A 288,358-nucleotide genomic window follows, 5' to 3' on the forward strand; every position below is an offset into this window, starting at 1 on the left:
TAGCATAGGGGACTTCTACCACTTATCGAGTACAAAGCCAAAGTCACTCCTTGAGCTTGCATGACGGCCAATCAAGGAGCTGAGATTACAAATAATAGAAAAAAATGCACATGCTTGAAGACTCCATCGTTCCTTCAAGCTCTCCCACCTTAATATCACAGTAAGTAATTTTATTCTTTACAAGAAAAAAATATGGGAGCAAGCACATAAAAATGACACACTTAAACATAAAAAATCATAAGAGTGATGAAAATAGAGGAGTGATGGCAAGAATAGGTACATATGTGATCAGGCAATAACCTTCTAAGGAATTTACTGGAATTCCTGAGAGGTCATAGAGCATTACACAAGGAAGGAAATGAAACACTGACGACACCTCTTTATCGAAAGGTGGATGGCAGGCACAGCACTTCTAGCCTCTCAAAAAAAAAGTTAAATAATTCCCTACCACATGTCCTCACATGCAATCATAAAGCATTGGTTTTATAGGAATATAACTACAATGTATTTAGGAAGCAGCCCAGTAGCATGAAAGTCACACATTTACCCAAGCAAAAACTGTTAAGAGGAAATAATTTGAAGAATGAAATTATCAGTTATTTAAAAAAAAAAGCCAATTATAAAAGTTCAATTTGTGCCATAGGCAAAAATAAATTCATAATAATTTAGGTTGGGTCAGTTCTACTTTTTTGTCAGTTCAGATTCTTGGCATAGGTTCTCTTTTAGTTCCAGTTCTCAATCAAGGGTTAATTTTCCATTAATTTATGTATTTTCAAAATTTATACATACAGTGCACTCCCGATTATCGTAATGGGCAAATGATGGGCAGAGACGGCACGAATAATGGGAAAACACGGATAACCCAAACTTTCACTTAAATGTCTTGCAATGTTCTTAATTTACTTAAACAATATATTATTATTTATGCTGTTATTCTGTTATTTTAGAGTGCTTCCCGGATTCAATGAGAGCCTTCTTTGCCAGTTCGCGATCTTTTTAGCGGCGATATCATGCTTGTACTCGTATTACTAACGCTCCATGTAAGGCATGGTTTCGAAAACCACACATCCGTGGCTACGTGATAACGGATACAGAAAAGTGGTTTGCACGAATACCTGTAAACCACTGCTCGACGTCAGGAACTACAGTCAGGCCCCACTCCACGTAATCGTGTCTCGCACAAGTTGCCCAGGTTGCAGCAACTGCTGCGCGATGTGTATCCGTGATCAAGGAGCTCAGATGCACGCTGCAAGGCTTGGAAAACAGGAACATAGCGTTACCATGGATGCAGCTAGCATGCGATCGCTTCCATTTTACGAAGGGGATTCTAACGGAAATAATAAACCTGGTGTATCCTCGCGTTAATGCATCAATTCCGATGATTTTGCGTCCGCTTTTATTTTTTTAAAGAAAGCGGAAAAAATTGAGCGAGAGTGAAAATGATGCACGGATAATCCATAGCCTGGATAAACCGCAGCCGGATAATTGGGAGTCCGCTGTGACTTCACATGTTTTATTATTATTGATCACTTTTCATTCATCTACCTTTTGCGCAGTTTTTGAGGTTTTGGCCAAAATAAAATAAAAAAAAACTTGCAAGGCCAACATCCACTTGAATTTTAAAGAATCATCAAGGTATAAGGTCAATATTAACAACATAAATGGTAAAACCACATTTTTTCATTATTTCCATAATCCTTTCATTAAAACAGAATATACTTGTTCCATAAATTGAATTCATAATGAGTTTATGAAACTTAAAGAAATTTTTTTTTCAAATATGACCAAAACCTCCATAAACAACAGAAAAAGAAGATGATTTTCTTTAGGTTATTATGAAACCTACCCGAAATAATAAACCAAGTTACTTCACGAGTGACTGGTTACACATGGCCACTCCATTCATGTAACATCAATTATGATCAAAAACACTTTTCAAATAAGGATCGCAAAAATGGGGTCGTTCCCTCAAGACCCAAAATTACAGTTCATAAAAAGAAATAGGTAGATGAAGGGAAAAATAAGTTACAACAAAAGAAATCTCTTTCCAATTCAGTCATTCGCTTGCGAGTGTAAAATAAGAAGAAGCAAAAGTTGCTGCCCACTCTATTTGAGTTGATGATGTCATTAAGAGTTCCGTCCCATTTGCTCTTTCAGGGAGAACTTTTGATTGAGGGAGAGAATCACTCACAAGTGTGGAAACAACAATGAACCATACCAGTCCCATGGACAAGACTGAGGCGTGGCCAAGACGCTCTGACAAAATTGACGTGCGTGCCAGATATTATAACCGTGTTTGCAAAAGGCCACAAGTTTTTACGGCAAAAAGTTCTACAAGTGAGCGATGGATTGAAGAGAGGTAAATTACCTTCAAACTTATTCACAATCCACAATTAAAGAAAATGGTTGAAAGAGCCCATTCGCTTGGAAATATTTTTGGATACAGTTCTAAATCCATTTCATAGTTCAAGAACAACTGGAATGGAGAACCAAAGAGCTGAACTGACACATTCCGTAATAACAATGAAAAATGTAGAGAAATACAAGATTCTTGTAATAGAAATCATATAATTTAAAAAGGAAAATAGAATGAAATACAGGATGCCAATCCTGGATATCATTCCTTTGAACTTCAGTCAATAACAACAAATAAGATCATTTCATGACATGAAACCAAAGTTCATTTCGAGCAAATAAGTAAAGTAATATCTTCTGGTGAGCACGCAGCTTTTGTAAAGCATGATACATATAATAAAAATCATTCAAAAGAACAAACAAACATTTCAACACCAACACACACACTTTCTTACGAACAAAATCAAACACACCACACTAGGAGATACTCTCATTCACGCAATCTGGAGGGGCTACTATGGCTGACGCAACAGGGGTAAGAAGAAATATAACAAGGTTAGGGATGAGAGATCCTTAAGGCAAGAAAAGAGCCAAGTGCTTCATAACCCAGATGGTCTAGGACTTTGGCCAGAAGGTGAAGGAAACACAGTGATTGAGAGTCAGAGGGGGATAGGTAGGCAGTAATATCACCAGCCGAGGGAAGTCTACACGAGCCAATCCTGCAAGAAATCAGTCAAAACGACTTACAACCATTGACCCAACTACAGTTTAAACTTTCCAAGTACCAGCTTAGGCACACCTTCTGCTCTTAATCACTAGGTGATCAGGCCTGAAATAACATCACCCGAGTGGCTGGCTTGGTGCCAACCAGCACTATCATCACAGACGTCTCTTTTCCATTTCAGCACATTAGAATTGCACCAGTTACATTCTCCCTTTCTTTTCCACCTTTCAAAGAAAAAGAGCTTTTAATCTGGGGACTCCCAAACGAGGGACGGGCAAGACTGGTATAATTAACTCGTTATTTCAAATGAGACATAAAGAGCACCCTCAGAAGCTGGACATATCACTATGGCACCCAGGCTGGATTGTCGGTTCGCCGGGACAGTGGCCGGGATTGGCTAGCGGCACGGCCACACCGTTCCCCGTCACATTGGTACCGCTCCAGCCGCTCTCCTCCCCACATTTCTTCCCTAACCCCTCCCCATCTCGGTTTGTCGACGGCTGAGTCCACTTCCCAGGCCCCCACGTGCTGCCCTTCGACCTCAGAACGGCCACAACCGCCGACGAGGATGCAGAGTTCATCCCCGTGGGCACCGACACCCACAAAGGACCACCATCCCCACACTCGGCCACAAACACTTCCTCATCCTCCTCCTCGTCCTCCACTTCGTCCGCAGCGTTCACCCTCGTCCCATTCTTCCCAGCCATCATCATGCGGTCGTCGTAGAGAGAGAAGCGACCCCGCTTCGAGTCGCCCGGGGTCTTCACCCTCATGCTTGGGTCCTTGAGGTCATCGTCTGACTCCCCAAACACCCTCCGCAGCTGCTCCAAGCTTCGTCGCTGAAGGCTGCCCTTGTCCCGCTTCTTCTCCTCCCTCTTGGTGACATCTTCCGACTCGTCCGAGAGGGCTAACGTTGATGGCCTCCTTGAATTGCATCGAAATTTTTCAATTGAATTAGAAATATTATCCTGGAGCCGTAGCTCCTTCGGAACATAAGGGCAATTTGACGGTAAAACAACTCTCAATTCGATAGTAAAATTGAAATTTTTATAACTTATTTGAGGAAAAAAGCTAATGAAGAAGAGGTGGGCTACAATCAATGGCACACTGAAATTGGTTTGAATTCTTTAAACCATAATAGATTCACTGTCCCGTAGCAACAGCTTGGTAATAACGAAACACAATCTCTATGTAAATGAGCTCTCAATGTGATTATAAGAATAAAATTTCTAGAATTGAGGATGAAGAAAAAGTAAATATGTAAAACAGAGAAAGCAAACAATATGTAAGTATAAAAATAAATAATAGGCAATGAAACACAACAATAATCATTTAACCATCAAATAGCTCCCAAAATGATGGAAAATGCAGAGAGATAAACTGCATAATACAGTAAAACCTCTATGTAGTGAACCTCTTTACGTCGTAAACGTCTGTACTTCGTACCACCCCAACAGTCCTGTCAGATAATACATGTAAATTTATAGGCAACCTCTCATGGTTCGTACCTCTTTATCTCATAAACCTCCTTTTATCATAGGAAGGTGACACCCCTGAGACAGTCAAACTATCTCCGCAAATTGCCAAGAAACCATTAATGCAGCTGTGATTATGTACATGGAATAACATTTTCAGTGATAAATGTTTCATGCTTATTTTTTTTGATACACCTTTAATTTGCTGGTATTTTCACATTAACCATTAATTATTGCTTGAGAGCATACCAAACAGTAAATAAGGAAAAGGTATCCAACTATCCCTATCATTTAAAGTGACTTTAGAATTAAGAGAGAACACATCACTTTCCTTGGGATCATGGTAAAAATTGCGCGACAGCACACACCTTCAGTTATATATAGTTCTATTTACCTATAAGTTCTCACATACTACGTTCAATAAATAAAAGAGGTGACAAGAGCATCCTATAATCCCTTGCCGGCGGAAATATTTCAACTAATTTCACTCCCATCCATGGAGACAAAAATATGTACTCTACCGCATTGCTACTTGTGCTTCCAAATGAAAGAAAAATCATGAAATTACCATGACTCAAAATAAAACATCCAGTTTTGCAATTATTATATTCCCATACATATTTCCATTTATTGTCCTCAGCAATAGTCTCGCGTCCTGTGTATTATTGCCGTGAAATCTGACTCTTCTGTCAGGGGCCCAGGACGTCAATTTGTAGCAATCCTGAACATCACTCCACGCACAACCAAGTTAGGTGTGGGAGACAACTCATTAGCCAATATGCGGTAGAGGAATGAAATTTTTTACTGTCGTGCAGTTCGCCAAGCATTCTCAATGGCATGTCACTTTGTTTAGCAGACCCAACAATTCTGTGTGCCCTCTACAAAGTTTTTCTTAGGATCCATACATGCATTGTAGTTTGGAGTGAGGGAATTTGACGAAATTGTCAAAAACACGCTCAATTTATTATCTAATTCTTGCAGAAATTACAGTGTTTATTTATTTTTTGTAATCTTTAACATGTCATATGTTATAAAAATGATAAATCAATTTTCTAAAGGAGAATTTTCAATAATTTGTCATAAATTTTGAAAACATACGAAAATTACATTATTAATTACAGGCCGATGATCGATTCTATAAATAAAAGAAGGTGGCTGCTTGACATTACCACAAAATGAGCAATTTCCTAGCCATAAACGAGGCAGCCAGAAGAAAGATGTAGCAGTGACCTTTGGAATACCACCATCCACCCTGACATCTATTATAAAGAACCGCAGAAAAACATAAGAAACTGTATATCGAGGCTACACAAGTAAAAAAAACTCAGACAGTGAAATACATGGATCTTGACTAGGTTAATTTTGATTGGTTGACGGAAGGCAGAGCCAGAAACATACCAATATCTGGACCGATTTTACAGCAGAAGGCTAGGGAAATTGCATTGAAGATGGGAATTAATAATTTTCAGGCTTCCAATGGTTGGTTGCAAAAGTTTAAAAACTGGTGTATTCTTACGACTTTGAAGATGTGTGGAGAAGATGTGTGTGGGTCAGTGATGTAATATTATAATCAGGTACAAACAATCAGTTATCTTTAATGCTGATGAGGCTGGATTTTTTTTAAAACCAGCAACCAGATAGATGATTTTTGAACCAGAAATTGGAACCACTTGTCATTGGTGAATTTAAAAAACCAAAATGCTTAAAAAAGAAACTTCCTTGCTAAAACAGGAATTCTGTAAACTCATGGATGACAGCATCTATATTCCAGGAGTGGTTGTGTGTGATTGACTCTAAAATGGGTATGAGCAATAGAAAAACCGTCCTAACTCTTGACAAATGCAGAGCCCATAAAACTGAAGGAATTGTGGTAAGAAATATAAAACTATTGTACCTCCCTCCAAACACTACCAGCTAATTACAACCGCTAGATCAGGGAATCTTCTCTTTGGTCAAAAGGCATTATCGAAAACAGCTAGTGATTCTATTAAGGAGATTTGTATTTGTTTAGGAGAGTGGATAGTGAAAATGACATTAAAAAGTGTTTATGGAACATCCTTCAGGCCATGCACAGGCTGTGCCTTTCATGGAAGGAATTAGAACCTTTAGCTATTCAGAAATGCTTCATCAAGGGCAAGTTTATGGGTGGTAGCAGAGAGGAGGAAAGTGAGATGTTTGAGAACATTCGAATCTACAGAGTGGGATAAAATGAACAAAATAGTAGACACAAATATAACATTTGAAGACTTTGTAAATATCAATAATGATTTGCCAGTGACTGAAGCACTCTTTGGAAAATCGGGGGATCCAGGTTCAAATCCCGGTCAAGGTGAATTATTTTTTCTCAGTGGATTTTTTGGACAATTTGTGCATTACGGGTGACTCCGTAAAGATATCTCTGTGGCTAGTCCCAGGAATCTTAAATTAGTCAGAGCGACCGCCTCTATGTGGTCAAAGTTCAGGCTTTGCTCTCCAGCTGTGGCGCTGTGCGCACGGTTTGCACTGTTCGTGGCATCATATGCTCAGCAGTCCATACCACCTTGTTTGGTAGACCTCAAATTCCCACATTCTGGTAATAGATTCAACTCAAACTTTTTTAAAGCTCAATATTATTTTTCCATTAATAAAGGATGTGAATGACCAGTAAGAAATCTACACCGGATGAGTAGTTTTGTAACTACAAGATCAAGAGGCTATAACTCAGAAAAAAGACAATGCAAGCAGAAGAAACAAATAGGAGACATACCTTGTGCCTCCCCCATCCGACGACTGTCTCCCCCACCCGGCCGCCTTCCCACTCAGGTTTGACGACAAAACTTTGGCTTTTGCGTCGAGCTGGTAGTCCGGCTCCACCCCCACGACCTTGACGAGGGTCGAGGAGCCGTCCAGACAGCTGCCGGACCCGACACCCCCGTTCCCGACCAGGCACACTTTGGTTTGAAGCAAGTTCGACTTGGCTTCCTCCTCCTCCTCTTCCTTCCCCCTCCCCCCACTCTCCACCCCCTCCCTCTCTGCTCCCCCTCCCACCTCGCCCATCAACATCGCACCCAAGCTGCGCCTGCTCCTCCGACTGCCCTCCAGAAGCTTACCCAGGCCCCCCCAACCCCTCTTGCCCCCTCCCAGCCAACCACCCCACCTCCTACCGCTCCCGTTCTCCGCACCGACCTTCTTCCCCCCCTTGTTGCTAATCCCATTCCCTGGAACGTTTGGCTGCTTTGGCATGGTCGGGTAGCCCGATTCGTACACTGCATTCTGCACGTAGGGGATGGGAGTGGCGGGGCGTGGGGTGGTCGTCGACGTGTTCTGCCCCTGGCCCAGGTAGTCGTGCATGAGGAGCGAGTGTGTCTCCGCCTCCGAGGATGACGCAGAGGACGACGAGACCACGGCACCCGACTCCGTTCCCCTCCTGTGCTTCATGGAGCGCTCGATGAGCGTGTTCCCGTTGCACGAGAAGTCCTCGGCCGGTTCGAGCATGAGGTTGCGTTCCATGCAAGGGTTGCGCCCCTGGTGGGGTTGAATCGCAGGGGGAGGGGCAGGGGATGGGCACATCACGGCGGCAGACCTCTGAACTGCATTATTGGCATTCTTGTCTGAAAAATAGCAGAACAAATTTATGTGAAACTTCTACTATGATGGCAAAATATTTTTAAATCAACTATTAGTGCCGTCAGTGTCTACATAAGTAGGCTTAATCAAACACAACAGCCTGTAAAATTTCCACTTGAACGGTGAAATATTTTGTTATAACAAATTAGTACATAGCAAAGCATTAGTACATAGTCATTGTAGTTATAGCTAAGGTTTCTGTCTAATATCACATTCTCTATCATGTCATCTATTGCCACTATGTTGACTGGTATCATTAACTTCAGACATGAGCAAAGGCTTTTTTTTTTTTTTAAATCTTGTAAAGTGCAAAGAGTATAAAAATATTAAGTTTTTATTGCCTTTCCATTTACTCAACACTAATTACACTAGAAGTCTAATCTATGCATTCCAGCACTGGTATGAGATCAAGACCATGTTGATAGACATGATCCCCAGTCAATGTATTACTCCAATCTTTTTAACCCTTCCATGCTGGCGCCTAAAATAGGAAAATGTTTTCTATGCTATGAGTAGCATGAGAATATTTGAAACCTCTCGGTGCGGAGCTCTTTCACGGGTTGGAGTTACCCTGGTATTTTAATCCCTCAAATTTGGGGCCCAACTCAACGCCCGTCCCTCACCCCAGCCACTGGTCTACACCCTCTAGCCCTATCTTAGCACAAATCCACGATCAACTTATTGCGTTACCAGTGTTTTTTTTTCAACCAAATATTGCATTTGATTTTCAATAATTTTATCTTCTAAAAGAATTACGAACATTTTTTATGCATTGTGGAATTTTCTACAGATTTTTAGCGTTAATAATGACAAAGTTAGTGAACATAAGGTACTAAGACTATAAATCCAGTTGTCCATTATTTTTAATGCTTTTATTTCATTTAAAAATTGCTTACCCACATAACAAAACGATGAATTCATTTCAAAGTATTAACAAATTGTAGAATGCAACAAAATGTATCACTGAAAGAACGATTAAAAATAAAACCAATTCGCAACGGATTCCTTCAGTGAGGATGATCATAAATGAGTGGGAGGGTTGGGCTTAATTGCTGGAGAGTGGCCCTAAGGTCTCGGGCTGGGCCTGAATGCGTTCGACAATTGCTACCTCAGCGGTCACTACCCTTCCCTCGCATTGGCTGGAGCTGACGTTCGGTTGTCTGCGTTGAAAAATCCATGACAGCTATACCCCTTGGTAGGTCTTCTGCATAAGAAAATGCCCGTAGGCTCCACCCGACATTCGGAGCAAAAGGGTTAAGAGATTATACTGTAACTACGGGATTAAAGACAAATTGGTACATTCTAGCAACATTCATTGAATATCATTCTAAAATTAGGTTCTACTATCAAAAACTTTGAAAAATCTCATTTGAATTAATCTAAGAAAATTACAAATTGGTTCCTAGATTTTAATCCCATTACATTATGATATTTTAATGCATTGAATGAGAAATTTGAAACCTAAAATTATGACTTAAAATAATTTTAGGCTATAGCAATTATAAGACAATAGCACAAATAAAATTAAACTAGGAAAAATAACATCAGATTAATCAATATTTAAAAGAAATATTTTCTACTCTGTGAATGAATTGTGTGAGTATGAAATGAATGCGGAAATGTATTCATTGAACATCAGCTAGTAATAGCCTTGTCACCCGAATAATTAAAGTATTCTATCACAACTGCACGATGCTCTAAAAATTCCCGAGCCCCCGAGTGGCAGTTACGTATGGCAAAAACATCCCAGCTTCAAAGGATGGATGAAACTTACATGATGGGTTTTGTGGCAAAGGATCAGGGTATGGCAGTACGACAGGTGAAGGTGATGGACCTGAAGGAGTTATTGCCACCATTGTCTCCCCTGTGACTTCAGACACAGTCGACTCCCTTGTCTCCTTGCCAGAAATACTGGAACAGCCTGAGGAAAAGAATCAAATGCTTAATAATACCACTTGCTCCATCAATTAATACTGTTTTTCTAATTTTTGAGGCTGGATATTTGAAACAATATTCTTTAGTTGAAAGCAAGTATTAAAGCTTAAGATGCTTAACATGTTAGGTGCTCATGGAGTAAAAATGAAATTTATCATTATTAGGTCAACAAATATTGAGCCCAATTGGTTAACACACTCAATGCTGAGAAAATTTATCATAACACACCGCCACGCGGAAAAAATATTTTGCAATAATATCATATATTATGTCTTCCTTAATCGTATACAATCATACATAATTCAAAATTATTAAAATTTTCGCTATTAATAAAGAAAATAATAAATATCATAATAAAATTATAATAAATATATTATAATAAAAAGAAGGCAAAAAATCTGCTGCAAGCAAACGACTTGTATCCAGTCACAGGAGAAGACACACTGAGACGCTGGGCACAATTGCAGGGTCTAGTAGAAGACACGGAGGCAGATGGCGGGCCGAAAAACCTAACGGGACCGATGCCTTGTATTCAAGGCATCCGCGTCCTAGGCTAGCGCGGGATGCCTTGAATTCAAGGCATCCGCATTGAGTGTGTTAATTGATCTCATGGACCACAATGAGGACTTGAGAAACTAACACTTTCAGAAATCTCAGTCTGGCATTCACTGTGGTGGAAAATGGCATGGTGGCGCAACAGGTATCATAGCTGACTGGGCAACAAGGAGAGGTGCGTTCCAATACATGGTAAGGTCTTCAACAAGAGGAGATCATCACATCACAAATTTTAAATTAAGGAGGATAGGAAATTTATGCAAACTGACACTGTGGTGCTGAAGATAAATGGCTCACACAAATTGATTCATTAATTTAAGAAGACACCAACGACATTTGCAAATCTATATTTGGCCTGAATAAAAAGCATCAAGTAAGTATGTTAATGAGAGAGCAACTTAGGCAAACTGGAACCACAGGACAAAAATTACATGGGTGAAACTAATTGCAACTGTAATTTAGGATGAAAACAGTGGCGCAATCAAATCTACCGTATTTCTCCAAATATAGTCCCCATCTGAATATAGTCCCCCCCTTAATTTTGAGGCTTCAGTTTCAGGAAAAGTTTAAAAAAAATGCATTCGAATATAGTCCCCCCCTTTTACTTTTACCACAGGCATTTTTGGAAAAAAGGGGGGACTATATTCATAAATATACAGTAATTTAGGTCCTACCAAGGGTGATCACGTAATGGCTGCATACTCACCATCTGTCGTGTCATCACCCGAGTCCACACTCCCAATATTTCCGGAGTGATGCTGCATCACAGATGATGATGAGATCCCACAGCAACGGGGAGGCTGCTGATGGAGGACTGCAGCATTGCTCACATATCCCGTCTGACTAGACCCCTGAGCCCATCCCCCGGCCACAGCCGACGTAGAGGAAATAGCTGGCGTGGTTGACGTGAACGATGACGACGTGGGATTCACTGTGGGACTCACACCAGAAGCATAAATAGTTGCTACAAAGAAAAACAAGCAAGTCATAACCTTGCATTACAAAAGTCGTAAGGCATTGTATGAGGACAGCAGTCCCTTTTTTTCCAATATTAATGTAATCCAGAGGACTGATCAAAAAGAGAAGTCCATCGTACGTACGTTGAATCAGCATTATTTCTGGACAATGAATCAGAGTTTAAGAGCATCAGTCCATGTAAGTTTTACTAAGTTAAAATTTTTTCAAAAGCAAATAACATACATAATACAGTAAACTCTTGATTTTACGAAGCAGGATTTTACGAAGTTTTCGATTATACGAAGTGATATTGCGGTCCCGGTGAAAAGCCTATGCTAAATACATGGCGCTATTCGATTATACGAAGTTTCGATTATACGAAATTTTTTGAATTTACGAACCTCGGCTCGGTCCCTAGGAGCAAATGGCATTCGTTTATACGAACTACGGCAAAAATTTGTCAACAAAACTAGTTACGCCGGCGTAAGTAGCTAAAAAATCAGCGCTTCCAACTGTGGTCCATCAAAAGTGCGAAATCGTAAATGATAATGCAACTTTGGAGAGAAATGGGTCGCCAAAAACCTCACTGTGGGAATTTAGGGGGAGTAGGAGTTCAGTTAAAATATCGCGGCTGACATTATGCCCCTATTTACGTGCCTGTTCGTAAACATAGCATCGACAATAATTCGTAGTTTAACATGTCAGGAAGGTCGCGCGGAGTATTTCGTACACCCCTAATTAACCCTTTGCACTGCTGTGAACGTACTTCGAAGACTACTTGACTACTTTTCGCCGAAGCACTTCGAAGGGTCCCTAATCCGGGACCCTTTCCTCGACGAGCTCACCCTCGCTGGCCCCTGAAACTGGGCTATTTTTTAATGCATTACCTGACGCAACCCTGGGTTTCAAAGGGCAAAGGTGCCATGGGGGGAAAAAGAGTAAAGTGCGTGTTACTGGGGGGCTGTGCGCCAACCAAACGGGCACGGACAAAATAAGCCCGTTGTCATTGGGAAATTTGAAAGGCCACGGTGCTTAAAACATGTAAAATTGGAAGCCCTCCCCGTTGTTTACCATGCAAATAAAAACAGCTGGATGACCCGAGAAATTTTCCAGCAAACGGTTATACGTCTACAGAGAAAAATTGCTGGAGAGAACAGCAAAATTGTTTTAATAATGGATAATGCCACCGTACATAAATACGTGGAAGATCTAAAATTGGCTAATGTTCGAGTCCTCTTTTTACCCCCGAACTCGACTAGCAAGTCCCAGCCCTTGGACCAAGGCATTATCCAGGATTTTAAAGTCCTATACCGGAAGAAGCTTGAGCGGTATTACTTGCGATGGATCGGTATGTATACATTCATCTATTTTGCTCATGTGCGTTTGGATATCGATTTAGATATTTTTATTCATGATTATCATTCTTTCAAATCTATTTGCTAATTTTATAAATGGGAACAGAAATTAATAACATACCGAAATGGACGTTGATACATGCAATCCGCGCCATAATATCTTTTCGTGTATATATTGGCCTTTGTGAATGAACAACTTAAATATCTTAAGTACTGGGCTCTATTTACCGCCAATTTATATTTCAAGCTTCTCGTAATGAAGACGCACTTCCAAGTCTAACCATGAACTTTCTTCTCACGCGCTTCCCCGTTCTCCCATGCTGGGGTTCTGTCTTTCCAAAGCCGTCCCTTCCCTCCTGCCGCCTTTGGCTGATCTTGCTGACACCCACCTTACCCATCCCAAACCCCTCCTTCCCCAGCATTTCCCATTCACTCCCTCCCTAAGGAGACTGAGCTTGTGTGCGTCGCAAAAAAATACGGCCCCCAAAAGTAGACTGAGGCAGAGCTGAAGGCCATTTCCCCACCCTTCTTTGTCCTGCCCCCTTCACCAGTCATTGTGCTGACCACACTTCTTCCCTCAGGCAATCCCCATCCCACTCTTATTCACCCCACCCACTGGGAACGTTCCCCGATTGTGGAGAAGGGCATGGTTCATCTTTACCTGCAAATTAACCGGAGAGAGGCGGAAGAAGTATCTTCCACTATCGGGAAAATGGTGCCGCGCTTATAATTGTCTCTCTTCTTCTCAGCTGACTTTTCAATTGAAATTAATTTCTTTGCTCTTTCCATACTATATTTATTTACGATTATGGCGCGACTATTTTTTAGTGCTAAAACTAAGAAAATCTTTTCTCTATGTCAATGATCCTTTGCCTAACTTTCAATACGGCGGAGAAAGGAACACGAAAACTAAATGAGGTGACGGTACAGGTTTTTGCGTGTCATTTTTTGGGAATTCACGCTAGCGAACCAATACTTAACCACGTTGAGAAATGATAAAACGTCTCTTGTAGGAAAACAAACAATGTGGATAATAACGTTTCTATCTATATTTCTCCGATACTGTAAGATGTTTCTCCTGTCGTTTTCTGGTTGGAACCTTGCTCCTGTCGGCATAAAAGGAGAGAAACATACTATATGAACAGGTCATCTCACACCCGGTATGAAGAATACAGTCCTGATGAAGAATTAAGTCTTTTATGGCAACGTCTGCGAAGATGATGGAACACAGTAGTCGGACGGAGAACTCAAACAGAATTTACTTCAAATATTCGCCAGAAGATAATCACATCCTACGTTATTTATGATCGTAATTGAATCTCAGTGAAAATAGAGCACATTCTGCTAAAAATACGAAGTAACTCGAAATATTAACTTACGAAGGTTATTTTGGAAACGGGCTAAGACCCTTGTTTTTCTTTTTTTCTCGTCACTGAGCGATAGAGGGCGACATAAATGGCGGTTAGGCCGGCTGCCGCTAAAATTCCGTGGGTGTCAGAAACAAATATCTATCTTTTGCATACTTAATAGTAGCTATTGGCTCCTAACCACAAATTTATTACTGTTAATTCTTATAATAAACATTGCAATCCATTATTTGATTACGTTTTCTAAACTGGTCGGGAATTTCTTTAGCGATCGTTGATGTTGAAGTATGAACAAGAAATGGGAATTTTATGGTGGTATAATTATTTAACGATTTTTCACATCATAAATTGATAGCAAAAAGCCTTTTCTATGAATTATACCGAGAATAACCACCGAAAACATTTAAATAAGACCACTAAAGACAAAAAACGGCGGAAGAAACAAAAGCGAACATTTTTTTCGTGACTTATGAAAAAGGTTTGAATTTACGAAACTCGATTTTACGAAGTGCCAATTTTCCGGTCCCACTGACTTCGTAAAATCAAGAGTTTACTGTAATTACATAATTAATATCATACTGTAGAAAAAGAGAAAAAATGGGTAAACTTTGAAATTTTGAAAGAGTCAAAATCAGCTCAGATTGAATGTCGAATCCATTGTAAGTGGAATCCATTGTTAAGCGGGGCTAGACTGTACTTAAAATTTTATTCTTGATAAGAAATTGAAACAATTGTAACTTAAAATAGATAATATATTATTCATTCTAGGCTGATTTCAGCCTTTTTTAACTACACAAAAACTTCAAAATCAATTAATTGGCACACATTCAATCATGACCAATGCTTAAAATAGTAGGCTTATCGCCTAAGACTGTCTTATAATGAAATAAATCACTAATGATGAATTTCAGAGACAGGGATTGCCACTTGTGAGAGAGAGGTTAATTAAGTTTCATTAAAAAGAGACTATTACCTATGACAACGTTAATTTAATGTAAACATTTTTCATTAAAAATAAAGCTCCCTCTTGCTACAGCCACCGAGAAAATTAATTCAATAATGCAATAATAAGAAGTGACACCCTCCACTGGAAAGGAAAGTGGCAAGGATTGAGCCAACCACATTTTCACTGGAATACATACAGGGAAAAGGGCGAAGGAGTGAGGTACCATTTACTGAAGTATGAACCAGTCAGAATGCACAGGAACCTGGACATTAAAATACAGAAGGGCGTGCATTATAAGAGCCAGTGAGATGAGAAAAAAAGAATGCATCAACAGGTATGTTGAAGGGTATTTTACTCCTGATCTTTGCTTTTTCACACATCTATTTTCTCTAAAAATTTTCAACCATGAGAACATTGAATTTTGACCAGGAACCCTACATACAGTGCAACCTCGATATAACGACACCCCACGGTGCACTGATAAACACTCGCTATAGCGAATTTTCGCTTTACCGGAAGTGGAGCAAATAATAGCCACTATACCTGTTGCGAACAGATATACAGGAACAGGAGTTGTGCGGCGACAGATAAACATCTATCCGATAAACGTAAGCATAAATCCAGACGAAAGGCGATGTTTTTTTGCATCACTAAATTTCCTTACTCAAATAACGACTAACTATTCAAACAATTTATAAGCGCCGCACTGAATAAAAATCATGCAAAGCATTGTTTCGTCAATCATTATATTTATCGAACGAGAGTTTACCACATAAATTTGAGACTGAGCACTCCATTAACTTCATTTCTAACAAATCGCTAGCAGTTACAGAGGTTAAGGAGTCTTGATGAAAGTCTTCCGGCGGTGAAACCCTCGCTATAGCGAGAGCCAACACCGAAAGGGTCTCGTAAAAACGAATTTTTTTAACACGCTTATTATAGGGTCAATTGACGGTGCATCGGCTATCTCTCGTAATAGCGGGGGTGTGGCTATAGCCTGTACTCGCTTTAACGAGGTTCCACTGTAGTACATTATTATCACCAGATGGTCACATGGAATGCCTAAAGAAATTGTAAGAAAAATGAACCTTTCAGACAAAATGAAAACATTTTCCTTTTTCAAAATGCATTCAGCACTAAAATTTAAGGAAAACACTTCCACTTCCACCCATCTGAATGAAATAATCCCTAACGTCCAGTGGCCTGATTACTGGTGCATCATTCAAATCGGCAAATATGCACATAATACTGTTTCACCCTGTGCAACTAGGGAAAGGATTCCATAGCTATTATAATGAGGGAATGTCATGATTTATGGTAATTATTCCAATATTTGGAGGGCCCTAAAAATATTAATTCATACAACAACTCATTTGCATTTAAAAAAATGCCATGGGTTAGGGAGACTTTAAGTTTGATAAAAGGAGATACTGTTTGGAGGTTTAAAATAGATGAGAAAAATCACTTGAGCACCAAAATGGGCATTTTTTGCATTCAGCAATTTCTTTTAAGTTTCTGAGTGTCAGGCAAGATTATTCACCTCTTCGATGCCTGTCCCAAAGAGAGGAAAGCTCTGAGAGACGCTCCTCCACACACAGAGCTGTCAGTCTTGCTTCTGCGTCGTGGTCCCAACAGTCTTCCACTGTTTCCCGAAGCAGCCTTGCAGCGGGGCAAGAGGGCTCCCTCCACGCGTCTGGGAACAAAGGTCTCGCCTTGCGCTTCGAAACCAGGACCTGCATCTGCTCCAAAGATGGGTGGATTCCTGGAGGGAAGAGAATGAATGCACTGATCACAAATTTTACTTTTTTTTGTTGAATGTTGTGGAGTTTGAAAATTAAAGAGAAAGTATTTGCCTATTTTTAGATTTGTTTTCTACTTTTTGAGTTATTCTCCACAAAAAATGGATGTCCTTATCCCTCATTCAAAGAAGAATTTGATGAACTCATGACAAGTGGGCGGTTGCCTCTCCGTTAATCATCTGCCTGGTGCATGGGCATCTAGTGGTCCTTTCTTGTACACAGTGAGAGTGATTCCTTTCCTTAAGGAAAATCTTAACTTAAACGAGCAAATCAGTGGCTCCCAAAGTAGGTGCTAACGCTCCCTGGGGGGTGGCACCCTAGACTATGGGGATTAGTTTTTCTCTTGCCTTAATCTAAATTCCCCGGCATTTCCATCAGTTCTAGGCCTCATTTTGAATTCCCTGACTGGTACAAACCCAGGGAACATTTACACACATACGCTTTCCTCACAATGGAAAGTTTTCTGGCTGACAGATAAGACACAAGAGAGACTCCTTACCTATCTCGGCCTCAAAGGGCATCTTGTACGGTGGCGGCTGGGGCACTTGCATTGACGGAGGTGGGGTTGAGTGCGGGGTGACCGTGGGCTGCGACGCTGGTGATGTGGAGCTCCTCCAGGCCCTCGCCTGCGCTGGGGCGCCCTCGACGGGTGAGCCCTGGGTTGGGGGCACTGGGGAGATGGGCACGAGGGGGGACGGGGGACCACTGGTCGGTGGCGCTACCGGAACATTCACCGAGGGAGGACGAGTCTGTATCGGGACGAGGGGGCTCTGGAGGGGGGTGGGGGGGCCTGTTCTGTTGGGCACGGCCGTCACTGTCGTCGAGCAGTGGTTGGGGATGATGGGAATTGGGGCCACGACCGTGTGAGAGGGAGGGTGGTACTGGTTGAGGATCTGGTTGTGGTGCATGGACTGGTGGTAGGGGAAGGAGAGGGGCCGGTGGTGGGCATAGTGGTGGGAGTATAGGTCCGTGCAGCGCATGGCCGTCTCCCAGAGGACGAGGCCCAGGGCGTACACGTCTATTTGCTTCAGGGACGACTCACAATCCCTGAGGTTCACTGCACCCTCAAGGACTTCAGGTGCCATGTAGCGCAAAGTACCAACCTGGAAAATAAGAGTAGACAATCTTGAAGCAGCACGGCAGTTTACTAGGCAAAGACAGGTTTACTTAATGAATAAGACTACTACAGCAGTGGCTCAAGAATGACATCTTGCCACTGATATCCACACAGTCCCTTGTGAGTCAATGCACTTCGTAATGGCATAGGTAGAAAAACAAAGAAAGTGGCAGTAGTGAAAGAGAAATGATTTCATATCCTCTTCTTTATGAGAAAATTAAATCAATTTGTGTCTTACAATTGATCCCTTATGTTGAGGGCAAACTATAAAGTAAGCTCTCCAATTTTTTTTTGTCATTGAATATGGCATTTATTTTAATTGTTGGAAAGATATTGGCTTCAGCTATTTTTCGATGTAGTTACCCTGGTGCGAGATGACTTTTCTCATCTGCTTGATGAACTTTTGAATACCATTATCATACTAGCTTCCATCTGCATTGCGAAGGTAGGCATTGACCTCCTCTTGCTTCTCGCTGTCCGTCGCGAACTCCATCCCTTCTAAGTGTTTCTTTATGGAACATGTGGAAATCACTGGGTGATAGAGTCCAAAAACTCATCTACTTCCTCTACCAAATGGTGCAAAATGTCTTCCGCACATTCCACGAGCGGCCTCTGGTTATCTTCGGTGAGCCGTTTGGGCATCCACCTGGATGTGAATGTGTGCACGGCCGAAAGGGAACTTAAGGCACTCCTTATGAATGTTTTTAACATACATACATTTTTCACCATAAATTTCAACCAATAGGCCATTAATGTTGATAATTGTCACCTTTTTCCTGATCAAAAATCGCATAACAGATTTCACACTTAGAAGGAGATGTAAGGGAAAGCCCCATGGAAACGGCTGGTTGATAACTTCTTTGTGGCCGTTGAGAGTGGTAGTGTAGGAACCACGGAACACAGTGGTGTTGACGGATTGCTCCTAGTGCTTCATGCGGCAACGCAACGACTTAGGAGACCTTATTTTTAAGTTTACCCTTGTAAGTAACTATTGTAAAGCCAACTGACCATTTAATGCTTCAGCATACATATAATTAAGTTGAAATAAAAGCTCATTACTTACGTCATTGATACTTTTGGTGCTTGTGTGTTGCTCTTCTCCATTGTAGTAATACTTAGAGCCAGATATTTTCATAGCAAATCCAAAATCACTTAAACAGCATGACAGGTCAGACTTCACAAGTATATTCCTTGAGTTAAGATCTCGATGGCTAACACATGGCTTGGCTTTATCTAAAAGTAAAGGAAATAATTGAGAATCAATTATAAGGAGTATTAAATACATGAAGTGCAACTAAATCTTTCCCAAATACTTAAATAACGGCAGAATTGTGAGGTAAGTACAATCTACATAACAGAAAGAATAATCCATTTTAGTATACTGATCAGGTTTTGATAATTTTACAGACATTAAAATGATAGAGCTAAGTGATATTCCATTCAAACAAATTTTTCTTACAATATAGTAATATTAAAGCAATCAACTAAATCAGTTAAATGTATCATAATGACAAACGCACATACATATCAGTGTTGTAACTTAAATGTAACATGATATCCCAGATAATTTAAAAAAATCGAATTGTTCAATTCAAAACTCCATGCAGTACTCCCATATCAATAATTCCAATTAGAAGAGACATAGATACAGAAAATAGTCTCTTGCCGTGAATTAAACACCCAACATACCGATTAGTACGCCATTTCATGAAAGATTCAGAACTTAGAGAACTATAAATGACGACATGGTACATACCACCTTTGCGTATGTCTGTATGCAAATGAGCAAGGCCATGTGCTATGGAGAGAGCCATTTTGCAGAAAGTACGCCAGTCCAACGTATTGGCCCTCAAGTAGTCTTGCAAACAACCCAAGGGAGTATACGACAGCACCAAGAGATGTTCTACACAGCCATCACTACCAACACACTCATCAGATCCTGGAGAAAAGAAAATGACAGTCGTAAAATGGCCATACCGGATCGATTGTCCAGGGTAATGGTGGGTAGAGGAAGCAAAGAAAATGATCAGAAAACGACAATAATCCAAAATTTCACTATTATTTCTAACAAATTTCATAATTCATCTACATCTACATAATACCCCACAAGCCACCTAAAAGGCTGTGGAAGGGGGTGTCAGGACACCAGCCATATAACCATAAAAAATGAAGTGCTCTAACGAAGTTGGGACTAGCGTTTATTAATGTCCTTTATGGTTCGGGGGAAAAATAAATTCCCACATCTATCCGTTCCGCAAAACATCTCTCTTAATTTATTGCTTCTATCGGACCTAGGAATATAGGGTGGCTCTAATATCATGTTCTCCGAGTCGCTCTTAAAGATATCCATTCTCAATTGTTCAAGCAATCTAAGCCTAGTGCGCAGCCTCCGAGGAATTCATGTGAATCAAACAATATGTAACTATTTATGCACAATGTCTGTTATTTTTTAGAGCTTCAAGGGCTCATTGAGATCTTTCTTTGCTGCATATCTTTTTAGCAGTGATAATGCTGTTGTACTCATTTTCCCACCACTCCATATACTATGAGACAAACTGACTGCACAGCCAAGTGCATGGCTGTGACTCATGCAATCTCTACTCCCTTCATCTCTGCTTCCACTTCTCCCATTGTCTTCACTTCCACCCTCCTTCCTTCCCTTCCCTTTGACCCTGACTGGTAGCAGCATAAACATGCCTGGGTGTGATGAAATCTGTGGCCCCATTAGCAGCAGCAGCCAGCCGCAAGTGGGGCCACAGCAATCACCGTCTATTTACAATATGAAAAATAGATTTAAAGATCGTAGATAAAATTTTCTTAATTTATGATTGGTAGTTCATTGAAGAAATCTTCTACAATTAATCAAGAGCTTTTTCACCCCTGCCCATCATCTTCTGCAATACAAGAAGAGTATTATAAGAAAACTCGAAAACTTCGTTGTCAGCAAGTAAAGAAAATAATGAGGTTTCACGACAGGAATTTTAGTGGGAATAGTAACGCTTGATTATCTTTCCATTAAAATACAATAATCTTGGCGTTTTTGCATTCAATTTTATAAATAAATCACGAAACTTCCAATTATGCGTGTTGTGCATTATCCATGCACAACACCGATTATTGGGAGTTTAATTAATCACAAGCAAGTTAAATAACTACATCTTAAAAATACATAAAATCAAATATTCCATAGAGCAAAAATCATTTGCCTTTACCAGGATTCGAACCTGGAACTCCCAAATTTGTGGCAGGTCTTCTACCTCTCGAACTACCCACACACCTTTCTCCCCTGAAGAGTTTTGTTGCCTATCTACACATCCATTTTAATATACGAATTTGCGATGAATTTTTGGTGAAGGCGTACTCAAAAATTGGTATTCTTGAATCTTAAAAATATATTTATATGCTTTTCTAGATTTGATAATCATACAACCATAACTTACCAAAGTAAGACAATAGGGCAGGATTATCCATGAAGGGCAAGCAGTATATATCCCTTTCATTGCAAAAATAATGATGGTGATTACAAGGGAAAACTTTCACAGCCACCACTTGCTCCTGCAAAGTACCCCTCCACACACAGCCATAGCGACCTTGGCCTAAAAACAAAGGGAGTTCACATCAACGAATGTTCACAGTGTTTTCCTTCATAAACAAACACATCCAGGCAAGAGCTTTGAGTCGATCACAATTTGTAGCTGATTACTTAACAAAGAAATTAGAGTGACTGGTAACATTAGAAAGTGGATAAATATGTAATAACTAACTTTAAATAAATATGTAAAGGAAAAAGGCAAAAGATGTTTCGCCTTTATATGAAAAAAGGGGTATCACAGAAAGGTCACTGATTATAAGGATTAAAGACAAACAAATGCATTGTATTAGCTATAATGCACTTGATCCTAATACTGCATACCTTTTAACAAACCTAAGTTAGCACAGAATGGTAATTAATACATCTTACCATGTGATTCTGACTGAAAGAATTACTTACAGTTAAAGAGAGTAACTGAGCCAGAGGCAAAGTGATCAAGTAGAATGAATGACTTGATTATCCCAGTGGTACAGAAATAATACCACATTGTGACAGAAGGAAAAATAGCTTCACTTTCTCAACTTGAGAACAACAGTTTTAATTATTATTGTAAAATTAAGTCAACACTTAAAACTGATTTTCAAAAGTTTTGATGTTAGCATCCTCTTTTAATTGTCATATCACATAATTTATATTAATTAGGGATGGACAGATCCCGAATTTTTATCGGATCCGGATTGGATCCTTGATTTTCGGAGCCGGATCTTTCGGATCGGATATTTTCAGATCCAAATGCATTTTCAAATTCCTGTCGCTGAGATTCCCCCAATGATTGTTCAATCTCTTGGGAAGAGTCACACTATGTGCCAGTCGTATTTTGCTATTTTTGTTTTCCAAGGCTGAAATTCTCCTATGTAACCTCTGCGAGAGCTTTCAAACAAAACGGTTCATGAGTAGGACAAGACTCGCATGCGACGGCGCATTCGAAGATAGAATCGGAACTCTTTCCACCCTTATTGTGTGTTGCATTCACTGAAGCTACTATTCAAAATTTCGGATCCAGATCCGATGTCTTCCGCGACTTTGGATCCGATGAAGGAATATTCGCGGATATTTGGATCCGAGGTATCCGATCCGACCATTCCTAATATTAATTCATGTCATAAAATAACATGATGAACCACCAGTAAAAAATCATCAAATTGAAGCATTGATATAATCACACACAAAATGAAATCATATTATCTGAGTCTTAAACCAACAAATAATAATAATATTTTATAGCTCATAATAGCTCGTTTACACAGCAATAGAACTCGTCATTTACAGGCACAAAATGTTACCATGACTAGCTTGCAATAAATGTTAATCAGTTTGGTATTTCACCAACAAGATATTCTTTCACAGAGTAAAAACTACGTTTTAGTAAAAAAAAATCTGAGATGCTCTTTTAAAGTCATTAATGGTTTTAATTACTGAAGGCAGAGCATTATAATATATTTTACTATACTATAATCTTGGCCTTTCTGATTGAGTCCTAACTCGTGACAATTGACAGGAATGTCATTCTTCCTTCTAGTGACTTGAGGATGCATGGAATTATTTTAATGTATTTTTTTTTTACAAATATGTATCACAGTGACATTGATAAGGGTGTACTGTAATTTCTATATCTTATGCTGTATAAAATAAGGTCAACATGAAGTAAGCTTTCTTAGGTTAATAATAATTTTTAGTGTGCACTTTTGAGAAATGAATAACTATGGTAGTTGGTGGAAATAAACCTCAAAAGTATATACCAAAGTTTAGGTGAATGTGTTTTAGTAAAAAAAATCTGAGATGCTCTTTTAAAGTCATTAATGTTAGTAATGGTTTTAATTATTGAAGGCAGAGCATTATAATATATTTTACTATACTATAATCTTGGCCTTTCTGATTGAGTCCTAACTCGTGACAATTGACAGGAATGTCATTCTTCCTTCTAGTGACTTGAGGATGCATGGAATTATTTTAATGTATATTTTTTTTACAAATATGTATCACAGTGACATTGATAAAGGTGTACTGTAATTTCTATATCTTATGCTGTATAAAATAAGGTCAACATGAAGTAAGCTTTCTTAGGTTAATAATAATTTTTGGTGTGCACTTTTGAGAAATGAATAACCATGGTAGTTGGTGGAAATAAACCTCAAAAGTATATACCAAAGTTTAGGTGTATGTGAGCATAATAAAGAGATAAGAATGTCTGGTGATTTGCATTAATCTTATGGGACCACAGAATAAAAATTGCACAATTTAGCTGTTTTCAATAAGTGGTCAAAATGGTGACTCCCACAAAGAGTTTTTCATTTTCCTGCAGATCAAGAAATTTGAAACAGGATGATTGGGGTATAGGGCGGTTACTCATTGGAACTAATGGTTGTAGCTGGATAGATTGGTGTGGGTGAATATGGATGAATGTTGTTCTTTGGAGATTGAAAGAAGGTTTGATTTAAACCAGCTACATGCTTCATTAGTGGCCTGAGCTATAGTGGATGCTAGTTGTGGGCAGTTTGAGGAAATAATTAATTGAGATACGTCATTAGGAAAGAGGGTTTCTGAGATATTTGCAATGTTGTCCATGGGATTACAGATATACATTAGGAACATAAATGGGCCAATGACCATTCCTTGAAGAGTACCATGATGAGTAGTGAGCGGAGCTGATTGAATGGCATGCCTCCAGTTATTCAAATGAAAGTCAAGTTAAACTAATTGTCATCTATTTGTGATAAAACTTTTCCACCAACTTAGCACTGGTCTTCTACTGCCATATAGCTGGAGTTTGTGGAAGAGGATTTTCTGATTTAAGATATCGAAGGCTTTACTTCACCAGTTAAAGAACACCATAATTTTTCAAAGTACTTCTACAAAGAGAAGATTTTAATTGATAATTATGAATGTTTAGATTGTTCTGTCTCATGTGATTTTAGCAATGTTCCATAGTACACATTTTATATGGTCCATGTTTGTTATGGATCATTTCAAGAAGTTCAGTTTTTTTGACTAAGACACTGGATTTTTAAATGAATAATGCCAAATGTATTAGGCCAATTGATTTTCATTGTATAAACAGGCATTAACATTTTTTACAGTCCACTAAGCTTAACAGGTTTCTCTCTTTCAGTCTCTTGGCACGACAAAGAACAAAGAAGACACAGCATTCTCAATCATCAGGAAGTTGTCCATTTTATGAAGATTTTTCATCCACCGTAACAAGTACTTAAATTTTCTCTACAATCATTAAGGTTGCCACAGGTATTTTTCTTTCTAAATTAATGATAACATGAGGGAATCTTAGAGTAAAAGGAAGACTGGCTCGAAATCAACCAACTTACCAACTACTTCTATGAGCTTCAAGCTTTCAAGGCCACTGGATGAGAGTAATCGATGATTATGATTGTGACCTTGGCCCCCAGACGTTGACAAGGTGGTGGAAGAATTATCTGGGGATGACTTCTGTGAGCCTTTCCACAGTTTACATAGGATTAATGAAATACCAAATGCCAAGGATACCACAAACACTATTACTCCAGCTATTACTATCGTTTGTCCCTCACTTAAACTCTGTTCCAGGAACTCAGTTGCTGCAACAAAAATAAAAAACAAAAAAGAATAAATATTATTTATCTTATCACTTCAGAAACATTGGATAACATGACAGGTTTAAAAATTAAGCGACTACAAAAAGCTAAAAAAAAAGTGATGCAAAAAGGTATGGTGGAATGACCAGAAAACGATGGGTCAAGTGATCACTTTTTTGGTCCCTGAAAAGCTATCGCTGGAGCTCAGAATTCAGAGGGAAAGAAAAAAAACTGATTCTATGATTCAGGCTATACAGCCGTTCATATGCCAATGGTACCCTTGTAGTTAATTGAATATTTGGATCACTAGAAAGCTCCATCAGGATTACAAAGTAGCTTTCACGGCCAATTAATGCAGTGAAAAAGGAATTGTTCATTAAAATATCATAGTGAATGTTTCACAGGGAGTTACAGGATATTTAAAAGGAATAGAATGGGATTGAGAACGTACCGGGTGGGGCGATATTTGCAGGCAGGGTCTCATCTGTCATATTACGGTTGCAAAGGTTGCCCCTGCAACAGCAGAAATAGCTGTGGTTGAACGCTTTCATAGGCTTCCCATGTGCCACACAAGTTGGCTTATCACAGTTGTGACTCCCTGATGCCTCCCAGCAGCCTGAAATGAATAAAAAAATAGAAACAAGAGTTATTAATCAAGTTTCCACTCAAGGAATCACATATATGTGCATAAAAAAGAGATTGATATTATAAGAGGTAAAAGTATTCCTTGAGCACAAATTTCCGAATGATAAAATATACGATTTACAAAGATGATTACCATGGAGATGTAAAGTAATAAATTCCATGATGCTAATCGCTAGGAAATAATTATAGATTAAAAAATATTAAATTTGAAGCCGAACATTGGATTCAAGAGCAGAAATATAAGTTATAAAATGATTAGAGACATTTTTCTGGAAAAGCCTACAAACAATTAAAATGCAAATTGATGCAAAAACAATTTCTGAATACGATTTAAGGGGTTCGGTTTGACATTAGTATGCACCCATACATCTAAAAATGCTTTCGCCTGCTTGTTCGGATGAGCATAGCGATGAATTAGACACTTCCTAGTGGCTGGTAATTTAATAATACAATTTACAACAAGCTGAATGAATGTAACGTACGTGGACCCAGCCTGTATTAAAATTTGTTCAAAGTTACTGCCGTGGAAGGGGAGCAACCAGCGCGTAGCAACCCATTTTACGACCACGTCCCGCGGGTTGCGTAGAGTACAGGATACCACAACATAATCTTTTTTCTCAATGGCTGTTCACCTTTTTCGAATGAGTTTCGCACTTAGGGTGACCGGTAATCGTAATGGGCGATTAGAGATCAATCCTGTAAGCGTATATAGTTTCAAAAATCAAGTAAACGTAATTCAATGCACTTTGATCAACTAGGAAGGCTTTAACTTTCGGAAATGTGACAGGAGTTACTACTCAATTGCATTTCCCTTATAGATGCTTCCCTTGATTTTACTCGTGACCAAAGATTGCCCCAATACTAAAAAAGTAATGTGGGTCGTGAACAAGAGAGATAATGGAAAATAATGAGAAAAAGATAAATGGAAAAGAATAAATATATGCTTCGAAATTTAGAAAACATCATCTAAATTCACAAAGAAAGCCATCAAACTTCAAGTAACCAACTTCAGTAGAGAAATGGTAGATTTAGTAAATTATATACGATTAGGCCCCCCGCTCACTGGCAACTTTTACAAAGCAAGTATTCCGTTGCTTTGTGGAAGTCCCGATGAAACATACGGCATTGACTGTGGCCCCACGCACGGGCGACTTTTTAGTTGCCGCAACTGCCGTGTGTTTCATTGGGACTTCCTAAAAGCAACTGAATAGTTGCTTTGTAAAAGTTGCTAGTGCGCGGGGGGCCTTTTACTACAACTTTTTTCGTAGTAAAATTAATGATAATTATATACAAGTCTCTCATTCCTTCTCTCGAATTCTCAATGCTCGGATTCTTTGGCAATAAGTACGTCCGTTCGCAAGAAAGCTTTGGAAACAACACGAGCAGCATCAAGTAACAACAATGTGCAACAATTTCAGTTTTGAGTCCGTTGTGATCGTTTTTAAAATAAAGAGACCTCTATTTTTCCGTTTCTCGATCCGCCGCCTACTTCTCGAGCAAGCGATTCGTGACGAACAATCATCGGCCTCGACCATTTCGCAGACAAGTTGATGACGTCACGAACTCAGGACGAGCGTGCTTTTCCTTGCGCATGCGCTTCACGGATTTTCTTGTGGTTGCACGCTCTCGTGAGCAAATTCATTCCCTTGAATCATAGGTTCTCTCTCTGGACGAATGAATGAGCCGGATATCTTATGACGTCATCAATTAGAGAAAATTGGGCGGCAACTCTATAGAGCTTTCTTTTTCACATTTAGGGGCGAATTCTGGAGAGTGGAAGATCGCTTCATCGCTGTAATTTATCTTTCCCTTCCATACACCGAATTCAATCGACTAACTGCTGACGAGGGCGTGAGTGATCGACCTCTTTACACAAGTACCCGCCCTCATGTCTTCGAGAGGCCGAAGTCACTGTGTTTATAAAACTCTAGCGGTAACTCTTCTTAGCCTACCTTTTGTATTGATATCTTGTACTGGTTGGAGCCAATCCATCCCCTTAAAAAATATTACAATCATCTCGTTTACCTGATTCGCAAATATTGCATTTCAATTCGACTTGGTCGGCATTAATAATACGCGAAAAAAGCTAATACTCATTTAAAAGTCAATGAAAAATAAAAAAAAGATTGGCATTTAAACGATAAAGTTTCTAATAAGTAGCAATAGTGTTATAGGAAGATTGAATTATTTTTCCTCGTGAGTTCCGCCACCTTTTTTCAGAATAAAATGTTGGTTTTCAGCAAACGTAACGGATAATAAACAACCATTTATGGCGGAGGCAATGGAGGAAAACCAGAGGGAGGAGCCCTCTTCGGATTTGGTTAAATATAAGAATTGAGTTGAAAACTTTCTCGAGGCTCTGGAAATGCCGACAATTAAGGAGGAAACGTAGGCTGCAAATAAATACAGGGGTGGAATGGGGCAATTAACTATCGATCAAATTTAGAGGCATTTATTAGGGAACAATAAACTTGGTATTGGTAATAATATTTTATATTGAGGTTTATTAATGGAGTGAAGTGAAGGAAAAACAAGAAAATTCTACTTGTTATTTCAATTATAAGTCCTTTTCAACAAAATGGTACACACCCCGTTCTGCCCCGCATGTTGGGCGGAATGGGGATAAAAGAAAAATTCAATCATTTATTTACAGTAGTCACCAACAAATGAGTTCTGTTTCGTCATTATCATCACCGTATATCACAGTATATGAGTTGTGTGCCCATTGCATTGCATTGTGTGGACTGACTTCGAATATAAGTCCTCACAGTAAAGACAAGCAGTATCATCATCTTCACTTTCACTGGAACTAGATCTTCCTGCGTTGTCAGCTTGCATTTTTTTCTATTGTATGGTGTAAATTCTTCATTTGTCTTCTCACTTTATCATGTAAGTCTACTTGTGAAGTGAAAAAAAATTTGGGCTCCTTTTCTTATTAATAATTATTAATTTAAAAAATTAAAATAAATGCACGAAAAAACAATCATGCAAAGTGTGACTAACAGGAGATATAAAACATTTTTTTACGATTACTGCCGACCTATTTTTTCATAAAAAAATATCAACTGCGACAGTCGATGAACACAGAAAATCGTCCATTCTACAATCGGTTTTCGATTCTGATCATCAAAATAATGGTCCACCCAAGTGTATAAGGGGTCACCCCCCTCCCCTGTGATTCACGCGGGTCAGACTGTAGAAGCAATCGTCGGGCAAGATCGACTTTGCGCTTAGAACACGACACACTTTTTCCCATTCAAGCATTTTTCTAACTCTTTTAACAATCGATATTTCGGCACCTCGTGAGCACTAGTGATACACTATCGATCCTTCGCATCGGATTTCACCTCCCCTCCCTCCTTCACGCCGACAATCCGCCACTTGATTCGACCACGGCCGCACCAATGGTGTGACACCAGTGTTACGCGCGCCAGTCGTCATGCCAACGCTCGCTGCGCGCGCGCTTCATACGGAACTCGCGAGCGTGGAAATGAGCCGGGCTGCGTCGTTCGCGAATCATTCGTTCACAGTTTTCACTCGTTTCATTGGCGTGAACTGATTAGGTCCGCCCAAAATCCGCGTTTGCCCGGAAGATCCGCGATCGCTTATTACGTGTTATCGGGGCGGCCCGGGTTCAACCCTCAGGTACGAAGAAAAGTTTTCAGAACCCGCTGAAATCAAGCGGCTACGGTCGTCGACATATAGGGACGGGGGATTCGGATTCGATTCTCTCCTGCACCACTTTTAGTCGCCCACGATGGGGTAATGTCCTCGTTCGCCAACCCAGCGGTCGCGGATTCGAATCCCGCCCGAGTGGTTACGTCCATCACCCAGGAAACGGACGTGACTGTTCGTGTAAAAAAGGATTTAATGGTGCAAAATGCATTTGAATTGAAGACAAAATCATTAATTATGAATTCGATCAAGGTTTTACAATAAAAGATTTCCTTGAAAAAGGTAACAATTTAACTTGAGAAAGGTAGTATTCCTCAGTAACATTAAAAAATAGCCTCATTTTATCAACAGAATATTTATTCATTTTCACAAATAACAAGAAGAGATGCACAAGTTAGAAATTATTTAGTACATTGCCAAATATATTCGACAATAATCCATTGATAAGTCGCTGTATTATTCCACAATATTCACATAATTTTTCCATTAAAACTGGAAAAAAATACGTTAACAGTGAAACTTAATAGTCATTATAACATATTATTTTTATTATAAGATATCAAGAAATTGTTATATGTAGGTTAAAAATGCAAGTGAAAGGGTAAAAGTGTAACATTCACACGTTTGAATTTTCCATCATCTACAAAAACCATCATTTTGATCATTGAGCCAATATAGGTTATAAATTGAGTTTAAAAAAAGAAATTGCCTTTCTGACCATTGGCCATTTTCTGACTGTCGTTACTTTATTCCAGGGTCTGATGAGATGAAAGAAAAAAAAATCTCATCCATCACCCTAACGCTTTTTTTGTTAGGTATCACGTAAATTAAACTTTAGGCTTTAATATTCCAACATATCTTGTGATTCAAACGAGAAAATTTTGGAACCATACACGACACAATTACCTCTCAAAGGGAACGAAAAAAAAACACCCAAAACGAGAATTTTGATAGGAAAATCTAACGAGTTTACATTCATTTGAGTTCAGAATACGAGAATGATTATTAATTCAAGTAAAAAAATAGTTAAATCTGTTTCCTAAAGAAAATGAAACATTAAAAAACAGCACCGCTTATAATTTATGTTGAATTGAAGCGCAACAATTACCCGATTGAGAAAATTGCACCATAAACATTAAACATAACAAAGAGGACACATTTGTCAATTAAGATTTTCCATTATCTTCCCGCCACGCAAGAAAACATCAATTAAAAGTCCCAGCCCGTAATCTTAAGAAAAAATACAGAAAAAAACTTTTCAATTCGAAATATTTTAGGACACTGGAGAGGCATTGCGTTATGAAAATAATGGATTAAAAAATTCATCGCACGTAAAAATAATATCTTTCGGCGAAATAGCAGAAGTAACACTGGACGTTAAGTAGGTCAAAGGAAATAAAATCACCCAACGAACCACGATGCACTTTTGCGAATTGGTCCGGAAAGACCGATTTGGTTCAATGGACTGAATGATAATCATCCTTGGAATATCCTTCACTGGAAATTGCAATCGGAGAATCACATCACACCCATTTGAGTTCAGCATAGGAAAATGATTAAATAAATTTAAACAAAAACTACAATTTGTAATTAAAATGAACTAATCACCGACCGCTACCCGCCGAATTTCACAAATTACGACACGAATCATTACCATGATCCGAATCAATGAAATGAACCGAAACTTGCACTTCACCAGGTGATGAGGGAGTTGGACGGTAGATGGCAGGAGCGACGGCATTACGGCAGGGAGGGAGCGAGGAGCAGGAGACGAACGGAGGGGAGGTGAGATAGCGATACTGGGAGGAGGTGGGGGAGAGGAGGGGAGGGGAAGCGGCGGAGACACCTCCCAGACGGTCCCCCTACCCCGGCCACCGCTCACATTACTCAACGGCCCTTCCCGGCCTAGTAGGAAAACCCCTTTCGTGTGGGGGGGGGGGGGCAGGGGAAGAGGGGGAGTAGGGGGATAGGTGGAGTAGGGAGTCGATTTCAGAGAGAGACGCGTGTCGGATCCAGCCACTAACACAAAGACACACGGACCAGCGCACTCGACACGCGCTAACGGAACTCGTCGCGACACACGAGACCAGCCAGCCCGCTGGGATCCGGAATTTCGGAAGAAGAAGCGCTTTGCGGGCTGATTGGTCGAGCTTCCTTCCATCATCCGCCGAATCGTCTTTATCACCATCGGTCGAGGATTTACTTCACGCAGATTGTCCCGCATTTAGTCATCGACAGAATCGTCGAAGAGCAAGTTGATGGGAAGAAAGGCATAGCAGGGCCAAGAATGAGTCACATCGCAAGGGCGTACCCAGGATCATAACTAGGGGGAGGGGGAGGGGGCAAGCCAGGGGATTTATGAGATTATCTCCTTGAAAAAATAGTTTTATTTTACTTGCATACCTTATACTCATATATATCATTTTTCGTGGGTTTAAAGAAAATTTGTTGAATACTTTCGTTTCAATTCAATACTGATTTTGCTTAAAAATTTTCGCGATTTTTGCTGCCCCCCCCCCCCCCCCTGCCCCTCGCTGGGTACGCCCATGTTGCATCGGATTGGTTATTAAGGAAGTTGAAGCGAAGAATAGCGTGGGGAGTTATGTCAAATCAATCTCCGGATAGTAACTAAAGCTTGAATAATCACTCCATAATTTTTTCTGTCCCTCAAGAGTAAATCTCGTGCGATAGCTTATAGATAGACCGAAATAGTGATCGCTTGACCCATCATTATCTGAATCACGCGGCCATTCCGCCGCTACTTTTCCCATCGCTTTCTGTATTTACACCAATCATTATTTCATTATAAGCCAAACGCTGTAAGCCGTGGCGTTGCAAACGCTGTTGGCGACCTTGCGTTCTGATTGGCTGAAAGATTGGCGGTGCCTGCGTTGGTATCAGCGACTGAAAAAGGGACGTGTCGAGTGATGGAAAAAGGGATGGGATATCCATCTGTGGAGCCACTTCGGAAAAAGATGGAGAGAAGCGGTCCTTCATTCCGCCGTCATTGGAGCTATCGCTCTGAAAGGACGAAAAAATGATCATGTGAATCAGGTTTGGTTACGATCATCGACTACCGTCAGCAATCCCAAGATTACGGTTAGTTGCAGCTCACCATTCGACTCCCCACCCTTCTTTCCTTTTGCCATTTAAATCATGACATTCACCAATGTTTTACTATAGGGTGGTTTCCTATTATTTTTTTATTGCCTAAATCGAAAGATTATAGTGACGTTAAACGGGCTTTTCCCAGCATTCATACTTAGCCGTCGCGTTTTCGCGCGCTTGAAAATTTTCACTTTTCATTTAATCGCGAAAAATAGATATCTAGAATAAATAGATATTTCCTCGGTAGTTAATGTGGATTTCACCGTTGTTCACGCGGCAGGCTTGATCAATACCAAAATGGGAGAAGAAATAAAATGAAATATTTAAAAGGTGATGAAAATTATAAAAATTACATCGAGGAACTTAAAAGATGTTGTTTCACTTTAATTCTGAAGTGTTTTACGCTGGAAAGTGCTAATGTAATATTTAAGCATCACTGTCAGCTTCTTATTTTTACAGTAACCTCTTCTATAATCCTGAAACTTTCGAAGCCATACTTACGAAAATATGAAAAGATATGTTAACGAAAATAGATTTCGATTCGCCATTCCAAATATTAACTTTCATGTAATTGAGATTTGCCGAATTTGATAGGCAGTTGATAAAGTGCAGTTAAAAGATTATATTTGTGTATTTCGTAAAAATGTCACTTCGCTTCTCCGTAGAAAATCCTTAACCGCAGACAACACAAATCGTAACTGCAAAAGAGGGGCCCGAGTTGATAACGTCACACGCACAATATTTCCAACTAGTTCGCACAAAAATAAACACGAATTTCAGCAGGACATCTCGCTGCTATCTGGCGTCTGAGCGGTTCATGCAGACATCCGAAGTCGATGAACCGCTGAGCAGATAAGGCCGTCAAAAAGTCGGAGATAAGGGCGAGACACCCAGACAGGGCAATGCACCACCACCCGGCGTATTAATAGTCAAGTGATTTACCACAGTCCGTCCCCATGATCATGGATCATGTTCCCACGCCTAGCTACCAAGACAATAACTGCAGAATAAAACTTCGTTTACATTGAAATTGACATATAATACTCGTTCGAGCACACGCCCAACCTTGGATACCTAAGTTAACTCTATGCTGAAGTACCAAATTTAACATTTCCTAGAAGTATTATCTAGGACAGAGACGATTACCAAAGTAGTGCCACAAACCAAAAGCCATTAGAGACGTAACTGAAAACTATCCGTAAAAAAATCACGGTCATTCTCATAGGTATCAGAGTTTACATGACGACGTCAAAAAGATATCAAGTCAGCCGTCGGACATTTGTTAAAAGTCGAAAATTCAGCGCCGGAGTAGAGCGCAGCAGCGGATCAACAACTGAAAAGGCCCCAAGTTGAATTCTTCTCAAAGAGGAGGAAACACCACCCCTTGTGTCTCTTCGAAAATTGAAACGAAACTCTCCGAAAAAAAAGGATCCAAGGCATGATTTCGACAAAAGCAGACGTGCAAGAAACGAACACCAATTTCCAATGATTAGAAAGTCTTTTGAATTATAATTGGTCGAAATGTAAATAAGGTCCACTCCCAGCGCAAATGGCTAAATTCTTCGGTCACTTTTAAGAAAACAAAAATAATTATTTCCTAACAACAACATTTAATACAAATGGCAATTTTTTTTGGATTGAGAATGAGGTTCATGGAAAATGAGATATGGCGAAAACTTTAAGGGATCCGAGGCCTAAGGCAATGTGGAAAATCAAGGGAAAGATTGGGATTCTCTTTGAAAATATTCTTTCAATTCTTTTCTTCGCAAAATATCTGGAATTCAGTAGGCATTTTACACTTGCAATATTTTCCTATGAAAATGGAATGTTTTACCACGATCTCATGAATTCTTTTTTACAAAAAATGAATATGTTTCTATAATATAATAATACTCGGATGTAATCCTGGAAAACTTACATAAATAGTACACGGAAAGACAGTGATATTTTTATAAATTTGAATCAACTCAAAATAATGCACATAATCCTCGTTACTGTCATCAAACTGTTTTAATACTATTCATTCAGCCGTTTACCTTACTTTGGGCAATATTTTTAATTGCCGATTAGAGGGGGAATCATTTTCTAAGATACTTTATGCAAGAAAAAATTATTCCCCGTAAATCTCCACCTATAACTTTATTGCCTATGGAATATGGAGAGTGAATTATCAACGCAACATCTTGCAGTTTTTACGAAAAATATATACCCTAATACATGCAGGAAGTTTCCAATAATTTCTCCCTTAAAAAAATAAATGCTCCGATAGATTAAAATATCACTGGCCTCTAGGAGAGTAACACGGAAATAACGCACTCTAAATACACTCACCTGTTGCTGTCAATATTTGGGAATGCAGGCCACTCCATCAGATTCATCATAAAGAATACGTCGAATGAATCACATTTATGCACTACTAAAACGTCTCAGAGACTGAAATATATCGATATTAAAATATGTCTAGTTCTAATTTCAAGCTACATTCGCCAGGTGTTGCATACGGAAATTCATTAATGACGTGGTTGCCATTTGAATATAGATGTAACATATTTCCGGTCAATAAACCACATTTACTTCAATCGATATTGCCTCCTAGATTCCAGGAGTATGCCACATAGAGTCATGAAGGAGAATATGACCAGTGGTTACCTTTACGGGAAGCGAAGGGATTGTTCATTTCGAGGGAATGGGTTCAAACACGGACAGGAGGACAATTTGAGTATAGGCGGGTTTCATAAAAAAATATACTATGCAATGAAATTCAGCACTTTCCGAAAAATTAGTTTCAAAGTTTATAGGAAAAACTAATGCGAGCTCGACGGCAACCATTTTTCTTCTGCGCATCTAACAGCACACTGCTGCACACAAAGCATTGAATTTGAAATGAGTTTTTCCCTAGCAGCATCGCTATCTTTTCCGGAGTTGACTTCTCAATTCCATGTCACTGTTCATCCCAAGATGTTTTCTTCCATGACTCATGGTTTGAATTAACCAAAAACGGGTAGTAAGCGCATCAAAAAACTTGAACAGATGGCTACGACACTGCACATTCCAAAAATTTATCGCTAATTTAATGTTTAATTCAAATCTACCACACCTCATGGTACTTTCAGCTGGTTCCACGTTTTATTTTTCAGGGCACGTCGTATTTGATTAAGGGTTACTGGTATCCAACGCTACGGGCTCCCAACCGATAAATTACTGCCAGTGTTTTCCGTAAACTGGCCTTAAGCTATATTCGGTGGAATTCGAGGGTCACTGATGATATTAAGAGCCTCAACCACCATAGGCAGTGTGAGGCACCATCTGACAATTCGATTGAAAAGTGTCACATTTTTAAACATAACCGTCTTGGGAACATTTTGCCTCGCGAGCTTCATAATTTTTACTTGCAGGGACTCGAAAATTGTCCTGACGAAGCAATGGGAATCACTCGAAAAACTTTCGAAACGGATTACTTCTATTTCTAAGACCTTCGACGAATTGATAAACTAGCGCGGTCAGATTTTTCTAAATCGAAGGCAATTTCAGTTACTAAAAATCTCATAAAAAACCGACGATTTAGCTGTACTATAAATATCGAATTAATAAGCCGTCAGCAACAGATTTGAATTGTCATCCAATTACATTTCTTCCTTCCAGAGCATTTGAGCATTTGTTGAGTGAACAACGATTTCCGTCCACGGAAAAGGCTGTCGTGACGTTCAAAAACCATACTTTGGAGGTTTTTCAAATGGAAAAAAATGAAGCACAATACACTAATCACGGCCCAAACTATAAGTAGAGCCCCTCGTATTTCAATTTTTGGCCAAAATCAGAAAAATAATAAGATTTTTTATTACTTTAAAAATATTTTCATAAAATAATTTACATACTTTCCGTGTAAATCGATGGCAAGCTTTACTTATTGTTATCCTCAAAGAAAAAATCTATGGTGAGGCCACCTTCCCAGAATTCAAAGCTGCATGTTTTTCAGCAGAACAATTCAATAATTATAACTTAAAAAGTAATTTTACAACACAGTTTTACAAAGAATCAAATAAGAACACTATAAAACTTCATATAATAATCTTAAATGAATATTTTAACTTGGCTCAGTAATTAGACATTCCGCTGTCAATTTTCGATACTCATTTATAATTCATTTTTTAGGATTTAAATTCTCTGGTAACAAGTCATATACCTTGGGTCCCATGTACAGGAATTATCATTGAAAGAGCGATATTTTCGTTGAATCCGGAGAAGACAAAATGAAATAACCCTCTCACAACCGGTTAAGACGTTGAAAATGAAGCAATTTTAAGGCGAAGAGAAACAATTAAAGCAAAAGAGAATTTCTGGCTATCGCAAATGGACTTCAAATTTTCATACTTGGTCTATTGGTTCGCCATCGCTGAATTAAGAAGAGAACAAGCTTGGCAAATGAAATTCACCGCATACTTCTCAGTTCGTTGCGCGACTTAATGGACGAGAAAAAGAAACTGAAAGACTAAACAACGACCCCTGCAGAACAAAGGCGACGATGGCTTCACAAGAGAGTTTGAGCAAATAAAATAATCCCATTAAATCCTCGAGACATCCTCATTAATAAGTCACTAATTAATTTCGCATTTCAGTCTGTTCGCCGGGAGAATTCCAATCCAAAATTCCACGATTTAATTTATTGGACATAAAAGAAATCGATGAAAAATCTTTTTCACGCTACACTTGTTCAATGTCGTCTCCGGACACTTTTTGAGAGGGAAGAAAGAGCATTTTTGAGGTTGGTTGGACTTCGGGGAGGCGGTAAATTAAGAAATTAAGGCGTTAGTGGGCGTTACTTATTCACGGCGAATGTTGAAGAAACTGCTAAACTTCGAAAAGGTTGTACTCATTAACACAAAGTTATATAAAATGCTCTGCCATCTGACATTTAATGCCTTCAGCTGAGAAAATTCAAACATATTGTAACAGGATTTGAAAAAAATCTTCTATAGCATAAAAGAATTGATGGAATGCCATTTGTAATATTTAGTGCATAATATTTAGTATTCTTCAAGAATTGACCCCTTATTTATACCATATTAGTCTTTATTTTCTATGTATTGAAATGAAATTCGAGCATTCCATGCAAATTCACTTTTTCCAACGGAAATTAAAAAAAATATCAGTAATATACCAGGAAAAAAATGTAAAACTCTGAGTTTAATTCGTGTAATTCTTAATGATCTACACCCCAAGATAATCATCAACGTTAAAAATGAGGCCAAGAGAAAGGGAAAAAACTCAATTTGTAAAAAGAATGTCAATCCTCTCGTATTTGGCTGATAAATCAATAAATAAATTTGCTAATCCTTTCGCTTCCAATTGAAGGCAGGTAGGTATGGATAGGTGAACGGAGGGCGCTGATCCAAACCCGATGATTTTAGAATTGGACACGTTTAGGGAAAGGCGGGCTGTTCATGCTTCTCAAAATAAGTTCACGCACAAACTAAACCGAGTTATCCACAACGAGAAATCTTGACCGGGTTCGAACTCAGATCTTTCGCGAAATATGGAATTGAGCATTTTATTCAATGGTGTGGTCGCGATGACACCTCCTTCGATTAAGCTTAAAACATTTTTGTACCCTTTTACGGCATTTTCAATTAGAATATGCGGTCAAAAATCCACAAAGAAAGTTCGTTTTTGGCGTAAAATTTCACGTCGTGGTACTCGATAGTTGCGAGATTCGGCGTCTTTCAGGATGTTTTTTTTTCACTTACAGGGACATCAGTTTCGAAAGCCTCAACGCTTTCGTTTTCAATTCGAGGCTAGTACAGTATCACACATCTGCACCGCTGGCTTCGTCATGCTAACTAGTTTCAGGTTACCAGGTAGTCCTATGAAGCCAGCAGCACATCAATGTGATCTGCAGCTCTTTCTGCAGTATAGCGGTGTGAGCTACCTCTCTTTCTACAGTACAACGGTGAGAACTGCATCTCTTCTGGCAGTTTGACGATGGGAAATGGTTTTCTTTGAAACCATATATGAATCCTGCAGTATAGAGGGGTGAACTGTCGCTTTTTAAAATTGATAACGTGAGAATCTAAGTTTTTTTTAGATGCCCTGATAAAACCTAAGCTGAAAATCGGTTAAACTAGCCTTGCAGTTGAATTATTTGGAAGGGGAAAAGTCTTCATAGTTTGGTGTTGTCCCTAATTAGACACGAGTCGCTTTCCGCTGTGTGGAGGAGGGAGGGGGTGATGGAGGAGTCCGCAAAGGGGATGGAAGATGGAAGTCGTGGTGGAGTGGTGTGGGCGAGGCGTCGCAGATCTTCGCTGCTGCACTGGGGAATCGATGGACGTGTTCTGGGGGAGGGGGAGGGCGGGCAGGGGAGAGGGGGGAACGAGAGGCTTGACCGGGAGGGGAGGCAGCGCCATTCACCGCTGCCCCCCCCCCCCTTGAGCCCCACGAGGAGGGTGGGGGGGGGGGGCAGCGGGGGAGTAGTATCTTCCGTCCACCCACGCACCCTCCCTCAAACCCCCCCCCCGTGAGACGCTAGTAGATACAGGCACAGGCGGCAAGTTAGCCCCGCTTAACTATTTATGCTATATGGACCTTTAATAAAAGGCTCGTCCACAACCTTTTTTTATCACTATAAGATACAGTGTCCGGCGTGATACGGTTGAAATCTTTGATATTCAGCTTATTAAAACCACTTGTCTGTTTCCACACACTTTTATTTACATCGACAATGGCTTCGGCAACTTGTGCCATTGTCACTGTGCCTTTGTGCCTTGATAATGGCACAAGTTGCCGAAACCATTGTCGGTGTAAATAAAAGTGTGTGGAAACAGACAAGTGGTTTTAATAAGCTTTTTTATCACTGTCCATTTACATTGTGCTCGCAAAATGAAGAGAGACGTAATTTCCCTCTTTTTCAATCCGCCGCCAACTTCTCAAAACCATTCCATGCGAAATCTCGACGGGCTTAACCCTTTCGCTGATGAGCTGATGACGTCACTGACTCTTGCCGTGCGCCTCACCGATTACTTTTACACCACTTCTCGGCCTCGCGCACCCCTCTCACGTGGTTCGCTGTCACCAACACTCTGATTGAGCGATGCTTTCCGCCAAGGATCGGATCTCTCTGAACGACTTTATCCAGAAATTTAATGACGTCACTACCTCATGAAAAATGGGCGTCAAGTTTTGCTGTTTTTCATTTAAAATTTATGAGGAGATGGATGAATGAAGAAGACTTTGCTTCGTAACGACTATTCTTGCCCAATAATCCACAGAATCATCTTAATGATAAGCTCTGAGTCAACGACCACATTCGAAAATTAAGATTGAGAAAGTAGGGCTGGTATAGGGTTTCAGGTAAAAGATTAAAATAAGACAGATTACTGGCTAAATATTAGTTTCGAAATCGAGGAAACTGCTAATTTTATGAAGAGCGGAGTTTGTCCTGATCTCGACATAAGTCAGTTCACACCTCTGCCGAACAAGGTGAACATTTGAATAGATTGTGCATACACAAATATATTTGAAATGACAAAATAATTATTTATAAAATTAAGTATGAGTTATGGTTGTAGCGCATTAAGATAACAGAATAACAATATTTCAAGTAAGGCGGCACATCATTTTTGATGCAGACAATAAGGGAAGAGAAAATGGCTACTGAGCGAAAATTCTCGCGTTCAAATCCCGGTTGAAACTTTCCCCGAGTCAAGAATTTTAGGAGGCAAAGGGGAAAGAAAGGTAGAGCCCTCCTAGCCTGAGCGTGTGAAGTTCACACCCCCATGGCTTAGTCCAGGACGAGCTCTACACTTACCCATTCAAACCAACCTTCTGGTTGCATCACTGACTCAGTGAGTGGAGGTATCACTGGGAGGGTGTCAATGGTTTTTTCTTCACGTAGTACTTGCGACTTAAGCCATCACGTTGAAAATTTCAGCGCATATGAAGTACACCCAATACATTACTTGATACTATTTGAAAGTATAGTAGTTTGAGGAATTCAAGTACCCTAATAAATGGGCATTTGTTACGAACCCACCAGCAAAAATGTCACAAACCTTCCCAAAAAGATAATTAGTTTTAAGGACGAAGGTGGGGGAACTTTAACCTAGCCTTCCTAGAAATGAGGTGCGGTGCCGAAGAATTGGAGAAGAAAGGGAGCTGCGTTGAGAAGCATAGACCAGATAAGGAACCATGGATGGATGGGTCATGCCACGAGGCACAGAAATTACGAGAAGAATTTAATAGAGGGAAAGGCAGAAGGACAAGCCGGGTGAGACCTAGAGATACGCACTTGGGACAGGTAAAGAAGGATAAATGAATAGAGAAGAGAGAACAGAAAGAACATACTTGGGAGAGATGGGGAAAAATGTGAGGACTGCAGTACCTACACACCAATCTTAGGGCTGCATTAGTAAGTGTCGATTTCTAAACCATCCCACTAGGAAAGAAAAAGCAATTACGTGAGATAAGTACTTAGGATAGATTACGAAAGATACTCTTGAAATCGGATCGAAGTTTTTCCCGGCGAACAAGTTGAAGGAATTCTTCTCGGGTTTTCCACCGGTTGAGGCTTTCCATGGCCGACGTTTCGAGGCTCGACTCGAGCATCGTCATCAGGGCAGTTGAGTGAACATTCAGCTGCCCTGATGACGATGCTCGAGTCGAGCCTCGAAACGTCGGCCATGGAAAGCCTCAACCGGTGGAAAACCCGAGAAGAATTCCTTCAACTCTTGAAATCGTTTCAGGCTTGACGCGGTGGAGATGCTATATATATCCAGTGACGTCATGGCAAAGTTAGAAGTGCCGGAACGTACTTTACTTAACTTTTTTTAGAAGTTTTACTCTGTGTTTTATATTACAAGTTATTATTAAGATTTTTTGAAAAATTGTTTGTTTTGGTTACGAATGTATTTATTAGAAATTTTGAGGCAACAAAATTGATATTAGCGTTCTTTGACTATTATGTCTTTTTTTTAACCAGTGCATTTCCCTGCTGGATATATCTACGATAAAATATGGTGTGAAAAGTTACCATACTGTGGAAAGAATAATTTAAGAGCGGAAATTACCACTTGTTGTTTGTTTTTTTTATTCCATTCCATCAAAAAGAACGACAGAGAACACAATGGGCGCGCTTTGGAGAAATGTTGTGCAGCAGTACACACGGATCTCTAAGTTGCAATACTTGGTGCGAACAGCCAAATCCTCGGTGGAGCTTGCGAGTGCCCCCACCACTGCTTGGGAGGCGGTGGGAAGACGTGCAATGAATGCTCCATGACTTTCTCCGCCCCCGACGTCTCAAGGGGCGGACTCTCTGGCGGCGGCGGCGGCCACGGAGGAGGGGGCAGGTGGGAAGAGAGATCCCGACATGCACTGCGCGCGACTTTCCCGCGCGCGGACGCCACGGATTCGGCGACCGCCCTTGCACTTCCCGCCCTGGACGTCTGACCCCTCTCGCCCCCCACTAAAACGACGCCTCTCTCACTCTCTTTTATGGGTCAGCGCTACCTCCGATTGCGACCTCCTGTCTCACTGCGACAGGACACACCAGCGCTCCAGAACAGAAGCTAACGGCGAATCGAATAATTTGACGAGATGACCGATTTTACACACACGAAACGATCATCAGTAAATCTTTCATCATGAAGAACACAAGGAGACAATCGTGAAGGGACAAAGATGTGGTAAGAACGGCAAGAAAAGACTTCGAATTAAAATATATGAAACAGTTAGAAGGATAAAGAAAAGAAATACATAGGCGTGAAAAGATCAGCTGATTGGAGAATTGAGCGGAGAGCTCCGTCAAACCAATCTTAGGATTGCTGACCAGTGATGAGGATGAGTCATGACTTCAACAACCAGGGAAAATGGGGCACTATAGTGCCTCACGCGACTTGACGAAAAATTCAAGGTAGCAGTGGCGTAACTATGGGGGAATGAGAGGGATAGATCCCCCCCCCCAAAACCTCAGAGAAACAAAAAAAAATTTAAAGATATTGTCTTGTTTTGACGTATAATAACTGTATCTGCTTTAAGTTAAATTTTAAGAGACTAAATGATGTAAAATGTATTTTCAGGCAAGTCATTTTTCAAACATTTTCCCGGAAATTGTGTTGCTTGGGGAGGGGGGGGGGGGGGTCGCCACCTTAGGCCATCTCATTCCCCCTTAAGTATATTCCTATTTACGCCACTGCGAGGTAGGACAGCATAAATAAAAAATATAGAAGATTCTGAGAGACGATTCAAGCAACTCTGAAAAAGCAAGCATAAATTTCAACAACTTAGCTCGAAAATAACACGGATGAAAAATGCTATCATAGACAGCGAATTGATACTCTCGATCGGTGATTCAACCCGCAGGATGTGTGATGGTGAAGCTAACCGCAACCTTGGCCACACGCAGCGTTTGTATATCAGCATAGGAGGGTCTTTTTCCTGGGTTAAGAATAAGTTACACATAATAAAAATTAACGGTTGAACACACATCTAGCCACGTCCTCGGGAGCAGTCCGAGCTGAGGACGACTTCGAATCCCTAACACTTCCCACCCAAAACTCTCTTCTTCCTCTTTAATTGGTCAGCGCTGGACTTCCGATGTGACCGCCACTGCGACAAGACACGCTCCCAAAACATCTTTCCTCCCGACGGATCAAATAATTCCACTGACTTTGAAATATCACTCATAGTACTAAAATCAAGTTTGAGAGATTTTTTAAGGCTTAATGACGAAATTCACGGCTTATTCAGGTTGAGTGGGAACCCTGATCGGGATGAAAGGGTGGAGAAAAAACCGGAGTTGACATCAGCCTACTCTCAACGAAAGGCAGCATGAGGACCCACACTTACCGTGCCATCTGACAGACGGAGAGCTGTGCTTGAAGTATGCCCCGCAGATCAGTAAAGCATGGATTGGGAAGTCTGTTCCATTCCCGCCACCACCAGGTTTTGAACTCGGACCCTCAGGATAGTAATCCCGTGCTCTCGTCACTGCATCAATGCCATCCCCAGATTATTGGTGGACTTTTAATAACGCGATAATCATAACTTTTACACGCTGAAGCTGCATTATTGTGTAACCCTGCCTACATGCTAGTGCTATCGTTAACTGAAATAATTTCATTGGAATATTACTTTATGGATCCCGGCTCGAATCCAGATATAGCCGTGAGAATGGACATAATAATATGGTTTATCTTTCTGCCACAAGGACATCTTCCATTTATTTGCTCAAACTTATCATTGAATTAATTATGACGTCTTTTTTACATGCGTAAGAAATGAGTGCCAAGTAAAAAATACTACGAGAAACACTCACAAATGCTGGAATGGGGCAAAATTAAGATAGAAAACTGCTATAGATTGAATGAATTTCTCCTTTTTAAAGTCAGGAGGTAATGTGAATTTTTTACCGTAGTAAATACGTTTGATGGGATCTCATTCTTCCTGGCAATTACTCTTTATTCCTCTTCTTTTTCGCCGATTAAATTTCGAAGGCCATCGAATGGTTTGTAAATAGAACTGAAAATTTGTGCAATTAATAGTAGGTCTTTTCAGTTTGGGATTGTTCGACTTTACTTTTAAGTCTGAGAAACGCCTTTTCTATTGCCAAAGAGGTAATCGCCATGAAATGACCATTTTCGCGAGATCTTTTGATTATAGCTGCTTCAGGTTTAATACAGAGTAATTCTGACTTAATATTAAAATAATCTTACAGGCAATTTTCCACATGTAATTTCATGGTTCTTACCAGACAAAAATAGAAAATGTATTCAAACCGGGCGTACATGGAAAATTTAAGTATATATTCGTGAAAAAAATTACAACTAAGATTGAAGATACATACTTGCTAAGATCTTTCGAGGTTTCGTTAAAAAAAGGCGGCAAAAAATGAATGCGTGATTCATGCTCAAGGGTGTAAAATAGAGGGCACAGGAAAAGAAATGAATTTTAAGTGTCGCGAGTGGGACACATCAAATTGCGCCCTTAAAAATGACGCTCGGATCGGGTCATAAAATATTCCGAGGCTAATAATAAAGACGGGGGGAGATGAGTGGGGGTGGAGGGGGTGCGTCTGTCAGGGGATGGAAGAGAAAGAGGCGCCACAGCCTCGTTTTCCCACGTTCCCCTGTCCTCGCCATTCATTCCCGGAACCTCCGATCGCTTCGGAGGAGGGGCGATGTGCGGCTTCGAAATAGATGCGCGCCATTCAATTTTTTCCCTTTCTTTTTATTGCTCCTCGTCTTCGATTAATTAAGTGGAAGTACCACCACGGAGTCCATTAGTGAGTCGGCGCCACTTGCGCGGCGGGGACAAGACGAAGGAATTCTATTCGCGCCATTGAAAGCGCCACCGCGCGCTGGGCATTCAGCGTAAACATGTCTCCCGCGGAGACGATGCGCTCAAGTGCGTCGTCGAATGTTTTTTTTCTTCCTTCCGAACCGGACAGGCATCTGACGGACAAGGGATCGCTTTGTGTCGGCGAAGCGGGGATAGCCCCATGAGAGGCACATGCACGCGGCACGCCATATCGGCCGCGTCTCACCGGAATGCGCTCCTTTTTTGTTTTTTCTTCCCCATCAGTCCCCGCGGCTCTTTCGCGCCCTTTTTTCCCGCCGCTCAGAACAAAAAAAAAAAGGAGAGGCGCGCTACGCGCGGGTGACGTGTACGTAAATGGGAGAAGTGAGTGATGTGGAAGATGTTATATGGCGAGTGACGAACGCGGTCTATATTTTCCGAACTCGTGTACCACTTGCGAGAAGGGCAGCAGTCCTGTCACCTCGGTTCTCAGCGATCACGTCGGCCTTTTTAATTCTACGGCTGCGCAGCGACTGTTCGTCGCCCTCAAGTGGGTGTCGGCAGCGCAATAATGGATCGCGATGGTAGCGGCGTAGCTTCACGGCCTGCGTGGTGTGTCACCTCTCCTCGAGATTTCGATCTTCGGAACATGGTCCTCATTTCTTTTTATTCATTCGGTGGTGGAAGTGCTTCGAAGTAGGTCGGCTGAGTCACGGTTGGCGTCCAACTTTTTCTTCCTGCACTTCCGCATCTGGTGCCGAAATTGTCTTACTGCGCGCAAAAGCTAATCGCGAATGCGACGCCGGGATGTCGGGGGCCATCTTCCAGGATGCATCGCATAGCGATTCGCGGAACTCAAAGAATGATTGCGCCTGAGTGGATGCTTAATATAATTAGTTCGGAGATGCCTCCTACGCCACAATAATGCGGGTAAAAATAATCCAATTTGTCCCCTCAAAATCGAGATTTGACGGTATCAAATGGACTTGCACACTCGACTTCATCATCCTTTGGAAAAGATTTACACGAACTAAGATTTTATGCATTATTTTCGCACATTTTCCCAGAAATCAAGACTTCTATGCTGGAAGGTGTTACATTATGGCCTGCTATAACGAAACACTTTTTGTTTTCATTTGTGTTTCGAGCCTAGAATGCTGTCATGGAAGTTCCAGTGGCTCTGGAGTTTGCTATTCCCGCACAGTTTAATTTTTATTCTTTATAATCTGGATTTCCATAAATAAAGTTTCAACCAATGATTTCCGAGCTTAATTCTTGTAACCAATAGCTGCGTGTTTTATGACATAAAATACTCGATTGTATACAGCTAAAAGCCTCCGTTTTTTCCGTTAACGTGCGTATTTTTTCAACCATTTAGAGAAACGGTTATCTTCAGTAATTTTAGATTGCATCTTCGACTTTCAAAATCAACGCGGAAAGAATTTGTTTGATCATGTTTAGAGTACGTGCACCTATGACTCAGAAAGTCCGACTCTGTGGAAATGTAGTTCTGGAGAAGTCTATAAACAATATCTTTGACAGAAAGGATTAAGAACGTGGACGTACAAGGTAAAATTGGGGAGGGGCAAACACTACAAAATTTAATTATAAAAAATAACACAATGATTGGCCACCGTCTAGGTCTCTTCGCAGCCTTCAAGGAAGGATTGGTTGAAAACCGTGCTGGAAGGGGTAGACCTAGTAAAGAATACCTGGAGAACCTTTTAGCAGGAAGAAGGGAAAAAGATGTAAAGAGATTGAACATGGAAAAAAGTAATTTAGATAACCAACAAATTTATAAGGTTGAAAAGAAAAATATTAAGACTTAAAATTTGTTAAATGGTCTCTTTAGTTTCTGAAGTGTCTTAAGTTTCTTGCATGGAAAATTGACGACTAGACTCACGGTTGAAGCCCACTATGATGGTCATAGTGTTCGTTTCGCGAGTCAAATTGGCCAATTTTGAGTAGTTATTCGATGCGCCAGATGGAAAGATGCTCTGAAGCGAAGCTGTACCTTGTCGCCGTGACACAGGACGTCACATCGAGAGACAGAGCCGAGAGCTGACCCATTTAAGGCATGCAGAGGTTTCGGTGAGAAGTGTTAAAAATTCAATATCGTCTTCAACTCGAACCGTTTGCAAAGACGTAGGATATTGTATTAAAAATGCTCAGCAGATGAGTTTTATTCCGCGTCATTTATTCATAGTCAATGAATAATAGCCATGACATAGATATTCGTGAACTTTTATCGCTAGCTTTTTACATATCCCCGATGTAAAATGTAAATATGGTGCTGTTTACGACGGCATGGAAATTTATAAATATAAATGCATTTTTCATGACTTATTTTCAAGCCAGTGTGTGAGAAGTAATGTAGGCTTATGTCGCATGGGATGCGTAGGTATATGTTTAACCATTTCAAGGAACTAATATAATACGGATTTTTGGATCATACCTTGATTTTTTATTTAGTCCCTTCAGTTTCAAATTTTCTATTTGTAAAAGTTATTAAACGACCGACTTGGACCCTTCACTACTCATAGCAGCGCGGAGGATATTTTTGAAAACCGATTAAAATCCCCCCAAAACGGCATCATTAATCAAGCATCTAGGAAGAGAACTGTAGCCTCCTCTATGAAGTCCACTTGGTGACCATCCGAATTTTCAGCATTGGGCAATAAATGAGAACAATGCGAAGCTGAGCTTCCTGATCGCATAGGAACGCCGGGAGGAACGTCAGCGGACATTTAGCGAATGCGACGTCCGGTCGCGAGGATCACGGAGGCGGTGCACAAAGCCCGATGTCCTCGTCAATCAATATTCAAGCGGCCGCCGACTGAAGAAAGAGCAAAGCCTTTGGCGGGCAGGCTCCGAGGGGACGTGCCGTATCTTCGATTGTTTTATTTCCCTCCTCCTTTTTGTAAGTTTTATCGGAATGAGGAAACGTTTAAAAAGGAAGCCGACGAGGAGAACACATGGCTAGCCGAAGAAAAAAAAGACGATATCAAACGAGTAGGGAGAGGAGAGCTTGAGGAATGAATGCAACTAAAGCAGCCCTCGATAGGAAAAGCTGGCTAGGATTCGGTACAATTCACAAGAGGGTTCGAAATTATCACGTTTATAAATTTACTGACTTTTCAATGATAATTTCAGAACTTCTACTTACTTTTCACGAGTATTAAATCTAAGGTTCCAGTTGAAAATGACTTTATTTTGCTATTTTCAAGAGAAATAGCGTTTTACCCACATAGGAAGGTAAGGATAGTAAATGCATACTTTTTTCTAATACTAGACTTGAAAGTTTAGAGGAGGTATTTGTAATCACACGGATGCTATATTCGGAAACTCACGATAAACGTAAAAGTGTATAAAATCAGATTTAATAATCTTAACTCAAACAGAAGTACGTCAAGATTCCGCCAACTCCTCGTGGATATAGTGTGTAGCAATTTCATCGCATTTATTTCGAAAAGGATGTGGAATTAATGAAAATGAATCAATTTAAGAAGATGATGAGAATTAATGAAGCACGAATTACTTCGTATTCGTATCGAAATTATTTCAGTTCTAATACAAATTTAGACTTACCTCTGCTTCGGGAATTGTATGAAAATTATGTAAAAATAGTAACCCTTTTCTCAGAACTCTTAATGAGTTAGGTTAATTGGTTTTCCTCATGATCCTGTATGTTAATAGTTTCCGAAATTCATCTAACTCGGCATCTGTTTTCTTTTGATTGACGGATCAAGTCTTACATCATACGCCATAAGAGGGTAAAAGTTTTCATTGATTTGAAAATCTATCAACAGAGTCGGTGAGTTGCATTATTTCCACTCTCTCTTCCAGAATTACAAACTAAATCACGAGTGCACCCCAAGGATGAAGATACGCTTTTTCGACGAAAGGAAAGGAGTGGGGGAATTAAGTGTTAGTGCTGATTGACGCAAGGGGCCATCGAGCTGGGAGAGGGGCGTGGGAAAAGGCACAGTCACAGTTTGATAGAGTCGGGCACCCAGAGGAGAGGGGGCCATCAATTCCAAAGGAGTGCATCCACTTACAAGAGACACACCAGTCCACTCTTAAAAGAGTCGGAAAGAGAGCGAGGCGGGACGGAAGAGACGACTGCTGCTCCGCGTGAGGAGGAAAAAAAAGACTAGTGAAGACGGAATCGGTCGAAGGATACCCAAGGCGACAGTCGAGAAAAATTCACTTCACTTAGGCAAGTCCAACCTCCATATGACAAAAAGGAATCTTCTAGTGGGTTAAGCCTAAATCACACGATCATTTTTTTCGTCGCGAAAAATGATCACTATCGCGATCACTAGGGTTATCACTCGCAAAATGATCGTCGCCGGCAATAGGGTGGTTTCCTATTATTTTTTATTGCCTAAATCGAAAGATTATTACTCCTGGAGTGCGCATTTCACGCTCTTAGATTTTCGAATGACGATTTCTATTTTTCGCGATTAAATGAAAAGTGAAAAATTTCAAGCGCGCGAAAACGCGACGGCTAAGTAGGAATGATGGGAAAAGTCCGTGTGACGTATTTCTTGTTCCAGCTGTCGGCGTGTAAGGTGACCTTGGAGCGAGACTTGAGCGCTGATACGACGCAGGCTGCTAGCAGGTAGCAGAGTACCCTGCTAGCTGGTAGCGCTTGGCTTAAATAATGATTATTAATACCTTGTCAAACGAAGAAAACTTTCCGACCTTAGCCAGTTTTAATAGGTGATTATTAAGACATGTTTCTCTGAGCTCTGTGCCTCATGCATGCATTGGTAATCTCAAACGATGTAAAACTCCTATCTACTCGTATAGAAACTAGGTCCAGGTGACGTCACGTGGAGTGGCATCGCATGGGCGCCAATCTGGCCTTTTTCAAATGAGGTTATAATTGACCGTGGCCATTCGTCTAAACTGGGATTTCTAAAACCAAATAATTTGTATATTATGAATTCACTAATGGTGGGATGAATCGCAATCAATGCATTTCGTTTTCTTTGATGAAGGTAACTTCCCTATTGTTTTTCGCGATCGCGATGAGGATTCCCACCGCTATTTTTTATCACTCGTCCGGTCGCTTTTTCCGTCGCTAAAACCGTCCCTAAAACCCTATATCAACCAATCACAACGTACGACCGTATGGTGTGATTGTAGCGCAGCGTTTGACAATTGTGGGAACGACATATATAAACAAACACGCTGTATATTTTCGTTATGCGGGTCCCATGACAACGAGCTGTGATATCGGAAATGATGCGAAAAGCGACGGTGGGAGTGACCGTGTGATTCAGGCTTTACTCTGTATTTGGGCTCGCATTCGGATGTCACAGATATAAGTTGAATAAGTGACCGCCCACGACGCAAGAGTTACGGCTCACTTCCACGGGAACGGTTCATTTCCAACGCGTCATCGTTGTTTCCTCGAGTGCCTCATTGAATAGTTCATATCAAGATCTAAAAGCTCTCCGAATGTGGTCAATTTCATTGGGGATAATCCCTTGGATCCATAACAGACAACCTAGCGAAACTATGATAGGCGAAATAAAAAAAGGTTCACTGGAGCCTTCAAAATTGTGCAAGGTATGAGCATTTGATTTTCAGAGAAAATTATCACTAAAAACTTCGCTTCGCGCAATTCCTTCGCTTTCACTAGGGAAGAGGTGTAAGTGTTTAAAGTTCAGTGACCGCTGTCCTGCACCACGAACAGTCCATACCATTGATCAATTTTCCAACTAGGGTCGTCATTCTGGTTCATGGGAACAGCTTAAGGGCAACAAGTTCCTCTGATTTCCCTGCCTTCACTCATACATGGGAATTCACATCGATTAATGAAATCCTCGATAATTCTTTCGATCAATGGAATTATTAAGTAACTGCTCACTCAATTTAGTTACTATAGTTCCAAGAAGTTACACAACAAATGCACTGGCGCCAAAAATGCTTTAGTGGATAATATAGCTTCTACTCTTTTTGCATATTAAGCATTTCGTGGTCTAGCCGCGACGACAGAAAGTAAACCGCTTAAATGTTACGCGATAAGCACACATAACATAGTTAATATAAATAAATTTAATGAAAGAGTGAAAAATTTGCTTTGTACCAAAATTTTATCTCCTGCTTCCTATTGAAAACTCCACGGTGGTTTTCCCAAAGGGTTTTCCATTAGCCAGTTTAAGTAATAGAAATATTGAGACAGGTGTATTTTTTCTACTTTTCACTCCGAGATTAGAGATGAATTGAGCAAGGCGGGTGTGCTTTTCCATTAAAATTTGTGGCTACACCACACAATAGATATAATAAGGAACTTTAATTAAACTTGCTTTTCCTTGCGCTGTGGGAGTCACGATTCTCGACAGTGAGCATTCTAGGTACATTGAGGTGAGCGAATTTGTTTCGACATTAGCGTGAGCATGGAATAGCATCCAATAATAGATACAGGCAAATATCGAAAAATAGCGTGCGCGGCGCAACTTCATTTCTGGCGCAACTATTTCACCAAAAGAACACATGTTGAGAAAGTTACGGTGAAGGAGCAACGCGAATCGATAAAAGACATTAAATTAGATTTAGGAAGATATTTATTGTTCCAGGACTCTTTTCCTCTGAGAACAAATACAATTTACTCATACAAATTCATAGAGTAGATAAAAGCATGGAATTAATTAAACATAAAATTATGAAATCAACTCAACTTACTCATTGTGAGCGATAAACTAACAGGAAAATGTAACAAAATAGTTACATTTTACAAAGAAATCATATCGTCACTGCACTACACAACAACATTATACAAAGGAAACGAAAAGATACGCAATGTTCCAGCGATAAATCACAGAACCAACAAGGAATAAGTTTTAGGAATAGCAATAATTAACAAGATGAAATGAACACACAAACAAATAAATATAAGAGATACACATTTTTATTCAATTAACCAGTAAGTTATTATGGGGCAGTAAGTAATAAGCTGGAAACTTTTGCCTTGAACGATTTAAAAAACAGAGTATTTTTAACATCATCTGGTAGATTATTCCAGAGATTGGATGCTACAACCTGGAATGACTTCTGGAAAGAAGTTTAGCGATGAGAGGGATAATAGATGAAGTTAGCATCAGATCTTGTAGTCACTGTAGTGTTTTTAGGCTTAGTTTTAAATAGGTAATGTAAATATTCTGGATTTTTATAAAGGAACAACTTAAAAAGGAAAAGGAAATTACACATTATTATATTGAAATCTGAGATGATTATTACCCTGCGAAAATTTTATCTACTCGCACATAGATGCTCTGTTTCTATTCCGAGGAATGTGTACTTCGCTCTAGTTAATTGAAGGATATAATGTAGAATATCAGGTTGGGGGAGGCACCTATTATACTAAAGTCAAACCAATTAAAGTTGGACAAAACAAAATCTTAAGGGTGTTTTTACGAACTTCCGGGACCGAATCTTACCTCCAGAACTTCTCAAGGCTAAAAATCCTCCCAAAAAGGCATCAGTTTGTTAATTAAGTCTCGAAAATTCTATTAATCGCAGTGGATACAAAATAATCCGTTTCTCTGCACAAAAACATTACGATGCCACCGAATTACTTTTGTTTCGAAACCTAATATCGAAGCTCATAAACATTTTTACACTTATTTGTCCTCATAACTGTATGATAAATAATGGTGAAATTTACATCGTTGTAATAGTTTATTTGTCTTTAAGTATAAATTGAGAGGCTGGTCATTTCTTAATGAGGACATTGAACTTATATTTAACACAATTACTTTAATTTTTTCGAGAACTCTACGCATTGCGTCAAATGTTTATACAACTTTGTTTACATACATTTTTCTTCAACTTTATTTGAATGCATTCTTTCTCATAAATATTTTATATTAAAGCATTCTCATTGTACTTTGCATTGATTAGCGAAGGTTGCTCACAAACTTCAGTCTTACTTTACGGACACTTATTAAATAAGTCATATCTGTAAAAGATCTATTTTTATTAAACGCTTACGTCATGAAATGTACTGCCAAGCACTCCTTACATTCATGAAGTCACAACCCCGCCATAATATCATTTCTTCCGAGAAGCCTAATTTCACTGCTACATTATGTATGAGTAAACTGCTTTGTAGTGAAATAAATATCTTCATTGTATTTGTATTTCGATAGTGGTTTCGATAGATCGATCAGTATCGAATCGCGACCCCTCACGTAGTGCAGCGAGAGAGAGGTCGGAATGGGCAGGGCCGAGGGGGTGGGGAGGCAAATCGAGTTTATTTCTGCGACGACCTTTACATATCCGACAGGTACCCGCCTAAAATGCAAAAATACCCTCCATCCCCACTTTCCCCTCCAACTCTCTCTCACTCTCACTCACTCACTCACTCTCTCTCTCTCTCTCTCCGGGGACGGGCGTTATTTTCGTGGCGGCAAACAAACGCACTCGCGGCATAAAAAGAGTGGAGGGGAGGGGGGGAAGAAGAAGAAGAAGAGAGAGAGAGAATATAAGAGCAATAAATGGCGGCTCTCCTCTCGTGGCGAGTGGTCTTCAAGGATGGGGGGAGGGGATGGAGAGGGTGTGTAGTGCGGGAGACTTTTTTAAAAATAGCGAAAGAAGAAGGGCTGCGCTCTATGACGCTTATTATCGAGACGAGGGAAATTAGTCGACGAGGAGGCAAACGCACTCTTCTCAAAGTCGAAGCAAAGAGCAGAGCGAGGGATTGTCCGGACAAAACGTTTGCACCGGGTCTGACTGACGTGGTCTCACGATATAAGGTCCAGAGCGATAAGGGCATTATATGTTGAACCAGCAAGAAAAACTGTGTACGATTCCACAGGATTATTTAATTCACGACCATTGTCTCGTCCACGTATCCTTCAGCGACAGCTCCCGAAAGAATTTGTTGTCATCACTCTCCTAGTTTTTGCTCTGATTGTGAGTGTATCTCGCAGTCCCGTGCGCTTGGCCTGTGTCCGGCAAGCGAGCGCATGTCTAATTGGTGGCTAGGATGAGTGATGCATGCCTGGTGTGGAATTACCGCGTGCCTCAAACCCTGGTGTAGGCTTACGCGGTACCTCGTAGATGTAGATGAAATCTCCGATACACGTTTAAAAAAATGTCCATCACGCCATAAAATTGGTGTTTGGGGATTCAAGATATTTTACATTCTGATCACTACTGGCCTGTAACTTCTTTTGATTTTCATTCGGGAGGTAATCTAGAAACAAGCAATGACCTAAAAATATTACCAACAACTACTACAGATTACCAAATCCGAATTTGCTGTAGCTAATATATAACTATTAAAAAAAAATATTTTTGGATGAAATACATGCAACCCAGCATAATCCACGAGAAGGCTAAAAAAATCTCAACTATATATTGTGATAAAAAATTCAACTACCTAAATGGGCACTTCTCGTAACAGTAGGAGTAACACCCCAGGAATGACTTGGACTCGAACCCAGTACCTTCAGATTGCCGGTCGGACGCTCTATCATTAACGCTAGTTGGAAGCTTTATGCTCGTTAGGTGATAGGATTTCGCGAATTATTTCAAAATAGACCAAAATGCTCATCGTTATTTAAAAAAAGCCTTCCATAAATTAAATGAAATGGAGGGCATATGGTCAAAGTTTCTCCACAATTCCTTGGACTTACTGCGCACAGTCCAGTTTTGAGGCACTGCTAAAAAATGATAGGTGTATTGAATGCGGCATTTGTCATTTGAAGGAAAAAAAGTGTCCCTGAAATCTTGAGAAGAAAACGGAGTAATTAAATGGATCGCGTCATGGGACATGATAGTGGGATGAAGTTAATCGCTGTAAGGACCTTTGGAAGGGAAATAAAGCAGAGGTATGTCCCAGATGATATATATAGAGTGTGTAATGAAGGAGTTTACCAATAATGAAAGATTAATAAAAGGGTATCTATTGATAGGGGCTTGTTCAACAGAAAGTGGTTGCAGAGTATACATAATATAAAAACACTTGGGTGGAGGTCGGTGCGACGGAGGTAGGTGACGAGGTTCGTAGGAATTTTACACCCCGGCCAACCAACCATCTCAAGTATAGATAGCTTACACCTGAATATTTTAAATTCGTGTTAACTATTTTGTACGTTCTTTTTGATTTATATATTTTTTAATACAAGTTGTGACCCTGAATATTTTGAATTTATAATTTTTTAACGTTCCTTTGCCTAAAAATACTTTGTAGCTGGGTACGATTTTGGGAGAGAATTGTGGGAATTAGTATTTTCTATTATACGTACTAAAGTTCTGATCCTAGAGTCAAATGGACTTGGTTCGTTTAGCGAAATCTTAAATGTTTTGCCTCAGCAACTGGGGATGAGAGTGGAGAGGCAGACGAGAGCAGTATAGCGAGGGCGGCAAGGCGGCGCGTGTTGCGCCACAGCTGAAGGGAGCGGCGGTGCAATTGGTAAAGGGGCATCATTCTCGATTGCTGGAGATGGAGTCGGCTCTTCTCTCAACTCACTTAACCTTTCGCTCCCAATGGCCTCCGCATCGCCCTCCAACTTCACGGAGCCAACCTCGTCAAACATCACGAGCAAGGGCACGATAAAGCCCCAAAGTTCACAACTACTTAAATCGGCGTAACTTGAGTAAATATCCCTCTGATCTATGAGTAAAATATCCACCAATCAAAGTGCAGACCGTGCATCAATCGTGGAATAGGCCTAAGAGAACTTCTTAGAGTTCATATTACCTTCTATGGATACTATTATTTTCCTAGCTACAGGCTAATCCCGAGAGATACAGAGATTCAGTTTACGGGTGATGCCTGTTCCAAGTAAATGAACGCCACGTAAAGTTGTCGTGAACACGAAAACGCTCCCATATAAGTTTTCAGCTTAATAGTTACGCCAAGTTAATTCGTTGAGAACGAGGCCTCACGGAGGTATGCTATGTATGTATTACGGGGAAAGGATTCAGAAAAGTTTGTGCCGCAACCAAGGAGTAGAAGGAGGAGCGGAAAACGGCGACCCGCACGGCATGAGTTCAAAAAGTCATCAACTCATCTACGCAAGGGCTAAGGCCGTCGATTTTTCGTTGTAAATAACTCCAGATGTATGAGATGGATGGAAAAACGAGAAAAAAAACGGGTGTCTTTACTTTTTGGACATTAACGTCGGGGTATACTATACTGGGTAAGCCATTCAAGAAGGAAAATGGTGCGAATCCAACGCTGTGACTCACGGCGGAGTAGATCAGCGGGGGGGTATTAAAAATGGAGCTAGGATAGATGCCTTTCTTGGTCTATTATGGGTAGAACATTCGACCTGAAGAATAAATCGGTGTAAAAAAAGCAAAACTAACCTCAGTGAACCAATGATTTTGTGTGAAGTAGTAGGTTGATCGTCATAAAACTAAAAAAACGGCAGCCATACCTTGAAGAAAATTGAATACTAGTCTGATACCGACGGATGTCTTTTGGGGTTCAATACTAACATGTCTGAGCTTTTGGTTAAGAACATCTCTCCAGTATAGAAATGGATATAATTTACCCATTACTCCATCTACCCTTGGTATCAAAATAACGTACTCGATAGAAGAAATTAAATTAAAACACGTAGGACGTTTGAAATTAATAATGCAAGGCAATTAAAGGTTATCCTGCGATGACAAAAAAAAAACTAAAAAATTCTCTAAATGTTAAGCCCGGCGATAAAGTAGGTGCAAAAATGCGAGATATTTACATTAAAATTTCCTAATGATCTACACGATACAAAAGAAAATATTTCCATTCATAAACATATGTACCTATATTCATATTTATTTTAACCTATATTTAGATATTAACGATAATATAATTTAATTAATGATGAAATTTGATGATGATAACAAAAACGATCACAGAAAAAATGAAGGCCCCACAAGTTAGATGAAAATTTTTCCCTCTAAATGAGCGGTATAAATGATACGTGAAGATACTACGCAGCTGCCTTAATCATTTTTCAGAAAACGCGATTAGGACTACTTCATCTCTACCTTAAACAGCCGAACAAAAAAAAGTAACCGTCAGCAATAAGATCGATTTCTGATTAAAAAAATAATTTACAGATTAATATACAAAATGCGAGAGGCGTAAATGGCGGGATTAGATTTCTTTGAACTAAAAACTTAGGTTAATAAGATCTTTTTTAATTTTTATTAACCTAGCAATATAAAGACTTCAAATTTTCAAGGTATTTTTAATTCACAATTTTTCAAATGTGTACAATAATGTCTTTGAAAGAGACTGCATTAGTCGAAACTTAAACGGTGCCATAAATTACAAATTATCATACTCACTCATTTCTATTCACCACCACAGCTGATAAATTCTAACCAGATCCACTTTACTGCTCTTCTCCGTATGCATCCAATGCAATCCGATTGCACCGCTACAGCGAGCGCAATTGAGTCTACAATCATCACCGAAAACTGCACGCGAATTATGCATCGATTTCCGGGGTGAAACCCACCCTAGAAAACACCTGCATGCGGTGTGACCCTCGAAGAGCCCAAAACACAGCGCGCGTCAAACAAAAAAAAAAGAACAAGAAAAAAAACTTGGCAAAGTGGCGCGTGATGACGCCATCCACAAGCAGCTCATCCACGGCACGATGCGATGGTGCAATTTTCCGAAAACAAAAAAAAGGAGGAGGCATAGCGCACAAGACGACCCCGCAACTGGCTTATTAGAGGGAATGCGGAATTGCGAATGGGAATGAGAAGATTGACGTGTGGCGTGGAAGCCGCTCGGAGAAGAGCTCAGCACGAAGACGGCTCGAGGAATGGGAGGAGTGACGGATGACGCGAAGTGTAGGGAAAGAGGAGGAGGAAGAACACTTGCATCCAGGCCACTCTTCCCACGAACATTGCAACAGTCGGCCTCTTGATGCGTTGACGCCCGTAGCGCATTGAAATGTGTTTACAAAAGTCGCCACTCGCGTCGCTGACGGACAGAGCGATCCGAACTCTACGCTGAGATATAATAATATCTATGGATTTTCAATTTCATCTTGAATGCACCCAGCTACTCACCGCAAGCTGCAGATGAACATGCATCCAAATATTATGCTGACCTAAATTGGTTACCTCTCGGTTCCCCAAGGAAAAATTACCTTCTGACCCCTTACCTTAACACACTCTTTCATGTTCGGAATCCTGCATGCCTCTATGATACTATTTACTCCCAAAGAAAGACTTTCCCACACATAAACCCGATCTCACCCTACCTTCCTTCACATTCCCCAAACCAGTGCCATCTACTACATTTCTTTTCTAACCACTTCTTCTAAGTGGACGTTCCCCGAAAAAGCTGTTTGCCATTTTGCCGAAAATTCAGTGGATATAATTTATTCCGGTCAAAATTCCTGTATGAAAGCATACGACTTGGAAGCCATCTCATAAAATATGGATCACATGAAAGGCAATCTTCACGGAAGCCGCCAAACAATCACGAAAACAACACGCTCTCGTCCAGCTTCATTCATGCGAACACCTTTCCAAGAGTTCGACGTTTGCTCACCGGGTGTCAAACACTTCGTTTGGATTCGCGAATACATACATTCCTGGACGTATGCGCAGAAGCTGAGAAGGCTCTTTTCCTGACGCTGAGGACGCGAGGCAGGGAGTGAGGGGCGGGTGACGAGGGAAGGGGGGAAGGGGGGTGGGCGGGTCACGGCGGCGCAGGTGGATGCCGAGACAACAATACATCGCCAAAATTCGCCCCTCGCGCAATTGAATGCACGCCAGCCGAGCAATTGGAGGGTGGGAAAAAGAGACGGCTGAGGTCACTTGCACCAATCAGGACACATACTTATGGGTGTTTTGATGGCATAAACTTACACGTGGATTCGATAGCCCGTAATTCGAGATACCTCATTACGGTGATGATAAAGTGTAGTTTTTATTTGTCCACTCTAAGTGATTCAAATTAGTAATATACTTGCATAACTGACAAATTCTAACAGTTTTCTTTAATTCATACCCTCAATACAAATCAACATGTTGGGTTTTAATACCCGCAGTGATGTGCTATTCAATCTGATCCATCCTCCCTCCCACTAAAGCCAATTCCTCGTCACGCCAGTGGTAGTAATGTCACGATAGTTAATCCACACTCAAGTAACTAATCAGTATTTCGTTTTTATGGCAGAGTCTAAGAAAATGCGATATATTTTTAAATGATCCAACCAACCGACACCCTAGAAGAAAAACATATGGAGGCCCACTTGCTTAGCCAATGAAAGAAAAACCACATGAAAAAATGGCCCACACTTGGGCAGTTTCAGCCCTCAATAAAATGGACCAAGATTGGGACCTGAAATAAATCTATTCCAATCCACGACTTTCCACGCCAATCACTGAGATTAGATTCCGTCGCAATGAAATACCGACAACGCAACATTATAAACGCGACGAAGTCTGGAGTCGCCACCAAAACAAATTACCTACTGGTTCTAATAATCATTGGAGCAAGTGACGGAAAATCATTACGCAAGACATCAGGAGAGTTAATCGGTCGGAGAGCAATCAGAGAGAAATAGAGAGGAAAAGGAGATGGAATTTAGATTTCCCACCCCCTAGAGCACAAGAAAGAAAAAGAAACGAATTCATAAACGCGCTCTCGTGAAAGCAATTTCCAGGCCACTGGAGCGAGGAGGACGTGAAAAAGCGGAAAGTGTCGTCTCCTGCGGTAAAATACGCAGTCGAGGGAAGGAACACAACAAGTACACAGGTCGAATTCAAACCGCCGAAAAAGAAAGAGGGAACTAGAATTGGGATTACATATCGATGCATCGAATCATTCTATATCTATTTCGATGCATGGAAACCCATGAGTTGTTCAAAAACGTACGGAATAAAGACTCAATTAATTTCGATACACGAACCATAGCACAGAAGTTCAGTAAGTTCAATATTAGTTCAGATGCGGGTTACTGACTCGATGCAAGACGGGTTTCTACATCGAAAAGACAGCTATGAAATACTTCACATCTTTTCGCAACATGTCCGTAAAGTAGTTCTCAAGCATCTACCGATTTATTTACAAAGTCTGGTGAACGCGTCGAAGTTGACCGATGAAGCAGTCAAGTATGAACAAATTTTACGTTCGAATCGCATGTGTAAAATCGATAGAGGATGTGGTCGCTCTTCATTCGAACTCTTAGCGTAGTCGAGTCAGTTCAACTTCGAACGCAGTAGAAATCGATGTAATTAAACACGTTGATTCGACTACGCAGGTAAAAAGAGTGTCGCTACAGCTAGCTATTTATTATTATTCAATTTCTTGCTTCTGACGGAGTAATCATTCGCCAAATTTAATAACCAACATATTCTCAAAAACCCAATGAGAACAGTGGAGAGGAATATTTCCCCTTGGGCACCGGAATTACTGTTGTCATTCCACTAATAATATCACGCATCGTACCGGCGCACTGAAAACACAGGGACGCTGTTATTAGTAGCGAGATTTGTTTGGAGTTACTATTCATAGCGGCCAACTTCGACGAGCAATCCCAGCTTCAGTCTCGAATGGTGCATTATATTTGAAACGAAAAGATATAACATTTGGCATCCGATGGAAAAAAACGAGAATCGACTTCGGATCCATCATTAGAGAAGCGCTCAGTTCCTCAACTGAATTGTTACAGCACTTTACCTCGCAGACCCCTGGAATTTAAGAGCCCACCAGAGGAGATTATCGGAGAGTACAACGGCCGTGTAGGGCCAGGGGTGGACGGAAGGAGACGACGAAAGAACCTAACGCTACGAGAGGAGAAAAAAGACTGGACGTTGCGGAAGAAGATAAGAAGGAACCGCAAGCCGGGTTGTGGCACTCCTGATAGGGCGGGAAATCATTGTAAATACTTTTGAAATCCGAATTGAGCAACACTAATTCAATAACTCTAAATAAAATAGTAATTTCTTTGACATAAAAGGGGACTTAGTTTATACATGTGCCCTCAACATTTAATCTTAACTCAAGTACAGCAAATAAAACTCGAGAAAGGGGGAAGTTGGACGCAGTAGCATTTGGGTGGGGTGACTTAGGGGCGGACCCAACCCTTCGATTCCCTCTTTTTTTATTCGCCTCAGCCCGGTTGACAACTATAACACTCGATCAATTAGTTAGACTAGTGCGCGTGTATGTTGCAATGATCTCGAAACAATGGCATGCTATTCGTTATCCATCGCATCGTCCCTGCGAGCATCCCCCAATTCCTATTACATCATTTAATTGGGAAAATGGGCGAGACTCGATTGAAATATTAGAGCATTTGAAAGTGCGAAAACTGTTGCATGAGATCCTAGTAGTTTACCTTGCAAGTTGGAATCTCATCAAAATTACACGAGGCGAGGGGAAAAAATTCACGCTGCGCGATTCCCCAATTATTAAACTCGGGAGGTCTTCCTCAAGATGGCCACACGCGCAGGGATGCCGACTTACAAAAAATATTGGGGGTGCCCAAACCGGGGATCTTTCCCCGAGAAATTTTATAAGTACCTGGCGAGTTTTAAGTTTTTTAAGCATTTTAGAAGAGTCATGTGATCAACATTAGAACCCTGATAACTCGAATATCGATATCTGGACACTCCGGGGAAAATCGACAAGCCTGACACATTTTTTCCTCACACCCATGACGAATTTTTTGCGGGGGCTCGGGCCCCCTCAGGCCCCATGGAGTCGGCGCCATTGCACACGCGCAATTTCTTGGCTTTCCTTAGGGAATCAGAATTCTGTTGTTTATAATTCAGCGGCCACTACCATTGCAGTCAACTTCGACGTGTGGATCCACCTTCAGCTTGGTTGACAGTCGATGGCGTTCGACTTTTACGTGGGTGCGTACGGTGAGTTAGCAGCTCAACTCGGCCGGCCTCGGTGGCGGCGGGGTAAGGTCCTCGCCTGCCAAACAAGAGGTCGCGGGTTCGAGTCCCGCCTGGGTAGGTTTCCCCGGTCCAGGGCATGGTTGTTCGTGTACGTTTACTTGTTAAATATGTTGAATACCCCGGTATAAAATGGCCAATAAGAGCTGTATCCGGTGGTTTGAAAATAAAATAAAAAAAATAAAATAAAATAAAACTCCATTCACGTTGGAAGCAATTACTGCCCACACTCACGAGTCGAGCACAATAGACGACTGCTTCAGCATTCACCTTCGACTTATAATCAAACATTATTTAGACACTCCATACTATTCCACGAGACTTATAATTATGAAATAACTAGATCTAGACTAACGGCAACTAACCTTCCCCACCTTCTATTCTTCTCAAAACCCCCTTCTCCTTATAGCTTGGTATACATATGGGTGGTTTTATGATTATTGTCTGTTTGATCTTGATAATGACGCTGAAGGCGTCGAAAATCGTTGGCCATATAAGGAGTATAGCAGAATTTTACGAAGTTGAACACACCAGCGTTCCACAAAATAGCGCCAAAATCCGTCAACTTGATTCGACTGTTAAAACCTACCGAAAAAGCTCACGTGAAAAATCGATGCGTCTTACATCGATGCTTTCCGTTCGATACGGGATCGTAACATAAATTTTCAAAATCCAGCAAAATTAAGGGGGAAATGATGACAGCATGGGGTAGGTGTATATATGTATATAAGTAGTGGTGCTTCGCGAAGGGGAAGGCGGGAGGGAGATTAAGACTGATGAGCAGGTCGAGATGGGAGCGGTGGCGACGAAGCGGAAAAATGAAAAGGTTTGAGAGCAAGATGAATGGGGAGGCGCGCGGAGCAAACAGGCGAGGGTGTTGGGGGAAGGGAGGGGATTTGGCGTCTGGAGAAAGGGTTCGCGGGGGAACAACGACCGTCCCAGACACACCCCTCCTTTCACACCTCCCCCACGCATTTCTCCCCTCTAGCCCTTTTGCGGGATTTTCAAATGCAACCCTTTTCGAGCCATTTCGGTTTCGCTCGCACAATAGCGAAAAAGATGATCCGAGACGAAATCAGACGATCCTCTTGGGCAGGAGTCTCCAATTTACTAGGCCACGAGGGCCACATTCCAAGTTCCCCGCGGGCCGGATAGCAAATTTGCCGATGACTGAAGTGTTCAATACCAACGTCTACTGAAGTATCCGGTGGCATATTTCTTATTTACGAACAGTTGAAGGCGACTTTGACGTGCAGTACAGCGCTGCAATGCTCCTAGCGGCGTCTCACAGAGTTAAACGAGCGAGAATCGCGCGCTACTTGAAACGAGTGCGCGTGGGCCGGATGAAAGCCCTCCGCGGGTCCGGCCCGCGGGGCGTATTTTGGATACCCCTGCTGTAGGGTTTTCAACTAAGGAGGCTATTTATTCTTAAATATTAAGGTGGCTGACTCCAATAACTATAATAAAAGACGAGTAAACCAGCAATATACTCCAACACTTGAGAGAAAACGGCATATTATTGCCATTAATATTTCACTCCGCTCAAAAATTGTAGCTGATAACAGGCATATTCGGATTCAGCGGCGTGGGTACTTTCAGAGATTACCTTTTACTTGCTCGTTACATGACATGCTTCTTGCATTACATTTTTCCAGAATCTGTCCTAGATAAGTGTTTTCATCGTGACTATGACGTCCACATGTTCCCAGCGGAACAGCCAACACCGGGGCATTTCATTAGGCAAACAATGCAATTAGTACAATTGTTCCTAGAAAATTGTAAAATATGTACTTTGTCCCGAAGAACCCTCATCCCACCCCGTTGGAGTAGGATGAGTGGTCGAAAGGAGGAAATTGAAGACGTATTTAAAAAAATCAGATTTTGATATATCGAAACCAGACTTCGATTCGATGTCGTTTCAATACGAAACAAGTTCAGTGATGAAGTTTAAAATTCACTTTGATCAGCGGAGACAGCGAAAATGACGTCAGATGCGGCGGTCATTTTGCAAATAATATGCTTCAATATTTTAACAGGGGTGTCGCATACTTTAAAATATATTTTTCGGGTCAATAAATACATTTTCTTTTTTCTCTTGTCTTGACCTCTTTTAATTATCGATCAATACGTTCACGAGGTTAAAAATATTCTAATAGAGCTTTTTTAGTCGTTTTTCCTCATACTACCTAAGGTATTGGGAGAAATAAAATAGACAAGAAATTCCGTTTTTGTCCACAGTGGTCGGTAATTTAGGTTTTTTTAATTTTAAAATTACGAGATAAAGTCATTCGGGAGCCCATTGCGTCGTAACAATGGTTGCCTGAGAGTCTTTTGACCATGGTTCACCGGCTGTGGACCTTGAGCGTGCAGCGTGACCTTTGCCGATGGTAACGGGAGCGCCTGGCCTTGGTGGTTTGCATATTGCCTTTAAGGTAGTTCACGGTCCGCTTCCGCGGTGCGGTCTCGCTGCACCCATGGCGAGCCACTCACGCATTCATTTGCTCATTCTCGGCGTGACGCAGCGCCCTTGAGTGGGCGCGGAGATAGCCGTGCTGCGCTTCCCAGCCCACACCCCCCCGAGTCACAACACACGTCCTCAATTCCATGTCGACCCTGGGGACAAAATGGTTCCATTCATGCCCGCACGGGGAGCTATGTCCGCGGGGTAATTTTGTTTGAAGCGAACGCAAACTTCAGTAATTGTTGCTTGAATTAAACATAGCAATTTTCAACCTGAATATAATGCAGCAGAATATAGTGTAACCCACTTTCGGGATTTGTAACCCACTGCTTCGTGGAATTAGGTTTTATTGTCCAACGTTCGGTTCCTTAAGCTAGAAACTTCGTCAGGAGACTCTTAAGGCCCCTTGCACACACATCGATTTTTGACGGTCCGTAAAAAAATCGGCCGTCCACATTCCAATAGTGAACAATTGGAGGGCATACTGACCGACCACGACCGATAAAAAGTCGGCAGATGGCGACAACCAAGCAAGTGAACGTTTGACCGGTTAAAATCCGGAGTATGTGCAAGCTGCGCTCCACCGAGAAATATCGGCCGGTTTTATCTACCAGCCGTCCAAAATTGGTGCGTGAGCAAGGTACATAAGAACAAAAAAAACTGAATACAGTGAATTCAATCATGCTAAATCTGATTGAATTCTAACATATTATTAAACTAAAGGCCATAGTAAATTTTCCACAAATACTTTAACTTCACTTCTTAACTTCACGACTGGTTTCAATATATTTTATAGAAGATACTACAAATGTATTGAAACCGGTCGTGATGTGAAACTCAAGTATTGCGGAAAATTGCCAGGAGGCAATACGCAAATTTTATTATTATTTGTACTTGAATTTTTCACCACCTTCTTGAAATAACTATTTCGACCATTCCATGTCGTGTCGCATTAAACCTTTCTTGCATACTACAAGCGGTCGCTAGTTAACCCAGTAATTAGAGACTCTCGCCAAGGTAGTCGTGTTCCTCCCACCTGGGTGTCCAGAACATGGGAAGTTTTAAATGCGTTTCGCCTACATAGAAACGATAATAGATGGGGGAACCTGTGAGCTATAAAGAAATTGCTATCATATTTGCACTTAATAATCATATTTTGAGAGAGCGTTGTAGCCCAGTAAGAAGAGCGAGTGGCTGCTGGTTGAGCAGTCCCGGGTTCAATTCCCAGGAGAAGTGAAGCCGACCGACACCCAAAAATAAAATCCATGCAACGCGAGGAAGCCCTGGGAAAAGAACTGGGCCCACTACCCTATACGTGTGACATTCAAACGCTTGCACTTAACTCTGGGGCGAGCTCTATCCTCACCTATCCATGCCAGTCTTGAGTTAAAGTGAGTGTTTGTGGAAAATTAACAGAGGCATTTAATTCACTAAAAGTAATAATGCGAGCGCTCATTTCACCGTGGAGTTCGCATGCATGCAGGGAGGACACATTGCCGGGTGCCGTCGGAGCTTGATGTTTGAGTGATGGGAATCGCACGGGTGGTCGCTTCAAGGTGATGGGCAGAATCGACTATATCCTTGTTAAGTCACTCTGCTTGCCACAGCGCCACACTGCGCTCCACTTGGCCCATTCTGCGAAAAACGCCATCTGCCACAGTTCGCAGGGTACATACGAGGATGCTACAACATCAGTCCCCTCTACTACCCCATCCCCGGAAAATACATCGAACTTGAAGACTTGTCATAAAAAAACTTTACATTTCGATCCTAGTTATAACGGCAGCATATTAAAGACTACTCACTGGGGTGGTTTCCTATAATTTTTTTATTGCCTAAATCGAAAGATAATTGCACATGGAGTACGTATTTCACGCTTTTAGATTTTTTTATGATGATATCTATTTTTCGCCATTAAATGAAAAGTGAAAATTTTCAAGCGCGCGAAAACACGAAGGCTAAGTATGAATGCTGGGAAAAGCCCGTGCGACGTCATCATGGTTCCCGCTGTCGCCGTGTGAGGTGACCTTGGGGCGAGGACATGTGCACCGCTGCGATGCAGGCTGCTAGCAGGTAGCAGAGTACCCAGATAGCGCTTGGCTTAAATAAGGATTATTAATACCTTACGAAACGAAGGAAACTTTCCGAACTTAGGTAATTTTAATGGGTGATTATTAAGAGATGTTTCCCTGAGATCTGTGCCTCGTGCATGCATTGGTAATCTCCAACCATGTAAAACTCCTATCTACTCGTATAGAAAGTAGGTCCCTGTGTCGTCACGTGGAGTGGCATCGCATGGGCGCCAATATGGTCTTTTTCAAATGAGGTTAAAATTGACCATTGCCATTCGTCTGAACTGGAATTTCTAAAACCAAATAATTTGTATATTATGAATACAATAATGGTGGGTAACGAATCGCAATCAATGCCTTTCGTTTTCTCTGATTAAGGAAACTACCCTATTTTGAAGCGTACAATGACTAGAAGTCAGATCTGACATTAATAGTTCTGCAAATAGCACACATTCTGTTAATGACGGATCATCAAATCTGATGCCACTTAGAAGCAACACTGGGCTATAAAGGGTTAGAATGTGGATGATAAACAGACTAATGTTATACCGAAGTGATAATGTTCAAAATGTTTCCGAATTCCAATTATTTTGTAGGTCTACAATGTAAACGTAACTCGCAACGGCTGAAATGATGCTATACAGCACCGACCGAAGCGCAACTTAGGTCATTACAAAATATTTTTCACCCAAATATTTAAGAACTAGGGATTCGCATTAAGGCACATAAAATTATATAACTTTCAATGGGAAAAACCTCTGAAAAGTACCAACTAAAATATATCCAAGCCACACTAAAGTAGAAGCGAATATCGCACATGATTCTCGCATTTTTTTTTCAAAAAAAAAAAAAAAAAAAAAAAAAAAACAAGCACTTGCAGCAATAATAATAAGGATTCACTGAGATTACCGAGAATAAGTACATGATAAAATAATAGCTCCATTATTACTACAATTACATGGTAATTTTTAAATTGTTACTGGAACATAGATTACGAAGGGTACTCACAAGACTGAGAAACTAAAGTAGTAGGCCCACACCCTAAGAGTAGAGATCCTTACCTGGAATGAAAGAAAGATGGATATTATTACATGGTAACAAAACTCGACGGGAACTTCGCAATAAATCCTACCGAATGATGACAAGTAGGTCGTCATCGACTATGAAGGGGAAAATTGTCATTCGCTATTTGGCACTTGGACTATGATGAACGTGAATGGTAATAAAACTGCTTTTCAAATTACATTTACCAACAATACTAGAAAATATTTGACACTTTAAAAAATCCCAATATTGCATTTCACTCGCACCAATTTTCAAGATAAAGTAGGTTCAGTTAACAACTAATATTTCAAGGCTCATCAGTTTCGGGGAAGCAATTATTCTTATTATCGCCACTAAAGCTAAAGGCATCAATGAAAAAGGGCCATTGCAACCAGGACAACAAAAAGAAAGCACTATAGCAAAAATATGACTGTTTAAGTCGAGTGCCTTATTCATTCGAAGTAGTTAATTAATATTCTTATGTATGGATATTTTCAATGGCGGAATATGAGTGAATATAAACGAAGTCTTCGGCACCTGGCGACCAAAAATCCAGGTGTAAGAAAGGTGATCGCATGAATGCAGCTGTGTTAGGCGCGGGTGGTTTTCGTGACTTTTGGACGCTGTCGTGAAGATTGCGAGCGATTATATCAACACTTTATAAGATGGCTTCCCAGTGATACGCTCTCCTAAAGGAATTTTGACAAATGTACACCTTCATCGAGTAACGTGACGCCTGTATACGTAGCATTAGGCGCTCCAGCACTTTCGGAGACCGTCCGGGGGCATCAACAACACGTTTGCACACCTTAACAACTAGATATGAACGTAATGTTTCATTAGATACAGCATTGAAGCTGGATAGATAAAAAATTTAACCTCATAAGTTTCCTAAGGGTAATACCCATCGCCAGATACACCAGCAAAAGGGCTATCAGTTACACCGCATGGAATTCATTTCTGGATCTTAATTCAAAGATTTCTTGTCTTAAGTCAAAGGCTGCTGGGCAACTTTTTTTAAATTTTCATTGCCCCGAAAATAGCTCATTTAAGGCCTATTACATCGGGGATATAACATAAAACAAGGACTATCACATACAACGTATGAGGGCTCAGAGGAGCCCTTCGAGGATACAACACACCGGGGCCGGGAACCAAGCCCGTGGCTTATACGCCCGATCACCCGGGGAGGGGGAGGAGAGGAAGGGAAAAGGAAAGAGGCGCCGCCGCGATTGGAGCCCGACGACGCCTCTGGGAGAGGAAAGGGACGGAAGGAACGGGAGAGGGAAAAACACCCCAACGCTACAAAAGCGAGGAGGGCCCTAGTAATTAGAGAAACCAGGAAAAGCTATTAATGTGCCAGCGATTTTAGAGGATTTTCCTATGAGGAAGAAAAATCCATCGATCAAATCGCTAGATTGGCTATCACATACAACCATTCCCTGAGTAGGGGCTACCTACCCAGGCGGGACTCGAACCCGCGACCTTCAGTTTACCAGGTGAGAACCTATCCCCGCCCCACCGACATCTACGTATTTTACAAGCTCAAAGGTTTCATTTATGGAGGCCATCGCTAAAATATTTAAAAAAACTCCAGTTGTAAACACGTAGTACAAACGGCTGTTTGCAGTCAGTCGCCTCTCCTCCATCGGACATTGGATGCACGAACGAATGAGATTAAGGTGCAAATGCATCGCGTCTTGCTTGCGTTCGATGCTTGAAGAACGCATCAGTCAGTCATCCATTTACACGGATGACTACATCGAGCGAGACAACCCTCCCTCCCAGGACACTGGCTTCGCATATGGCGAGAGAGAGCACTTCTCGCGAGCAGCTCCTGCCATACACTCTGGAGTCAGTGGAGCGGACGGGCGCCACTGAGTAATCTCTTTATTTTGGCGTCGCTGCTGCAGACGACGATTTCGCCGCTTCCCCCCTCCCGCCAGTGCACTCCTCACCGAGCCTCTTCTCAATTCTCCCCCTGGAGATACATGGCGGGCAGAGCGAAAAGCCTCCTCCTCCATTTTAGTGCGGAAAAGTTGCACTAGGTGATTAGCCACCCATCGCAGATTTTTCAAGAAAAAGTTTTCGCCGCCTTGAGCATGCAATGCAAGGGTAACGATTTTTTAAAACGATTTATAGCAATGTATCGAGAATTTTATGTGAAAATTTAAAATCCCCGCACGGTGCCTCGATCTCCTCTGAACTGCCCTAAATAATTACCGTCGTTACGCAAAATACAGGCGAAAATATAAATCGATAAATATACGATATTCGGATATACATAAAAATTTCTTTCGGCTTCACGAAACTATTTTTCGCCTCATTTCAAGCAAGAGAGAATAAAGAGTTTCAATTTCAACCAATTTTCACCGCAATGCGCTCAGTTGTTATTTCTTCAAATAGTCGAATATGATATTGTTTGAAAAATAAAGAGAACAGTATTTGTCCGCTTTTCGATCCGACTCCTTATTCTCGAGCTTTAACAGGTGAAAAATCGACGGGTTCAACCCTTTCGATTATAAGTTAATGAAGTCACTGACTCTTAGCTGACCTGCGCACCACTTCTCCACAGCCTCGCTCAACCGTACAACGAGGTTCATTTTTACAAACATTCTAATGAGCGATTCTTTTTGTTATGGGGCAATGCCGTAAGCTTTTGCGAGAGTTAAATCTGCTCATTGACATGGCCCGAAGAAACGGGCGGTTTTACACGGAGGAGACTGGCAGCAGACGCAACAACCGTCAACTGTACATTGCCATAAGCTTTCGCGATGGTTGGATCTGCTCGCTTCCATCGCCGACCATACCGTCAACCTTTCCCAGCGAGAGAACGGGCGAATTCTTGCGGAGGAGAGTGCTAACAGACGAACGATCGTCCACTGCGCAGTGCCATAAGCTTCCGCGAGGGTTGAATCTGCTCGCTCGCACGGCCCGAGAATCGCGCCAACCTTCCCCATGGAGACAACGGGCGCATCCATGCGGGGGAGACGTCGCTTCTCAGTCCGAGTGAACACTCGTGAATAATGCAGGTCCGCCGATTCCACGGAAAGAGAGCGCGAAAAAGAGGAAAGAACGTTCGTAAGACGGATTCTATGGGCGCGCGAGTCTTGCAGCCACCGAGGAGGAAAAAGTTGCAAACCGAGAGAGAGAGAGAAAGAGACGTCCCCACTCCTGCTGCTTTTATTCATCTTCACACTCCGGACGAAAAACCGTCCAAAACCATCTATCAAGAGAGCGAGCGAAAGAGGGAGGAAAACATCCAAAAAATACGACGATGCCCAGAAAATCGCGAAAAATAGAAAACGAAAGTGTTTAAGCGTTCCACGGAGTCAGTCACGCTGAGTGGGGGATGGGGGAGTTCACTCAAGTGTATTCCCCAGTATCATCTCCGTCTGGCAATCACATATGGCTCTGAAATGCTTGTCGCTACAGCCACGGACTCCTGCCTAAACATGAAGACTGTCTTCTCTTCCTCATCCTTTTCTATAGCATGCACAAGGTCCTATAGGATATACTATACAGGGAGGAGAAATATTGCGCCATGAAATTTTAACCATGGGTAGCTGATTCCAGTAATTACCAATGGTGTTTCTGTCGAAAACCGTCTAAACTACAGGAACTTCGAGCTAAGCGCTCCGATTGGCCGCGAGTTTATCCTGTTGCCGAATGCTCGGAACAACTTATGACTTCGAATGCATTGCCAGCATTTGCCTTTTGTCCAGAACATCCGGCAACAGTGGAAACTGGCGGCCAATCGGAGCGCTTGGCTCAAAGTTTCTGTACTTCAAAAATGGTGCGTTATCGATCTAAACATCATAATTAATTTTGGTTCATACTGGTATCGGTTATCTATGGTTAACATTTCGTGACGCAATTTTCCTCCTCCCTGTTTCGTCCAGGGATTGCCTAAGCAGCGGAAAAACTTCACTGAATTTAATTTTCCTTCCATCCTTTTTCTTTGATCATTCATCTTTTTTAATTTCTCGATGAACCTCTACTCTCATACGATGGATCTCGGGCTTTCCTGCAGGATTTGTAGTAGGTGGTGTTCTAGGGTTCCCCACCGGGTCAAGGCTTGATTCCTTTCCATCATAAACAGGATGAGCAGACTACGCCCCCGAAACGTCCCAAGAAATCACCCCATGGACTCGGTGGGAAACCCGAAAACTGTTCCTACTCTGCTCTTCCCCCTCCATCAGTTTTTTTTATCCCTCCCTCCAAAACCACATTCTATATCTTCCGATTGAAATTTTCCAACATTCTCAATATCCGTATATTTTTGTAATGTGTTTACACAGTGCTCCAAATGAACGCCTTCGCAAAACAGTTTCTGATTTAAGCACCAGGTGTCTATTATAAAAAAATGCCTCTTATTTTAATATACCTGCCTATGTAAACTATGCACCAATAAAAAAGAAAATTCTTCTATTCGGCATATTAAGGATTAGTGATCGTTTTTCTGACAAAATAAATTTTAGTTCATTCAATTTCTTTTCAATGACCAGTTTATAACTTTTGGCAACGGTGATTTACCTCTTAAGGTGTGATCTGGTATAGGAAATACGGTCAAAAAAGACACAAGAACTGATGCAAAAAAAAATACGATGAAAAACTTGATAACTTTCATGTCCAGATGGAAACTGATAATCAATGGAGTGTTTTCCCATAAAATACATGAAATATATGGTTAACGGATAATTTTAAATACAAATAAGAGAACAAAGGCTTCACGATGCATGGAAAGAACTGTTAGGCACCAATGGACCCCATTATCACATTAAACACCAAGCTTTTTACGTACAAAATATTACATAAATCTGCTGCCCTTTTTTTACCTTCTTTATAACTAATATTATATTTACAGCAACAGCTACCAGCTTTAATGATGGCATAGACAATCACGACGCAACTTATAAATCGCGTGATCCTCAGTAGTAATCTAAATGGAATTTTAAGTTTAGTTTATCGCAATATTATTTATTAAAGTATTCAAAAGAGACGCGAACCGAAGAGGTATATTACAAGGTATAGGAAAAAAAGATGGAGAAGTATACTGGGAGAGGCCAAAGAAGCCATTAGTGCGTTAACGCTGATCAAATTTGGAGCGAGAATATTTGAGAGGGCGATAAATTAGCCGAGAAATATTTCAAAGCTCGCGAAACTGCATCAAGTAAATATTCCATCCCCACAAACATCCTCGCAGTTCCATGTTTACGCAAGACTCCGCTTAACTCCGCCCGTAATTGCAATTTGTACGCCATGGAAAGATTAAACCCCCGCTCGAGGCAATAAAGGGAGAGGCTTTTTCATCTCTTTTTGGGAGATTTGACTCACTTATCCCTTTCGGAGAGGACCATAAAACTGCAAGCGGTAGCAATGAGATCCATTTCCCGCGCTCCTCGAGTCGAATGGGGCGGATGACGTACTACAAGAGGGAGGGAAGACGGGCGCATTCACCCCGCCCGCGCAACAACGTCGGATGAAGGACTCCATCGGGTAATTATGGCACGCACACACGCCTCGCCCTCCACCGACCCCCAGCGCAGCCGCGACATCTGCGCTTTACGGCTGCTAAAAGATGCTTTAATGGAGGAAATGGGGGGGGAGGGTAGGAGCAGTAAAAGGAACCTCCCCTGGACTCGAAGGAGGGGTGTCTGAAAAGTGCATTGTGCAAAAAGGCTGCGGATTTTCAAATCCTAGTGACGCTCCTAGATCGACATGGCAAGGCCGAGAAGACACTATGGCAGCAAATAAATGACGCGAATAAAAAAATTTTTTATCAAAGCTAATGCGGAAAAGAGTAAGACCCCAGCGAGATGATCTACGGTGCCATATTTAGGGGCCTTACTCTAACAGAATTAATCGCAAAAACGAGAACAACTTGGCAATCCGAAACATATCTTCATAATGTTGTCTATTAGTGTGGAAAATTAGAAAAAACACAACATTTGCATTTTTTTGGTCTGGGTGAGCAATTTTTCAGATTATTGGCATTATAACCTTATAACGCCATTATCCTAGTGGTTCTCCGGGCGACGTCGTAAGGTCAAGGAGAGAGAATGCCAGCATATAAATATGATGAATAAATCCTCTAGGTAGAAGTAAGGAAAAGACTGGGAAAAGGGAGAGCACATCCACGGCGCTACAGTGCCACGGTTTGCAATAATTTTCTCAGGGAGAATTACAGCAAAAAAACGTCCGAAATCCGTTTCATTATTACAGTTGAGAATTTTAATGCAAATCATAAATATGTCTTTTGCCAGCAATTTTGTCTCTAGTTGTGGATATTATGAAAAGAGCCACAAAATTGTCGCCTGTTTTCGAACTGGATGACCATATTTTCATGAATGGAAATAATTTTCCGTGAATATTAGTATTACAACCTCATGATACCCTCGCATACATTTTTAATCCCGTGATGATAATAATGATGGCAGCTCGTCGCTCAAGATACTTTATCTCATCAAGACCTTGAGTTTGAGATAGCAGCTTACATTGAGGACGACTATGGGAGACTTGCTAGGAGGTTGCAAATGATCATAGGATATTTCTCACGAGGAAGTGCTGATATCACTGACATCTCCAATAACATAAGTGATTGATAAGGGCTCCTTGATACTCGCGAACTCATGATTACTTGCAGTTATTGTTGCGATAGTAAGGTCTGAATACCATCCAATTTCGTGAAAAACCGTAAAAACGTTATTATTATTAAATTTAAGGTGTAAATGCAAAAAAATATTAAACCATAAACATTTTCATTTGCGAAAATCAAGTGACCCTAGTGATTGTGAAGCATAGGTATCCTGGGGTTACGCAACCCACATATCTATACGCCACAACCCAAATGGGGATTTGCTACATATGCTGAAACGATATGTGTATTCTGTTACTAGTGTGAATTGCTATGGAAGGCGAAAATGAATGTATTACCTTAAAGAGCAGTATAATGGATACCAACACGCAGTAGGTACTCTTATTCGAATAACCCTTCCCTCAGGGAACCCAACCACCTGTCCACTAGTGTGAGCTGGGAAGTTGGTCGCCTCCCATAATAGCCACTGCTTGGCCGTCCACTCACAAGAGCCGCGCCGAGGACCATGCCTCGCACGTGACACGCTCCGTGGGAAAGCAGCCATTAAACGCGCGGCTGATTATCCTCCACACCCACCTCCTCCTCCTTCGGACCGTGCAGATGTGGAGGGCATGTGATACAGCCCCCGTCAAGGGTCGACCCCCCTGGGAGAGCAGTCCGCCCCGCCGAACCGGAAGGGACGAATGTTTTCACTGGGGGCGCGGTGACGCCTCGACAGGCACCATTTTTATCTTATCACTTTCTCTAATTGGAAGCACATGGTTTCGCAAAACTTCGAGACGCATGCAGGAGACTGGACCGGGGTCCATCCGTAACGGGAAGAAGCTGTCTACCGCACCCTGCTTAGAGCCTTCGAAGTACTCCTCCTACAGTCCTATCGTACTGCCTTGATTTTTAAATTTCGAATTCATTTCAAATCTAAATACATTTAATAAACTTTAAATTAAATACAACAGGAGCGATTTATTCTGAAATTAATCAAAATTACGCAAACCTTACGAGGCTACCAGCTGGGCTTCGATTTTTTGCGCAATAAAAACAGACAAAAACGTAAATATTTTTCAGAGCGACACAGACAACATTATCTTTGGACCTCATTGCGTTTTATGTCCCACGGAGACGACACGATAAGGGAGATATTTAGCCGAACGGTCAATTATCATAATTCGTTATGCCCTGAACAATAATGGACTTGAATAAACGCTAAATGGGACTCAGTAGTCAAATATCTTCAACGTTTACAACCTTTTCTTCCTCTTGTTTTGTATTTTCTTAACTGCTAGGGGGAACTTGGTACGCGAATTTCCATTTTTTGGGTACCGGCAGGTGTCCTGACACGCCCAGCCGCACGCCTGTGAAGGTGTATTACGGTGTACGCAGATGTAGGTGATGAATAAGACCATCTCCGAACATAACAAAAATGGCACCAAGTGGCTTGATTGGAAGTCATAAAATAAGAAAGCCCGTAAAAATTAAGACCATGATCCTTTATTTCATTCCGCGAGCAGAAAACCCATTTACGAAAACATGCATTATTGAATAGCATTGTTTGAGATTCTAGCCGAGGAAGCTGTCATCACTTGTCGAAGGACTGTTAACTGAGTAGCTTTTTGAACGTTACTTCGGATTCAGAGATAATTTCCAACTGTCTGCGAACATAATGAAAGGGCTGCATTTTCCGGGTTTCATCGCGTCGTGGTTGTGACGGAGACAACAGTTTCTCCTGCATTTTCTCTACATCACAACCACGACGCGGTGAAACCCGGAAAATGCAGCCTAAATTATCAGCGCACCGCGAAAGCCTTCGTACCATAGTGAAAGAGATCAATTCCATAGTGCACAAAACGCCGAGCATGAAATTCAATGTGGACTTATACAAAGCAGAGAAAGATCATCGGCTTCATCCATTACTTTCGGATTCTCAACCGTAGAATTTTGGTTGAGATGAGTTTTTCTAATGTTCCAACAAGATTTTTCAGGTGGAAGGCGATAGAATATTGCAAAATTGCGGGCGATTTCAGACTAGCAGACACATCCCAAGGGAAAATTCGCAAGTAAATTCCACCTATTTAAGGGGAAACGCCAGGTCATATGTCTCACTAATGCATCATAGTTATTAAACCATCGAACATATACACTATTTACGTACAGGCGTGGAAAATTGTGTAGGAAGAAAACTATGGATCTGAAAATAACCCATGCACCCCTAATCCTACATACATAATTGATTTTGCGAAGGAGGAATTTACAAATGAGAAAGAGCTGATAATACGTACGATAAGAGCTTGATGAAGTGTTGCAATCCTGACATTGGTAGCAGCCGGGTAAAAATAGGGTGTCTGTACAATTTAATCACCAGAAGTTTGCGTTAAACCAGTGTGAGCAATAGAAAGCGTGACAATTTTATTTCGTTAAGTAATAATTGACGACCACGGTGCAAGTAGAAACAAAATGTGCGAAATTTTACATTAAAAAAAGCGCGCGGTAATTCAGCTCAGATAGTTTGCCAAATCCATCGTAGATCGAATCTATTGGAAGTTGGGGTTCTACTTTACACGTCAGGTGATTTTAGCAACATGGCATTAGTGAATATCTATGATGAACGCCTTATGGGATATGATGTTTTCAAAAAGAAAAATTACTGCCAAATTCCCACGTGTGGACACAGTGGGTAAACAATATTTCGAATTAAAATAATTGAGGCCGGAGAGGTAAAGTGGAAGGACATCCTTGCGAACGAAACGAAAAAGACTTTTCCACAAGTTTATTGCTTACCGTATAACGCGCCCAGACCGTCCGGTCATACCAACTTAAATAATATTTCACAAAGCAGTTTCTTCTTGTAACGTTCAATGGAGCTCCATAATATCATATAGATACCAAGATTAATGCATAGCTACTAATTCTAACGACTAATTTCGTCCCAAACTACAACAGTAAGACCAGCTAAAAGATACCATATATTCATCGTCAATGATTAAGTATGTAACAATAAATAGCAAAGACAACCATCTTGGCACGCGTCTTTAAAGATAAAATATAATTCCTATCGATTCAATGGGCGAAAAATACTTCATCTCATCGATCTCTCGCATCACACGTCTCAGAACGTTTAACGATGTTAAAATGCAATATATTTTTGGATAAAGAGCTCTCGGAGTTCCTACCGGATAAGAGAATTCATTATGTCTTAAGTTTCGAAGTATGAATTGAAGGCAGGGAATGAATTGAAAGATTTCCATTCTCTGAAGACAAGGAATGTGACGTACCTTCTTACAAAAAGAACTCTCTCGCCTGGTTGGAAACCCGAGAGGACTTTAACCAGCTAATTCGTCGGGAAAGCACCAAATTCATTTTGTCTCGGCTTGAAGTCCTTTTGATTACCCTCGTAAAGTAGGTACTATGCAGCTGTGAATTGCGGCAAAGTACCGAGCGCCTTTCTGAGTAGGGCAGCCCGCTTGCCTTGTTGAATGGTGTAACCGTCCTAAGTAATGAGGGATAATTATGCGGCGGGGCTCACGTGCGGGGGTTGGTTGCCATGTGGGCGCAGCGTGGACCTCGAAACAACCCCCTCCATACTCCTCCGGAATTCCATGCATAGCCCATTACCCGTGGCTTATTCTGAGGGCAGACCTGGGGGCTATTATTAACTATTTTGTGGAGGGATTACGCCGCGTAGGTTGGCGAAAGATTAAACATGGAAATTATCGACGTGGACGGCTATGGGCTAATATGAGAGGTCTCCATTTTGGTCGTGAAGGACGGGAGAGACTAGAAAGTTCCTCCGCCGATGATGCATCGAGTGAGAGTGCCCCTCCGCATGCTGAGGCGGTTTACCCTCACGAGTGCCCGTTCCAAGTTTAAGGATAAAGAGGTGACACAAGAAATATGGCATCCCCAATAGTAGAGGAAGCACCACATCCGATAAACATCCTTTTTCGAGATGAATTTGTTGTTACGCAGGGTGTCCACTGCGCAGCAATAAAATTTTTTTCTGAGATTACGAGGTTTTTTTTAAAGGGTAATTGCTATGTCTTCCCGAGACATATCTTATCCCAAGCATAAGCATTTGGGCTAAATGTTTCTCTTTACGTAGAAATTACTGACCAATGGAATACATAGTCGTTAAGTCATTCTACAGATGTGCGTAACATTTTGAGACGAAAGGACCTTATATACACAAGCAATTTAGCCCAATTTAGATGAGGTTTAATAAAGGGTCACCATAATCCATAAAATTTCAGCTGAAATTTTAACACATGAGGAAAAATCAGCACATACACTGTCAAACTAAGATCTCTAAGAATACGTAATATGATTGCGGACACAATTAATTACCTCCTAGAAAATAAGTTAGTTTTAAATGCTCGCAACACGACAGAGAATATACCGCGTCAAAACTATCTTAGAATCCACGGGAAAATTTTCCCTGAACTTGGAATTGAACCACGAATATTTGGCCTTACAAAACCACTACGCTATCAAGGTTCCGCGACAACTAGTGCAATTTTAACCAAGGGATATTTTTCACATGGAAATAAATATTAAATTCACAGCCGTTCACGCGGCAGGCTTGAAATGTAACCTAAAACCCGAAATGTTGATCCCTCCGACTAAACAGATTTGAAACCAAGAACAAAGTCGGTGAACGAACCCCAAATAACGATACATCGGTCACTTTGAAGCGACGGAGCAGTTGCCTCGCCGTACCCATTTTCAAGTCGCTAACCAACCGAGCGGTGATTAGGGCCCTGGGGCGAGGCTCACGGAGGGGCGTAAGGTAGGAAGTTACATACAAGGGGCGCATAGCAGGGGCAGAGGAGGCAGGCTAAGACAAGAGCTCATGAATAACCAATATTTTAATTGCAGCGAGTCCGCCGTGGCGCAGTGCGCCATGGCTAGGGTTTCATGGGAGGGGGAGGGCGGGCAAATGACATTTGAGTGTCTACACGGGATAACGTGGACGCCGGGTTTCCCTCCACATTTCCTTCCCTTCGGCGCGAATTCGAAGCTTAGCCTTTCACTTTCGCCCCCTCCAAATTCCATACATGCGATATTAAGAAAACACGGAGGAGGAGCGCTGGACTTCAATCAGGTTTTCCACAAGTGCGCTCATGTTGCGAGTTCTCCACTTTCCACGCCCGCGTTTCGTCCACTACGTTTCAGACTGTTAGATAATATATATTTTAGGGAATACTCATCATTACAGGTGATCAAATATGATTATGATGCGTAGAAGGATAATTTCTTCCACAAGTTAGGTATATTTACACTATTTAGTGGCTTTTAACACGCATGAAGCATTATCAGGACCAGTGGCGTAGCTAGGAAAATGCTTTGGGGGGGATGAGAGGGGATGGGGAAGGGCGACCTCTCACCCCCACACCCCCGCTTGGGAAAATTTTGGAAAAATGACATGCCTGCAAATACATTTCACTTAATTTCGGCACTTAAAATTTTCGGTTTCATTAAAAGGTTATGTTAAAATTTACTATACGTCAAAACTAGACAATAGTTTTTAATATTATTTTTATTTCTCAGAGGCTTTTGGGGGGGGGGGGGATCTATCCCACTCCCCCCCCCCCTTAGTTACGCCACTGATCAGGACGTCTTGTTGAGAAAGTTATTTTCAAACATGGAATACTGCACCTAAGCTCTGTACTGCCATCGGCGACGGGAATATCGAACAGAGGACAGCATTTCAATGGTTTGATTACACTGATGCTTCCTCGTGGCGTGATAACTTCATTCATCAAATTCCACCATCATTCCATTGATCCACCGAAAAGGAAGCACTGTTTAGTGGCTCGACTGCTTGCAGTTATCGGCGCGGCCGATATTCGCGAGATCCTGGTTCGATTCCAGGTGAATGATTTTCCGACAACGGCAATGTGGCGCATCTGATGTATTTCCTTTCTTTCACGAGGCAGAGAGGGTGAATACCTGCGCAGCGCGCCGATTATGTGGATGGTGCCCGTTAGCCGCCGTAACTCCATTTACGACTCGTAAATCCCAATCGTACGCCTGAAGGTATAAATGGAGTGATTAAATTTAATGCTTGCAGGGGGAGAGGCACATTTCATTCGGAGCACGCAAATCCCGAAATCGATTACGCCGGTGATTACACAACCCCCGAACAAGAAAGGAGAAAGCATGGGAATGCACAGCCAATGGCTACGGACGCAAATAGGCTGCTGGGTGAATACTCCAATCGATTTCCGATTGCTAAAATACATCGATGGAACAGGGAGGCGATACCGGGCAGCCAAACATCGAACACTGAAATCAACGTCCCAAGAAACTATACGGAATTATTTGAGGCTTTATCTTGAGGACCCAACACATATTATTGAACTAAAATTTACTGGAGATTTTCCAAAATACATCGGTTTCAATACATTTTGTAAAACGATGAGACGGTAAATTCTTCGGTACTCGGTCCCCGTGATTAGAACCGGAATAGGAAACGAAAGTAAAGTAAATCACATTGCACAAATTGCCATTTTCGAGATTTGAAAATGGCAATTTGTGCCGAAATCTTGGTCGGTAGAAATGAAGGAGTGTAAAAACAAACACGTGTTTTAATAATCTTAATTAACCATCAATAGCCCACAGCCCGAAAACATCCAGATTGCTATCCTGACGTAGCCCTGAGTTCCCAGAATCAGCATCCTCATAGACAGTGTTTCAAAAATCGAAATTAGTGGATTTTATTTTCTAAAATGCCGTTTGCATTGGCCAAGATCGGGTAAATAATTTATTTTGCCATTTTATTTGTAGTTGAATCTTTATTTCCCAACTACGTGACAACGATATTCTCGAAATTTACCGTTATCTGAGACATAATATTAACTGTGAACCAGAGATGAGCATCAAGACCCAGGAAAATGTTCCAATAGCTTTCATACCGTTAATTTACTATGAAGAGTTTTCAGTGATGAACGGGCAGAAAATATTTGCCTACGTATTTGAGAAAATGGGTGTAACTCATAAAACAAACAAAACTGATCCGAGTATGCGTGAACGCCACGCTTTCATTCTGCCCCCCACACGTACAAGGAATCGAATAAGACCGATTTGTTGTCGTGGGAGTGTTCGGTGATATGCGGTGTCTATCTGGTACCCATCACATGCCGCAGACACCGGTTAACACGTATCGGACGCCGCCGAAAACGAATCGCATACGTGCCGTGCCGAACGGAACGGAGTACGATTGAAACGACTCCAACACAGTGGACAGTCTTTGGAAGAAATGCTCCTCGAGGTAAATAACTGAAACTAATGCCACTCCCATATTTTCCCCACATTTGCTAGACGAACAGCCTAAGCCTACTATGTGCAATTTAACACTTTCATTTTAAATTAAGCACATTTAACACAGGCGAATGTAATGAATCAACATTTCCCGGGTAAGAAGATGTAAGGCAGCCTCAGCTGATAGATTTAACTTAATCGTATTTCACTTAACGGCGTGAAAGGGGTGGTAAATTTGCGGGGTAAACAGAGAGGGGGATAGGGAAAGGGGTAATGACATGGCGAAGGGAATGTTTAATACCGGAGTGGCAGTTTTAAATTTTCTTGCCCCCGCGGATACCAGAGAAAAGTTTATTCGATCAGCCTAGTGGTGTTTAACGTACTGAACTCCGAATACAAAGGTCGCTGGTTCCAGGTTCAACGGAGTTTAGTTTCCCCCCTATTGAGGCGACTTGCGGAGTAGTATGCAGACGTTTTCTCCACCACCATTCGACATCTCCCGACATGGGTTAATTCACCACGGAGAAGAAGAAGACAACAAACACAGGTGTGGAGAGGATGTTTACAGAGAACGAAACGCGCGTGCATGCATGCATCCAGACCCAACCTTGTCCCTCCCCACGGCTACACAAAAAAAAAGGAAGAGTCGCGAAAAACAAATGAAGGGGGAGAGAGAAGGTATTTCACTTAATGGCGCGGAAGGGGTGGGAAAAGTGCGGGGGCAGGGGTGGGTAACGACATGGCGGAGGGATTGGTTAATGATGGGAGTGGGAGGGACGGCTGAGTTGTTGGTATAAAAGCAGCGAGACGACGACGACGTCGGCGGCGGAGGGGTCTACTTGGCGTGGCGGAGGAGGAGAGAAAGTTAAGAGGCCACGGGGCGGAGGGGAAGCGGAGGGGCGTCTGCTCGGCCAGCCAGCAGACGACGACGACGACGCTGGGACCCTCTCTCTCTCTCAGAGGTCACGTGGTGACGGCGAGAGGCGCCACAGAGTGACGTCATCCCCTCCTTCATCTTTCTTTTTTTTTTAACTTATTTTCATAACTCTCTCCGCTCGTCCCCTTCGGACGCCAAAACCCCGGCTAGTATAGGAGAGGCAGAGGGAAAGAAAGAAAAGAAAAAGTTGAAGATCACCCGCCGTCGTCGTCCCGTTTCCTCGCCCCCCCCCCTGCCAAGCCCAGACGGATGAGCGATGCATGACGGGATATTCGATATTTCAAGCCGGAGGGGAAGACGCTCTTCCGCAAAACTATTTGTTGAGCAAGATGCGCCATGGTAACACCATCGCCGGGTGCCCTAACAAATGACGCCCACGGTGCGAAATGAAAACCATCCAATCAGCGGAGGACGGCGTGTTTTCGATTGGTCCACGGACCCAAAGCATCAGCCTATCGCGAAACGAAGAAAATATCATCATCAAGTTCTTGGTATTACGACTGTATTTCGTCGACCGTCATTAAAAATATTTGAAAAGTAAAACTATATTTTCTAAAAATCAAAATTCTTTGAATGAACATTGGATATTACAGCGACGCCGTCGTTTTCGCTGGTAAAAAAATCAGACTAAACCTAGAAGATGTCGTTACAGCAAAAACTGTAACTAAAAAGGGTACCGTATCAATAAAAATAATGATCTCAATTAAACGCAGATATCTTCTCAATTTACCTCTATTGCTCGTAAATAATCAGGTACATACATGGAAGTCAAAGCACGTTAGTTGAATGCATATGGCGCAACAGTCCACCTAAGGTGCTATAATATATTCCCGTACGCATGCACATAAAATTTATTAATCGTCATTCCATTGACCCTAACTATATTTTTTTTAATAGCGTAGGACGTCACGCGTGTAATCTATACACTGTGAACAATATTTTAAAAAATGGAAAAAATCACTTTTTATTTCGCAGTCCTTACCTATAACTCTAGCTGGTCCGTCATGCACGCTTTAGAAGCAAATACTTGAGTAAACAAATAAGGGGTTCGTTCCCCTTTGAAATAAAACCCGTTTCCTTTACTATCCGCCTTCCCAGCCAAATGGGTTGTAGCATAATAAAATTTGGATGAGTTAAACGTAGATATGCTTGCCAATTTAATACCCTAAAACCCCTTCAAAAGGCCTTTGTATTTACCGAATTCACTCATTCTCTCCACTAAAAATGCATGCCATTCGACCCAGCATCATATCGACGGACACTGAGATAGTTAACGATATTCTCCAATTGAAGATCGCAGACGGGACCTTCAAAATGTTAGCATCGAGGGTTACATACGTTTGAGGATACAGTCACAAAGTGTTGAGGGCGTTGCAAAGCCGCAAGATTCCTAGGAAAATTTCAACGATATTCAATTCAAACCCCAAAAGACATAATAACTTACTTAAATTACGTAAACTACAGCAAATGGAAAATAAATGGCAGACTCTTCATAGTCGTTTCACGAGTATGGAAAAAAATCTCAAATTACAAAAATGTGTTATTCCTAGCAATTTCTTTGAGCATTAGCACAATTATCTAGCAGTAAAATAAAAAAAAATCAAATGAAAATAGAGGAAAGACAACTATGTAATTTTAACTCATTAAAATAAAAGGACGAGACACTACAAACTACGTAAAGTTACAATATTTTAAATTTTATAAAAGGTTAATGATAATATAAGAATTAAATACATGGAATCACATTTTCAAAAATTGAAAATTCACTTATGCGCGAAAAGACGAGAAAAAATAAAGAATGGGATTTTGATCAAAGGTGCCACTTCAAAATTAATTGCTGTTCATATTTTTACTACTCCCAAGTATTTTTTACAGCGTTAATCCGTTTTAAACGCACAGTGACGCCTTTATCTACAATACAATGCTTTGAAAGTTGAGAAAAAACAATTGTTACTTCCAATCACCACATATAGTCATATATTCAACAAAAATATTGCCACGTTGTCCAAAAAAATATCGGGAATGATCTCAATATTTTCTCAGCATGGAAATACAGAAATTAATAAAAATAAAAAATTTCAAAAGAGCGCGACAATTTTCCGAACATAAAAAGAATTACATTGTATCCTAAAATAACTCAATCATGGTGAAAACCGTCGTACACCAACGAGGAAATTGTGAAATAATACAGATATCGGCGAGAATTAATTAAAAATGAATTTTTCAGAGGGCGGGCAAGCAGAGGTAACATCATAGCCGTTTTCATTATGTTGATGATCTATAAAGAATCGCCCAACTTTATGGGTGTTATTTTACATTTAAGCCTTCGAAGAGGGATGGGCCGGGGTGGGTACTTCAACACACACACACACACACCCTGACAACCTTTCCCGAATTTGTCCCCTCCGGGGTTCGGCCCCATGACCCAACGGGCGGGACACTCGGGTCCAGCCCGCCAGCGGCAAGACATATTTCAAACTTTCGGAGAGAATCTGAGGAGAAGGGAAAAAGAAAGGCCTATTCTTCCCGGAGCGCATTCTTCCAGCCCTTGGGGATATATATATACATGCATGCTGCGACCGGAGAAGGACAAGGTGAGAAGAGAGCTCGACCGCTACGAAGGTACGCACACTACACTCTGGGGAAGAGACGGTAGCACGACATTTTGCCCTGCAGTTCCATTACCTATCCCTTCTGAGATCTAGTATTTGTCACCTGGACTCTTGGAAACTAAAAATGTATTTAAAAAATATATTTTATACGGGGTATTCATTCATATATGACAACGAACATTACAACACTAAAAAAATAAAACTCTTGCCGTACAGTTTTTGCTTAAAAACACAATGAGTTTGTGAGAAACAGTAACATTCGACATGAAGATGAAATATCGTTTTCAAAAAAATATTAACAACCCTACGTAACCAATATTCGTTAAGTTTCAATTAGTATGGACAAGTTCTTTGGTTACAAAATATTTACTACTTCGACGCCATTCAAAAGGAATCATTTCCTAGGAAATTAACTAAGAAAGTTATATAAATAGAAAAATCAATTTTTCCTGACATTACGATAGACGTTGTATAAAAAAATATGAAGAATATGAAATGCATCCCCTATTATATACAGCAGTAGACTGTCAAATTTCATACGTTCGTTATTACCTGTATGTTATTTAATGCTATAACCCTTTTTTATCTGCGACTTTATTTAGAAGTTTTCATAAATAATTTAAGTGAATGTGCAATTATCTTTAAATATTTATTATCAGAACAATAACGAGGGGTTGGATGGAAGAAGGGATTTCATAATCTCATTCCCGCCCAAATTACGCCGTTTTTTTTAAATTATTATGAAACACACTTAGAGGTATTGCGCTCAGATGTCATACACCATTCGTAGTTGTAAATCTGACGGTATAAGATGAAGTGGGGAAGGGTTGGCGAGCCTGCCGGCGCCAGTGGTGCCATCACACAGCGAAGGGATGAACCTTCGCGACCAAACGACTCCCAAGTCACCTTAAGAGTCAAGGACGGCTGAGGGAGTAAGGTAAAACGAGACGGGGTTGGAGTACGACAGGGCCTTTTTGTACCAGCTTTAACGCCATCTAAATGCAAAGTAAACGCTATCCATCGAAAAGAAGTTAAATCTACTCACAATCGATTAACTTGACATAATTCGGCAAGAATTATTATTATTATGGTATTCTACCGATTAAGGAAGGTTTCCATGGAGTACTAAAGAAGTGATCTGGGAGCCTCCCTTTCCTTCCAGCACTGTCTTCTTCCCACTCTAACTAAATTATAAAATTCACGGTTTTTTCCAGGTTTTCACGGTCTAAATTGCGTCCAATTCGCGGTCTATTTGATAAGCCATTTTAGGAAGAAAAAATTGACCTCATAAAAATCACTGGCCGCACGTTAACTAAAAATATAGCAAACGCGATAAACGCTGGGAATGTAAAACCCAGCAACGAAAGTGCTCTTATGACGTCGCCTATCGTTAGCAAAATTTAGAGCCGGCTAAAGGTTGTGAGTGGGAAAATGGCGGGTGGCAGGGAAGTGAAGACGTGTCTGATTTCTCGCCAGGGTTAATGATCACTTTGGTTAAAGGTCGTCCAATCACAGCCTTAAGGTCTGTGTGTCGTCATGACACACGGACCAATATTTGTGCTTCGAATATACGTGTGCAGATCAATGCGTGGACAGTATCTGCGAGTGACTGACCTATTTTTCTTTAGATCCGTCAATCGTAGATCTAAAATCAAGTTTGAGAGATTTTTAAGGTTTAATGATGAAATTCACGGCTATTTCCAGGTTTTTTCACGGTAGACGAAATTCACGGCTTATTCGCGGTTTTAAGGTTTTCACGGTTGAGTGGGAAACCTGTTCAATTCACAATAAGGCCTACTCCCTTTCAATCTATCTAAAAATCCTATTCTTTTCCTTCCCCTCCCTCGTTTCCCCAACATTCTACCCTCTAACACCATTTTCAACATCCCCTACCCGCTAAGTACTCCCTCCATTCTCCATACCTTCTGTCTCCTCCGTATCTCATCTAAAAGCTTCCTCTCTTCGCCAACCATATCCAGCACTTCGTCGTTCCTTTTCCTCTCCGTCCATTTCACCTTCTCCATTCTTCTCCATACCCACATCTCGAATGCCTACAATCTTCTCTCGTCCTCTTTCCTGAGTGCCCATGTTTCCGCACCGTAGAGAGCTACACTCAAGATGCGGAAACGTGGACACTGAAGAATTACAGTCGGGAATATGAGAAGTGTTTCGACCTTGCTATATCATCTTCAGCATTGAACCTTCGTCGTCATAAATTTTAAAATCGTGAAAATCGCAAGTATCCATTTCAATATGAAAAATTTCCATTATGTTGAAGTATTCAGAGTAGGTAGTGTGAACCCGTATAGAAATTTGCTAGAACCTTAAGTACAAAAATTAAGCATTTGAGAAAATGCAAAAGTAAAAATGTTCAAATTTTAGAAACATACAAATATTTAATGTGGTCGACCCAAAACCATGGTGATGAGTTAAGTTTGTATTGCGACAATGAAGACCGGTCTAGCGGGAATTTTGCGACAAATGGGATACAAAAAATATCACAATATAATAAAAATGAAAGTAAAATGTAGATCCGTTGGCATGTAGCTATATCTAACAAATGTTCTCTGAACTACCAGTGTAAGCAGTTCTACCTAATATTGTAAACCTAATGAAATCACTGAACTCAATACAATGGAATGACGATTGCAGGATACCGTTCATGGAATCAACATAGAAACATTTCGGATCTTATCCATACGAACAATGGGGAAGTAGTAAATAAAATGGAAAAGTTGGACGATTTGAATGAGAGGGCTTTTAAAAAAATACCAGCCTACTCTTACAGTTGAAAAGATTCCTGTACTTGATCATTCAAATTTAGACCCCATTTCGAATTATATGAACTAGGGGAACAATTGCTCAGAGTTGCACGTAAATCCATAGAACGCAATGACAAAGCACACTTTAAAAGATAGAAGGATGCTGATTGATTTATTTGTATCAACCTGGACTGGGCATGGCAATTGCATTGAAATGCATTCATCGGGTTTCTGAATTTGTGTGTGGATTTTCTTCACATATTATTATTAGTCTATCATAACAGGCTAAGTGACTGTAAACCATGCTATATTCTTATGTGCCCATTCCCAAAACGTGATCGGAGAACCACCGGAGAACGTCGATGTTTAAAGGGTACCAGAAATCCCAAGGTGACCGTCACAATTATAGCAATTAATGCAAGAAATGAGAAATTTTGTAGAATCAAACGAAAAATCCTACTGGTCTCACTGTTTCCCTCGAGTAATTCCAGGAATGTAGTGTATTTAAACGCTACCTCAAGGACTTCTTGCAACTAACATTCTATAGTGCGGAGCATTTCATTGAAGAATACAAATAACCCACCCACTCTTTTGTCTTTCGGCTGTTTATCTTTGTATACATCCCCATTTTTATTATATCAATACATTTTTTACATCTCATGTATTTTTACGTCTGAATTTTTGCGCCGGGAGTTAAATAAATGCTAGTCGTGATTCTGTTTGAGTATTTCCTTTTTATCTGTAAACGGCTGGTATCCTACCAGCCCCCGCCACACGCCTATTGGGGCAGCTTGCATTGTATGTGGATGTAGATGATACTGCTCCCATCGCATAACCTTGTCTAGCCAGTCTCTCATCCCGTGCCTTCGTCGCCCCTGCATTTTGATTCACAATTGACGAGATGCGTGGGAGGTCTACCCCCCTGACAATAAGTGGGATCCGCAAATTGGAGGGCACGTTGGGACCCCCAACCAAACAATCCACCCCGTTTTTCATTATCAAGGTCACCGCGGTCTCAAAAACACTTTGTATAGGGGCTCTCTACGCGACATACTCGTTACACTGTCACTTAAACCTCTCCATCAACCATATTATCATAACACGGCGATAGGTGGTCAAAAAACCCTGCGCTGAACTTGACTAGGCGCGATAAAAATATCGCATTTAATTTGATATAATTAAATACATGTCTTATTCATACCGAATACCGATCCCGCGAAGACTTTCATTGCCGGCAAAAGTTCCTTACACTCCAGCCGTAGATCAATCAATGAAAACATAAGTTAGTATAAGATTTAATGTATACAGAATTTATTACTTTACATACTTTTGGTATTTTACTTATAAAAATAATATTTCAGCTAATCAATACTCACGAAATACAGACAAAGTTCTGGAAATGAAACATTAATACTTAGCAAAATTTTGATTTCTAAATGAAAATATTTTCATCATTTTGACGAATATATTACTGATTATAGTTGATAGCCACAAAGATGCCGAACCAAATGTGAACCTAATACTATTTGTCTTGGAGAAGCTAAAATTAATGCTCAGACATTCCACTTAAAAAATTAACGTTTCCAGTTCAAAATATCTTTTTTACTTGATGCAATCAATCATCTTAATGCACATCCGGCATATTATTTTAAATTTACTATGCCATTAACTATTAATTTTTATCGTTCTGTGCACTCGCAGCAAAGGTAGGCTGGGGAAGATAAAAGGTCAATCAGCAAGAGTTTCGGGCACCAAATTAAAAAAATTTATATGCAACAGATAGACGAATCGAAAAAAGTAAAAAGGGAAAAATTAAATTATGTCATATGGATGATTCTCAACCTATTTTTCTCGAAAAATGAATCGAAGATATCGACTTGGTACCATTATATCTTCACTCGCAATGAAATAACCAAGATTAACTCAGGGAAAGGCGATTTACATATATCATACAATATTCTAAATATCATGCCTTTAGCTAGAGTTTATAGGACCAAAATTATTAAAGTCTAAATAAAGTCCAAAATCATTAAAGCCGCGGATCCACGGATGATTTTTTTCACTGTGGATCTTTCGTACGATTGTGCATTGCAGGTGACTCCCGTATAGGTTATCACCGTGGCTAGTCCCGGTATACTTACTTAAAACTAGTCAAGAGCGAACACCTCTGTGTGTTCCATGTCCGGGCCTGCTCTCCGGCTGTGGCGCTGTGCGCACGATTTGGACTGCTAATTGAATCATATGCTCAGCATTCCAACAACACCTTGTCCGGTAGTGTCCGCAAATATCCACAGGGAAGAATGACGCCTCGGTAACTAAACTGGCCAAAACACTATACCGGCGGACCGACTCAAGGCGGATGATTTTTTTCACTGTGGATCTTTCGCACGGTATAAGAAGGGTTATTTGCTACATTTTACTTCCAATCGAGGTCGGGATATTGTGATCACGGAGAACATAGATATTACTTCTATATCGAGATTTCTCGCAAGATTATTTATTAACGGCGAGTGCCGACACGTCGCGTTTTATATCTTTCGTGTTCCCAACGGAGTCCTCCCAATAAAAAGGATAATGAAGTTGAAGCGGCAGCGCACATTTTCGGCTTTAACCGTCAAACTTTCGGCCCGTCATGGATAAGTAACGACTCTATTTGCGAAATCCATACGCGAGCGTTCAATTATTCCGCCGACTACAGATAGGGATGAAGATGGGGAGAATGAAAGTCGTCTGACGTGGGTCCGCTGCGGGGATAATCGGTTTTCTATAGTCCTTCCCTACTACGAGCGCAAGTTCAGCTCTAGCTAGCATTTACAATTTAGGCTGCTTTACACGAAAAATAAATAAAAACAAAATTCCCAATGGGAGCACATGGAGTATTTGGCATATTTTTTTATTTCTTGAAATTTTTCTGCAAACTTGCTTAAAGTGTTAACATACGTATTATTAACCCCCTTCAAACAGCCATGAGAATTAACAGAACGCATCACTCCGCCTCGCCCAAACTTCCTTCCTCATGCTTTACTTGTTTAAAACTCTAAGTACTCTAAAAGCTGTAATCTTGAAATTATTAAGACATGTGGAGAGAACTCTTTCCAACAATCACCTGTTTCTATATCAGTATAGCAGAATTTTCTCTGAGGTAACGTTCTAATAGTTGAGGTACAAGAAAAATTTGACAAAGGTCAACTCGGAACATAACAAGATTAAATCTTAAAATTTTGACAGTTCTTACGCCAGGAAAAAGACAAAATAACATTGAAATATGAACATACATTTATGCTTTCTGCTTCTTAAATATAAAATTCTACCGCCGGTTTCGGTTGCAACATCATCATCAGGTCTTAAGGCACAAGGAAGACCATTGAGCCGCGGTATATATGTGTCAATGTAAGACCTGATAATGGTGTAGAACTACCGTAACCGGGAGTAGAAAGTTGTAATAAAACAGAGGAAAAATTTTGGAATTTTGTAAAGCAGAGGAAAACACAAAGTTGAGGTCATATGTTAATAAACAGTATTACACAAAGTGAGATTAACATCATACCATTTGAGATTATAAAATGCACCAAATCAGTTTAAGTTTCGGTGCACCCACAAACTTCCTCAGAAATAGGGTGGTTTCCTATTATTTTTTTATTGCCTACATCGAAAGATTATTACTCCTGGAGTACGCATTTCACGCTATTACATTTTCGAATGACGATATCTTTTTTTCGCGATTAAACGAAAAGTGAAAAATTTCAAGCGCGCGAAAACGCGACGGCTAAGTAGGAATTCTGGGAAAATCCATTGTGACGAGATTCTGGTTCCAATGGCGGTATGTAAGGTGACCTTGGGGCGAGGCTTGAGCGCTGATACCACGCAGGCTGCTAACAGGTAGCTGAGTACCCTGCTAGCATGTAGCGCTTGGCTTAAGTAAATAAGGATTATTATTCCCCTATCAAACGAAGGAAACTTTCCGAAATTACGTAATTTTAATGGGTGATTATTAAGAGATGTTTCCCTGAGATCTGTGCCTCATGCATGCATTGGTAATCTCAGACAATGTAAAACTCCTATCTACTCGTATAGAAACTACGTCCCTGTGGCGTCACGTGGAGTGGAATCGCATGGGCGCCAATCTGGCCTTTTTCAAATGAGGTTAAAATTGACCATTGCCATTCGTCTGAACTGGGATTTCTACAACCAAATAATTTGTATATTATGAATAAATTAATGGTGGGTAAGGAATCGCAATCAATGCATTTCGTTTTCTTTGATGAAGGAAACTACCCTATTGGCAAAATACACCCGTGAGTGAAAATTTTCATTTTTTTTGAACTTCAATAGCATATATCGCCCAATCAGATATAAGCGCATAACTTCAACTGTGGCGGTTCCACAGCTCCGTTCGCCGTATCCTAGACGCCTCCAGCCCAGTCCCCAGCCCTTCACCTGCGTCCGCGACTGTCGACCGCCATCCGTTCATCTCGTCCTTTGCAAACCGAGACGGCGGCGGCAGCGCCTTTGCGCAACACAAACCACTCCTCAACAAAATTACCAACGACCCTTCAGGGTCCTTACTCCACCACTACCACGGCTTCAGCATTTGATGCGAGGAAATATTCAGCGGGAAAGACACCACGGGGATGGAGAGACTGGCCCCAGAAAAACAAGCATACCTGCTTAATTTTGTGTACATTTCTTAATTTCCCCTCTAATTGTTCCAGATTGACTGGAGGCCACAAAACAAATTCCCAATTTAGAGCTAAATAAAGGTATTGAATCAAATCAAGTGACATGGATGCTACTTGGTGGAACAAAGTAACACTCAGTCAATACAATGAGTTAGTGGAACAACACATTTTGTTTCCTTTCGTTCTAACATGAAAATACTACATTGAAATTTTGTTAATTACACACGGCTTTATTTGGCAAAATCTCTGACATTTATCCCACCCAATTTGTGATCAATTGACACATTTAAAATATATTAATTATGTCATGAAAAGAACTACCTCCCCTATCCTGAATGCATGTTAACTGTCACGTCCGTGGCTCATTACGAAGTGAGCTCTACCTTTACTATACCAACCAACTTAAGCGTTGAATCACGAGTGAGTGAATGATGTCCCACCCAAAACTTTAGAAAAATCCCAAGTAAAGTACAATGCTCGTGAAAGAGGTTAACCTCTTACGAAAATTTCGAGACATAACCTTAACCTGAAATCCCGAATGAATTCGGTCCCAGTTCACATCATTGCATCAATGGGAAAAAATACTAGGTAGGAGGCCCATGACTTGCCAGCTATGCGTGTTAAGGGCCGGTTAATAAAAAGCACCATCAATATTTGATACGTAGGAGGCAATTTATTAAGGCTTACATTAGGAGTATGCTTCCTCATGGCAGAGAGACATGGAAGATGACAGCAGCGGAAAAACCAAGGTTGGAAGCTTTCGAAATCCAGCGTCACAGAAGAATGAAGAAGATCAATAGGGTAGTTTCCTTCATCAAAGATAAGGAAATGCATTGATTGCGATTCATCCCACCATTAGTGTATTCATGATATACAAATTATTTGGTTTTAGAAATCCCAGTTTAGACGAATGGCAATGGTCATTTTTAACCGCATTTGAAAAAGGCCAGATTGGCGCCCATGCGATTCCACTCCGCGTGACGTCAGAGGGACCTAGTTTCTACACGAGAGGATAGGAGTTTTACCTCGTCTGAGATTACCAATGCATGCATGAGGCACAGATCTCGGGGAAACATCTCTTAATAATCACTTATTAAAATTGTCTAAGGTCGGAAAGTTTCCTTCGTTTGATAGGGGAATAATAATCCATATTTAAGCCAAGCGCTACCTGCTAGCGGGGTACTCAGCTACCTGCTAGCAGCCTGCGTCGTATCAGCGCTCAAGCCTCGCCTCAAGGTCACCTCACAGGGCGGCAGCAGGAACCAGAAATACGTCACACGGACTTTTTCCCATCATTCATACTTAGCCGTCGCGTTTTCGCGCGCTTGAAAATTTCACTTTTCGTTTAATCGCGAAAAAAAGATATCGTCATTCGAAAATCTAAGAGCGTGAAATGCGTACTCCAGGAGTAATAATCTTTCGATTTAGGCAATAAAAAAATTATAGGAAACCACCCTATTGGATGGATTGGATCGTGTGAGTGAGGTGGAATTTGAGAAGAAGATGAGGAGGGAAGTTTTCTGAAAATCCTGGGTAGGAACGATGCTATCGGCCATATCTCGAGACAGGATGGTCTAATGGAAATAATCGTCGAAGGAAAGGTGGAGGGGAAGAAGGGCAGAGGCGTATCAGATAGTGCATAGTTGATGGAGAATGGAAAACAGAAGAATAGCGTAGGTGCGTAAAGATTAGATGATCGGAGAATGGAGTGGAGAGCAGCGTCAAAACAAATCTTGGGATTTTAAATTTTAGGTTTTCCCGGCGTATGAAAAATTTCTCGGGATTCCCACCGGGTGTGATATTGTGTTAATTCTCCCAAAGTTTCAATGTCTGAGTCTGCCATCGTCTTCAGGGGGTTACCCTTAATGGTACTTTTTCACGGTACTTATTTATTTTACTTACTTATTTATTTACGTAATAAATAAGTAAGTACCGTAAAAAAGTACCATTAACAGTAAACCCCTGAAGACGATGGCAGACCACTGAAACGTTGGGAGAATTAACCCGATGCCACACCCGGTGGGAATCCCGAGAAATCTTTCTTAAATCTTGGGATTACTGATCAGATAAGGGAGCACTTGCCTCGAGATTATTGTGCACACCCAAAGGTGAACGGTAGCAATAATAGAACAAATTAGAGAGAAACATCGGTTAATTATTTTAAATATTTCGAAACAAATCTGTGCCAAGTCTTCCAGTCAAAATTAGCTTGAAATTTATTTAGTGCGCGATGCCTTAGTCATTCTATCCAGCGCTTTTTTCCATATTTCGTTAACTCCAACCGTGATTCATGGAAGGAGACGCCCTGGGATGAAAAATAACATGGATATTATATTTTAAAATATCTCCGGATAAGTTATCATCGGTGTTGCATCAAACTGCACTTGTCACCAGATGATGCTGGCGGGATTGCCGGCGAAACTGTCGTCATTGCGCATGAACCAACGCGTTGGAAACCCGGAAGCCACCATGGCATCCACTGCTCATCGCGAAAGACTTCCCGAGAACTTGTAAAAACTTACGCAATCGGTCAGAGCTAATTTAATGAACAGTGTCCGGCGATACCTTGTGGATATGCCTTATCTCCATGAGAATGAACTATGAATGGTAAACTTCCACACAAGTTTATTTAAATACCGACCCGGTTTCGACACGTAGTGTCATTATCAAGGTACGAATTTTTGGCCTTCCTCGTTCTATACATCTTTCTCTTGCTGGACGGAATATATAGAACAAGAAAGGTCAACATTTGTACCTTGATGATGACACTACGTGTCGAAACCTGGTCGGTATTAATATAAAATTGTGTGGAAGTTTACCATTCATAGTTCATTCTCATCAGAGATAATTTGCCGGAATAAGAAGCCAAAAGTATAGCTGGCAAGCGAAATTAATATTGTTGAAGATTAAATGGGTATACTAAATTCATAATTATTTTAAAAAATAATAAAAACATAATCTTTCATTCCTATTCTATTCAGAGCAGTTTTAAATACCACATTGTAAATGTTGAGACTATATAAATCATAAGGCACCCATCGCCGGGATGCGGACATATTTAAAAACCGATTGAAACGCACCGAAAGTGCAAGGAACAAAAATCAAAGAGTCTTCAAGAGAGAGGGTCCCAGCCATGTTCGCATAGAGTATAGAGGCCGTGAGAATGAGTGCCGAGGCGGGTGGGAGGGAGGGAGGTTGTTCCGGCGGGGCTTTGCCCTCCACCATCGGCCGGCCGTGTGTTGTGTCTGCCTGCCTCGTGGAGGCCGTGCCTTCGCCTCGCTCGAGTGAGTCACGCGCGTGACTGCCAGTCGTTGAACCTGCCCCCACCCCCACTCCTGCCCATTTCATAGCCGCCGACACTCATTCATATTGACACTGATCCCTGCTCCTCCCAAAGACGACTGTATTCACACCAACGGATTCTCGCCATTGCGGTTTCTGCTGCCTCTGTCTCACCTGACACGGCCCATTCTCACTCAGCTAAATTAGCTTCAATACACTTTGTTGCCAAATTGACCTCCTTTTCTTGGACTATAGGCCTAGCAATAATATTTTTATAAAAAAAAAGTAGGGCCAACGTTTTCCGAAATTAATGTTCCATTATCAAGGCTTCAAACAAAATTGAAATAAATTGAAAAGCAAAGTTAGGAAAAAGATAAATACCAGTTACTTAACAGAAAAGGACTTCCACACCTTTGACACGATTTTCACACAACACTTACATGCAAATAGTTGTATACTGTGACCTTGCTACATTTTACATATCAATTTTCAATGATTTAATGATAATAATAAAATAATAATGATAATAACAATAAATTTTTCTCATATTTTCTCTATAAGATCTCTTGTAATAACTAATATTATGCCGTTGTCTTAGCAATAATATATAATCATCATTATCACTGGTTAATAAGATTGGTTTGACGCAGGTCTCCACTCAATTATTTTACGAGGCAACATTTTAACAATTATTTGCTTACATAGGTTTTTTGATTGATTAAATTGTGAAAGTAAAATTTTGGTATCTTCAAGATCTAAAAAGAAATTACTTAGCTTCCCCAAAAGCCGCGAATGCTACCTCATATTGGCATTAATCCTCGCCCGTTCAGAGGACAAATGTTATCACACCAATGGAATCTCGTCACCGCGGTTTCCTGCCGAGTCAGCCAGCGTCTCATCTGACGCGGCCGATTCTCGGTCGAGTAATTTGCTTCAACAGAATGTGTCATTTCCTTAAACTTATTTAATATACATTTGCAGACCATTTATTGGAATATAGAGATCCTATTCAGGAACCCCACCGAAATATAGGTCCAAGATAAAATAATGGCGTCATTCACTAATAAACATGAGTCAATCTAAAGATGAAGTTTTAAGTCCCGTTTTTGTCAACGCTGAGGGCGAATTATTCCAAACCCTTCCTGAACAAGGCTCCACGGCTATATTATAATTTTTTAATGTACAAACATGCAATGCAAAAGTTTCGGAACTTGATAGTTCCATAATCTAAGTTTGGATGAAAATATGTTAACAATTTAGCAGTATGAATTTTTTTAAAAGGATGTAATTATCTCTCAGTAGAATTTAGAGTTTAAACCATGGATGACATTCACCATGAAAAAGTCATTCGCCATTTAAAAAATCATTCGTAAACCCGGGATTGGAGAGCAAAAATAATTGAACAAATTATGTCAAAAAACACTAAACTAGCCAAAATCAATAAAAAGCAATTTACCTAAAAATAACTAAGAATATTGGCAAATATCTTTCATGCGAAGATTTGCCTAAGGCTGAATGGTTACACATAAATTGCCATTGGCTAATTAAAGTTTGATAAGTTGCTTGTATCTATACCAGATCTATTATTACAACTATTCTTCTTTTGGCAAATAAACCATTTCCTCGAATAATAATTTTGATAAATTTAACTCTGAACTTTAAAAACTGGTATATTCAATAACTTTAAAAATCAACTCCCTTTCGCTCGCTATTGGGGGCTGTTCCCCCCCAGAACCCACGGAAATATAAACATTTATTTTTCTGCTGCAATATGTGTACTGTACCCTCGTTTTACCAGTGAAAGTGGAACTATAGCCTATTTCTCATCTAACTATTTTAAAAAACTACTCTTAAGTAACAAACTGCAGACAAAAATTGTAAGAACTGGCAGATTAATCATAAGAGGCTGCAGGCCTTTTCTGGGGGGTCTGGAGACGTACAATCCCCCTAGCGAGCGACAGCGAGTACAAAAATATAGGAGAATAACGTTTAGAACCATTGCATGAAACTCAGAAGGATAGCATAGCACATTTTGCTCCATAAATATCGATATTGATTAACTAAGAGCATTTATGCCAAAATCCAAATGTCACATTAATAATAACTGTACACGTGTAAGTTCAATGAAAAAGGACTAATATCAAAAAATGCTAAAGAACTCTTATACAATATTCTACAAACCATTTCGAATAATGCAGCCATTTGCGTGCGGAAAAGTTACTACTTCTTTGTAATCAAGAGAAGTGCCCTACATTCCTCAACCCATGATTATCAATTACACTTATATGAAACTTCAAACTCCCTGAACTGTGAAATCGGACGACTCGCTTTGGGGGAAATCCTTACGAAGATTAAATTTGACGGAAGTTCCCCGTCACTCACGAACAAAAAGAGGAGTGATACGCCGATCCTACAATTACACGCCAGGTAACGCTGCCGGAATGCAGAAACCTGCATCACAATGCAGACACTGCAACAAAACATATCGATCCAGTCCGTTTTTCGTGCAAATTTCAGAGAGCGAGAGCTATTTTACATTCGTTTCCACAATTATAGGAAAACGAAAAAGTATGTACCCAGCGTCACGAAATTGAAGTTTTCCATTTTGGCATAAAAGCGAGAGAAAACTACCTCTAGAAATGTTATATCGTATATCTAAATCTACAAATTACGCCTCAAAGAATCTCAATAGCCGTGTGGCTGGAAGTGTTCGGACACCAGCCTCTAGCGTACATGAGAAAACAAAAAAATATGCACTTCGTGAGAGAAATTTGATATTTATTTATTTCCATACCACCGAAAACAGCTCTATACGAACTTTTACATCAGGTTTGCTAACATGTCAACAATTTAACGTACACAAACAACCATCGATCCAAAGATCGATCAAAAATATATTTACGTAATTCATAGTTAGGGGAAAATGAGTTCCTAAACCTATTCTTTGGTCAAAATGTCTCTCTTATACCCCGGATAACGGAGAAATTCGTGGCACTGTAGTTTTTTTTCTATTTCCCAATTCCCGATTAACATAATTATATATCTCGAGAGTTACCTAGTATTTCAACATCTTCATGAATTCGCAATCAGAAGATTGTTTTGACGCAGCTCTCCACTCAAATCCCTATGACGTCTAATCATTTAACACGACATAATTCTTACGTTCTACATCTTTCATCGCCAGCTTCGTATCTCTCATCCTACGCCTCCCTTTGCCATTCTTCCCTTCAACTTGTCAATGAACAACTTTTCTGATCAGGCCATCGCTTCTCAATTTTGTTCCCGATAAAGTTTTCCACTGCTTTCCCTAGGTTTTCAAGAGATGGGTATAGGAATTGGTGGCATTTATTTATAGTCTTTCATTGTTATTTTTGGTCCATTCCCTAAATTACGATTACCACAATAAAATAATTCCCTCTGAAGTTAAAATCCCAGAATTATTCTGTCCTTTTTATCCGGTCTTGGGTCAATCATTTCAATTCTCTGTACGAGTGTAAGTTTCTTCATTAACTCTCTCATGCATCCTAGTCTACGTCTGCATTTATTATATTTGCCCTCACTGTGTCTTCCAACATGGTTTCATATCGGAGAATATGGCTAATCCAGGTGGTCCTTCTCTTAGTTGGCATCCTTACTGAACATCACATTTTCCCTACCCTTTGAAACACCACCTCGTTCGCGACTCTCGCAAAAATCTAATAAAATCGTTAATTTCTTTCGATGGTTTGTTTCGCAAGAGGAACTCGTCTCACAATGAGCATATACTTATTCCATTGTTTTCATCGGAAGTGGGCTTCCGATCGGGGGTGTAGCCGGCGCGACGCCCTCGAGGAATTCGGCGCGCGTGACCTTCGTCTGTCGCCGCCGACACCCTCCAATGGGCAGCGAGTACTTCGACCCCGAGCGCAGACTGCTGGCTCGCTGCCCTGCCCACAACACCCCCACCCCCTCCTCCCTCGCCGCCCTGCTACCCCTACTACGCCTTCCTTCATTTTCACAATACACGAAGTTCAAACATTCAGCCAAAGGGGACTGACTACAACGAGCTACAACAGCACCCCACACTCCGTCCCGAAGGGGCTTGATTTTTATGACCACTTGTGTGTGCATTTCAATCAATTTTCTAAAATTCTAGGGAAGGCTTACACGATGGCACATCCCATCATGGTTTCCGTGTCTCCACCGCGTTTCTTCATCATAAATACATCTAACAACTTGGAAATTGTTGGATTGTTTTCACACGAACCACACCGAACTCCAGCAACGCAAACAAATGCGCAAAAATAATTACTACTGCAGAGTAGACACATTTATTATCATTATTTGCAACGTAATAATTGCAGTTGCGAGGACAAGCACAGAAAATGTATTGATTTAATAGATCAAATCGTCACGAATATAAGTACCGGTGAGATGCCACAGTTTAACTTGTGGCCCCAAAGTGAAATTCGGGTCGCTCTGCCCGTCAGCGACGCGAGTGGCGACTTTGGTGAATCAATTCAACTGGAGCCTCCTTTGTTGCAAAATTCGTGCATTCAGTCCTCTTAAAAGCTTACGTCCGCCTCTACATGCGAAGAGCAATGTGTGGGAGGAAAGAACGAAACGGAATTCCGGCTGTCTCCACTCCCACCTTGGAAATATTCAAACAACAACGCTCCCTTCATATTCTATCCATAAATCCTATTCTCTTCCTCCCCCGCCGATCAAGCATTTCCCCCCAATGTACGGTATTCAACATCCCCTGCCGCTCACTACTCGCTCATCATATACCGTCTATATTTTCTTCAACTAAGTTTTAAGATTGTTTTACACGGGGCACGGAATCGCGCAGGTTAGAACAGCATTAATTTCTAAAATGGCGTGGAATTGCGCGAATTCATGAACGAAATTAGAACAGGGGCTATTTTGCCATCTCACGTCCACGCATTCTCGCATGTGAGCAATTCACCGCTTTACACGACGCAATTTTGACTTCGTACACACGTCAGATTGTGCAAGTACGTACCCCAAGTAAAACTGCCTTTATAACTAGAGACGAAAATCATAAATATTCGTCAACATGCTTTTGATAACTGGACTACGCAGTTATTTTATGGTGTTTTCTTTATTTACCGCTAACCGATTATGATATAGCTGACTTGTCCATTTTCGCTGACTTCCGTAATTACATTTCTGGACCAGCTACGACTCAAGAATTTTGCCTATTCCCCTCCATGATAATTCTCGAGAATTTCAACGTCATCGACAACAAAACATATTAATTGCGATATTTAAAGCAGAAATAGTGAAAACGACTACAGTTAGTTACGGGTTACCTGCAGCCGATTTCTCGAGGATCACCGTGCCAAGTAAAATAATCGATGAGAAATAACTGTATTAATGTTATTTGAAGGGTTATATTGACAATATTACCCATCACGGACGTCTCTCTAGTTAAAAATGAATGAAATAACATATAGGTTTTGCCGAAATTTTAACAACTTGAGGCGAATTTTCTAAAAGAAGATTTTCATCTATTAAAAAAAAAGATCATTTCTGTTATACTTATACTACAGGTTAGCTATTCCTCCGGGGTTAAATTGGTTTAAAGTGGAAGCTGGTTAAACGACGAATTGTCTCATGCATTTACATATAACAGCTATTAAAGAACGCTGGAATTGAACGTGCAATCATTAATGAAGAAATTCCGTGCGTTTAGCCGGAATTCTCTCACCGTTCACAGAAGACCAGTGAGACTGTGCCGAATATATATTCATACGCAGCGTTATGCAGCGCAGCCAGAACTTACCTGGAAAGAGAAAGAAAGAGCATTTAGAATACAGCAAGACAATGACATTACAGAGTACGTTTCCAATTATTTTAATCACTCACTACCAAGGCTTACGGCCTAGTCCCAACCAGTCCTTTTACCGCACATTAATCAGGAAAAATTAATTTTGGATAGCAGTCGTGATTATTTTGGCAATTCAACGGACTGGTATCCAAGGCTGATGCCGCATGATTTATTTTCGGTGAGAGACTTCCTATAAGAAATCCATGGGTTTTCTTGGCTAATGCTTCCGAGGTTTTCTCAGCTGTCCTACCGGGTGACGGCCTTCCTAACCTTCCTTGAAGTAGTGTTTGCATCAGTGATTAATTTGATAGAAATGAGATCAATTCGATTTTCGTATCGCATCATCCCGACCAAATTCTTAACAAATGCATGCAGTCTGCGAAGCAAGTGCCAGGAAGAGGGGAGGTGGGGTCGGAGGAAGGGGTCTTGAGGTCAGAGGGAGGGGGCGGAGGGGGCAATGAATGCCGAGAGAGAATGACGCACTCTCCTTCCCCCGCCTCTGTTTGTTCACACCCTTTTGGCAAACAAAACAACGCCTCTCCTCCGCCCGCCCGCCCCCATGATGCTTTGCCTCTCTCCCGCGTGACACAAGGAGAAGAAATGCACCGTGTTTAATTATTCCCTCGCCTCTTCGTGCCCCCCTCCACCCGCCCACGACCCCCCGCCCCCCCTTTCCACGTCTTCCCACGTGAGCACTGCCACGGGGCGGACGAAATAGCACACGAAATCTCGAGAGAGGAGACGACGGGCCTTTTCAGCTACTTTTTTGCTGGGAAAGAGCGCGTTGAAAGGAGGTAAACCAACAGTTAGGACTTATCAATAAAGGGGTACGTAACTCCAGTTCACGGTAAATTTAGGGAATTAAATGGAAACTAGAGAATGATAAACAAAGATATCGTGCTGTCCAATAATTTTATTTTAACAGTTTACAATACGTGTTTCGACTGAGGCACAATCATCATCAGGGACAGAACAAGAGGCTTGAATAAACCTAGAATGCTTTTTCAGAATTAACCTGGTGGAATTCTATTATATTAGTAATAAAAGTCACTGGATAAACTCTTCGGGTGGTAGGACTGTAAAATATTGCCAATAATGTTTTTAGCAACTTGAATGAACCGTTAAAAATGGAGTCGAACAAGTACAATGCAAGTGTCGAGAGACGACACCAATGACTTCATCAAATCTTGATTGATTCCTATTCTGATCCTCGTCAGAGCAACTTCACTGAACATAATGAATAATTAAAATGATTTATTACGATTGATTTCAAATGAAACTAAATCGGGCGATGACAATGAGAATAGATCAATAATATTGTTTTACTAAATCGAGCTCTGCCAGTACAATACCATTGACTGTTCAAGAAGCTTGGCTATTAGGATATGAATGCGAATGTGAGGCTGATCATTACGGCCTTCAGTGCGAATTGGTCACTCAAGCATGCAAGTTGTCGCGGAATGTTATCGTCTCCCTTTCGGACGTTAGGTTCCATCACACCGAACGAATCAAGGATGCCGCTTGACTCATTCCTTGCACGCCCAGTCCTAATCTCAATCAAAGGGACGTGCTTTAACGTGTTGCTCGTCGAAGGAATTAGGCCTCATGCGCGGTGACTCAATAGGAAGCAGAAGCAATCAAAACGGCGAATCGGCCTTACGAAGTGCCATACTGAAATGCAATAACCGTACACTTGGGTAGAATTTTATCATAGGGGAATAGAGGGTAGAGTACCCTCCCCCGATGTTCATAAAAATAAAAAAGAAAGTTCATATCAATGCAATCCTACTTGTTCGAAATGGAATAGTAGGGTGGTTTCCTATTATTTTTTTATTGCCTAAATCGAAAGATTATTACTCCTGGAGTAAGAATTTCACGATTTTAGATTTTTGAATGACGATATCTATTTTTTGCGATTAAATAAAAAGTGAAAATTTTCAAGCGCGCGAAAACGTGACGGATAAGTAGGAATGATGGGAAAAGCCCGTGTGACGACATTCTGGTTCCAGCTGTCGGCGTGCGAGGTGACCTTGGGGCGAGGCTTGAGCGCTGATACGACGCAGGCTGCTAGCAGTTAGCAGAGTACCCTGCTAGCAGATAGCGCTTGGCTTAAATAAGGATTATTATTCCCCTATCAAACGAAGGAAACTTTCCGACCATAGGCAATTTTAATAGGTGATTATTAAGAGATGTTTCCATGAGCTCTGTGCCTCATGAATGCATTGGTAATCTCAGACAATCTAAAACTCCTATCTACTCGTATAGCATCTAGGTCCCGGTGACGTCACGTGGAGTGGCATCGCTAGGGCGCCAATCTTGCCTTTTTCAGGTGAGGTTAAAATTGACCATTAACATTCGTCTAAACTAGGATTTGTGAAACCAAATAATTTGTATATTATGAATAAACTAATGGTGGGCAACGAATCGCATTCAATTCCTTTCGTTTTCTTTGATGAAGGAAACTACCCTATTTAACAGTTTATTTTTTCCCCTTTGAACGCACTCCGATAAGTAATTTATTTGCACAACTAAACGCTTTCTAACGGGTTTCTTTCGTTAGTACACCCAGGCCTCGCACTTCCCGGTAATTATCCTCCGATGGGGTGCGCTGATCAATCTGATCCACCCCCCACTCCCAGAGCAAAGTCCTGGTTATCCCATTGGTGCACACATCAGAATGGTAGGGGTCAGAGCTTTCTTCCAGCACTCGGGCGTCTGGAGGGAAGGGGAGGGAAAGGGGGGTCGCACTCACTCAGACGCGATCACACTGATCGTCCAAATGCATGCACGAGGCGAGGGACGCCTCTCGAGAAAAACCGCCGCCGACACGTCTGTCCCACCCCATAAAGGCCTAAGAGGCTCCGAGAGAGCACCACCTACCTTGGCTACACACACAGCACAGAGGGAAGGAATTGCACGGCCTTCTTCTTCTTAAAAGGGCCCTCGCGAGTGAGCACGGCCCTGCGCTCACTTTAAAGAGCACTCAGTCCCGCGACACAAACACACACACAGGGCAGACGGAGAAGGAACGGTGGTGTTAAGTAGATGGGGCTAAGACGTGCCGGGGAAGGTCCGCGAAGGGCTTTGGCACTCACTCTCCAGGCGAAAAGAGAAAGACGAAGAGAGAAAAATGACGAGAGGCGAAGAGAGAGAGAGAGGTCCATTACGTATTCACGGCGAGAGAGAGAGAGAGAGAGGGCGTTGCACAGGCGACTTGGGAGGTGTTTCCCAGCGTAATGGAAGCGACCATTTGGGGAAAAAGGGACAGTGACGACGCGTCTCCCAGGTGACGGAAAAAAAGTAAACAGCGAAAAATGAGATAATATCAGCATGATCCTGAGTACAGCACACTGTCTCCTCGCAACCCATTCTTCCTTGCTCTACTTTCTTCCGTCTAACGTCACTGAGAAAGCCCACACTGATTTTGCATGAGCCGGTAACCGTTGATGTCATAACAGAGGGGACTACTTAGATAAGGTGCGTGCGGTAGAAGCTTGTTTTAAGACGGTACTTCTCGCGCTTGCTTGTCGCTTTTCAAAAATGTCCACTGCGCAGAGTGATACATTTATTCTCAATACTTTGCTACAGAGTACTGTACTCTTGAGAAACAGCACCGAAGAGACATTATTTAATGACATTTATACATGCAGTTTAACAGCCCTGATTATTTATAGCTTATTTCTCCGAGACGTTCAGATCGCTTTAGCGTCAGCTACACCAGCCGTGATCCTTGTTAATCAAAATCATCCTCACATATGCAGAGGATTCTTCACTGCTTTTAACTACAACTTGTGCACAAAAGATATACTTCGCATACAAATTAAAAAATAATCAGCAGAATATATCGCGGAACCAGTGGGGATAAAGGGAGTTCCAGATAAAATCGACATCTATGGAGAAAAAAATAGCAATGAGATAAAAGAACAGAAGAAATAACACTCATTGTAAATGATTTTTTATCACAGCAAAGAAAGAACAAAAAATCCACTGGCTATTGAGTCATTATTCGGCCATATGGCAATTCGAAATAAAATAAACATTCTTACAATGATAAGGGACGGTCATGATTGATTGGGAACAATCACAGACTTGGAAGTTGCGCGACAGACATAGACTGCTTCGGCGATTTAAAACAGATGTCTATCAGGGAGCTATAAAAATCATTTTGAAACATAAAAATAGTTCCAAAAGAAATATAAAATCATAGGTGGATTATTGAAAAGATAGGTATCACAGCTATTTTTACCCACAGACAATAAAAAAATCCCAAAATAAATGCCAATAGTTGTTTTGGTTATTTTATTTCATAATTTGCTATCACTCATTCCGTAATTCAACCCGAAAGTTGGTTAGAACAGGTGAGGGTAAAGGTAAAACAGGATCAAGCCTCAGGTGTGTCCATAACAAACATTCAGGGATGGCCGTCGGTTCCGTTCCCCTATTTTTAATTTTTATTTTGTGAGCACCGCCACCTAGTTTGAACCGTTTGAGCACCTCTATAGAGGATTTGTTTACGGGTGCCCGAAAACCTCACCCGGGAATAGAATCCTGGGCCCTTAGGCCACCAGCCAAGCACTCTACCCTCTTAAGGCCGTTTTACTCGGGGCACGTACTTGCACAATATGACGTGTGTACGAAGGCGCAGTCAAAATTGCGTCGTGTAAAGCGGTGAATTGCTAGAACACATGCGACGTGAGATGGCAAAATAGCCCGTTTTAATTTTGTTCGTGCATTCGCGCAATTCCACGCCATTTTAGAAATTAATGCAATTCTAACCTGCGCGTTTCCGTGACCCGTGTAAAACGGCCTACGCTACCACGCTCCGCCATCTTACGATGCTCATTTTAAATATCAAATTTTTTCAGGCCTGCAAATAGCGATTTTTATTCAACGCTTATTGGTTTGACTATAGCTTAGTAATTGGATGATTAGTGAGTGTAAACATAACGTACGCTCAACGCTAGACTTGCAGTAGTAAATAATCCACTTACAATTTAAATGTTTCACTCCGATGCGCGCAGCATTGAACTTGGCCGCGAGAGATCCTCAATGCGTTGAGGGCGAGGCGTCGCACAGTGGTCCGAATCGCGAAAAAGTTGGACAAAAATCAGATTTTCGTTGGATGTCTTTACAAATTGCTCCCTAAATGTTTTTCGGCGATCTATTTTCATTTCTGCAGTTATTTTTACGAAAAAACTATTATTTCATGCGATATCGTGGAACTTTAACTTATTAAATGGCTAATTGTAACGCTGACTGCATAGATAAACGGTAATCATGATAAAATATGGAAATAAATGATAATTAGTTGTATAGAATGAGTTAATGATCTTTAAAATTAGTCAATAGACAAAAAACGGCTAAAAGTAGGGTTTTTGGGTGCATTGACTTACGTTAAAGAGGTGCGATTTCCAGATTTCGTGAGATTTTCTGTATGGACTAGAAAGTAATTACTAAATAAGTGTCAAAATAGTATTTAAGTGACTTTTTTATTCTCATAAAAGCATGGCTGATTCCTTATAAATTTACAATTATGTATTTTAATTGTTCAGCATCAGATTCATCTGAATCCCAGCCATCCTCCTCTTCGCATTCACTCGAAGAATTTTGAGACTCTTGCAACACCAAGAGATCACGAACCTCCTGCGGAAGATCTTTAAGGCCCCGGCATTTGTTTAGTTCAGTTCCTAATGTGCTAATAAAAGGATCCGATATTAGGATCAGTCTCCGGAAAATATCCTCATTAGTGTGAAGTCGAGATATTTTTCTCGCGTGGTGCTCGCGATATATTCTAATGTCTTTATTGCGAGATTCCTGGGCCTCCTCCGACAGTTCTCCAATAGGAAGAAGAGCCGACTCGATGACATCTGCACCATGTATTAACACTTTGTGCACAGTGGGTGGCATGTAAAACCAACCATAATGTCTCACAAAATTTTCCGCTGTATCCATACAGAACTTTTTAAATTTTACTGAATCAATCAAAAATCCGCAAGACAAAGACCTTAAAATTGTTGAGAAGTGAAAGATTAACTCTTCCTCTACTCCTGAAAATTAATTAACTATGTTATTTCATGTGAAAAGTACTGCATAAAGCAATAATAAAAAGATGTTATATTGCAACAATGAAAAGAAAGCATTCAAAAATATTGACCCTCGCCAGTAATTTCAGCCGATAGGCGAGAATTTTTGAAGTAGCGCCTAGCTAAGTGTCCACCACTGGATGTGCCATATTTTGGCTTCGGCACATCAACTGAAAGGCCCATTCTCTTTTTAAATTCGTAGGTACCAATTAAAAAATAAGACTACTAGAACAATATCCCAGGGGACCCCATATCACCATTAGAATACAAGGAAAATACTAACCTGAGGTGCTTTGAAGGTTGCGAAATACAACATCAGGGAAATCAACAATTTTGTCCAACCAAGTGCAATTCCTCTTCAGAAAAGAAGAGTTTGATCGCGAACTAGCTCGCCAACTTCTCTCGTTGGAATAAAAAAAATTTCATCTTTAAAAAATTATTAAACTCTAGTTTTACCTCCTCGTCTCCGTGTAATCTGAAACAACTCTCAAGATATGCATGCAAATTCCTTCATGGTTTTCTCTTTTTCCTCCAGCATTTTTTCGTGCAGTTTACGCCGCGTAAATGCCCATGACATTGTTGACAGTCAACAATAAAAAACACAGGTTTTCAAAAAGCTACACAACAGTCTTCTTTCTAAAAAGTTTAAATATCAAATAAAAGGGAAAATATGAAAAATTAGAGCGGTGCCTCGTCTCAGACCAATTTTAAAAAACGGAAACAAGAAACGGAAATAAATGAAACATAGTATACCTGCTCCATAATCCTTATTTATGTGGTTGTTAGGAACTAATAAATCACTTAATCACAATTTTTTTAGTTATCACAACACTATAACTTCTTTGCGAGATCACTGTAAATCACAAAAACTGTAGCCAAAATAGGACTTCGCAATTAGTGATGGGTATGTGTTCACATCGACAGAAAAGTTGAAACTGAAGGGTACCAAAATGTTTCGACCGAAATTTGGATGGGGTTAAAAAGAGGAGTAATCTTTACCAATGGAAATGTGGGTATTCACCTGGATAACTTGTTGGGGTAGGGTTGGACCCCGTAAAGAAAATGTGAAATGTTTGGATTTTGAGCGAAAATACATACTAGTGGCGGACCTGCAATAAAATCCGTCCAAAAGGAAGCGGGTGGAGGGTAAAGACCTCATCTATTAACACGTGCAGCTTGAAAGCCAGACCGCCCCTAGAAAAGCAATAACTCAAGTTGGGTGGTGCACCAAGTGGCAAAATAGCAAAATGACAAAAGATGGCAAAATGTCCCGACTAAAGACCCCTTCCCACTTCCCTGAGGTCCGACACGTGTTCGGGTAATGGGTCTCTTGCCACTTCGGATTGAAAGAAAGGGAAGGCGGTTGTGGGTTTTCCCGGTAGCAGTGCATGTAGCCTGTCGTATTTACTTCAATGTATTACCAAATCGCGATTGAAGTCGTTCTGAGAAGCGATCGACGAAAATATTTTATCTCCTCTCCCAGCGTCCCAACTGCGCTTAACCTAATTCAAATTGTTCCGAAATTATTCTATTGGTCCACACACAGATAAAGTTTGGATGATTACAAAGTATAAAATAGGTTTTAAAATGCTAAAATTCTTATTTTTGTGATTCTGGCCCATGAAACATTGGGAGACACATTTTACCATGTGCCTACACTGCGCTGATGCTAGCGTGTCGACGCTCACGTCTACCGCGGCTAGGAACATAAATCGTTGTTATTCGCTGACTCGCACAGATTTGCAGCTGATTTCTTTACTAATATCTTTATAATACTGTACTTTATTGTCACCAATAGCCAAATTCGCGCAAATCGACGTCACTTTTTTTATAACTCAACATTTATGCGAATTTTTCCGAAAAAAATTACTCCCCTTCAAATAATTCTACAGCAATCATCATCATCTCTATAAGGTTGAAATATATATTTTATGACAGTGAAATGTCTATATTACTATAGTGCAAAGTTAGTTTACGAATATAATTGGCGGCGTAAAGCCAAAAATAAATCTAAAATGCGTAATTTTCGAAAAAACGGAAAAATCAAGTTTCCGTTAGAAATAGTGCTACTTTGACGCAATATATCTAAGCGAGCAATTTTTTTTATAAAAAAGTAAGCATGAAAGGTGATACCCCAGACATATTACCACATAACTTCTACAGTCTAAGTGAGTTTCAAGAAAGTCGAAAAAATGATTTTTGTCCACCTTTTTCCGGATCCGGACCACTGTGCGTCGCGTCGCCAGTCCAATGCCAACAGCGGCAAGAGCACTCTCCGACAACCATCAGCGATCCAACATCCTCATCGCCCCTCAGCAGCGGCCCCGACGAATGAAGATAGAAACCCTTCCAAGCGCCATATCCTCCGCAATCCACACTCTCGCTACACGCTTACCTTGTCGCCAGAATAATCGCTTGTGAGCAACGTGGACGAAAATAAAACTTAGTGATGAAGAGGGAAACCCCCGGGTCACATCTACGACGTCTCGAGGGAGCGTTACAAAAAAGTGGGAGAAGAACATGGCAACTTACGCGTGGAGACTTTATACGAGGCGATGACTGCAGCTGCAATTTACAACTCCATCCCTATAACCTCGAAACAAAGATCATCATTTTGAAATTCTCATCATTTTAATAAATTAATAACCTACGATTTTGCGTGAATAATGGCGAAAAATGTAACTTACCTTTCCTGTTCATTTGCTGATTTCGACGCTAACTACATCGCTATCTCGGCATTTATTTTGATGATAAACACTTTTGAAACCGTAGGTTAACGATATTTGATTTCCCTTGCTGGCAGAAGAAATTTTTTTACCCTTGCGATAAGCACGTACTAGAGTCAAGGCATCGACTTTGTGAAAGCATAGTTGGGTTCCGGATTTCACAACAAAATAATGATTTTTAACGAAAAGAAATTATGCTACAAGTCCAAAAAAATTTATAACGACACCTAGGTTTTATTAAGCTCCACAAGTGATGGATTTAAGACTTAACATAAAATTGGAAAGGCAATAACTTGAGCAGGTCGAGTATTTCAACTAAGTATTTGAGCTTCGCATTAGAGGATAAAGGACACAGCAGCGAAAAACATAAAATGTAAACGTAAATAACCAAAACAAAGAGTACAGGCAAAAGATAGTGAAGGACAAAACTACAAGAAAGTGAAAGGGAAGTGAAGAGGGAGAGAGAACGTTTTACGCAGGTTGTGTGGGGTTACGTGTTGGAAGAAGATATTACTCTCGTTATAGGGTACGAGGGAATCAAGGTTAGAGAGACTGAATGTGTCTGCTAAGCTATTTCCCTCAGAGGCAAACGTGGGAATGAAATGATTGTTTATATCATTAATAGAGAATTCATGTAAGAGCTGCTTGTTTCGCCGCTGCACTAGTCCAAGACTTCTAAGTTTACTCCAGACCTGGTTAGATTCTATCAAATTGGAGAGGGATGTCCCTAGGCGCTCCGAACCCATAGCTTTCTCTTGAAATTGTTTGCGAGTATTAATGGTTACTTCATTCTCATAGAACTGTTTTTTTCACACGAGAAACGCACTATGCCATTTTTGTATTTATGATACCGGCTTTTTAATCAGCAATGAATGATACTACCCCTATATCACCATTCGTTTTATACTTCGCTTCTTCCATTAAGTTTAGGATTCCTTTCAAGGATTTGTTTTGAACTGCGTCGTCTTGTAGGTACCTAAGAGTAAAAGCTCTGCCGCTTACCTGGCACGCGGTCAACAGGCCAGAGTTGACTTCTGATCCGTGAAGAGAATAACGAATGAGGGGAACACCATGGAGTAAAGAGATGAGTAAATACGAGGAGGACAAAAAGAGAAATGTAAGTTTGAAAAATATCTAAAATAAAGAAAACGTAAAGAATTTCGGAGAAGGTTAAGAACAGAAGAGTTAAAAAAAGGTGATAATAAATAATTCATAAGAGATTAGAAAGGTGAGCAAGATGTTTCAGCTAAGGTCAAGACTACTGAACGGAGTCTAACAGAGGTGAGCTGACAAAACCTAAATGCTATAAAGTGACACCAAGGTCAGTATTTTAAGACCAAGAAAGCAAACTTTGCTGGCTTGACTTCAACGTACTCCAGATGCTAGAACTCGAATTACATGTCACCTAGAATAGTATCCGTTCCTCTGACTTCATCTCTAAGATCCAAGAAAAACATTTCAAGCACATAAGGAGCGTTTGATGTTTTGCGGAAGGCAGTAGAAAGACAACAGGCGTCAGCCTACTCTTAACGGTGTGTTCACACGATGCTTATACCCGCGCGGGAAGATGTGGAATACATCCGCCATCAAAATTGCATCGCAAGCTATAGTATTTGGAGGAGGCGACCGACAGCTGAGGTCATTTGTGCCATGAGGGAAGGGTAGGGAAGGAAAAGTAGATAGAAACCCAGCGTCGGCATTACCCTACTCCCAACGAAAGGCGCCAAGGGGACCACGGCTTAACGTCCCATCCGACGGACGGAGTGTTGCTTTTGAAATATGCTCCACACAACATTCAGGCAGGGATCGGGCAGTCTCTGCCATCGCCGGGATTTTAACCCGAGCCCACGGGGTGGGAAGCAGACACTCTTAGCTACCACACCAACCCGATCCCAAATGGCACCGAGTAAACACACATAATTGCATGTAATTACATGTATAACAATAATCTTCTATAATAATTATATGTAACGGTTATAATCCCTTCATCGAGTTCCCCACTGAAACCATAGAAACCCCCTCCATTATCCATTCTCAAATCCGCTCCACCTTCCACATGCGGCCAATCACCACTCAGCTCCCCTGCTTCCTCCCTCTTCCACCCCTCCCCCACAGAATCCCCCGCATCTATACATCGGTGCCAAATTAATTGTCTTGCGCCTGAAGAATGCTGTGCGAGATGAAAAGAGTAATGTTTTCAATAAAAAAAAGGGGACAAGTGCAAGTGTTTCTATCATAAATACCATCCACTCTATCATGCCCGAATCCGTAGATATTACAGTAAAACCCTCTATGCAGTGAACCTCTTTACATCGCAAACCTCCATACTTCATACCACCCCTACGGTCCCGTCAGATTTACATGTAAATTTATAGGCAAACCTCTTTGTAGTGAACCTCTTTATATCATAAAACCTACACTTATCATACCAAGGAGACACCCCTGAGACTGCCTAACTACCTCCGCAAATTGTACCGAGACAACTAGAGACCATTAATGAAGCCGCAGTTGCGTACATGGAATGAAATTTTCAGCAATAGATGTGTCACGCTTACTTTTTTTTCTCTTACACCTTTAATAAGGTGCATTTTCACGTTAACCATTAGTTGTGGCCATTTTGTTCCATATGAAAGTATACCTAATAGTAAATAAGAAAAAAGGCATCCAACTATCCTAATCATTTAAGTGACTGTTAAATTAAGAGAGATCACGTCCTTCTCTCTCGAATCATGGTAAAAATCATGCGATAGCGCTCGCTTTCTGTTATCATTAAATAGTAAATATATGCTCAGTAATGCATGCATGATTGTTTAAACACATAAATATAATGGTTTAAAAGACATTAGTTGCCTTTCATTTCCAAAGGATATGAAAAAATGTTGCATATCACTAAAACCTCTATATAGTGATCCTCCATATATCAAATTGCCCAAATTTTGGTCCCCATCATTACGACGTAAAGAGGTTTTACTGTATTAAGATTTCCTACTGAAATCTGCAATCAGAAAACAAACGCTAGTTTCGGAATCAGCCACTCATACTCTTAGATATTGCTACAACCGGGGAATTTGAAATTTGATCATTGATCGCATGTGTCGGAGTCTAAAATCGCTCTTTTTCATACTCACTATGTGGTAATTAACTTGAAACGAACGATTAATAACATTGAAAAAAGAAGATCGCGGGAGAGGCTGCGGAAATTTGGCGGCTACTCCCAATGCAAACGCATGCTCCTCACTCCTATGGTGACAGATTCCTCGCGTAAAACTCATGCTACCATATTGTCAGGGCATGCAGGAGGACCCTGGTCAGAATTTGCCTCCATCTCATTCTAACGAGAAAGTAATTAAAGTCATAAGGTAAACTTATCAAATTTGAGATGCAGGAAAATGAAGGCCGAAAAGGAAGCCTCCGGTAGAAACTGATGCAAATAATTCCTCAAAAAACACTCGCAGAACCCAAAGATGACTAGATGTCATCATGAGCTGCGTATATCTACAAGATAAACGTGGCGAATTTAAGAGGAGGGGATGAGATGGCGACGGGGAGACCTAGACAGGGGGCGAGGGAAAAAAATGGGTTTGACGGAGTGGGGGGCATTTAACCTCGGGTTCGACGACGGCCAGTGACTCCAGACCCAGAGGAGACAAAGAGGAGAAGGATTCCAGGGAAGGGAGCCAAGAGAGAGGCGCGGAGAGAGAGAGAGAGAGGCGACACACACCACACCCACGCGACGAAGAACGCCCAGCTCACGTTACCCAGCGACATACCGACCACCTTACGCACCACCTCGATATCATCAGGGAAACCAGCAGCGCCATCCCATGCGGAGAGAGATGGGGCGCAGACTGCGACACTGTTTTAATTGTCAAATAATTTGGATCCATTTCTGCAAATTGACAATTTAACATCAATCTTTGATACAAATTCTCACTACGACTAGGAAATAATTTGAAAATAAAAACGAATGAATTTTTTCGTAAAAAAACCATATTCACACTGCTGGGCTTCTTTCAAAGAGAAATTCGTAATGTTAAACAGCTAATTACGCAATAGATGTACTCCTAAAGACTTCTTTTGACATGTCCTGAGTCCAGGTCCGACAGACACGATAAATTAGAAAACGATAGAGATATTTTTCCGAACGGATGGATATGGGAATTCGTTTTCTCCGCACGATAACAGACTCTTATAAATGCTAGGGGTAATTTCGTTAAAGCATTTCCTTTTTATATGTAAACGGATGATGTCCTAATACCCCCTGCCACAGGCCTCTTGAGGCGGCTTGAGGGGCAGTATGTAGATGTAGATTATTTGTTTCAGGTTCTAGATATTTTTATTATCTGTTTCGAATTGTTGGATAATAGTCGTCAAGCTAACGTTTGCCTTTTACGGCACATACGGCCCGCTCCCAAACCCTTAACGACGACGTAATACTTATTACTCAGCTTCTGTCAAGGCCAATGGCTAAGTGTACTAATGTTAATGACGCAAGAAATGTAGTCATATTAGCCGTGGTATGTTCCCTTAACATGCCCTTGACGTTCCCCCAGAACCCTTCACACAAGCTACGATGCCGTAATACATATTCCTCATGCCCCGCCGGATAAAAAAATCCCATTCTTCGCGCTGGGTTGTTGGCTGGAGGGGTTGGCTGGGAGGGAGGTGCACCACAAAGGAATAATACAGGTGCGAGACGGGCTCGAATAAAAAAAGGGAAGAGGAGAGAATGAGGACGGATTCCCTTCCCGCCCCCCCCCCCCAATGCTTTTTCGCGCTGCACGATGCAAATTGGCGAGGACGGCTGCGCTCAGCTCTCAATTAGATGCGATCGCGCGTCCCCCTGCAAACGCATCTCCAATACGACGCGACGACGACGCGCTCCAAAAAATAAAAAAACCTCTTCCATACTTGTTCCGCGGCTCGATTGATCGAGAACGTCACCTATGTAAATACCATCCCTGCAATAGAGCACTACACGCGTCAATGCGTCTCAAAGCCCAAGCTAAGTGCATGGCTAAGAGGTCGCTACGTTACTTGGATAGCATATGACGGGATATCATGAAAGAGTACGTGAAAAATTCGGAAGGATAGTGGTACTCTACGGGGGTATTCCAAAACCTGACTCAATCTTACGTCCTCACTTCACCCCTGTGGTTCAGATCTTAAACTTAAAGAGTTCATATTTTAGAAACGGACTTCAACTCAATGCAATGGAGCAAGGTTAAATGTGGTATAATTTACAAAATAATGTCGTTACCTAAACTTTTTTCATTCGTGGTCTCCTGTCATTCAAACAATACCGTTTAAGGAGTGAAATTTCGCACCATGAAGTATCTTTACGGGAGGTATATCATTTTTAACACGTCACTTCCCACCCAATGTATATCTATTACCCTTTTCCCACACATTTCACTTCCCCTGCACTGCGCATCAAGGGGAAACGTGCTATCGTGAGCACAACACTGGATCTTCGTGCGACAAGGTGATGTGACACGATGCATGTGAGCATGTGATTGCCTGGCTTACGAGAGGGAAAAAAGTGGCATGGCATTGAATGAAGGATATTAAACGCAAATATGATCGAAATATTGCATTGACAGTAAGTATCAAAAATTTTAAAACCATTACACGATAAAATTCCATTTGGCTGGTCATTTTTGAATAATTCACGGGATAGCTCCCATTCTCGGTTCATTTAACTGTTCAGTCGCGCCATCTCACCTTTCCAGGAGCAAAAAGAAGAAAAAAGGGGCAGAATATGCGGCAGACTACCACTCCACGAGACACTAAACGGAGAGGTGTGAGACCGTCACACGGAAACTTCTTCCAAATACGCTTTCATCAAGTGAAAAACATGAGCAAAGAAAACTTTGCAATTATACGTTACTTGTATATTTCAATTAAAAAATCTCGCTGATTATCAGACCTCGCATTCACCGTTCATCAAACTTTCACCCCGCGCCTTTTCAGTGGCCGAAAGGAAGGAAAACACGAGCGAAAGGAAACTCCATGCGTGATACACACGGCGAGACAAAGAGGGGGGGAGGAGGAGGGGGGTGCGAGATGGCAGGAGGGAGGGGGTGGTTAGACGACGCCGGGGGAGGATGAAAAACACTCGGTTAAGGTTAAAGACACCTCGGGCGGGACCCCTCCTCCCACGTCTACCACCCCCTGCCCCCCGTGCTCCCCCCCCGCACCCCACACGCCCTGCAAGCACTAACACGAAAGCGCGAGGCCGTTCCCTCGCGCACACCCACCTATAGAGACAGACTCCTTCCTTCCGCCGCTGCCAGCGAGGAGAGTCGCGGGCCAGACGCCCGTCCCCCCACCGGCTACACTCAGCCGCCCATCGCGGGGCAAGGGTAGGCGGCCGCCCCCCGCTCCTTTACACACACCCCCACGATCGTAATTTATTGAAAGAATTCGGTAGGTGGTGGAGAAAGGTAAAAAAAAGACGACGAAAATGAAGTCTCCCGCATTCAGCCATTTCCTCATAATTTCAAGATTATAAAGATATATAATTCTTAGTTAAAACTTTCGTGAGTACTCGTCATTATGAATAAAAACTTTTGTGCTATATCGTCGCGTCAATTCTTGGGTGGCCACAATGTTTTCCCGACCGATGCTGGTCGCTCCTCCAAGGGATTCTTAGAAATCAAGAATCTATCCTCAAGAATTCCTTGAGTAAGCGACCAGCATCGGTCGGGAAACGTTGGAGCCACCCAAGAATTGACGCGGCGACATAGCCCAAAAGTTTTTATTCATAAAAAGATATTTAATTTTAAAATTAAAAGATGCCGGCCTTGGAGGCGGCGGGGTAAATTCCTCCTCAGCCAAACAAGTCGAGATCGCGGGTTCGAGTCCCGCCTGGGTACGTTTCCCCTATCCAGAACATGGCTGATCGTGCACGAGTAACTGTTAAATTTGTTGGACATCGCGATGTAAAATGGCCAATATGCGCTGTTCGGTGGCATGGTCATGAGATACATTTCTTGCGGAATTCGTCCAACTAAAACCATGTTTATGCAGTGGATGGTATTAACATGAAGGCAACAGACGAAGTAAAGTACCTGGGAGGTACGATAACCTCGAACCACACGTGGGGAACACACATAAAGAATATTTGCGGCATAGCCCTGAAGAAATTAGGATTCGTCATGCGTATTGTGGGAAGATTTTCGGATGAGAAGTAAAAGAAAGGTGCTATTTCGCACTCGTCCGACCGCACCTTGAATATGCATCGAGCGTATGGGATCCGGTGCAGAAAGACTTAATCCTCGAACTGAACAAAATACAAAGGAAGGCTGCGCGTTTCGTCAAAACCTGATACGGGCGTACAGACAGCGTTACCCAGATGTTGAGCGAATTAGGCTGGGAGCCGTTGGAGACTCGGAGGCTGCGCGCTAGGCTTAGATTGCTTGAACAATAGAGAATGGATATCTATAAGAGCAACACGGAGAACATAATATTAGAGCCACACTATATTTCCAGGTCCGATAGAAGCGATAAATTAAGAGAGATGTTTTGCCGAACAGATAGATATGGGAATTCGTTTTTTCCCCGAACCATACAGGACTTTAATAAACGCTAGTCCCAACTTCGTTAGAGCACTTCATTTTTTATGTGGATATGGCTGGTGTCCTAATACCCCTGCCACACGCCTTTTAGGTGGCTTGCGGGGTATTATGTAGATGTAAATGGGAACATCTAAATAAATACGAATGTTGCCGCCCATTTTCCACAATTTGGTGACGTCATCGGAGTTCTGGCTCATTGATTCATTCAGAGAGACCGATATTTGACGGAAAGAATCGCTCACTAGTGTGTAAATAATATCAGGCAGCGTGAGGTGGATGCGCGAGGCCGACGAGTGGCGGAGAAGCGGTGAGCCGCAGAGCAAAAGTCGGTGACGTCATTAACTCAGCTGTGAAAGGGTCAGACCAATCAGTTTTTCGCACAGAATTTCTCCATGTGTGGCAAGGCATCGAAAAATGGAAAAATGCGGGTGTCTTTATTTTTCCGATTCTATCAAAAGCTGCTTTGATAAAAAACGGCGAACGAGTCCATTTCTGGAAACAACGAAAAGATGCTAATCTTTAACCTGGCTCTCTCATTCAATTCATTATTTCATTAGCTTAACAAACAATGTTTAAAAATTATTGACGAATACCTTAGATTGCTTAGCCCTGCAAGTTACTTCAGGATCCACGCAAATTTTACATTTCCAATTTCCCCGACTTTTTCCCGATTTCCAATTGTTCAAGTCGAATTGAATTACCGTCAAAATTTGTTTAATTTCCCTCGCAAAATTAATTATATCGCATAGTAGTAGTATTTAGGAATCTTATGGAAAAATGGTAGGTTAAAGGTGAAATGTAGTTGAGATGTAGTCATCAAATCCAGTGATAGAAGCAGAAATGATTTTAAGTAGCACCAAGTCGGCGCTATCCCTAGCCCGTCAGTCATGACGGCAACAAATCATCGACATGTCGCTCGACCACGTTCAACTGCGACTGTCATCTTTGTGAGAACCCCTGGAGTTTTATCCAACCATAATCTAATTTCTCTTATATTAATAAGACTTCCAGTCCAGACTTTTATCTCCCTGACCTTTCCCACACCAACATGAACCCTGCACTCGACTGCGCATATCATATCAGACGCTTTAGAGGTACATATCTTCAAGCCAACGCGGAAAGCATTGTACCGCGCGCCCAAAACGCGAAATGCAATTTTGGCATCAACAGTTTCGCTGACATTGCAGTCAGCGTCTTCATGTCGAAACTGCTGTCGCCAAAACATAACGGACGCGGTGAAAACCCGAAGAGAATGCAGAGATCATCTGATCAACGCCGCGAAAATCTTCGAACTTACACTAGGCCTCGAATTTTCGTTTCCCTCCGGGACGAAACATTTTCGCTTCACTTGCCATCCCTGCTTCCTACACCCTCACTACGACTGCTACAATGGCAGGTGACGATTGGGCGTGGAGATAAGTAGTGGAAGAAAGCAAGCAAGTGAGCCTCCGCCGTCCGAATAACTAATAGAGTGGTGCTGGGTGGCCGAGGGTGCAATGAACGTCGCTTCCCACGTGCCTCCGATGCACGCCCCTTCAACGCACGCTCTTCCGCTCGACACGCGGGCGCACACCTCGAGTCATGCGCACGACTCGTTGCAGAGGGGGCTCGCAACACTCCCGCTCAAGCGGTCATTTTTCGTAACGTAATAACAACACTTCGAGCTTCCGCTTGCATTAAACGGTACATGGCGAAAAATGGCGGAGATCGTGCTATAAATAATGCTTAACGAAGCTGCTGTGCCGTCCAAAATGTCACTTTTCTTCCGACGTCACGGGCGATCGCGATTGGCGATTTGTATTTGTTGCTGATTTTTTCCATAGATAGGCCATTAATTTGTCATTAACAAGGGTATAACTCCCAGTATTTAAGTGGCATTGAATTAAATGAATACATAACGAAATATTAGCTGGCGATAGGCTTCTTCTCCTTACTTACTACTAAATACTTCGAATCTACTGACAGAGGAGTTGAATTACCATTTTCTCACTTATAGTTCGCATGTTCGAATCCCGCCTGGGTGGGTTTTTCACCACCTAAGCCATGGATGCTTGTGATTTAATGCTGATAATGGTAGTAATGGAAGAATAAATGTCCTAAATTCACGATATTATGAAGTTAGTGAATAATATGAATGATTGATTGCCATTTAAAGCAGCAAACTCTATCAAATTGCTAATAAGTACAATTTTATCCCATAGGCACTCGTGGATATTTTTAGAAACCCCCTTCTCTCAGCCCTCCAACTCCTGCTGCAGGCCACCTGTCGTCCTACGCGGCATCGATCATCCGCCCACCGGCCAACGCACAACACAATGCAAAAGGCGCACCTCTCGAGAATGACCCCGCGACAGTACAGCCCCAGCCAAGGAAGGGGCGTCTCCTGTGAGACACGCGCGACGAGACAAGTGGCCGACGACCCCTTCAACGCGCCACTAGCGATTTGCCAAATCTGTGGTTTCATTGATGTCCATCACACCTCACCTTTCACTCGAGTGAGTCCACCGCGAATAGTCGACCGTCGGTCCCACCTATATCAATCACGACAGATGCCAATCACGACCGATGTCCATCGCGACCGCTGATAATGCACGCTCGGTCAAGACCCACATCGATATCACATCCTATTTTGGTCGCGAATGACGACGATCGACATAGGTCGTGAACGGCCAAAAAGACAGCATCGTTTCTCGGGGCGATCCCGTTCATCAATCGATCTCACTAAAGATCTCGATCGCTAACGACTTACACTACATACCACTCCACAACTTGGCTGCTTTCTGGACTACGGAGGTTCTGCAGCAGCTTCTGGGAATTCAATTGAGCCGTCTTCTACCTAAGGTTTTCAACAGACTTCTCTTCTCTCCTAATTTCCTTAAAACTTCCCAAAAAAACTCGCCAGGTGCGATTAACTCTATATGATTCGTTTCCTTGATTTGCCAAGAACTCTCCGCCGTAGGAAATTCATTCCCAACTGAGTTAAGTCCTACGCAGCAAAGTGTACGATCCTGCAACACGTGCGCAAATGGAGTAGAGATTTTTAAAGCAGACCTTCAGATGCCCATTAAGAACAAGGCTCTGGACGGCCATCGGTTTTGGATGAAACACTTGCGAAAGTGAAAGCAAAAATGCTCTAAGGAGGAAGCACGGCCTTTGCGGAGCGGCGTAAAATCTCAGGCATACAAAAATATCGCACAACGTATGCAAAAAGGCATTAATATCAACGGCGATTATGTATAAAAATAAGAAAAATATCATTTTCAATGCCAATAACCTTGTTTTTCACCCTGGAATATCATTGGGAACATTATTTTAAGGAAAACCCCCGTACAATGAAAAAAAAAGCAAATCATGGACACGCGAGTGTCTGGTAATACGCTTTCCGATCATCGACCGTGCACTTCCGCAGACGATACCATCTCCCGTGGCGAGGTATTAGCGACGTACAGCAGCAGGGCCGCCCACGGTTAGCGAGGAAAGAGGGGAAGGGAAAAGGGCTTGCGACAAAGGGAAATAAGAGAGACCGCCATGGACGCAACAGGTCACGCAGGGAGGCAGCCGCCGGCGGCGGGGTGACCACGATCAGATCAAAAGACAGACACACACACCCCCTACAGCCACGTAAAGGCCCCCGCACCCCCTAGTGAATACACCCCCCGTGACAGCGACGGCTCATCCTCCTCGAACCTTGCACCACAACCGTGGATGAGCAAGACCGAAGACAGCTAATCCAACCGTCAATTTAATTTGGAAGGAAGATATATCAGACAGCGGGTTAGCGATTATTTTAGGAAAGCTAAACAGGGAGAAGAACAGGGGTTATACCGCTTCTTCTATCTTCTTATATATTCTTCTATAACAGGGAAAATGATAACCTAACCCATCATTTTCTACATCACACCATTGTTCGAGTCGTCGATAATATATATTATGTTCGTTAACATTCAGCTCAATGACGTCCTTCAATATGCGTCTGGTTTCGTGTTGAGGAAAACGCGACGGCAACAAATGATGGAAATTTGGACAGCTATCTCTATCACTCATGCCATTCCTGAAAATGATGACGTCCGAGAGTCATCATTTGAGTTATAATTGCCGCCATTTCTGAACTAGTACGTGAAAGAAAGATCGATTGATTCTGGCTGTAGGCTAAGAACTTTGAAAGAAAAAAACTCGTGTTTTCCATCTCAGATCACCAAGTAATGTCATGTTTTAAACTTCTTATAAAAACCTCGGAATGCACGAGAGACAGAGTAAGTTTTTCCCTGGCCACTGAACACTCTACAGTCTTCGAAGAGAAAAATGTTGTTATAGGATGCCTTTATTGTTTGTGAATGAATCCAGTTTTATGATTCTTCTGCTTTATTTGTGAAAATCGGCCAGAATGCAGTCAAATGACTTCCATACGTGACAGGAACTGCGTCGAAATGTTCGCACCGCAAATGCGCTAAAAAGCACGCAGACGGCAGTGGCCTCATGCGCCACCTTCCCAGTCGATGACCCCACTAGTCGAGCCGTTCAGACCGCCTGTCTGGCTCGCGAACTCGGTGGAGTCCCGTAAAAATGCAAACCAATTAACGGCTGGCTATCGGGCCACCGCTGGCTGGCGCGCGCGCGTACAGACACACACACCCGGTGGTAAACAGACACACGGGGCGTGCAAACAGTGATAGCGGCAACACCCGCAGCCGACGAAAAACTAAACACGCCGCAGGGTAGCAAACGGCAGCGGAGAGAGATGCAAAATAGGTCCCTCGTGAACGGCCACAGCTTTCCATCCCTCTTTAATATTCAGAACTCCTCAAACACACTCGAATTTACGGCCGCGACGAAAACATTTCGCTCGTGAAATTAACAGGAACATTCACAAATCTGGTGATATCCCACCTTCTTTCCTGCGCCAACGAGAGAGGCATTTGAGTCTCTTCGAAGAGTCTTCACTAACTAATTGCTAACAGCAATTTATCCATTGTCGCCTATTTAAAATTATCCCTTACCATAAGGCGTTACTTAAATACTAATTAAAACAGGTTACTATCGGACAATATGAGCTACTTTGCAATGACCAAGCCAATGTCGTGAAAATTAAATCCTTTTTTTGCGAAATGATACAACTTTTGAATCACATCAATTTTATTTATTTCCAAAATTCATTTAATATCGAATACAACGAGTGAAGAATATTCCAACCACATTTGATGATGGCAAATGCGTCGAAATTAGTTCTACCATAGAAAAATTCTATGAAGCAAGGCATAATTATCTTATCCATTATACCATCTTCAATCTCCTCTATAGCGTTGACATAACTATCTCAAACTATTTTCTTAATTATTACCTCGAAGTTATGCGGGTATATTCATTTTTGAAATTCCACTTTAGTAGGCAATATCCAATTTCAGATTGTGAGTCCATTATTTTATTTATAAGCACTATTTTTACCAGTTAACTGCGAGGGACGGCTACGAGCACAGTTTCAGAGAAACCTCATCTTCAATCTTCTCTCGTCATCACTGCGATATCCTATACGCACACTACACACACACGTCTCCGGGATTACCCGACAATACTTCCCACAACCTGTGCCATCCCTTCCCGGAATTGTCCTCACCCCCATTCCCGCCAGTGGGCGCCAGGATCTCAAAGAGAGAGAGAGAGAGCCACTTTGGTGCACTAACGAACCACATTATCCTGGTCTAGACCACTGATTACATTAGAGGTCAAAATGATCCACGGGAATTGGAGACCAAAAGAGAGGCAGCACATGCCGCAGGGTGGGGGGAAGTGGGAGGAGGCGATGGTGTCCCCATCTCTTGGGAGAGGGAGAAGGAGTCTCCGATGCCACGGACTATTCCGAGGGAATGAAGGCATTATATATATTTTCCACCCGTAGGACCCCGACTTTCCTTATCCCTTTCACCCCACCTATTATCCCAAGTGCTTGTCCCTTGAGCACACGGTACGAAAGAACAGACAAAACGCGCGTGTAGACATTTTTTCCGGATATTCAATCGTGTCGCGCGAGATATGGTGAACAGTATCTTAAACGACGATGTGAAACTACGAATATTTGTATACTTATAATTACAACACGAGAAGCTAAATAGTTAGAATACAAGTCAACTTTCCTTCTTCAAATTTAGAGTGACTTTATACGATATAAATTTTAAAACATTAAAAATATGTATTAAGATTTTTATTTCATCAAAGGAAGAATTAAATATGGTTGGTAAAAAGAGTCTGATTTTGCGAAAGTCCTGGATTTTTTAGAAAAATATGAATAACAATATGGCAGAGTTTACGGCATGGAATACGGCTAAAAACACACATAAGCAAATGAAAATTTGTGGATGCCAACCAATTGTGGATGGTCATTCAACGGTTTATCACCAACCGATTGCGATGATTGGCCGATGGCCGATAGGCTACCGATGACTAAGAATACCAATTGCCGAAAGTCAAATTAATCTCGACTCTCGCCTGTTTTAGATCGCTCAACTCGCTCGTTTCATGTCATCGAAATCGAGGCCGATCCATTCTTTTCAGCCATCGACTATCTACGGCCAAACTCGCGAAAGTAAGCAAGAGGAAATGACAAGTAGGAAACCAGAAGGAATAGAACAAAAGAAAAGAAGGCGTAAGGGAGGAGGACCGCTGTGAGAGGCAAACGAGGAGAGAGGTTGCCCCACTCCCTACCATCTCCTGAGGTCTCACGCCGCAAAGCTTTAGCCCTAGGTATGGGCGGTACATGAAAACATATCGATGAATCAGAAAATTATTACATCACGCGGAGGTTTTCAAAACGGCCAATTAGGCAATCGAAAAATATCGACACTTCTAACGGTTGAATGTATCGAACTGACATAAAAAGCATACGCTTTCATAGAAAAAAATCCATTTCGGCTAGGCCTAAGGTTTGAAATTTCAAAGTTCAATTTTTAAAATATACGAGAGGTAATAAAATTTATCGATCGAAAAAGACATTTTTACACTCTACTACCTATCCATAAATGTAGAATTTATTTATCGAGCATTTAAATATCTTTCTATCCTATGTTGACTGAAATTTATCGATACATACCCTGGTTGCATATCGATCGCAAGCATAATATTAAAATTTAAGACTAACCATGTTTATCGCTGATACATATCCAAAGTTCGACCGATATATTATCGATGCATCAAATAGTTAAATGTTGTCGCATCAGGCTCAAACTATAGATTAATGAACCACTTCGACATGTATGTCGCCCATCCATCCATACATTCTGCTGGTCTCACCGTGTCGCCGGGGCATATCCGCAAGTGGGGCGAGGCAAGATGGGAGGCGGAGGAAGAGGATGGGATTGGGCCAATTAACAGCAATTCGAGGCCGCCAGACGCGACTCCCGCCGCAGCCGCCCGTGTATCTAACAACCTCCCAGCCATCCAGGGCGGCCGGCCCCCCAACCTCCTCTAGCCGGAGATTAGGCGCGACCGGCATTCATTGAAACGCAACCGCAAGGCGGAGGGACGCGCAACAATAAATTCATTAAGGGCCGGGGCCGATTCCGCAAAATGACCCCCACGATTCCCGGTAATAGTGGCCGTATTAAGTCGAAGAGGAGCGAGTAGTTATTAGGGAAGAGGGAGAACCTCGACGAGTGTAACCACTTCCGCCGTCTGGGCGGCCAGACGGGAGGGCGCAATTTGAAATCGTCAAAATGGGAGGGCGCGGAACACTGGGAACGGCGGTTTTAAAACAGGTACCGATTCTGAAGCGAGGGCAAGAATACTTGATAATATTTTTGTTAGCCTAGAAAGAAAAGTAATAAACGCTTTGCTGGAAAACAAGAAAAAAAATCTATACTTATATAGCTGTTTTCGTGTTATTTTTTTCCGTTTTCGTCAGACGGTAATTTCCATGCATTTAATGAAGATTCTCAGTTTTCATGTTATGGCTGTGGTTTCGGAATTTTAGTAGTGCATGGAGAAGATGACAACTCAAAAAAGGTGTTTTATTTACATATTTAAGATTGAGTTGTTATCCAATACATTACGTATACCACGGACATGATAAATCGGCATGTGTGCGGCCTACATTTCAGGACATATCTAGTACTTTACACTCGTTAGGATGCGATTCGAATAGGTGGAGCATGGTGGATTCGGCCTGTCGTCATCTTTAGGTTGTAGTTATGAAAGTTTAGTAGTTGATGGAGCAGAGATAAACGCAAAAAACTGTTTTTTACATTGGGAGAGAGAAAATAGTAATGAAAATATGGCGGAGAAAAAAACGCTGTTTCGTAGGAAATTTGAGTGGGAGGCACTCCCAGCCTACCACGAAGAGTTTGCCGGTAATTATTATGAATTTTTAAAGAGTGAATATTATTATAACAAATAAGTATTCCACTAGTTCCAGTAGGCTTACATGGAGCACTTAAAAGGAAATTACCCCGAATGGTATCCCCCAACCAAATTTGACTCCCTTCTCAATTCAATCGCACGTACAATAACTAAGCCAAGCATTAGGCACCTGATGTATACATAATGTTAATTATGTCATAACATGCTATCATTTTTGTTTCACAAGAATGCATCATGCTGAGCCAATTATCATAATTGTACTTATATTTTATTGTTAAATTAATTTGTGAAGAAGTGGTCCATATACATTGCAGTATTTTAAACAGTTTTTCCCCAGACAGATTCCAGCGATATATTTAGTTTATCGAAGTCCATGTTCCAAGCGGTCCGAGACCTCACAGCCGACATAGCCCAAGTCGTTCAGTCAGGGTACAAACCACTTCCAAACCAAAGAGAGATAAATATAATGACATTTTTTTTAAAGCTATACTCGTTGCCGCAGACAAAAACGAACCTCAGGGAATGAGGAGTGTTTGGATGGCGTTCTGTTATACTGCACTTTGCAGGAAGGTAATTATAAAAATTAAATAACTTCCAAATTCAAAGAGAACACATCTATCTTTCTCTCTCTCTTTTTCTCCCACAACTGGCCTTTGTATCGGTTACGGATTACCCACATAAAATTTACACAAACACCTTAAAATTTTCAAGGAAATCAGTCCATGTTCAACATTTGCCTGCTTATCAAATATAAACAAATACATTTGAGAAATTAATTATAAAGTAATAGGCAAATTTTTCCATTTTGAGGTACGGGTAAATTTTGATAACGCCTACGACGTCTTTGACATTGTTTGCCTTCTGTACACATAAAATTTCCAGATGGCAGCATGATTTTTTAGTGAGTACACCGTCACAAAAATATATCGCAGGGGGAAAGTATGCTTTCCCTCAATGACTTATACCATAGTTGACTTTCGTCACTCTTTCGATACCTGAGTACAAAACCAAAATAATAACAGGATATTTGAAGCTATTTTTCATATGATGAGATAGAAATGGAGATAGTAGTGCTATTATTTAGCAATCGTATCCAATGCCCTAACTTTCCTCGGCCGAAAAATCAGTCTTTGTGCCACATTCACATTCCGAAGATAATACGACTCCTGGCAATCCATTCTTCCACACAAGTAAACGTCAAATTCCCAACGGCCATGAATGAAAACTTTCATGGAGTTTCCGTGAAATATTTTCAGCATGGATTGGGGTGGGAGAAGGTGACAAACTAAAAACGGATTTGTGGGAATCGTGTGCACCGCTGAGCAAGACGAGAAAGGCGAGAGAAGAGAGGACAAATAGAATTTTACCGATAGAGGGATTTGAAGCAGCCCCTCTGCGCAAGGAGAAGCGGAGAGTAACTAGGAGCATTCTTTCATTAGCGTACCATTTTCCTTTCAGATGCAACGGAATTTGTTCCATAAAGGGACTTAATCAATCACCTTGAACACGCTTTCCACTAGCGGCAACGTGGCGTGTCCGATTGAAAATGGATATTTTTTCAAGAAGAAGGAAGCCTTTGTAGGCAATAACAGATAGACTGCGAGAGCCCTGCGCTCCAACTTCCCTCGCCTGTAAAATAGTCTCTGCGTCTAATCCACATTCTGGAGGACAGAAACCTCAAAAATACATCCTTTCAAAGATCGGAGCTTAGAGTTGCATTCGAGGAAGTTTCCCGAAATTAAAGGAACGCGATTCCACGGACGACTACTCTTATCCCTAAACGAATGCACACGACAAATCCATTATAATAAAAAAAATACCACTCCATTCTGAAACACAATAACCTTATTTTGTGGGTGAATACACTGAGACGGGCGGATATCGCTCCGACGCGCCATTGATTGACATGCTGCTGAAGGACATAGGGAAAAGGACAGGCAGTTTCATATGGAAAACATTGAAAATTTTAGTGAGAGGAAAGGCTTAATAAAACTGTCCGGTCGGGGAGGAAATTGAGATCCGAAAACAACGGGACAATTTCAACCGAGACCATTACCAGATGCTCAGCGAATCATTGAGATCCGTAATTTCAAAACGTAAGTCCTTACAGAATCTCGACAATCTCGAATCTCGTCTCGACAACCAAAAAATTGGATAACCATTATTCTCTGAAGCAGCCACCAATTGGGGAGAGGAAACGTCGGAGAAAAAGGAGATAAAAATACGCGGAATTTTCTCCCCAAAAAAAGAAGTTTACTTTGTAATCGATGGTCCGTGAAAGCTTCAATGATTCAGAGAACTCAACTCTAGTTTGAGGCCAACTACTATCGAGCCTAGACTCACAATTTGGTATCAATTTGTTATTTCTGACTTGTTATTCTCCATAATCCCGCGGCGTTGAAATAACCTTAATAGGAAGAAAACCCCGCCCCTGGCGATGAGTTGCTCGAAAATCCTGAGCACCATGGAATTATTCACCAGGTCAGAAACCCGCTATCCTTCGAATGTTCATCTTTCTCCTGGAATGTCCCAATTAGTTAAATACCACTGATACCCGGAGCACCTTAACATATACACAAACTATTAAATATAATACAAAAATACGAATCACAGACTGTATTACAACCCATACATTAATTTTAAAAGTTAAAGCAAGGCTCAACCTGAAATTTGAAACAGATACACACACACATTCATGAGAAACTATTATTTTCCTTTTGCCTACAGTGATCTACTACGAAGTTTTCTAACTCAGAAAAAACTACAATATTCACGATCTACAATACCTCAATCTCAACGTAAATGGATTTTAGCGAAATTTTCGTAATCGTTCGGGCAACGATCGTGCGTGTTGACAGCGCGCTCGTGAAAGGTATCTTGTTGATTCTACGGTTGGTCACTGCTGCGAATTATCCCCTGCACACCCACACGCTCAACTGATTTGTACACGAGACTTGGACTTAAACGATACGGAGTCTATATTTCCATTCAAAGTACGTACATATTGCAAATGGTATGCGGTTCACTGTGCTCTCATTAACTTTTTGGAAGAGTTCCAAAAGGGAAATAATTACCCAAAAACACAAAGTATCAATGCTCATTATCTCCATTACGCACATACATGGTAATTAGAAACAGAATCTTGATGAATTGATAAGGGAAAAAAGTACTCACCACAAGATATGATTCGAAATAAACGGACATGGAACAGGGAAACATACCTGCAAGAAAAAAGAAATAAGGTTACTACACACTCACATCAATCCATGGAAGATACAGGAAATGAATAAGAGATTACATGCAATGAAATGTTTACATTACTATCTAAATAACCCACAGCGATGTTCCTCGAAACCAAATGGATAGATTATGCTGAAATTGAAAATTACCACATGAAACATGATTCCCTAAGAGCGATAATGAAAATAGGGAAGAGTATGTGATTCGGTAAATGGTAATCTGTACCACAACAACGGCATCCTTCCAGTCAGAAAAGATGCAACGTTTAAAACACCGAAAGCATAGGTGGACGTATTAAGGTCACCGGGAACGACATAACTTTAAAATTTCCACAGTATTTGCTCCGAGGAGATAAAGGCGCTACCATGCGACATAAGCGCCTCGTAACTTGTACACTCGCAGCCTTGCACAAGGAAACCGGTTCCCACGCGGAGGTACAACCTTTAAGAGAAAGCGCTGAGAAACATATTCGTGTCTTGAATAAATCATTCAGAAAAACCGACGCAAGAACAAACAACTTTTTCAGGAAACAATCGAGAACCAGGTTCAATCTCTAGCCCACCGCATTTATCACTAATACTTACGTAGAGTAAAAAATGTATGTGACATACATTCACAAACGTTAAAAATGAAAATTTAAGGAGAAAAAAAAAATTGGACATCCATGCCAACAAAATCATTTCCCTGAAGTAGAAAGAGGGAAAATAAGCAGAATCGTTTTGCATAATTGCAAGAGCTGACCATAAAAGAATAGAGGCCTTGGAGTCCTGGCTCTGGATGCTGAAGATCACGATGACGGATGATAAGGTGAGAAACGAGGGGTACCGAAGAATAGGAGAATACGGGAATTTGTGGAGCACCAAACGCCAGAAAACGACCCTTATGTGGATAACTCAAGTCATAAGACACAGGCGTTACGTGAGGAATATTAGTACGGGAAATTTGAATGAAAGGTCCTCCGAGTAAGGCCAAGCGATAATTATTTGGGGCGAATGAAGAAGGACACAAGGAAGAAGAATATCAGAGAAGTGAAGAAACTACCCCAGGAAAGAGAGAAATGGAGGCGTGCAGTATACCAATCTAAGGCACACTACACTACACGCAAAATCAATTAACTGCCAAAATTTGGCTAGTTATTGGAAAATGGTATTGCAATGGCATTAATATATTTTAAGCAACGAGTGCGCCTTCATTCACGTAAACAATCCATAAATATAATCATTTTACGTAAAAAATTCTACATAGGGTTACAAACACGTTAAATTCATTTGTAGCTCACTCTGCAACGCAAAGAAATATCGAGCTGGAATGCAAATTGGCACAGATTTCTCATCCCATTTTTCCCGACAAATACCATAATTTTCCGACTCCTACGACAATTTCAAAAGACTCCTTCCGAAAGACAAGGTGCAGTATATCGACGGTTCCTTTTCCCAAAATAACATTGGTCAGAATTGGATGGCGTATTGATCGACTTTATTTTTAAGAAGACACTCCCATCCAGTAATGACGACGCTGGTAATTGTAAGCCGAGAGTGGGGAAAATAAGGGTTGTTATTTAGAGGAGGCGACTGAAAGAGTTCGCGGGAAAGTAAGGAAGAATGGGTCGAGAGAAACCATCGATGTGCTCCAAACGAAATGAGTCCCATCGGACGTCCCATCCGACGGACGGACAAAGATCTATGCTGAAGTGCTCTCCACAAAGTACTATCTGGTATTAGGCCCCTTGCGCACACACCGATTTTGGACGCCGGTAAAATATCGGCCGATATTTTATCGGCGAGGCGATGCTTGCACACACGCCGGATTTTTACCGGTCAAACGATAAGTTGCTATGTTATTGAGCCGGCGCCGCTGATCGACAGTGACAATGGCCGGCAGCTAACCGGCATTTTGCCGGTGCCGGCGTGTAATCGGTGAGTGTGAAAGCTCTTATGCCCTCTTGTTGTTCACTATTGGAATGTGGACGGTCGATATTTTACCGGCCGTCCAAAATCGGTGTGTGTGCAAGGGGCCTTAGGCAACCTGAGACATCTCTACCTGCGCCAGGATTTGAACTAGGACCCAAAGCCTTACATTCTAGTCTGGGGAAGACTGGAAGGGCGAGCGGGCGATAGTACCCGCCCTGGGCTGCCCTAGGGCCAGTTCTTGTACAAGTATAATGCATTTATGTTGACCGCTTCATGTACTTAAGTGTTTAGAGAGCACGTGATCCAAATTCAATAACCTAATACCCAGGTTACCGAGCTCTTTGTACCACAAAAATGTTTTTCTAAGTTTCCGTGTGCGTCAAAAGATTGCTAGCTTATTACATCTACAAACAATATGGATATATTTTTTACCAGACTTTTACTGTAATTTTTAAATGTACCTGATCAGTTTAAGTCATTAAAAATGCTCATCTTAATGTTTAATCCCACTTTTTCCAGGGAGGTGTGCATTTTAGGGTTCCTCACCGCAGGGGGCTGACCACTTGGCCCCTGACTCTAGCCACCACACACACACGCCATTCCACCAAGGGCTACGGCACGAAAGGGCAACGATATAAAAGTATTTCCAAACAGTTGATTTCAAAACCATCCAACTTGATAGTAATGCCAGATTGGAAAAGTATAACTTTACTAGAGTTGACCTGGAAAATTGTTCCGAGTGATTGAACGCCCCTTGCGAGTAAATATTGATTGTGAATTTGGTTAAGCGAGAGAGGCGACGGCGGTGGCGCTCAGAAGTACGGGACCGAGGGCTGGCTAAAAACAAAGCGCGGTCATGCACGATGGAAAGTGAAAGTCGCCAGTGTAGGGGTGGGGGGGATAAAGGGGGAGAGGGGGATGAGATTTCGGATGGGAAGAAGGGAAATCGAGTGGAAGAGAGAAAGAAAGAAAGAAAGGGAAGGAGATGAAAGGAATTCGGAATGTGTCTCAAGAGTAGCGATGAAACGAAGCTACTTTCATTCAGCAGAGCCACCGAAGTCACAGGAGGGAAATCCACAAAGGAGAAAGGGACAAAACGCCCTCATTCAATTTCACCGTTCAAAAGAAAGGGAAATAAGGAAACTCAGAGAAACCGGTCTAATCAAACACGTCGACAAAGCAAACGCATTCCGAACTGCGCCACTAACCCAAGTACGATCCCCACAGGGATAGGGTTGGGGAGGTGGACCCACGTTGTGGGCCTGGGTTCAACTCATGGCAGTGGCTGAGATTTTTCACAGATTGCACAATCCATACTTGAGAGCTTTTTGGAGGATACTTTAAGCCCAGCACTCTGCCCGTCGAACGGGAAGTTAAGCCGCTGTCCCCTTGGCGCCTTCCGAAGGCTAACACCGGCGCCGAGTTTCTCTCCACCCTTCATTCCCTACCATTCCCTCACACCGCAAATGACCTCAGCAGTCTGACGCCTCTTCCAACAAACTCCACACTTTTATAAAATTCTATAGACATGCGCTATTGTATCAATAGCTTTAGAAGATTTTTATTCGAATTTCCACGATCTTTTACCAGGGATTCAATATGACTGGTCGGAACGGCCTTTAACATTTTCCTTTCAAGAGAAAAAAGAAACTCGGGAATATTTTAAATGAAAAAAGTCGAGAAACGAACGCATTTAGCCTCGCTCCAATAGCCCATATGCCTGATACTTTGACATTTATAAAGTAAAATATATATACTACTCAATTATTAACTTATTAATTGAACTTGAATTTCTCAAAATTCTACGTGTAAACCTCCCGAAGTCGGTAGAAAAACTGTAATGCTGGGTCGATTCTGTGGAAATTGCAATTTTTTTCCGTGATAATGTTAGCTACACCTTTCAAAATCTTTATGCGTGATGCTCAACAAAACATTTGTAAAAACTCACGAGGTGTGGATAATGCACAAACAGACAGAAAAAGGTGAGCTTTAGAAAAGAAAATATTAAGGTGCATCTACGGTCCCATCAACGAAGACGGAATGTGGAGCATCCGAAGCAAAAATGAACTAGAGAGCTATACAAGGACCCAGACATAATTGCACAGGGAAAAAGCAGAAGACTTATATGGTCAGGTCAAGTGTAAAGAAGAGGAGACAATGATACAATGAGAGCAGTGTCAGAAGGCCCATCAAGAAGAAAGCGACCTACGGGACGACCACGACTACGCTGGAAAGAGCAGATCAGAAAGGGCCAGAGAAGGGAGAATGGGAGCGACAGATGATTGGACGGAAGATCGAGAGAAATGTTGAAGAGCACTTGGCGAGGCAAGAAAAATTTCCCAAGTTTGAATGGCCTGACATAAACGGTGCGTAGGCGAAATTTTCGAGCACATTGTCCGCCATGACGACCAGTGGAACACAGGAGCAAACACGGAGGTTCAACATACGACAACTGAGACGAGAGAAGCGCATTGGAGGGGGAACGAGAGTTCCTTACGCGGTATGGCATCGCGCCAAGTGCGACCGCCGCTCCGTGGGCCCACTCGTGAAGATGCGGGAGCAGCAGAGCCACTCGCCACCGAGGGCGAATGCTTGGGATTTCCAGAAATTACGCCCCCTCCACTACAATCCACTCCCAGTGACGCAAGGCAATAGGCCAAATTACCAACCCCCTCGAGCGCAAATTGCGAAAAAGTACTTGGCATAAACAGTTTCATGGTCTTCCATATTGGTCGACGTCAGCTTCAATGGTAATGACCTCATCATCAAGCATCAAGCCAAATAAATCCTCCGACAAATCTTCAACGCATCCGCCGTCCAGAATGCGTCCACCATCCAAATCCTAAGTTTCCACATTTTCCATTCGACGGCCTCGTTGTCGGTGGGGTTATGCCCTCGCTGTCAAATATTTTTTTTTATTATAAAAATTAACTCACATCACCAAAAATTTGTCAAATACCTACTACATTTAAAAGGTGAAACCACACATAATAAATATTTCCTATAGTTTTTGAATATATACCTTTAGTTGTTTTTGAGACCTCATTTTTTTCCTAACCTACCGCAAAATCAGCAACAATGCCTCGGCACTTTTAGCGTACTACCTAGGTAATAGGGCTCAAAAATGCTGGGCTATTTCGCCGCGTCGACGGTTTACTGACCCCAACGTTTCCCGACTAGTGCAGGTCGGTCTCTCAAGGGTATCTAGTGGGGCAGGGATTGTTCTTCGCATCTATGGATGCTGTATCTGGAGGAAGGGGACAATGGGGAAAGGTGAGGTGGTCGACGTTCCATCCTTCCTGGCTCTTTCTTCAGTCTCTTACACAGCGATCCTGCCACCAGAGAATACAGTTAATGTACTGCGAAAATAAAGAAACTACGACACCCAATTACGAACGGAGATGTCCTGAAATTAAGTTAAGACGCGACAATAATAGAAATCAACAGAATTCTCTGCCATGCAAAACATGTTCTTTCGTCAGGCAGCGTAGTAAATTATTACTTACCACCTGCCCAAGAGTACTATCAGAACGATAGTTATGCACTAATTTTTTTAGATAACCTTAGATGATAGAGTTAAGTCGCTCGTTGGTCAAACTGTTATTTAAAAGAATGAATGGCTTATTCCTACTTGGGAATAACCACAGCCTCCCATACACTCCTGGAATTGTGGAAGCACCTACTTAGAGCCACATAACATGCAGCGAAGTGCATGATGGTTTAAAACACTAAACCCAACGTAAACAGTAAGCGAGTTTGCTAGGTATCACGTACGTATTAAGGGGATATTTACATCCTTTATGTACCTGAGGAATCAACGGTAATTGTGGCCCCAAAAATTTTGAGATTTTCACTTGAAAATATTTTCATCACAATACTAGGGTTATAAATGACGGTGGAAAAACTTTGTGAATGTCCACAGTATTTATTCAAGTACGACGCGTTTCAGCGACTCATCGCTATCATCAGGTACAAAATGTACCTGATGATAGCGATGAGTCGTTGAAACGCGTCGTACTTGAATAAATACTGTGGACATTCACAAAGTTTTTTCACTTTCATTTATAACTGCAATATGTTCCACAACATCTCGCCAAACACAGTTGAATGCAGCAATACTAGGGGTTCATGAAAATAAAAGCAAACAACAAACACACTGAAAATGAAACTGATGTTTATCAATTGTAACTACTTCACGGCCAAAAGATGCAAAAATAAGAGTGAAATGTTGGCAAGATAGGAAACAATTAGTGATGAGTAAAACACCAAATAACGGGTGATTATCAACAAATATCCCCTCCCCAAGAGCAACTCCACCGATAAACTAACCCTGTGCGTCCCTGAACTGTACACAAGATTTTATTTCTATTGCGACACACACTGCCATTGAAGCGTTCGCTTTGAGCTCACGGCGGCCTTCCTGGAAGAAACGGAGAGTGGATTTTACGATGTTAAAAAAAGTGCACAGCTGTAAACTGAACGAGAGAGATGAAAGGAATAGCAAAAAAGAAGAGATGCCGCCCTCCACGCAATGAATGACATTCAGACAAAGTGCGCACTGCATGGAAGCGCCATAAATTATCAATGCTCGACGCGTCCGGCGTACTTCTTTTGTCTTTCCTTTTTTCATTCCACGGAGGCATGAGACTTTTAAAACAGAGCGAACAGGAAAGGGGTTCTGCGTCTGATTTCTTCGTTCCCCTGGTAATCCCAGACTGGAACTGCATATCCGCTTGCGAAGACGACCAAACGGTCATTTCTGTGGCCATATCCGACTGGGCAAAGCCATGGGGACGGAGGGAAGTTGACTGCAGCTGTTGAGATTTGCATGCAAGACGGGAGGAGAACGTACTGTGGTTAGAATTACTTATTAGCCGTTGGCACCACAGAAAGTGTACACAAAGACCAATAAGAACCGCTTACAAAATACACCAAATCAACCAAACCTTGATAAAGATGCGTGCAAAAAACTGTTCGTATCAAGAAACCATATTTACACGATTAAAGTAACTGATTTTATGAAAACGTTTTCGAAAGTGGTTTAATTCCATTAGCCCTTTTAATGTCCCCTAAAGTCTGATCATCCATCCTGTTTCAATTGATTGTTTACATAAATCCAAATGGAACATAAAATAAATTTCATTGCAATTTGATAACCAGCCCACTGACCTCTTTCAAAGAGCACCTTAAAAGATATCAAGTAACTACAAAGATATAGATAAATATATGGGAATTTTACCGTGTTAAGGATTCAAAGATTATCATTGAAATTTCAAATTCCGGAATTTCCACTGATCTTAGTCACTTTACTTCAGGGATTGAGCACAAGAAGTTCTTAACACTTGATATTACTTTCTCAAAATAGTTTCTGAGATAGTTAATACAAAAACAAATTATTAAAGTTAAGCTAATGTACTTCATTGATTTCAAAATGATACCGACAGGCCTAAACGAAATCGAATACAAAATATTGAAGTAATATTCTATCTCTGATTACACCACCATCTTTTGAATAAGTGGTTTCATTCACAGTTTATGCATTTTCGGGTAATCTGCCGCTATTAGTTCACCCAAATTCGGTTGACGGCATTAATTACGTAACAAGAAAATGAAATGTACTTCGTTTAGAGATGAAAAATAAGTCGTGAGCGTGGGGGATGCATGATTTCGGTGAGGCAAATGCATGAACACATGAGCAATCTTAGCATGATCGATCATAGTACAGGCATGATTAGATTGTACATAAATAATAGCCAGAGAAACCAAGTTCTAGGGTTCCTAAGTAAATACTACCGAACATCAAAGATTACCGGAGTACAATCATTCGCATGAAGGTTGATGAAATCTGGTTGGCGTGGTTTTTTTCCGAGTATTAATTGTAATAATAAAGAGTTAATTTTAATAATAAGAATATCAATAGTAATATTAGAGTACCGTAGCACTCCATTAATCCCTTTCCCAAGTTAGCTAATATTTCTCCCATGCTTACTTTTTATTTGTGTCCTCCTATATCTGCCCCATGTACTTATCATTGGGCCTTCCGCGGAGGAAGTTTTAATATTTCATTATTTATATATTTATTTAATATTTATACTGATTATTTTTTTATAGTTTAAAGTGTTCTCAAATAATAATTTTAGTACACTAAATAGTCAGTCAGGTGGTTGATTTCACGTGAGCACTCATTCTTAGTAATCATTCGGTTACTCTAGAATGAGTGATGATTTTCACCACACTCCTGAGAAGCAAAAGAGCCTACGGGAAGATAGACGGACTGCTCACTCCTAGAGAAGACGCTCGAGCCGAGAGGCACGCGTGGCACTGTCCGTGGGCAGTGGAGGGCGTGTGCGGCCACCCGCACCCATAATTCAGGAGGTTCGATCCACCAGCGCACGCGTCCCTAGCGAGGACCCACGCCCTCCCTGCCGCGATTGAGGCGGAGCGTGCTTGGGCGCCGTCCATCACGCCCGGCCCACGGCACGCCAAGAGGGCGGAAAGGCACTCGGCCGCTGCCGTTGTTGGCTCCCAAATTCCACCCGAGGGGGATTTACCGGTTTCGCGTGCACTGAAACCACCACTCCCGCGGCGGTGATAAAAAAAAAGAAAAACTCCTCAACTTTGGCCGCAGAGAAAATATAAACAAGAGGTATTTTCAGCTTCTGGGTTTGCGACTAAGACTGAAATAGCAAAATCCGAGATGAGTGTGATTGACTGAGTACGGCCACAGCGCTTGTTTTAGTGTCGTTCAGGAGCAGGATGGGAGAATCAGAAAATGTTGGAGTGAATTGCAGGCACAATCGAGGGGTGGCTGAAAAAATCCAACGTTATCAATTCCTTCCTTCATTCCTCCGCCGATGGCCATCATCCCCACCGCTGTTTACGGTCGAGCCCTGTTCACAGACAATGCCGGCCTAAGTTATGTTAAGGACCTAAGTTATGAACTAGGAGACGGGATTTACTAAGTTGAAGGAATAAATGAGGGTAATGGATTGACTCCATTGAGCGTATAATTTAGCAATTCGTAATGTTTATGTAATTGTAGGTAACCTCTGAACGAGTTAATAAGCCGAACCTCTAATAGCATCGCCACCTCATGGAAGGTGGGTGATAGCTTGAATGTTTCATCTGAAACTTGAGAGAGAACAGCTGGATGATGACGATTTTTCTTTAGCCGCCCCTAATCTTTCCTTTCAATCCAACGAATTCTTACAATGCATTGTGATTTCGGGCCCAAGTGAACGAGCCCGTACTACATATAGTAATAAGGTGGCTACTGTGTACATAATACGAAATAGCCATGTGATGAATGGATCCCTGAGGTGACAAAAAACAGTGTGACGTGAGTGGTTCGGGTTGCAGATGGAGTTTACTGCCTCAGAGTATAATGTGTACAAACGGGCAAATCTGTTCAGTTATACGAGCAGCAACCTAAAACCAAACCTAAAGCAACCTAACGAGCGTATAACCTAAGCAGGGCCGTATAAAGGTATAATGAGCCTCCCCAAAATGACGAAAACAAAGAAATTATTAAGCACCGTAGTCTGAATTATTTTAATGAATCATACTCAAGGGCATGGTCGCAACTTGCAGTGATGGTCCGTCATATTAATATTATTATAAGCATATACTTAAATAGGTACAAAATATAATGATGGGTTCTCACTCAGTAACTCAACCCGAAGGTTGATTTGGTCAGGTGAGGATAGAGCTCACCCCCAGGTTAAGCCACAAGAGTGTGAATATTTAGGAAATTAGGGGGCCTCCTTTCCTTGGGCCACCTAGCACTTGGAGGATTTTTAATTTGGGGTGTCTGATGGCTTCACCCGATTAGAAAGCAGAACCACTCGATCAGCATCCAAGTGCTCCATCCACTAGGCCACCAAGTCCCTCTCATTGTGCCGTCACTTAAAATGAGTAAGCCTAACCTACCCTCAGCTTTCATGCCCTATGTGCCTGATGATGAAGATCTTTTTCGAAACCTAGATCGCAGAATAGTTGCGCATTACACAGATGCAGAATTACACAGTTATTACTTTTCATAATGCACAGAAAGATGCACACAGTCACGCCGACCTCGGTGGCGGCGGGTTAGAGTTCTCACCTGCCAAACAAGAGGTCGCATGTTCGAGTCCCGCCTAAGTAGGTTGTCCCTACCTAGGGCAAGGTTGTTCGTGCATGTGCAATTGTTGAACTATTGAATAAACCCCGTTGTAAAAGGCCATTATGTTCTATTTTCGGTGGTATAGGAAGAAAAAAAACGCAAGCAATTTTACCTTATTGGTTAACAAATATACTCCTGTAGGACGTCAGCCGTGTATTCCTAGTTGTACATGTAATTATTATTATTAAATTGTTACAAGTAGGCCATTGGCCTGGTGGTAACATGTACATATGATGCAAAAACAATAGAAAACATTTTAAGAAATCCTTTGGTCCCTACTTCTTCAACCGCTTTTTAAAAATATGTAAATTTTTCGGGAAGGTCTCCAATAGTTTTGCTGGTAGTTCGCTCCAGTCCCTTATGATCCTGTGTATGAAGTTGTGGGATGCAGTGGTGGAGTGGGATGAGTGCGACGCCTCGAGAGAAAGACCCTCCCTCCCTCCCTCCACGACCCAGCCTCACCTCACGAGCAGTCAGTCAGTCGCCCCTCCGGATGGGAAGGCAGGGCGTCGCTCGGGGGCGGAGGAGGGCGGGGGCGGAGTGCGTGCGTGCGTGGGGGGAGAATTCGCGCGTGCCGCGAATGCACACGAGGACAGCAACTGCCTCCTCCCCTCCATACACACACACACACTCATGTGAAGACGACTGCTCAGTGCGACTCCGACACTCGAACCTCGGCTCAGTCGTCTACAGATCCAGAGAACAAACGCCGTATAAGTGAGAAGCCTATGCACCACGCATCTTCAAGATAAACTAAAATGACGAACAGATATCATTCCATTTTAAGATGTCTCGGGTGTAGAAATAAATCCACGGAATAAAAATAAGCATTTATTTTATAGACATTCACCGTGTTCTACGACACTAACAATGCTGCAGTCTTGAGCACTGCTTTTAAATATTTTTTGAACACAAATTAAATAAAAGAAATATTATAATCTCTATAGTCTCAGGCTCAACTCTGTGGGAGTTCATTTCAACAATAAAAAAGAAAAAACTTTGGTGGATAAATACAAAGTTTTTTCTTCTTAATTCTTAAAATAAATATTGTTTTCGCACTTCTTTGGAATAGATACTAAAATTAAACCACAGAAAATAATCCTCCGATTTATGCTAATAGGGTACTTCATTCTAAATCAGTTTATGTAAAAACAAAATATTAAAACTTTTTTTGATTATATTCGAACATACGAATGGGGCTGGGCTGCTTAAAGATATCCTGAACTAAGGAAAGACTGGCGGCGCGGGCCAACTCCAAGGTACGTTCTGTTAACAGATTGGCGGCGTCGTACAACAAACATTCATTTTCTTGTTAATAGACTAGCGTGGTAAAGCTTTTTTTGTCCCGTAACTAGAACAAGTAGTACCCAAGAAGGTGGCACAATCGACAGTGACTTCCCATAGAAATGAATTTAATTATGCCGCAGGGAAACCCAATTTCGTCGTACTTACAACCGAGAGTCGCCCATTGAAGGGTGCTAAACTAGAGTGCCTCTCTACTCCGCTTTTCGTGAGATCAAGGACATGAGCATGGCGAGCAAAGCAGAAGTGTGGAAGAATAGTCACTCCCCAATGGCCTCGTTCAGCGTTTTATTTTCATCACAGTCGGCACCCGTATTCTTCCGCTATCCGCCTACCTAAATATCTTCGGGCTTACCCCCTTCGCTGATAAGTCCGTGACGTCATTGACTCTTACCGAGTGGATCACCGCTCCTGGGCTACATTTCGGCCTCACGCGGTTCGTTTTCATAAACACATCAAAGAGCGATTCATTCAGTCGGCTCAGTCTGAACGACTTTAATGACGCCACCAACTCATGCAAAATGTGCGGCAACTTGAATATTTTCATTTTCAAGATATGAAATATGGTTGAATGAAGAAGGCGTTTCTTCCGCAATACCTTATCATTCACATCAATCTACAGAAATATCTCATTAAATGCTATTTCAGGCCTGAGTGAAGTTCGAGTCTTCAGGCGAGGGAAAGAAGGGCCTCAGTGGGGTGGTGGCCTTTTACCCCCGCTCAAAACGAAATGCTCCTATGAGGACGTATCACTCTCGCTCGACCGTTATGATATCCTCACGCGTATCACTTGTTTAAAGCTTAAGCCCTCGCCTTGGAAATTTCAGAGCACACAAATAAGAACACTGCCAACATTTAAAACAGTTATCTCGGAAATTCCCCAAATGATACACTTACCATTCCATTCTTGAACTGGAGTCAAATATAAACAAAGGTATACTCCATACGCGCAGAAAGGTTCTAGATGGCAGCTTAAGTTTACCTTAAAATATTAAGCAATGAAAAACGCAAAAATTATACGTGAAATAGATGGGGGAACCTTAGTGTCTTAATCGTATAAACCACTTTCGATAGAACGGTCTTATTTCGTCTTTTTTACTGAGGCATTGCATCGTGAAAATTTGAAATAATTGAGAGTAAAACGTGAACGCAAGTATACCTGGTATCTACTTGAAATTAAAGATTACTTGGCGAGAACTAACGGATACCACCGATTAGCCAAAAGTACCACTAATAGTAATGAGTGATGGACGTAAGGTATTCTAATCGTCCCTCGAGTATCTCACCCGGGTCCGAAAAGACGATTCCTCTTTAAGGAAGAGTCTCAGCTCAAAGCGTTGGCTTTGCTACTGCTCCGCATTCCGTGAGATCAAGAAGAGGAGAAGGCACGAAGGGTTTCCCCGATGCACGCGAGGGGGAGGAGAAAGGGGTCTTCCTTCGGTCGCCCCCCCCCCCCCCCCACTAAAGGCGAAATGCTGTTAAAGCAAAAGTCTCCCACCCACCCACGCCCAATGACTACGGCGGACCGCGCACTTTGGTCCACAATGCTGAAATGCAATGCAAAGTGACCAATCGAAAACAAAATATAGTTTTTGAGAGGCAAAGTGACCAATCGAAAACGAAATATAGTTTTTTTTTGAGGTCGCTGAACACGAATTTGACCTCGGAACTTTTCGAAAATTAATAAAAAATTTCGCGAATGTTTGTTTGGGGTGATTCATGAATTTGAAAATTATTCTTACACGCAAAACTTCGCCATGAAAAAATAACAAGAAACTCGTGCAATTATATTATTTTCTCTTTAGCCCTTAATAACAATGTGATCATAAGCTACCACTATAATGTACTGTAATGTAACCACTGTAATGTAACTAACCGATTATATTAATTAACCGATTATATTAATAAACTGTCATGGCTGAAACTTGACTCTCGACGCCGGCTGCATACTCTTTCTCTCCTATATCAAATTCTAAACACAAAAACACCTCCTTACCTATCATGCGAATTCAGGAGTCTTGACACTGTCCATATGACTAACACAAGAGGGAATCACAATCTTGTTATACCTCATCACCGAACTGTCATTTACAACAAATCATTTACCGTTACTGCATGTAGGGAATGGAATAATCTTAACCTTTCAATTAGGAACTCATCATCATTGGCATCTTTTAAGAGGAGGCTACACAAAGCACTTTTCACCTCACAACAAGTAGGTATACATGACACTGAGCAGCACCTGCGACAAAGTGATATGCATCACTGAATGCTTGTATATATATACAAGTTATATTTTATATCTTAATTGCTTGTGTAATATTTGTGTATCCTATGTATCTCATGAACTATGTTGTTTTTTGCATGTAACATGACATTAGCTTTCGCTCAGTAGGTTTTCGCAGGTTTTTCACGCCCCCCTTCTTGTGTGGGCGTTTTCCTGCAGTGGGTTTTTTCGCTGAAGGATATTACACCCTTATCCTCATGTTTTTTCCCACCAACTTAAATCTTTTTTACACAAAAATTTCACATATAGTTGTTTATATTTTTTGACATTTCACAAACAGTGTATATTGTATATTCTTGGTACTGTAAACGTTTGTCTAATATTTTATAATATGCTTGCATTGACGTTATCGAGGGGTTAGGTGGAAGAGGGGACTTTCCAGCCTCAACCTCGCCCGAATAAAGGCATTTTATTATTATTATTATAATGTAGTAAAACCGCCTTTTAGATAACGTTACAGGTATAGGGTGGAAGCTCCTCACATAAATATTAAAACAAGATTGCAGACGCTCGAATCGTTAAGATTATCTAACAACCGCTTTTCTTCTTAAGTCCTTCAAAAGGTTCCCCATGGAAGCGATAAGATAAAATAGATTATCGAAATAATACAAGGTTGTAGCCCAAAGGAAAGGCCATTCACACCAATGAAATGGAAATAATAGCACCTGATCGAAATCGCAAACTCCAATGGCATACAATACGAAGGTTAGCCTTGAGAACCGAATCATACCGGAACATAGAGGTAAAGATGCTTTTATTCAAAAGAACAAGAATGACCCATCATTTCCAACAAGTCATGCCTCAATATAAAACTAACTGGACACGAAGGAAGACTTCTCACCAAGAGTAATACTTAACAAATGAACAAGACAACTTGGTAGCCAGATGTTACTTCATTACCTCCATGAGTACCATGCGATAAAACGCTAGATCAGTGGCTTTATTGGCTTTATGATGGCGGATGAAAATAATTACTATTCAAATTATAGACAGTTAATGATACTACGAGCATTTCTGGGAAAATACATGTTCCTTGGGAGATTCTCGGGAGTCATTAAAAATGGAATTGTTCGGATATGAAAACTCTTTGTAATATTCCTCAAGGTTTTATACTTCTCTATCGGTTTCAAGTCTATTGGGTTATTTACAAGGGGTTAAAACATCAAGGGCAACCAGTCTAACGTATTTATACCCTGAACAGATGATGGGGAAGAGGTCTAGGATTAGAGGTTCGAGAAGGTAGTATAAAATCCACACACTTTCGCTTTCGCAAAACCAGAATCCAAAGTTATGCTGCAGCGATTGGTTGGCATGAACACGATGAACACGTTGGCATGGACGTTGGACTCCTGATCGATGGGTTCTGGGTTCAAATCTCCGGCTAAGCCCTACATCCCTCAATCTGTTAAAATGAGCCTAAATCTGAAAAAAACTAGCCATTCTTCAAAAGGATAACACAACCCTTGCCCAATTCCTAAAATTTATATCACCGTTAAAAAAAGTATATAAAGCTGTTGCAGCGAATTTAAAACGAATTGAAACCTTCAAGAAATACAAATCGAGTGAATGAGCTGAAAAAAAGCTACGAACACAGTTTTCCGCGACGGAGACTCCATCTATCAACCATTACCGTCAAAGCAGTACTTCAAAAAGTACTCAAGCAGGGATCTCCTCTGAAATGAGTGGGTTGGAAGCCAAGGGCTACAAGTGATTTCTCTTTTCTATACAGAGTTAGGCACACAAATTAGGTATAGAAAACAAACGAGATCGATTAGATGTTTAGTAGAGCATTTAATCTTCCACTCGATGTCATCACAGAACAGAGACTCACTCGTTTCCCTTGGCAACCAGGTTTTTGTGTATTTATTCTAACAATTAACTTTACCTATCTCTGTTGAGAAAAAAATCACTTGTACCCCTTGGCTTCCAACCCACTCAAATATCTCTGCCACCACCGGGATTTGAACCCGGATTTTCTGAGTGGGAAGCCAGCTTACGGTTACCACGCCATCCCGATCCCCTATTGGATCTCAAAATGGTCATATTCGTGGTGTGTATCGGCAATAGGAGCGAGTGTTTGGAGGAGGCCTTTGGCGTGGCACCGCAGCGCATGCATAGGGCAAAACACAAGGGCCGAATCGATTGGATGAAAGGAAAAGCGAGGGAAGGCGAGGCGTCGACACACCACGTGGCAGCGGCCGCCGACGCCGACGCCTTCCCCCGCCCAACGGGACGTCGCCGCCGCAGGGAGACGTGCGTGCGGGCGAGGAGAGGGCGCCAAGTGCATTGCATTGCGGGGGGGGGGGTGGGGGGGGGGGGGGTAAGACACCCCCCCCAGACACACCGAGACACGGGAGGGGGGGAAGGAAGGAAGGGAGGGCCCCCCCAAACATCCCTCTCCACACACAATTCAACCCTGGCGAGAGAGAAACTACTCCTGCCCCGTTTCCACCGACAATGCTCTCGTACCCCATCGCACGCACTTCCCGCCTCACGACGAGAAAGTACGGGCTGCGCACTCAGAGTAAAAATATAAGTAAAAGAATACTCGAGGTGGCAGCGCAGTAGCAATAATCTGAGGCAAACATCATGGCAAAAGGAAAATGTTTAGACTATGAAATACTCGTTAACTGATTATATTAAAATACTATTACTTCTCCTACTTTCTGAGAGATAAATTTAATAGAAATAAAATTAAAAATAAAAATATAAAAAAACACGAAAGCAAACGCCTTCGACGTAGAGAGCCAATCAGACCCATCACTAGGATTATTATGTCATTTCAACCTTGGTCACATATGCAGAATCACCAAGGCCTTATAACGGTGGGCCCCATCCCACACACGACACACACTATTAAACAAAATATAATTGAGCAAACCCCTATATTTTACTGATTTACCTTGATTTCTACCGCGTCCTTACATTGAGTTCCACTAAATGTACCTCGGATTATAAGCAATATATATTATTGTTGATATTTCAAGAACAGAAGGCCAAAGTTATAATAACAAACATTTAAAATTCCATTCCCCGGTTATAAAGTTAGGGGTGGAGGCATTTGAAACGTGGGACAACAGAAGAAAGGTGAATGTAATACGTATCGACGGAGTAAGTAATGAGGAAGAGCTCAGGAAAGTGAGAGAAAATATAAGTCTTCTAGGAATCCTAAAAAGAAGACGGGACGACTTACTCAGCCACATGATGAGGCATGAAGGCTTGATGAAGGTAATCGCAAACGGACAGGAGGACGGGATTTTTCAGGATTTAAAAAGATGAAATGCGTCATGGGATGGCAAACAAGGAAGCTGTACGGAGCCGAGTCCAATAATCTCAAAGCCTGAATCACACGATCATTTAAAACGTAAAATCAGAGTGATCATTCCAGCTATGATTTTCAATGGCAGGGTAAATAATTGATATCACACGGTCATTTGAGGCGCTCATGATGTTCGTCATACTCGTTATAATAAAACAAATAGTGTTTCCATTAAATATTTTTGTTTCGTACGTTAATTGGCTGCTTCTCTATTTCTCTTACGAAATCAGTGATGGAAAACGCGACGGTAACAAATGACGGAAATGAGGATGTTCATCCATATCATTGCTGCCATCCCTGAAAATGATGACGTCCGAGAGTCATCATTCGAGCTGCAATGAGAAATCAGGAACCTGGATAGACTTATTGGTATGCGCAGTGGCCCGGAAAGCCAAAGGTCCGTGGTTCGAATCGCGGCCCGGGAGGTCGTTCTCTCAAGGCAATTCATGTGGATCATTTGAGCCGACAATTACGCCATACCAGTGGCGTAACTATGGGGGGGGGGGAATGAGGGGATGTATCCCCCCAAAGCCTCAGAGATATCAAAAAATTATTTGAAAATCTTGCCTGGATTTGATACATAATAACTGCATCTGCTAAAAGTTAAATTTTAAGTGACAAAATGATGTAAAATGCATTTTCAGGCATGTTATTTTCCTGGAATCCCCGTTTCCTGAGGGGGTAGCCCCCACTAATCCCTCTCAACCCCCACAAAGCACCCTCATCCCCCACCCCCAATGCGTATTCCTAGTTACGCCACTGCGCCATACCATAACTTTATTATTATTGTATCGTGGGCAGTGAGGCTTCTGAACATCGGAGGGTCATATGGGGGTGATTTCTGGTCACCTTTTCTTGCGGCAGAGAGTCACGCAGGGGTAGGGGCATCCGTCAATGGGGCTGGACCCCCCCTTCCATCCGCATAATTGTGACTCTCGTGCCAAGTTGCTACTTTGCGTGTCCAAATCCGATTTCTTCACATCATCCGGGCTCCGTACCTTTGCTTTATCGCATCACGTGGTGGGGTGGGGTGGGGGGGGGGGAGGGGAAGGGGCCCACCAGAACTTGTACGTTAAAAATGATAGTTTGAGTCAGGCTTTGAGAATGCTTACTTATGATTAGAGATACGTGAAAATCGCACTTTCATTTTTATTTTATCGCACTTTCAATAACAGTTTATCGCTAGCGTCTATTTTTTATTTTCATAATGAGGTAGTTGACGATAAAACGTAGTGAAACACAGTTATATGACAAAATACAGAATATTTTAAATAAATATTTTGTAGAACAGTAATAAATTAAGGAATAAGACATATAGTGGCGGAGGTGTAGTTTGCCCGCGCCCACTTGTAGTTCGCGGCCACGTAGAGTCCCAGCCAACTAGCAGCTGGCCAGTCGCTCACATGCTTTAAGCGGTGAGCGTCGGCAGAGCATTTAAACTGCGCTCGGCACAAACTGTACGAATTTTGCCGGCGAAAAGTCAAATTTGCGTGAAAATATCATATAAGTCAAGTCATCGCATCTATGTCACATTTATTTGCGCACATCACATCTATATCGCATTTGTGATTTTCACGCATCTGTACTTATGATCATATAGAAATGGGCGCAAGAGGGCATTGCAGTCGAGGGTCGGTTGATGGTTCCGCGAGCCCTCTAGAGAGAGAGAGAGAAGAAGAGGGCGGCCGTCGGAGACGACGAGATCACATCGTCTGGAGACGAGCTTACGCTTTTCGAGGGGGGGGGGGGGAAGAGCCCCCTTGTGGGCGCGAGGGGGACGCCGGGAAGGAGGGGAGAGGGCCGCCCGCTCGATAACCCCACGCGCGGCGGCGGCGGCAGCAGCGACGACGAGTACACACATCCCAAGCGGGCCACCACTTTCCCTCTCTTCCTCCTCCTACCCAGAATGCACTGGGGCGGGAGCGGAGGAGGGGGGACGAGAGGGGAGGGGGGACGAGAGGGGAGGGGAGGGGAGGGGAGCTGGCCTTGGGCCCAAGGCGACCGAGTTTTCGTCCCGGCTAGTATAGAGCGAGCGGTGAGGGCGGGGGGGAAGAGGAGGTGGAGATTCCCCACGAGCGAGGAGACCCCCAAATCTCGGCTCCTCTTCGCCGGGATGGACCCCTCAGCACGCCCCCGCTCAACCCCCCCCCCCCCAGATATGCGCAGCCGCCTCCTCTCCTCCTCAGCGCTCGTCTGGGATGGGCAGTTTTATTATGCGATCCTCCCCACCGACACGCCGAGTCGCTCTCTACAAAACTGAATCGGTCGGGAGATTCGTTCATCTACATACTACCCCGCAGAAGCCACCGCAAAAGGCGTATGGCGGGGAGTGTTACTAAACCAAGTGTACACAAATAAAAGGAAAGGAACTGGGCGTACTGATCTCCACCTAGTATTTAATAAATTTCTAAACTGATTGAGGGGAAAAACGAATTCCAACACCGATACATCCGGCAAAATAACCTTCTTAATTCATCGCTTCAGTGGCGACTTGAAATATAGTCGTGCTCTTGGATGATTCCTATGCTCTGTACTCAGGAAACTAAATCTTATAAGTATTGGAACTGATGATAAACTTATTTTGCCAAAGAAATACGACAACACCTGCAAGAAAAATAACACAGATAAGCACGATTAAGAATAATATATTGAAAAAACAAAATAAATTAACGTTGGAAATAAATTCGAATTACAATACCCTCCAGCATAATTTGAAAACACGTTCATCTGATAAAAACGAAATTTTCCTGTAAATATCCGTTCGACAAAATATTTCTTTTGTTTTAACGATTGCGTCGGAAATGAAAATACGGCGCGGTTCCCAGATCATGTTCCCCGTCTCACTCACTAATTGCTCAAGTAATCACAGCCCACCACGTGGCCTCCGAGTCGCTAGCGCCCCCAACTTAATTCGTACAAAAGCTGAGAGTCGCTTCTGTTCGTTCGTAGCATTTCTTGACTAATCGTGCACATTTCCTTTTTTAAGAAGTTCACGGGTTACGTCTTCCTGCACTGGATTCCCAATGCCTAGCTGGCGAGTAAAATTCATTCTTAACAGAGACGAATTTCAAAAAAATGTTGTCTCAACCCAGATGGTCGATCGCGTAAAAATCAAGCTGACATTACATGACTATTCCAAGTTTCCCAAACATTTTTATAATACTTCCCTGACGAAAAATCACCTTTACAGAAGGTGGTATAAAATCACGCGCCGTTAAATATTAGTCAGAAAACAAATTATTTTAAATACGTGGCGGATCCAAAGCGGGGAAGGAGGAAATTAACCAAAATTACAGACAAACCCAAGGGAATATTTCTTTCGGATGACAACAGTTCTCGCGGCTGAGCTTAAAGCCACCGAGTGCGTCCACCGGGTTGCGGATGGTGGGTCGACCTTTAGATATAGAGGTTAGCTGCGAGATAAGCGAGTTCTCTCGTCGAATAAGCAGTCGTGGACAAAAAGCGGCGGTATTCTGAGGGGGTATTGGGCTACCCTTGGGTAAGGTAGGCCATTTAAAAGATACCAAAACCTGTGAAGATACCGTGACTTGGCGGCTGGGGGCCGCCAATAATTATGCCTCTCATCACCCGGGGGAGAGGGCAGCAGCTCTTCTTCACATGTGCGAAGGTGGAGACCATACTGGTCGGTACAGCGACACACATTCCACTACGGGCATGGTAACATTTACTTTAACGGCTGTAGTACTGCGATGTGGAAGGCAAGGGGAAACCACCACATTATCATCCCGAGGAGTCACAGCTACTCCACTCAATTTATATAATGACATGATGGAATTCTCTCGGGTAAAATATTCCGGAGGTAAACTAGTCCCCCATTCGGATCTCCGGGCGGGGACTATTCGAGAGGGTACATCGGTCAAACGAGATAGAATGTTACGGATAGGAACATGGAACGTCAGATCACTTCGTACCTGCGGTAAGCTAGAGAACTTGAAGGTGGAGATGCGAAGAATGAACCTCGATGTATTAGGCATCAGCGAAATGAAGTGGCCCCAGGAAGGAGACTTTTGGAGTGGAAGCTACAGAATGATACACACGGGATCTCTAAATGGTAATGCTGGAGTAGGCATAATGCTTAGAAAGAGCGCCGGGATGCGTGTTAAAAGCTACCTGCAGTTTAATGAAAGGATAGTAATGGTGAAGATAGATACTAAACCCGTAGCTACTGTAGTGGTACAGGTTTACATGCCTACGTCAGATTATGAAGACGAAGAAGTAGAAGATGTCTACCAAGATATAGCGGAAGTTATCAAGCAGGTAAGAGGGGAAGAAAATCTTATTATTTTAGGGGACAGGAACGCCGTCGTCGGCGAAGGTCAAGACGGAATAATAACTGGGAAATATGGGTTGGGTAACCGAAATGAAAGAGGAGAAAGGCTACTTGAATTCTGCACGGAGCACAGGCTAGTGTTTGCCAACACTTTATTCAAAAATCCCCTGCGAAGAAGATACACGTGGAAGATGCCAGGAGACCGTAGAAGATTCCAAATCGACTACATTCTAGTGAAACAAAGATTCAGGAACCAGGTGAAGGACTGCAAAAGCTATCCAGGGGCAGATATCGATAGTGACCATAACCTAGTTATGATGAAATGCCACCTTAAATTTAAAAAGTTGAAGAAAGCCGTGAAAAACATATGGCAGGTTGAAAAATTGAGGGAGGTTCAGCATCAACTGGCTTTTAAAGAGGCTGTAGAAAATAAAATAGGGGAGGATCCGACCAACAAACCAATGGAAGAGAGTTGGAAAACCATTAGAAGTGGTCTGCAGGCGGCAGCTGAGGAAGTTCTTGGTAAAAGAAGAGTCGTTATGAAAAAACCATGGATCACGCAGGAAGTATTCGATCTCATTGAAGAAAGAAGAAAATACAAGGCTGCGAAAACAGAGGAAGGACAGAATCGTTACAAGAGGATAAGGAACGAAATATGTCGTAAAGCGCGGAAGGCTAGAGAAACGTGGATGAAAAGCATTTGAAAAGACGTGCAAAACAATCTTAAACATGGAAAAGTAAAGGCCGCTTATAGGATAGTGAGGAACCACTTTAAGGAAAGGGACGTAAGATGTAATACCCTTAGGGACAAAAACGGAGAACTAATGATTGAAAACGAAGAAAAAGGGAAGAGATGGAAGGAATATCTGGAAGATTTGTACAAAGGAAGTCGCCTCAGAAAGAATGCTATCGAAAACGAGAGGGAAGTGGATACCGATGACATGGGTGCCCCAATTTTAAGATCGGAATTTGATGCGGCTGTAAGAGACCTCAGGATAAATAAAGCGTCTGGCATTGATGACATTCCTGCAGAACTAATCAAAAATTCAGGAGAGAAGACGTCGAACCAGCTATACAAAATCATTAGTGAAATGTATACGACAGGTGAGATACCAAAGGATTTCGAGAGGAACATTATAATCCCTATTCCTAAGAAGAAACGAGCGGAGAAGTGCGAAGATTTTAGGACCATAAGCCTTACTACACATGCATCAAAGATACTGACAAGGATCATCTATAGAAGAATAGAACGAAAAGCAGAAGAGTACTTGGATGAGGACCAATTTGGATTCAGAAAAAACAGAGGCACAAGGGAAGCAATATTGGCCCTAAGACTGCTCATAGAAAAGAGAATGGAAAAGAACAAGCCAACATTCGTTGCGTTTGTGGACTTAGAGAAAGCATTTGATAACGTGGATTGGAGCACAATGCTTGGAATCCTAAAGGAAATTGGGGTTCTTTATAATGACAGAAGAATCATCCACAGTTTATACAAAAACCAAGTAGCCCTGATAAAATCAGGGCCCAGCTGTGAAGAAGCAAGAATTAAGAAAGGAGTGCGACAAGGCTGTACATTGTCACCCGTAATTTTCAACGTTTACATTGAAAAAGCCATTAAGGAAATCAAAGAAAAGGCATTGGGAGTGAATATCCATGGAGAAAAAATAAGCATGCTAAGATTTGCCGATGACATAGCCGTTACAGCAGAAACAGAGAAGGATTTGAAAAATATTCTGGTTAATATGGTTAGGGTAATGAGTAGATATCAACTGAAAATAAGCACGAAGAAAACCAAGATCTTAGTATGCAGCAGAAGAGAAGAAGTCAATACCAACATTAAAATAGGGAGGCAAAAACTGATACAAGCGGATGAATTCTGTTATTTGGGAAGCAAGATAACTAGTGACGGGAGAAGCAAGAAAGAAATTATCAGCAGAGACCTGCTTACAGCGGGAAACTTAAATATGGAAGTAAAGAAACAATTTATAAGAACCTACATCTGGAGTATGCTCCTATACGGAAGTGAGGCATGGACAATGACCGCAGCGGAGAAAGCAAGGATAGAGGCCTTTGAAATGTGGTGCTACAGAAGAATGATGAAAATCAAATGGATCGACCGAGTTAGTAACGAGGAAGTCCTAAGAAGGGTAGGAGAGAAGAGAAGCCTCATGAAAACCTTAATAAGAAGACGGAACAACCTCATAGGCCACATCTTGAGACATGATGGCCTGATGAAGACAATCGTCGAAGGACAGGTGGAAGGCAAGAATGGAAAAGGAAGACCTCGAACAAAATATATGGAACAAGTAAAGAGAGATGTGAAAGAGAAGAAATACGTAGGAGTGAAAAGATTAGCTGATAGGAGAACTGAGTGGAGAGCTGCGTCAAACCAATCCTAGGATTGTTGACCAGTGATGATGATGATGATGATGATGACAACAGTTAAATTCTAATGTTAATTGATGCCAGTGAGAAAGAACGTCCCTCACTATAAATTATTTTGTGATGGTTCACTCTGACCTGTACCGCCAAAATCCCCCTTGTACCCCCTGTTATTGAACCCCTTGATCCCCCCGCTACAATAGTCTCGGGAAGTTTCCCTCTCCCCTAACTGTACGCCTGGATCCGCCTATGATTTAAAAACGATTTAAAAAGAGCCGTAACAGCAATTGAGCACTTTCTCATTGAACAATGTATTGCCTCCACAGAGCACCTATATATTTATTTGACTTCCAAAATCTACATATAGGACATGAAGTTGACAATGAGCGCTATAACCTCTATTTCGCCGAAATACGCACCGTCCTCCCATCCATGGTACACCCGGACTCGTTCGCTCCAATATGTACTGAGCCGGTCGAGACAATCATTCATTGGTCACCCAGACGGATTTCTGCGGGACTGTCAGCGGCTTCCGAAATGCAGGGGACGAGGAATCCACGATAGAGATACGGGACATCACTGCAGATTGACAGTTTTAAACGTTCCTTACACCCATTCATACAACTGGTGACACAGCTAAAGGATTTAGATATAACATCCGCTCATTCGCAACCTTTAGGGGGATTTAGTGCGTTGAGGAGGAATATCAGCGGCTTCGTAAATGCACCGCCAAGAAACTCAGTCTTCTCCCTATCCTCAATTTTTTTTAGTATTGAAACTCCGTAAGTCAAAATCAGATTTTGGGTTTTGGACCACATCATGGGTTCAAAAGGTTAAGATTGTAAAACTTGGATTACACTCAACAAAACTTACAACCTTTTCAGATGTGAGTGCAAAATTTCATCAAAATGGCAAACCACTTAGGACTAAAAAATAGAGATCATAAATGACACACGATCAATGGAGCACTATATATGAGTAATGTAAGCTTAACCTACGTCGACAATAATCGAGGAAGTTAAAGAGAAGACACTCGCAAATGTGAAACGATTAGCTAACGCGAGAGTAGAGCTTCGTCAAACCAATTCCAAGAATTGCTGACCAATGACGGTGATGAAAAGGTGAGGTGAAGACTGCTATGATAAGGATGGCAGAGAGGCGAGGAAATACAGAAATAAAGAAATTGAAAGCCAAGCGGAAAACATGCTGACAATGGCATCCCATGGCAACATGGGATACCGCATTAGGAATGAGTTTGACGTAGTGAAAGAGGAATTCAACCTCAGCTAAAAATCCCAATAGAACAGAATTAAAACTAAAATACATTGAGGTTCAGAAAAGCATCGAATTCCTCACTTGCAACTTTTATATCAATCAGAAATATCTATTTAAATTGACAAAAGAAAAAAATACAAACAAAAGTTGTCATAAAGGTCAATTTTGTTGATTAGAGACTGAAATATTCTCAATTTAAACATTTAAAGATAAAAAGTATATGCTAATACATGCTTTCTCTCAATTAACGTAAACAAGAGATTTGGGTTCAGTAAAAGAAAACTCAATAGTAATCAACGTCATTAGCAACCTCAGTATCCTCTAAGGTCTCAGATATTACAAGTGTGGTTATCTAATACTTTATTTTCCCAGCTTGATTGGCAATTTCACGCAGAAATAAGACCGTATTTGTGCATTTAATGGGCCCACCGTAAGAATGTAACGCTTCCTCGATAGGCCAGCAGAGTTCACTGCCATTCAGTGGAGGGAGACGATCAAAACACCTTTTAAACATCACGTAAAGGGAAATCCTCTCACATTCGCATTTTTCCATTGCATATACTATATGGTCTGAGATCGATAGTAACACGAACATTACGTTGATCAAGAGGATTCTCCAGCCGATCTCTAGAGGTGCTATAACCCACCGTGCACTAAATTGGGTTTATAAGTCCCCACTCGAGTCGTAATCGGGAAGGGCGATTCTAATTTCACGGAGTAAGAGGCCAAAAACATAGCTGACAAGCGAAATTAATATTATTGATGATACAATCTATTAAATTAATAATTCTTCTTTGACATTCGTGGCGTTTTCAAATAATAAATTGTGAATAGTCATACTGCATGAATCGCTCCATATTCATCCGCGCGATGCGGACTTATTTGAAAACCGATTTAAATGCGCCAAAGTGGAAATAAAAATCAAACTTCCAAGGGAAATGGGTTACGGAAATCTCACGCTTAGCGCACCTTGAAGATAATCTGTTGCTATTTTGCCTTTAGGCTTTCTCTATCCTCGATGATGATTCTTATTTAAAACGGTAACCGTGAAAGAATTAATTCATCGAGTTCTAAGATTGATAGCACTGATTTATTTACTGCCTGCTACTTTATTGTGGACATTCAAATTCAAAGACAAATATCATCAACGTCGGGGCTATCATAGCCACTGCATTTATGCCACCCGTCAATTCCTTGTGTTCATCAACATCTACATTAAAAAACTACCCCGCAAGCAGCGGCCAAAAAAATATCTAAGAGTAAGTTATTAATTTTTGACTGCCTGAGTTCATTGTAGAATAATTTAAAGTCGTCTGCCGTTGCAGAGAAAAACGAATTCCCATACAAATCAGTTTGGCTAAGTCTCTCGATTATTGTATCGCATTCGTCGGAACTGGAAATGAAATGCGTTCCAAAATAATGTTCTCCGTTCTGAAAGATATCTCTTTTCAATTGCAATCACTGCTCAATCTAGCAATCTAAGCCCAGCGGATAAATTCTTGAATCGCAAACGGCTTCCAACTAAATGCGTGTAAAAATTGTTTAAATCTCTCTGCAGGCTCGTAACAGTTTATGACGGATTTTCTTTCACTTCATTGTATATCACTTAGTTCACGAATTAATTCTTCCTAAGTGGGATGTTGTACACTTGACAAGAGAGATAATTAGCACCTACCTCCCTTTCACTTCTTCGTCCGAGGACTTTCCCTTAACATTTTCTAAATTTAATCTTAAGGACTCAGCCAATAATATTTCTCATATATTACCCATGATACGTTAGGCTCTAAGCTACCCTAGCTCCCCGACAGTTGGTTCCATCTGACAGGGGCGGATTACGGTCGTTGCTTTGGTTCTTCACCCTCCGAGGCGCCTTAGAGGCATACAGCTGGCAACGACAACCTTTGAGCGATAATGCGTCTGAGATCTTATATATAGGGGCATAAGGATTCATTCGCCAAATATTTTTCAGCATTAGCAGGGAAGCTTTCTCGTATCTTACACAGGGTAATCTCCTTCCGACCTGGAGTGAAACCCAAGAAATCTTCACTGCCATTTTGTCCGGGAAATAAACAGATATTATATCATTTTCAACATAGTTTGTTAAGCTGGTGAAATTAAAACTTTCACTTGAGAGCCAACCTTAATGATTACCAACTTTTCAAAGTTCTATTATCAAGGGGCAGCCAACCCCTTCCCTTGATCTCCCATTGGTATCAAGGAGGTACGGATAGGATTTGCAATAAAATAGATTCTTGAGCGTTCTATGAAATCCTGGGTCTAAAGGCCTGGTTACACGATACATTAACACGTACGGGTTGATGTCTAAATGTATGAACGCGAGAATGAACGCCAAATTGCATCGTGTAACCACCCAACTTGTGCGAATGCATGCACAGAAAATAGAACCTGTTCTAATTTGGTTTATGCATTCGTACACGTTCCGTTCCACCTCTACATAAATGTGTATTTTTATGTGTGCGTTCATTACTGTCTGTGTTAAAACTGATATTTTCGTGTTATTAGTATTGAATATTATAATTTTTTTATCTAAATATCTACTACTTGTTAGCCTAGCAATAATCTCCATAATGCCATATTTTTTATGCCTTTTATTAAGAGTAGAATATTTCCTGTATTTTCTATTTTTTGCTCTCATAGGTTTTACCAAGAGCATAATAAAAATATTCATTCATATTCATTCATTCATTCACCAAAATCATTAACGCAAACCTACATTAACTTGTACGTGTTAATGTACCGTGTAACCAGGCCTTAACAAGAGGTATTCAGTAAAAATACAAAGAAATAGGAAAGAACGTGAAAGCCTCCTTAATCCGCTAACCCTTCAACTCCATCCAAAGTATACGAATTGAGGATCGTCAGACGTAAAACTTATCGAGTAAACCGAGCGGCTTCATTGGATCCGCGCACCGAATCGGAGCGACTCTTAATCGGGTCGAAATACGTACGTACGGAGGAGACCACCTCTTGAAGTCCTCCTCCCCCTCAGCCTCCGTCCCCCTCCGTCCCATCGCGAGCGCCTTCTTCCCAGTGCGAAATCCCCCCCTCCCCCAAACACACCACTCCCCGACAGCAGACACTCCATCCGTCTGACGCGAGACATCGACCCTCTGGACCCCCACTGGACCGCACACACCGAACTCCCGAGGAAAAATTAACAAATTGGGGCGAAGAAGAAGATTTGGGTGCTTTAAAGAGCGAATAACCTGCGTGAAAAGCTCTCGCGACTGATGCGGGGTCAGAAGCTGGAATCCTAGCAACGTCACATTGTCCGACTCGGTCATCGTTTTTCTTTATGTCACCATCAGCCCTGAAGACTATGACTTGACTTGACTTGTGGTTTATTTAACCAGGCCCAGATGAGGCTACAATCCGGCCCCCTCTTTCCCTGGGCCTGGACTCTTTTACATAAGCATGGATAAATAAATAAAGAAATGATAATTTAGGACGTGCAAATGTTAAAATGACGATTTGGTTAAAATATGTTGAATAGATAGTAAGAAGTATATACAAATCCGAGATTTGAATAAATAGTAAGGTCAAAATTAAAAATATTTATGTCCAATGAAAAAGAGTTGAACATCATTAAGAAGAAATGATAAAAAGTCTTGAGATTTTTAATGAATAAAATTATAATCAACAGAGGCAATGGAAACTATTTGGATATCTGCACCGGAAACTCCTGGCGCAGACGCTGCTTAAGATGAATGTAATTGGCGTTACGTTTTTCAGATCGCTCTTTTTTACTCATAAAATAAGTCTCGCATTTAAGCGATCTATATGATTCCCGAGGATCTACGAGGTGTGTTCAAAAAATATCGCGACTTTTGTGTTTTTTCAAAAATTATTTATTTATTCATGAATATCTATTTTGTCCCCTTCAAAGTAATCCCCATGAGATATTATACACTTGTGCCAACGGTTTTTCCAATCTTCGAAGCACTTCAAAAAATCATTTTTTTTAAATCTTGTTCAGCTCCTCCTTCGATGCCGTCTTTATCTCGTCAATCGTAGCGTAACGTCGTCCTTTCATGGGTCTCTTCAGTTTAGGGAACAAGAAAAAGTCACAGGGGGCCAGATCTGGGGAATACGGTGGCTGCGGCATCATTAGTGTGTTGTTTTTGGCCAAAAAGTCGCGCACAAGCAACGATGTGGGAGCAGGGGCGTTATCGTGGTGCGAAAGCCAATTTTTCTTCTTCCACAAATCCGGGCGTTTCTGGCGGATTGCTTCGCGCAAATTGCGCATAACTTGCAGGTAATATTCCTTATTGACCGTTCTACCCTGTGGCAAGAACTCATAGATATTCATGAATAAATAAATAATTTTTGAAAAAACACAAAAGTCGCGATATTTTTTGAACACACCTCGTATGTTAGAAGAACGTCCATTCGAACGTAAAAACGTTGGCATGATCTTCTTAGGGGTTGGTCAGCATTTCCTCATTTGAACTCCAATTCGGATGACGTCACAGGTTTCACCAAACATTGCTTGAACTTCTAATAAGTGACAGACAACGGTGCAGGATAAACGGTTCACTTAAGTCTTAAAGGACTCACTACCTCACAGGAACAGTTTATTTATAACGTATAATCGTTGCTGGGTCAAACAATGAATGACTCATTGAACGATTCACTTAGAGATCCAACAGTTCTCCGAAAGTGGAATGCAATTTAATTCAGAAATACAGGATGACCCCCCCCCCCCCCCGACCCGGCGGCAGTCTCGAGAGATTTTCACACAAATAAGGGTGGTCACTCCAATGCCAAGATGTACTGTCAGAATTCCATGACCTTTTCCCATTGATTTCGCAAACTTACAGACTGCTTAATCACTCATTCTGTGATACGTTAACAACCGGCTGCATAAACGGCGAAGAATTCACCATTATTACAATAGGAAAAAAAATCCACCACCCGGGAATCAAAGCGCAGACCATTATCTTTCCGAGCATGGCATTACGATAAATCAAAAGATGACCAAAGTTATGCGGCTTTGTGAAGCTTCACGAGCAAGGAATGAGAGTTTCAAGATAAAAGTAGGCGTTCACAAACTTGAGCAGGAGGATCAATTCAACTATTTGGGCAGCAAACAAGGGAAAACAGGATACAGCAGAAATGAGGATATGGAGAAGAAAGGAGAAGGTGAAGTGGACTGAGAGGACAAACGACCAAGTGATGGACATGGTGGGTGAGGAGAGGAAGCTTCCAGATGAGAAATGGAGGAGACAGAAGGTATGGTGGAGCGAGTATTAAGCTGAGAGGGATGTTAAAAACAGTGTAGTAAAGAGTAAGGTAAGCGAGGGAGGGGAAGGAATAAACAGGTTTTTATCGATAGGATGAGAGGGACCTTATAGTGCCACGATAAAGGCTTTATTTGAATTGAAAAGGGGAGTACAACTTCGGAGGGGAGATAGGTACGGATAATATCCGAAAAGCTACACGTAAACCTATCTTGACATGCATAATACTTTCAGAATGTTATTACATGGTAGGCCCTTGCGGTCCCCTACAGCCATCAAAATTTGTGAGGCCGATCGGGTGTCCGATGATGCGATATTCCGAAACAGGAGGGGGTGTTTTATACATTTACAACGTAGTTCACCGGTGCATTACCTTAAATAATAACAGTATTCTTTGTTTGGAAGTTCGGGTGGAGAGGAGGAGGCGATCTGGATTTGCCGGCTCGCTGGTCCGAGATGAGGCCGCCCCTGGTGAGTCAAGGGAGCCGCCGACCCGCCACCCCTTAGGGTCGCACATTCGGATGAGCACGGTGGCACTGCCTCGTGTGCACGCCCCTATCGATCTCCGCCAATTTAAAACACGGCCCAAGGTCGACGCAACCCTCGCTCGGAGACTGATCAACACCTCCCATCAAAAGACTGCTTTCGCTCCACGAGGAGCTTAAGGGGAAATGCGAATTTCACGAAGAAATCATACCGAACGTACTGTGAAAGTTTTGTATCAATCAGTTACACAACGTGTACCCTTTTAATTTTTACCCTTTTCGTTTCCATGCATAATCAAATGAAATTCTGACAAATATCGATATCGTGGAAAATGGTATTGAGCTACTGATGGGATTTATCGACAACTACAATTTTGCCAGTTAATTCCCCCAATGAGCACAAAAAAGGGAGGTACCCTGGGTAATTGATAAAAAAATTCCAAAAAATTTTCAGAGTATTCCTTCGTCAAAATGATTACAAAATAAAAAAAATTCCGTAGAAGGAAAACATTCCCTATCATTTAAAAAGCTACATAAAATACTTCTACGACGATTTGGATTCTGACACTGACTAGGTTATGAAGATGAAAAACAGTCGACACCACGGCTATCAATACAACAACTCGGCGAAATTAAGAAGGATGGATGGTTTTTCAATTACGGATCAATTCCACTAATTAACCCATGCAGTAAATATTACGAAATCGAATCAATCCGTGTTGCGATGCTCTCACAACATCGTTCTTTCTCATATTTACACGTATCATCTTGACAAAATAAATTGCCTATCATCGGCATTGTGCAATCTCGTCTTGAAAGCACAACAAACCCGCGTCTTTACCACTAAAAACATACGGTTATTTAATAATAAAACCACCGTATAAAGATCTGTCATAACGTCTTGCTTTTCTAACGCATTACTTATTTTTAACTTGCTACCATTTTGGAGCAAATAGAGCAGAGACCTTTATCACGAACCAAATAAATGCCTTTCAAAAAGACGCACAGGAGTAGACTTTTCGTTTTCATGGAGGACATAAACTGCCAAAATTCGAATCGTTGATAATACCCGTCAGTGACATTTTCTGGCTAGAGTTCTCCACTATATATTGAAATCATAACGCTTTGATTAGATTATGTGTGTCAAAAGAAGTTTAATATGACACATTGGCGATAATTAATGAAGGTGTATTTTGAATGTACTGCCACATTTTCCCATTATGAGCCAATTTATCCGGGTAATTTTAAAGAGAGATGGGTCCTCAAGGACAGTGGCGCAGCGAGGGGGGAGGGGGGGTTTAGGGGGTTAAACCCCCCCCCCCCCCCAGAGCTATGAGAAATGTTAAATTTAAATACATTTTACTTAATTGGCTTGATATTACTAATAGAATAGTGAATGGATTAATAAAATATCCCTCAGAAAGCCGTAAAACTCACCATTTTGAACCGTTTTTCTTAAAATTCCGCAATTTATTAACCTCAGACATACCGCTTATCCTGGTGGGTAGTCCATACCCCAACACACCCCGGTATTAGTTGCACCTAAACCCCCCTAGCCTTAATTCCTAGCTGCGCCCCTGCTCTCGGAATCAATTAAAATACTCGAATTTCTTTTACAGTCAAATTTTGGGTATTTATAAAGTACAAGGTTATCTCTTCTCCTTTAACTCCTCTTCTTAAAAGCAATGCCGCAACGACGAAAATAGCACGGCCCAGGGATTTTCCTTCGTACATACGAGGGGAAGGAAAAAAGGAGGATCAGCCCAACTACGATATATATGCGGAAAAAAAAACATTAACGGGAGGGAAAATTTTATACGCTTACCTAACGCTTGACTAGACGGTTCATATTTTCCATCATATTTCGATCAGTAAAATACATTTACGCAAGGTGGTACTTTCGGCTACTAAAATTTTTAAATCGCGTCAGAAAGCTTAACTTTAATCAAATAGAATATTTTTGTGTTATTTTTTTGTGGAAAATAAAATACAAATGACACAGCATAACAAAAGTTAAGGGTAAAATCATTCCAAATGTGGCGCCGAACGATAATGATAAAAATAAGATATACATTTCAATTTGAATTATTTAGTTTCACCCGCAACAATCGACACGCACAATTAAAATGTCAATAATGATGAATATACAAAAAGAAATGAATAGGACCTGCTTAGAATCTTTCTTTGAAACAACAACTCGTCAGAGAGATAGGAAGGCAATGCCCAATGAATAGAAAGTCATTGCCAGATACAATGAAATGTTCTATGAACGTGCCAATATTTTTATTGCGAGGGTACAAATGAGTCATTATTGACAATCCTGTAGTGTGTCACGGCAATGACCAGAGACTTGGATATGTATATTCCAATTTATTAACTAGAACGCCAACACAGATTGGAGAGGACAAGAAACATAAGATTAAGTTCATCATATTCTTTCTATAGTGTGCATACGTTACCATCATTACTCACATTTTTAATGTAATTAGTAAGTATTAAGGCCCAAAAATTAAAATGAAAGCGACTGCTCGCCAAACATAATAAAAAAGAACTAAAAGCGGCACTAGAGTACCATTCTAGGGCCAAGACTTTCCCTTAACAGCGTCCTCAGTAACAACAGAAGGTAATTAGCCTCAGATGATTGAAGATGACATCACCTCTCAGCGCTTTCTAGCCTTCCTCCAGCGTGAAAATCCGCGAGGTAGTTTGCAGACGCAGAGATGACAAAAATCACTCACAAGGGGTGAGATATGACACGGCGAGGGTGTAGGAGCACGGGTGGTCTGCACTGAAATACACGCGCGCATGAAACCCGTTTCACAACTACCCCCTCCACAAAAAAACCACCCCCCACCTCCTCTCCCCCTCCTATAGCTCATGCGCGACGCACTCTATTAATAAAGCCACCGAAATTATTTCGCAAACTGCACACTCGAGGGATCCGCGCGCAAATTCATCGGAGTTGCCTCACAGGTGACTGAACGGACAGAGAGGCTTAGCAACACCGGGAGGCAAGACTTTCATGCCCCGCGCGTCAATGTTTGTGCTCGAAGCGATTTGGTGCACGGAATTCATACATGACCGGAGAAATGCGCAATCACATCATGGATTTTGATATATTCCTTTATCGATCACTGACTAAGTGCTCGATACGGCCTTAAGTTTTTGGAACCATGATGTGGGAAAAGATAATTCACTTCGTGACTTAAACACTCGCACTTTATTAATAACAATGGTTAGTACACTTAAGCCATTATTTACTGTTCCGTCATAAGAGGTACACCCGATGAACTGAAAACAATGGGATACAGGTCGTTATGCACCGCTATTCACGAGAGCAGTTGAAGCCCGTCCCGGCCCCTCCAAACATGATCGACTCCCATGTACTATATCGATGGATAAGTTCTAACAGCACGTATCTCAAAAATAACAACTTTTCAGGAGAGCAAAAAATAAAACGATAATTTTTTCTAATTGCACACTAAAATTAAAAACAAAATATTCATAAAACTGAAAAAGAAGCATACATTTGCCAATAAAGAGTTGTTTTTTACTTGAATTTTATTTTTTAATGTTACTACACTTTGTTTAAGATATGTGTCAAACCGGCCAAAAATTGAGATACGTGTTGCTAGAACTTGGCCATCGATATGTACTCCCATATACTTTTGAAAAGGAAAAATAGGCGTATTTCTTTCAAAGAATAGGGCATGTTGATGTGACAAAACTGCTGTTTCGGACCCGCGTATTCTCATCTTCCAAGTCGCAATCTCATCAGAAATATATGAGCTGAGGAAAGCGAAGTCTGGGGAAATTCCCAAGTATTTAAATGGAGCTAAATTTCAGAGGTTAGCTAAACGCGCTATCTCTTGGCTTCATTTCGAGAGAGGGAATCAACATTCCATTCTCTAGATTTCATTGTTCGATCCTAAATACTGAAATTAAGAGTTGAAATTTCAAATGGCCAGAAATAATGTGGTATCAGAAACTAAAAAATTGATTTTTCCACTCACTTAGAGCTTCACTTCGACGGATGGTTCTAAATAAGTGAGGGTAGAGTTCATCTTTTAAGATACAGACGAGTGACATTCACATATTCACGGTATAGGGGAGGATATTGTCTATAAATTTTGGGCCACCTCTAAATCAGCAGATATTTTCCGGGGGTATCCCGAGATATTCCCCCGGATTTTAACCCTGAACTAATTGGTCAGCAAGCAAGGCCAAACCCATCCAAAAGTGGAAAATGTTCATTAAAAAAATTAACCTGAGACAATTGAAATACTCTTAATTTATGTACGAAGGAAAAACTTCTAACTAAACTAGGTACATTTGGGTAAGATAACCGCGAAATCTTGAGGGGATAGAGCAAATCTGGGGTAGGATTAGGATTCAAAGCATCTAATCGCATAAGAAATGAGTTCTAAAATGTATTATCCCTAATGCAATGTACATTTGAGAAAATTTGCAGACTACAATGTCGAACTTATCACAATGAGTTCGGATGCAGCATATGAACAGTGAAAACCAAAGCATAGTCCACTCAAGAAGATTTCATATAATGATGTTTCATTAAATCATCAAATTAGATTTTACATAACAACACAATCAGATACGGTACTTAGAGCCGAAAGCTAAGGTTATTTGCACCTGGCGTAGGCATTAGCTTACTCTTAACGAAAAGCACCAAGAGGAAAAAATTAAACGTCCCATTCGACGGACGGACTGTTGCGCTTGAAGTGTCCTCAACACAACATTCAAGCAGGGATCGGTCACCCTCTAAAAATTCTCTGCGACCGCCAGGATTTGAACCCGGGCCCACGGAGCGTGAAGCCTACAATGTATCCACCACATCAACCCGATTCCCCGTAAAACTATCAGCAATTATTGCTAAATGAAATCCTTCGTTAGTGACGCACCGCTTTGATGAAGTCACGCCTGCATTCCCCAAGCACCAAGATCGATTCCAGACACGAAGTGACGAAAGCTTGAATGAGAATTCACCAATCGTCACGATGCTTCCGTGATACGAGGTGGCCAAATTGTAAATTTTTCGCAGCAGCAGCGCCCGGGGCAGGGGTTCAAAGTCAGCTTTAAGGTCAAGGCTAATCCGAGTCGTTCAATACGAGCGCACTCACTTCACGGCGGCGGCAGCAGCAGGGAGAGGGCGGCGCGACGAAAAATTTCACCAAGGACCCGCCGCGGACGCAGCGTGGATGGCTCACGAGAGAGAGAGAGAGTTAAAGGCGAAGGGGCCGAGGGAAGTAATAGCGTCAATCAATCCAATCCCAACAAAGAGAATTTGCCATGAACAGAGCACTCGAAATGGCCGATCAATACCACGAATCATAATCGACCATGGGAACATATTTGTAAGATAGCAAAGTTAATGTGTAAAATGCTAAGATTGTAAAAATGATAAGTTTCCTTGACATTTATTATAGTGTCTACTGAACATCAAAAACATAAAATATTTCTTTTCTAAATCAAACCTAGATGATACCACCAGTTCATCGTAATGTTTTGATTATGTCATAATGTTGATCTATAGTAATCCATGTGTATCTTTGCAAGGTTACAAAGTCAATCAGTGAAATGTAAAATGATAGGATAGTGAGGTTAAGAGGTATATTAAGATGCAAAAAAATATGGAATATCATAAATTTAATCTATTTCTTTTCTAAATCAAACTTCAATAGTGCTGGAAGTGTATCTTTTTTTACAATGTTATAATGTTGATAAATAGTTATCTATGTAGTCCTTTGCAATATTTCTCAATTAATGTGTGCAATGTAAAATGCTAAGACCGTAAAAGGTTGAGAGGTTTTTTTTAGGATGTAAAAAATATATAGAATAGCAAAAATTTAATCTATATTTGTCTAAATCAAACTTTGATAGAGCTTCAAGTTTATCAGAAAGATTTCGTGCTTTCCCGGCGAATAGACTTCGTGAAGAGTTCTCGGGATCGCCACCGGGTCAGGAACATCAGAACTGCCTATGCCTACAGGCAGTTATGCAGTTCCTGACTCGCTGGCGATACCGAGAACTCTTCACTAAAACTTCAAGTTCATCGTTTTGTTTCGGTAATGGTATTCGGTGGATATATAAATACTTATGAGGATATCTGCAAGGTTGCACGGTAAGTGTGCTATGCATAATGTCATCAAAATGCTCGGTCAGCCGTATAACATACTTTCTAAGACGGTGTCCCCTCTCAGGCCGATTGCCTTGGGGAACTCATAGCTCCAATGGTTGCTCATTTATTGTTCATTTCCTCTATAAATTTTACGGAGCAATAAATTTCATTCATTCATCCAAAATTGAACCCTTCGATAACGCACCCACGTAAAAATATAATATACATAATGTTGTTAAAATATTAGCCGCTATGAGAATTGAGAGGAGAGATTCGTCAAACCGATCATCGTATTTTTGACGCACTCGTTCATTAATTTTAGTCACGCTTCAAATACTCCATTCTTCGACTGGAGGGCTGGAAAGAGAATCCGCAATGAAAACTTCCATCACAGCGACAAATCCATTCCTACTCTTACAACACTTGAAAACGTGAACGGAGTTTTAAGAGAAAATTTAACTATTTTTGCGACCCATGACTGCGAGAAAAAGAACTAGGAATTGAAATAGTTCGAGATAAATGACGCATTTTCTGACGACGGACACATCATAATAACTTAAACGAGACTTCTTTAGGCAAAACCACTAAATATAGGAATACCCTGGATAGAAACAAACCGTTTATTCCATGGTGCTCATGAATTTGTGAAATCCAAATTCCAGGCATTATAATCACCATTCAAGACAAAAAATGGATAATGCATATCACAAATTTAAATGTTTTCTGGAGTTTTGTGTTTCATTACTGCCACTCACATTCAGACGTTTTGTTTGCATTTCAAAATAATCTGAGTTTGCGGAATAAATATAATCGTGAATTACATAACAAGCTAACATTTTGTCTTTTATTCAACTAAGTGATGAATAGCATGCTCTGGAGAAGACATCTACAAAGCCTCTAAGTTAGCACTTCCAGTTTGCATAAAAAAGTTAGGCCTAAATGAAGTCGCCAAGCAATTAAAATATGAATTCCAAGGAGACAAGACCGACACATATATGTAGGTACATTTTAATTCACAATTACGGTGTACCCTGCAATTAAAAAAATGATTCCTTAAATTATTAGCTATCCCAGAAAAAGAAGTATGTAAAGAGACTCAAGTCTGAAGACAGCTACCATCGGGGTAATTAGTCATTAAAAGATTACCTTGCCTTGTTGGGGTACAATGATTAGTACGTTATCAATTAAAAAACCAGTGAGGATCATAAAAAATTGTCTTTAATTTAAGCATGGGAGGCCGAAGGTGGTCCTTAAAACATAGTGATGTGCTGTACCGTATATTCCGGCGTATAAGACGACCCCCAATTCATTTGATATATATATTTAGGGATCATGCTCACAGTACCTCCTTTTAACTATTAACACTTGAACGTCACCGCCCAAGATGCTTTCATTCGACCACTGCATACAGCGGAGATACAGTTGCATCAGTTTTTTTTCAGCTTCCCCAACTTAATCGGCGACCACAGATTCTCTACTCCAGCAGGAAAGTTTGGAATACGGCACAATGAGATCAGACCATGCGTATAAGACGACCACAAACTTTTAGGAAGATTTATCTGGACTAAAAATACGCCTGATACGCCGAAATGTAGAGAAGCAGTAGAAATTTGAAGCATCTGAATAATATTATTTGACTTGATGCTTGGAGGCGAGAAACTCCCATACTTAGAGTGAGATAATATCACCAATAATCAAGGTGGTCAAATATAACAAATAATAATCAAATCCAAACATTGGGAGGAACGCCATTTTTACAATTGACGGCTGCAGCTAAGCCGTCAGCGAGGAGGGAAAAAAGCATCACGAAGTACACCATGAGCAACAGTCCCCGCGCAGAAGATTCAGGTTACAGTGAAAGATCGATAGCGAAAGGACAAATTAAAGGAAGATAGGTGTGACTACGCTGAAGCTCGCGAAGAGATAGAGCAAGCGAGCAGGCAACTTACGCCCTCTATGAAAAGCACCGAGCACCATCAAAACATCACCATCGACCTGCAGTAAAGGTGAGATAGGAAAACAGCTTTTACGCCAAATCATGAAAGATAAATACTAAGTGGACAATTTCCAAATATGATGAATCGGATAGGCAAATAATAACTATGGATAGAGGTAGAAAAAAGAAAATATATGTTTCCGTAACTAAATAATTAGGCGCATATGCTCTACTAGCGTATGGCCCCTGACCGGAGGGTTCCGGATTCTAATCTCGGGAAGTCTTTATCCAAAACCCAAACTTTCCCACACAATTCCGCGAGTGGTCAGGTGGCCCAGTGGACGTATCAGTCTCCTTCCAAATACGAGAGTACATCGCACAGATGTAGCTTAGTATGGGGTGAGCTCTACCAACAACAATACAAACGGCCTTAAAAGTTTGTTGGGGTTAAAGTAAGCAGTCACCTTAGCATGTCAAGAACAGAAACGTTGAATAAGATATGAATATGCAAAATAAATATTTCTTTAAGAGTGCCAATGAGATGGATTGTCTATACGTAACAGAATAATACCTAAAAGCTGTTAGGTGCTTAATAGCAAACCTAAGCTGCGGGATTTTACTGTTGTGCAAACAATAATTACATGATTGATTACAATATTTGCTCAATCGATACACACTCCTTGATTAGTTTTCGGTGGAAAACAACAAATGAGCCAACTAAAATGCAGGCAACTGATGAACTTTAAAGGGGTTCTCCATCGGGTCAGGGAGACAGCTAATGCCAACGTTTCAACGGATAGCTTCGGCATCGTCCTCAACACCTCTCAGCTTCCATTCATTCCGTCAGTGGCGAGAAGGGATGGAAGCAAGGACTGCAAATAGCAACGCTCAGGAAATCCCCGTCATCAGGTCCGACTACTCCCGACTAGGCCGAATCGATTTGGTACGCTCCGACGTAATGGCAGTTGCTATGTCACTTGAGGAGAAAAAGCGGGAGGCAGTCAACTTAGCGTGATTTACGTCACTGAGGGAAGCGAAAGAATTTAGAAAATGGACACGAAAATTAGTTTATTAATTCATCATAATACCGCAGAAAATACTATTTAGGCGAGGGACATCCGTAAATTCGGAAGTTTACCTGTTCAAATTATTCTAAAGGCTACACTTTTAAATTAATTTTATAAATTTTTATAATAAATCATTACCTACGATTTCTTCTCCTCCATCCGTGACACGATTTTGCGGCTGTGTCCAGAAAAATTCCCCACATTTCACGTTTACTCAAGATTTTGTAAGTACATCAATTGCAATAAGTCAGTGGTGTCCTTTTAACCAAATCGTTCAAGAAAATAATAATTTTTGATTCAAAATATTACATCGGGTCATGTCCACATGTAATGAGTATGAGACTGAGAATAACTGAGAAAAGGCTTTTCGCAGAAATTCTTCCGGTTTAGATTAATTGAAATTCAAATCTCATTTCCCGAATGAAAACTATTTCCATTTAGCGCCTGTGAATATTCACTATATTTGTTTTTTGAAGAAATAACTAGTTTTTACTAAATTCGTTTTTATTAAATTCGAATGGAAATATAATACATGGTTTTGGTATTAGAATTAGTGGATCACCGTTACACTAGCTATACTATCATGAACTTCGGGTGTTGAAAAGTTTCTTCCCATGCATAGTAAGTGCCCACTTAAGTATATGTAGTACAAACTTGAAAAACAGTGAGGAACATTCTGTATTCTAGTTTACGTAATAAGTGTGTTATTTCATTGAGTATCGCTTTTGCTAAGTCTTCCGCGATGAGAAGGAGATGCTCTGATGGTTTCCGGGTTTCCAAAGATTTGTTTTATTTCTGGTGACAACAGTTTCGCCGGCCATGCTGCCATCATCTTCAGAGTCAGATGTTCTTCCAAGAGTTTCGAGGCTTTAAGACTTCTGACCTGAAGATGCTTAGCCGATGGCCGGCGAAACACTCTTCAATAGACACGTGACAACTCCGAGGAAACTCTGAGACCAAGAAAGCATGCATTTGGTATCTCTCAATCCCTTGGAATTTAGCTCACGAAAAAGCAAAGGTATTACTTCAATTGCACCTCGCACATGATTATACTTGCATAAAAATTAATAGGACAATCACAATAAAAAAGGAACTTCTAAAAACCAAAGCACTCATAGAATTGGAGTCGAGAAATAAATCATGACGGGTCGCACTATTATCACGCCTGCAGCCGACGTCATTTAACGACATACTTCTAAGCCAACCACCATCGCTCGGGCAACGCTGCACAGAAATGATCACCAACCAGAGACGGAGGAGAAAGAAAAGTGATGAGCAAAAAAAATGAAATAATGATAATAATACGAAAGAGATGATTCCACACGGAGTGAATATGACCCGATAAAAAAAGAAAAATATGTGAGACGGAATAAGCGAGAAAATTCCAGATATATACACACTAGCGCCCTCGTTGCAGCAGAAGACGAATGGCAGTCGGGAGAGAAGCGGGGTGTGGGCGGAGGTCGAGGTGGGGTAAGGCCACGGAGGGGAAGGGGGGGAGGAGAGGGGAAGGGGGGGGAGGAGAGGGGAAGTCCTGAGAGGAGAGGGAGGTAGTACCCACAGTAAAAACCAGGAAGAGGGATGGGCTCCGCGTAGTTAAACGATGAACCTACGCTTGCGAACGATCTGCACGCTTGAAAATGAAAACAACATACATTCAATACACCGGGGGAGTTAAATGCCATGCTGAAACATATACGGCGAAAGTGGAGCGAATGCACTCACTAAAAACTAAAGGGCGGATTAAGGCCGTTGTTACCATAAATAATGTGCCTGAGGTCTGATAACCGTAGACAATTTTCTTTTAAATTCGTTTATTTTTCAAACATTGTTTTTTTAAGTTGGATAAATATAAATCTTCAATGGAGAGCCACCTTAAAAATTGCTATTGTGCAGATTTTCCTGAAATTACGGGGGGGCGGTCGATTCCCCTCTAAGCCCGCTACTGTAAAAACTAGACGTGGCAATTACTCGAACCTCAATTACTTTTATCGGCAGCGAAAAATTCAATTGCTTACTAAACGAGGAAATATTTTTCTTCAGTCACTTTCTATCCCTGCATAATTACATTCGTTGTGAAAATATTCAAATGATTATTATAGCATTAAATTATTTTTTTAGGTGCCTTCACCTAAATTTATAACGGACAGGATACAATCCACATTACAGGTCTTCCCCAGAAAAAATTGAAATTATGCCATTATTAGCGTGAAAACTGACTGAAAATTTTAGGACTAACTCTAAGCATGTGGCATATGAAAAGGGTATAATACTAGTTTTTATGAAGACATCACGTGGAAAAAATTGAAAATAAATATTTTAGTACAGAATTGCCACTATAGCTCATGTACCATTCTAATTAAATAAACATGGTGATAAATTCATCTATTCCACAATACTTTATTTGGCACAACCTCAACCGATTTCAACACTTCTTTTTCATTTTCAAGAATTTCCTCTTGGTAATGACTAACCATGAGCAAATTCCCCAAGGTTAGCTAGCAAATAATTGAAGATAATCAATTGAAAGGCTTAAAATTGAAGTTTGAAATAAATATTTTTTTAACGATTTTTTTCTCAAGATAAATTCCTTCAATAAATTTTTGTGCTACACTGTTGTAAGGTCACCAATGTTGAATGAATTATGCTACTATCAAGACCGAACTCAAAACTCATTATAAATATTAAAATTATAACATCAGGTGTAAAGCTAATTCTTCGTAGTTTTAGCAGTACAAGAGGTAACATTCAATTCACCTTAGCAGCTGACAAATGAATGACCTCAAGTTGGAAAATCAATAATTATCATAATTAATGCCAGCCAATTAGAAGAATATAAAACCGAGTATAAATAAATTAGAAGAATATAAATGGCATAATTTTACTAGACATTTCAAGACAATTAAAGTAAGTTAAACCATGAGTGCCAAGAAATTTCAGACATTAAAAGAAGTTTAATTTCCTGCCCCTGAATGACTTTCAAAACATTTCAATACTTTTAAATAGATATAAATTTGATAAATAATAAGTATAACACCAATATATGAAACTAAAACTGATTGAAGAAAAGATTGCTCTCACATTATGGCTTCAAGTTGACTGTTTCCTAGTAAATGTTTCTGAAGAGTATTTGAGAGAGCATTTGTCCGATTGGATCTATTTTCAAACTATAATCAGGGTCCAAAGTTTACGTCTCCATTTTCTGACGATTTGCAAAATAACCATCAATACTATTCATGAATTCATACTTCACCCAAATCTTGTAGAATATTTTTAAGTTTTGTGCCCTCTTAAGTTTGCCCAAATTACCGAATTTGCCAATAGAAGTACCCATTCATCGAAACTCCTCTTAAACTCATCGAAACATCTCTCAACTCTATTTATAGCAGAAAGAAAAAACACTTGCGAGCAAGTAACATATTCTCGTTTGATAATAATTTCTCTTCACATTCGCTCCCTCAATCGCATTCCTTAAGATCATGTACAACTCATCGCGTGAACTTCAGTAAAACTAATACGGCAATAAAAATATCAGTAGCTTTCCGTAAAACAAGAATAATTCCAAAGTAGACTATCGACTTAGTCCTCCATGCTATGCAAGTCTGCTGTGAAGAAGGACGAACTCACAGAGGAGTATAGCACTTACTGACTACGAACTACAGTTGGTTTTTTGGTAAGCACTTGCCGGGGCACATTTTCCATTCCCACGGGGACAAATATTTTCGGTTCGCCACAGAGACTCAGAGATATTTAAAAAAGAATATTTCCCTCACGGACCAGTTAGGATTGGAGGATCAGAGGAAGACGAAAGAGGCAATTGAAGGATTTCATAACTCAAAACGCATGAGAGGAAGAATTAATTAATTAATATCACAAGATTGTGGAAAATAAATTTCCCTGATAAAATTATTTATTGGTAAATGCGACGCGAGATCAGCGAACATTTGAAAAGCAAACGGAATCTGACATAATATCAATTTACGCTCGCATTTTAAGCATTCACCGACGAATTAATGGAATGAAAAATAAAGGAAGAGAAACAAAACTAATCGTCCTGTTGAGGTGTATCTGCTTCCCAGTTTTTCCTCGTACAAACAATTTTTCCCGACATTTTTCTGGCTACTTTTTTAAACCCAGGCATTTTACTTATTTCCCTGCCATGTAACATGCATGCATGTAGACGCAACAGATGTCGTAAAACGGGTAGCAGTAAAAAGAGTGATGGATCCGAGGGAGAGTAAATCTAAAAATCTAAAAAGAATAGAAATGAGTATTTGTAACGCCATCAAAATTAACTGGAGGAACTCTTTCACATCAGAATCACGAAAAAAACATGGATTTGCGTTGACGGTTGCCATTGCACTGAAGTCTTCGGACGATAGGGTATTCAATCACTTAAACGATTGAAACAGGGCATACAAGTTGCATATTGAGGTTTTGCGAGACCTCGAGGAAAAATTCGTGGTTATCAAACATACATTTTGTCAAATCGCGAGACTTCTGACGGAAGACATTAAGCCAATCAATTGCAAAAACAAGACGACAGAAGACATTTAACCATTAGGAAAAGATAATTCCAGCATCCATGCGCGTTAGCAGGTTTTTGCGCTAAAGAATTCGCATATACGCTAAAACTTTACATACCATTTGCGTTCAAATATTGACACCAAATAAAATAAAAATAATGTAACTGCTCAAACAAAACTTAAAATAATATCAATTAAATACAAGTACTATTTGTGAGAAATGAATTTACATATGTGGATTCACAATCCTATCATGCACAATAATTTCTCATGAATAGTACTCTTATTCCAGAAGAGTATTAGATATATAATTATTTTTTTTTAATTCCCAGATATAAGTTGCCATTTTTCATCGCAACTCCACTATCTGCATGATGCACATATAGAGCAGTGAAAATTTCACGTGCACATAGCAGGCTAAATCAATCCAATTACCTATACCCATCAACTTCACGAAAAAAACTACGAAACTAGTACAAAATCAAGTTCTGTTTTGTGTAGCTGGGGTGAAAAGGCGTATTACCAATCCACCAAACACACTAATACCAATTGTGCACTAACGGTCAACTATTTTCCTGACGTGTTTAAAATTAACAGACAATTCTCTGGTTTCCCTTACTCGAAACAACCATGGAATTTCATTGAAGGTGGGTAAGAATAGACGAAGGAGATATCTGATTAGAAAGGGAAAAGCTGGACACAATAAAGAGAGGAATCTGATCAGAAACACGGAATAAGTTGGGAAGGAAAGAGAGAATCCGAGGGATGCAAGGGGGTGCAAGAAGTTGGGGCTAGGGTGTGAAAGAGGGGGCGAGGCGAGAGAGATCCCTGTTGGAGACAGAAAAGGGTAACAGTGAGAGAGGGGAATAGAGAAGAGGTCGGGGGGAGGGGAGGGGAGGAGAGGGGAAAGTCCTTTCATCCCGACATCACGCTACGTATCGACCGGCATAGGCGAGCCCTGGGTGCAGAGGGAGGGGTGGGGGAGAAATGGCCGAAGGGGAGGGGCAGGATAGTAAAAGCGGGGGGGCACGCTCACCCCCACCACCCACACCAAGGGTCGAGCGATTAATCGAAAACATCGTCGATTGTTTCGACCAGAGTGGACGAGACGGCGAGCACGAGACGTCAACGAAAAGATCCCCATCCCAATATTGAATCCAATGGCCCACGTTTTCCTGAAGGTAAAGAAAAATACTTCACGGGTATTACACCGGCTTAAAATCCATATAGTTGCCAAAGATACGTTAGATCACTAATCTAACGTCCTCCGCGCAGAGACAGACGAGCGGAAAAATGCGTAGCACGTTGAATGAATAGGTTTTAACTCATATTTTAGTATTTTACAATATAGTTTGAGGAACCACATGTAAGTTCTTACATCATCAATGGTGACGGCGCCGAGAGTGCCTCACTCGGGATTCTTTTTTACGGGCGATCGAGATACGATGATTACAAGTTATCGATCGTATGACTTCGATGGAGACAGTCGTGCAACGGTCACCCGAAGGCATCGATTACATGATCGATGTTCAAGGATGGACTTTGCAAATGGCACTGACGGTGGTCAATGATGGTTAAAGCATGTCGGAAAAATTTCAGGCATCTTATTCATACTTTGAAATTTTTACTTGCGGCATCTATTAGACAATCGGTGGAGAGCCGATGGCACTCTGATTTAAAATTACAAGCGGACAATGGAGAGTGAATTGATTGTCAATGTTCCACTGGATTCCGATGCTCCATGTACTCACGTCACTTGGGGAACGCATTGAAAGTAAAAAACTAAAACATTACACACTTCATAAAATTACGCAAGGAAATTACACATCAACCTCGCGCTCTGTACTACCAAATAGCTAAAGCTCTAACAAGTTAAATCCTGGATCATTGGAAAATCATCGAAAATGAACGAAAAAAATTGTGACAGTTCAAGAGTAAGCAAACTCATAAAGTAAACCATCACAACAATCCGAGTACATACTAATAAAGACGGCCATGACTTACCACAACAGTTACTTCTACTTAGGCGGGAAAGGAGCATTAAAACTTACCTGCAAAGGAAAAGAATAAACATTAGAAATAATACATGCTAAACTAATATAAAATATGATTTAAGATTGAGGTGCATTAATAATTATTCATTGAGGGACTCAAATAAATAGAGAAGGTAACATTTTGATGAAGGGAATCAAATATTCATCCGGATTCAAACCTCTGGACACCTGATCCACAGCACAGTGTTATAGCGATACAAAAGACCATTCGAAAGGTAACGATTATACCTGTGACAAGATCACGGATATGAGCAAGATTTCGTACGTTTAAAGGAAATCTCTCGCAAATATCTCGGCTATAAGTGAAGTCTCATGACCCACTGGAATAAACATGGAACACGGGAAAAATCACTCTATGGATGGAAACATACAGCCCACAATAAAGACATAATTAATGTTTTATCTTCTTACATTGACCTCACTAATTAATGGTAAAAATAATTCTTGGAGTACAGGTCATATACTTACATATCATGCAAAAAGTTTGTTACCCAACGTTTCAGTTTATTTTAAAACCTCCATCAGGGCTACGAACGAAAACATGAGAACGCAATAAAATACAATGATATACAATATTTTTACATAAATAAATGTTACGATTTAATAACCTGCCATCCTTGAAAATAGATCATATAATCGAAGCCCTCGGGTGACCATTGCACGACTGTCATAATTCATTTGATAGGGCAAGAGGGCGAATTAAATCCCCTGAGCCATCTCGCATCACTAGCATTCTTAGTTTGGAGGTGCACAAAGAACTTGGTATGGAACGGTATTAGGGGAAGGCGACCGACAGCTGAGGTCATTTGCACCTTAGGGAAGAGTAGGGAAGGAAGAGTGGAGGGAAACCTGGCGTAGCGCCGGCGCAAGCCGCTCTTAACAAAACGCGCTGAGGATTCCACGCCTTAACATCCCATCCAACGGACGGAGTGTGGCGCTCGTAACGCAAGCAGGGATTGGGTAGCCAATCAAAAATATCCGCCACGGACGGAATTTGAACCCGGATACACAGGGTTGAAAGGCAACACTCCAGCCGTCAAACAAACCTGATCCCCAACACCGTGTATTAATGCCTTAAAATCGATGAAGGTCTACCTGCCGTCACATAACATCTATTGAAGTTTATTTGATAACACGTACGATTACTCTTTATGACGGTCTAATTCCTCTAACCGCATTTATATATAAAAATTATTCTCATGAAGATGGTAAAAGAGGCACATCTTCAACAATTAGGCAATTTAACGGCGAAGTGATTTTCCGCAAACCAAAAGCGTTTAAGACAACAAGAGAACGAAATATTGAGCAGCGTCCACTCAGCCTTCAAAGGAATTCAACCAAATTCAATGTCGCTATTTCCGTATTTGCACCTGGAATCCTTCGATCAGAGCCTCCACCAACCCATCGCATTCCAATGCAAAAATTATACTACCAGTATTCTACCGCTTAAGATAGGTTCATGTTTTACCAATCGACCGTCACTTGCCACGCTGCATTTCATTCCTCAAATCGATGACCTTACCTTTCTTTTTTTAATCTATAAATCCTTTTTCCTTCCTCCTTCTTACTGATTTATCAGCATATTCCTCCGAATCACTGTTCCCTGCTTTTTTGTCCTCCGCTCATCTATCTCTTCCATCCTAATTTCACTCCCTTAATAACACCCAACCATGTCTCCTCCTTTTCTTCTTCACCCGTTTTCACTCCTCACCAACCACGATCCGAACGTACTCGTTTCACGACTTATCCACTGGGATAAATTTTGAAAAATAAGAGACCAGTATTTTTCCGTTTTCGATGCAACGCCTTCGCGTCATTTTCCGCGAAAATACGACGGCCTTAACCCTTTCGCAGATGAGCGGATGACGTCACGAACTAATCTCGAGCGCATCAGCCATCACTCGGTCTTCATCCACATACTACCACGCATGCCGCCTCAATGAGCGTGGGGCTAGGGGTGCTGGGACACCAGCCGTTGACAAATAAAAAGGAAATGTGACTACAAAGTTCCGCCTAAAATTTATTAAATTCCTTCACTGCTCGGAGCAAAAATGAATTCCTATACTTATCCGTTCGGAAAAAATATCTCTCTTAATTTATCGCTTCTGTCGGACCTAGACATATAGAGGGGTTCTTATATGATGTTCTACCTGAGGCGGAAAGACATCCATTCTCAATTGCTCAAACAATCTAAGCCTAGCGCGCAGCCTCCGAGTCTCTCGCGGTGCCCAGCCTAATTCGCTTAACATCTGTGTAACACTTTCTGTGCGCCCGTAGCAGTTTTTGACGAATCGCGAAGCTTCCCTTTGTATTTTATTCTGATCTCGACTCACACGGCTATAACACTCCCTCTTAGTTGGTCTTTTCTTGATTATTTTTTATGCTGTTCTCTGCGAGAAGGACGCAAATAAATTCGTTATTTCAGAACAATTTTTGAAAGTCTAAATGAAATAATATGATCGCAAAATAAGAGTAAATGCTGGTTCATGGAAAAATAGCAATAAATTATATCTGCAGGCAGCACCTAGCGTTCCAGCCCCAACTTCTTAATAGCGGTAGTTCGTAAAAAAATAACGCAGAACTGGCCGAGAAAGAATCGAGAAAATTAGCGTGAGGTTGGCAGTTTGCCGTTGTATTTCTGCAGAAGTGAGATAGTTTGCGTCCAGTCCACGTAAATTTATTTCGCTTGATGCTATTTTTGCTGTGGAGCTAATTTTTCGTTAATTTGAATTTATTGCTATTTTTTTCGATAAACCTATCTTCACGCCGCCGCCTCCGTGAGGGACAGAGGGGAGGGGAGGGCGTGGCGGAGGAGGGGAAGGAGAAGAAAGGGAAAGCAGCGAGGGACAAGGACTGACTTTTGTCCGGCGCTGCGTTCGAGGAGGGGACCAATCAAAACCCAAGGGAAGCGAGACCGACTACCTTAGTGGAGTACTTGGCCACTAACAAATAGGTCCCGGGTTCAAGTCCCGGATGCAGAATTTGGTAACCTCCAAAGAAAACGCCAACCCGTGGGCCCTAAAGAGTTTGAATGCAACTCACTTCGGGCCCCATCCTGAATGAGTGAAATTCATATGTCTGAGGTCGGCTCAATTCTCACCCATTTAATCCAACTGTAGTCCATCAAAAGCCACTAATATAGTCACAAATTCAGGTTGTACGGGGAGGTCTCCCTGACCAATGTTCTTTCATGGTATTATCTAAGCATTGGCCTTCCTATGCACAGCACGACACAAGTGACTTTGTAAGCAGTCACTCGCACGGGTGCAGATTTTGATGCACCAACGACGAAGTTGGCCACGATAAAATATTTGTCTTCGCCGGGATACGAATCCGGATTTCCCCGGTGCATATGTATATAAATTATAATTTCTTCCTCACACCATTACTTACGCAAATTTCTAGCAATACCAAACAGTCCATGGTCACTATGTACTCTTAAAAACTTATTCCACTAATTTTGAAATATTATTTCATCATTCAAATCGTTTTTACAACTTTTTGTCATTTTAATGCAACCTCACTAAGAATGTGGGCACATTTTCTCATTCTATCACATTTTACTTGCCTACTATAGATTTTGGATTAGTTTTAATAAAAAAAATTTCAAAAAAATGTCAACACTTTAATCCGGCATAGTTAAAAGAAGAATCATACATAAATTGCATAAACAATCGAAATAAGTAGACGGCAATCAAATCTTCTTTAGGCATTCCAATAAGATAAAAAACGAAGATTTCTAGTGATAAAATCATTACGCCCATAACACCAAGACTAATAAATTTCGCAATGCAATAATTCTTTGATTACGACATCGTTATTCAAAGACTTCCCTGAACCGTTGAAGTAAGATCAGCACGCTGAAACGAAAATACAGCGGCACCTCCTCCTCTCTCGCCAAACGCAAAGCACGGAGGCAATTTCACGGTGAGCAAAATATTTAAAGCAAGTGCACGTGTCGACAGTTCATCGCAGCCTTATCCATCTCATCAGCAGAGGGCCACTGGTATTACACCACGCCCACCGTCTCTAAGAAAGAGAGAGAGAGGAAGTTTTGCAGACGGAGGTGCACGTAAGCCACCACTTCCCAAAATTCACCACCAACGGGGGCGGGAACGTGACTCGACGCGAGCACGGACGTGACCAACTCCTTTCCACAGTCGAGATTCAAATCACTTTCGCCCCCCGTCTCAAGAGAGAAAGCATAAAACACTGAGCAACGAAGACGCGCAGGGGACATAGGAAAATGAAAACTTGGGTACGTCTTGAGAAATTTCTACGTGATAGAATGAGGTAAAAACTTCCACGATTCCAAGTGAAGCAAAACTTAAGTGCACTATTTTTTCAGATAAAACAAAACTTTAATGCATAGCCAGTTTCGCGGCTGTGCGATCTCTTCAGGTCTTTCGTGAACAAGGAAAACGCTTCCGCAAGCCCACCAGCCACATCTTATCCTTGGTTGTCCTCCGCACCTCGATACATATTTTCCAAGTTATTTTTTTTTCTCTACTGACATTTCATCTTTTTTCAAAGATACTGTTCAGTAAGTGCTACTTCCACATGCGATTTCCTTCGATGCTAAAACGTGTAACATCAATAGCAAAATAGTAATAATATTAGTATAAGTAATAATAAAGTAATTATAACAAAGGCTTCATAAATCAATTCAATTCGATCAATTTACCGAATTTTCGGGTTAACTGCGGAGCTATTTTCATAACTCTCCCTGAATAATCTGGACATCAATTTTCTCTAATTCTTCTATGTCGATGGAAGGCCTGAGATTACCAAAGGAAGGAAACGAGAACTCTAACCTTGGTGACACCGGAGTGATGTTTTTACAATAGACAGGCATTGCCATAAGTCTGTATAAAAAAGCGGATATTTCTTTGACATTTTCAAAATTTTGGAATGAAAAGATAAATTTTCGGATCGACAGTGGATATATATTTCTGTTTTAAGGTCACCTTTAGAAATTTTCACGCAAATGGCAATTACTTCTTTCCTCGGCCGAATCTAATTCTCTCCAACTATCCAGCAATTTACTCACCTCGACGAAAGAAACTTCAATTGCAGGCCTGGTGAATAGGAATGGGACACGCCGTTGTTCCCAGCGCCACCTGATACACGAGGAGAGGCGTGCACGCACGAAGCACGGTGGACACGCGTTGTAATGGGAACAAGCACGCGAGTAGACAGACATCTCCCCCCCCCCCCAATATGGTGGTAACGCCCCCTGGCCGCGTGTCCATCGCCCGCCAACCCGTTTCACGAACACGCGCCTTTCCCTTCCACTGACTCACGCGGCCGCGGGTTTTAAATAGCCCGCGCGACCGGGAAAACCCCACTGGGGGACCGCCCCCCCATACACTCCTGTTCCGGAAGTCACTGGCCGTAAGGGACGCACAACCTTCACGGAAATCGTAGAGACCAGCAAGTGATGGCAGTGATTACTTCTTTTATCTTAACATGGAAACAGCATGGGCTACTTGATTTGCGGGCATGAAGCTGATGTATGGAAATTATCAACGTACGCGGGGATCGAGTCGATGTACAGGCAATAGTGTTGGCTTCACACCCAGTGGAGCGAAAGTACCCGCCATCCGGGTACTAATCGTAACAGTAGCAGAGATTTTTCAGAGACAGTCCGATCTCTGATTTTGAGAGAGCACTTTCAGCACAGCACTCCTTCCGTCGGATGGGACGTTAAGCCATGGCCCACTTGGAGCCTTCAGTTAAGAGCAGTGTAATATCCACGCCAAGTTTCTCTCCACCGTCCATTCTCTACCGCTCTCTCTCACAGCGCAAATGACCTCATCAGTCGGTAATTTTCTCAAAATAACATGCCATATGAACACATGCTTCGAGTTTTTTCACTAACCCCGTCGATATATAAGCGAAAAAAGTCTGAAAAAGACCTTGATACATAAAATTTTATTATATGCATAAAGGTATTTTATATCTGTTATACATAGGTATATTTACAGAAAGGCATACTTTTTCATACAGATATAAAGTACCATAATATGCTACTACTAAATAAAATAATTCTTGTTGGAACCGGAAAAAAGGCAACGCTAGTTTGACGACTATTCTCCACAAATTCGAAACAAATATTAAAAATGTCTGGAACCTGAAACAAATCATCTACATACTACCCCGCAAGCAGCCTAAAAAGGCGCGTGGCAGATGTTAGTACACCAGGCGTTTAGACAAAAAAAGGATATGCCCAAACGAAATTACGATTAGCATTTTTAAGTCCTTTATGCTTCGAGGGAAAAGAATTTTCAAATCTATCCGTTAGGCTAAATATATCTCTTAATTTATGGCTTAATATTGATCGCTCAATAGATCGTTCTCATCTTCCCTGAAAACTATTTAAACAACATAATAAAAATACACTGAAAAATTAATTGGGCAAGGCCCAACGTCAAGATTCTAAAAACTAACTTTTGATACGGGTATCCTCTTCTCAGGATTCCCATCAGGTTAAAAACTCCACTTTTTCCGACCTTGTTGTTGTTTTAATAAATTGCATTGAACTGAATTACACTCACTCCATAAACACGTACGTAATGTGGATTGTTGATAGCTTACAGTTAAACGGAACGCAATATTTTCGCGTACGGCTCGAATTGGTGAACCCCGCTCTAGGGAGTATCAGAACTGGTGGGGCTCGAGCGCAAAAAAATTGTGACGCAAAAGTTTCGATATATTTAGTCAGTAACTAAAACCGCAGAATTGCTTCGATACGCGAGGGTAGAGTTCACCCAAAATTAAACCAATGGGTGGCGTAAATGGCACATTCAAGGTATCGGGTCAGCTCCTTTCCCTGGAGCAAGTCGCGACTAGAAGATACACGTGTCACGTTATCCGATAGCATCACCCGGGTTTCGAACAGGGGACCCTTCTATCAGAAGCCAATGGCCCCACCCACTTGGTCCCTCAATAAATTCCTTAACAGATACAATAATAACATTTTATAAGATTCCGTGAGTAGGAATTAGAATTTAAAACAAATCAAATTGTTTATTGACCAAAGAATGACAAAACTTGAGTACGCAGGATACGCAAGTAAAATATAATTAAACCGTACGCCAATTATTTTCTTTCCGAAAGGGAACGATCATCAGAGGTAATAGTCTTCTAATCATTCCAATTATTCATATACTTTATTGTGCCATTTTTAATACGGCTATATATTACTTCTCTTTATTTAATACGGTTTAAAAAGTTACAGTAAAAACTGACAATAAGAACGTCCTACATAATAGATATCGGGTAGCCCGTGGCGTCTTCATGGCTGATGTATGCAACACACATTACACTAATGCGCTGCGGGTTGCGAGTTCTGGGATACTCTGTGTTATCTATTGGACGCATTCAATCCATGACCTAACTCTTGCCCTCCCCAAAACTCCCCATCATCAAAGAACATATAGAACAAACGAGGGCCAACTCGTCACTGAACCATTAAGTACTGAAATTAATTATACTTCTCTCGGTGGAGATAAACAAACCTTACGAATTCCACTGAAATTCATAAATTTTAATTTTAACACGACCTGGGTGGAAATTGAAACTTTCGTTCGTTTACATCATGGAATATTTTCAACAATAAGCCCTGAAACCTTTCCACTTGCGTAATATTCACCCTAAAAATGTAAATTACGTAACCATATCGTTTTCAATTTTAATAGCTAAATGAAAGCCTACTAATCACTCACTTTCAAATAAAATCGTGCACTAAAATATTTTAAGGCGACATCATCACGTTATAAAAAAGGAGAAACTATCTACATTATATAATGGCTACCATTGGGAAGATAATACGTTAGCTAGTACATACTAAGCACAATATATTAATAATAATAATAATATGATAACAGTTTCAACAGTCACATCCTGAAGATAAATAAACGTGATAACAATGCACAATTATAGGTAACTCTATATAATAGGGTGGTTAGCTATCATTTTTTATTGCCTAAATCGAAAGATTATTACTCCTGGAGTACGATTTTCACGCCTTTAGATTTTGAAATGACGATATCTATTTTTCGCGATTAAATGAAAAGTGAAAATTTTCAAGCGCGCGAAAACGCGACGGCTAAGTATGAATGCTGGGAAAAGCCCGTTTGACGTCATTCTAGTTCCGGCAGCCGCCGTGTGAGGCCACCTTGGTGCGAGGTTATGAGCGCCGCTACGATGCAGGCTGCTAGCAGATAGTAGAGTACCAAGCTAGCAGGTAGCGCTTGGCTTAAATAAGGATTATTAATACCTTACGAAACGAAGGAAACTTTCCGACCATAGGCAGTTTTGATAGGTGATTATTAAGAGTTGTTTCCATGAAGTCTGTGCCTCATGCATGCATTGGTAATCTCAGACCATGTAAAACTCCTATCCTCTCTTGTAGAAACTGACGTCACGTGGAGTGGCTTCGCATGGGCGCCAATCAGGCCTTTTTCAAATGAGGATAAAATTGACCATTGACATTCGTCTAAACTGGGAATTCTAAAACCAAATAATTTGCATACTATGAATACACTAATGGTGGGTGAGGAATCGCAATCAATGCATTTCGTTTTCTTTGATGAAGGAAACTACCCGATTGGATCTTAATGCTATGGCAAGTGATAAAAAAATGGCCGAGCAATGTGGTTTCATATAAAATTCCTGGTTAATGATAAAAATGATGCCCACAAAAATACACTTGGTCGGTGTAAATAAAAGTGTGGAATTTTACCAGTTTCCCCATTTCAATATGGACTAGTTATACAGTTACTTGTAGCTATCTCACTGTTAAAAGGTTTTTCAATTTATTATTTGCAAAATTTGAATTCCGAAAACTGGAGGAGATATTGCATCCTAAAGTTAGCTAGGCCGCAAAGGCTCGAAAAAATGGATTGCGCTTGTACGTCATTGTGGTGAGGTTATTTCTCCGTATCCCCAAAAGACAACACAAGACCGTTTGAAACCATAGTGATATAGTTACCAGCTAAAAATGTTTTTCATAAGCATATATTTGTTTTCAAAACTTGTATTATGACCTTAAATTTTATTGCAGAAAATAAACTGCGTAAAATCAATACTGAATCCTTTAAATGAATCAAAACGAGGCGAATTTTCAAAGTCTGTCAGTGAAGACTGGGATCTGAAGATTTAGTTTCACAAAGAAGTGGGGAATAAAAATAGTGTTCATGATCGCCAACCAAAATAGGAAAAAACAGCGCAGAATCAAACCAAACGAGCAGCCTCCCTAATCGAAAAATGCTTCGCTATGATGGAAGTATTTCGACTAGAGAAAGGTAGAAGAAACAGTGTTCCAGGATCGGTGTAACAGATCACATTCAAAATGAAATACAATCGAAACACACCTAACTCGAAACATGACTATTCTAGAATTCAATTATTCGGTGGTTTGAAATGAACTTGTGGCACTGAAAAGGAACTTGACAACTATGTGTATTGGTAGCAAAATTATGCTATCAAATTTCAATGAAAACATAAAAAATGTAAATACCAAAAATACAAACAATTCTGGATTCCGGGAAAAAGTCGCTCAATAGTCAAATATTTTATGACGATGGAAAACAGAAACTGCCCCGGCCGCTGGCCACTGTGATTTGCAATTCAAGGTAATTAACTAAAATTAGAGCATAAACTTGAGTCGATGTGCTTCATTCAATGAAGTAAATAATCTAAAAATAAATTCACCACGAGGTGAGAAATAAAAAAATATCTTGGAAAGCTACTTGGGTTTCCCACCGAGTCTGCTTTGACATGTCTGCCCCCCTTTTCGGAAAGAGAATTGGTTCCCATCATCAACCCTGAAAGTGGGAAACGACTCGGTTCCCAAAACGTCAGCAAATTTCAACGTAGACCTGGTGGAGAACCTGAATAGCCTTCCACTACGCGGCATGCGCCGGAAAAACACAACTAGAGATAACTTCAATAAAAAAAGGATTCGTGATCGCCATCCGAAATAGGAGAAAAATGAGCGTGCGAGCAACAGACCCAAACAAACACAAATGGAAAAGTTATCTGCTGGAATGCAATTACTGCTCTTGAGAGAATTGAAGGACCTCCTCCGGCTTATTCCGCAGTGCACGCCGTGATCGGAGCAACAAATCACCTTGGAGGCTCTCATGCCGCTGCGCCACACACAAAAGCGGGCCTCGTCTCGAATACTCATCACGTCCGAGGTGGCCGCGCTACCTACCAACGCCCAGACGACTAACTCCCTTTCGGAGCGAGTGAATGGCGGAGTGGCCCGCGAATACGTGCCCACAGCACACCCAACTTCTCCGACACAAACGAGTGCCCCTCACGGCAAAATCGATAACACTCGAGCGGAGATAAAATTGTACTACGACAAGAAGCAAGGATTCGAACGGTGACTTGAAAAGAAAATCTGAAATCCGTTCAATCGTTAACAGGGATCAAGGATACCACCTGCATAACGCATGAAAAGGATTCTCCAACCACCAACCAATGGGAAACCAGCAATGAGAGATGGACAACCACCGACCAATGAGAGAGCAGCAGCGGGATGAAGAGGCCTATATATAATGCGAAAATTTTCCGAGTTACCTCACCTTCGACCTGAAGACGCTAACTGCAATGTCAGCGAAACTGTTGTCGCCAAAATACAACGGACGCAAATGAAAACCCGAAGAGAATGCAGAGATCATCCGTTCAAAAGTTTACTACCAAGCCTTACACACAAGTCTTTTCATAGGGGTGTTATAACATTTAAACGTACGTGAATATCCATGCCCTGGATAGGGGAGACCTACCCAGGTGGGACTCAAACTTGCGACTCCCGGTTTGGCAGGCAAAGATTTGCTCCGTTACCACTAATACCGACGGCTTTCAAGACAAACCACGACTTACGTACATCTATAGAGCTACCAAAGCCATTACGGCTACTTTTCCCCAGGAATACAAATTCTACCAATATAATATTAAATCGTAGAACAAATTACAGCGGCAGCAACGCTATATATGGATAAAAACTACTCATTCTAAACTCTTGTAAATTTACAGGCACAAACAAAACTTACACAGAAAAATCGATGACAGGGTGGTGCTAGACTTAAGCGGAAATATAAGCGTACCACGTCAAGAAGGGGCACACCGTTTTCTTATTATTACGACACCGATAGATTTGGAAAAAAAATATAGAAAACTCTATTTTCCATATTTTCGATCCGCCGCCAGCTTCTCGAACCATTCGAGGCGAAGTATCGATATGTTCATGACGTCACTGATTCTTGCCGAGCGGTTCACCGCTCCTGAACTTCAATTACGTCAATAACTCATGAAAAAGTAGGCGGCAACTTAAGCAATTTTTTTTTCAATTTAAATTCATGAGAAATAGGCAGATTAAGTAAGACTCCTATTCCGTTTAAAATAATCTTTTCCCATCCGTAATCCGAATTATCTTATTAAATTGCGTTTTCGAGACACTGCGAAACGACCCCACTCTTTCGTGAAGTCCATTCAATAAAATTTTTAGACAAATCACGTTGCATGCATGCATATTTTCAAAGATCTCCATGCCATTACTTCCACTTTCCCGCATGAATAGAATTACCACTATATGTATGTAATATAAATTAGCAGAAAAAATACTAATCAATAACTCTAGTAGCTTCAAAGACGTACTTAAACACTGTTCATCCCAAATTCCAGTAATATGGACTGACGCTTTTTGGAATTCTTAGCTAAAATATTAAACATTAAGATGCCTTCTATTCCGGGTACTTTCTCGATTCTGTCTAAACCTTAAAAACGTTGTTCGTTCCTTCCCTATTACATGTCGTGTATTAGTTTTGCCAATTAAACGTACGGTTTTCCCATATTTTTCTTAAAAGCTAAAAAGAAGTGGTTCCCCGACCGACTCCGAATGTGTGATATGTACACGCCGGTGGTAATGACAGGGATGAGTTCCACCCACACACATTCATACTACCCTTAGAGTTTAATCACCGAGCGAGTATCCCTTAATAAATTTTATGCCTCTAAAGTTTTAGGGGTAGATTATCACTCGAATTCCAAAGCAATGAAGCGAGCTTAAATACAAATTATAGTAATAATATCAACGAATTCCGTATTATAAATAATATGGCTATATTTCCCCGAGCCAATGGAATATTCGGCTGGTGAACACAACGCATAATAATATGTAATTGCTCGTAGAGTTGAAATTTTAGAAAATAGAAGTATAGGGTTGATTAATGATGATACTCTAAGCATCGAGGATAGGAATACATTGAATATTTCCTGTAGCAAATTCTTCTAGCACTGAGACATTACCTACGAGATCCACATGGACACCAAGACATCCTGAAATGCGAGTATCCATTGGCATATGGCATAAGTCATCCATTGCCACGTTATGCTGCCCGGAAGCCCCTGATTCGAGAATCAAATACGGACTCACGGAGAAAATGAACTCGACCGAGGGTTGCACTTTTTGGGCGAGAGTGAAAGGGAAACTGGCCAATGTCCCCGCGAGCCGGGCTCCTGAAATTCTCCGACCAGACCCGTGTACGGCTTCACGAAAAGGAAAATAATCCCCAGAAATCCGGGGACAGTGTACGGGGGGCAAACGTCCGTGAAAGCGGTGAGAATGGAAAATTAAAGGGAGGAGAGGAGGACTGTGGCGGGGTCAGTGGGACAAGAGAGGGCGAAAACGACGTCCGAACCGAGAAGCAGCCTCCGACATGTACACGCACGGACGGGCCAGAACTTCCGCATTGCCATCGTCAACGGCGTGAATTAGAGTGGCTGCTTTTGTCTACACCCAGATACTAGGAAAATTGTCTCACTGTGACATCCTATGGGCGGCTAATATTTCAATAGTACCGGAAATTTCTACAAAAAGAAGGCCCATAATAATAATAATAAATTACGGATAAAGCAGTCCATAGCAATAGACCTGATCTAGTAGTGCAAGATAAAACTCACAATGAAACGTACTTGATAGACATTGCCGTACCTAATTCGCATAATATCACTACAGCCTACACCAACAAAATGGAAAAGTATGAAGAACTTAAAAATGAAATTAAGAGATTGTGGAAATCAGATAAAGTACACATAATACCAATCATTATCTCTGCCACAGTAGTGCCTCATTCAATCCATCAAGGTCTTAAAACTATTGGACTGCCGAAAAACATGTTTATTACAATACAAAAAGCAGCAATTTTAAATACTTGCCGGATTGTCAGAAAATTTTTCAACACAGAGTAAAAAGACGAGTGCTTGGTGATACCCGTACCTCGCCTAAAACCAGCAAAAATGCTGTGAAAATATATTAAATAATAATAATCTGGTCTCTATCAACCAAATTTAGGAATACACAGTCCTTTTATTTGCAATGATATTGATGGACCCACGCATACATCCATACCCAGGGTGGGATAAAATCCACCAGGGCGGGATTCAAACCCACGACCTCTGGATTAGCAGGAGAACACTTTACTCCGCCGCTACCGAGGCCGGCTCACGAAGAGCTTAATGCGATCTTATGCAGTGCATTAGTTCGTCAATCAAAGAAACACGTTGATCAGAATTTTATTTATAGGATTTCACATATTTTTCCCAAAAATACATAAGTGCATTAATATTGTAAATAAAAGGGAAATGACTCAGTCATGAAAGTCATGCGAGCATTTATATATATATGTATTTTTTTTTCTCGAAATCTGTCAAAGGAATACTGCATGAATCGACGAAACCTTTTTATTTTTTCTGAAAACTCTTTCGTAAAATTCCGTCTAAAATAATACAATTGCGTTCTCTGATGCTAAAATATTTTAAATGAAATCGAAATGGCAAAAAATTGTGACGTGAGACAAGATGTAATAGTTTAACCATATTGAAGTATGGCAACAGAATGTCAATGGAAGCGCACTTGCCGCGCTTCCTTCACGTAGGCCGTCTAATTGAGAGTGGGGTGGGGAGGTATTGTTCACTGTACAATAATGGACACTAATAATAAGCGCGGATGATTGACTATTTTTTTGTAGAGGACACTGGGGCCCTCTAGTTCTATCGAACTCTGCCCGCGAGCTGTTCTGAAGCGCACCACCCTATTGCGGGATGAATGGAAGGCTGGTGTGCTGCTCTACTGCTCGAAGTGCGTGCCACACAAGACAAGATTGGTAGATGAGCCTACGGGGCGTCACAAAAGTGATTACTTTTATTTCATCACCCATTTAAGCCGAAAACACTGGTTCAGTAAACGCAAGTAGCCAGAAATTTACTTCGGGAGGCGCTTGGATGGTATATGGGTCGCCTGTACTGATATTCTGTCCTCAATTCGTACCCATCAGAACACCATACACTTAATTAAATCAGCTACGTATTACTTGAACATAATGCTGACAGTCGAATTTATCATAAGTAATTTGCAGACGTTTAATTTATTCATTTCAAAAGCCCACATACAGCAATTATTGCCAATTTACTGTGGCGCAATAACAAGATAACAAATAATATATAAAAAAGAAACAAAACACATATAACGTAACGGGAATCAAATCTACCTTAAATATGCCGAGAATCGAGAAGATAAAATAAAGCGAGAATCAAACCCTCGAAATTAAAGAACACAAGTACGTAAAGCTAAAGAAAATTGTAGCATTGGTAAGACATGGGAAGTGTTGCTGTTGATGTTCAGAGAGGTAAGATAAGGGCAGGTTAGTAAAGACTTTCGTAAATGTAACTATATCGAAAAATGGAGCGTCAGAGGACTGGACTAGCGGTCTCCTCAGCAGATGTATCGCGGGTTGCCGCCAAAGGAGAAAAGGGGAGAACATTTCGGGGGATTGAGGTAGGCCTCCTCACCGTGATACACACACGCGGTTCAACAAAAAACACCTGTTCAGTGTTCAGTAAAAAAACCGGTTCACTCTATAATACTCATGCACCGCAATCATTGTATGTAAACTTTAAGGAAAAACAATAAGGACCAACGGCACTATTACCGCCAACGATTTTCGTCTTATTAATCAAATGATGCATTTAAAAAACAAGCATTGTGCAAAAATGATTATTGGATCGATACGGAAAAAATTGTCAATTGCAGTGCCAATAACTCCAATTGTATTTTCCCAAAACTTATGTCACAAATAAATTATATCACTCCGTCAATATACGATGAACAAAATATTTGAAAAAATAATGTACCTATTAACGGCACTACTCTATTTATCAAAGATTTTTGTCGTATTGATCCAATGAATCATTAACATACCCTAGGATTGTACAAAGGAGCGTGCAGAAAGCGTTGCATAGATGTTAAACGAATTGGGTTGGGAGCCGTTAGAGACTAGGAGACAACGCGCTAGTCTTGGATTGTTCGAGCAATTGAGAATGGATATCTCAAGAGTGACACGAAGAACGTCATATTGGAACCCCATTACATTTTCAGGTCCGAAAAAAACGATAAATTGAGATAGATATTTTGCCGTACATATAGGTGTGGAAACTCGTTTTCCTCCGCAGACTTTAAAAGCCTGGTTACACTATACATTAACACGTACGGGTAAATGTCTAAATGTATGAACGCGAGAATGAACGCCAAAATGCACCGTGTAACCTCCCAACTTGTGCGAATGCATGAACGGAAAATAGAACCTGTTCTAATTTGGTTCATGCATTCCTACATGTTCCGTTCCGGTCCACCAAAATCATTCACGCAAACGTACATTAACTTGTACGTGTTAATGTACCGTGTAACCAGGCCTTAATAAACGTTAGGCGTAATTTAGTTTGAGTATTTCCTTTTTATGTGGAACGGCTGGTGTCCTAACACCCACGCCACGCCTATTGCGGCTGCTTGCGGGGTAGTACGCGGAAATAGATGAAATACAATGTAGTGCCAATGACTCTTGTTGCATTTTCCCAAAGCATTATTATTTTGCAGCGTCGTAAATGGTTTCTCGACTGGACCGAGAATCGGTGTCCACTCGGATTCATGAGCGCAGAGACGGTGCGGAGCGAGAGAGTGAAATGTGTGGCGGCGGCGGCGAGACGAAGGGGTTGGATCGATGGGGATTCCCGGAGCAGCTGATCGTACGCACGGGCGAGAGTGCTCCACGCCCCCCCCCCCCCCTTAACATGCATTCCCACGCACCACACAACACGAGGCCCTTCACGCACCCCTCATCCCTCGGCAAACAATTAGAACATCCAAGTGCACTGCCCCTTCCCCCACATTTGCAACGAACAAGGTCTTCGATTTTTGCATTTTTTCCTCAATATTACCTAAGAACAACGAGTACGCCACCGCACAGAGCGATTCCTTGACTACGCTTTCGCGCACTTAATAATAGTTCGTGAATAATCAGTAGTCCCTTTGCCAAGGTCTACAACCTCTTCGAGTTGGAACGGCTTGCGCGTTCCAATGACCCCCAAAGACGCAATCGACAAGCTAGGAAAACAAAACTCCAACGGAGCGTACAACGACGGAAGAAGCGATGCAAGAAAGTCTCGGAAGAGAAGCGGGCATTCTATGAAAAGGAAGATCTACAACAGCCGAACATGAACATTGACGGAAGGAAGCAACACATCAGAACTTACATCTGGAGCACAATAAAGCAAGGAGGCAAGGTACGGACATTGACAGCATCCGGTAATTACAGAGAGGAAGCATTCGAAATGTGGCGCTTCAAAAGAATGACATAAATCAATTGATCGACGACGTGAGGGATGACTAAATTTCATGAAGGGTGGAAGAAAAGAGAATTTTCCTGAAAAACCATAATAAAACCGAACAACTTAATCTGCTACACCACGAGATTTACGGGATTGACAGGAAAAATAGTCGAATCGGAGGGCAGGGGGATAGCAAATGAGATGGTAAGAACCGTAAGCCTCGGATAAAATATTCTGAACAGGTAAAACAAGGATATGGAACTGCTGACATTGGTGCTGAAAGATAAGCTTATAGAATTGAATAAAGGGCTAAATGTTGAGATGATGATGAAAAAATGCTCGACGACTTATCAAGCTATGATAATAGTTATGTGGTGATATAACTTACTCCTAGGAGGGAAATACGGCCCATAGTTACATAGACGAAATAAATATATCAGCTGTGGGGGAAATTTCCATTAAATATTTCTAATTTTTTCTATTTTTCTTTCCAGTGTTCATAATTGAAGTAGCTACTTCACTGGCACATAATTCCAGTCAGGGATGAAGAATGAAGGAAAACCGTTCACACATAATCACATCATTCCGACAACCTTTAACCAATTGGGATTTTCCCCACATAATTTTTGTTTTGCAACATCCTTCCAAACTTCTTCCTCGTCTCTTTCTTGCATCATACTCCACAATGGATCCCACAACCCTCATCCTTCTTCACGTAAGCTCCATTCTAGACCAAACTTAAAGAAGTTCTATGATACTCTCTGTACGCTTGAAAGCACTTAATTGCACCATCTCATCACTCACAGCCTGCACGCTCACATCACACTGGAAATTCAAATCGAAGGACATCAATAGGGCTAATGACTAAAGGGGGCTACGCGACAGAACGTAATTCAAAGAGCGAAAAAGGAGTTAGCTACCCCTGTGCTTGATAAGTGATGAAATACAAGGGCATGGTGTCTCCCACACATTAACATAAGTAGTTTAAAGTACAATTCATGAGATACTTATTGATAAATGCCTACTAGTTCACTTTTTATAAAAATGCATTTTTACATTAGCTCCAAATAAATGTAAATTTAATCATTGATTTAATACCAATGAAATACAATTTTTCAAAAATGATAAATTTTACAAACTCTAAACTAGAAAACCACAACTCCTACATGGCCTTTTTTGAACAAAATTCGACTTAGTTTGATTTTGTATACTAGCATCATTTTACCAATTTGGTGTGCACAAAGTTGTGCACGAAAAATGTAAAAGAATCACATATTAAGCATGCACTCTGCTCACCCCCAAGGGGTTGACAGTTTTAGGGGATTGCTCACAAGGTTCTGCTCAAACCACTGCAATTACGCAACCATTTTCCTCAGTCTGGCCGTTTTCCATGTTCATTGACTGGACTAAAATATAGGGACCACCATTACAAATTTTGAATTTTTATAACTTTCTCTAATAAATTTACCAATTTCACTAACTGAAAATTTCCAATAAGCATCTTCGACAATTAGAAAACATAATTTCTGCCCGACTTAATGCCTGTCATCACTTCAGGAAAAACTGAGAGATAAATTCTTCAAATTCCTCATTTTAAAAGCAACTGGTGCACCTCAATGCACACAACCTATGCATGTATATAAAAGTAATTCCTCCACAAATCAAATATATTTAATGAATATTTTGGCCACCAATTCCACGTCAATTGATAACTCCTGGAAACTCCACCTCATCTACCCAATGGTTTGAATTTAATTTTGACTTTTCCTTCCTATGAGAATCGCTACCATTTCCATTATCTATCCAACTGAGAAGAGTATCTAGTTGAATATTCATTTACTGCATCTTAGATTCATAGAAATGAGGCCACAATGTTTTTGAAATCCCATTTTATAATTCAACTATTTTTGTGACACAGATCAGGTCTTGTTTGCAGCAATGGAATGTGCCCACGTTCCTAAATTGAGCGCACCACGACAAACACCCAAGGATAGCCGAAGCTGCTCAACTGCTGCTCTATATCAATTCAATGGTAGAACAACCACAGAGAGGTGTGCAAACGGTAATCAGCAAAGTGCTGAATGTTCAAACAAAAGCCTACAGGTTTAGGATTGTTCAATATTGTTAATTAATATTGCTTTCATACCAATATCGGCAAAAACAGCACGGCACTATATATTAATCAGATTTTTGCAAATAATTCCATTGCAGCCACTCGCTACAGTACCCTCGAAAAGTTTGCCTTAAAAGTTCACAGCATGACAGTGAAGTTAACACAATGAAGTAATGATAGTAATCACAATGACATCAGACATGCAAACAGTTCTGACAACTACTTTTTAAACATGAGATAGTGTATATTTGAGATTTAAAAAAAAAAACAAAGAAAATCAGGTAAGCTCTATTTAACAGAAAATTCTTTTCGTGGGAGGTTATTAGAAAAGAAGCTCCAATTAAAGGATGTAGATTTCTGAGAAAAGTAAAACAAAAATCTAACAAAATATATTATTTTATATTTGAAATATTATGATAATTGACAATTTCTAACATACTGAACAATGACTTTTACAGATGAGTGAATTATGCTGAATAAACTAAATAGAAAGTTTTATGGAATCGACTCCCACATACTACCATTAGTTTGTTTCATAATGAGTTTCAGACTCAATTGAAAATAGATGTGTCATACTATACCTAGTTAAAATTTGACTTTGATATCAACTGAACAAATAATACCAGCAGAAACAATGGGGACACACACGCAGACCCAAAATTATAATTAATTGCACAAATTCTGTTGAAGGAAGGGAAATATGAGTTATGGAGAAGAAAATCTTACTAATTCAGCCATTTTCTCAAAAGTTTAAGATAAAAAATACAACAATTGCCATCCAGTTTTTGTGGGTTAGAGTTCTGATTCATTCTATTTTTCAGGTAAAAGAGCAAACTGAGGGAGGAAATTGCTCACAAAAGTGTAAACAATCATGAACCACACCAACGCAAGAAAGAAAAGTATAGCTGAGAAGCAGTTAACCACAAAACCTGGGATTGTCACTAACTTATCCGCAAAAGAGCTGATGCCATCAGTTCTTCTCACTGAATAACTAACGAAGTTAGCGACAGACACAAAAACAGAAATAAAATACCCTAGTATGGCACTATCACATCTTGGCACTCAGCTAAAGAAAGAACATAAATAATAAGGTAGTAAGAAAATCCTAAATCGATGCTAGTGAGAGTAAATAAAAATGTGACATCTTCAATAAAAAGCATTCAAGAGAGGACACACTGATCAATGAATTGCACCTGTACCGGAATTTTTATCACATTTAATTGCATTCATTTTCCCAGGTTTAAACTGTTTAGATCAATATATTCCTGGAATACTTAGTGTTTTTTCTTTCCCAACCAAGAATGTTGACAGAAGACTCGAGGGGTTTGTTCTTTTTACTAAATCAGGCTCTTGTTGCAATGGTTTGAAAAAATATTAATTAAAAAACTAAAAGAGGCAGATTTAGTAACTGTATTACACTAGCTTCCATGGATAAAAATCTTTTCAACAAGCCACTCATAAAACATCATCTTCCCTAACAAAAATAAAATGAAACCCTAACTATTTACACAGGACTTAAATTTTACTATTACTGTTTTAGCATAATTGTACATGAACATGAAGCTATTACAGCTTAAGTCTGATCTCATCTGGTCAGAAGGGCCTATTTTACAGCCATTGGCAGTGGAGTCTTGAAGAGAAACATTTTTACAAGGTCGTAAGTGGTATCACAAGAGCATAGGGAATGATGAGATTGAAATTGCCAACAAGAAACCACAGGAAATTTTACAAAAAACTTCAAACATTGTTGTTGATAATTATTAACCTATGTCACACTGAAAATGACTCGTTACATGGAACAACAAAAGACACAAATCATCAGCTGACTGGAAATATTGAGGATCAAAACGTCCTACACTAGAATCCCAACAACACCCTTCAAAGCTCTCTAACTTGACCCTTTTTCTGCGTACCTAGTACGATCGCACAGTAGGATTTTCATTCTACTTGCAGCACATAGTGGACAAACTTTCCCTTTTCCATACCCTAACTCCTTCCGGAAAGGATCGCCTTACCCCCAGACCGTTAGTGAGTCAGACCTTACCCCATACTTTTTTAGATATGTATCTCTTTTTTTTAGGAAGCAATAGGTTCTAATGTCCCACACACTAAGCCCTTCTCTTATCTGACGCACGAAACGAGCAGCTTTGCAGAGAGTGAGCCGCAGCGAAAGGGTTAATCAGCCAATGTGCAAAATGATGAACTCACCGACTCATGTAAAGTGAACAAAAAAAATGAAAAGGACAACACCATCTCAAAATAATTTTCAAGGGGTAAAACTTGAGGGGAGCATGGGAGCTCAGTGGGTAGAGCTATGGGCTGCTGATTCAAGGGTCCCCGGTTCACAACCAAGTGAAGCCTTTGGACACCTCAAAACAGAAATCCTCAAGAGTATGAGGAGTCCCAGGGAAAAGAACCCTGCCCTGAATCTCACACACCTGTGGCTAAGTCTGGGGCAAGTGTATAAAGGGCATGGGTCTAGCCGCCATGACCCAACGCTTTCCACAGAAGCACCCTACTTCAAATACTTGAGGCACGAATTAAGATTGGATGGATGGCCATCCATAAATTAACACCAGTGCTCTTATCTCATATCTTTAAGCGTCTGCTGCAGGGTGAAGATAGGGTTAGCACAAAGGACCGAGAAAGTTCTAAATGTAACTGATGAATGCCCCCAACAATGTATGTCTGTGATGAGCTCTACCCTCACCTTACCATACCAACCTTGAAGGTTGAATCACTACGAGAGTGGGTAGAACTGTATCAGCAGAAGATTTTTCTGAACAAGCTATGACTATAGAAGAACCATATTTTCATCAAAAGCAATTGTTAGCCGTCGTGCACACTCCGTACGTCACTTATCCCTTTCTAGTCATGTGTCCAACCTACTTAGCCACTGCTCATGACGCTACACCCTCGTCAGAACAAATTCAACACAGAACTGTAGGTAATCCTTTGCTGTCACTGAGTATTGGAGACAGTCCAAAAGAGTCTATGAAGAAAAATCTCAATGGTAGAGATGATAAAGACTGTACTCATTCCATTTCTTGAGGGACAATACAACTGTAACCTTGTAATTCCATTCATATTTGGAAGAGAAATTATGGCAAAGTGGTAGTGCAACGAGGAAATAGGATAATTGTGTCCCCACAGTCATTCAGTTCACTTAAACACAACACTTGGACAACAACTGCAACTGGACACCCAACGTATCCCGATCAATCTACATTTCTGGTTTTTGCGATGAAATCTCAACCGAAAGAACCGTTTCACTATTCCACTCGGAGATCACTGATGCACAACTCATCAAATATTTAGCTGAGCTTGTTTGCACAACAGCTGAACGATGACCAGGCTAATTAAGATCCTAACACCAACTTGACGCATACTTCTTCTCTTAGTTGTAAAACCAAGAAGAATTTAAAGTCAATGAAAAATATTACTCACCTTGGCGCAAGATTGTGATCCCATCTGTTTGATTGACTGAAGTATCCTTAGACCAAAAAGTGTAGCAAAAGTTTGTAGCCTTGGCACACCTCTCCACATTCCCATAAAAAGCCTATAAATTAAACACAGAGAGCATCAGTACACATCCTCCGGGCTACAATATATTCGTTTTGAAAATCGTCCGTTTAAATTTGCACGCACTTTATTTATTCAATAGGAAACGCCTCCAAATGAAGGGCTAAATAACAACACAGCCTCAAATCATGATTTTAGAAACAACACTACTGCAGATATATCTATTAGATGATTCTTTCAGGGCGAACTTCACAAGTGGATACAATGAAAATCAGCATGAGCTAATGACCATTTACAGCAGTTTGTGTCCTTTAAGTAATTCATTACAACTATGACACTACTTAAATCATGGGTCTAGAAACTAAAAAGGTCAATGCTACTCTTTTATAATCACAAAGCAAATCCTTCGAAGGAAGAATGGAAATATCATTTTATCAGTTCTCTAAGAACATTTTGTTAGGCAAGGATAGCATATACTCAATAAATATTGAAATATTAGTCCATGAATTTCCTTCTATCAGAAATATGACTTGTTTACTAACATCTGTTTCTGACATAACTGAATCAATACAATTGTAGGAAATAAAAAATGTCAATTACCAATAATTCGTCCAGTCCATAGCCTTTCGATGAGTTTTCAGCAGCTTGATGCACTTCAACGTTGTAGTAACGGTGAGCACACAATCTAACCTCAGTCGACTGGGTGCCTATTGTCAAAAACCACATCCCATAAATTCCTGTGATAATAAGTAAACGCATGGTAACGAATATTGAAATACCTATTTAAAAATCCTACCTTGAGCGTGGGAATATAAGGTTATTATGAACACAATGGTGGCAATTTCCATTGTAAACCAAACACTCAATCTCCTATTGTAATCATTGTAAGATATGGAGACATAAGAAATAAATCCTAGGTCGCTTAAGCCACCTCAATGTCACACGATACATTTATTCCTGCAAACGAATTAGAAGTCTTAGAAGATTAATATAATAATACAATAACCCAATACATTCTAAGCATGTAAAAAATTCGGACAAAGAGGACTAAGTTTTTGACAACCGTAATATAAGTTGACAACAACTATATCACAGATATTCACCATAATAACTATTTATTGGGATAATCATTGACATTCACGAAGAAAATAACAAATATTCCAAATATAAATGGAACAAAACAGTGACAGGTGAAGAAATGACGTTAGGAAATACACTAGTGTCAACTCCTGAACGTTCTTCGGGTAGTGCAGACACAAAAGCAACTGATTCTAAAACTTACGAATTGCGATAAATAGTAAATACCCCAAACGTATAGAAGTCATTTCAAAATCAGCCGTGGAACCAGTCCGCCAATACTAGTGCTCACAGCAGTTGCAACTGAGTGTGTCCAAAACGACTTCTCCATGTCAACACAAACAAAAAACTATTTCCAGCCTAACGTGAGATTTCAAAAACTTGGCATGAGGGAACGGAGAAACCAGCACCTTTCCACATGCAGTAGCACAGCTAAAACAGAATAACTAGCGAATGTATGACGGAGTAGACAGTCGTCCTCGTCTGGACGACCAGACGGTCGGGCGTGCTTATAAGATTCTCACTTAGCCGGGTTCTGCTACCCCCTCCGAACTGAAATGAACCCTTCTGGAAATCGGAGTAGACGAACAACTTGCTTCGCGTCTGGCTTGAAATCTTTCATATTGAATGCTCTCTACTTCACGTTAAATTCTGAGCGCTTGCAGCGCTGCGGAGGGAATCTGAGGAAGTAATGAGATGGTGCTGCCATCTTTAGAATTGAAGCATCAATACGACCTTCGCGGCAATTCAAAATTAAGATATCTCAGTCTTCCTTTACAAACGACGAAAATTACACTCAGGTAAGAAAATTCTGCCGTGTTATTATTTAATTTCGGCGATAAAAAAATATTCACTATTTAACTTTAATAAATACAAATTTATTTTTTCATGAGGACATATTCATTTTTTAACTGAGGTATGTGTGGCTTTGTCAACTTTTTCTTAAGTAACTGAAGGTAAGTTTTTTTTTATTAAGTGGAAAGGATTCAACCGTTTGATATATACTCCAAAATAGAGTAAATATATTTCCAAAAATATTTTAAGCAAGGAAAAATGGTTATTATAGGATTTTATCCAATCACCACTTTTTGTCTGATGTCAACTAAAGTCAGTGTGTATAATCACTTATTTCACTTTCTAAAAAATCCTAAATATGGACGAAAGCACTGCGATCACAATTCAATCAATGGTATTTACCTTAATAAGGGAATTAGCAACATCGTTTGCATCGGTTTCCACAACAGGCATGTTAAAAAAGAAGAATAAATGTGCACTTTTGGATAGCATTAGAGGAAAATAAATAACCTTGACCTGAATTCTAGCGAAACTAAAATCTGCTCTAGAAAAAATTGCCCTTACATTTAATAAAACAAATAATGCACTGTTAAAAAATCTTTGGGACTACGAACCTCCGCTGAAACCAAAACACCGCCTCCCCAAATGTGCCCTCAACCCTTCCCATATCCCTATCCCCTGTCAAGTATTATTATGCCATGACTCTTTTAATCTGTAAAACGTGATCAACTAATCTGCCTGCAACATTACTAAACGAAACGCCCAGGACACAGCTGCAAAGCTGGGAACTGCGGAAAACAACAACTAGAAATATACTTGGACTTGGACCTTGACCTGAAAAAAATGATTTTTCGAGTACACAATTTGGAATGATGGGAAAATAGTATTCTCTATACAAACACCATGCCTTGATCCACCTACCCCATTATTATCCGACCTGCCCACATCAAAATCTCAATATCCATTCACTCAGATTTTATGTAAGTTAGAAGGACGATTCTTGTATGAATTTATATTATGTATATCTCTAAGCTGCTTGTTGATTCAATCATCTGATGTCAACAAGTATGAAGGCCGATTGTATATTCAGGTCAATTATATATTATGTGTAGATTCAGTTCAAGGTTATTTATAAACAAAATAACCTGTCCCTATGTTAAGATAAGTAACACATATACCATTCATTTTACCAATTACAACCCAATGTTGCTTCCAAGCAACATAAAAAATGTATACATTTTCAGCTCTATTTTGGAAATATCTTAACTGCTCAATATTTTTTGGTGTAAATTTTAATGACAGTATATTTAGCAGCCACGATAATTGTGATTGATTCCAGCATTTTCAAGTTTTCAAAATGAAAATTGTTGAAATTTGATTTCTCCTAGAATCAGCTACAGGGTTAGAAAGGGTTAATCCTCCATGTATAGGATTGTTTAGAATGTGAAATAAGTGATACATCCTGAACTTGGTGGCCATCTGACAAAAACTGGTGAGTCAATAAAACCGAATAATCTTTATAAAAATGTCCAATGAGGGATGATTTGATGGAACTTGGCTGAGATTGAAGTTTCAAATTAGATTCTGAAGAAATCTGTTGCAAGAACCAAAAAAAGAGCTAAATGTGCAAATGAAGATATCACCTACATCCATGAGCATGTGTCAGATTTTTTGTTGCATGAGTTCCAAGAGTTGCAGGCAGTGGCGACTCGTGAGTCAAATGCTGGGAGGAGGGGCACACTCCACAGGGGGTCAACATTTTTTAATATTTTGTGTATTTTAGTGAGTTTTTAACGCAATCTAAAGACCATTATGACTCATTAGTACACAAAACAATCGCTAACACTAAAGCACTAACAATCACTAACGATCGATAACTCAGCTACACATCTTACAAATCGATTAACTCAACTACAACTAGGCCTATTTACTTTAAAACAATTTACACATAATAAGTCAACTGGTCACCAAAACCATGGTACTAATATATCATTATATTATGATATATTTGTATCATGACCAAAACAAGGTATTCTGCAACACTGCAACACCAAAATTATACGGCTGCCAGCCGGCGCGGCGATGTCACCGGCAGATACGTTGCACTGCGCATGCTCGGGCGGCATCCCAAGACTTTCGTAAGGCACAAGCCTAGATGCGTCATAGCACCAGCAGCCCCCACCACTACTACTCTCCATATGACTTCATGGTGATGGATTGGGACGTTCTGGCCAGTACCCTGTGGCTACAAATGCGAACTTCTCGCACTATTTTTTGCGTGTTTTTCCTACATTTTTGATGCATGTGATTGAAAAACACTTCGGTTGATTACATGTATAATTATAATTGAATGGGTAATTAATATTTTTCAAATTTTTGGGAGGGGCGGCGTCCGAGAGTCCTTATGGGCAAGCCGCCACTGGTTGCAGGAAAGTTTATTGGGTTATTCACCAGGTGTTGATTTGGGTCCCAATATTTCATTGGCTAAGTCTTCCAGTAGAATAAGGAGTTTATGTTATTATTTATACCAACCAATGCCCTTCACATGGGCCTTGATTCCTTGATTGGTGTTCTTTTCTCATGTTGTTTTTTATTAAGCTCTTCCTAAAGTGCTTACAATTCCTTGACTGGAAGTCTTCGTTCCAGTTGATGATCTTTTCGTTGAAGCTAATTCTTATTGCTTCTTTTATTCAATTTCAGTAACTGTCAGTTCAGCATAGAATCTTTGTATTGCTAAAATTCATTCCATCCCCAAAGTCCAGGGAATGCTCTGCCACCACTGATTTTGTTGTGTAGAACAAGCAGATGCATCTTTTGTGCTCTGTCAGTAGTTTTTTGATTGTGCTGCCTGCCTCCCAAATGTAGACAAGACCACATTCACATTCGAGGCAGTATGTAAACTCCAGAGGTTTTCAGCCCCAGATTGTCTTTTGGTGTCCCAAGGTAGCCTTTGATTTTGGTCAAAGGTTTATGAGTGGTTTTAAGGTTGTCTTTTCAGAGTATCCAAGCTACCTAGTAGCAGATACTGGAGATGAATGGTCCACTCGCTTTAGCCTTCAATTTTTCCATTTCTTCTATGTCACTTATTTATTAAATGGCCCTTTTTAGGCTCACCTGGAAGGCACGCGAGCCGTACCCATATGCCTGGAAGGTATGCTACATATATCTTGGTGTAATTAGGAGTCATCTGGCACGACTGTAGCTTAATGGAATATATGTAGTTGTCAGAATGCATGCCTCCTGTGCCAGATGATGATGGCTTGAGGCATTTAGTTGCTCAAGTGGTCACTATAGTGCCCTCACGCCTTAAATTTAATCTATAGTATACATATTAATGATTATGATGCAGGAATCACTCAATGAATGTGGAATTAAAAAAATACTATTTACGTTTTAGAAGTCAAATATTTTGCTTACTTCTTACCTTGGGCTTTAAAGATTAAAGTTTACATGTTATACTAAATTGCTTGGGTTTTTTAAGCTTCTTTTGCCCACCTAGGAGATCACATGTCAGGGGTATCCACAGGACCCACTGAGCCAACAGCATTGGTCATACAACATCTACGATTTAGGAAAAAATAAAATTCTCTGATTCAAGCAAATATAATGGAATTTAATATTTCCATCATGAGGTATTTGAATGTCTATGCTTTCCCAATGCTGATCATTTAATACAGTGAATATTGTCTGCAGGGCATTCTTACATTCATTTCTTTACATTCTCAAACACATGATTTGGAAAAAAGAATTTTTCTAATAAAAAGACTTGCCTTTAAGATATGAAACTAAAAAATGTTATGATACACTTGCACCTCAATTTTGCATCTCTCTTGATTACACATCCTTGCTTGAATTTGCAAACCTTTAGCCAACTCTTCATTTCACTTCCTTCAATTCCACTCAGTGCCCCAATTTTGGTCCCTCCAAGTTAGTGAAATCAAAGCTTTACTAGAATCTAATCAGACATTTAGCTAAAAACGGATGCTATAACGGACATGAAAGCTTGCTAGACAGAGTGCAACACGCAGCTGCACCCGGAAGCCATCAGCAACGATGCCCCTCGCTGCAAAAACCTACGTTAAAATTTAGCTAAAACATTTGAGTATACATTTACCATCCCTGATGTTTGTATTTATCTCTGTCCCTTGGAAATCCTGCCTTTTGATTCACAGAGATCTACACTCCAATCATAAGTTTTGATAAAATGCTTCCACAGGTCTAAGCTGGATTTTTTAGATGTTAGCAAACCTTTGTATTAAACAAGATTGCTTTCTTGGCCTGTATCATTCCGGTTCAAAGATCTTCCCTGCTTCGACTATTGGAGGATATCACATCATTGTACTTCATATTTCACGTTACTGAATTGGTGAGTTTCAAATTTTTGTTCGTAGTAGGTACCATTTCTGCTTACCATTTCAAGCCATATGATACCATATCTTAGACCATTGCTTTTGTCCTCCCAGACCTCGACCCTTTCAACCCTGAATACTTTTAGTATGCCTTCCAGAGAAATGAGTTTTTCTACTGTACAATAGAGAGCCTTGCAGAGATGCAAACGCACATCCATTGGCGTCTTGGCAATGCAGCCCAAACACACACTGGCGTTCATTGGGGTGGACATGTAAAAATTCACACACACAATGTACTAAGAAGAAAGAGAACTTTTCCACCATATAAGATAAACAAAGAGTCACAATCAACCATATTCAACGATTATTAAGATATACTAGTAGAAATTGAAGCCAATGGCTATAAAAGATGCAAGAACACTTTGAAAAGTTTCATTTAACATCAAAGAAATGTCTCAATTATAAGAGCAATTTCTGTTCTAACAGCGCAGTGTAACGCAACTCATTTTTAATCGAATTTGACTCTAGTAGTAGTGGATGAAGTTAAAGCATAGAAGTGTGGAAAACATCATTCCAGGGTTTATTATCCACAAAATTTTACAAAATTTACATAAATGCTCAAAAGCAGACCCACCCTGCTTCAGCAATTTCACATTTCATAACAAGTTGATTAAAAATGTTCATTATTAAAAAAATGTTTATACTTCCAGCATGGCATCAGCAGCTCCACTGCTAAGCTTAAAAAAAATGTCAAGAAGAATATACGAAATCAATGAGTGGCATCGAAAATTTGCCATACATAAATGAGGGACTGAATTCATTTCATATTAAAGTCTTACTGGATAACATATTAGAATAGTATCCAGGGGTAATTTATCAGAATATTACAAAGGTTAGAACAAATGTGTAAGGCATATCTAACAAGAACATTGCAAAATAATGAACATATATTTCAAAATGATCAGTCAAAATATTAAAGGAAATTATTTTTTCAATTAAGAGAACCCAGCATGAAAAAACATTTGGTATATATGTATTAGCAGAAAATGAAATAATACTGGATTGCCAAACAATAACTCAACACCAGCGTTGATTTAGTTTTTCATCAAGTGAGAAGCATATTTTAACTCTTCTGACTTCACCATGTTTATCAAACTTTAATTTTCCCCATGTAAAATTGAAATTGCCCAAAATCTTATTATGTATAGCTACTTTGGGTTTCATGAAAATCATACAGATTATCACCAGCCACCCTCCCAGCCACAGGCATTCCATTACGGAGTGACTCTCTTGGGGTCCCTGGGGAACATGGATGTTTTCCTGATGTTATCCAGCCCAAGGTACAACATCACCACTCTCTCCAAGCCAATGCCACCACCAGCATGAGGAGGGCAGCCATAGCGGAACGACTCAATATATGCTGATATTTTATCGATATCTACAGGAAAAAAAGGTAATGGTGAATATATTATTAATATGAGTACACAGACTGGTTACCACATTCTTACAAAGAAAAAAAAAGAACTCTAACCTGCCATTTTCTTGGCAAAGTATTCCAAGCCAAGAACTAGCAAACATTCACACAACAAAACATGTACATAATTGCTGAAGGGATTAACACCAAGCTTCATTGATTTCATAAATTTGTGCCAAGTTGATCACAATGTAACAGTTGCGACCTAGAAGCTGCCCTTAGGAAAGCCATGCACGGTATACTTTGCCATTTCACTCCAATTAGTGAGCCAGCTGAGGCACTAACTCGTCACGCAACAAGGAATCCAAGAAAACGCCTACAGGATTCAGCCATTACATACTACAATCAAATCACCATAATCAACAGCATATATCCAGCTCCGATAGATACTGTGACCAATTAACCTCAAACATCAATCCCAAGAAGAGACCCCTTCTGAAGGTCCAGTGCCTGGTGAAGCCTCACACATCCCAATATCATTTGCATTCCACCTTTTACTTTGGTCTTTTCCAAGTGAATGTGCGATTGATGTAATAGTGATTCAAAGTCACACCCATTAGGCTGCACTTCAAATCTTCTTCAATCTGTTAAGCTAACTCAGACAAATCACGAGTTCACACGTTATCATCATAAGCAGGATTAAGGTTTATTTTGTGATATACATACCTATATATTATAGTCTTAAGTTACTGATGTAGGCTTTTGTGGCATTCAGGTTTGCAGTAGGCCAGTTTTCTGAGTATCGTCCACGTTGTCATTTAGACGGTGATGTTTCACCCACAGTGCAGTAGGTGAAACACCACCATACAAATGACAACGCAGACGAAACCCAGAAATCTGCCCTACTGCGATATTATAGTTTTGTTGACTGTAAAAAATACTATTTCTCTATTTTTTTGAAAATTCAATTGTACATGGGATTATTTTGGATAAAAATGCACCAAAACTTACCAACTCCATGAACTTTCGCCCTTTCCGTTAAAAATTCAGGATCATGGATTCGCTGAGCCCCAGACAGAATTTCTTCACCACGCATGAACATATCATATGAATTGGAAGTTTTCTACAAAAAGATAAAAAAACAAATTAAAAGAAACCTTGACCTATGACTTAAAAAAATGCAGCTAACATTAACTTAAACAAAAATAGATTCCTTCAAAAGAAAATAAGAAATTAGATTGTGGTGACAGTTACGATTCAATTGTTGACCCAAATCACCACCAGTGGTCCAGAAGGACACAGGGCAATGCGTCAGCATAACCCCAGGGGCATTGTTAACACTATCTTCATATGTGTGATTTGCTTTCTCTGTAAAACTGAACAAAATCTGAACTCCTTCAATAGAGAATTTATACATGGTAATTTTTGAACTTGCCACGATGCTACAAATTCACAAATAGGAGAGCTTCTCCTTACCAGATCTGGACAAGTACTATACTTTTTGCTTTTTTTATCTCCGTAATAATCTATAATTAACCATTTTCAAAGGAATCACAGGTAAAACTTATTTCTCCTGGCTTATTTAACACATGATAAACTCAGAAGAAGCAATGAAAATATCCACATTTTTATCATATTTCCATTGGCCAATACAACAACAACCAAAATACAATTTATCGGCAAGGGAACTCATTTTTTAATCAAAATTTCCATATGAAATTATAACCTCAGAAAATACAGCATAAGAACCGTTTAGTTCTCACATACATTTCTATACTACTTGGACTACATTGGCGCTCTGGGAGCATGTTACCACTGAAGACTGCCGCTGCATCTGAGCAGAGGAGAGGAAATTCCTTTTGCAAGAAGAACTGGTGTCTTTACACTGGCACTGATAGACATTCATTCATTCATCCAAATCAGCTACCATAAGTTTAACTTCTAATTACTTCATTTAAAGCCTCACTCAAGCTCAAAGAAGACATACAGTTTGAACATTCATCAAATCACTTTTAGCACCCACCATTTTTGAAACTTCTTAGTGATGGTATGGTATGGTATTTGGAGGAGGTGACCGACAGCTGAGGTCATTTGCGCCACGAGGGAAGGGTGAGGAAGGAAGGGTGGAGAGAAACCCGGCATCGGCGTCAGCCTGCTCTTAACGAAAGGCGCCAAGGGGACCACGGCTTAACGTCCCATCCGACGGACGGAGTGTTGCGCTTGAAATGTCCTCCACACAACATTCAAGCAGGGATCGGGCAGTCTCTGAAAATTCTCTGCCACTGCCGGGATTTGAACCCGAGCCCGCCGGGTGGGAAGCCAACACTCTAGCCACCACACCAACCCGATCCCCTTCTTAGTGATCATATATCTTTACGCATGATCACTAGGTCTTGTTTTATTGACAAATTACCTCACAAGGGAATTGTCAGGAATACTGATCACAGAATAAAATAAAACTTAGTACACCCACAATACATCAGCCGTTTTCCATGAATTCCACTGAATTCCACTTTCAATAGGCATTACACCCATCTCAACAATGTAAAAGACAAGGGAAGATGAAACAAGGGGTTCAGAGAGAAAGGAAAGGAGGGAAAGAGAATGATCGTGCTTGGCAGAACAGCAGATGACAAAGAGAAATAGGAATCAAAGGTGCAAGCAAAAAAAGGAGGTTGGCTGAGAATGAGTGCAGATGAGAGGAAAGTACCGAGAAGTTTCATACAAAATTTAAAGAATTTACAAAGTACCACAAGGAAATTACAAAAGAATTTACCTGTAGAGTGTTTAATTCTGGTCAAATTAGCCATGAATATGTCCATCTATGTATTTATAAATATGTTTCCATATAGCTGCAAATCGGGCCTAATCATTTATTTGCATAAAATAAATACATATATATTTGAGCATGAATAAGATAATCACCGATGAGTGATTGAATTTAAATATCTAGCCTATTATGTACTCATGTGCATCTGTCACCATTGTAAGATTGTTAATAAGACATGATTAGTTATGTTCACTGGTAGGAGGGCAACAAGGAGGAAATGCAAAGAATAAATCTGGATGGAGTAGGAATGAGTAAAATAAAGTGGCCAGAAGAGGGAGACTTAAGGAATGGAAGCAGCTGGTTTATACACACTGGATCTGTAAATGGCAATGCAGGAGTCTGCAAAACACTCAAGAAGAGCACCATAATGGATGAAAAAAGCTACAAGCTGGATAATGAAAGTATGATCGTGGTTCAGATCAAGACCAACCATTTGACACTGGTGGCTAATTAGTAACCATTAGCCTCTGAAAACATGGTTTTAATTAGGAACAGATTATTTAAAAATCTATACTACAGTATTATCAGTTAGATTATATTATTAGATATTGTAAGGAAACTATTTTTAAGCATTCTTTGCCAAATGCCAACTCCATGGTGATAACTGAGATAACTTGGAGATAACATTATTTGATAATGACCATATTTGCCATGCACATATCTAACACCTATGATGTAATAATAACGAGATAAGCCATCATTATTTTCCTGTTATACTTACTCACTTCATTAAATGTATATGACGGTACCACATGAAAACTGCAAAATCTTATTTACACCCAAGGTTAAAAAAGTCATATGTGAATTTAAGTGTGAGTTAGGGTTGTGTGAATTTCATATCAAATGAACATTTTAATGGATATTGCCGGAAGATTTTCAATAAATGTAAGAAAAACATTCATTTACAAAACAAATGAAATCAACAATGTAATTGAAATAAAAATAAAGAGTATTAAAGAATTATTTTATAAATTTAGTGAACTACTTACTGGCCTATTTGGGTCAGGCATGGTGTAGAATGGCCTGACAGCAAGGGGATATTTGTCCAGTATGTAGAAATCGGTGTCATACTGAAAAATAATGGATAATATTAACACTGAAATTTGCTCCAAGATTAAAAATTGTAGAACAATGAAGAAACCCTGAGGAAGAGGAAAAGAGGTTCTCTCAATAACATATTATCATATTTTTATTAGTCCCAGTATTGGCTACTGTTAGGAACCAATGTGGAGCCAAAGAACCATTGCTGATAATACATAATACTAAGTATCAGCCTCTTATATAACAGAATTATATAGAACCACTTATATAGAATTGGTAGCATGGTTGCAATGTTGAAGTTAACAGATAAAGTTTGATAACCCATTTAATTTTCTGCTATTTAATGCCAATTCAGCAATTAAAAAAAGGCCAAATTTTACCACAAAGTAGCTCTGGCCTCTATGCTGAAAATAGTGTGCGTCAATGATACATAAGTATTTTCAATTCCTATGCAGTGATGTTCACAAATTAGAGCTTTTTTATTTTCAGAATACTAAATACCTGAGGTTTGCCTTGTAGTATGCAACCTAACAGCTGACAAAATATCTTACAAAAATTCTATTGAAAAATTCCGGTCATAATGAGAATCAAGAAAAAAAAATATGTACTTCAACTTATGAGGATTACTGCTGATATCTGCCACTCAGGCATGGGAATAATAGTGAGTTTAGATGTCGTCTTACTTTTCAGCCAATGGAAAATGAGGGAGACAAGGGAGCTTTTGAACATCAAAGGGCCCATCAAGACAAGATGGTGAACACGGCCCCTTGGTCTATTGAAATCAGACCACCATGAAGGGAACCAAAAAATATGACTTTCAACGATAATAGCTATCTACCAGATTCACATTAAGCCATCAAGGGCAAATTGAAGGTCAAATGGTTTATTTGTATATATCTTGTGAAAAATTATAAAAATAATCATCATAAGACAATTCATTGCATATATTTATGAATTTAATATTAATGATTAATATATTGGACTCAATCTCATGCAAGGCTTATAAATACTTGTCAAGAATATAACGATACCGGACATTACAGTGAAACCTCTGCTCACAGACACCTCTGACTTCAGGACAGTATTCAATTCCCCGGCAGAAGGATAAGCATTCATTTAAGGGTAGAACCTCTAGTGCCTATATTCTAAGTGATGTAACTAGTAATATGGGAGGGTGACCCCCAAAGGCAACAGGAAATTTTTGAAAATTGAAATGCCTGGAAATACATTTCACATTAGTTTGGAACTTAAAATTTAACTTTAAGCAGGTGCATCTATTATATATCAAAACTAGACAGTAGTTTTAAATAATTTTTATTTCTCAGGGGCCTTGGGGAGGATTTATCACCCTCATCCACCCCATAGTTATGCCACTGCTATATGTACCCTCTCCCTTATGGACACAGACATTTTTTAAGCACAAGTTCTCTCTTTTACAGACACCATCACCATGGCTTTTCTGACCGATCTCTCAAAAAAGTACATTTTCTTAACATAAAAGAATTTCATGCTGCTGGCTTAAATTTCTACACTATAGTACTTGCTGGGCTATATTAAGCGTAAAGATGTGGTTTTCTATTGGTCAACTCTCGCTTACGGGCACATTTGAGGACTGTTAGCACCCACACATGAGAGGTTTCACTGTATTTATAATCTTGGCAATTATTTAAATAATAATAAAAATGCTGTTCCTTCAATTTTAGGGGTAAAATTCTTTTTTAAACTTAATTAAAGAGTGCCAATGGTGGATTTTTCTCAGCGGTCGAATATAAAAATTAAAAACCCATCACTCGCAACAAAAAGCCGGTGTGTTCAAGCCTTGAGCTTCAAGGAAAAGCATCCCTGAAGGGGAGAGTTGGAAATTCTGATACACTGCCTCAAATTAAAGAGACTGCCTCCTCATCTCAATTTGTATGAGCAATTTCTGGTATCAGTTCATCCCTAGACAACACCAACCTTAGCCTTGACTAGTCTTCCCAGAAGTTTTTCATCTGGAGTGCTCAAGTCGTCTTCTTCACCGAGTTCCACTCCCGCCTCCTTCAGAAGAGCCCTGGCTTCACTGAACTCCAAACGAAGGGGAGGGTCCAAGAAAACAAATGGCTCCACAGGGTATTGCTTGGCCACCGCTGCTATCTCATCAGCATATCTTAAAGAGTGAATTACTTGTGAGCAATACTCAATAAGACGCATCACTAAAATGGGGTTTTTCACTCAGATCCAAAATGGAAATTCATTTTAAAAATTCAGTAGACAGAAGGGAAAGAAAAGTTATGACTGAAAAACAATCTTCCTCATTCAGCCATTTTCTCAAAAGTTTACAATTAAAAAGAAATCCAAAAAGATTCCGCACACTTTTAATGAGTTGCTGACCCTTTAGAGTAATAGTTCATAACTCATTCAAGGAGAATGTTTCATTGAGCAATTGCTCAAAAGAGCGTACACAAAAAATGAACCTCGTGCAATTGATACACAAAACCAGGGAATGGTAGAGAAGCAGTGACCCACTCAGCAGGACCAACTGTTTTGTGAAAGGGTTGACGTCAACTATTTATTAAGACAAACTGAAGGCAGGGAGAAGTGGGCCGTAGATTGAGCAATGGAAAAATTGCAATCTCTTCATTTTTTAAATCTATCACAAGCAACAATAAAAAAAATTGGCGATCGATCCATTCAGACCAAATGTTTGATGGCCAATATTGCCAGACAAAGGCTGATACTGCAGCGTAAGCCCCGAAATTTAGCGATTTCTAAAATGAGTGATAAACTATATAAGCTTCCATTCAACAATATATTCTTGGAAGGAAGTAAAACAGTTTAAAAAAAGTGATAATTTTACAAGGAGCAGATGCCTAAAATACCAAATATAAAGTACAGGTGACCAGAAATGAAAATGAAATATACACATAGGCTTAGAGTTAGAAGTAAACTGAACATTGCAGCCATAAATATTTTGACCGGAAAATATAATAAATGAACTCCCAGTATGGACAGTAAAAATAGTCTTAATTAAACGAGAGATAAATAAAAGTCATCTGCAATGACCAGATAGCAATCATATATAAAGCTAAAATAAAAAGCTTAATAAATAAAGCTTTAAATATTTAGCTTATGTTGACAATGGTGCCAGACTTTACTGGGAGAAATTTCTTGATATTAGTGTAGGTAGCAGAATTAACTAAACTAGCAACTACTATTATACATGTCTAAATAAATCATGAAGAAATGCACAGTTACTTCAACTGCCAGCTTAATTCTGTCTTTACAATCCCTCACAGAAAAAAATAAACATCATTTCTTACTTTTCCTGCAATCCACGGAACATATCAGTGAAAGTCTGCCCAATGACATCCAAGACTTCATGATAATGATGCTTAAAGGCCATTTCCAAATCCAAGCCAACAAATTCAGTGAGATGGCGATGAGTGTTACTGTCCTCAGCACGAAAAACTGGAAGAATAACAGGAATTCATGCAATGTATTTACATATCCGAACACATCTGAGAGGTTATTCTGCATTTCTGAATAATCTAGTTTAGATTTGGATGACATCACGGATTTAACCAAACATGGGCAATATTGGAAGCTCAATGCGCGACCACTTATGGCTTGAGAGTAACAGCTCACATAAAGGGCTCACTTCACTTCCAGAGGAACTGGTCATTTCTTTTGAGATGTTGTTGTCACCTCAAGGGAGGAATGCCTCATTGAACAATACACAGATAAATCCAAAATCTCTCCAAATGTGGTCATATTGATTCAGAAATACAGATTTCCACTGACAGTGAATTTCTAGATACATATTTGAGTCACAGACAAGCCAATAGTTATTTTCACAGTGAATTCATTTCTCATGCATTTCAGAAGATCAGAGATGTCACTAATTAGTGCAGTGACTTAATTACATGATCAATACACACAGTGATATCAACTCAATAAAATTTTTTTTACTGATATTTCTATTCTTCTTTAAAATATATACATAATCTGCACTATTCATACCTGCACCAACAGTAAACACACGGTCAAAGTCTGCTGCAATGGCCATTTGTTTGTACAGTTGAGGGCTTTGAGCTAGGTAGGCAGAGCCTTTGAAGTAAGAGACAGTGAACACATTGGCACCCCCTTCACTTGCAGCTGAAATGATTTTGGGGGTGTGGATTTCAACAAATCCCTAATTGAGGAAAAGAAAAAAATGTAGTGATTGAGAACTGCATATCCAATTACATACATTTTGGAAATGAACTTGACATTTTGATATAATGCAAATGCAGCTGTCAATTTATCCACAACTTAGCAACACAAAGCAAATAACAATAATTTATAATTTAAAATACATTCAAACAAATAAAACCCAGCCAAATAGGATATTCAACTAGCTAAAACTATAATGAATAATATTATACTTTTCCTCATTCATTCAAGTTATGAAATTGAATGAATAAAATATTGGAAATTACACAGGTAACAGTACTTGTACAAGCAATAAAACTTTACCTTGTCAGTGAGGATGTCGCGGAAAAGGCGACAAACACCTGCTTCTAAGCGAAAGATAGCTTGGTTGGCAGGAGTCCTTAGGTCCAGTACTCGGTTATCCAGTCTTGTGTCTTGATTTACAGCAATATTCGGCCCTTCCACTTCCTATTAAAAATGTAAGCATCGAAAAATTGTCTCAAAATAATCTTTCCCAGGCCATCTCCAAACTGGCCAACAATCATGATGTTCACATCATTGGCAGATGTGTGATACAGTGGATGTTGGGGTACATTGTTTTGTCGCTATTTTGCAGAGTGAATGTTTCCTGGCAAATGCTTCCAACCAGCATCAAATTACAGAAGTAATTTTTAGCAAGTTAATTAAATTACACCTTAAGTAACACCTTTAGCCTTCGGATTAAAAAATTTCATCAAAAATCAATAAAATTACAGTTTTGTTTTTTAGGCCAGCTAGACCAAATTATTAGGAAAAATTACATCAGCTTTGTCAAAATATTGGTCTTCGAATCTGGCTGTGGCAGCCACATGTACATTTTTTATTGAAGTCACGGAATGTGTCTGACAAGAGCATCATTGTTTGGAGTACGCAACACACCATACACATTCACCTGTTTCTCTTTATCCGAAGAAAATATCACAGCCTTTTTCTAGTCGTTTAACCCTTTCACTGCTGTTCAATCTCCGAAAACCTACTCCTCACATGCGACAAAAAGGTTAAAATGGGTTTCGTGTGCCCATGGAGCAGGCACTTCCAGGATGGGTGTGGTACACCCTCCGAAGGGTCGCTAATCCGCGACCCTATCCTAGACGAGCTCATCCACAGAGGACCGTCTCCTAGACCCTACCAGCCTACCTTCCGAAAAGTGACCGCTCTGACTGCAATTTAAAAATCAATCAATCAATCCGATCATAAAAATATAATTGTTTTCATCGCTCTTCTGCCAATCAAGCAATCAAGTATGTCCTTGAACCATATTTCTGCGATGAAAAATAACGATTTAGTTAACTTTGCTAAAAACGTGGCAGCTGACAACCGGAAAATGGCCATTTTAGCAAAGTTAACAAAATCGTTATTTTTCATCGCAGAAACACGGTTCGAAGACGTACTTGATTGCTTTATTGGCAGGAGTGCGATGAAAACAATCATTTTTTGATGATCGGATTGATTGATTGATTTTCAAATTGCAGTCAGAGCGGTCACTTTTCGGGAGGTAGGTCCCCTGCTGGTAGAGTCGATGAGACGGTCCTGCGTGGCTGAGCTGGTCGAGGATTCCGGGTCCCAGATTAGCAAACTTTCGGAGTGCTTCGGCGAAAGTGCTGACCGCAAGGTAGGGAGGAAGAAAAAGTACGTCCACAGCAGTCTGCCGTGCGGACGTACTAGGTACGTTCACAGCAGTGAAAGGGTTAAATAGCCATGTTAATATTGTCAAAACAAGATAATAAGATGGGGGAGTGAGTGAATATAATATTACTGGTAAACCAATTTTCACATTATGTTCAATAATACCATTATATGGTGAATTCCTTGTCTCTGATTTCTAAAATTCAATCTCTTAAAAGCCTAGCGTGGGGTCTCTTCTCCTTCACTTATCAACTGGGCCATCGCAGGGTGATCAGCTGTGAACGTAGTACATTCAGGCCAGTTTAAGACCTGTGACCACTCAACTCCAACGCCATATCTGGGCTCTAACTTCCTGACTGAATGTGAGCAAAACTTCTGGAGTCCCAACCGTGCTTCCTTCCAGCGAGTAAGAGCAAATCACCAATAAATTAGATACTTGTCCAACATCCCCATTGTTGTAATTAAGTGCATGAATTAAACAACTCAATTATTCACCTCCTCGAGTCTTCTTCTTGTCCAAGAATTGTAGCCACAATGTTGTTCTAAACTGCTGCGATAAGAGTGTACTGGGTGCAAGATATGCATCGAGTGGGCGTTAGCATGTCCCATTTCCCTAACTTCATATTCTCTAATCCCATGAAGAGGCTATTCCCCTCCCTTTCTGACTTTCAAAATGGCAAGGGAAACTTTGGAACATAAACACCATAAAGAATAAATGGCCATGGCTCCCTATTCCCAGTGAAAAACCAATAAAGCAGTCCATAAAAGATGTACATATGAATAATAATTTCTTGCAGTAAGCATGCTGGAAATAAAAGGGTTGCCCAAGGCAACTAGGTTTAATTTACAACAAAACTCTACAGAGAGCACTAGAGAACCAGTAAATATATATTAAACCAGCCAGTGGACATAACAGAACTGAATGAAAATATCATTGTGAAGCATTCCTACCTTTAGCAAATAATTTCTGAATGATTTTAGTTTTAAGGTTTTCGCAGCGATTAGATGCACTATTATAATTCATTTTCGGGAATACGTCTGCGTGCTATTAATATGAAGAAGTCTTCATGGAGAAGTTTGAAGCCGATGCTCTTTCATCAAGTGAATATCAACCGGTATGCTGGCTCCGATACGTTGATGACACTTTTGTTATTTGGCCACACGGGAAAGAGGCTCTTGAATATTTCCATGAACACCTGAATAATATTCATGATAACATCAAGTTCACCAAAGAAATCGAAGAAGATGGCTCCTTACCGTTTCTTGATGTTCTAGTAAGGAAAAGGCAAGACGGAAGCTTGGGACATTCGGTCTTTAGGAAGAAGACCCACACAGATAGGTACTTAAACGCGGCATCACACCATCACCCGCGTCAGAAGTCCTGCGTTATCAAGACCTTAAGACATAGAGCCCTTGCCGTTTCTGATGAAGATAGCGTAGAAAGTGAAATGGAACATCTTATTTCTATTTTAAAAGGAAACGGATATACTAATTCATTCATTAGGAGAGCTTTAAGGGAAGTCAAGGCCCCGATGGAGAAAACAAAACCAAGTGCTTTTGCAGTTCTGCCTTACGTATCAGGAACAACGGACCGGATTGCTCGCATCCTTGGAAAAGCCAACGTTGAAACCAGGTTTGGCACGTTGAGGAAGATCAGAGACCTACTTCCATCCGTCATTGATGCTGTTCCCCCATTACAAATGGAAGGCATATATGAGATTCCGTGTTCATGTGGGTCTAGTTACATCGGACAGACCAAACGGAAGATAGTGACAAGGCTGAAAGAGCATGAAAGGGCGCTGAAGGCAAGGCAATGGGAAACTTCAGCTGTCGCCGATCATTTTATGTCGGGGCCAGGACACAAGATCCTCCTGGATGAGGCCAAAGCCATTGCAAGAAAATCTGCATATTATCCACGGCTTATTAGAGAGGCGATAGAAATTTCTAAAAGACCAATGAATTTTAACAGGGATGATGGGTATAATTTAAGCCATGTGTGGAAGAGATACTTTTCGAAAATTTAATTACAATATTCCACCTTTCATCTTCCTTTTTTTTTATATTAGATGTTTTAAAGAAGTTGGCTTTTATTTAATTTTTATTTTTATTTACTTTTTTAAATACCTTAACAACAATGGACCTGTTTTTCCAACGGTATGATAGGTGTTTATATTTTCATTCTCCTGACGACGTTCCCAGTAAGTGGATCGAAACGTTGAGTTAAATATTAATAGCACGCAGACGTATTCCCGAAAATGAATTATAATAATTTCTGAATGATGTCTCTCATCTTCCAATAACAACTGAGCACTGCAAACCCTATTGTAAATCCTCACCCAATCGACCAAAGTTACTTACACCATCCTTTCTCTCTTTTTCATGTTTTTGGACTTAAAGAGTAACTCCAAAAGTTTAAGTAATAGTTTCTTAAAAATCCACACAATACTGGATTAGGATTGTATGAGCTTTTACTATTGTAAAAAATAATTAGTAGGCAGCCAGTTTAAAAAGAAAGTGAATCTTAATTAAGGAAGTTGAAAGACTTGATTGAAATTAAAAGGAGTTTTATTTTAATCAATGGTGAACATAAACCACTACTTTCAGTTGAATTCCCCTTAAGTAATATTTCCCTCTATGCATGATAATTGAAATTTGCAACGGAAAATAAATGCATCTTACCTCTTCTGTCACAGGCCTCGAAGCATCTTCAATTTGGAGAGGAAGCTGGGGCTTCGCTGAACTGACAACCCATATCTGTTTCACTTGGAGCTCCACATCTTTCTGTGTGCACTTTTCGATCTTTGATGCCACCGTAGAAACATCAGCCTCGACATCTACAATGGACTCCTTCGATATACTGAAGATTCAGAAAACCAATTAGCTACAGTAAAATAAGGTCCAGGGAGGCAAAAACCTATGCATTAAGTGGATAACGTACTTGGAAGCGAATTTCACCATTGGTTTGCTGATTGCATCATTCACAGCAAGAATAGCCTGAACAGTGTACTGCTGCTGTCTTAAAAGTACGAAACACTGCTTTCCTGCAAGAGCAAGGAATAATTTCATAAAACCACATAAAAATTAGAGAGAGCTGCTGAAAAATCAGTCAGATATACTCCAACCTATGGCTCTACTCGTGTGAAGACGACCACGTATCCAAACTGTCTTTCCAGCTGATTCTGGATCCAAGTCCTTAACATGGGTATAATGCCGCTGAACGTGTTCCTTGCTTTGTATCATTGGCAGGTTACCATATTTTCCAGAGGAGTAGTCGTCAACAGGAGGTTGAGCTTCCGCCTAAGGCCAAAAAAACCGATATCATTTTCTCATCGGCCCCTATTCATGCCGAGCAATGGAAAACAACATTGGCTACTCACAACTTTTGATTTCTTCTCCTCTTTCCTAGAAGCTTTGGCCGAGTCTTTGGCTTCTTTCTTGAGCTGCTTCTTCGATTTCGCCTGCGCACTACGGAAAACAATGACATAATAAAGTATTCAGCAAACAACGAGCCCTTTACTATCAAGCTAATTTGGAAGACCATTACCCTTCCGCGGGGACTTCAGAGTTTTCTTTATCCTGGACCATTTCGACCGCTTCTTGCCAGATTTATTTCCAAGAGAAACGTTAAGGTAGCACTAGAGTATAACACAGAGGCACATGGGTCCAGCCGGTCAAGTCAAGTTATTTGCGAACGGATGGCATTGAGGGGGTGGGGGAGGTTTCGCTGCCTGCTCTTCATTTGCTGCCAGCAAGCGGTAAAAACTGACGTACGAAAGCGCATGAATTTCTTCCACGTCTTGTGAATTTGTAAACAACGCCTGTGTGTCACTATTGGTAAATATCATGGGTGATTACTGTTTTGATTGTCCAAGTTATTAATCAGATAATGGAAGAGTATATTTTTCTTGATCTTTCGCGTTATCCTATTTTTTTACTCTGTACTAGGAGGTCACGGTTTTTCAGTTTACAATTGGAAGCCTTCTTGCCAATCATACCGGATCGCTGGTAGTGTTTCGTTGGAAATTCAAAGACTAATTTTGAGAAATGGTAAGTGCCATCCAAATTTAGGCTTATGATCTTGTAGCAACGGGAGTTTGAATATTATCTCAACTTTTTATAGGAGCCCACTCTGTATACGGTGAAAGGGATGGCAATCTTGGACAATGATGGCCACAGAATACTAGCCAAGTATTACGATAAAAACGTATTTCCTACAGCTAAGGAGCAAAAGGCTTTTGAGAAAAATTTGTTCAGCAAAACACATCGTGCCAATGCGGAAATTATTATGTTAGATGGCTTGACCTGTGTGTACAAAAGTAATGTTGATTTGTTTTTTTATGTAATGGGGAGTTCACAAGAAAATGAAGTGAGTAGTTAATTTAACCTACTTAATTAAAATAGCCTATATATGACCACTGCACTAATATCTTGCTTTCTCTCGGCTGAACAGCTGATATTGATGAGTGTGCTGAACTGCCTGTATGACGCTGTAAGTCAAATATTGAGGAAAAATGTTGAAAAAAGAGTTGTTTTGGAGAATCTCGACATAGTAATGCTGGCAATGGATGAAATATGTGATGGGGGGTAAGTTTTGTCCCTATTAAGAATGATTTGTTGCAATATTACTAAACGTTAACAACATAAAATACTGTGACCGACCTGGGGGAATGTACTTGCGTTGATTGGTAATTTTGAACACATATTAACATTGAATTGGGATATAATATTGGCAGAATTTGTAATAATTCACATATTTAAATAAGGCGACCAGTTTCTTAGGACGGCTTTCAAATGAAGCTATTTTTGTTGCGTTCTTTTCGTATTGCTTCTGGTCAACATTGTTTATGCGTTATTTTAAATTACCTTCTGCTTAATTTTTAACTATTCTATGGGTCTAAACATAGGCAGATCCAGGGGGGGGGGCACGTGCCCCCCCCAGACCCTTAAAAATATGCTAGATTTTTAATACGGTCCCATTATCATTTCGTTCGTTTTGTATGACGAAGTATCCTTGTCCCCCCCCCCCCCCCCCCCCCTGAACAAAATCCTGGATACAGCCTTGCTTGTGCCCCTCCCACAAAGAAATCCTGGATCCGTCCCTGGGTCTAAATGTATGCTAAATTTGGCTGGGGATTATTGAGTGTTCATGTCAGATCACAATGTAAGACTTGATTCTTTTTATTTTCAGTATAATTCTGGAAGCAGACTCCTCAGCGGTTGTTCAGAGGGTGGCATTACGAACAGATGACATACCTCTGGGTGAACAGACTGTTGCCCAGGTATTCATTTTTTTTATCTCTGTGAAAGATTCAATATTTGTTTGTTGGAGTTCGACCAATATTTGCGGCCCATTATTATTTCTTCCCATCATTCCTTCTTCTTTGTTCAACATCTCTGATCTATTTCCACTGTCGTGCAGGTACTCCTCATGGATTTTTCACCTATTCTAAAATTTTTACTCATTCTGTTGACATCCTTCCCTTAGATACTCCCTCTCGCCTCAATCTGAATAACCAGTGAAGGGGTGACATTGTCACAGAAGGAAAGCAAGAACTGGAGAAACATGTGCCTGCACCTTCAGAGCATTTTTCATTCACTCTCAGAAATTGTTTCATTGTAGTTTCAACTCTTATGGAAAGATAAAACACATTATTCTATTTAGTATTGCCCTAATAATGGTATGACTCGTCCTTTTTTCCAACCAAAAACAGCCTTGGATCATAGCGCCTCTCCATTATTAAATAATCCATCTCTTCCTTCTCCTTCTTCTCACCTACCTCTCTTAACTTTTACATTTTATGACACAATCTATAGTTTATTTCCTTCTAAGTATAATTTATTCTGCCTTCTTGTGCATCTATGGTTTTCCATTTCCTTCTTTCCTCCATTTTCTGTAACCCAGTGTAAGGTAAAAGAGTGTTAAAAACTTTTGGTGTATGTCGCCACATCACTGTTTGACCCCTAAATCTCAGGACTGAAGCTGGACACTTTCTCATTGAAATCTGGAAAGGCAGAGTTTAATTCATATTGGGGTGGGGTCAGTTGCTCAGTTGGATATTGTTTTGCAGGATTACCAGTTGCCATACGTGAACATTTTATGGCACATTGTATTTGTCGTGTCCCTGAAAAATGGTTCTCTTCTTCCTTTTTTATCCTTATCCAATCTCTTGGGAGTCTCTGTTTAAACCTTTTATTTTGGTGACCGTTTTTGTTACCTGCAAATTTTATGCCTGGCCCTGTGCTACGGGCTTGATAGCTGTGGACTTCTTTGAATGCACCGCTAGATCTGTCTCCATCATCCAACTCATCCACTGTCACTTCATGCCCTCCCCATGTTAGATGACTCAGCTGAGTGCATTACCTTTAATGCCTACATTTTCTTTTTTCATGACACCAATTTTATAACATCCAAAGTTCATTTAGCATCTTTTTTTTGAAAAATTAAGGCCATTTTTTACTGCCCTAAAAATGCCTATCTTACCCAAGCCTTTTTTTTTTTTTTTTGCTAATATAGCCTATTTAAGGGTCTTAAAAAAGAAATATTCCTCTTTACATCTGCAAATTTCTCTTTGTTATGATATTATTCTAGTACATTAGTTTATTTTTTTATGTAATAAGTTTGGCATAGTATCATAAAACAAGCATGGAGCAAAATCATCCAAAGTTTAAAGTTGCACAGAGAATAGAAAAAAAAACTATAGCAATATGTATTATGTTATGAGTACATACCTGGGATGCTTTCAAATGCTAAGCATTGTAAGATCCCCGATGCTCGAAGGGGCGTCGTCGATCAATTGGCAGGGATTTTTGGAAGGAAACTCATAGACTGCAGAAAGATGATTTTATTCGAACCCGTTTACATTATTTGCCGTCACACGTCCGACTCCGTGACGTCCGCCTCCCAACGGCCCCCTCCGCTGACCTCCCCTCCTCCTCCTTCTCCATCCTCAGCCATCATCTTATTCTTTCACCAAGCTCTGCAGTTTCCCACGGGAGGATGGAACCGCCACAGGATACGAGGGAGTAAAGCGACCCGACTCTTTGCAGAGACTCATGAGTCGGGAAGGTATATGAAGGAGAGTGTAGGTGATGGGTTGGGGGCGTGAAAAGGATGGGAACGGAAGTTGAGTCTGCTGTTTCTGTCTCTTACAGCATTGTTATAAAAGGCACTGCTTAGTATTTCTTTGTTTTATTTTTAAAAGATATGTTACCCAAAGTGGGTCTGCCTTCTCAGCTAGTATTGAATACAGTGCAACCTCGATATAACGACACCCCACGGTGCACTAATAAACACTCGCTATAGTGAATTGTCGCTTTACCGGAGGTGGAGCAAATAATAGCCAATATAGCTGTTGCGAACAGATATACAGGAACAGGAGTGGTGCGGCGACAGATAAACATCTATCCGATAAACGTAAGCATAAATCCAGACGAAAGGCGATGTTTTTTTGCATCACTAAATTTCCTTACTCAAATAACGACTAACTATTCAAACAATTTATAAGCGCCGCACTGAATAAAAATCATGCAAAGCATTATTTCGTCAATCATTATATTTATCGAACGAGAGTTTACCACATAAATTTGAGACTGAGCACTCCATTAACTTCATTTCTAACAGATCGCTAGCAATTACAGAGGTTAAGGAGTCTTGATGAAAGTCTTCCGGCGGTGAAACCCTCGCTATGGCGAGAGCCAGCACCGAAAGGGTCTCGTAAAAATGAATTTTTTAACACGCTCATTATAGGGTCAATTGACGGTGCATCGGCTATATCTCGTAATAGCGGGGGTGTCGCTATAGCCCGTACTCGCTTTAACGAGGTTCCACTGTACATATGCAATATGACTAAATATATTCTGCATTACTAGTCCAGTCAATATGTGCTCAAAATGGGCCTCATTAGGATAGTATTGGGGTAATTTGGGTTTTCTTCCTCTCTTTATCTATTATGAGGTAATGGATCCAAGTATGTGGGTGTTTTTACATAATTTCGTGATGTAGCAAAAAATTGCTCAACTTTTTGGGTTTTCTGTTTGTAATTTGGTATCCTTGGATGTGGAAATAGTGATGGGCACTTAAGTTCCTTTTGGTGAATATTTCACTGGCTTTGACATCTCAATTGTACAAGTCAGTTTATAGAGTTACATAGGCTCTGGCGTAAACACTTTTGCATGCATCACTAAAATGAATGAACTAAGAATTTTTTGGACATAGCCAAAACTGTGTAAACCATATCATATGAGCCATACCAGTTTTCAATATTGTTAATACTAATATAGTGTGGGAAAAACTGCTGAGGCACAGCAAAAAGATGAAAATAATGGTTGAGCACTCTAGAGTGTTGCTACTTTTGAGTGGTGAGGTGGGTATTTTGTTGCTATTTTGGCTGGGTGGCAAAGGGCGGCAACAAATGGCAATACATTACTTTATTAATAGTAATAGAACTAATACTGCTTGAATTTATTGTACAATATACCTTGCTGCATTTTCCCATAAAATCCTTGTAAACCGCTTTTCCATTTACATAAAGTCTGGGAGTAAAGTTAAATTTTTTAGCTGGAAATCAGGGAAATGTCAGTGAAATTGAAAATATAGGGTTAGTGTGAACCCTGTTGATGGATGGTTTTGTGAGTTATTGCAGTGTGCTTATATGCATCTATCTTTTCTTTTAGGTTCTACAGTCAGCAAAAGAGCAACTGAAGTGGTCACTTCTTAAGTGACAATATTCAGTGTTTCATATTAATGCATTCCGTGCAGCCTCTTCTCAATGCCATTTATTTGTCATTGTATTTTTTGTTATCATATGTCGATGTTTCTAAGTAAATACATCTGTGATGTAAATCATTTATCATTGTAAGAATTTAGGTAAGGAGATTATTGTTGAAAACTTCAGCCCTTAATAAAATTGATGATTAGAACCATCTTATATTTACGTTATCTTTATTTTCATTTTTTAGTGAAATTTTAATTAAGCACCAGCATGTCTACATTATATTTACCTTCCATAAGAGCTAGGACTGTTAGATGGGGAAGACTGTTCTAAGTTTTTGCGAAAAGAAAATAATTAGGACTGACAATTGAACTTGGACTTTCTTAGTCTCTTCAGTCAATCTTACCCATCAAAAATTTTGACTTAGAATAGGGGTTACGTGTACGATATCAATCAACAAAAATATGTTTTTGGTGAAAATGTACTTTGGGTACTCAAAATATATCAGTAGTAAGAAGTTAGCTGCCACAAGCAATGAAACACCCATAAAATTATGAATGGAAAATACCAAGCCTCTGCCTTAATTATGCTTAGCTTTCAACGCTTGTGAATCTTTGTAGAAAATCTTGAATTTTACCATTATGTTTGTGCATGTTGACAGTCAAGAGACGTCCTTTGCAATCATCAAAGATTGTTTGGCAAGGCTTTGCGTAGAGCTAGTTTTTCTCTTTTAATGCTGACTTTTGACTATTTGAACTAAACTGTGGACTTTATTTTTTCCTCAGAGTACCGTGTCAATATTGTCACGATATCATCATGGGATATTTTTGAGGTTACCAATGATAATTATTTCCTTTTTCACTGGAGAAAATTTGCTTTTGCCTTGTGCAGATGATAGGCTATCTCTGCAATTGGAGGTTGAGTTGGTATTTTCTTGATAAAAGAGGCCCATTAGAAAAATTTTCATGTAAAATTATTCAATGAAGGAATATACAGTAGATATGCCCAAAATGTTTATGCTCATTATTGACATCAAGTCACAGAAAGGATAAAACATACACTTGTGCGAAGTGAGTTTTAGTAGATGATTTGGAGAGAATAATGGAGAGTGAGGCTTGCATCACAGCTGGCTTTGGTGGGTGGAATTGTTTACCTTCAGTCAGTGAATTGATAAGGAGTCGATATCTTATCATTGATTTCCCTCCTCCCACTGAGCCAGATGCTTTCATTCCTTCAAACTTCCTTATTCTTCTACCCGTTTCCCTACTTTGATGTTATCGTCAACTTCTTATCAGTTAATGGCAAGCATTTTAATTGGCTTGTTTGAGGAGAAAATTAATTTTTTGTGGGTGACGTAAGCTTTTCTGCAGCCGTGATTTTTCCTTTTATTCGTATTAGATTTTTTAGAATCTGTTTTATTATAGTCTGTGCTGTACATATTATAAACCTTTATGAAATTGATTGATACGACTCTGAAGAATCTATGAGTGAATTGGTTTGCTATGAAGATTTGAATTAACAGCTTTAGAGACCAGGCAATGATTTGTGTAGAATGTGAGTGACATTTGCATTGCCATGAAGCTCGATTGCTTTATGCCGGAAGATCCGGCAAGGAGGGCCAGCAAAGAGCTTGAGAAAAAGATTGCCTTGTGGAACAAATCCTACAAGCATGCTATTAAAATATTACTTTTGGGTAAGTTCATTCACTTTTTTATGGAATGACATGGTCAAAAAATGTTTGTCCTTCAATATCTATGTCTGTCTATATGTAGAGTATTGTGTTACTTCAGTGCATTTAATCAAAATGTCTCTTAACCCCACGAAATTTGTGGGATGGCAGATAATTTATTGGTAGCAAGAGAGTCAGTATTCAGGGATAATCATGGTTCACACTATTATAGTTAATATTATTTGAGCACTACAATTTTGTTTGCCACATTGAATAATAATGGGCGTACCCAGCGAGGGGCAGGAGGGGGCAGCTGCCCCCCCCCCTAGAAGCAAAAATCGCATATGTCTTTAAGGAAAATAATATTTTTTCAAGCAAATAATTTTTAAAACTAATGAAGAGCTATTACAGTTTCCTTATAATGTTGATTTCATTCACATTTTCCATGCTGCTGATTCCAATGGGACTGTTCAAATGGTTATCTTTAAGATGGCTCTCCAATTAAATCTGACCTACAACTTGAACAACCATGGCTTGCCCCCCCCCCCCCCTCGTTTGATCCTGGGTACGCCCTTAAAATAACATGCATTATTAGGTCAATCTAGTTTTTCTTTGAACTGGTGTGAATTTTTTACACTCATGTACCTGATTGACTATACAAATGAGGTTGAATGGCTATTATTTTGATAAAGAGGCTGAGCAGAAGAATTTAAAATAAAATTATCCAATGAAGATATACATCCAGAAGATGCACCCAAAATATGTTCAGTATTGACACCCATTAGCAGTAAGGATAAAACATACACAAATGATAACATAATAAACATGAACAAATGTGAAGCATGATAATGACATAAAGCAATCATGTTTCACTCTAGCTCATTGTCAATTGACAAAGAGTTGGTTTGAAGCTTTGGTTCCAGTATGATTGCTCAGTGTGATAAAGATTCCTTGACAATTAACTTGGGTAAATGGGTTTAGTGAATCGAGTCAGATCACCAATGGGGTCTCTCTCTAAGACTTGAAATTGAAATCCATTCAATGAATTCCGGAGATAGGAGGGAAATATAAGTAAGTCTTGGTGAGAAAAAAATCTTCCCCTCTAATCCATCCTCACATAAATTTAAATTAAGAGAATGCAAAAGTTGGCCACCAATTTTCATGAGTTGACGGCAGTGTTAAGAGTTCTGGTTCATTTACTCATTCAATGAAAACCTTTGATTAAGGGAGGTAGTTGCTCGCAAGAGAGCAAAAAAACAAGGAAACACACAAGGCTGAGGAGTTGGGGAAAGGAGGTCGTTACCTGCTTAGCATGAGTTTGTGATGTCATCCGCTTTGCTTGGAAAAGATTTGGGCCATCAATTTTTGTGGCGATCAGCTCAAGATCAGAGCAACAAATCAGACAACCAGGGTTCATGCCAGTCAATGATATAAAAATTGAAACTGGAAGTCATTTAAAATGACATGGACATTTGGTCATTAAATTACGGTCTGGGGAAAAACCCCAGAGGCACAGCAGAAGGATGAAAATCATAGTCAAATGGATGGAACTTTGCTGCTTTTGAGCTGCAATTCGGCATTTTGATGCCGTCCTAGCTGGGTAGCAATGGGTGGTACCAACTCAGCACCTCTTGACATTATTTTTACAACTGTTACTTGACTTTGATACTGCTACTAGACTTTATTTCACTTTACATTTAATTTGGTGCCTTTGTCCATAAAGCCCCTAAATGTGACTGCTTTCACACTGACATAACGATACCTCCACTGCAAAAATGCTCAACAATCGCCCACCGCATCAAATCCACTCATCTAGTAGCCCAACAATACCAATCCGCTCAGCTGGCAGTGTCTGGAGCATAAATGCTCACCTCCATGCTTGGATAATAGGAGATGAGCGTTTATGTTCCAGAGTATGTACTGCCAGCTGAGCGGATTCGTATTGTTGGGCTACTAGATGAGCGGATTTGATTCGGAGGGCTATTGTTGAGTGTTTTTGCGGTGGAGGTATCGATAAAGTCAGGGAAATTAAAAAACTTCTGACAGGAAATTTAGGATAATTGACAATGGAAAGTTGTTAATGGACCCTGACAAAACAAAATTATTGTCTCTTTATTTCTCAAATTCCACCATAAATCGATGATATAAGAGGTTGGTGAGCGACCCTGTTGGCTGACAATGCTCCAGACATTACAATGCCAAGAGAATACGGTTGGTATTTGGATGATACATATTGAATCTGATGGTCAGGCTTTGATTGGGCAATAGGGCTACAACTATCCGACTATCAGAATTGTCAGCTTCATTGGTGGATTTAGGTGGGGTGGGCCTCTCCCCTGTAACTTTATGAAAAATTAAAAAAATGGTAATCTTTAAGATGGCTTGCCGCTGAAAGCTTTTATTTAACCAGCCTACAAACAATGTTTTAAAATAATTGATGAATATCGAAAAGTCACTTGCCAACGCATATCAGACCTCAGACACACTATCGATAAGAGGTGTTGCATACCGCCAAGAGCCATGTAATGAAACCTTCCCACCAAAAACAGCATCCGTAAACTGCCCCAGGTCAATGTTGACCTCTGAAGGCTGGATATATTCCAGTTGGTACTTGTGTACAGGGAAGGAATTTATTTGGCTATTTTTGGGCAAGAGCAAGGGTCATGGAGACACTGGTGCAGCGAAGGGGTGGGGGGTTGTGGGGGATAAACCCCCTCCCAGAGCTCAGAGAAATTTTTAAGTTTAATTCATTTTACTTAATTGGATTAATATTACTAATAGAATAGTGTGATGACTAATAATATATCCCTCAGAAAGCCGTAAAAATTACCATTTTGAACCATTTATCTTAAAATTCCACAATTTATTGATCTCGCACCTACCGCTTATCCTGGTGGGTATTCCATATCCCAACACACCCAGGTATTAGTTGCACCTAAACCCCCCAGCCTTTATTCCTAGCTTCGCCCCTGCGTGGAGATATGTTGTATGGAAAGCAAATGTTGGCTGGGGGATTGTAGCAGAAGTTAATGGCAATAGCAGTTGATGTAGCATTTACATAGTGAGAGGGTTGTGGTCCTGGTCTGGGAATTTTGAAAAAATGTATATACATTTTAAAATGACATTTTTGTGGTGCTCCTTACCTTGAGACTTGCTTGGTAAGCGCACATTTTGAATCAAATAAAAAAAAATTATGTCATGTTCATCCTTTTTAACACTTTGAGTGCCGGCTGCTAAATTTAAAGCCCTACTGAAAAATCCAGCCATTTTTACTATATTCGTACATTTTTTAAATCATTAGCATCAAAAATATATTTATATCGATGTGCATTTCAATGAAAATGGACTTTGCTCTTCTTTATGAATGAGTTGAATAACATTTATTGCTAATTTTTAAATATATAATTTAACAATGAAAACCTACAGTTTTTGAAAAATAAAAAAGTTGCAACATATGATGTATCGCCATAACATGCATGATAATTTTTTTAATACGCTCAATTTGAACTATTTAAAGCTTTGAAATCATAAAAAAGCATTGTTCCAAGCAAAGCATTATAAATCCTCGATGACAAAAAAGGGTCAATGCACCCTCAACGAATGGTCCATAGGCCTAAAGAATTTTCACACTTAGTGGCCCAAGATGAGGATGCCGGTAGCTACAGAGGACTTTTCGTCCTCAAGACATAAAGTGAACTCTTTTTCCATCGAGCAGTTGCTTTTTAAAAAAACAAAACCCCTAAGCAGTAAACTGGAAAAGTACCACGGGCAAAACATTACGGCTTCACGCATACAAAGCCAAGTAAATGGAAAGACGTAATATTACGTCCATGGCAATCCTCGGAAGGATTAGCAGGACGTAATATTATGTACGTCCATGGCACCCAAAGTGTTAATCACCTGGAGTAGGGCTTACTACACCCAAATCTCCCCCCCCCCCTGGATATGCCCTTTAGGAATGGCATTTTTAACAGATATTAAGGTGAAGAGCAGAGATGATGAGATCTAGAGGATGACACGTTGCTTGAAGATATTGCTCTGCATTGGGAAACCTGTTGGGAAAATAAAACTTAAACCAAGGAAGGATTTAAGTGCTTTCCCGGTGAACTACTGTGATGAATGTTTCTTGGGCCTGCAACTGGGCTAGGCTCTCCATTTCTGCCGACATTTTGAATGAATGCTTTACTTTTGTCCTCAGGGATGATTGATGGCAAGTGTTGAGGTGGCAGGCTTATTTACCGTCATGGATGGGTGAGGTCAGTTATGATTAAAACAGCCAGCTGTATGATCTTCTGCTATATCTAAAATGGTATTCAATGCTTTGCTCAGATTTAGCCCGTAGTCTCTGTTGAAGTAGTTGCTGGCTTGATGTATTTCTATGGCCTCATTGGTGATTCTATCCCAGAAATCAATCAAATGGCAGAGCAGTTTTGTTCGGTGCAATCTTATGGCATGGAAGCGGTCAATGGAATGCGGCTAGACTGCCGACTTCATTGACTGGCTTAGCTTATAATGACAGTAGGAGTCCTTTGTCATGTGGTATAAAAGTACCTCTCAATGTTGTTATCCATAAAATATGTTTCTAGGAATGTGCAAAAATTCCCTGTGGGAGAAATGATTGATCTTGACTGGGATTTGAATTTGGATCCCTTAAACTCATACCAAACACTCCACCACTTCAGCTATTGAGGCATCTTCATCTCTTGTAGATCATTCTGTTCTTATTTGAATAGCTTGTGTGTGATACCATATGCTTCCTTGCCCTCTAGAGAAAAAAACTGCAAAGGAAGAGGATGCCTCCAAACTAAGTGTGACCATTGGCTGAGAAAAGCTCTCCTTAATCTTAAGCAAATGCAATAGAAATAGCATAGCCTATCCATATTCCCAAAAGCTATAAAAAGACCTCTAAAATTGATTTAATGAGTGACGTGCTGAGTGAGCTGTGGTAGTTAGAATACCTACTTTAGTAATTGATCTAGGCCATTATAAGCCAAGTTTAGTTATTGTGAAAAAGGCATTTCAGATTGCACACAGATGAAGGGAAAATCACGTTACATGGATAGGTACTCGCTGTGAAAAAGATCTGATGCTTTTCCGGTGTGTGCTGGTGGTGAAGGTTGCTTGGGTGTCCCACTCGCTAATCTCCTCGATGACTGTTGACGTTTCGGGGTAGGAGTCGCACTCTATCGTCAGGGCTGAGTATCCTGGCGTGGAAAGTGGTCCCCATATATACCGCGAAGAATAAAAGAACATCAGTGTCAACCTGAAAAATTTGCGGTGGCCGAACAAAGCCTTAATGAAAACCAATCTATCCATTGGGAAGATGTGAAGGTCATATCCAGAGAGAAGAAATATGTATTGGGAAAGACTTACTAAGGAGGCCATAGCAATCCGGCTATCGGAAAACATTATCAGTAGAAATGGCGGTTACTCCCTGAGCAACAACTGGAAACCTGTCCCATGAAGATTGAGTCCGAGGAAAACCAAGGATCAATCAGAGGGAACCTGAGACACCGGCACCGGTATATAAGGCGACCACTTTCAAAGCCACGATATTCAGCCCTCATGATGGAGTACAACTCGTAGCCCGAAACGTCGTCAGGCATGGAGGAGATTACGAGGTGGAGCACCAAAGCAACCTTCACTACCAGTATTAACAGTTGTCTGATGCATTTTGCAGGCTCTGGAGAAGCTGGGAAAACCACAGTTATTAAGCAGATGAAGATATTACATATGGATGGCTTTACTGAGAGGCAAGATGCCAAATAACTTATTATTCACTTACACATGCTCAGTACATACTTTTGTGTACGTACGAAGCTGGTTATTATTTGCATGATATTTAAAAATATTTTTTTACACATGATTTTGGCAGTGAAAGGCGTGAAAAAAAGAATGAGGTTCTCTCAAACATTCATGAAGCCATCACGTGCCTGTGTGAAAACATGCCAATGCTACAACCACCTGTATCATTGGAGTCGGTAGATAATCTAGAAGGGGTGAAATATATTCTTGACGCAAAGCCATTATCCTTTACAAAGGTAGGAGAGAAGCAACAAATGCTGAATTTGAAAGTGTTTTTATTTGCGGATTGATCCTTAATTTTAATTCTAGTGGAGTCCTTGAAAAATATTTCTCTTATTCTGCAGGAATATTTCGATTGGGTGGCTACTCTGTGGAAGGATAGGGGAGTCCAGGAATGCTACCTCCGTTCAAATGAATTCCAACTTATTGACTCTGCTAAGTAGTGAGTACCTTTAATGCTAAGTGCCTTCTTCGTACAGTGTAAACCAAAAATACCATACCCTCAATTTTTTTATCACTTGTGATTTATCCTGATTTAAAATTCAGACCACGAAATGAGCTGATTTAAATCCTGATCTGATTTTAGGTCAGACCTGTTGAAGATATAAATCAGCTAATTTTTTTTTATATAACTTTTAAATCAGACTTGAATAAATTTTAAATCTGGTATGATCTGAAACTTTTATGCATAAAAGAGTTAACACCTTATTAGGAAGTGGTATCAAAGATCCAATCATTCTGAACAGATAAGATCCAATTTACGTTCTCACAGTCAAAGGGATAAGCTAAAATATACTAATAAATAAACTTTTCTCGGGTTACCGTGGGGGTAAGAAATTGTAAGAGTGCCTTACGCTTTCTTTCCTGAGGAAACCCAAGAAACGTTTATTAATTCTGTTCACCGTGAAAACATTAAATCATACATAATGAAATTTAATATTAGTATCCTAAGTAATACAATATGTATTTTCTATGAGGTTCATCTAATATCTTACTTTTGGAATTTGGTTATTCCCAGTGCTATTTTCCTTTTCAGCTTTTTGGATAAATTGAGAGTTGTACAAAAAGATGATTACATCCCATCTGACCAGGTAACCATGGTTTGTATAATCTCAGAATAAGATCTTTTTAATTTTTGATTATTGTGTATATTTTAATTCTCATGTTAGGATATTCTTCAAAGTCGCCATACAACCACCACAATCCAAAAAATATCATTCAATGTGGACGTCCCTAAAAAATTTCAAGGAGGAATTCAAGAAATTTGGATGTTTGATGTTGGTGGACAGAGAGGCCAGCGCAAAAAGTGGATTCAGGTATGTTCGGGTTCTGGAAGAATGAATGTACCTACATATTAAGATTTTATTTGGGGCGCCAGTAGGTTTAGTGACTGTACTCTGTTTAATAGAGACATTGGAATATAAACCTTTGACCAATGGAATACTGCTGTTCACACAGTTCTTCAGCAGCGGAAGACATTCATGGATGATGGGAGTAATAACAACTCATGACCCAACTGGTTTTGGCACTTACGGTGTATTTCTCAATGGTACATCTCCAAATATTTTGGGAGCATTTGTCACATTTATGGGAGTTCAAGAGGGGTGGGAGGGCTCAATGAAACAGGGAGCTTGGCTGAATGGCCTTCAGTCAGGTGATTTAGTGTGGGATTGTGTTGATGAAGAGGAGTACGTAGTGCGAGTGCAAAGAATAAAAATGGAGAATGAGGCAGTGGTGGTGGGTCATGGTGCAACATAGGAGTGGAAAAACAATTTTAACCCTTGGATGGTAGGAATGTTTTTATACGTTTTGCACGCAATCTGCGTGAAAAACATTTTTAAACGTTTGACCATTACTCGACTACCTGCAGGAGTTTCCCAAAATTTTTATTGCTACCCGAATATCTTGCACTTGGGCACTTTTCCTCACTATTGCTAAGGGGCTTAATTCTCCAGGGCCTGCCCTCGCGGCAGAGGGTGTATCCTGGAATTTCTTATTGTACTGGCCATTTTGGATTCTTTTGTTTCCACTACACACTTAAAAGTGCCAACAACAAGTGCCCAAAAATGTAAGTCCATCCTTGGTAAGAAAGAAGGAAGGGTCACCCTGGACTATAAATTTATCTATTAGATAAAGTATAAACATCTAATAGATATCTACATATAGATAAGTAGTTATCTAATAGACATCTACTGTAGATATCAGTTAGACATGCTGCTGTTTTGACAATTATATATATCTAACAGATATCTACGATAGATGTCTATTAGATAACTATTTATCTATCCGTAGATACCTAATAGATGTTTATTTTCTGTGTGAGAAGGTTCACTCCCTCCGAGACACTTAGCCAGGCTAGAGAGGAGAAATATTTCTTGCTTCTCTCTGACACTGGCTGGTGGCTAAAATCATAAAACTTCTGCTGCCCAAGGGTTTACTTTGGCACTACATAACCACTCCCATCATCATGATAAAATTACACAAAGTTGAGCCAGCAGAATTAAGTCTTTCATTACTTTGTGTCCTCAATAGGGTAGTTTCCTTCATCAAAGAAAATGAAAGACATTGATTGCGATTCATTACCCACCATTTGTGTATTCATAATATACAAATTATTTCGTTTTAGAAATACCGGTTTAGACGAATGGTAATGGTCAATTTTATCCTCATTTGAAAAAGGCTAGATTGGCGCCCACGCAATACCACTCCACGTGACGTCACAGGGACCTAGTTTCTATATGAGTAGATAGGAGTTATACATTGTCTGAGATTACCAATGCATGCATGAGGCGCAGAGCTCAGGGAATCATGTCTTAATAATCACCTATTAAAACTGGCTAAGGTCGCAAAGTTTTCTTCGTTTGATAAGGTATTAATAATCCTTATTTAAGCCAAGCGCTACCAGCTAGCAGGGTACTCAGCTACCCGCTAGCAGCCTGCGTCGTATCAGCGCTCAAGCCTCCCTCAAGGTCACCCCACAGGGCGGCAGCGGGATCGAGAAATACGTCACACGGAGAGATTTCCCGGCATTCATACTTACCCGTCGCGTATTCGGGCGCTTGAAAATTTTCCATTTTCATTAAATCGCAAAAAATAGATATCGTCATTTAAAAATCTAAATGCGTGAAATACGTACTCCAGGAGTAATAATCTTTCGATTTAGGCAATAAAAAAATAATAGGAAACCACCCTATTATGTAACTGTGAAGAAATTTATAAATGGGGCAGTGTTTGTGAAATGTGTTCGGGCTCTATATTCCCATGTCTGTAATAAAGACGAAGGCTTTAAATGGAGAGGAGAAGAATAAGAAATTCTCAAAATTCATTTTCTCTCCATCGATCCTTAGGAATACAATAATGATAACATTCCTTGGGAGAGGTGAAATAACGAACAGTGGGATATAACACCCTCAAATTACAGAAAAGCCTACAAACACAATCTGTCTACCACTGAAAGAACTTTTACACCTTTATAATTAAAAAAACAAATGCACCCTTTAGGCTGCAGGTGATCCCAACTCGAAATTACATAGCACCATGATAATTGATTTTGATGGCATTTATTTTTCAAACAATTCTGTCAAGTTGTCTAAAGTAAATCCTGGAACTATTCATCAAGGTTTTTGAGGGGATTGAAGCAGTTCTTTTCATTGTGGCTTGCAGCAGCTATGATCAAACACTGAGAGAAGACACTACTAAAAACAGATTGGAGGAGGCTGTCAGCCTCTTTGATGATGTCTGGAATAGCAGGTTAGTAATGCTTAATTTTGTATTCAATCATAGGCGGATCCAGGGGGGGGGGGGGGGGGGGCACGGGGGCACGTGCCCCCCCCCAGACCCTCAAAAATATGCAAGATTTTTAATACGGTCCCATTATGATTGCGTTCGTTTTGTATTACGAGGTATCGTTGTGCCCCACCCAGAACAAAATCCTGGATTAGGCCTTGCTTGTGCCCCTCCCAGAAAAAAATCCTGGATCCGCCCCTGTATTCAATGATTTAAATTGTTTAGATAGCTAATAATGACAGCTATTGTTACTACGTGTCTGACTTTCTAACTTCATAGTTTTTAGTAGTTTCATTCCTCCGTCACATCTGTGATTAACCATGTGTATTTTACCATGGTAAACTATGAGCATGCTTCAATCACTGTCTTATCTCGATGGTTGGGTGGCTAAATGGGCTATTTTAATTCTTAAAAAAAGTATGAGCTGAAGCTATGATTGAGGGTGTCTGTGTGGAAGCACCTCTGGTAATCAGCTCTCAGTCATTACATTTAATATATTATCATAATCCTGTTTCTATTGGATTCCTGATGATTTTTAATGGTGTCACATTAGAGCTTCGACCTTTCAAGATAGAAAGTGTGGCTACTGCTTTCTGCTCACCATTAATGTTTGATCAACTAGGCCTTATTGGGGTGCCATTTTATTCTGTGTTTAAAGGCGCAACTACTTGAGTAATATAAAATGATTCAATTCTGAATATCCAACGTTGCATCGTGCCCTGAGAACAATGGCAAAGTTAGGCATTGAAACGTCAGCAGTAGGAGACATGACCTGGTTGGTAACCTTGAGAATAATTCATCTCGATGTTTCCTATGTATGAGACTCGAGCTGTTATTTATGATTAAGTTTAAGGCGTTCAAACTCCAATGTCATCCTCCTTGCATTTACTCAGATATTAATATTGTAATCGTCACAAAATACGAGGCCTTCCAAGCCTGCATCATCATATATTGTGTTTTATAAATGGCAGCGCGACTCAGTAAGGTAAATAATCGTCTACCATGATAGAAACTACGGGGTAGGATTAAAAAGTAGTAGGACTGAATTTCTGCAGTGCAAATGGAGAAGGGCTGGACCACCTGGTCATGATATGTAGTGAGGAGCCTTCCGAAGAGTCTGATATTTTGTTCCAGTCACCTGCAGCCAAGGGGAGAGTAAGCACACAGATTTCCGTGAACCTCAGTGAAAGAGTGCAGTTGCGATCCAAGATGGAGAAAAATCTTGAGCAGCTCTACGCCATTAAATTCTGCATCAAGCTCTGGAAAACTGTGACAAACACCCTCGGAATGATTCAGCATGCCTTTGGAGATGCTGCCATGTGCTGCTCAAAATTGTTAACAGTGGCATGAGCTGTTCTGGAAGGGGAGGGAGCTCCTTGAAGATGGCCAGCATGCCAGTTGCCAGACAACTTCAAGGATTGATGAAAATGTGGTCTAATTAAAGGTGTGGTGTGGTTCACAGGGAGTTCGCAACCTCTGGACGGACTGTGAATGCAAGTTCTTACGTGGGCATGCTTGACACATGTCCTCTGTGTGCAGTACCAATCGGCAATTGTTGGAAGCTTCACCATGGCAACGAGCCGTGCTACACCTTGCTACTGGGGAGGGAGTTTCTGGCCAAGCACAGGGTTACCATGTTGCCTCACCCCCAAGCTCAAGGGCTCAAGCGAGACTTTGAGGGAAACCGAAACAGCTGCATAGAAGACGTCCAAGGGGACGTGTCAGCATCTCTGAAGGGGATCCTGGAAAGGGAGTTCCAGAAGGCCTACGCACTGTGGAAATCGCTTTTTACGCATTGAGTTGTAGCACAAGGGTGCTATTTCTAGGCATACTAAGGATTTTCACCGATTAGTTTGATAAAAAATTTAAATTGATTCATTCTTGCTTCTTTTTGATCCCACCCTGTATATCAGGTGGTCTCTCAAAGCCAACGTAGGGGTGTGATGCCTCACTCACACCCTAGTCATAGTGTGCCCCCACTCGGCAGCCAATCAGAATAGTTTTTGGGCGGTAAGTGTTCCCAATGGTGCCACACCATTGGAGGAGCTCAACTGCATTTGGAGAGAAGTTCTTCAAAGGCCTCTTATCTTTAAAATTACGTAACATAACAGATACACTGATCTTAGACCCCTATGCCCAGGATCAAACCCATTTACGCTTCTGCTTTAACCAAGCATGTTTCACATAACTGTCTTGGAATTCAACTCCATTTCAACTTTTTCAATAATATCTGTTCTCTTTCGTAACACTTCATGATGGAATTAAGTAACCCTTAAAGTAAGAATGGTTAAAACCTAGAATATTTTTTATTTTTCAAGTGACCCATCTCCAGAAAACTGGAGCATACTGTGGAAGTGATAATGAAAAAATTAATTGCGTTCACCTGCCTTTGCTGTTGGATTTTAAAGATTTGGTTTTTTATCCATCCAATAAAAATTACCATCCCATGATTGTGACTTTTGTGCTGTTTCAGATTTCTCATTGACTCAGGATTTATTATATTTTTAAATAAGCAAGATGTTCTTGAGGAAAAAGTTAATAGTGGGAAAAGTATAGCTAAATACTTTCCAGAATATAGGAAATACATTTTACAGATCAGAGGTAAGAACTGCTCAAATTTGCTGTAGCCATGATTCACTAGATATAATTTGTGCTTGAATTTGAAAAATGAGACAAATGTGGAAACTGTCTCTAGGCCTTTTATTTTTCTCTGTGGTCTTAAAATTGTGATAATTTTCTTTTCAGCTGGAAATCCCGAAAATGAATACGTCAAGACTAAATACTTCATCAGAGACTTATTTATTGTAAGTTTCACTCTTCACTGTTTTCAATCCATGTCAGTGGAAATTTTGAATGATGCCAAAAAATTCAGAGAAAACCACACAAATTTACGTGGGAATTGTCTGTTACAATGAATGGACCACACCAATTTTCTCTGATTGGTTCCCCCAGCAAGCCTTTGCTTTCTCTGAGCCATATGTTCCAGAATCTTTTGTCTGGGTCCGCACTATTGCTGTGAACTCCAGTCATTATATTAAGTTTCAACTTATATTTCAGACCTAATTTTGGGCCAATCTCTGGCATTAAAAAGATTTGGACCAGATTTTGGGAGTGGTTTAGAATCCTCCATTGAATGTCACAAGAAGGACTTGAATTTTGTATGTATACACACATAATTGTGTACTATATATACAGGGTGTCCCATTTATCTTGACCACCCGAAATAACTTTTTGTCCAGATGTAAATTCAAAAATGTGTCAAGCAAATGTACATTAGCTGTCAGGGGGACATTATTCAGCATGACTGCCTTCCTTGGAGATTTCTTATTTACAAAGATATGAACAGCGGTATGTCTTTTTTAAATGGCACCAGGGTTGATTGATTTAAATCACTTTGATTTAAATCATGATTTAAATCACTTGATTTTTATTTTTTTAAATCAGGTGATTTAAATCATAATGTGATCTATATGTTTGATTTTTAAAGAGTCAAGAAAAGGAAGCTGTAAGTGTATAATTTTGATTTTTATTTCTTAATTAATACAATGAATTGACAGTTATCAGCACAATGGTGGCTCTTAAATAGAAATGATACCATATGAATGCATGTAACATGAAAATTAAAAAAAATGGCTTTGGTTAGAATACTAGTGTATCCGTTGAAAAAAAATTGTTTTCTGATTTAACTTCTAAGCGTAGGCACCATACAAAGTTGCAATTACAGAATTTTTGTAAACTTCATATGCTTTAGAACCACATAATACAGTACATTTGATACTTCCAATGGCAATTTTATATTATGCTGGCGTAATTTTTAATTTGATACCATTGGCATTTCCATAGTTCTCTCCCCTGATTGACTAAATGTTGTATTAAGTTTAGAGTATGTTGCCTCTTATTGTTTCTGCAAACGATCATTCTCCAACATGCTGCCCAAATAGTTAGTATTGCAAATAACTGAATTTTTGATGAATGGAGAATCATAAAAATCTCATTTAAATCAATAAAATCCAATTTAAATAAAAAAAATCAACAAAAATGATTTTTTTGAAAAAAATCATGATTTTTATCAACCCTGTATGGCACCCTATATTTTTTATTCGGAAATCCATTGCCTCTTCTAAAGACTTATTCAAAAATGTAGCACAGTGGACCATTAACATGTTGCGTACGGATGGTGAGAATTCTTGTCATTTTTTTCCCGAACGTTCCGGACGGATGACGAAGATTCTTGTCGTTTAGGCATGTCAACCTAAACAATTTTAAAGTGTACAATACGTTTTCGTTAGTATGTTTTCAGTTGTTGTTCGTTATTCATAATGAATTGATGCATCATAACGTTTGATTGGGTAAAGTTGTATTCTAAACATTAACTTTTTAACCATCTTTAAACCAAAGGCATTACGCCCTAATTACACCTCCACCCAAAATTGGCGTTCCTAGGAATTTAAATACCCCGGTACGCTACGTGTTAACATAAACACAACGTTAAGAAAACATAAGAAACTCATCCACTTACTGGAGTTAGCAGCAAACAAATTTCAAGCAAGTCAAAACATAACACAAAAGTCACTTTGAGTACGGATGACGAGAATTCTCGCCATCCGTACGCAACATGTTAATGGTCCACTGTGCTATATTTTTGAATAAATCTTTAGGAGAGGCAATGGATTTCCGAATAAAAAATATAGGGTGCCATATAAAAAAGACATACGGCTGTTCATACCTTTGTAAATAACATAGCTACAAGGAAGGCAGTCATGCTGATTAATGTCCCCCTGATGGCTAATGAACATTTGCTTGACACATTTTTGAATTTGCATCTGAACAAAAAGTTATTTCGGGTGGTCAAGATAAATGGGACACCCTGTATACATGCAGACATGATTGAAGTCCATGAGTCTTGGGGTAGTGATAGGCACTGCATGAACGAGTCAGCACAAAAGTGCAAAATAACACTTGCGTAAGACAGTTTTTTTGCCTCCAAGTTTATCAATGACAACATCAATTTCATTCAATGTATTATCTAATTAGCAAAATACACCTCCCAAATGTATTAGTTCTTACTGTAGATAAAATTAACATCAAGGCTAGCAAATCATCTTTATCAATTATTAATAATATAATTCAGCCAATTTAAGTGCCAAAAAAGGTACAGCAACCGAGAACCGGTGATTTTAACCAGTGTCTTCATGATGATTTTTTACTAATCAGATTTTGGATGAATAACATTTAACTTTGTTTTTCCACATAGTTTTTATTAAAACACTGATATGGCTAAAACGATTTATGTCATCTTCTGGTAAGTATCATTGGGAAGCTACCAACTTTGCTAATTAGATGATAACTTGAATGAAATTGACATTATCTTTGACAAGATTAACATTCGGGAAAAAATATCTCAAGCAATTTTTAATTTAGAGTATTAATGTACTAAAAAGTTGTCACTGCCACATTTTAGTAATAAGAAACGTGAAAATTTAAATTCCATGTGTACCATTTCTACTTGATCTTCAGGCAGTTCAAGCTTGAGTAACCACATCTACAGGTGTGAAATTTTGGTAGAACATATTTCTTTATGTCCAAAGCGCCTAAATCCAACACTTCAATCATTATTTTATGCAATGGAATTTAATTACATATAATTAATATGCTGGTTTGAATTCTGCACTCCCTGTTTGAAGAAATATTGACAGCAATTGCATCATGTAGGTACAGGTCATTTTATGTAATTATAATCATAATAGTAATCCTACTACATATTTACTTCTTCAAAGAGTAATTTGTAATTGTAAGTACAGTTGAGGACCTTAAATCCAGAAAGCTTGGGACCTAAGGGTTTCTGGATTTCTGGTCTTCATGGTATACTTTATTAATTAATTAATGCATTCAGACTCTTGTGTTCGATATTAGAGATCCCTACGTGTGTCCCTGCCTAGGTTGTGAGCGTATGTTCATAGCGTGTGCTAACTTCCTACTTGTCCCAAAAACAATGCTCGGAAAGTGGTGCCATGAGGTGGCAAGTCCAAACACTACGAGAGGAATTTTCAAGCGTTCCGAATTTCTGGATTCCGGGTTTGAGTTCCTCAAATGTAATTACAAATTTGACGGTGCAACTTTAATTGATTGATAATGTATTGATATTTTTCTTTTGTGGTAGGATGTGACAAAAAAAGGACGCCGTCAGACTGATAGGAAATGGAGCTTGGGCCCTGGGTTCACCGTGACTGCAGAGGAAGGAAACGTTCAAAGGGAGGTGTACACTCATTTCACTGTCGCAACAGATACATCCAATATAAAGACAGTTTTTGAGGATGTACAGAGCATGGTGATGATGTGGAATCTGGAGAATATTGGCATACATTGAGTTTTGAAATCTTAGGATTAATTCAGGGCCTATCCTACATAAAAGCCTGTGACAAAAGAGGGAAATTAGGGAACAACATTCTAACTTACATTGTAATATTTTTCAATCAACTGCCAAATCATTTAAAGCCCTTTAATGTTCTTTTATACATCAGTATTGTGTCTACGAAAGATGATCGGCTGAGATATTAATAAATAATCTTTGAAGCTGAGTTTAATGAATGATATATATGGTGCAGCTCAGAAGTATTCTAATGCCTCTGTAAAATAAATATGGTAAGGTAAAACAAGATCATTTTTTTCAATTTACTCCTGATTGACAGTTGTGGTATCCTTTCTCTTTGGGAGACTAGATATGAAATCAATGCAACACTTATTAGATAAGTCCAATGACAATCTTGGTCTTTCCTTTTTCTGAGAATATGATCCATGTTTCTTTTTATACACACTGATGGTAGAAAACCATAAGAACTATGTATTAATAAAATGATGTTATAGCTGGTGGGTTGACTTCTCTGCTAAAATATAAAGTATTCAAAATGACGTATTGACAGATGTGATTCATATAAGCAACCTACCTGACCACACCACTCCTTATTCATGGAATGGCCATGAACTAGCCTGTAGCATAACTTTATGGAGTCACCTGCAGGTGCGATAAAGTGCGGAGGAAAAATCATCCCATTTATTCATAATAAATCTGGATGTTGAAAAATTAATGTCGGTTGCATCAAAATTATTAGTGTGAATAGATGAAGAGTATGCATGCATGTATGTGCAATATTCTTTATTAATGAAAAGTTAAAGTTTTGATCAGATTTTATTTCTTCCATTAATGCATTCCCTGCCACGTGCCACCATTGGGTATCTCACATAAACTTTTGAACTCTTTTTCCCACAAACCTTTTAGCAACATTTGCAACTTTTTTTTCCCACTACAACCTTGTTGCAGTGGAAAGGCTAGCACGTGCCTATGAACCCTGCACTGCAGGGAGTAATTCTCAATTACTCCCAATAGCACCACCCATGCCAGATTGGTGAAACAGTTAAAGGAAATAATTAGGGAAATCCTGGGTAAGAAAAATCTGGTATTGATGGGGGACAGGAATGCCTACATTCAGGGAAGGAAGGTGTGGTAACAATATGGAAGAGTTTGCACTAGGAATTCGAAATGACTGGGCATGTTTTTCAGGAGGAACATGTTATTCTTAAAAAATACACAGTTTAAATATCATCATGGGTGGATGTTCACATGGAAGAGTCTGGGGGGTATGGAGAGATACCAGATACTACATCATGGTTAGACAGAGTTTCAGGAATAGTGTGAAAAACTTGTGCAGCTTCCCTATGGCCAAAGCAGATTCAGATAACAACCAATATGTAGTTACTTGGTGGCAAAATCCTAAACGCCCCTTCTGGGTCCTTCGTGCACAGTGCCTTGCTGAGGCAGTGTGTCTGTGAGCGTTTAAGGACAGGGCTCGACCGTGATTTCACCTTGGGATTTACAAAATTCTCATCTCTCGGGGGTTATCATTCTTCGAATATGAATCAACCTCATTTGCACAGATATATTTCTGGCTAATTCGACGGATCTTACAACCACTTGGGAACTCAACTCAGTTAATGATACTCCTATGGATGATTCACGGCATGGAAGAATTATGCATGGCAGAGATGCATTGAATGATTAAGTGAAAAGAAAATAAAACAACCATTTACAAGCAGCCTGCAGCTTTTCCTGGCCAAAAAAAGCCTTTAAAATAAGACCTAGAGGCAGATTCTACCACAATTATTGGCTAAGTAATGATTTATTTTTGTAGAGCATGCTAGGAAAAAGTTTGCTTTTTTAGTCATGTTTACAACCCTGCTGTATGAATTTTGTGTATAGCTGAGGGCTAAAATTTTGTTTATGAGTAGTTTCATGAGCTTTAACTAAAGTCCACTTTTCTGTGATGATTTGGCATGGAATGACCCATATGGCAGTCAGAATCACTGGCGGTTGTGTAAACTACTTGCCTGTCCAACTTATCCCTTTCGAGACGGCGGAGTTTTCGTCTTACCATGACTGCTGTACTGAGCCCCAAGAGACTCTTCTTTCTCGTGGTAAGGAGCATTTTTGGAGGACATTCGTTAACAAGGGTCTCGCGGAACCTTTTTCAACCACTCCCCGCTGGGACTCCGCAGTATCTCGGACTCCGAGAGTAGTTGTCCTCCCTCCTCTCCGGGTTTACGACAATACCTGCAGCATTGGTTCGCGGTCAACTTATGTATTGTTTATATATATTTAGCACATGGATAATTGTTGCTTGCACGTAAATTGCAGACTTCGAATTGAATTCCTCATCTTTTCTGAGCATTGTCAAATTTTAAATGAAGCTCTAAGGTCAATATTAACGCATTGAATGCAGCAACAATTTCCATGTTGATGTTTATACAGAACTTAAGATATAAGCTAACCATTTTACTGCCACCGGGCCGCTATATCGGCCCTCGCTGGTTGAGCGAAAACTGCCAGGGGCCGATTTATCGGCCTGAATTATTTCACTTTTTTAAAATGATTGTGGCCTTTTCAATGGCTGTAATTTATGTAAATCCCCATAATCTATCTACGGTTATAAGATGTAAATATATCTTAAGAATTGGGAAAAAAATCTAGACAAATTAAATTAAGAGGTGGCTGAAAATTTTAAAAATCTGAAATGTTGCTAATTCCGGAAAAAAAGCCTTGGCAGTCTTCGCACACCCCTCCTGAAATGGGCTGGCAGTAAAAGGGTTAATTTATATCATAGAATTTCGTTTAGAAATTGTGAACTCAGCTCAAAAGATAAAGAATTCAATTTTTAGTTTATATTTCCTGAGAAAAGAACAAATATGTACTTATTTCGAAAACTGACTGGATAAACAATAGAATGACCGCGGTCCCTTACCGCTAAGAGGGGTTATAAAAGACGAGGGGTCAGGGTACCTACTCCCGGATTCCGAGGGTAAATCCTAAACCCCGCGGTGTTGGGTTCCGAAACAAAGACGTCCCGCGACCGTCATAAAAGGTGGAGAGCTAGAAAACGTATATACGGCTTTCGTTCTCCTGGCCAAGAATATCTCACATGTAAATATGCGGCTTTCGTCTTCCGGGTCAGGAAACGTCCACACGTATATGAACGTCTTTAGTAGGGAAAAGGTTAAAGCCACAGGTTTGAGTCCTGCGTGGGTAGGTAGTCCATATCAAGGCATGGATGTACTTGAACGACTATTGTTGGCTTGTTACAATACCCCAAAATGGTACTGGTTTTGGTAGTATGGAAATAAAGATACAAATGCACAGAGCCCTCCTCTGGATAGGAATGGAAAAACAAATGTGTGAATAATAACTCAGTACAAAGGTCATTATTTTCTCAATCCTTTTGTTTACAAAATTATTGGGACACTATCAAAATTAGAAACCTATCCTCTTCCTATTAACTATGCGAATTCTTCGATTACTAATGAATTAATTGCGGTGAGTAATTTGATCACTACTTGATATTTTGCTCCATTACAGTGCTATTATAAGGGAAGTTGTTAAGAAGGACATTTAATACCATAATTGATAATTTGACCTGACTTCTTAATTATGTAATTTAATGGCTTGTTAGACCGTACGTGAAAATACATGAAGTTATTGATAAGCTACTTCTTCAAAATACATATACATAACTACATGTGCATGTCCAATGATATTTTGGAAAGACGTTACATCAGAAAAACATTTATTTTTCAACTATTTACACGTATTTAACATTTGTAGTTGGTGCTTTCAAAAGTAACTGGATAATGTTCTATATTAAGTGTTGCCAAGGCATTACACTTACTATTAACTACAAAATTAAATGAACTCCTTTTACTGCAATACAACACTCGATCCCAAAACTCCAAATTTGGCGTAGTAATTGAGAATGAGACTTTGTTCAAGATCTTTCCGTGGTTTATGGAAGAATCAATCATAAAGCTCACCGCCAATGTTGGAATATTTACACATCAACTGGTGAAATACCTCAAGCCAAACATTCAGCTAGTGTTCGACTGTTTCCCAAATGTGACTCTAGTAGAACACATGCATACGAGAACCATACTTCGCCCCGGGTTTTGGGTAGTCTTCCGGAAGCTCAGGAGTAGCATCAGGGTATACTGCTGCCGGCTCAGAAGCAGGCTTGGGCCGATCCGTGTCATGTACTTTCGGCCGGCAAAAATAACCGTAGTCAGGTCGTTTGATATTTAACTTATCCAGCATACATTTATCAAAAACTTCTTGGGTCTTACGACACCTGCAGATGAAAACAAAATTGTAGGACACAAGAAAGCATACAGGGCGGAACTCGGGCATTTAAGCGACAAAGAAAACGGATTCTCACTTGGAAAACTCTTGTTTACAGCTCGACTTATCAATACAAGTGGCGTATTGTGTAAATTCATTGTAACATGCTGATTTCACTTTTCGAAAAAATTCCAGTGCACAACATGTGACCGCTTTTCCTTCTTGGATGCACTTACGGGGATCTTTTAGTTCATCTCGACACAGTATAAATTCCTGTAAATTAATACATCGAATCAGTAAGGACGAGAAACACATAGAACTTAAGCTAGAATATGATTGGCATTCCACTACCAGTGCAGCGGTTTACAGTATAACAGTAATCTTTTCCTGCGCTGGTAGGTATTAAGCAGTATTACACATTAGTATCTAAAGCGACAACATATTAAACACAAATATATACACACATTGTTTTTATCTTCACAATATTTCCCAAAGTGGAACGAAGCAGCTCTTAACGACGGAGCTCCAACATTAATTTCCGTCACTGTTAACTCCTCCTCTGTTGGTAAGGTTACATCTGTAGTTATAACCATGCTGTATATCTAACGTCAAGAAAATCTTAAAAATCTCTGTATATTTCCAGCCGCTGGAGAGCCAGAAGACACACAATTCCAGCAGCTGAAAATTTACTGTAGGAAATGAATTTCGAACTGCATTTGTTTGTTTAAATGTAGTTACGCCATATTTTAAACTGTAGCGCTGTGTTCGCCATTGTACTATAAGAAGCGGTCTTTCTGGATTTTCAAATCTTCAGTAGATTCCTGGCGCCCGTATTTCTTCCTGTTTGAAAGTATTTCAGCAAATTTGATTATTTTCCTGGCTGTTTTTAATGGAGATATTTCACCAGGAAGAATCAGCTGTACGTCTTTCATCAGCATTTGAAGAAGGAGGAAACTTTTGCTGAAGTATGTTTTACGTAATCACTTGGCTATACTTTTGTTTTCTCTTTGTTTTTTCCCGAACTACTTATTTTCAATTGATTTTTTCGGTGATAAATGAAGATATCCTGGCACTATAAATTGTTATTTGGCTTCAGAAACACATACAACTAGTGAATATGAATCAATTTTAAAATTGCTTACATTGAAGTCAAAATCAATTCATCCATCTAAAACATTATCAAAGAAAGAGGAAAAGGCTATTGGAACAGAAGAAAGGATTCGAATTAAAATTATGGGGGGTGAAAACCCTAAAATGCACTCATGCCAATTTTTTTTCAATCACTTCCCATTCACTTATATAGTATCTTTTAAATAATTTTTATTGTGCAAATAGGGCCTTAACAGCTGAAGCAGTTAACTACCAGACATTGTTCCATTTATATTAGAATGACTATACTTATGCCCAACTTCTGAACAGATTAATTCCTGTGGTAATACATTTGTAATACAATCGTATCACAAAGGTTTTATGAAACATAGCATGTAAAACAGTGTCAAATGTCCTCAAAAACAATTGTATTGCGATTGTAATTCGAATGTGAATTATGAATATATTACAAATTGTATTCATTTTGTAATAGGTACATTATAACTGTATTACACTGCAGTTGCAAACATAAGAGTCATCAGTGTTGCTTCCAGAGCCATGGTTAACAGTCACCCATTAATGGGCAACTGAATTAACTATGGACTGGAATCAACATTGTTGCTATTAATTTTTCCTTTCAGTGTCGGTTGCTAAATTGCAGGGTAATCTTGATTAATATCTAATTAGCTTGGCATAAAACATGTGCATGTATAGATATCAATATGAAACTTTCATGAGGTAACACTCTCCAATTTCCTTTTGGTGGTAAGATTCCGGGAGCCACCAATCGCACTTCCTATTCGTCTCGAGTCAAATCTCAAAAGAAGTAAAAATCTTTGGACTAAATTAAGTGTGCACAAGGACTTGCTGATCTAACTCGCGTCAACAGAGGCACCGTGCTTCATTAAAAATATAAATATGATTGTATTTATTTTTTTTCAAAGGAAATGCAATGGTTTTAAAAATTGGATTTTTGTATTTTTGTTCTGTATTACAATCGTATTACAACTGATTTGTTTGGAGGTTGTGGAATACAATGGTTCTTCAAGCATAAATACAATTTATAACAGTGCAAGAGATTTACAATTTGTATACCAGCGATAGTGCTGTCTGGGACTCTTTCCGACCACATAAAATTCCCTGTCTTGCACAAAATTAAATACCTTCTTGTGCCAGCAGTAAATACAATTTTCTATGTGGGATAAGTGCAAATGAGTACAGATGCCGTGAAGCTGACTTCTAATTAAGTATTTGATTTTCAATTGTAAATGTGTTGGTCATGCATGCATCAATTTGTAAAACTTAAAGTTAGGAGGCATTTAATTTTCGAAGTCCACTCTGTTCACTCATGATATTGAAGAAAACTTCCAGTTTTGCATAGAGGTGAAAGAGTACCTCCTATATCTCCATAATGTTTCTACACTCCTTCTAGATGAAATCCTTCTTTTCTTTAGTTATGCACACTTTATTTCTCCCTTCAATTTTTGTTGGGTTATATAACCCAACAAAACAAATGTTGCTGTCTATTTGAAGTTGAGACAGTTTCGTGCCCTCATATTTAAGGAGAGGAATATTTCCCTGTTATTTATCAGTGTTATAAGAAACCCATCTGTACAACGCCATGCTGTCAGTAAGTGAATAAGTTTCCCTGTGCAGGATGAAGGTATATATTTACTCTACCTATGTTGGTGGTTGCTTTCGGGAAATGCTGCGTAGGTAACATTATCTGCTCGACGTTTCACTCCTCGTACTGGGAGCGTTTTCAAGAGAATGGGAGGAAAACCGTTCTCGTCCCGAGCTCATATGGGTTTCGTTGACCCATTGTTGACTCGATTTGAATTTTCGCGGAAGGCGATAGTCGTTGGTCATTATATTGGAAACCTCTCCATATGCAGCTGAGGTTATATCCATCCTCCCTATTGAAATTGTTTGGCCTTTTCGCTATCTCGAGGTATTCACATATAAGACGTGCATAATATTCTCCCTTCTTCTCCTGTACCCGTGTAGCGTTAATCTGCACTTATCCCACGCAGAAAATCGGGTTTACTGCTGGGACAAGAAGGTATTGGCAAAGAGGGAAGAATATTACCTGCGTCTTATAAGTAAATCCGCTGAGATAGCGAAAAGGCCTAACAACTTCAATAGGGAGGATGGATATAACCTCAGTCGCATATGGAGAGGGTTCCTGGCCCAATCTAATGAACAACGGCTGTTGCCTTCTGTGAAAATACAAATCGGGTCAACAATGGGTTAACGAAACCTTTATAAGCTCGCGACAAGAATGGTTTCCCTCCCATTCTCTTGAAAATGCTCCCAGCATGAGAAGTGAAACATTGAGCAGATAATGTTACCTACGCAGCATTTACCGAAAGCAACCACCAACATTGATAAAAGAAGCTGTGAAAATCTTCATACAAATATTTACTCTACCTACATATTTTAACAAAACTGCAAATTTGTGTGTACTTCCACCATTTTTGTGTGGTTCTCCCCTCTAAGTGTAGTACTTGCTTTTCAGCTCTGTCAACCTTAGCCATCTATTTGCCAACCCCAACTAATTTTTCCCAACGACCATGCCATATTCAATACGCCAAGCATTTGGTCATGTTTTTCGGAGCTCCTGCTAGTTAGTGTTTGAAATTTTTATTGTTGTGACTGATTGAGACGACCACTGGGAGCACATTCTGCTGTTCCCTACAAAATTGGCCACACTTAAAGGATGTGTTGAGCATGCTGTGTTTATTTTTTTGGGTCATTGGGTCCCCACTCCTGCAAGTATGTCGGTTGAGTGAAAGAATACCATATGGATTAACACATTCAGTGCGGGGCACGCGTGCTCTGTCGGTCGGGCAGAGGGCCTTTCTCCACCTCCTCCTTATGTGACTAATAACAACTTCCGAGTCTTCCGATCGTGTGCATGGCCTTCAGCAAGCTTCCCTCTTTCGACCCTTTGTGTGTGCCGTTTGTAAATAGCAGTATTTGAATGGATGTTATGGCGTGGAAACCACTCTCTATTTTTCTTTCCTATTTTATCGACCGTATCTGATGACGTTCATGAAAATCGGGCCCACATTGAATGTGTTAATTTGGCAAAAGTCAACCTTTTGGCGACACCCCTTGGCCTATTCCATCAATTCCTTCATTCTGAGTTTGGGGCTGGGGTAAAGGCCGTTTATGGAATACAATTTGGTGCAAATAGGAAGTGTGCATGTATTAACTTCAGTAATGGTGTTACCATGAAGAAGATCCAGGCTGGGATACAAAAGGAGTGCTTCTTGCCCTGCAAGGAAAACGAAAGGGCAATGATTGAGGTGGATGAGATGTTGAAATGTGCAGCCATGGTGAAAGTGTGCTTGAATTGTCCTTTGGAGTGAGGGAGGAGGAGGTGAAGGAAAAACTTGTAATATACGACAACATAAATGGATAAGCAGAGAAGGAGTGGGATGGGGATTTTATCCATCAAATGCTAGCTGGCACGTAGGCTGTCAAAAAACTACTGGAGAAAAACATCCTTTGTATTACTTGCATAGCTGGCAAAAGGGCCGCAATCCGCTATGACATTCAGTCAATTGTGGGCTGCAAGTGGACCTTGATTGGCCACGTAAGAATCAATTGCTCTGACAAAGATGCCAGTGGCTATGCAAATGCCCTAATTAACTGGAGGAGGAGAAATTTGGAGATTGATGTTGAGGAAGAGACTCAACCCACTACTAAGGAAGATGACAAAGCACCCAGCACCCTAAAGTCATCAAATGACAAAAATGCCCAAGTGCCACACGCATCAGTGTACAGTCTGGTACCGTAGGAGCCATTGGGGGAGGATTCAAATGGATCCGACTCCGACTGCCATGCAAAAGGAAAAAGAGCGGTTAGAAGGGAGGAAGTGGGGGAAAGAGGGAAATTATTGTCAATGTAGTGATGATGAAATGGATGAGAAAGAGTCGACGGGGTGGTCGGTTGAGGGGGCAATGGCAGGGGATCTGTGATACTGGTGGTGATATGAGGCAGAGCAGTGGAATGGTGGTTGCCTACGGGGAGGAGTGACTCCAGGGAGGAGAAAAGGCCAAGAATATAGTAAAACCTCTTTACATCGTAATCGAGGGGACCAAAATTTGGGCAATTTGATGTATGGAGGTTCACTATAGAGAGGTTTCAGTGATAGGCACCATTTTTTCATATCCTTCGGAAATGAATGGCACTACTGTCTTTTAAACTATGTATTATATTTATGTGTATGCATGCATTAGTGAACATATATGCATGCATTAGTGAACATATATTTATTATTTAATAATTACAGAAAGGGAGCGCTATCGCATGATTTTTACCATGATTCGAGAGAAAACGATGTGATCTCTCTTAATTGAGCAGTCACTTAAAATGATTAGGATAATCAGATACCTTTCTTCTTATTTACTGTTAATTATATTTTCATATGGAACAAAATGGCCATAACTAATGATTAACGTGAAAATTACAGCATATTAAAGGTGTATAAGAAAATAAATAAGTGTGAAACATTTATTGCTGAAAATGACATTCCATATATATACGTAATCGTGGCTGAATTATTGGTCTCTAGTTGTCTCGGTACGATTTGCAGAGGTAGTTAGGCTCTCTCAGGGGTATCTCCTTGGTATGATAAGTGGGGTTTTATGAGATAAAGAGGTTCACTACATAGAGGTTTGCCTATAAATTTACATGTAAATCTGATGGAACTGTAGGGGTGGTATGAAGGTTTATGATGTAAAGAGGTTCACTACATAGGGGTTTTACTGTAATATCAGGGAAATGATGGAGGATGGTGGGGAAGGGAGCGATAGCAGGGAAGGCCTGCTTCATGAGGGAGGATTTTTGTATTTTCGCGTGGCAAGCCATGGGGTGAGACAGTGTCGGAGGAGAATGCCACCGGTGATTCTGGGAGGGAGGCGAACAAGTATCTTCACAAAAAACGCTTTGGGATATGGAATTGACTGCTGTCAGGAAAAATATAGCTGGATGAGCAGAGTTGTTAAAGAGAGAAATACCAATAATTTGGTATAAAACGTTAAAGGAAGAAAAACTGTGTGGTAAATTGCAGTAAAAGACAGTTTCTTTGAAATTCTTATATGGCTATGAAAGAGCTAATGGCCAAAAAATTTTAAGCTTCAAAATTTTGTTTAAAAGGTTGAATGCTGATATCTTTATGCTATATATACATATAGCAATGGTCACCTGGGCATATAATACGTTAAATATAATGGAAAATGTTGGTTCTTCCCTGCTCAGAATGGCTTTGATTTATTATGATAAATGTAAAATTATGAGAAAGCAGGAATAGGATGGTTTCCTATTATTTTTTTATTGCCTAAATCGGAAGATTATTACTTCTGGAGTACATATTTCACGCTTTTAGATTTTTAAATGACGATATCTATTTTCCGCAATTAAATGAAAAGTGAAAATTTTCAACCGTGTGAAAACGCGACAGCTAAGTATGAATGCTGGGAAAAACGTGTGTGACGTCGTTCTGGTTCCCACTGCCACAAGTGAGGTGACCTTGGGGCGAGGCTTTGAGCGCTGATACGACGCAGGATGCTAGCAGGTAGCAGAGTACCCTGCTAACTGGTAGCGCTTGGCTTAAATAAGGATTATTAATACCTTATCAAATAAACGACCATAGGCAGTTTTAATAGGTGATTATTAAGACATGTTTCCCTGAGCTCTGTGCCTCATGCATGCATTGGTTATCTCAGACGATGTAAAACTCCTATCTACTTGAATAGAAACTACATCCCTGTGGCGTCACGTGGAGTGGAATCGCATGGGCGCCAACCTGGCCTATGAGGATAAAATTGGCCTTTCAAATGAGGATAAAATTGACCATTGCCTTTCGTCTAAACTGGGATTTATAAAACCAAATAATTTGTATATTATGAATACACTAATGGTGGGTAATGAATCGCAATCAATGCCTTTCATTTTCTTTGATGAAGGAAACTATCCTATTAGGGAGAATATTGAGTTGTACGCTAGATGATATCCATTTTATTATGTAATGTGCATGCTCACTGAGGGGCGAAAGGAAAGAGAGGGAAAATTTCTTTGACTCAAGAATTATTCCATTCCTGACAGGATGTCAAGGAAATGAAATTTTGGGGAGTGACCGTAACGCCACACAAATAAATACTATGAGGGCGGTTTTTTTTCAACCTGTGGTGGGTCATGAATAGAAGATGAAGTGTTCAATAAAAAATTATTTCATTGCCAAATGTTGAACACACCTGTGGTATCCTTTCAGCATAATCGCCTAGGCGATTGAGGAATTGATTGTATCTGTGGACAAGCTTTACTATACCTTCCTCATAGGATGTTGCCGCCAATGACTTTCAATGAATTATGCCTTTATCCTGAAGCTCAGCGCCCGTTTGAAAACGCTTCCCTCATAGCCACATCTTTATTTCAGCGTAAAGATGGAAGTCACCCGGTACTAGGCACTGGCATAGCATGGCGGGTGATCGAAAATGTCCCGTTGAAATTGCTCAAGGAGCAGCAGTTGGGCTGCATCATTGCTGAGATGACGGGCGTTGTCATGGATCAGAATACTTCCAGAAGTCAGCATATCTCTTCTTTTGTTTTGAATGGGAATGGATGTAATGTTTCACACACTTTCACACTCTAGCCACAGTGCATTAAAAAAAATTCTCTTTTATCGGATTTTGGTCAAGGCATGTGAATGCTGAAGCCATTTGGTGAGCTTTACTGTCTCTCTGCAATGCACTCTAGGCAGGAGAATCAATTGAGGCAGTGTAGTTTATGAGATTGCTACTAACCTTAAACTAAAAACTTATGGTCAGAAATGACTTGAGAGAGGCTATCCGTGCTGTACCCTCCTCTCAAATTCATGGTGTTTTTGATGAGCGATGGGAGGCTGAAAAAGATCCACCCTCATAAGATAGTGATGCTAACACTATAAGGATTGATTACCCACCTAACAAAGTTCTTAAACTTATAATTGGAAACATTAAAGCAACAGGTAGCTGAAACCAATTAGAAAACAACAGGATTAAATGTACCAGAATTGAATAAAACTATGGAAACAGGAGGTACTGCATGTTATTTGCACATTTCCTAAACAACAAACCACAAAAATTTGATACAGAATAACCCCTTTCTAAGACCATTAAATTTTAAAACCCACAATTGATGTACCTAATTCTTACCTCACACACAAGCATTACCAAAAAATATTAGCAAAATAACTGGCATATTGACACAGAAGTTTTTGAATAACAACCTAGCACAAAATAAATAGAGCTGAAAATACTCCAGCTAACTAATTTAAAAATAATAGACATTGACAAGCCTGGTGGAACAAGATATTTAAACTACAAATCAAGAAAAAATATCAAACGAGTGTAGAGACTGGAAAATAATACTACATATTCACAATTATTTAACTGCTCTGGAACACCTCTAAACAAGCAAATTTGGGAACCAGATTTTTACGAAAGGTTGTGAGAGTTTGGTTGAGTTCAAAGGTGTCACTGCATGCCAGTAAGCAGTAGGCATACCATAGAATGCAGCGAGAATGAAACAGGTCTTGATCAAAATCCACGGGATGAGCTGACTCGTCAAGCACATGCCCATTATAAGCAGCGGTTCAACTTGTGTGAACCATGGGATGATAATATGGCACTTTCTCTCCCACTTTTCCCTCAGTACGACCGAATCGATGACAAAATAGCGGGCATTGAAACGTTGACGTTAGCACGTTGGGCTTAGGTGGGATTAAGCAGATAAATTGAAATAGAAGAAAGCTCCAGGAATACTTCATTTCCCCTGCGTTGGAATGCTATAGGAAATAGGAAGTCTGGAGGAGGCCAGGGAGGAGACCATTTGTGGATAAACACCCTCACTCTGATCAAGAGCTATTCCTTACTTGACCTTTTGGCCTGCTTTTTTCAACTCTTATTTGCCTGCGAAACTCCTTAATTCAATTGAGATGTCACATCTCCACTAATTTGAGACTCAGATACTTTGAAACTCCTGATCAGACTGGGATTTCTCTGAGAATTTCTCTCTCCCTGCTGCTAATTTTATTCCTGCAGCCATTTTATTCACTCCCACTTTTTCCTCCAGCTAACTAATTTAAATTTCTCTATGGAAGCGAGGCTTGGACGTTGACAGCACCAGAGAAGTCAAGAGTGGAAACATAAGAAATGTGGTGCTACCGAAGAATGATGAAGATAAAATGGATTGACCGTGTAAGTAACGAGGAAGTGCTAAGAATTGTGGGAGAAAAGAGAAGCCTCCTAAAAACCTTAAGCAGTAAACAGGACAACCAAGTTGGCCACATTTTGAGGCACGATGGTCTGATGAAGACAATCGTTGAAGGACAAGTGGAAGGGGAGAAGGGCAAGGGACGGCCCAGAATGAGTTACGTAGGACAATGAGTAATAAAGGATGTAAAAGAGAAGAAATACGTCGCTATGAAAAGGTTCGCAGATAGAAGAGAGAAATGGAGAGCTGCGTCAAATCAGTCTTAGGATTGTTGACTAATGATGATGATGAGTCATTTTATTCTCCTATCTTTTGGGATCACAGAAAAAAATCATTTTTTTCCAGCCTGCTCAAAAACGGAAATGTTTTCAGCGCCAAGTATGCTTGTTACTTCTCATGTGACTGTTAATCCAATACACCAATTTTAACGGAAATACATTCGTCCTCTTCTCCGCATATCTCCAAATGCATTGTTTTTTGTGTTATTGAATGTTTTCTTCCGTTTCCGGCAGGAAGTGGCACGTGTGTAGTATCCTAAGCGGTATGCTTTTTTCAACTCATGTCTATAATGCAGGTAGTAGATTGCGTGGAGTTACCCGATAGTACAAAGTTTCTTTCACGAAAGTAGTGATGGCATAAACGACTCTTTTTGGTGAGCTGGCTCACCGCTCACAGCACACTTCAGAGTGCCGCTCGCACAGTGCGACTCAAAAAGGTGTTTCTCGGTTTGGGGGAGGGGAAATGAGGGGTCAAGAGAAAGGGAGGGGAAGGTGGATAGGGGGGGGGGGGGGCTTGAGCGAACATTTAAAATGCAAAATTTCCTTCATCACTATATGAAATATTTATTTAAAATTAATCACATGTTGGCATAAAGAAATAAAGTCTGGGAAACTTTCTTCCCTGAAAGTTTATTTCGTCTCTCAGTAATAATTTGTCCAGCTTTAGAAAATATTCTTTCACTGGGAACTGAGCTACCAACGACACAAAGCACCTTTTTTTGCCACATTACATAGTTCGGGGTACTTTGATTTATGTTTACTCCACCATTTCAAAGAGTTAGCAGTCCTATTCAGAAGAGGCTCACTAAGGTAATTGTTCACTTCCACAATGCCGCTTGCTCGAGAATTTGGCTTTTGCGCTACTCCTGCCACACATTCGTCAAAACCTTTCCAAATATCAGATTTTCCCGCGTTGTACGCATTAAAAAATTTTTAGAAGCTGATTTTATAATCGGTTACGGTCCAACTCGACGATTGGAATTTGATTTACTCTCCTCTCCTCCTCCTCAAAGGAGTAAAAGGTCGGGGTGGGAGGAGTCGGGGTTCGCCATCGGGCCCGCGACCAGCAACACCGCTGAATGAACCCATGGGTATGCAACTTAATTTTAAACGTAGTGTATTCGAAACTTTAAAATTTTTCTTACTGATTTTTGTCTAGTAATGCTTAACAGGAGACATAGCTTACCATTTCTGCAGATACGTAATATCTTTCATGGAATATGGACAATATAATTTGTCTCCCGAGCTTAGAGATAACAGTTTCAAAAAATTCTGTTGCAACAAAATATTCTCTCCGAAACAACATGATCATGTTAACATTTCATACTTAATTTCCTCGATTAATCTTAGTTGTTGGTGTTAGAACAAATTTTCACTTTGTCTCGTATTATTTTCATAAATTTGCCGTTTCCGAAAACTTGTACATGAGCATCTTCCACCATTTTTCTTCCACGATGCATGAAATATGCATGAGAGATAATTACGATAAGATTATTTAGAGTATTACCCAGAAAATGGATCGCGATAATCTTTCAAGCGGCGTGAAAAGGTGAGCAGTGGGCTATCCGCGAATAGTGCCATGTACTCCCTTTGATCCGCCAAACGTGCGATGAGCCTAACACGGAAAATGTTGGTGGAAGGAGTCGCGTGCGCATGGAGTCCGAATATCACCGCAGTCCGCACACGACTCCAACCCGCACATTGTGCGATGAGGGAGTCGTGAGCGCCGGGATTCTGACTTCGCCGCGCACAGTGTGCGCGAAAGGAGTCGTGTGCGCTTGGAGTCCGACTCCCACCGCACACGACTCCAACCAGCACAGTGTGCGCTGAGGGAGTCGTGTGCGCTTGGAGTCCGACTCCCACCGCGCACGACTCCAACCAGCACAGTGTGCGCTGAGGGAGTCGTGTGCGCTTGGAGTCCGACTCCCACCGCGCACGACTCCAACCAGCACAGTGTGCGCGGAGGGAGTCGTGTGCGGTCTGCGGAGGGGAGGGAGCCGTGTGCGGACTACGGAGGGGAGGGAGCCGTGTGCGGTCTGCGGAGGGGAGGGAGCCGTGTGCGGACTGCGGAGGGGAGGGAGTCGCGACTCACCAAATAAGATTCTCTCGCCTCACAGCTCTATCTGCTGAGCCGCACATTTGAGCTGGCTCACTCGCACAGTGCCCATCACTACACGAAAGCCCTAACAATAATGCTATCTTTGAAATCAGGGGCGGTTTGAGTTGATTGGGGGCCCTCATTACTGGGAGATCCGGGGGGGCCCACTTCGGAAATTGCATGCCGGGAAATTGAAATTGACGCCTTTCTGGCTCTTAATAACTAGATAAAAGGTGATAAAAATTAACAAATTAGTAAGAAAAAAATATTGTGAAAATTTAAAGTTCCACAGCTATTAACCTTAACAATAAATTATGGGTCTATTATACATTTAGTGAATTTGCTCATTGAGACTGCACTGAAATCTAAAAAAACTCTAAAATAGCCTTTACGAATAACCCTTTCAAAAAAGCATCAGGTTCTCTTTATTCTTCAGAAAATTTTATTTCATTTATATTTCAAATGAGTTTTTTACACCGAGTATGTTGTAAATAAAGCAACTATCGAAAACGTAATTTTTTATAATTACTAACAATTTTTTGTCGAGTAATTTCAGCTTTTTATGTTTCATCTTTCATATTGTTGAAGTTAGTGAATTAACCAGTTGCTAATTTTAATTAAAAGAAATAAGCAAAAGGGTTGACAAGGGTAAATAGTTGTTGTTTAGTTACAGGATAAGATGAATCAGTCAAAGAGACAACAAAGGCGTGTATCATTTGAGATTAATAAGATCATTATTTACATTAATACTGTGTCTATAGCTATTTATGGAGCAGATGAGGAATTAATTCCAATACATATGTTCTCCACGATAGACGCGAGCGTTGTGGGGGGGGGGGCGCTAAGCTCGTGGCCCTCGGCGATCGCCGACCAGCTGACTCGGCCCCTGTTTGAAGTGGGTTCGAGTTATTACCAGAGGTTGGTTGTTCGGTCACCAAGGCAACCAGGAAAAATGACGAAATTTCAGGATTTTTCTGCTAATTGCTGGAATTTTGTGGCCATCTATTTCCATTCTTTCTCAGTGATTCAACCCAATGTTTGTTTTTTGATAGGTGAGGATAGAGCTAACCCCAGATGAAGCTTCGAGAGTGCGAATTTTACACCTGCAGTTTTGGAGGACTAGCTCCTTTCCCAGGGTTAGCGAGGATTTTAGTTCGGGGATGTCCGGAGTTTTAATCCGGGATTTGAACCCCGGTCCCTTTGATGAGTATCAAAGCTCTCGACCCACTTGGCTACCACGCTCCCCCGTAATTCCATTACGGCGTTGAAAGAAGCTTGAAAACTGCTTAAGTATTTGAAGAGGATATGTAATGCTCTGAAATCATGTATATGAAAGCCCAGTGTATTAAAAATACAATCAATCGCTTGCAGTAAAAATCTTTTGGTTTTGAGGAGAGAGGGGAGATTAACGTTCCCTCCGACGGACGGAAAATTCATCTACGTGTACATACTACCCCGAAATCTGCCTCAATGGGCGTGTGAGGAAAATTATTAGAACAAAATCCGTTAAATAGATAAAAGAAAAACTAGATAAGTATTTGCGGATGCCGAGTTCCTCCTAGTATTTATTTTAGTCCTTAATTGTTCGCAGGAAAACGAATTCCTACCCCTATCCGTTCGGCAAATATCCCTCTTAATTTATCGTTTCTGTCGGACCTAGAAATAAATTGAGATTCTAAGATAATACTTATCCCAGTCAACACAACAATTATGGCCACAGTGTGGCCATACTGTGGCCACACTGTGGCAAGGCATTGTGGCCATAGTGGGTTGCCATTATGGCGCCATAATGGTTTTGACCCCCGGTCACACTGTGGCCACAGTGTGGCTAGCCATAATGTGGCTTTAGTGTGGATAGCCACACTATGGCCACATTTTGGCTAGCCACAATGCTCCACCACTAATATATTAATATTTATACATATAATAATTCCTTTTTAATAGTATTATTATGCCTCCTTCAATCCTAGCTATGCCCATCAATGTAAAAATAATGATTTTTTGGAAAATTAGATGCGAACCAAAAATTTTAATTTACCATCAATTTAAATAATAAATACGATAAAATGCCCTCTGGTTGGCAACCCATACCCCAAGTAGCACTTTGTGATATAGAGTATCAGAAAGGTAAATGCAAATAAAAGTTCCTACTCAGTAAATGATGTTTGTAAGTACTTTATTATTGCAGTAAATTAACCATGAATAACATAATATAACCATTAATGATTGCCTAGGTTAGCCACTAAAAAAACATAACAACATTGCAGATAAGCTAGTATTACAATATTGCCTTGGATTTGAGACAATAACATGTTACACATCCACCTCAAGTTATTTTAGCTAGGCTTATGGACCAATCTGTAACAGGTAAAATCACATATTTAGTCATTACAACATTTACGGTAGTCTATCTAATCCTCTCCACATTTCAACATCACAGTACTCACGGAAAGACGCTGAAATAGATTAAATCAATAAATAATGTGGAAGCCTTTTCTCTTGAAATAAATACATATTATTCTTTCTTTAACACACTTTCTTTATATCAATGAAATCAGCCAACTCTCATTTTGATAACTCATCAACAAGTCTGCATCTATAGCAACCGTAAACAAACTTTATCATAATTCATTTTCGGGAATACGTCTGCGTGCTATTAATATTTAACTCAACGTTTCGTTCCACTTACTGGGAACGTCGTCAGGAGAATGAAAATATAAACACCTATCATATTTACTTTTTTAAATACCTTAACAACAATGGACCAGTTTTTCCAACGGTATGATAGGTGTTTATATTTTCATTCTCCTGACGACGTTCCCAGTAAGTGGAACGAAACTTGAGTTAAATATTAATAGCACGCAGACGTATTCCCGAAAATGAATTATAATAGTGCATCTAATCGCTGCGAAAACCTTAAAACTAAAACTTTATCATCTGTGGCAGTTGTGGCTTTCCAAAGTGTGGCCATAGTTGCATATGTGTATGGCAAGCCACACTTTGGCTTGCCGCATGACAACGTAGCCACCGAGGTGGCTACGATGACAACCACAGTCTGGGGCGGAATTCTGTACACCGTACCGACGATTGTCGGTGTCGGTAAGCCGGTCCTACCGACAAGTCTCGGTACGAGCGATTCAGGTGACACGTTTTACCGACGATTGTCGTTATCCCACCGACAGTTGTCGGTAAACCCGTCGGTACATACCGACGATTTCAAAACGCTCGGTAGGACCTACCGACAAATTTTTAGCAACATGGCGGACTTTTGTTTACACTTTTCGGCCTAAGCTGACGATTTTAAATCCTAATCTACGACGCTAGATCCGTGGAAGCGCTCTAATTGTATGTTATTTATAATAAAAATGATTGATTAAACACTTGAAACGTAAAATTTACATAGTAGGAGCAGTATTTAACTTTACCAATGTTACACGTATATTACATTATGCGTTCCAATAGCGTAAGGTATTTTACATTATAAATATTCCGTAATTTTAAGTATGTAACGTATTGCTTTGCTTTTAAATTACTCACAACAAGACACGATAGGTATCTATTGTTGATTCGTAAAGTTTGGATCCGAAATTAATTTATATTTTCAATAAAAACGAATGCCTATTGATGCACTTTCAATGAAATATATACGTGGACATTTCGTTCACTTTCATATTAACTTCAATACCCTATGTGAGCATCTGAGAATGGGGTTTATAATGAAAATAACTCTCCTACCTTCGTAAGTACTCTTGAGAGCATCAGACAGCAACGACGAAATAGGAAAAGCATATTGCTACTATATTTTAGAAGAATATAAATGGCATCACTTAACTCCTCTCACTCTTTGACGTCGTTACCGGTGCACAAAACTTCCCGTAAAATTACTCCTGAATTTACTTCACCATACTAACCAAACACCGTACGGGACTTCAAGATAGATTTTCATTATTACTTAAGAGCACTGATTGTGAGTAGGTACGTACCGTGTATTCCATCGGTAGAAAGGGGCAAATAAAAAGAATGATTGCACGAAACAAGGAAACATTTAATGAATTATTCATCATAAAACTACAAAAATTTCATTTCAACACGAGAAAACCTTCATACTTTCAACGGTATATCACAAATTAACACTGATCAAGCATATTTAGTCAAAGTCATATCAACGCAAAGTTTGAAATAACACACAAATGGTATCAAAATGCAAAAGTTAACACTTCCAAATAGATAGCGTAAAGTATTTCACTCAAGTTCACAATCACAACACTTGACGCGATGATACTGATGATACCTTCCGTGACATCCGCGGAATCTCGATGTTTTTCTCAACGAATCTATTTTAAATAGCCCAAAATGTGAATTCAAGCGACAAATATGTTTTCTAATTAACCCATTAATCCCCAGCGTTGCGTAAACGCAACATTATTGAATTGAAATTATTATAAAAAACCTTTGCCTCAGGATAATTTTTTCTCAGGGTTTCTGAATTCCTGAAATACCATTCGCTCTTATTCAGTTATTTTTGGAAAAATATTCATTAAAATAATAATTTTTATTTTATTTCGAATTTTGCCTATTTCGAAGCGTTGAAGCACTACAAACTGTAAATATTTTTTTACAAAGATTTATTGCGTGATCTTACTAGAGGTAATGTTTTCTCTTAGTTCTAAGCTTCTATATTCATCATGTTTATTTTTGTCACGAACTTTCGTCGTTATTGGTATAAATATGGTTGTTGTAAATAATGTTGCGTTTACGCAACGATGGGAATTCTATGGTAGACCAGAGGGCTTGTCTCAAAGCATAACGACAATCGTCAATATGGCTTTTAATCGACAACGTAGTCTTTTGGAGGCAGTTTAGATGCATTTTTGGCACTCACAGGTTGTGAGTTTACATAGTAAAGGGTGAATGGCATCTTGAATTCCAACATGGCCATCGGTACGAATTTTACATCGAACACTCTGGTACTTCGTGGAGACAAACTGTTACGTGCACACGTGGAACCGATACAGGGAAATGTCATTCCCATATCGTTGAGTGAAAGGATTACTTCGTAGACGTTAAATTCAGCTTCAGATGCATTCATTTTCAGAGATGGTAGAATGAGAGGGTGAGGAACCTATTTGTTGAAGCAGGATTGTGATGAAAGGTGGAACCGTTCCTCTAGTCGCTCATTGGAATTTTCTCCGCGCAATCCTGAGTTACCTATTTTTTCTTCTATCGCTTAGGTCATGTAAGGCTAATAATCTAGCTTCAGTTAGGTTCGTATTAGTGAAATTGTCCTCTGAAATGCATCTTTAATTCTCATCCAGTAATTATATCAATCATACCGTTTTTGCTCGGCTTTTTGCTAAATAATTTATTTAGGGGTTTCCTTCAGATTTAAAATTGAAGAAAATTTTATCCGTTATGTCTACGCCTCAGACGTATACTTTATAAGAAGCGCCAAGAAGGTAGTTGAAGAATATAAATTGATAGGAGAGGCGATGTATAATATTTTCTTAACTTTGGGACTACAATGGGGATTACATCTTCTCAGTATTTCAAATATTGCAGGAGGTGCTGCAAGGTAAATCACATTTTACTCAAGCAGTATCAAAAGAAAAATCGTCCAGTAAACGCGCACGCCCAGGTGAAAGATGCAGAGAACAAACAGTGGTTCATCTAAATGTGAAAAAATAGAATCTACCTCCGTAGGAGTCCCGAATTTCTATGTGAAAAAGGCAATAGAAACACTTATTACTCAGTATGGAGGCCACTCACCAATTGAGCTCCGTCACTTATTTCTCAATGGAAAATTAATTGAATTAATTTTGAGCTACTCAATAATTACGCTGAGGAGATAAATAACCATACATTTACTCAGATGAGGCAGATATAAAAAAATAATTGGAATCGTCGAGGTATCATATATTACCACGCACTAAGTTGTACTGGACAAGCCAAGAGGAGATGTCTGTCGCAATTGTGAGGCAATTTATGACGAGGACTTGGTTTGATGAATTAAATAAATATCGACAGCTCTCCGATAATTCTCAACTACACAAAGTGATACATTTTTGAAAGTTGGACTTTTTCTCAATAGACTAAACCAAAATTCCATTCAGTTAGGAATTTTCCTAACTGAATGGTTCCATATTTCAGGTGGCACACAGCTAAAATGTTCATTCGTGGGTAACAATTGTTTTAGAGTAGGTTATACATTGTGGTGTCTGGCCTCATCTACAGGCTATCTATATGATTTTTTTCCACATGGAGAGGTGGAACTTGAAAGTTATATGCCTAGGATTTGTAAGTTCACTTGAAGAAACGGTAGTAATAAATTTACTGAATTTTTTTGCTAGTCTCCGAAAATTCTTGCCAAGTATTTTGATAATTTCTTCATCAGTTACAACAGTTATTAGCAACTCTTAAGCGATAATTGTTATTTTCAACGGGAAAAGCAAGAGGAAATCGAACGGAAAACTGCGCACTCATGTCTTCGAGAGATTTGGCAAAAAACCTAGCAAGGATTTCTACTATTCGTTTGACAGGTCAAAATATATTCTCTTTGTGCGATGGCATGATAACTCTGTCATTGCTGTTGCTTTAAATTATGGGAATATGGAACCCATAGTAAGAACAAAAAGATATTCGCGGAGATTCCCGTATAAAATCGAAATATCATCAACGATTACAATTAGGGCATGGAAGGGTAGATTTTCTCGATAATTATGTTGCATGTTACGGTATCCAGATTATGAGCAAAAAATGGAGGTGGCCTCTATTCCGAAAAGGGGTTGACAGTGCAGTGGTGAATCCGTGGTGATTTTACGCCTAAGTCACGGGCAAAGCAATTCCTCAGTTAGAATTTCGGTCAGAGATCGTAAAACTTTACTGAGACAAGAAATCGTTTCCAATACAATGGCTGATGACATTTGGCATAAAAACTGGTGTCCACATGCGGGACACCTTAGGAAAAATAACATGTATGTGGGGTAAACCGTAGCATGCCCGTCAAGGGAGAATAGAGCATTTCATCCGCAGGCTAGGTACTTATAATTCCCGGCGAAGATGTCAAATTTGCAAATCAAGGATAATTATGTTGTTAAAAGTGCTACGTTTAATTCCTTTCAGCATATTATTGAACATTTCATCAGAAAAGACGATGAAAAATAAAATATGCAACCCAAGTTTTGAAAATTTTTTTTTGCTTTTATTTTCCGGAGTTTTCCCAGCGTTGCGTAAACGCAACATTATGCAAATCATATATTATGCTGAATATAATAATTTTGTCCGAAAATTAATCTTAATTAGGCCATAATTAACCGTAAAATGCGAAATAACCGGAGATAAAAGCCCTATGTGCAGTCTGGGGAATAATGGGTTAAAGAATTACCCTTGTGGAAGTATAGGACTTACGGCGAACAATGAGGCAAACGATTTAAACAAGCCGTGGCTCAAGATGAAGCTACATTGTTACAATACTAATAAAAATAATTTCGTCACTGCTAATCCCAAGAATACAATTATAATAAGCGTAGGTGAACAATTATGTAGCAGACAAAGTCCTCTTCAAGACAATTATACTTGAAAATTCCAATACATTGAGCACCAAATGTTGCCGGTGTTCTTCTATCAACGACCGTTGAATCCTTGAATATAAAGGCTTTTTTACTTGGGCTAGAAAAAATCCGATAGTAAATACAGCAAAATCTCGGAATACAAGCCACATCGCACCAACGGGAGTAAGAAATTGTGTTCGCAGAGTGATTAAACATCGTAAGTATCTCACAAAGCAGTGATCAACTCTTTTTAACTTCTTCGCGGGCTGACGAATAACAGATGGCGTTTTCGGAGCCTCATTTGTTTAATGCAAAGAAAGGAGAAATATGATTGGTCGAGGCGCCTAGCCTCGCGTGCGGGTGCCACTTTCGTACCGACAAAAGCAATACGTCACGAATTTGTCGGTTGCACCGACAATCTGTCGGTAGCGGCGTTTTGTGAATCACATTTCTATCGGTGCTACCGACGATCGTCGGTAGCTACCGACACCGACGATCGTCGGTATCCGTGTACAGAATTCCGCCCCTGTAGGGGCTTTCTCTAACTCGTTAACGTTTTGTTGTTAACGGGTTGTTAACGAAAGTCCTCTCTTGCAACGACACCCTCTTATCGAAAGTGTGTTTCTGTATCTCACCTTAACGACAGCTCGTCGTTGCAAAACAAGACCACGGCTCGTCGATAGCAAACAATACACCGTCGGCGCCTGCGAGTGAGGCTAGAATTTTCAACCAATCACATGCCTAGATTTATTCGTTCGGTAGCATTAAGAAGCAGTGCCTAACTACGGTAACTAATAAACGATAAATAGTCACCATAAATAAACAAGAAGCTGCTAAAGAACGCACCGGTCGATTTGGAAAAGAATAATAAATGATGGAGAAAACTGATGAGTATCATTTTAGTAGTGGATTCATATACTGTTTTTATGATGTGTCGTAATATATTTTCATGATTAACGAAATAAAGTAAGGGGGAAATTAGTGTAAATAAGCATGTATATTCAAGGATTCAACAGTCGTCGATGGAAGAATATCGGCAACTTTTGGTGCATTATGTATCGTAATTTTCAAGTATAATTATCTTGGAGAGGACTCTGTCTGCTACTTACTCGTTCACCTACGCCTATAATAATTTTTCTCTCGTGGTTATAGTAGTGACAAAATTATTTTTATTAGTATTATAACGATGTAAATTTCGGAGTGCATCTTCAGCCACGGCTTGTTTACATCTTTTGCCTTATTTCCGTTTTAAGTCCACAACTTCCACAGTGGTAGTTATTCAATTAGAAAACCTTATTGACGCTTTCATCATATTTTGAGATGCTTGAAATCAATTCGTTGATAAAAAATACCGAGATTACGCGGATGTCATGGAAGGAATCATCGTGAGTGTTATGATTGTGAACTCGTGTCACATACTTAACGCTTTTTAGTGTCAATTTCTTGAGTAAAGATTACGGAAGTGTTAATGTTGTTGGTGTTGTTATTACTTATAATTATATTCTACGCAAAGCGAAGATAAGCAAAATATAGTAAACATAGAAAAAATGTGCATTTAAGGAAATAATATAAATATTTTCATAGTCGCCCACCATGTTGAGGCATCGAATCACTGATTAAATTCACACAAATCAAAGCATAGCATAGGTTTATCGTTGGTAGCCACAATTAGGCATAGGAAATCACTGCAATCAACAGCTGAAAATGATACTAAAATAAGTGTATGCATGTACCCATCAAAACACAGGCATATTTTTCGTTGGGACTTAGTTTAACAGCATTGCAAAAGTTAAAAGTGACGACTAATGAGTTCTGAGTAAATGAGGGAAACCGTAATTATTTTCGTGAACGGTGGCTTGAGCCAGCCAAAAAAAGGCGTCAAAAAATCCGTCAGTGTTACGGCCACATCGGGGGTTATTCAAAAGGTTGTTTTCAATTAAAAATCCGGCGAAAATTAGGATTCTGAACATTCCTAAGTCGTCTTCTCTGCACTAGATGCTTAATTACATTTGCTCTCACCTCAAGATGTGATCAGATCCCTACCTAAAAAGTTAAGACCCATCAATCGAGCCTAAATAAACTACCGGCTGAAAATAATCGGAGCATTATAATTGGAATGTGTAAATATTATTTTCACAAGGTAAATAACTTTTTTAAATCTACTTCAAACAACATGTTCACTCCCCCGCAAAAACTAATGTCTCTGTTGCCACTTTTTATTATCATTGATTGCTGCAAAACGTTTTAATGCTTTCCATCTCCTTTGCAAAAGTGTATCTATAATTTTTCAAGTAAAAATACCTTTATCGCTTTATGGTAGCAGAATTATAACTTTGCCACGCACTGAGCAACCGATACCTAAAAACATTATAGCGGGCGTCGATAAGCTTAAGACGGGCTCCCGAGTCCCCGGATAAGCTATCGGCATTTTTCGTTAGTGCTATCGAGAAAATATCGTTAAGCGAGCGTAGAGAAAACCAATTGTCGTTAGTGAAGATTTTCAATAAGCTAACGACGCAGCAACGTCGATAAGACTTGCTATCGAGTTAGAGAAAGCCCCTACTGTAGGGGCTTTCTCTAACTCGTTAACGTTTTGTTGTTAACGGGTTGTTAACGAAAGTCCTCTCTTGCAACGACACCCTCTTATCGAAAGTGTGTTTCTGTATCTCACCTTAACGACAGCTCGTCGTTGCAAAACAAGACCACGGTTCGTCGATAGCAAACAATACACCGTCGGCGCCTGCGAGTGAGGCTAGAATTTTCAACCAATCATATGCCTAGATTTATTCGTTCGGTAGCATTAAGAAGCAGTGCCTAACTACGGTAACTAATAAACGATAAATAGTCACCATAAATAAACAAGAAGCTGCTAAAGAACGCACCGGTCGATTTGGAAAAGAATGATAAATGATGGAGAAAACTGATGAGTATCATTTTAGTAGTGGATTCATTTACTGTATTTATAATGTGTCGTAATATATTTCCATGAAGAAAAAAATAAAATAAGGGGGAAACTAGTGTAAATAAGCGTGTATATTCAAGGATTCAACAGTCGTCTATAGAAGAATATCGGCTACTTTTGGTGCACTATGTATCGTAATGTTCAAGTATAATTATCTTGAACAGGACTTTCTCTGCTACTTACTCGTTCACCTACGCCTATAATAATTTCACTCTCGTGATTATAGTAGTAACAAAATTATTTTTATTAGTATTGTAATAATGTAAATTTCGGAGTGCATCTTCAGCCACGGCTTGTTTACATCGTTTGCCTTATTTCCGCTTTAAGTCCACAACTTCCACAGTGGTAGTTATTCAATTAGAAAAACTTATTGACGCTTTCATCATATTTTGAGATGCTTGAAATCAATTCGTTGATAACAAATACCGAGATTACGCGGATGTCATGGAAGGAATCATCGTGAGTGTTGTGATTGTGAACTCGTGTCACATACTTAACGCTTTTTAGTGTCAATTTCTTGAGTCAAGATTACGGAAGTGTTAATGTTGTTGGTGCTGTTATTACTTATAATTATATTCTACGCAAAGCGAAGATAAGCACGATATAGTAAACATAGAAAAAAATGTGCATTTAAGGAAGTAATATAAATATTTTCATAGTCGCCCACCATGTTGAGGCATCGAATTACTGATTAAACTCACACAAAAGCAAAACGTAGCATAGGTTAATCGTTGGTAGCCACAATTAGGCATAGAAAATCACTGCAATCAGCAGCTGAAAATGATACTAAAATAAGTGTATGCATGTACCCATCAAAACACAGGCATATTTTTCGTTGGGACTTAGTTTAACAGCATTGCAAAAGTTTAAAGTGACGACTAATGAGTTCTGAGTAAATGTGGGAAACCGTAATTATTTTCGTGAACGGTGGCTTTAGCCAGCCAAAAAAAGGCGTCAAAAATCCGTCAGTGTTACGGCCACATTGGGGGTTATTCAAAAGGTTGTTTTCAATTAAAAATCCGGCGAAAATTAGTATTCTGAACATTCCTAAGTCGTCTTCTCTGCACTAGATGCTTAATTACATTTGCTCTCTCCTCAAGATGTGGTTACATCCCTACCTAAAAAGTTAAGACCCATCAATCGAGCCTAAATAAACTACCGACTGAAAATAATCGGAGCACTATAATTGGAATGTGTAAATATTATTTTCACAAGGTAAATAACTTTCTTAAATCTACTTCAAACAACATGTTCACTCCCCCGCAAAAACTAATGTCTCTGTTGCCACTTTAATAATCATTGATTGCTGCAAAACGTTTTAATGCTTTCCATCTCGTTTGCAAAAGTGTATCTATAATTTTTCAAGTAAAAATACCTTTATCGCTTTGTGGTAGCAGAATTATAACTTTGCCACGCACTGAGCAACCGATACCTAAAAACGTAGCGGGCGTCGATAAGCTTAAGACGGGCTCCCGAGTCCCCGGATAAGCTATCGGCATTTTTCGTTAGTGCTATCGAGAAAATATCGTTAAGCGAGCGTAGAGAAAACCAATTGTCGTTAGTGAAGATTTTCGATAAGCTAACGACGCAGCAACGTCGATAAGACTTGCTATCGAGTTAGAGAAAGCCCCTACTGGCCATAGTATGGCAAGCTGTGGCTAGCCATAGCCATAGTTGCCACAGGTAAACCACAGTTCGGCCACGGCCATAGCCACCTAGAGAAAAGGCCCCGTCACAAGCGACGGCTGAGGCTCTGACGTCACCGCGAGAAGTGCTGTGTTGTTCCGGCTGCCGTTGGAGACCACTTTGTTTACGAGTGTATTTACGTTACGCTTTACCACATTTTAGGGATTTTAGTGGTGTTAGTTGGTGAAAATTTAAGTTTCTGAGGGTAGTGAAGTTTCCTTTATTATTGAATTTCATTCGCTGGACTTCATAAACGTGTATTTGTGAGGCCTTTTTGTTAAAAAGTTCCTTTCACGTGTGTAGTGCCGGCATGCGAAGAAAACTCCACAGGAGTGGACCCGAGGTTCAAGTTTTTAACTTTCCAAAAGATCCTGAGCTGAAGAAGAAGTGTATATGGGGGATAAAAAGAGACAATGTCACCTCGACGGAAAACATTAACGTATGTACTCTTTCTAGCTGTAATTATTTGGATGTAATTTCTAGCTAGATGTGTCTTGGGGATGTTGACAGTACTAAAAGGGGTGATTTAAATACAGAAGCGGCATTTGAATTGGAAATTCTTGTATTTTAGCTGAATTTTTTGTATTATTTCGTTCAGTAAACGTGAGGTTGAAGGAGTTTCTTGGGAATTATAATATAGCTGCCAAGTTTATAGCATCGAATATTCTTTATTATCTTGCCCTCTGCTGTGTTATGCGTCTAAAAACTCAGCAAAACAGTGCTTATTTAACTACACTTTTGTTACTCATAGTTGAAAAGCAATTTGAATTATCTACGCGATAATGGATGTGCTTAGGTATTTTCCATGAAACTACCAGTCTTTTATTTTTGGCGTAGTAACTTATATTAGGGGGTAAGGAACATACATTTCTAGGGTTCTTGGGTTCAATTTAATTTCAGCTTATATATAATTCCGTAAGACCAACGATATTTACTTGATAAATTGCATGGATAGCATCTAATCATAAGAAATGCATAAGTCGCGTCAGAAACGTATGTTTCTATACTATGCTATACTATGTTATTGGTGTGTCTGAACAACCGTGAATGAAAATTTGCGTTTTTCTCTTACAATTGGTGCAATGAACCGTAATTTATCTATGCCCGGCTTTCATCATCTGAAATGATCTTATGGTCTAGTTTTAAATTTTAAGAAATCTTTAAGGTACATAATGATCTCCTATATTTACTGGCCTAGTCATTAGATATCTCTCATGCAGAAATGCCTAAAATTGGAAATGAAATAACTACTTAGTAATTTTCATGACTTTTTGTTATTTATTAATTTTAGTCGTGTGATCTTCACTTCTCAGCGAGTGACATCAGAAAAGAACCTGTGGCCTTGCGGGAGAAGATGGGGAAGATAACTCGTGTTGAATTAGAAGTGTCATAGGAGGAGGGTGCCATTACTTCATTTGAAACTGTCATCTAGAAGACAGAATGTCATAGTGGTTGAAGTGACATAAAGGACTGTGGTGGATTTGTTTTTTATAAGTGGTTCATGTGACAATGGACATTCATCTGAAAAACTATTGAAGATAGTTATTGTGGCTTCTACCAGTGCTCTTTTAAATGATATTTGTTCAAAAGAAAATACCAGTATTTGTTTCACCAAATTAGTTCATCGTAATAAGAGAAAATTGTAGGTATTATTTTGATTGACGAATGGAAATACAAAATATTTGTATTTTACTTCTGTGTTTTTTTCTTTCCTGCCGCATGTTCAGTAAGATCTGAGGTGTGATTTAAGAGATGTCGTGTTCTTTATACAAATGTGGATGCTGGTGATATGGCAGGACTTCCAAATTTTTTATGAGATTGATACATCTACTGAAGTGGGATTGAAACTTTTGCTCATCCCAAATAATATTTCAAATACTTAAGCTCCTGGGACGGGTACGTTTTATTAGCCGACGCTGGACTATACGTAAATTTTGGCTTGCATTTTGATGCATTCGAGAGTAATAATGGCAGATGTGTCAACGATACCAAATTTCACAAGTAACTATTAATGAAAATCTTATTTCTTCAGGCTCTACGGTAAGATTTTCATAGCCCATGGGCATACCTAATTTAATGTCAAAATAAAGAAGAATTCACTCTTAAATAATAGATCCATTTGGGACTTTGTGTGAACACCTTTTACTCTGCCAGAAAGTAATTATTTATCCAAGGGAAGTATATGGAATGCAACCAGGTTTCATCAAATACTTGCCATCACCACTTAATGTTATCGAATTTCGAGACGCTTTTATGTTGAATAATAAATGCTCTTTGGGTGCAAAGAGCCTTCTCTACATAGTTATTTCAGATTTTAATATTGTTATGTAGTACTTGTAGTTCACAACGACAATTTATGAATTAGTTATAAATAGTTTTTTTCTTGAGAACGGCGAAGTTACATGTTACGTGCCATAAGACGTAATATTAAAGAATAACTTTGAGATTGAAAAATATTTTTGTTGATGCGTGTCAGTATTTTCTCGGAACCCGCTGACTATTTTCTTATTGACTGAGTAAATTAGGTATCAATTATCTTTTCACTTCGGCGGCTAAACCACCGTCGCAGACAGCACCACAACTACTGCTGTTCTGCCATGCTCTGGCGGTAGCACTTCAATGAGTGACGTCACACGCCTGTGAACGGGCCTTATCTCTAGGTGGCTGTGCCACGGCCGTCTTTAAACAGGCCGGAGGGATGATATTTGGCAACAACGCGGAGGAGGCCTGTTTATTATTTGTTTATCATTCTACAACAGTGGACTCGTGGTGAATAAGATACTCGACATGACTCGTTTGAAGTTAATTTTCTCCCTATAAACCCTATTTTTGCAGGAGATGACGTTAGAAGATTCATTTTTTAACCTATCATATTAGCTGTAGTCGAAGGTAAGTTATTTATTTGTAAGTTGAAGCGTTGGAAGATGATGAGCTCATACTCAATCATTTCGACCTCCTGGAAATTATGAGCAAACCAATATTAATCACTGCCGAGGAATATTCGGGACTCAATTACGTTTGTGAGTATGCTGTCAGGAAGGCATTGCAGCACTTAACCATTGATATAAGGGCATGTTCATGTATTTCAAATGAGGGTAGTGAAGATGCCTATTTCAAAGACAACACGGCACACGGAATTGCGCAATCTGACGAACGTGCGAAGGCGCAATCAAAATTGCGTCGTGTAAAGCGGTGAATTGCTAGAACGAATGCGTGGACGCGAGACGGCAAAATAGCCCATGTTCTATTTTCGTTAGAACAGGGGCTATTTTGCCGTCTCTACTTACTACTTCCTCGGCACTACAGCCCGGTATGGGCTTTGGCCTCCGTCAAGACGCCTGTCCATTCTCTCCTGTTCTGCACTTTCTCCCACCATCTGACAATCCTCATAGCCTTTATGTCTTCTACCACATCCTGCATCCATCTTTTCCTCCGTCTTCCTCTTTCCATCCATATTTCCATGTAGAATCTTCTTAGCCATCCTTTCTTCACTCATTCTTTTTACATGACCTAGCCAAGCTAGCCGTTGGGTCTTCACAAATCTCACTGTCTTCCCCTCGGATAATATTTTCTATTTCCTTGTTTGTTCTTATCCTCCAAGTTACCCCATCTGTCACGGGACCATATATCTTTCGCAAAACCTTCCGTTCAAATATCCGCAGAGCTTGCTCGTATCCAGCGGAGATGCTCCACGTTTCTGCTCCATATGTCACGACCGGTCTGATAAGTGTCTTATAGATCTTGAATTTCATCTCCTTAGATAGAAGAGTTGACTTCAGGAGCTTAATATTAGCAAAGTAAGCCCTATTTCCAGCCATTATTCTCTTGTTGATCTCTTCTGTCATTGAGTTCTTACAGTTTAAATTTGTACCGAGGTAGCTGAAATATTTTACATTTTCAAAGTTGTACTGCCAAAATGTAACGTTTTGAGTCCATCTTCTGTCCTCCGTGGTCGACATTTTCATGTATTTCGTTTTTCTCTCATTGATTCTGAGCCCTATATTCTTACTCTTCTGTTCTAAGATTTTGAATATTTCTTTCAGAGAATCCATATTCCGTGCCATTAGAACTATGTCGTTGGCATAGGCACATGCCTGAGTAGATTTATGCACAATTGTCCCCTATAAACCCAGTTCTTTCATGGCTTCATGTAGACACAGATTAAATAGTACTGCTGATAGAGAATCTCCTTGTCTTACTCCAGTTGTTATCTTAAAGGCTTCACTAGTCTTGCCCCCGATATTGGCCTTAGCTTGAGATCCTTCCATAGTCATATTTACCAACTTAATTAGTTTTTTTGGTGTTCCAAATCCCTCCAATGCCTTCAACATTTTTCTTCTATTGAAACTATCAAAAGCTGGCTGTAAATCAATGAAAAGCATATGTAGGTCAATGTTATACTCATAACATTTCTCCATGCATGCATGTCTCATTACAAAGATTTGGTCGGATGTTCCTCTTCCCGGCCTGAAGCCACATTGGTATTCACCAAGGATTACTTCAGCATACGTGTTAAGTCTCCTCTGCAGTATACAAGAAAGTATCTTATAAGTGACATTTAGTAATGTGATTCCCCTATAGTTGCAGCAAAAGTCCATAGCAATTTATCTCCCTTCTTGAATATAGGGCAAATTAAACCAATCTTCTATTTCTCAGGCATCTCTTCTTTCTCCCATATTTCACATATCAGTATATGATGGTTCTTTGTTAAATTTTTTCCTCCATACTTGATTAACTCCGGTAAAATTTGATCTTCCCCTGGAGCTCTCCCATTCCGCTGCCGTTTTAACGACTCCTCCACCTCCTCAATTGATGGCCTACTAATATTGGTGTCCACCCTCATGTCCAACATTTCTCCATCCTCCTCATCTTCCTCATTGACATTCAGCATTTCCTTAAAGTACTCGGCCCATCTTTTCAATACTTCTTCCTCTGTTCCAACCAACCTCCCATTCTTATCCTTACATGCGTTTGTTCTTGGTTGAAATTTATGTCATCCGTTTGATTGCCTGGTATAACTTTCTCCTTTTATTTTGTGTGTTCAGTTCCTCAATCTTTTCCACATACCCTTTTAAGTACTGTTTTTTCTTATTTCGTAGTATTTTATTTGCTTGTCTTCTGCTTTCTTTATATCTTTCGACATTTTGTCTTGTCTCTTTGTGGATGGTGTTCCTTTGATCTATATTCTTCCTTTCTATAGCTTTTCTGCACTCATTATCAAACCATTCTTCATTCCTTGTTTTCTTTCTTTCTCCTATGGTCTCCTTTGCAGCCTCTTCCATAGCCTTCTTTATATTAAGCCATTTTCTCTCTACCGAGTCATTTACACTAAGGTTCTCTGCTCCTTCTTCTAGTCTCTTAAAGGCCGTTTTACACAGTACACGGAATTGCGCAGGTTAGAGCTGCATTAATTTCTAAAATGGCGTGGAATTGCGCGAATGCATGAACGAAATTAGAACAGGGGCTATTTTGCCGTCTCGCATCCACGCATTCTCGCATGTGTTCTAGCAATTCACCGCTTGACACGACGCAATTTTGATTGCGCCTTCACACGTACGTCAGACTGCGCAATTCCGTGTACCGTGTAAAACGGCCTTTACCCAGGATTTCCTGGTATTGGGCTACAATTTTGCCGTCTCGCATCTGTTCTAGCAATTCACCGCTTTACATGACGCAATTTTTATTGCGCCTTCGCACGTACGTCAGATTGCGCAATTCCGTGTACCGTGTAAAACGGCCTTTAGACAATGGAGGACTTATTTCTCCTTGTATGTCTGTATAAGTGTTGGTCTTCATGCATTGGCCATTATGATGACTCTAGCAGAACCCAAGTATGAGGCTACATTTATTAAAATTATCCTCCTTGACGATAATTTAAGTGGAATTTATGAAGACAGCTGTTTTCAGTGCAATGTACCGAACAGTTATTTTTTTGCAAGATTTATTAAAACTCTGACAAGTGTATTTCTAAATAATTAGTCTAAAGTTAGGAATAACAGATTGGATGTCGCTAGACACACTTCCAATGAGAGAAAATATTCTACAATTATGTGACTGCTTTCAATTCGATGACTATATTTCAATAAAATCATCTGTTTTATACATGACTAATTTGTATCATTCCTGTCTGCTCCTGCTTCACAATCAGCAATGGATATACGATTATCCCGTGGTAAGTAAAACAGCAGTTTTTTAGTGGATTTCCTTGCCGCAAAGCGATTTCTTTTGCCGATATTCTACGCCGAAACAATAGACTTGGTCGCAGGTGAGAGCAATCCCGCAGGCCTCCTAGATGACGGGCGCGCGACGTTGCCACATCGGTCACTCCGGCCTGTTTAAAGACGGCCGTGGTTCGGCCATACTGTGGCCATAATTGTTGTGTTGACTGGGTACCGTATTGCTCTGATAGATGTAAAGTTAGGAGCGCCGCACACTGTACCCAAATTGGGGAGGATCTCTGAAAATTCTCCTCAGCTGCCGAGGTTCGGCCCAGTTCTGAGTCGAGAAGTTAACACTTCAATCTTTAAACCCACGAACACTTCAAGTTAAACTTTCTTTCCGTTAGATCAACACAATTAGTTTCGTTAGAGCCGCAGAAGCGGAGGAAACTATGATGTGTGCATTCATATTCCTGCTCTTGATATTAAAACTTTGATAAATGAGAAACATAATTGAGTGCAATCTTGAAATCGTATGCGTACTTCATGCCACATTACACGTCGTATAGTACAAGAGACCAGAACCTCAAAAGGGGTCTATCTGTGAAATTGTGAAGGAGGGATGATTTTTGGTACCTTTATGAACTTTTGGCCTCTGAACACGAATCCGAGATTTTATAAAAACATTTCTGGCTGGTTATGTTTTTTCGTGAAAATATCGACTTACTATCAGTTTTTATTTATATTATTTTTTGACGGTAGTTACGGAACCAGGGAACAAATTTTTAAGTCAAGATAAAATTTCCTACACAATCGATTCCATATACTTTTCTGTTGGAGGAAAAGATAACAAACTTAACGACGCTTGAAAATCAGTCTTAAAATTTCTTCCGCTCCTTCCACCATCCTCCTGGCAGCACGGCATGGAGAGAACTCAGTGAGACAATGTGAGATAAATGTTATGAAAACTTAATTATGTCAAAGGTTCTCTTGCGGTTAGAATGTCTATCCCAATTAAGTCAAATGATATATTATAAGTAATGGTGAAAGTTTGTTGTTGTATGTATGTCGTATAGATGTCGCCACATGTGTCGGTGCTGCCACTTGTGGTAGAGTGTTGTTTGCTGTACAGAAACCGGCAGTCTTTCTGTGGTGACTACATTGTCAAGACCATGTATTATAACGGACCAATAAATCTACAACATTTGTATTTTGGCTTTATCAGGAGGAATCTGAAATACTTCAAGAGGTGGTAGGGGAGATAATTTTAAGCATTTTTTGTCCTGTAAACATGGCTTCGCAACTCCTTAGTTACTGACCTATGACAACGCAAACATTTTGCAAACATTTCACTACGCAGTTACCATGAAATCGCTGAATAACGTGATGTGCAGTGATCTGACACTTATGCTGATTGTGCATGCGATGTTTCGTTCGATTTATGCTATCTACAAGATATCTATTGCGCAATCGTATGGTTGATACTTGCTCAAAGCTCTCGTCTCAATGCTGCGACTGACGCCTTTATTAAAATGAAACCCGAAAATTGCGATGAATTCATTCATCTTCAGTTCCTCAACTCTGTTTCATGCTTCCATTGTTGTAGCTATTCGCCTCAATAACTGGGAATAATTATAACTTTCTCCCCATCCGAGGAATGCTGCTTAAAGGCAACGGCATCTCTTAAGTTTCCATATCATCCGTGCAAATAATTATGTGGACATGATGTTTTCTGCTGCAAATAAAATAAATTTCCTTGAAAATTATTTATGAAAATTTTTATGTTACCTCTGAAAATAAAGCTTTTATCTAAAAAAAATACGCCTTTGAAATTTGAAATATATAGGCGACTACTCGGAGTCCATTGTAAAAAAAGGCTACAATTCTCTTTGTGGATGGCATAAAATGAACGAACCATATCTCATTTTTGGTGATGTATTACTTGCCTTAAACTTATGCTATCATCTTGAAAATTTCAGAGCATACAAAGTAGACCGTTTTCAATATTTATCTGCATTTCGAATATGATTTTTTTCATATTAATTATATTGAAGCGTCAACTTCTGAAGTAGCGCTGCGAACAAATTTTCGAGTGGGGTTAAACGGATTCTGGGCGTCGCGGTCTTTCTCTCTGGCGCAAGCGAAGCTGTTCCGGTAAACCGTGTTCACCCAAACCAGCCAGTTGACAATGACATAATTTTGATGCGCATTTGTCTTTGTTGTGCGAGTGGTGTGTAGTTTGTGTAAGCAGATTAAAAAATAAACATTTGGAAACTTACTCAAAACAATTTTAATGACAATTGCATCCATTTGTTGAATATTAAGTTAAAGATTTTTATCATAAAATTCTCGTGTGTTGATTTTTTGTTTCCATACTCCTCCGAAACGGCTGGACCGATTCATATGAAATTTGGTGTGTGTGTTCAGTAAGACTGAGAATAGGTTTTAAACTATTTTTCATTTTTCTCCCGGGCCCATGAGGCCCTGGTATGGGCCCTGAGTCATTTCGATAAGAAGTACATGTAAAATTCGTTTTTAGTGACTGCAGACCTTTTTCCTTTTGCATATTTAAATTAGTGATAATGGTCATTTTAAGTCGAGACATATACCATTGGAAAGGAAAAGAAATGCACATTCTTATTATTGCAATCGAATTTCATTTTTCACGTGATTTACGGTGAATTTAGAAAAAAACATCAAAAAAAAAAAGCTGAAATTTCAGCGTTTTTGGCTTACTGTCCCCTTGACTACCGTCAGGATATTTACCATCCTCCAATGTGGTCTTGATTGGTTTTTCCTCAGATTTAATATTTTTAATATTTGAGATTCAAATTTTATGGACAAATGCTGATCAGTATCTCGTCTTCTCTCTACCCAGATAATTTCAAAATGATATTATTGGTTTTACGCGAGTAATCCGTCACGAATAAAGGCCGTTCTCGTGAATGGGAGGCAATCATTCGATAGCAGCGTACGCATCTCATCAGCGGGTGACTTCGCACAGAAAGCACGAGTTTCTCTGCAAAGAAAAAAACACAGAGACTTTTCTGTGGCCGCCCTTCACTGGCGCCCGCCAAAAAAGAATCCGCGATTGTTAGCTCGTGGGGGTGGAATTCTTGGGGGAGAGAAGGGAGGGTGGGGAAGTGGTTGGAGGAATCAAAGCAGAACGAGTGGCTTCGTGAGACATGTAAATGCGCCCATTCCGGAAAGTACCTGCCTGATCTCGTTCGCGGTAGTCTGAAAATTGCCCCTATTTTAAAGGCCTTCTATGGGCAGCCCTTGTTGAACCGGACCAGTGTGGTTAGAGGAAATGACGTATGCGGAGTATGCCATGCAGTGGTGTAACTATGGGGGGGGGGGGAATGAGGGGGATAGATCCCCCCCCAAAGCCTCAGAGGAAAAAAAAATTATACTTAAAACCATTGTCTAGTTTTGACACATAATAACTGCAACTGCTGAAAGTTAAATTTTTAATGCCAAAATCATGTAAAATGTATTTCCAGGAATGTCATTTTTCAAATATTTTCCCGGACACCCCGTTTCCAGGGGAGGGTCGCCACCACAGGCCATCCCATCCCCCCCACCCCAAAGCATATTCCTTGTTACGCCACTGTTGCCATGTATACACAAGTATACATGTTGTATTGGAGTACTCGGACCGGTGCTCGAGTTACCATTTATTCGTCTGGGGACTTGGTCCCCTTCGTTTGAGTATGACTACTGGAACACCTGACGAATACATTAGATTTCTTGTCACAACTTGTCTTTCCCTTCCATCCCCCGAATTATTTCAGTTGATTGCGATTTCAGGTTTGGGTTAATGGTCCCGTTAGTGAGTACCGGGTGGCATTGAAACGATCATCTTATTTAGACCACCCTAGTGATGCCGGTGGTCTCATGGCCACAGCCTCTGCATTTTTCTATCGTTCGTTCCTCTCTTTTGCAGGGATGGAGTTGACCGCCGTTGGATCGTGTATCCAGATCATACTGCACCATGTTTGGATGCATTCGGAGCAGAGAGAAGGAGGCGACGAACCTATCGGAGTCAAGGCATTCACAGAATAATCTTTCCGCTCGTGTGGTGGATGATTTTCAACGCCCAAACGCGCTCCGATATAATTTCTAGTGACCTCCACCCTATTACAGCTTTTTTGTGGTTGACCCGTGGAATGTTAGACCGAATATTTTATTTCGAGTCCCCCGTGTTGCCTATTGTTGGCGTGTCAGCATGCGTGCATTCGTGAAGCGTGCTTGAGTGCTAGTACGAATGCAAGGATTACGGCTGGCCATGTGATCCATGGTTTATTGGTCCGCGGTGGCCAGTCAATTTCGCAATTCAGCCAGTTCTTTTTCATATACTTTGTGCTTGCTGTTTTCTCCACTGGGTCACCCAGAGAATCAATGTACCTCACGTATAGTATGGGAACATTGTAAGTCGTGATAAATTACCCCAAACATGCCTCAAATTTCAGCAATTTATTAGATGTAATGTATGACGCTGTCTTCATTGGGCTAAATACCTGTGTTGATAAGTGAAGAGTTCGCCAAAAAATTTTCTTCTTTCTTGCTGAACATTTTTCTTCCGCGAAAGATTATAATTTTTAGAGTTAATTTTACCTCTCTATTTTAGGGACCTCATCATGTGTTCGTGCCCATCCCTGCAGAATCTGTTATTGGCTGACAGTGAGTAAATTGTCGGCCATATGCTAGTACAAGGAAAGAACTGCGGAAAAGGGAATTATTTCTTCTGAGTAAGTAGATTTTTACGTTGATTTTACAATCCTACACGTTTGAAATATAGTAAATACATTATTTTTTTATTCTTTTTTAGTCGTTTAACTTTGTGCTTTTGTTTATTCTTAAAGGTGAATGTGTTTGAATACCTGGTGTGGAGTGATATTCAATCTGATCCATCCCCCGTCAAAGCAAAATCCTAGTTACGCCACTGTTTAGGAAAGCATCGAAAATATATTAATATATGCCGGTAAGTATGGTCAAATAGGCCCTCAATTGACATCGAACGCGTGAAATAATATGCGAAATTAGAGGTGGGGGGCAGTGAATTCTCTTCAACGCCACCAACGTCGAATCGCGAGTATTTTTGTCCAAGAGCTTCAACCTGGAAATCAACTCGGCACCCTTCGATCCGGAGCCATATTTACATCGGATCGGTGAAGTCCTTAGAACTGCCCCGATATTGGAAATGGGAGTCGAAAGAATCTTCCGAAAACACCCTCATTCACGCATCTTCCCCTCTTCAAAGAAAAAAAATATTAAAACATATTCGGAGAGTGTTGTTACGAGTTGTGAACCTTTATTTTTTAATCAGATTGGCGTTAGTTGTAGAACCTCTCCTTAGATTGGTCATTGGGCTCAGGAAAGTAATCGAGAAACCTCATTTTTGAAACGTATTCTCTTAATCTCGAACGTTTTTGTGTATGTGTTTGTATCATGCGAACCTATATTTTGATCGGATGAAGGAAATTCTAAGAACCACCCGCAATACTGGATGTGGGGCTCAAAAATGCTTCAGGAAACCGTATTCTTGGGACGCCTTCCTGGGGTACGAAAACAGATTTGAGCATTAATTTGGAGAATGTAGTTATTAACGTAATGGTAATGGATGATGGTATATTTTTTGATCGAATAGAGTTCATTGTTAGAATCGTCCCTAAGCCCAGAAGTGAGACTCGGAAAACTCATCAGGGATCTGCCGTCAGACTAACTAAGATTCTAACCTGCTGTTCCACAATTGATCATAACATTCACGTTTCTGGTACCATTCGCTCTCATAACTTACGCTTTCTCAATGTTTATTTTCATTCCATGGTCTTCCATTCCTTCTTGTAAACTTTCTATCCCTAGCTCTATTCTTTTTACCCTAGAACCCGCTGATCAGTGATCAAACGCTCTATCGATCATAGACTTGGAGTTGGTTGCAAATTTGCTCTCAGAATTCAATCGCTAGTGCTTCGGAAAATATTTTACGGTGAACATTGAGATGAAAACTTAATCTAATTAAGTTATAACAATTATATAATCGCGAAAAATATTCTTTGGCAAATATTCTTGGAGCCCTTATACATACCTAAAAAAATGTAATATTGTTTTGCTTTCCTGTTTTCTCAGTATGGAAAACTCAAGAAATGTTTTGCATTGAATGTATGATTTTTTTCAAACTAAAAAATAAGCTCCAAAGGGCACGCCAAGTGGTTATTGATAAATATTCTGAACGGACTCATGAAAGTTTTAGAGCCTTAGTTTCGCATATGAGTCTGAAAATTCTACAGGGAACCTAAATTCTCAGAAATCATCCTTCATCCGAAGAAAGAGCCGTTGTTTGAATAGTTGGATTCATAGAAATCTATTTTTTTTAAAGACTCTCCGGTCTACATGCTGCATATTTTCTATGACGTATAGACCTTACTATACTATAGTACATTTTACACACGATTCTTTAAATAATATTTCAAGTACATCATTACTAATAAATTAAAACAAAATTGTGAAAACTACTTCCCAAAATAAATCGATATGTGTATATGTAACTTAAATACGGTGTGAATTAATGGTTTCATATACTAAGCAAACTCAGGTGATAGACAAAAGCAAAGCTATTGGTGTCGAATAAGAAATTTTGGAAAATTTTCAAGAGTTAATTTAAAAAATAATTATGGTTGTAACTTCGGATGGTCGTAAGTCGAACGGTCGTGAATCGGAGAGTACCTGTTTCTTATATTTTATTTATACAATCTGTTCTTTATATGTTTCACATTTTCTATGACATGCATCTGTATCAATATATTTAATAAGATCAATTTATGATGAGATTGTGGAAATATCTGGAACCACCTCTAGGATTGGATATGTGACCAAATAAGTATTCAGGAATCATTTTCAAGACGCCTACCCTTCTGTTGAATTCTGAAAGTGCATCAGGAGGCCTAAATACTCAGAAGTTATCCCCTTTTCCGAAGAAAAAGGTGTTGTACACATATTTGGAACCGTCAAAATATATTTTTTCCCGAATCTGTTGTCTATGTGTAACATATTTTGTGCGCGTATCTATTGCAATATGAAAAAAAGATCTTTTTCTCGATCGGGCGGAGGAAATATCTAGAGCCACCCCTGCGATTGGATATGTTGAAGGAAAGTGTTCAGGGTTCATTCTTTGGAAGACTTCCCCTCTTTTGAATTTTGAAAATTCATCAGAAGACCTTGTTACTTAAGGATTATTCCTTCATCTGAAGAAAGAGGAGTTGCCTGTATAGTTGGAGGCATAGAAATATCTTTTTTCTAGAATCTGTAGTCTATATTTAAGAATTTTAATATGTATCTATATCTATATTATAACAACTATTTCGCGATCGGTTGAAGGGAATTCCTTGAACCACCCTAAGTTTCTCGTTTCTCATGCGTTCAGCTGGAAGGTTCATCTACATCTACATAATACCCCGCAAGCCGCGTAAAAGGCGTGTGGCAGGGGGTGTTTGGACACCAGCCGTCTACGAATAAAAAATGAAGGGCTCTTCGAAGTTGGGACAAGGATTTATTAAAGTCCTTTATGATTCGGGGGAAAAACGAATTCCCATATCTATCCGTTCGGCAAAACATCTCTCTTAATTTATCGCTTCTATCGGACCTGGAAATAAGGTGTGGCTCTGATATTATGTTCTCTGTGTCGTTCTTAAAGATATCCATTCTCAATTGTTCAAGCAATCTAAGCCTAGCGCGCAGCCTCCGAGTCTCCAATGGCTCCCAGACTAATTCGCTTAACACCTGGGTAACATCATCTACAGTTACAAATCTGTCCATTTTGCACAAATATTGCATTGACAAATTTGAGACTTCATCACAGCTGGATGTGAGCTACATTGATTCTCAATTGTTCAAGCAATCTAAGCCTAGCGCGCAGCCTCCGAGTCTCAAAAGTTCTCAAAGGTTAGATTGGATTGCTATGCTTAGAGCTCACTATGTGCAATGGCTTGTGACTTTGACACTTTTTTTTAGCTGCCTAGAGATATAGGGTGACTGTCTCTCCATTACTTTTGTTTTTGAGATGTGTGAAAGCCTCACCTTTGGGAATAATGCCGAAATCCTTCGATCAGTAATCAACTGCACTATCGATTAACATAGACGTGAGGTTCGTATAAGATGTGCGTCCAGGATTTTGTTAGTTATGAGAATACGTTCACCAGAGGAGTGTTCAATAATCATCCTCTATATTCTCTATATGGTAGGTATTCGGAGATAAATACAATTTTCCTTGATTATAAAATTTATTACTTACGACCTTGGTGTCAATGTTTCCACATCATGTTAATCGCACAAATGGTATGTTATGAATTCGATTTGTAAAATTAATAACTGGAGTGGGGGATAGATAGGGGAGAAAGGAGGGGGAGGAGATGAAGAAGAAAGTAAACGAAAGGGAGAGGAGAGAAAAAAGCGGAAGGTAATGACTGTAAAAACCGGAGAAAGAGGTGGTGGGGGTTACTTTCTCCCTCTCATATGAAAAATTATCTAAATTGAAAGCAATACCCACCATTTGATGTAGTTATATTGTAACGTATGTCGTAGTAAATTTTATAATCCTCTAACATTTCAAGTATTCTCGAGTCCACTCCATCACGTTTGAATCATCGAATTTTATATGTATTCGGAGAGTTCTCTTACGTGTCCTGAGGATGTATTATTCCATGTATGTATTTTTTTCGCGGGTGGGTACACTTTTCGGTCGCGTGGGCACGAGGTGGGGTGGGTGGGGTGGTGGGTGGGGGAGGGGCGCGTGCTTGGCGTTCCATCCCCGCATTCCTGGCGTTCCTCGCACGCATCCAGCGCCACCTTGGGACGATCCCCCCCCCCCTGCCTCAAGGACGGAGTTTACTCTCTTTTGCGAGGAGCCAAGGTCGCGCGGTCCAGCAAGGGGAAGGAAGGGGTTGATTGCGAGGGGCGACGACGGGGCACCGCAAAATCCCTCCCCTCCCTTGTTTTGTTTTCCGCGCCCTCCCCTCTTTCGCCGCGGGAGGGGGTGGATGCTAACAGGTGGCTTCATCATCGTACCTGCTGCCGTGGACCAAGCATCCCTTCCCTATTTTGCAATTTGGAGGATTGGCTCCCTGTTCGTTTCCTCGAATTCTTCGTTCAATGTTGCTGCCGTGATAGACGGAAATTAATTAATTGGCATAGATCCATAGCTTCCGAGTGAAGTCAAATCAGTTTTCCTGGATATACACAATTACTTATACCACTTATTTTTAAGAATTACTTATTTTTTTAATAAGTCGCATAAGTAATTGTCTATATCCAGGAAAACTTATAATGGAATACCACAAAGTAAAGCAAGAGTCAGTGAATTTTGAAGTCAAATCAATTTTTCAATCTTTTTTACTTATTTCTTCATTAAAAATTAAGTTATTAACAGATGTTTATTTTGTCTGATTGAAAATTAATTATTTACGTAAAAGAAGTTGTTACTATTTTCGAAAGAACATCAGTAGAAAAAACCTAACTGGAGTAAATTATTTGCAACTTTCACTCCCTCGATTCTGGCGCGGAAAACAAAACAAGAGAGGGGAGGGATTTTGCGGTGCCGAGTCGTCGCCCTTCGCAATGGAGTACTTGGCAAGTGTTCTGGCACTCCACTCTTCCTTCATGGGCTTCCCACTTCAGTTAGCAGTGCGGCCGACTCCCTTCAGTGTGGGATTTTTCCATATTTCTTCCCACGACCGAGATATTTTGTACTTCATTAAATGTATCTTATTATAGTATAAATATGGCTACCCTTTACACTCATCTTTACTTCATTTGAAAGGCAACGCTTTCGAATCACCCGTGGATAGGGATGTCAAACGGAATTGGAACCGTCAGAGTTTCCTTCCGGAAGAAAACTGCGCTAGTTTTCATCTTTCATTTAATTACGGTTCGGAACGAAATTGCAGAGTTAATCTGATTTTCATTTCGTTAAAAAATGTGCCATAAGTAAAATTTATAAAAGTATTTTACCTATTAAGGTAGGATTCCATGGAGTGCCCGATAAGTATTCTGGCAGCTTTCCGTTCTTTCATGTAGATACTTCCCTTTTCAATTTAAAATAAGGCCTACTCCCTTAAAAATCCTATTCTCTCCCTTCCTCTCCCTCGATTACCAATATAGTTCTACCCTCTAACACTATTTTCAACATCCCCTCCCCGCTAAGCACTAACTCCATCCACTCCTTCTGTCTCCTTCGTATCTCATCTAAAAGGTGCCTCTGCTCACCCACCATGTCCAGCACTTCGTCGTTCCTTCTCCTCTCCGTCCACTTCACCCTCTCCATTCTTCTCCATGCCCACATCTCAAACGCCTCCCTTTTCTCCTCGTCCTTTTTCCTTGGTGCCCACGGAGCCACATCTCGAGCGCTTCCAGTCTTCTCTCGTCATAGAACTGCTAATAAAAAAAATTATCGATCAGTGCTTCAATCCAACGATTGGGCTCGTAAGTTAGCGCGGAGCTCATTCCAGTCACAGGTGTGTCAATTTCTCGCGTTCAGAGTTGGAGGCCAGTCCACCGTTTGTATGAGGGGGGGAGAAAAATGCCGACATCATCATCCACGTCGTGGAAAAGTTTTCGCCCGGGCTGTGGACCCATCTGCCCTTCCCCATTTTGGCTCATTTGAGGCTCGACTTTCTATCGTTTCCTCAAATACTTCTTCCATCCCTTGCAATGTTGCATCCTTAACCGATAGAAATAGCAAAAGGAAAAAGGAAAGCATATCTATAGTTAATACTTAGATAGCTCTTTAGGTTTGGTCCCAATAAGAGATTATAGGTTCACTGCCGACGGTTCGCGCAAAATTATTGACTTACACCAGGGCTGTAACTAACTCTGATATAATGTGATGTTATGTCATCAACCAACAACACTGGGATCAAGAACAATTATAATTATTATGACTGAAAGTGATATTAATATCATGTGAAATATTTTTACATTAATTTAACTAAAATTATGAGTATCTAAATTTAAAATAATAATATCATCTTAGAAAGATATTTTCTTTATTCAAACTACACGGGTGACGTAGACCAAGGCATTTTTATGCGGACTCCTTCAATGAATTTTCTAATTTTTATGCTTTGACTTAGGAAATTTAAGACATTGTGGCCTATAAAGCAGTTAAGTCAAAACCGTTCTTGGGGCAAGTTTATGTCTCGCTAGACCGATACCTGACTGACGCTCAAAATCTCGTGAAAATAATACCCAGGGAGCAGAATTAATATGTCATGACTCGTGGCGCGCTAGTTATAACTCGGTGCGGAAAAGTGCACTGCGTAAACGTGCCGTGGTCTACCCGACACATTCGGGTTTATGCTCTTGAGGCAAGTGCCTTCTGATATAGGTAAAACAGGTTTTCTTTTATCAATGTTGGTGATTGGTAAAAGTAACTTGCTTATTCCGAAGTTACTCTATTATCTTTATATTTACAGGGTGAAGAGTAGACATTTACGTTACAGTAACATTTACAGTAAACATTTGTCAGCGTTTTCCTTAATCTCAAGGGTAAAAAAAAAATAAAGTTTGAAAGAATATTGAGACAAATTTTCAAATTTGAAATACAGGCTAAGTATGATGATCTTTGTGTAACCTGGAAATTTCCAGATGATTGCTTGAGTTATGAGCGAGTATTACGTCACCAAACAAAAGTCCAGTCCCGCGGGAGGGATGCTTAATCATCGTTAAAGAAGGAAGGACTCTCGTTCCGATCCCTGAAATTTTTTTTCCGATACTTCAAAACTTTTTTTTTTCCACTTTCGGTTTGGTTCGAACCTACTCTTCATTCGAAACCCTGTCTGAACCGTCCGTAAGTTTGAGTTCAGTTTCGAGAACGTTCAACCTCCCTTGCTCGCGGAGCGGCGACAAAAATACTCCGTCTGCATTCCTCCTCGTGATGCTGATGGCTGTTTGTGTCCCGATGTCTCAGACGACTGCGCTGGTTTCGGAAAAAGATAGTTTTTTCCTTTCATTCCAGCGTTTAACCAATGTGGTCTCGGAGATATGCCGCCTCTCAATGTCAACTCGTCCACCGCAGACCGCGTCGTAATGGAACCTGCTACTCTGTGGGGTGGCCTCAATCCTCATAGTCACTGTTTTCGGAAAACCCTCCAA

General features: G+C 40.3%; 5 protein-coding genes across 6 annotated transcripts; 2 read left to right on the forward strand and 3 right to left on the reverse strand.

The window, feature by feature from the left end:
- Positions 1-2,446: 2,446 nt before the first annotated feature.
- LOC124165878 (bone morphogenetic protein receptor type-2-like) lies at positions 2,447-199,885 on the reverse strand. Its single transcript, XM_046543415.1, has 16 exons — positions 199,468-199,885; positions 198,959-199,119; positions 198,763-198,869; positions 198,088-198,199; positions 25,801-25,965; positions 25,104-25,352; positions 21,632-21,787; positions 19,948-20,130; positions 19,255-19,424; positions 17,574-18,177; positions 16,816-17,037; positions 11,357-11,614; positions 9,935-10,081; positions 7,582-8,144; positions 7,301-7,530; positions 2,447-4,003 (listed from the first exon to the last, which is right to left on the reverse strand). The coding sequence occupies exons 2-16, from the start codon at positions 199,008-199,010 to the stop codon at positions 3,406-3,408; spliced, it is 3,816 nt and encodes a 1,271-aa protein (XP_046399371.1). The 5' UTR covers positions 199,011-199,119; positions 199,468-199,885; the 3' UTR covers positions 2,447-3,405.
- A 5,055-nt stretch (positions 199,886-204,940) lies between these two features.
- Positions 204,941-219,203, reverse strand: LOC124166129 (aspartate--tRNA ligase, cytoplasmic). Its single transcript, XM_046543786.1, has 12 exons — positions 219,048-219,203; positions 218,881-218,968; positions 218,626-218,800; positions 218,442-218,544; positions 218,183-218,360; positions 214,163-214,306; positions 213,668-213,839; positions 212,968-213,115; positions 211,625-211,814; positions 209,617-209,697; positions 206,809-206,920; positions 204,941-205,821 (listed from the first exon to the last, which is right to left on the reverse strand). Exons 1-12 carry the CDS (start codon positions 219,086-219,088, stop codon positions 205,658-205,660), a joined length of 1,596 nt encoding a protein of 531 aa, XP_046399742.1. The 5' UTR covers positions 219,089-219,203; the 3' UTR covers positions 204,941-205,657.
- A 44-nt stretch (positions 219,204-219,247) lies between these two features.
- LOC124166132 (coatomer subunit zeta-1) lies at positions 219,248-224,430 on the forward strand. 2 transcript variants are annotated; one of them, XM_046543788.1, is made up of 6 exons: positions 219,248-219,337; positions 219,449-219,550; positions 219,624-219,869; positions 219,954-220,087; positions 220,692-220,782; positions 224,177-224,430. In XM_046543788.1, exons 2-6 carry the CDS (start codon positions 219,548-219,550, stop codon positions 224,222-224,224), a joined length of 522 nt encoding a protein of 173 aa, XP_046399744.1. In that variant the 5' UTR covers positions 219,248-219,337; positions 219,449-219,547; the 3' UTR covers positions 224,225-224,430. The 2 variants fall into 2 exon arrangements, with proteins under 2 accessions (XP_046399744.1, XP_046399745.1); XM_046543789.1 differs by having other exon boundaries at positions 219,291-219,337; positions 219,452-219,550.
- Positions 224,431-225,433: 1,003 nt separating this feature from the next.
- LOC124166130 (guanine nucleotide-binding protein G(f) subunit alpha) lies at positions 225,434-242,383 on the forward strand. The gene is made up of 11 exons (XM_046543787.1): positions 225,434-225,559; positions 225,639-225,907; positions 231,564-231,636; positions 231,759-231,924; positions 232,033-232,130; positions 232,725-232,779; positions 232,858-233,004; positions 235,308-235,438; positions 237,948-238,075; positions 238,220-238,278; positions 241,635-242,383. The coding sequence occupies exons 2-11, from the start codon at positions 225,790-225,792 to the stop codon at positions 241,839-241,841; spliced, it is 1,182 nt and encodes a 393-aa protein (XP_046399743.1). The 5' UTR covers positions 225,434-225,559; positions 225,639-225,789; the 3' UTR covers positions 241,842-242,383.
- A 3,186-nt stretch (positions 242,384-245,569) lies between these two features.
- On the reverse strand, positions 245,570-246,851 carry LOC124165645 (NADH dehydrogenase [ubiquinone] 1 alpha subcomplex subunit 8). The gene is made up of 3 exons (XM_046543118.1): positions 246,596-246,851; positions 246,229-246,404; positions 245,570-246,141 (listed from the first exon to the last, which is right to left on the reverse strand). Exons 1-3 carry the CDS (start codon positions 246,722-246,724, stop codon positions 245,919-245,921), a joined length of 528 nt encoding a protein of 175 aa, XP_046399074.1. The 5' UTR covers positions 246,725-246,851; the 3' UTR covers positions 245,570-245,918.
- Between the last annotated feature and the right edge of the window lie 41,507 nt (positions 246,852-288,358).

This window comes from Ischnura elegans, chromosome 9 (genome assembly GCF_921293095.1).
Source record: "Ischnura elegans chromosome 9, ioIscEleg1.1, whole genome shotgun sequence".
Lineage (NCBI taxonomy): Eukaryota > Metazoa > Arthropoda > Insecta > Odonata > Coenagrionidae > Ischnura > Ischnura elegans.

Bases quoted from the DNA above. Each gene is read 5' to 3' on its own strand.
- LOC124165878 (XM_046543415.1), bottom strand. From the start codon at position 199,010: ATGGAAATTGCCACCATTGTGTTCATAATAACCTTATATTCCCACGCT. The intron at 198,870-198,958 runs GTAGGATTTTTA...TTTTGACAATAG, and splicing joins CTTATATTCCCACGCTCAAG to GCACCCAGTCGACTGAGGTT. The intron at 25,966-198,087 runs GTGAGTAATATT...TATTCATTTCAG, and splicing joins GATCACAATCTTGCGCCAAG to GCTGCTGGGAGGCATCAGGG.
- LOC124166129 (XM_046543786.1), bottom strand. From the start codon at position 219,088: ATGGTCCAGGATAAAGAAAACTCTGAAGTCCCCGCGGAAGG. The intron at 218,801-218,880 runs GTGAGTAGCCAA...TTTTGGCCTTAG, and splicing joins AGGAGAAGAAATCAAAAGTT to GCGGAAGCTCAACCTCCTGT. The intron at 213,116-213,667 runs GTATGAATAGTG...TTATTCTTCCAG, and splicing joins TGTGTTTACTGTTGGTGCAG to TTTTTCGTGCTGAGGACAGT.
- LOC124166132 (XM_046543788.1), top strand. The intron at 219,870-219,953 runs GTGAGTAGTTAA...TCGGCTGAACAG, and splicing joins GGAGTTCACAAGAAAATGAA to CTGATATTGATGAGTGTGCT. The intron at 220,783-224,176 runs GTATTCATTTTT...CTTTTCTTTTAG, and splicing joins GTGAACAGACTGTTGCCCAG to GTTCTACAGTCAGCAAAAGA.
- LOC124166130 (XM_046543787.1), top strand. From the start codon at position 225,790: ATGAAGCTCGATTGCTTTATGCCGGAAGATCCGGCAAGGAGGGCCAGC. The intron at 233,005-235,307 runs GTATGTTCGGGT...CTATTCATCAAG, and splicing joins AGCGCAAAAAGTGGATTCAG to GTTTTTGAGGGGATTGAAGC. The intron at 238,279-241,634 runs GTAAGTTTCACT...CTTTTGTGGTAG, and splicing joins TCATCAGAGACTTATTTATT to GATGTGACAAAAAAAGGACG.
- LOC124165645 (XM_046543118.1), bottom strand. From the start codon at position 246,724: ATGGTTATAACTACAGATGTAACCTTACCAACAGAGGAGGAGTTAACA. The intron at 246,405-246,595 runs GTGTGTATATAT...ATTAATTTACAG, and splicing joins ATTGTGAAGATAAAAACAAT to GAATTTATACTGTGTCGAGA. The intron at 246,142-246,228 runs GTGAGAATCCGT...TTTCATCTGCAG, and splicing joins TGTAAACAAGAGTTTTCCAA to GTGTCGTAAGACCCAAGAAG.